This window comes from Leopardus geoffroyi, chromosome C3 (genome assembly GCF_018350155.1).
Source record: "Leopardus geoffroyi isolate Oge1 chromosome C3, O.geoffroyi_Oge1_pat1.0, whole genome shotgun sequence".
Classification (NCBI taxonomy): domain Eukaryota; kingdom Metazoa; phylum Chordata; class Mammalia; order Carnivora; family Felidae; genus Leopardus; species Leopardus geoffroyi.
Genome location: NC_059338.1, coordinates 120,501,730 through 120,755,603, shown reverse-complemented (window position 1 = coordinate 120,755,603; position 253,874 = coordinate 120,501,730). Strand labels below are relative to the sequence as shown.

The 253,874-nt window shown below is 38.4% G+C and overlaps 5 protein-coding genes, 2 long non-coding RNA genes and 1 pseudogene across 14 annotated transcripts; 6 read left to right on the top strand and 2 right to left on the bottom strand.

The window, feature by feature from the left end:
• Positions 1-18,754: 18,754 nt before the first annotated feature.
• Positions 18,755-65,990, top strand: LRRCC1 (leucine rich repeat and coiled-coil centrosomal protein 1). Of its 6 annotated transcripts, none has more exons than XM_045454682.1 (19): positions 18,756-18,931; positions 21,275-21,480; positions 21,781-21,846; positions 26,253-26,420; positions 29,010-29,185; positions 29,283-29,489; positions 43,492-43,685; positions 43,958-44,105; positions 45,390-45,538; positions 49,469-49,673; positions 50,523-50,662; positions 52,285-52,486; positions 52,884-53,069; positions 53,816-53,990; positions 54,870-55,033; positions 58,448-58,656; positions 58,750-58,887; positions 62,600-62,735; positions 65,293-65,990. In XM_045454682.1, the coding sequence occupies exons 1-19, from the start codon at positions 18,843-18,845 to the stop codon at positions 65,413-65,415; spliced, it is 3,081 nt and encodes a 1,026-aa protein (XP_045310638.1). In that variant the 5' UTR covers positions 18,756-18,842; the 3' UTR covers positions 65,416-65,990. The 6 variants fall into 6 exon arrangements, 5 of the variants coding, with proteins under 5 accessions (XP_045310638.1, XP_045310639.1, XP_045310640.1 ...); XM_045454686.1 differs by having other exon boundaries at positions 18,877-18,988; XM_045454683.1 differs by lacking the exon at positions 29,283-29,489 and having other exon boundaries at positions 18,757-18,931.
• A 4,942-nt stretch (positions 65,991-70,932) lies between these two features.
• On the top strand, positions 70,933-71,043 carry LOC123587101 (annotated as a pseudogene).
• A 7,738-nt stretch (positions 71,044-78,781) lies between these two features.
• Positions 78,782-107,150, top strand: E2F5 (E2F transcription factor 5). Of its 2 annotated transcripts, none has more exons than XM_045454676.1 (8): positions 78,782-79,216; positions 97,410-97,519; positions 98,669-98,830; positions 100,087-100,130; positions 101,369-101,433; positions 101,995-102,262; positions 105,070-105,114; positions 106,351-107,150. In XM_045454676.1, the coding sequence occupies exons 1-8, from the start codon at positions 78,983-78,985 to the stop codon at positions 106,458-106,460; spliced, it is 1,038 nt and encodes a 345-aa protein (XP_045310632.1). In that variant the 5' UTR covers positions 78,782-78,982; the 3' UTR covers positions 106,461-107,150. The 2 variants fall into 2 exon arrangements, with proteins under 2 accessions (XP_045310632.1, XP_045310631.1); XM_045454675.1 differs by having other exon boundaries at positions 105,067-105,114.
• On the top strand, positions 83,296-84,043 carry LOC123585941. Its single transcript, XR_006706500.1, has 2 exons — positions 83,296-83,326; positions 83,633-84,043. It is a non-coding gene; the product is annotated as an uncharacterized LOC123585941 (long non-coding RNA).
• RBIS (ribosomal biogenesis factor) lies at positions 107,135-113,317 on the bottom strand. The gene is made up of 4 exons (XM_045454681.1): positions 113,185-113,317; positions 110,956-111,072; positions 107,554-107,670; positions 107,135-107,263 (listed from the first exon to the last, which is right to left on the bottom strand). The coding sequence occupies exons 1-4, from the start codon at positions 113,293-113,295 to the stop codon at positions 107,192-107,194; spliced, it is 417 nt and encodes a 138-aa protein (XP_045310637.1). The 5' UTR covers positions 113,296-113,317; the 3' UTR covers positions 107,135-107,191.
• A 195-nt stretch (positions 113,318-113,512) lies between these two features.
• CA13 (carbonic anhydrase 13) lies at positions 113,513-163,131 on the top strand. Of its 2 annotated transcripts, none has more exons than XM_045454680.1 (7): positions 113,513-113,607; positions 132,677-132,874; positions 141,257-141,375; positions 148,264-148,359; positions 149,911-149,973; positions 150,471-150,626; positions 160,922-163,131. In XM_045454680.1, the coding sequence occupies exons 1-7, from the start codon at positions 113,604-113,606 to the stop codon at positions 161,039-161,041; spliced, it is 756 nt and encodes a 251-aa protein (XP_045310636.1). In that variant the 5' UTR covers positions 113,513-113,603; the 3' UTR covers positions 161,042-163,131. The 2 variants fall into 2 exon arrangements, with proteins under 2 accessions (XP_045310636.1, XP_045310635.1); XM_045454679.1 differs by lacking the exon at positions 113,513-113,607 and adding an exon at positions 128,159-128,368.
• Positions 163,132-163,614: 483 nt separating this feature from the next.
• LOC123585940 lies at positions 163,615-181,777 on the top strand. Its single transcript, XR_006706499.1, has 3 exons — positions 163,615-163,626; positions 167,115-167,120; positions 180,279-181,777. It is a non-coding gene; the product is annotated as an uncharacterized LOC123585940 (long non-coding RNA).
• A 32,132-nt stretch (positions 181,778-213,909) lies between these two features.
• Positions 213,910-224,144, bottom strand: CA1 (carbonic anhydrase 1). The gene is made up of 6 exons (XM_045455836.1): positions 223,925-224,144; positions 222,407-222,525; positions 219,833-219,928; positions 217,225-217,287; positions 215,715-215,870; positions 213,910-214,127 (listed from the first exon to the last, which is right to left on the bottom strand). Exons 1-6 carry the CDS (start codon positions 224,142-224,144, stop codon positions 214,011-214,013), a joined length of 771 nt encoding a protein of 256 aa, XP_045311792.1. The 3' UTR covers positions 213,910-214,010.
• Between the last annotated feature and the right edge of the window lie 29,730 nt (positions 224,145-253,874).

Below are 253,874 nucleotides of genomic sequence, written 5' to 3'. Positions count from 1 at the left end.
CAAAAGAATGTGTTTCACTTTCAAACCCTTGTGTTTACGTCTACAAAGTGTGATAGGCTAAATAATGATGCTGAAAAATATGTTCAAGTCCAGATGGTAACTACACTTATCATGGTGAGCACTGCATAATGTACAGAACTGTTGAATCACTATATTGTACACCTAAAACTAATATAATATGGTATATAGAACTACACTTCTATTAAAAAAAAATGTCTAGGTCCTAATCCTCAGAACTTCTGTATCTAACTTTATATGGAAAAAAGAGTCTTTACAGATGTGATTAAAGATCTTGAGATAAGGGACATCTAACTAGATTATCTGCATAGGCCCTAAATGCAATCACATATATCTTTCTAAAAGAGAAGTAGAGGGATAGTAGACAAGACAGAAGAGAAGGCAATGTAACCCTGGAGGTAGAGACAGGAATAATGAGGCCACAAGCCAAGGAATGACAGCAGCCACCAGACGCTAGAAGCAAGCAAACAATGGATTTTTCCCTAGAATATCTGGAGGCAGTGTGGCCCTGCCAAAACTTTGATTTCAACCCAGTGAAACTGATTTTGGCCTCTAGCCTCCAGTATTGTGAGAGAATAAACTTCCGTTGTTGTAAACCACCAGGTTTGTGGTAATTTGTTACAGCAGCTCCAGGAAACTTATATATAAGGTATTTGCCAAAAATACTCATGCAATTTCCATAATATGGAAAGGAAGGCTTTCTTCTAAACTCACATACTAAATATTTTTGCATGTGTAGTACACAGACATATGACTCCACTGAAATTGTCTACTATATAGAGAAAACTAAAAATGTAAGTTCCCAACTGAGAGAGGATATTCTTACTGCTATTCCTCCCTAAAATCATATTATCCAACCTCCAAGATAGCCGAAGTACTTCTTACCCCTTGAAATTCATGCTCTGAGGCAGTTCTCTCCCACACTGAGTCCAGGTTGCTCTTAAGCAACGAAATATGAAGGAAGCAATGGTGTGTCACCTCCAAGTCTAGGTCATAAGTGGCGTTGCTGCTGAGGCCTTCTTCTCTTGGATTGCTTGCTCTGGTCAAAACCAAAGGCCTTTGTTGGAAGAACAATCAAGTAGTCCCACAGAGAGGACACAGTGGAGAAAAACCAATTTGCCAGCATCAACATGATAGTCATTTCAGGAAGCTACCTTCAGACTGGATCCTACAACACCAGGGAAACGTTTATATGACGGTAGCCCAGCCAAGACCTGACTGCGACTTCATGAGAGACTCCAAGTCAGAACTGTCCAACCATGTTCCTATGTTTCTTCTGAATTCCTTTTATTTTTTTATTTTTTAAAAAACTTTATTGTGATAAGAACACTTAATATAAGATCTACTCCATTAACACAATTTTAAGTATTAATACTGTATAAGTATAGGCACTTTGTTGTACAATTGATCTCTAAAATGTATTCTGAAATTTTATACCCATTATTTAGCAATTTCCTGTTGCCCCCTACCCCAGCCCTTGGCAACCACAATTCTATTGTTTGCTTTCATGAGTTTGGCTATTTTAGATAACCTCATTCATATACATGGAATCATGCAGTATTGTCCTTCTGTGACTGGCTTATTTCACTTAGCATAATGTTCTCCAGGTTCATGCATATTGTTGAATATGGCAGGGTTTCCTTCTTTTTTAAAGACTCCATTTTCTGTATATATCACCTTTTTTATCCATTCATATATCAGTGGGCATTTAGGTCGCTTCCACATTTTATATAATGAACATAAGAATACTAATGTCTCTTCCAGATCCTGATTTCAATTCTTTCCAGTAAGTCTTTAATCTATTTTTGAGTTAAATTTGTATATGATGTGAGATAAGGGTCCAATTTCATTATTTTATATGTGCGTATCCATCCTTCCCACCACCATTTGTTGAAGAGACCATCCTTTCCCCAATGTGTATTCTTGGCATTGTTACCAAAGATCAGTTTACCATATATGTGTGGACTTATTTCTAGGCTCTCTATTCACTGGTCTATGTGTCTGTCTTCATATGAGTATCATACTGTTTTAATAACCATATCTTTGTGTAATAAACTTTGAAATCAGGAGTACAATGCCTCTAACTTTGATCTTTTTCAAGATTGTTTTGGCTATTCGAGGTCTTTTCTGGTTTCATATGCATTCTAGAATTGTTCTTTTTAACTCTGTAAAAAAATATTCTATGGTATTTTGATAGGGCTTGCAGTTGAATCTATTGGACAGTATGGATATTTAATAATGTTGAGTCTTCATGAGCATGAGCACGAGCATGAGATACCTCTCCATTTATTTGTTTTCTTTAATTTTTTTCATCAATGTTTTATAATTTTCAGTGTGCAAGTCCTTAATGTCTTTGGTTAAATTTATTCCTAAGTATTTTATTGTTTATGATGCTATTGAAATTGAAATTGTTTCCTAATTTCATTTGCAATTAGTTGATTATTAGTGTATAGTTGTATTCTGCAACTTTTCTAAACTCAATTATTAGTTCTAATAGTTTTGGGTAGAGCTTTTAAGATGATGTCATATGCACAGAGAAGCAATTTTACTTCTTCCGTTCCAACCTGGATGCTCTTTTTTTCCTTGGCTAACTGCTCTGGCTAGGACTTCCAGTAATATGTGAAAGAAGTGGTGAGACTGGACATCCTTGTCTTCTTCTTGATCTTAGTGGGAAAGCTTCTGGTTTTTAGTTCTTGAGTATAATGTTACCTGTGAGCTTGTCATATATAGCTTGCATGATGTTAAGGTAATCTCCTTGAGTCCTAGTTTTTATCATAATGTTGAATTTTATCAATTAGTTTGTTGTTTGTTTGTTTGCATTTGTTGAGATGATCATGCAATTTTTAGCCTTCACTCTGTTTATCTGGTGTATAGATCGCATTAATTAATTTGTGTATTGTTGTAGACTCTAAGTCTAAAGTTCTCTCTTGGCCAGCAAGAGAGCGGGATGGAGGATGAAAAGCAAGAGACAGCTAATGTCCGGGAAGAGACAAGAGCCCCAAATAAGGGTCCTTGCCCCATTTTTATTAGAATCAGAAGGCTTATGAACATGGCAATGAATGTGCACAAAGAGACAATGAATCTGTGAACATTAACTTGAGGATGTGAGGGAAAGGGGATCTTGAAGATATTTGAAGTTAGGGGTTTGGGTTAATACAAAACAAAATCTGGGCACCAGGCAGTCGGGCAGAAGGTTGTTTACAGGGCACATGAGGCACTACCTCTGTTTATCTCAGCTAGCCTAGGGGATAAGACAGATAGGGGAAATAACCTCAGGGTTAACAAGGCACCTTTTCTTTTGTTAATCATCTCCACTCTGGGCAACTTCACCCTGCAGCACAGTTCAGGGGTCTATAACCCAAATTACCTGTTTACCTAACTTGGTCCTTCTCTCCAGTGAAAGCAGCTTTCTGCTATAGTACTAAATTGGGAGGCGCCTCCACCCTGAATACCTAATCTCGCTTGCCTCATACACCTTTGTATTGGGTGCCTTTGCACCCTGCTCCCTCTCTTGGGGTCCTAATCTTGTTTACCCAAACTCATTTGTGAGCATCCTATGGCTTTGTACTTCTTCATGCCTTGTTAACCCATTGGTATAACCCCGGGGGATTCCTAAGCTTATTCCCCACAGTGTATTTTGAATCATCTCTGCATTCCAAGAATAAATCCCACTTGGTTGAAGTGGATGATCCTTTTAATGTGCTGTTGAATTCAGTTTACTAGTATTTTGCTAAGAATATTTGTATCTATGTTCATCAGGGACATTGGCCTATAGTTTCCTTTTGTTGTAGTTTCTTGTCTGGTTTTGGTATCAGGTTAATTGTCTCACAAAATGAGTCTGCAAGTGTCCCCTCTTCTTTGACTTTTTTTGAACAATTTTAGTTGGCATTAATTCTTTAAATGTTTGGTAGAATGTGTTAGTGAAGCCATCTAGTCCTGGGCGTTTCTTTGTTGGGAGGTTTTTAATTACTGATTTTCTGATTTCAGATTTTCTATTTCCTCATGATTGTATATTTCTAGGAATTTACCCATTTCTTTTAGGTTATCTAGTTTTTTTTTTTTTTGTTTTTTTTTTTTCAACGTTTATTTATTTTTGGGACAGAGAGGGACAGAGCATGAACGGGGGAGGGGCAGAGAGAGAGGGAGACACAGAATCGGAAACAGGCTCCAGGCTCTGAGCCATCAGCCCAGAGCCTGATGCGGGGCTCGAACTCACGGGCCGCGAGATCGTGACCTGGCTGAAGTCGGACGCTTAACCGACTGCGCCACCCAGGCGCCCCATAGGTTATCTAGTTTTATTGGGTATAATTGTTCATACTAGTCTCTTATGGTTCTCGGTATTTCTGTAGCATCAGTTATAGTGTCTCCTCTTTCATTTCTGATTTTATTTAAGTTTTCTCTCTTTCTTTCATAATCAAGATAAAGGGTTTTAATTTTGTTTTAAAAAACCCAGCTCCCAGTTTCATTGATTTCTTCTATTGTTTTTCTAGCTCTCTATTTCCCTCCTGGACTACAAGATTTCTGCTGAAAAATCTGCTGATAGCCTAATGGGTACTTCCTTGTGTGAAATTTTTCTCTTATTGTTTTTAAAATTATCTCTTTGTCTTTAATTTTAGACAGTTTTATTATTTGTCTTGGATAAGATCATTTTGGATTGAAATTCTGGGATACATACTACCTTTGTGAACTTGGATGTGAAATATCTCCCCAGATTTAAGAAGTTCTCAGTCATTAGTTCTTTATAGAAGCTTTATGCCCCCTTTCTCCATCTCTTGTTCTTGGATTCTAATCATTCATAGATTATTTCTCTAATGGTATCCTATAGTTCACATAGGTTTTCTTTGCTCCTTTTCAGTTTTTTTTCTCTTTGTTCTCTTCTAAGGGGATAATTTCAAAAGAACTACCTTCTCCTTCACAGACTTTTTCTTCTGATTAATCTATTATGCTGGTAATACGCTGTATTGCATTTTTCATTTTATTCATTGTATTCTTCAGCTCCAGAATTTCTGTTTGGCTGTCTTAATGATTTCTATCTATATGTTTAACCTTTCATTTTATTCATTTATTGTTTCCCTGATTTTGTTGAACTTTTTATTATAACTCATTAAGCTTCCTTAAAACTGCTATTTTGAATTCTGTATCAGGTAAATCACAGATCTCCAATCTCCGGATTACTGGAACATGATTGTATTCCCTTGGTGGAGTCATCATTCCTTCTTTTTTTATGTTCTTTGAACCTTAAATTGCTGTCTTTGCATTTAAAATAGTCACCTCTCTCAGTCTTTATTAACTAGCTTTGGGAGAGAAATACTTTGTCAGCCCTACTAGAGGTTTCAAGGTTTTCTCAGCCCTTTTCTATGGGTACACCTGCTCCACACTTACTCCCTCTCATGGCAGAATTGTTAAATTTGTATGCATTTTCTTGATCTTGAAAATCCAGGCTGTGTGCTAACAGTCTCCCCTTTGCTTTCCCAGCACAATGCTAAGTGCTCAAGCTTGTAGTTTCTCCCCGGCCCACATATTTGAGCCAGCTGTCTGCACATGCTCACTAGCTGTCTGAAAAAGTTTATTCTCTCAAGTCTCAAGAGGATGGCCAGGGAGCCAGCCAAGGAATGGGATTGGGCATAAGTGAGGTACACAAAGCACTAGGGATACTTGTTAGTGAGATGGAAGATTCCCAGTAGCTCGTGGCAGGCCTCCTGATGGAGACTGTGATGTTTTTTAGCAGGATCCACATCCCTGTGATATGTTCCATTCTGGGCTCTGGTTGTGGTTGTCCCAGCCACTTACCACTCCCCATCACCCTGCCCACCACTCAGCACCTGGATATGGCAAGAGAGAGGTGGGCCTCTTTGGCAGTATCTTGAAGCTAGACATTTACTCATACTTTCACTTTCCCCTGTGGGAGAAATCACAGGTCAAGAAGGCCTGAGCTATGGGGGAGGTACTGGGGAAGGGATGATGTGGGCAAAGTCAAGCGGTTTGCCTTACCTTCTTCAGTGTGTCCAATATTGAAATTTTTTGCTCCAGCAGTGTGCTAGAACTTCATTACTGGACTACTGGACTTTCACAAAGGTTCTGTCATCTGTGGATGATTGCAACATTGGTGTTCTTTAAGGGGAAGATGGTAGAGAAATCCTGTTCCACCATTTTCATGACAACACTCTCCTTTTGGTTAGTTACAATTCTAACATGTTGGCCACAGGTCAGAGTTTCGCTGCAGCTCCAGCTCCTCTCAGATAGCCCAGCCTTCAGTATTTCTGAGCTGCTGTATTCTCATCTAAGAGGCTCATGTTAGGATCAGGGATATAGCACTGAGACATCAGAACAAAATGTAATTCCATTCTTCTTGAATAATTAAATTCCCCCAGGACATGATAAGCATTCATCAAAAATGTTCAAATATGTTTATGATGTTGGCAAGGTCACTTTCTTTTCTATTATATGTTATAGTGAAGCCACTTTCAAAGGTTATGTAAGAAGTTACTTTTTATAAATGGTCTTGGGGCACCTGGCTGGCTCAGTTGGTTAAGCTCCAACTTCAGCTTAGGTCACAATCTCATAGTTTGTGGGTTCAAGCCCCACGTCAAGCTCTGTGCTGACAGCTCAGAGCCTGAAGCCTGCTTCAGATTCTGTGTCTCCCTCTCTCTCTGCCCCTCCCCTGCTCATGCTGTCTCTCAAAAATAAATAAATGTTAAAAAAAAAAAAAAAAAGATACTATGAATGGTCTAATTTTTTTTTTTTTTTTTTTTTTTTTTTTTTATGGGAGAGCTAAAATACCTACGGAAAATATCCCCAAATGTAGATTATTGCACTTACACTTGTGGCTAATTTACTTCACTGATTTACTTATTGGTTAACATTTCCTACTTAGAAGTCCTGACTCCAAAGGAAATCATGTCCTCAGGTATGGCTACACAGAACCAGAGGGAAGACACTGTCCCATTCTCATAAAGAAAGTAGCTCTCTAATACACAATATGTCTCTTTGCAAACCTTAAGAGAAACATGCTGCATTGGTTAATATTTGAGTTATCTATTTATTTAAAGATAAACATTTAAAAGTTCTAAGCAATCTTTAACTTTGAGTATATACTAAAGGGTAAAGTGTAATACAATAAATTAAATTGAATAGAATTGAATAAAAAATATAAATCAAGAGGAGAGTTATATAAAACATAATAACACAAACAATACTAGAAAATATTTAATTTTAAAATCTAGTGTCTCCAGGTAATTTATATACATTGTCTTTAATTGTCAAAACAACTTTCAGAAAATAGGCATTACTAACCACCATTTTTTTTCATGTTTGAGAGACCGGGTGGCGGGGGGGGGGGGCATGTGTGCATGTGTGGAGGAGGGGCAGAGAGAGAATGAGACAGAGAATCTCAAGCAGGCTCTGCACTGTCAGCAAAGAGCCTGACGTGAGGCTCAATCTCACAAACCCTGGGATCATAACCTGAGCCAAAATCAAGAGTTGGACAATTAACCAACTGAGCCACCCAGGCGCCCCACTACCCACCATTTTAAAAGTAAAGAAACAGGATCAGAGAAAGTTCAATCACTTGAATGAGCTCACAGAGGCAGTAAGTGATAAAGTTTGTATTAAAAACCAGTTTGTCTGAATCAAAACCCTACAATATTTCTACATCAAATATGTGTAAAACTAGATTTGCAGATTATCTTATTTCCAAACCAAAATACATAGCATTAGGACAATTGCTTATTCACATGGATGAAATAAAATTGGATTCCTAACTCACATCACATGCCATTAAAAAAAAAAAAAGCCAGATGCAAGGCCTAAATGTGAAAAGTATACATTTTAAATTTAGAAATACTTAAGAGAATAAGTTTAATACATTAAAATAGGGATCAGCTAATTAAACCTAAAAAAGCACAAGTCATAAAAAAGATATAGAATGTACACCTAAATTTTTAAATTTTCAAAAAAATAAGTATCATAAGCATAGTAAAAATACAAGCCACAAGGGGCGCCTGGGTGGCGCAGTCGGTTAAGCGTTCGACTTCAGCCAGGTTATGATCTCGCGGTCCGTGAGTTCGAGCCCCGCGTCAGGCTCTGGGCTGATGGCTCAGAGCCTGGAGCCTGTTTCCGATTCTGTGTCTCCCTCCCTCTCTGCCCCTCCCCCGTTCATGCTCTGTCTCTCTCTGTCCCAAAAATAAATAAACGTTGAAAAAAAAATTAAAAAAAAAAAATACAAGCCACAAGCTAGCAAATTTGTGATTAAAACCAAAAAAGATTGTGTAATGGCAGCAAAACAGAAGAGTAGTCAGCTCCAAGCTCTCATTGTCTTACAGAAATATCAAAAAAAAAAAGCTGAAACTATCAGAACCAACAAGACAGTCATATTTGTCCCCAAAGGATACAATCCTTTAGTTCATACTGCAAAAAGACCAACTGAAGGTGAAATTCTCATATGTCACCGTGGTTGGGAAATATTTATCTGCCAAATATTAACCCTTTCCTTCCACACAAACATCACCACCATCATTACTACTCTACCTCAGTAAACATCCTTCATTCATCACCACCTGACATACTATATATGCATGTGAATTTGTTTATTTATCTCTTCTGAGTAGAATACTTTGTCCTGACTAGAATATAAAAGGTCTTTATCTGTTTTGATCCTTCATATCGTAGGTGCTAGATAAATTTATTGCATTTTAGGGGGTTCCAGAGATTTTGAGGCTAATCAAGAAAAAAAGATAAGATCAGGAGGTGGTGGTAGCACACATGAGCTTTATTTAAGCAACACTTGAGCTGGTTTGCATATAGAGGAAATCACTCACAGCATGAGACTTCCCAGAGGCCATGGCAAGCCACCATCCAAAAGGGGAGGAAGACAGGAGAATCCCTGGGGAAAAGGAGACTCCCAGATGGAGGGTTTGTATATTTAGGTGTTTCACTCAGCAGCAAGTAGGCAGACTTGGAGGCAGAGAGCCCCTAAGGGCAGCAGTGGCTTGGGGTCTTTATTGCCCCGGGCTTACCTTACCTGTGGCTAACATAGGTTAAATGCAGTTTTGCAGGGTATGCAAAGTAAGCAAGCTCTAAATGGCTAATAATATGTTTATTTGGACTATGTTTAAAACAACTGGATGTGTAAAAGTTTGAAGTAATAGGTCTTAGTCTGCTCTGAAGAAGTAAACAACCTAGAGTCCAATGTACAGAGACCATCTTTGGCTTATTATATAATATGCATGAAATGAACAAAACAACAAAAACAAACAAAACACAAGTTAATTTCTCCATAGCTGATCCTGCTACAAAAGTAATGAATGAATAAATGTTTGAATTAATGAATACATGTTGGGTGGACTAATACCTATAGATTAAGTTAAATTAGAGGAAGAGTAGTTGCCTGTATACAATTAATACTAGATGGGTTTACATATATCCCCATGGACAATATAGATATACAAATTAATCCCAATAGACGTTTCACATGTATGCTGTCACTCAACAGTACATCACTGATCCTACAATATGAAATTATTATCCTCATTTATAAAATGAGGAAATGTGGATCCCAAAAAAATAACACAACTTGCTATAAACCACACCAAGAGTAAGTGACACAGTGGGATTCAAACCTTTGCCCACTTAAGTGCAAAGTTTACATTCTTTCCATTAAACTACAATTTCTTCTCTTGGTACTCATCTACAAATTATTCTTTCAGAGTTAAATAATATCAATGTTACACCCCCAGAGGAGACTTCTCTTCCCAGAACTTTTGAAACCTTCCTTTCTTAATTAGCTGTGACTAACTTGTTCACTGGCATATGTGATTTTTTAAAAAGTAGTTAACATGTGAAACACTTTAACTCTGGCCTTAAAAGAAGTCACAAAATCGCAGAACAATTCACAAGTTAATCAGTCATTTATAAACCAAATTAGATTCAATAACAAAATGCTTGTGAGGGGATGAGATGGCTAAATTAAGGAAACCTTCCAGAAACATGGAGTGAAAGTGGAAAAAAAAAAAAGGCAATCCTTGTGAAGTTTCAAAATTACTTTTCAGGATTTAAAAAATGGAAAAAGGCAAAAAATCATGCAACTCCCAAGAGCAATAGAACTTTCCCATGGAAATATTTTAATATTTAGTGCCACAACAGGGACAGGAATCCTTGGGTCTTATATCAGTGGTATTAAAATATTCTTCACTGAACTTACCTGTCTCCCTGAGTATTTGAGCTGCTTGTGCCATGGTGATTATTCTTGCCATTCTTAATCACACAGGGCTGGGGATGATCTTCCCTAAAAGCAGAGGACCAATTTATTTTTTCAAAAGATTTCTTGGAGCCTCTGTTTCTCTCCTCAGTCTTTGGATCAAACTTTTTGTTTATCTTTTAAGAATGGCTGCTCATCAAACTTATTACTTACTATCTGGTTGTATAATTCAGCTTTTTTATGCAGGATTCTAGGTGTCCATGGAGCACAGTTGGGTAGTAGAGAGGCTAGAATACTAAATGGTAGAGGCACACAACAGAGGACTGTGAAGAAAATAATTTTGTAAATTTATTTTATTGTTTACCTGTGTTAAGTAGTTTCTCATTGATGGTGACCATCAAGAACTTGAAGACATCATTATTAAAATCATTAAATCAAAATGTATAGTCATTTCAAATATAAAATCTCTTTTCACCTTCCAATTTAATATTTGAAATCATACACATTTTAGAATAATTTTGTCAAGTTCCATAAAAGATTCAGTTGGGATTTTTACTGTGATGGAATTTTAGTTGAGGTATACATGGGGAGAACTGACATCTTTATAATAATGATTATAGCTTTCTCTAAATTAAACTTTTTTGGGAAAGAGAGGAATCCTTCTATAAGCTTTAGTGTTCTCCATAAAATTTTGCACATTTCCTGTTATACTCACTCCATAACCACTTATAATTATTTTGCTATGTCAGTTTAGAAAATCCAAGAGAATATATGAAGAAAACCACGTCTGCAAAAGAAGCAGTTTATTTCTTCTTTTTAGATTCTTAAAACATATTTTTCTTTCTTACAACATTGGTTCATCTTAAAAGAGCAGGAATCCTTATCTTGCTCATCACTCTAATGAGCATACTTCCAATGTTTTATATTAATGATGATATTTGCTATAGGTGGTTGGGAGATGCCCTTTACTTAATTAAGGTATCATCATCTACTCTCAACTTGCTAAGATTTTAATTATGAGAGACTATTGAATATACCAAATGACCTTTTGCTTCTTTTAAGATGATTACATTTTCTTCTCTCATCAACTAATTTGGGGTATATTTTTCTCTTTTTCTAGCTTACTTGTTCTCTCTTTTTTTCTGTTAATCTAGATAACAGTTTATCAATTTTGTTTATCTTTTCAAAAAACCAACTCTTGGTTTTGTTGTGTTTTTTTCTATTGCTTTTCTAGTCTCTGTCTTTTTCTTCAGCAACCCGTAATTTGTTCCCTCTGGTGTCAAGAGGTACTGCTGTATCAGAGGCCAGGCCATGGAAGGATTCTCCATTGTTCTCCTTTCTTTCCTGTAAAGAAGTCTCAAGTTCTGCAACTTCTCCCTCTCTAGCAGAGCTGTACTGGGCATGCAGCAAGCCATTCTTTTCTGTTCCTTTGTTCTTAGCTGCCCTCACCAAACTACACCAGTTCCATCAGTGTTCCATGTGAGGCGACACAGAAACCAGCCCTTCAGACAGCTCCCAGAAAGGCCAGGACCTTCATCCTGAGTAGGCCAAAGGCTCTACTCTTGCCTCTGAGAGAGGCCAGGTGATCTCTTTTGGCACTGAGCTGTACTGGCTTTGGGAGGGGCTGAAGTAGATAAAGTCGAATTGTTCTTCTAAGACTTTTCAATGTGACTGTTCTTGGTTCGTACTAGTCTGAAGTATTGCAACTACTTAACTGGATTCTGGGCTCTTCCTAAAGGTATTTTGGGTATGTATCACTGTTAAATCAGTGTTTCTATGAGGAAATGAGGGCTGGAACTTCCTTTTCCACTATCTTGCTGATGTCATTCTCCTCTCTAGCTTATTGATTAAAAGTTTGTTCATTAATTTTCAGTCTTCTGTTGTGTTATTGTTATGTAATAACTCATTCAAATTTCTAGTTTTCTCCTGAAATATTTTTGGCCAAATGCCACAGATCTTGATATGGATTGCTTCAATTACACAGCTATAAACTGTGATTTACATTTATTTAGGAGTATGATTTTCAAATGTCAAGTTACATACACTTTTTTTGATGAGCATTTCTTTATTTTGTTCAAATACATTATTGTGGTCAATGAATGTAAACTGTTGGGAGGAAAAATTTTCCTCTACCCTTCAAAGATTCTTCCCATTGGTCTAAGAGTTAAATTGACATGATACAGATTAACAGAAGAAAATCAAATTTAATTTTGTATATATGGGAACCTCACAAACATGACAGGTTCAAAGACAGAAATATAAAATGAGGCTTATGTGCAATCCTGAAGCTAAGAAATGGAAGAGGGGCCTGGGGCTTCAAAGGAAAGGAGGTCAATGCACAAGGCAATAAGAAGAGGAGCAGATGTTTGGTAACTGGATGGATATTTGCCTGCCATACAGATGGGCCATTCAGATAAAATGTATCTCTGGTCATAACTCTGATTCAGGCAAAGAACCCCCGCAATTTAGATTGTTCTAGGTAGTTAAGGAAATGGCACATTTTGGGGAGACTTGTCCTAAATTCCTTCAGTCTCACCTGTAAAACTTTGAAGAAGTATCCAGAAGCCAAACTGATAGATAACTCCATAGCTCAAAGAATCAGCCTCAGTCTTGGGAATAGGTCAGTTCAGTTAAATAGTTGTGTCTCATTTCAGGAGGCAATCTTACAGATGGGCTTCCAAAGTTAGGCCTATCTTGTGCAAGCAATCAGGTAATTAACATGAAGCATCTCTATAGAATTAAAAGGAAAACAGAGGTTAATGGTTGGAGCACTTAGTGTCTGAGTGCTGCCAGTGAGATTTCTAGATGTCAGTCTTGAAGCATCTGCAGATAGAGTGATGGCAGACAGTGGCAATCTGGTAAATTTTCCTGGTTCGCAGTTTGAATGTCTCTGGTGATCTATCTTAGTGGCCCATAGAGCAACAGGCGCAAAGATCATCTAAATATGGTCAGTTGGGATGATTTCTCTGTCATCAATATCATGTCATCTAGCTTCAGTTTGCAGGACTTCAGGAAAAAGGGCAGCTTTAGTTCTCAATGATTCCAAGTCAAAAGAAGGGAGAAATTTGCAAATTTTAGTTTGGAGAATCTTAGCCAGATACTTGAGGAAACCAAAATTCAGGATACAGTCCACTTTATAAGCAAAAAATAAACTGTCAAAGACAATGGAACTAGAATCTAATATCCACAAAGGTGTGCTATTGAATTTCATTTTTCTAAAATCACCCTCATTTCCACCAAAGATAGCCAAATTAAGACAAATTAAGACTAATTTGTTTAAAAAATAAGTCTGGTTTCAAAAAAACTTGGCCTGATTGTTTGCATAAGTGTAGCAAGAATAGTGATTGACCATATAGGCTCTCTTTGTTTTAAGTTTATGTATTTATTTTGAGAGAGAAAGAGAGAGAGAGAGAAAGGGAATAAGCAGGGAAGAGGCAGAGAAAGGGGGAGAGAGAGTACCAAACAGGCTCTGCACTATCAGCATGGAGCCTGATGGGGGGCTCTATCTCACGAACAGCAAGATCATGACCTGAGTTGAATCCAAGAGTTGGACACTTAACCAACTGAGTCACAGAGGTGCCCTGGGCTCTTTAAAATCTGTTTTGCTAGAACTTTTCAGAAGGAATCTTCAGACTGAACCTTTAACAGTCTCTAAGGCAAAGAAGCTGAGCCAAACACTTGCTATCAGACTTGCCTACAATTATCTATATATGTGAGTAAATTCCTCTATTCTCAAGGATGCCAAAATATCCTGAGGTTACTGCAGCTGCAAGAAGTGACCTTCCTTTCTCACCTGGTAAGGACCCTAGAAGCAAGGTACCAGGCTGATTTTTCCAAGGGGCTTCATTGGCTCTGTAAAGTCAACTTTAGTTCCTTAAAGCTGTCCGGTCATATCTGAGTCTATGTATCTCTCTCAAAAATGACATTCTAGGCAAGTCTTGGCAATATAACCAATGTTTCCAATTATATCCTATTATAAAGAGAACACATTCTTATTCAACTTATGCAAATAACTTATATTGCCATGAAGATAAGAAAACTCACTGAGAGTGTCCAAATTCTGGAGGGATCAAGTAGGGAGAAAAAGATAAAACCTTCATGTTTGTTTACAAAAGTATGTTTTACCAAATTGCTGTAAGTCGTAGACAGCTTAAATGAAAATGTTTCCTTAAATCTGAAAAAACAAACATTAGAAAACCAGCAATGTTTCAAATAAGAAGTCATAAAAATTATAATCCTCTTCTTCAGTTCATTCAGTCCCATGTTATTAATTCTTGTTCTGCTTGAATCCAGTTTTCCCACCAGTTCTGGAAATTCTTACCCAGTTCAGTTATATGACCTTAAGTTTATCAGAAACCTATATTTGTCAAAAGTACTTTTCATGAATCTCCTTGAGGATGAAGCACTTTTGCAGGGAACCTTCTATAAAAGCATCAGAGTAAAACAATAACTGTCTGTAAATGACCAAAGACTTTTAAAAAAATGTTCATCATTAGAGAACTGATGAGAACTCGTTATAATGGACTTGACAAGGAAATGTGGTTATTTCCATGACACACAGTACTTCAATAATTAGCAGTACAAGTGATAACATTCATTATACCAGGACAAATCAAAATTTTAAGAATTTTATATACATTCTAGAACAGTTATATTAATAGTATTCACCCATATAATCTAACCTAAGAAAGTTTATCATCATTTATTTGACAGTGCTTCCCATGCAATTTAACATACAAAATAAGTCTAACTAGTTTAATATCTCTCATTAAAAGGAGAGAAAACAAATCTTTTGGGATGTTTCAGGGCCCTCTGGAATATGTCATATCTCAGTAGTAAGTTCTAAATGAAAAAGACTTCAGTTAGAACTGAACGGACATGGGATTCTCTCTCTCCCTCTTTCCTGCCCCTTTCCCACGCTCTCTCTTTCTCTCTCTTTCAAAATAAACAAACAAATTTTTTAAAAATTAAGAAAAAACGAAATTCGGATATCTAAAACGTTCAATTTTTTGAGAACTAACTCTTCAAATATTCTGGATAAATAAAATATCACACCAAAAAAATACAAATTACAAAAATATTGTATATAATGGTTGACAAAGAGAGATATACAAGCACAGCATGTGTTTGGAGGGGGTGATATATACAATTAAGTAACTGGAATTCATGAGTAATGCAATATTTTCAAGGCCAGAGGTCACAAAGGGGATGATTCTATGGGCCCACATTACTGACCTGATATTCCGTAGTGACATCCATATGTAGAAAGTCATTGTAAAATTTTAAAAGCTTTGGGTTTTTATCTTTAAGTTTACATATACTTAGTTGGTTAAAAAGCCATTGTGCATCTCATCTGAAATATTAGCATAAAAGTGCTACAATGATTCGAATAGAAAAAGACAAATACAAATTATAGCATATAACACCACTATTCCATTTTGATTCCACAGGAATGCAGTAAAACACTAAAGGCTATTCAAAAACTATTAAGATGAAGAAAAAGGAGAAAAAACCATAGTTGCCTTATACCCCACATCCAAATCAGTAAACAAAACTTAGAAAATCTAACTGACTAACATCTCCTCAGGTGTTCTCACCTCATCATTCCTTCCCTTGTCCAGGCCTTCATTTTTCTCACTCAGTTTACTGCAACAACCTCCTAATTTATATAGTCACTTCTAATCTCCCTCTAAACCGCCTCCACTCAGTCTCTAGAGATAATGTTATAAAACACAAATCTAGTCCTGTCACCCTCCTGCTTAAATACTCTGCTATCTTGTGTTCTTGCATCTCCTCCCAACCTCACTCTGACAGCTGCTGCAACCAACACGCCATCAATCCATCACTACCTTCCTTTACCAAATGCCAACTTATAAACAAACTGGTGCAGGTTCTCCAAGATCTGAGTCAAGCCTAACTTTCTATTCTCACCTCTTGCTTTGTCACTTGCACACACCTTCGTCCCACATCAGCCTTTCTAAATAAATATTCCCAGAGTAGACAGTATTCATTCTGTCTCCCTCACAATGCTACCTTGCTGCCCAGTCTGACTGCCTATCCCATCTTGATCTCACACTAATAAGACTGACTCCAAATATATTGCCCATTTTGCACCCACCCCATGAATACTTTATAGACAGCATGTAAAGCAAGTCCAAAACAAACTGAAGTGCCATTTAAAAATACAAAACTACAGACTACAGTAATTGAAAAGTGTTAATTACATACTATTTAGAATATTAATGATAGGCTCTTTGAAATTTAGAACTTAGGTCTCCTATAGAAACTTAGTTAACAAATTTTGGTTTGCACATGAAGAATTTCAAAGCAAAACTGCAGTTTCTAAGCATTTGTGCTAAACAACAACAACAACAACAACAACAACAACCAGACAAACGATAGAAGTAGTTCATCAAATTATCATTTTAAAAAGTCAATTCTTGTTTACTGAGAGAGAGCACGCACGTGCAGAAGTGCTCTAGCGGAGTGGGCCAGAGGGAGGGAGAGAGAGAGAATCTTAAGGAGTCTCCATGCCCAGGGCAGAGCAAAGGCAGGGCTCACTCTCATGACCCTAAGATCACAACCTGAACTGAAATCAAGTTGGAGGCTTAAACTGACTGAGCCACCCAGATGCCCCTAAAAAGTCAATTCTTGGGGTGCCTGGGTGGCTCAGTCAGTTAAGCGTCCGATTTCGGCTCAGGTCATGATCTCACGGTCTGTGGGTTCGAGCCCCGCGTCGGGTTCTGTGCTGACAGCTTGGAGCCTGGAGCCTGCTTCAGATTCTGTGTCTCCCTCCTTCTCTGACCCTCCCCTGTTCATGCTCTCTCTCTCTCTCTCTGTCTCAAAAATAAATAAACGTTAAAAAAAATTTATAAAAAAAAGTCAATTCTTAAGTGCTAAGATTTTTTAACTCCAGTGACCATAATCAATATATTAATTAATTAATTATAATGTCCATGATTTTGGAGGAAAGATCCAATACATACATAATTTATTTCTTTTTAAATTTTTTTTAATGCTTATTCATTTTTGAGAGACAGAGCGTGAGTGGGAGAGGGGCAGAGAGAAGGGGAGACACAGGATAGTTAGCAGGCTCCAGACTCTGAACTGTGAGCACAGAGCCCCTCCCAGGGCTCAAACCCACAACCATGACTTCCACAACTGTGAGATCATGACCTGAGCCAAAGTCCGACACTTAACCAACTGAGCCACCCAGGCACCCATAACATAGTTTGTTTCTTACATCAGTTATTTGTATTAGGTAAGACTATATAATACTCATCCCCATTGAAAATCTGTATTTTAATGGATATTCAGAGATTAGTGACTTATCAATCATCTAATCCTACATAACACATTTCCGGAATTTACTGGCTTAATACAAAACACTTTATTTAACTACCATTTCTGTTATTTTGCAATTTGGGATGGGTTCAGCTAAGCACTTCTGGGCTCATGTATGTATCTGTGTGCTGTGTGTCCTTAGCTAGAGTAACTTGTTTCTGCCCGGCACTAGAATTAAATGCATTGCCCCCCTCCAAAAAAAGGCAAAAGCAAGCCCAGAATCGAGGAACCATTAAAGAGATTCTACCTCCATTTCTGGTTGGAAAGAGCTGCAGACATATGACAAAGCACATGATTAACAGGAAATAGTGAATGGTGGCTACAAATTTTAGAACGTGATAGGTATAGCTAAACAGTAGGAGACCTATTAACATTTAAGACTGGAAATATCTTCAATGCTAGATTAGAAAGTTAGGCTTTTATTTGACTGCTAATGAGGGACCACCAAATATTTTAGTTCAAGACAGTGACAGGTTCAGAGCTGACATACCTTTTGTCTCCATTTTTATATATTCCCATGAGTTAGAGAGCAAGCCTACCAGGTGGCCTCTTCGACCTTCTGGTATTGTTTTGCTACCTGAAATGTCATTCATTTCCAGAATTCCCTTTGACCTAGTAAGACTCTGCTCAGTCATCAATAACTGTTTAGAAAACTTTCCCACTACCCACATCTCTATACATTTTGCACAAATGCTCCAGTGCTATTCCTAGCACTCACCCTGTTGCACGTTGTTTCCTCCATTGAACTGTGAATGCTTCCAGGAAAGAGAATGGGTTTCAACTTATTCCTCATGGCACAGGTAAGTGCCTGGCATATGTAAAGGCATCCCATAAATGTTTACTGACTGAATCAACAACAGTAGGTGCAATGGCCGGTGGGGGAACAACTAACTTAGTTCTGTAAAGACAAACTGCTATCAAATCGGCTTCAGAAGTCAGTCACCTAAAACGCAAAAATCATACAGAGCAGCTTCAAAGGAAAAACTCATTCTTTCCCCAACAGCTACCACGCGGAATGATGTTTCCCTTTACGGCAAGTCTCCGAGAGTTGCGCCCTAGATACCGTAAAAGGGAGGGAAGCCCTTGGGGAAGAAAATCAGGTTTCCCGCTTTGCGGCACCGTAAGGGCGGGAAAGTGCCCGGCTGTCGGTTGGAAGACGGGCGGGTAGGGGGAATCATCGCCCCGCCCTCTCGGGCTGGACTTCCGCTCACCAAGGAGGCGTGTTCCGGGCTCTCCCACCCAGCTCTGGGCGCCGGTTAAGATCAAGGTTCCCGTCGCCGGTTCCATGGAGGCGCCGGTGGAGGCGGAAGTTGAAAATGGGGACGGCGACAGCAGCTGCGGGGACTTATGCTTCATGGACAAAGGCCTGCGAAGGTAAAGGGTGCTGCTCAGCCAGAAGCAGCCTGCGCATTCCCCGGACGGCAGTTGTGGGTAGGTGGCTGCCTCGGTGCAGCGGAGGCGGCACAGCTTTACCCAGACCACACACAAATACTGTCCGGCTTTCTCCCGCCTTAGAGCTGCAGAATTGCTCTGAAGTACCTCGTCCCACGAATTGTCCTTATTCCTTTCCACTTGGACTTCTGAGCAACCTGGAAACTGCCCTACGACCTGACTCTACCAGCCTTTAACCGTCCTCCCTCCTTTACTGGTTCTCCTTGTTTTTTTAATTATTCTTTTTTTACTTGCTCTGTAATTGTTAGCATTCTCCGGTTCTGTCTTGTCTTTTCTGCTCCTCTTACTTTGACAAAAAGTGGCACCGTGGTATCTCTAGCAGCTGTGGAGCGAAGTTTTACTGCTCTTCATTAGTTTTGCCTCAATTCTCTACACCTGCATTCTAATTTCTCCTTTGCAGAACACTATGATACCTATATCCATATACTTTTTGAAAGTACTAAACATCATATTTAGCTAGTCGTTTCCCTCTTTCATGTAGCCCAAGTTTATGCATGACATACTAAGTTCTTTGTTCTGCTTTACTGACTGGTCCTTGCCTACCTTTTCGGTCTCCCCTCTTAACCATTTATTCATTTTACTCTATGATTAGCCATACTGCGCTACTGGCAGTTCCATAGTAGGCTTCTCTGTGCTTTTGCACATGCTGATCCTTTGTGGCATGCCCTGCCATATGCAGAACCTTGCTGCTGATAATTAAGCCATCTTGTTCTGGATTCGGATCTAAAATTTGCTACAAGACCCCAAGGAGATGTTTTTTAAAGGAATATTTACATTTATATTTAATAATAGCTGTTATTTACTGGATGCCATTTATGTGTACATATTATATACGTTATCACTAATCCTCACAATTATTCTGCAAGAGGGCAATTTTATAAGTGACAGGAGGCTCAGAGGATCTAAACATCTCTTCAGCTTCACGCAGCTTGTGTGTGATTGAGTTCAAACTTAAACCCTATTTCTGTCTAATTTCAGGGGCTGCTTTTTCTCCTGTACCACATTATCTGCAAAGTACTAATTTCCAAAAACTAAAATGTGTCAGAAAATAAGTGTACATCATTATGAGCATGTGTTAATAGCATTAGGCCTGGCACTAAATGATACCTCAGTAAATGACAGTAGCTAATTTTCTGCCACGAGTTATTAGGTGCTTCAGTCTGAATTCTAAGGGAGGAGCCGAATGATTTTATGGCATATTTAAAGTGTTTTTGTGTTTTAATTTTGAATTTGAAATTCTTGATGCTAATTTGGAAGCACACCAGAATCCCTTGTTTTTTATTTTACTCCCTGAGTACTAAACCTGCACTTTCACCAGTTAGGTTTCCTCTGTGGTAGCTGCTACAGAACATAGAACAGATGCCTGTAACATTGTGTGTTCCTATTCCCAACTGTTCCTCCACCCAGCATCTCTGAACTATGTGCCTCTATAAAGGCACTGTAGTTTTTATTCCTGGAACTACTATCTTCAGGAAAGGTTCTGGTAATAAATGGCAGTAATTGAGAGAATGAAGAGATGAGTTCTATTTAGAGAAGGTGCATTCCAAATTTATAGAAGGGAGGATGGACTTCACTAGAAATAGCACTAGAAATAGACTTTCACTACAGATAGCAATAACTAATGGTTTCTTTTGAAACCAACTACTTTCTGGTTAAATAGCTGTCGGAAATGATAAATAAGGCAAGATTATAAACTCCAGTGCCAGATCTGGATTTATACTGCCTCAGGTAATAACTATAGGAACTTGGACAACTTATCTAATATCTGCAAACTTCAGTATCTTTATTCAGTATCAGAATACTGAGGATATTCAGTATTCTCAGCAATACTGGTTGCTGAGAATTGTTGTGAGGGTTAAATGAAATGAAGAAACTGAGGGTTAGAGAGGTTAACTCACTTAAGTAATTTAGCAAAAGAAAATGGTAGAATGCAGATTTGAACTGGGGTATTATGATTCCAGGGCCTTTACAATTACAGCCTTCATTATATGCTGATGTGTGTAGAAGCTAGAAATGCCTAGGGTCACTTGCCTCTGTTGAATGGATTTCTTGTTTATCTCTATGGTCCAAAATACTGATTAGTGGTAAGAAGCACTGTACCTTATGAGATATTAAAATGTTACCATAAGTAGGAAGGATTTCATTATAGAATGAGTAGAGCGCATACTTATCATCTACATGGTATTTGGTTGATTTTAATTATTTGGTCATGATTTTAAAATCTGTTCCTTAATTATTTTTGATAACATATATTTTCTCTTGTAGCATATCAGAGTTATCTTTAGATTCAACCCTTCATGCCATCAATCTTCACTGCAATAACATCTCAAAAATTGAAGCCATTGATCATGTTTGGAATTTACAACACTTAGATCTGTCATCTAATCAAATAACTCAAATTGAAGGGCTAAATACACTGACAAAACTATGCACTTTAAATTTGTCCTGCAATATGATCACAAGAATAGAAGGTTTGTAAGTGATTTTCATGTGATACTTTGCATAAGAAAGATGATTTAAATGCTTTTCTTCTTCCCAAAAGAATGGAATAAAATATAAACCTTTGAAAACTGAGCCTAACTTTTACTACATAAAGAGTTTTCTTCAAGAAAAGTTATCAGTTTTTTAAGTATTTTGTAAAATGCCAATAAAACTGATTTCACTGCTATCTGACTGGATTTGCTTCAAACTGTCTGAAATAGCAATACTGTGTAGCTCTAAATAATTATTTTAATTCTATAAAGGCTTTATTTTATTTTATTTTATTTTAGGACTTGAAACACTAATTAATCTGACTAGATTGAATTTATCTTATAACCACATCAATGATCTTAGTGGTAAGTAGATAATCTTATATTTTCTATAATGCTGAATGTTTGCTACATGTGATGAATTAGGCTGAGCTCAGCATGCTGAAAACTGAATAATCCCATTTTTGACCAAAATATCATCTAGAGAGTGTACTTCAGTCATAATTCTTTTTTTTGGTGCCAAAGGTACAGCTAAAATAAAAAAATAGGAACATAAACTAGGGGGCTCGGCAACAGAAAAAAAACTTGGATGGGAAAGACTTAACTTTGGGAGAATAATAATGTTTTAATCATAAATAAGTAATATACTATCATATAAAGAAGAATAGTTATAATAGAACTTTTTACAGTGATGAAAATATTATATATCTGTGCTGTGTGGTATGACAACTAATAGCCAGATGTATCCTTTTGGAGCACTTAAAATGTGGCTAGTGCAGTGAGGAACTAAATTTGCAATTTAATTTTAATTTTAAAAAGCCATATGTGGCTAGTGCTAAGCTATTGGACCATATGGGTATACAGCATTCTAAAGGCTATTGCAAATTGAAGATCAAATAAATTTTTTTGTTTTTGACTTTTAGCATGTCTACAAAGTTAAACATTGTTACCTATTTTTAATTGAGTAAAGTGATACACTGATAAAATGAACAAAAGTTTCATGATTATTCTTAGAATTATCTGTTAGAACTGGCAGATTTCTTCTAATTATCTTCACAATTCTATCAGTATTTGAAACAGTTTTATTCATGTGTTTATTTTCCTCCCAGTACTACAAAAATACTGCCCTATGCCAGGTATTTCATATACAGAAAATTAAAGAGAACCCTACCATTAAGCTGGAATGGCAAGAATATTTTAATTTTTTAATGTTTATTTATTTTTGAAAGAGAGAGACTGAGTACCAGTGGGGGAGGGGCAGGGAGAGAGGGAGACACAAAATCCGAAGCAGGCTCCAGGCTCTGCACTGTCAGCACAGAGCCTGATACATGGCTCAAACCCACGAACTGTGTCATGACCTGACCTGAAGCTGGACGATTAACCAACTGAGCCACCCAGGTGCCTCAAGAATACTTTAATTTTTTAAAACCTTTTTTCCCTGGGCTGCCTGAATGGCTCAGTCAGTTGAACATCCCACTCTTGGTTTCGCCTCAGGTCATGATCCCAGGGTCTTGAGATAGAACCCTGGGTTGGGCATGAAGCCTACTTGAGATTCCCTCTTTCTCTCCCACTGCCCCTCTCTCCTGCTTGCTCCCTCTTTTTCTCTCTCCAAAAAAAAAATTAAAAAATAAACGTTTTTTCCCAAAGATGTGAAAATATTAGAATTGAGTATTAACCCTAGCTTTGTCACTGCTACATGCTGTTGAGCAAAGTATATTATTACTATTTGGATGCAGTTTCCTTATCTGAAGAATGTGACTCTTGGATAAGATTTGCTCGTTCATTCACTCAACAAATATTTATTGAAGATCGCTGTATCACATACTGTTTTATAGTGATGAAAAACAACAATAACAAATAGATTAGGTTCTGGTCATAGGGCTTACATTGTAGTGAGGAAGAAAAACAAAAAATATGATTATGTCAACCCCTCGAAAATAAGCAAAAGATTTGAGCAGACGCTTCCCCAAGAGGATATCCAAATGGCAAATAAGCACATGAAAAATATATGTATATATTTAGTATCCTTAGTGATTAAGAAAATGCAAATTACAATTGTAATCAGATCTACTTCATACCTGCTAGAATAGATAGTTTTAAAAACTTACAGTACAAAAGACTGGTGAGATTGTATAGCAGCTAGAACTTGCATACACTGTGGGGAGAACTGAAATGATACAACTATTTTGGAAAACAGTTTGAAGGTTTCTTATAATCTTAAACATACACTCACCATATAATCATGCAGTCCTTCTAGGTATTTACCTAAGAGAAATGAAAACATGTCTATTCAAAACCCTGTACATGAATGTTTATATGATTATATAGCTGTTTATATAATGATGTTTATATGATTCTTTATAATCTCCCCAAACTGGAAACAATCTATACGTTTACCACTTAGTAAACAATAAACAAATAATAAACAAATTGTGATTCATCCACATGATGGAATATGCTTGGGAGCAAAAAGGAATGAACTATTGATACATGCAGTCATATGGATAAATCTAAAAAGAAATAGGCTAAGTGCAGGGAGTAAGACACAGAAGGTTGCACTGTATGATTTCATTTATGTGGCATTCTGACAAAGGCAAGTTTTAGTGGCAGAAATTAGATCATTAGTTGCCAGGGGTTGAAAATGGGAACAGAGACATGTTGATTGGAGGAATGGAAATGTTCTGCATCTTATTATAGTAGTGGTTATACAACTGTATATGCTTGTTAGAATACATTGATATGTACACCTAAAAAGGGTGTGTTTTAGTGACTTCATATCAGATTGTAATAAGGAGTATGAAGAAAATATAGGGAACCATGTAAGTTCTAATGGATAATTCTTAGAATGATAATATTTTATGTGTTCAATAAATAAAGGCACTTTATATAAGAGCATGCAAAAACAGTAAGGCACCTCACCTTCAAGCCTGTCCTGATAAAAGAACAGAAAGAAGGGTAATGTGCTAGAGCATAGTAATGAGGGGTTAATGTGCTAAGAAAAGAGATGAGAAAGTAGGCAAAGGCCAGATCACAGCTTCATACTCAGGGTAAAAGTTTGCATATTATTCTAGGTGCAATAGGAAGCCATAGGAGGGCTTTAAACAAGTAAGTGATATATACGTGTTTTTAAAGGATCACTTTGGTTGCTGAGTAAGAATGAATGTTAGAAGGATAGGAGTGGAAGTCAAGTGATTGGTTAGGAGAGACTTGGACTAAGGTGGAAATAGTGTAGAGGAGCAAATGGATATATTTTGGGGGTAGAGTTCATAGGATTTGCTGATGGGTTGAGATAAGGAAATGAAGAAAAAAGGAATCAAAGGTAATTAGCTGTGAGTTTTTTCTCTAGTTACAGGCGGATGATGGTACTATGTGGGAAAGATTGGGGGAAAAACCAGAGTTGAGGGGGTGAGACGTAAGGATTCTGTCTTAAATTTGAGAACCCTATTAGATATATGTGTTTATGTATTTGTATAACGTGCAGTTTAGAGATTGGGAATCATAGCTGGAGTTGTAGATTTGGCACATCAATGGTATTTGTAACCATGAAACTGTAGGACATCCTGGATAGCATATGAATAGAGAAGGCAGACCAGGAATGAGCCTTTAAAATTGAAAAGTAAGAGGAACATAAAGTTAAAACATGAGAGGAAGAACCAGTAACGTGGAACAAGGACTTAGAAACGTCACAGGAAATTAAGAAGAAATGCTGAGTACTTACAAGAACGCATGAGAGAAAATCTGATCTTGTAGAGAGTTGTCAGAGAAGACTTTTCTGAGGACATGAGGGATGAGTTGAAGTTAGTGATGAGGACTGTGAACAAAAGAAGAGGCAACCCTGTAAGAAACAGAAGTAGAAGTTAGCCCAATAAAGATGGAGAAGAGAAGAGTATACCAGTCAGGTTGAAGAAATTGAAGGGAAAAAAAAGGTGGGTAAAGTTGAATTTATATATGGAGAGTACTAAACCAAGCAAAATTGTATATAAGACCTCAGGAGGAACAATATAGAGTACATCTCTGAATGGTCTTTCCAAAAGAAGGGAGACTAGGGCATTCATCCACTGACAGTCCCCCTTCTGTTGAGAATATCCCTGGAGGTTTTAACTCCCTTACATTTCCAGGCTGCACCTTTGCTCAAAAGCTCCATTTTGAAGGGAGCTCTGAGGCAAGAAAAGAGAAACATGAAGTGCTCCGGGGAGACATTGGCAGTGTACATGGCCGCATTCATCACAGCTGCAGCTCAAGTCCGAGGCTGGTCAGTGAGAATGGTACCAGGCAGCAGTCGCCTCTGCTGCAAACCTAGTTCCTAACATCACCATGCTCTAGGTGCACTCATGTAAGAATTAGTACCAGGGAACGAAATCAAATGGGTGCTATTTGTATTTTATGCTCAAACCAACAAAATTGAAGGATATTGCAGTGTTTGCTTATGTCTGCTAATCAAAAATATGTATTGATCGAGAGCCTTAAGTCATGCCTTTATGCTTCTCATATAAGTACGTAACATTGGCCTTGGGAGGTACGTTGTTGTGTTTGAAGAAAACCAGAGACCTCCAGGCTAGGGCCTCAAAGAGATGGTAAACCTGTGTTCCTTCAAAACAAAAATTGACTTTACGGATACCTTATTTATTAGCTGTAGCTATATGCAGAGTCTTATTAATGCTGCTCCTTTGTCTCAAAATCTAACCCATGTAAAAATTATTTTTTAATTAGTTCTTGGAAAAATGACTTTGATGGTATCAAAAAATTTGTTTTTTTTTTCCCCCGTACTCCAGGTTTGATCCCCCTTCATGGAATTAAACATAAACTCCGATATATTGACTTACATAGTAATTGTATAGATAGTATCCATCACTTACTTCAGTGTATGGTAGGATTGCACTTCTTGACTAATCTCATTTTGGAGACAAATGGAGAAGATAACCCTGTCTGTCGTGTACCAGGTATGAGCAATAAATTTAATACTTTCTGTAATAGTTAATATCCAAAGATCCTTTATTTCCAGCAACTGGTGTTGATGACCTCCTTTTATTTGTCTTAAGCTTTGCAACTTTTTATTACATGTTTGGAAAAAACCATAATCGCAAATAATTTTTAAGACAAATTGCCATTAAAAGAACACAGGATGAACAGATAAGTAATTCTATATAGACAGCTTTATGCTTGATAAGTGAATGCCTCAAAATTAAATTATGTTATATTCTTACAATATAATGCTGTGCAGGCATAAAAAAATAAAAAACAGAATCTTTAGCTACTGGTATGCACTTATCTCCAAGATATACTGTTAAGAGAAAGAAAAGCAAGCCGATTACAAAACATTGCAAATAATAGGTTGCCATTTGTATGCAAAGGGTAACGTGTGTATTTGCTGAGTATATATGTAAAATATCTAGAAGGCTACACCAAAAACTGGTAACAATGGCTAACTCCGGTATTAAGTAGCTGGAGGTCAGGAAATGCAGAAATAGTGGAAAGGGTAGCTGCAAATCAGGAAATGTTAGGAAAATTTTTTCCTGTATACTTTTTAAATTTTATCTGTGAATGTGTTAAATAATTAATAAATAAATGATTTTTGTAAGAAAGAAAGCTTAAACTGAATATGATGTATAGAAGACACTGCTGAAATGCCATTTGAGCTAATTCAGAATCCCTGAAAGCTGGCAAATACAAAGCAGACCAGACTGCAGTTTCTAGAACTCACTAATCTCAAGTTGCTTAACCAAGCAATAAGATGACAAATGTAGAATATGAATATATATTCTAAAGATCTGCTTGGGTAGAAGTTGGCTATAGAGTTGGCTCCATTCTGTTATTAATATGCAACTGTATGAAGGCTTTTCCCAGAATGGAAACCTGTTTTGATAATTTTACTTCAGACAAGAATATAATAGATTTGAGATGAACTATTTTCCTCAGGCGATATAATATAGAGTCTCCCTAACAATCAGGATAGTGAACTTCAGTTTTCTTTTCTTGGAAGAAAACCTTATTGCTAAAACAACTTTATTTTTTCTCTACTTACCCAAGTTGGATTTTTTCTTAACAGTTTGTCTTAAGAGTCTCTAGTTCCTACAGTTTGAACCTTTGTTTTTCACTTTATTTGATGAGGTATTATAACATGATTGCCATCCGCCTAGAATTGAAGGGATACTTATTACTAAAATTACTTAATCTCCCTTCAAAATTTCTAGTATTAATTTGCCAGACCTCCTTCTTTATTTTGGAGTTTTCCCAACCATTTCATTGCCCTTTGTTTAAAATTATGGTTAAGTAAAATTAAAGTGTTTCTTTTAGCCAAAACACAAATTAATGGTGATTTATCAGATTTCTCATATTTAATTATACTTAGGGAAAATAAACATATTCTTGAATAGTTGATACATTGCCTATCTTAATCTTAGTTATATGTAATTTAAGGGGGACAGTTGGGGATATTTAATTGTACTAATGCTTGAGGCTTCATTAGCAAAATTCTGGATTTCTGGTTGTTACCCACATTACCTGATTTATATTTATACTAATCATATTACAAATAAAAGACATGTTTGGCTTTCTGTTCAGAATAAACTGTTACTTGGGAATGCAAGCTGGTGCAGCCACTCTGGAAAACAGTATGGAAGTTCCTCAAAAAACTAAAAATAGAACTACCTTACGACCCAGCAGTTGCACTACTAGGCATTTATCCAAGGGATACAGGTGTGCTGTTTTGAAGGGACACATGCACCCCCATGTTTATAGCAGCACTATCAACAATAGCCAAAGTATGGAAAGAGCCCAAATGTCCACTGATGGATGAATGGATAAAGAAGATGTGGTATATATATACAATGGAGTATTACTCGGCAATCAAAAAGAATGACATCTTGCCATTTTCAACTATGTAGATGGAACTGGAGGGTATTATGCTAAGTGAAATTAGTCAGAGAAAGACAAAAATCATAGGACTTCACTCATATGAAGACTTTAAGAGACAAAACAGATGAACATAAGGGAAGGGAAACAAAAATAATATAAAAACAGGGAGGGGGACAAAGCATAAGAGACTTATAAATATGGAGAACAAACTGAGGGTTACGGGAGGGGTTGTGGGAGGGGGGATGGCTAAATGGGTAAGGGGCACTAAGGAATCTACTCCTGAAATCATTGTTGTACTATATGGTAACTAATTTGCATGTAAATTTTAAAAAATAAACAAGTTAAAAAAAAGAATAAACTGTTACTGGCATCATGCAGATATAACTTTAAAGCAATTTTATGAAAGATAAATCCAGCAGTGGTGATTTTTAACTTTCTGATCTTCACCAGGAGGATTTTGTGGGATGGGTGGTGGGTACTGTTTGTTTGTTTTGTATTTAATGATTACATACTAGAGAAGGACCAAGGAGCTTTTATTATAAGTTTATTTGTTACATTCCAGGACTAATTTTATCATTTAGATGATATATCTGGTAGCTGATAAATTTACTGTATTCTAGAAATAACTAACTTTTTAATGCCTGACTTTTCACTTTGAATATGTTGTTTCCAAGGGTACAGAGCAATTCTGCTCCAGACGTTGCCACAGCTTAGAATCCTAGATTGCAAGAACATATTTGGTGAGCCAGTAAATTTGTCAAAAATAAATTCATCACGCCTACAATGCTTAGAAGGTCTTTTGGATAACTTATTTTCTTCAGATTCTCCACTAAATATAAGTGAAGATGAGGTATGGTATTGTTGTTTTTTTTTTAATATAAAAGATAACTTCAAATTTTCACTAATAATATAAATTTAAAAGATTTTGGTTTGTTTCTGTATCATAGATAATTGATAGTATGCCAGTGGTAACACCACCCATCGATGAGATAGTTCCCTTGGATCAGTTTGCATCACCAACAGATACTGGTTTGACATCCTTTATATCTGTATGTCCATCTTCTGAGCCAGAGAAAGTTAATCATGAAAACAATTTTAATAATGACATGAAACTTCAGAAAATAGATGATCAAATTTTACAGCTTCTCAATGACGTAACTATTTTTCCTATTTTTCTAAGCAGTGTGTTTGTTGAAAAAAATAGTTAAGAATATGTAAAATAAAAATACCATACAAGCTAACCAACCAGAAACACTTTACATTTAACATATTGGTATGTATGTATTTTTTTTCCTTTGCAGAAATAGGATTTGTAATAATAGTTTTATAATAGTAGTAGTAGAAAAAGGTAACACAATTTTTTCACTCATTTACCTTTTTGTCCTTCAAATGTTTATTATGTAATTCCTTTGTTCTGCTGTACTTCATATTATTTCCACCCACCCACCTTTTATTTCAACCTTAAATAAACTCAGAACTCTTTGGACTCAATGTTTATTATCATACAGGATATGTGAATTTCTTTATTATCTATTATCTAATTGCCTCTATTATGTTCACTTGTTTAATGATCAAAAACACTTCTAGAACTTAGAGCTGAATGACAAGTTAATTTACATAGTTCCTGCTTCAATATCTGTTTACAGCAGACCCTCACCAGATTAATCTCTACTTTCCTGAGATATTCTTTTTTTACCCCTACTACTGGTACCCTGGCTTTTAGAATATTTGAACTATGTGGATGAACTACAATTCCTAGATTTATTTTTGTTCGGGTCTCCAACCCTTGCTCTAGCATTCTTGGCTATGATCTACAATAGCAGCTGTTTTCTTAAATATCACACCTCCCAGAATGCAGTAGATTATTACTTAACCCCTACCTGGATGTAAGGTAGAAATACTGTGGTACAACCCAAAGAGGCTATTAGTCAAAAGTCTGTTTGACCTGCATATTTGTAATTAAATTTTAATCAAAATTTTTTCCTCCAAGTGAGGTGGGTGTGGGGAGTAGAAAAACGCTAAAGGACTTATGGTTCAAAAGATTTTTAATAATTCTGAATTGTTATCATACTTAAAATACTAACAGTGCTTCAATAAACAAGAGATCTACCTTAGGTCAGTGAATTAATAAGGCTGTAAGGATTTTGTTTGCCAGAAATCTCTAGAGATTTCATTTGGGCCACATAGGTAGATTGTAATAGAACTGGGACAACAATGCCAGCCTATACATTCTTTGATATTGTTGATAACATGTCACTGAGCTTTCAGACGTCTCCATTTCCTCAGATTTCATCGTTCATCTTTTCTAATGGCTGACTCTTCTACCAATGTCAGAACTTAGATTTAAGTTGAGTAACTTAAATATGAAGTGAACTTTTGTGGCTTTTCTTATGCCATCCTCCTTTCATTTTCACAACAACCCAATCAAGTAGATAGGGATTAACATATCATTCTTATTTTATGGAAAAGAAACTTGGGACTTGAAGCATCCTTATTAGTAAGAGAATTGAGCTTCAGACCCAAATCTCTAATAACCAGTCTGGTATTCTCTCCACCATCATGCTTTTTACTCAGTTATGGTGACAGTTCTTCCTACCTTGTAACCAAAAATAGGACTCTAGCTAACAGGGGGAAAAAACATGACTCATTGCTCCACATATTAAAAACAAAATTAGGTAAATAACTTCTTATCTGCTAACCTACTTGGTGTGGAAGGTAAACGTAAAATTTTTATTTCAGTTGATGAATACACTCTTATTTCAAAAGTAGTAATTTATAAGTGAAGTCATTAAATTACTGAAAATGTGTTCTACTACAATGATAATTTTAACTATGGAACTTAGAATTATTATACTGATTTTGAGAGTTCTCTGTGAAGACTTTTGTCTTTTAGTTTTTCCCTATCATTTTATGATGAAATTTTCAAATTTAGAGCAAACTTGAAAGAATTTATTAGTGAATACCAGTATACCCACCAACTAGATTCCGCCACCAACATTTTACTTTACTTATTTCATCATATATCTATCCATTTATTTATTTATCAAACTGTCTTATGACATGGGGCACCTGGGTGGATCAGTCAGTTGAGCATCTGACTCTTGGTTTAAGCTCAGGTCATGATCCCAGGGGTGTGGGATCGAGCCCCATGTCGGGCTCCCTGCCAAGCATGGAGCCTGCTTAAGATTCTCTTTCCTTCTACCCCTCTCCCTTGCTTGGGTGTGTGCTCTCTCTCTCTCTCTCTCTTTCAAATAAAAAAAATTAAAATAAATTTTGAAAAAGTACCTTATGACACATTTCAAAGTAAATTACGTGTATTGGTATACTTCCCCCAAAATAACTATAGAGTTCAGTATTTTTTTTAACCATCATCTCTTTTGATGTAAAATATAGATGTGTGTTTTCCCCGAATTGACAGTATATATATATCTGTTACCCAAACTTCTAAGAAGATAAACATTACTGTGCTCAGCATTACCCCTTCTCACTGTCTTCTGATCCCCCAAGGCAATCACTTTTCTCACTTTTTCATCATAGATTATTGAATGCTTCTTCCAGAACCTAATATAAATGTAGTCATACAGTATATATACTCTTTTGTGTAAGGTCTCTTTCACTCAGCATAACTTTTTTTTTCTTAATGTTTATTTATTTTTGAGAGAGAGAGAGACTGAGACAGAGCACAAGCAGGGAAGGGGCAAAGAGAGAGGGAGACACAGAATCTGAAGCATGCTCCAGCCTCTGAGCTGTCAGAACAGAGCCCAACATGGGGCTTGAACTCAAGAATGGTGAGATCATGACCTGATCTGAAGTCGATCGTTTAACCCACTGAGCCACCCAGGCACCCCACACTCAGCATAACTTTATATGTCTTTCTATATATATATGTCTTTCTATTATTTAGATCTTTTTCATTGCTCTCAGCAGTAGTTTTAGTATACAAGTTTTGCATATCTTTTATTAAATTTATTCCTAAATGTTTTATGTTTTACAGTATCACAAATCAAACAGTTTTTGTGGTTTCAGATCCCATGATTGCTGCTTATTTGTGAAATATAATTTATATATATCTATACACACACACACATATAGCGCTTGGGTCCTGTGACCTTGCTAAATTTACTTATTAGTTCTAGTACTTGTTTTTATATTCTTGGTGATTTTCTACATAAATGATCATATGGAGACAGTTTTCTTTCTTCTCTGATCTTTAGCTGTTCCTTTTTGCTTTGTTGCAAGAGCTAGGATCTCCATTGCGATACTGATGATAAATAGTGAGAGTGGGCACTTTCGTCTTGTTTCTCATCTTAGGAGAGCCTTCAATATTTCACAATTCAGTATGATGTTAGTCTTATGTTTTTCATAGTTGCCCTTTTATCAAATTAAGGAGTTTACTTCTGTCCCAAATTTGCTGAGTTTTCTGATGTTGATATTTTTTTGTCAAATGCTTTTTCTGATCTTATGGTTTTCTTTTTTACTCACATAATAGTGTAAATTACATTGATTAATTTCCAAGTGTTAAACAAACATTGCATTTTTTAAATAAACCTCATTTAATTATGATATAGGATCCTTTTGTATATTCTTGGATTTAGTTTCTAGTCAATGTTTTATGAGGGTTTTACATATTTGCTCATGAGGAGTATTTCTTTTTACTTTAATTGTAGCATGAGGATTTGTGTCTTCTCTCTCTCTCCCTCTCTCTCTCTCTCTTATTTCATGTATTTTTTTTTCTTGGTCTTGGTCAGTTTACCAAGGGTTTTGTTTTTCTTTACAAAAATCAGTTTTGTTAGTTTTTCTTAAGTTTATTTATTTGAGTGAGAGAGAGAGAGCGAGCAGGAAAGGGGCAGAGAGAGAGAGAGACAGAGTATCCCAAGCAGGCTCAGCGCTGTCAGCCCAGAGCCCGATGCTGGGCTTGATCCTGCGAACCATGAGATCATGACCAGAGCTGAAATCAAGAGACACTCAACCAACTGAGCCACCCAGGTGCCCCAGTTTTGTTAATTTTATCTGCTTTCTGTTTTCTGTATTACTGATTCCTACATTTTTTTATTTCTTCTATTTACTTTTGAGTGTACCCTTCATTTTTCAGCTCTTTTTTTCCCTTTTTTTTTTTAACTTAAATTTTGGTTAATTAACGTAGTGCAGTATTGGTTTCAGGAATAGAATTCAGTGATTCATCACCTGCATACAACACTCAGTGCTCATCACAAGTTCCCTTATTAGTATCCATGACCCATATAGGCCCTCTCCCACCCACCTCCCTCTGTCAACCCGTAGTTCTCTGTCATTAAGACTCTCTTGTGGTTTATTTCCCTCCCTTCTCTCCCCCTTCCATATGTTCATCTGTTTTGTTTCTTAAATTCCACAAATGAGTGAGATCATATGGTATTCATCTTTTCTCTGATTGACTTATTTTGCTTAGCATAATACATTCTAACTCCAGCCACCTTGTTGCAAATGGCAAGATTTCATTCTTTTTGATGCCTGAGTAATATTGCATTGAATATATATATACCACCTCTTTATTCATCAGTCGGTAGACATTTGGGCTCTCTCCATAGTTTGGCTATTGTTGATAATGCTGCTATAAATATCCGAGTCGTGTGTGTGTGTCCTTTGGGTAAATACCTAATAGTCCCATTGCTGGATTGTAGAGTAGTTCTATTTTTAGTTTCTTGAGGAACCTTCATACTGTTCTTCAGCGTGGCCGCACTAGTTTGCATTCCCACCAACAGTATAAGAGAGCTCCCCTTTCTCTGCATCCCCCCAATACCTGATGTTTCCTTTTTTAATTTTTAATTTTTTAATTTACATACCAATTAGTATATAGTGCAACAGTGATTTCAGGAGTAGATTCCTTAATGCCCCTTACCCATTTAGCCCATCCCCCTTCCAGCAACCCTCTGTTTGTTCTCCATATTTAAGAGTCTCTTATGCTTTGTTCCCCTCCCTGTTTTTATATTATTTTTGCTTCCCTTCCCTTATGTTCATCTGTTCTGTGTCTTAAAGCCCTCATATGAGTTGTCCTATGATTTTTGTCTTTCTCTGACTAATGTCACTTAGCATAATACCCTCTAGTTGCATCCACGTAGTTGCAAATGGCAAGATGTCATTCTTTTTGATTGCCAAGTAATACTCCATTGTATATATATACCACATCTTCTTTATCCCTTCATCCATCGATGGACATTTGGGCTCTTTCCATACTTTGGTTATTGTCGATAGTGCTGCTACAAACATGGGGGTGCATGTGTCCCTTCAAAACAGCGCACCTGTATCCCTTGGATAAATGCCTAGTAGTGCAATTGCTGGGTCATAGGGTAGTTCTATTTTTAATTTTTTGAGGAACCTCTATACTGTTTTCCAGAGTGGCTGCACTGGTTTGCATTCACACCAGCAATGCAAAAGAGATCCTCTTTCTCCACATCCTCACCAACGTCTATTGTTGCCTTGAGTTGTTAACGTTAGCCATTCTGACAGGTGTGAGGTGGTATCTCACTGTGGTTTTGATTTGTATTTCCCTGATGATGAATGACGTTGAGCATCTTTTCATGTGTCTGTTAGCCACCTGGATGTCTTTGGAAAATTGTCTATTCATGTCTTCTGCCCATTTCTTACTAGGTTATTTGTTTTTGGGTGTTGCATTTGGGTGTTGTTTGTAAGTTTTTTACAGATTTTGGATACTAACCCTTTATTAGTTTTGTCTTTCACAGATACCTTCTCGCATTCTGTAGACTGCCTTTTAGTTTTGTTGATTGTTTCCTTTGCTGTGCAGAAGCTTATCTTGATTAAGTCCCAATAGTTGACATTTGCTTTCCTTTCCCTTGCCTTCGGCGATGTGTCTGCTAAGAAGTTGCCTTAGCCGAGGTCAAAGAGGTTGCTGCCTGTGTTCTCCTCTAGGATTTTAATGGTTTCCTGTCTCACATTTAGGTCTTTCATCACATTTAGGTCTTATTTATGTGTATGGTGTAAGAAAGTGGTCCATGGGCACCTGGGTGGCTCAGTTGGTTAGACGTCTGACTCTTGATTTTGGCTCAGGTTATGATCTCATGGTTTTTGAGTTCAAGCCTTGTATTGGGCTTTGCAGTGACAGTGCGGAGGCTGCTTGTGGTTCTCTGTCTGCCACTCCCCTGCTTGCTGTCTCTTCGAAAGTAAACATTAAAAAATGAAAAAAAGGAAAGTGGTCCAGTTTCATTCTTCTGCATGTAGCCATCCAGTTATCCCAACACCATTTGTTGAAGAGACTTTTTTCCATTGGATGTTCTTTCCTGCTTCGTCAAGGATGAGTTGACCATATAGTTCTGGATCTATTTCTGGGTTTTCTATTCTGTTGCATTGATCTGTGTGTCTCTTCTTGTGCCAATACCATACTGCCTTCATCACTACAGCTTTGTAATATAGCTTGAAATCTGGAATTGTGACCCCTTTAGTTTTGTTTTTCTTTTTCAGGATTGCTTTGGTTATTTGGGGTCTTTTGTGGTTCCATACAAATTTTAGATTTGTTCTAGCTCTGAAGAATGCTGGTGGTATTTTGATAGGGATTGTATTAAGTGGGTAGATTGCTTTGGGTAGTACAGATATTTTAACCATGTTTGTTCTTCCAACTCATGAGCATGGAATGCTTTTCCATTTCTTTATGTTCTCTTCTATTTCTTTCATAAGTGTTTTATAGTTTTCAGAGTGTAGATCTTTTACCTCTTTAGTTAGGCTTATTCCTAGGTATCTTCCTGTTTTTGGTGTAATTGCACATGAGATCAATTTCTTGATTTCTTTTTCTGCTGTTCGTTATTGGTATATAGAAATGCAGTAGATTTCTGCATGTTGATTTTATATCCTTTGTCTTTGCTGAATTAATGTATTAGTTCTAGCACTTTTTAGTGGGGTTTCGGGTTTTCTGCATTGAGTATTATGTCACCTTTAAATAATGGAAGTTTGACTTCTTCATTACCAGTTTGGATGTCTTTTATTTCTTTTTGTTGTCTGATTACTGAGGCTAAGACTTCCCGTACTATGTTAACTAGTAATGGTGAAAATGGACTTTTTAAAAAATTTTTATTTATTAATTTTGAGAGAGCGTGAGAGGCAAAGAGAAGGAAAGAAAGAATCCCAAGTAGGCCCCATTCTGTCAGCACACGAAGGGCTCAGTCCCACAAATCATGAGATCATGACCTGAGCTGAAATCAAGAGTTGGTCGCTTAACCAGTTGAACCAGTCACGTGCCCAAGAGTGAACATCCTTGTCTTATTCCTGATTGTATGGAGAAGGCTCTCAGTTTTTCCCCATTGAGAATGATATTAGCTGTGGGTCTTTTGTATATGGTCTTTATGATATTGAGGTATGTTCCATCTCTCCCTACTTTGTTCATGGTTTTTATTAACAATGGTGGCTGTATTTTGTCAAATACTTTTCCTGCATCTGTTGACAGAATCATATGTTCTTATCCTTTCTTTTATTAATGTGGTGTATCACATTGATTGATTTACATATGTTGAACCAGCCCCACAGCCTAGGAGTAAACCCCACTTGATCATGGTGAATAATTCTTTTAATGTACTGTTGAATTTGATTTGCTAGTATCTTGTTGAGAATTTTTGCATCCAGGCTCATCAGGGATATTGGCCTGTAGTTCTCCTTTTTCGTGGGGTCTTTGTCAGGTTTTGGAATCAAGGTAATGCTGGCTATGTAGAATGAGTTTGGAAGTTTTCCTTCTATTTCTACTTCTTGGAACAGTTTGAGAATAGGTATTAGCTCTTCTTCAAATGTCTGGTATAATATGCTGAGGAGCCATGTGGCCCAGGATTCTTGTTTGTTGGAAGATTTTTTTTTTTTAATGTTACTTATTTATTTTGAGGGAGAGAGGGAGGGAGGGAGGGAGAATAGGGGAGGGGTGGAGAGAGGGAGAGACAGAATTCCAAGCAGTCTCCACACTGTCCATGCAGAACTTGACGGGGAGGCTCAAACTCATGAACCGTGAGATCATGACATGAGCCGAAATCAAGAGTCAGATGCCCATAGGCACCCTGTTGGGAGATTTTTGATTACTGATTCAATTTCTTTGCTGGTTATGGGTCTGTTCAAATTTTCTATTTCTTCCTGTTTCTGTTTTGCAGGAAATTTTTTCCAGATTGCACAGTTTTTTGGCATATAAATTTTCATAGTATTCTCTTATAATTGTATTTCTGTGGTGTTGGTTGTGATCTCTTCCATTCATGATTTTATCTATTTGGATCCTTTCTTCTTTTTGGTAAGTCTGGCTAGGGTTTTATCAATGTCATTAATTCTTTCAAAGAACCAACTCTTAGTTTCGTTGATCTACTCTACTGTTTTTGTTGCTGTTTGTTTGTTTCTGTATCATTTATTTCTCCTCTAATCTTTATTATTTCCCTTCTGCTGGCTTTAGGCTACATTTGCTGTTCCATTTCTAGCTCCTTTAGGTTTAAGGTTAGGTTTGGGACCTTTCTTGCTTCTTGAGGTAGGCCTGATTTGCAATATAATTCCCTCTTAGGACTTCCTTTGCTGCATCCCAGAGGTTTTGGACAGTCATCTTTTTATTTTCATTTGCTTCCATGTATTTTTTTATTTCTTTAATTTTCTGGTTAACCCATTCATTCTTTAGTAGGATGTTCTTTAACATCCATGTATTTGAGGGATTTCCAAATTTTTTCTTGTGGTTGACTTCAAGTTTCATAGCATTATATTCCAGAAATATGCATGGTACGATCTTGATCTTTTTGTACTTGTTGAGGGCTGATTCGTGACCCAGTATGTGATCTATTCTGGAGAATGTTCCATGTGCACTCGAAAGGAATGTGTATTCTGTTGCTTTAGGAAGAAATGTTCTGAATATATCTGTTAAGTCCATCCTGTCCGGTGTGTCATTCAAAGCCATTGTTTTCTTGTTGATTTTCTGCCTAAGTGAACTGTTCAGTGCTGTTACGTGAGGTGTTAAAGTCCCTTACTATTATTGTATTATTATCAATGAGTTTCCTTCTGTTTGTTATTCATTGCTTTATATATTTGGGTGTTCTCAGGTTGGGGCATAAATATAGACCTCTTAATTATGATATAATGCCCTCCTTCATCTCTTTGTACAGTCTTTGTTTTAAAATCTACTTTGTCTGATATAAGTAGGGCTACTCCCACTTTCTTTTGACATTCATTAGCATGCTAGATGGTTCTCCATCCCCTCACTTTGAATCTGCAGGTGTCTTTAGGTCTAAAATGAGTCTCTTCTAGGTAGCATATAGATGGATCTTGTTTTGTTTATCCATTCTGGCACCTTTTGTCTTTTGATTGGAGCATGTAGTCCATTTACATCCAGAGTAATTATTGAAAGATAAGAATTTAGTGCTATTGTGTTACCTGTTCCTGGTGATGCTCTTTGGTCCTTTCTAATCTTCGTTGCTTTTGGTCTTTTTTTTTTCCTCAAATAATTCCCCTTAAAATTTCTTACACAGTTGATTTAGTGGTCACAAACTCCTTTAGTTCTTGTTTGTTTGGGAAACTCTCTTTGTATTTTGAATGACAGCCTTGCCAGATACAGTATTCTTGGCTGAATATTTTTCCATTCAGCACATTGAATATATCTTGCCACTCCTTTCTGACCTGCCAAGTTTCTATGGACAGTTCTGCTGCAAATCTGATCTATCTTCCCTTGTAGGTTAAGGACTTTTTTTCCCTTGCTGTTTGCAGGATTCTTTCCTTATCAGTGGATTTTGTGAATTTGACTACATGTGTTGGCAGTGCCTGGCTTTTGTTGAATTTAATGAAGGTTCTCTGTGCTTTTGGATTTTAATGTCTGTGTCCTTACCCAGATTAGGGAAGTTTTTAGCTATAATTTGCTCACGTAAACCTTCTGCCACTTTTTCTCTCTTTTCATCTTCTGGGACTCTTATGATACAAATGTTGTTATATTTTAATAAATCACTGTGTTATAAGTCTTTGTGATCCCTGACCTTTGTCTCCCTCTTTTCAACTTCATTATTTTCCATAATTTCATCTTCTATATTGCTAATTTGCTCCTCTGCCTTGTTCCATCCTTGTTTTTGTGGCCTCCATTTGGGTTTGTATCTCGGTTATAGCATTTTTAATTTTGGCCTGACAAGATTTTAGTTCTTTTATCTCTGCAGAAAGGGATTCTCTGATGTCTTCTATGCTTTTTTCAAACCCAACTAGTATCCTTATAGTTAGTTCAGACATCTTACTTATGTCTACATTGATTAAATCGCTGGCTGGCATTTCTTCCTGTTCTTTCTTTTGAGGTAAATTCCTCTGTCTTGTCATTTTAGAGGAAGAAAAACAATAATAATAATAACAGGATGAAATAAAAATTTTAAATTAAATTTCTATCAAATAAAGGAAGGTAGGCCTAAGCTTGTTTTGGTCTGATTAAGAGAAGCTTGAAGAAAAAAGAAAAGAGAAAAAAATTAAAAATTAAAAAAATAATAAATTTTGTTCATTCTGCATCCAAGAAATAAAAGAAAAAAAACAACAAAAAACAGAAGCAACAACAGCAAATGAACAATAACAAAAAAAAACCCAAACGAAGCTAGATCACGTAGAGCTGAAATTTTGCAGCAGTCTATGATCAGCCGACTGAACTCATGGAAGGCATTGGTGTTCTTCTGGGGGAGTGGCCTGTTTCTCTGATTCTCGAATGGACTTAATCCTAGTGGAGATGTGCCTGGAAGGCACAGGTAGCGGGTACTAGGTTTAACAGTTCTGTTCTCCACTTGGTGGCGCTGTTTATCTCACTGGGGTAGATACTTATTGGTGGGCTAATGGTAAAAATGGCTTCACTCTGCTCTCTAGTCTCCAGAGTGGGATGTTTGTGCCCACACAGATGGACGATCAGTTTCCCCTCCTGTGTCCTCAGCTCCCTGCCTTTCCCGTCTGTGTCCTAGCTGTCTGCCACCAGGAAGCACCTCTCCAGAGTTTTGTCTCAGGTGAGGCTCTGTTTTGGAACCCCACACTTCAGAGACCCCCACGGTTTGAAACCACAGTGATCTGAGGGAGCATCTCACCGTCCTGTGGCCAGGGCCAGCTTGTCACTGGAAATAGTCGCATCACCATGCCGTGGCAGTGGCTCAGTTTATGGTAAATCACAACACACAGCTGCCCTCAGCTGACATTTGCTGCCCTCAGCTGACATCATTATTCTTATATGGGTGAATGTGGTAGCTTGATGGCACCCACTAGGTCTTTTGCCTGGGGAGAGAGCTTATCACCTGTGCCAAATGCACTCCAAGCAGGGGAACTGCTTCTCCCCGGGGGACCCAGGGGATCCTTGGACCCTGCTGCCTGCTCCTGGTGTTCCACCCTGCTTCTTTGCCAGAGCACCAGCCAGGCTGAGCTCTGAAACTTTAGACACTGCTGTGTATAAAAACGGATAGTAGTGATACCTTCTCCTTTTTCCTTTGTCATTGCTTTTGGGGAACAGTCTTCTTGTGCAGACCCCTGTTCATGTTTTCACTCCCCCTCTAGCTGCTTTCAGAGGGAGTGTGTTCTTGCACAAACTCAATACGCTGCTCTCTCTCACCCTGTGCCTTTCTCCTCTCTGTGAAAATGGCTCCTTCCCCTCTGCTGCACCACAGCTCTTCTCTCCCTCAATTCACCTCTCTGCGCTGTACCTGCAGTGTTCTCTCCCTCAAATTGTGTAGGTTGTTCTATTAATCCTCAGATCGATTTCCTAGGTGTTCAGAATGGTTTAATGTTGATCTAGCTGTGTTCAGGGGACAAGTCCAGAGTCCTCTTATTACTCCACGGTCTTAACTCCCCATTTTTTAGATTCTTAATGTAAGTGCTTAGATTACTGATTTTACACCAGTCGTCTAGTTAAATTAATTAAACATTTAAAGCAATAAAAAATTTTAAACACTGCGTTAGCTACATTTCACAAATTTTTAGACATCTGTTTTCATCATCTAGCTGTAAGTATTTTCTAATTTCTCTTGTGATTTCTTCCTTCATCCAAGGATTATTTAGAATTGTCTTATTTAATTTTCAAATATTTGTGGTTCCTAGACATGTTTATTGCTAGTAACTTCTAATTTCCTTCCATTTTGTCAGAGAACATTCTGGATAATTTTACTCTTTAAATTTACTGAGACTTATTTTATAGCCCAGCATATGGTCTAACTTGGTGGATCTTTCTGCACTTGAACAGAATGTGTATTGTAAACTTGTTAAGTCAGGATGACTAATAGTATTTTAAAATGACTTGTATCATTACTGATTTTTGTGTCTAGTTCTATCAGTTGCTGATAGTGATTTTTTAAAAATTTATTTGTCTGGTTCTAGCCCTTGCATGCAAGGCGTTGAAATCTCCATCTAAGAGTGTAGATTGGTCTGTTTCTTACTTTAATTCTCTGAACATTTGCTTATTATATTTTGAAGCTCTGGTATTAAGCATGTACGTGTTTACAGCTGCTTTGTCTTCCTAATGAAATGTTCCTCTTTGTCTCTGGAAGTATTGTTTTCTCAAAGTCTGTTATATGTGATATTAATATAGCCATTCCAGCCTTCTTATGCTTGTAATTTATATGATAAATCTTTTTTCTCTAATCAGTTTTTAATAAGCGCCTTATTGAGTTATAAATCCCTTACTGTGCAATTCAATTGTACGCATTAGCAGTCACTACCATTTCCCTCCAGTCCTAGGCAGCCACTGGTAAATTTTATTTTTCTCTGGATTTGCCTATTTTGGAAATTTAATGTAAATAGAGTCATACAATATGTGGCCTTTTGTGACTGTTTTTTCACTTAGTATAATGTTTTCAGGTTTTACCTATTTTGTAGCATGTATCAGTACTTCGTTTTTTTTGTGTGTCAGCTAATCTGTTGAGTGAATATACCACATTTTATCCATTCTTTTTGGGTATTTTGGGTAATTTCCATTTTTTGACTATTATGAGAAATGCTGCTATGAACATTCATGAGTAAGCTTTTGCGTAGACACAGGTTTTCATCTCTTTTTGCTATGTATCTAGTAGTGAAATTGCTAGGTCACATAGTAACTATGTGTATAACCTTTGACCTCCCCAACTCTGTATATGTTCACCACAATTATATCTACCATCTGTCATCATACAATGTTACTGCAGTACCATTGACTGTATTCCCTATGCTGATTTATTCGTTCCATAACTAGAAACCTCTACCTTCCCATCTGTTTCACTCATTTCTCTCATCCCTCAGTCCCCTCCACTGTGGAAACCACCAGTTTGTTCTCTGTATTTATTTGTCACTTTATGATTTTTTTGTACGTTTGTTCGTTAGTTTCGATTTTTAGATTCCACATATGGGTGAAATCATATGGTGTTGTCTTTCTCTGACTTATTTCACTTAGCAAAATACCCTAGGTCCATCCATGTTGTCATAAATGGCAATATCTCATTCTTTTTTTATAGCCAAGTAATAGTCTGTTGTTTTTTGCTTATTTGAATATTTGAGTCCTCTCAAGTTAGGTCTCCACTGATTGCATTTTCCCTTGAGAATAGGTCATATTTTGTTGGTTTTTCCTATGGTGAATAATTTTGGATTTTATCCTGGACATTGTGAATGTTAGGTTGTGGAGACTTCAGATGCTATTATAAGCCCTCCAAAGACTGATACTTCAGATGTAGAAACATTTAACTTGCTTTCACTCGAACTATAAATTTGTCTGTCTTGGGCAGCAGTTTATTTTTTCTTATGTTTTACTGGCTTCTTGTAGTCTGTACTAGCCTGTGATTCTTTAGGCCCAAAGGTCTATGGTTTTTCTACCTGAAACTAAAGATTCCCTACATACTGCTGATTGTGTTAAGCTCTCAAGTGAAAAAAACCATAAAAATAGAAACACCCTGTTCTGGTCATTTTTTCTAAGTGTCAGCTATAGAATAAGCCAGCTTTTGTTCACTTTCCAGGGTGTCCAAATAGTTTTTGTTTATTGTTGTTTATATTTTTCCTAGAGTTTGTGATTGCTGTCCTGAGAATCAACCTTGTCGGAACTTATTTGTCCATACCAGAAGCTGAATTTCCTGTCTTTAATTCTAAACATACCTAGTTTATAAACTCTTAATCTTGTAAAAAGTCATAATGTTTTAGGAAATATCACATTTAAATCTTTTATACTGAATTGAACTTTAACAAACCTTGTTGGTTCTTTTATTCTAGACTTCCGATTCTTTAATAAGTAATGTGCCCGAGAAAGATATCAGACCAAAAAGAGATACGGATATGACTTCTGAAAGCGAATATGGAAACAGAAAAGAATGTAATAGGAGAATTCCTCAAAGATCAAAAATCCCATACTATTCCAAAACTATTCAGACTATTAAGCACCACAACAAAAACAACGCTTTTATGAGGTAATTGTTTGAGTTTTAGAAATTTGAATAAGGCGCAGAGATACAAGTTAATACTGTTGGCTTGTTCCTTTAAAGCTTAGAGCGATATTTCTTACTTTTCTAATGTCAGAGATTTGACTTTTCAGCCTTGCTGGCTCAGATTTGATCAGCACGTTTATATACATTTATACAAAAGGATCCCTTTCTCTGATAGACCGTCATTACCTAAGTTGTGTAAAGTAGAATAAATACTATACATTTCTGAATTATTACCTATGTTTTTCTCTTTGCAGTTGTAATCGTAAAATGAAACAACCTTTCTTTAAAGACTTATATGTAAGATCATCTTTAGCAAACTGTAATACATTAGAAGAATCAGAAGAACAGAAAAAGGAGCTCATTAAAGTAGACAATAGTAGCTCAGAAGACACCACTTACCGGGTATGGCATAGGAGATTAAGAAAAAATGAATGTGAATAATCTTAGTTTTAAATGTAGAATTAGTCCTAGTAAAATAATGCATGTTTTTATGAGCAAAAAATACTGCATATAATTTTATTAGGGTGATGGTTTGGGTTGTTTTTCCCTTCCCGATTTGCAGATTTTGTATAACACTATTTTTGCAAATTGTAAAGGAATGAAAATTATACATTTATCTAAGGTCAGATTTTGGTGAAATCATTTGTTATATGCTTATGGAGAAAAAAACCAGAATTTTCAAAGTCTTATTTCTTAAAACAGTGGTTCCTTTCTTTCGGGTCTCAGACCCTTTTAAATTTCTAAGGAAATTTATGGGTCTTCGCTGAGAAGTCTACTTTACACACTCAAAAAATGTGTATAATTTCAAGGTTTTCACGTACTCTGCTGAAACCCAAATTTGGATGCATAGATCCCAGATTAAGAGGGCTTTAAGGACACCCAGTAGAGTGTACAACTCTTGATCTCGGGGTTGTGAATTTGAGCCCAGCGTTGGGCAGGGAGCTTAACTTAAAAAGAAAAAAAAAGGCCTTTAGGAATTTAAATATTCTTCAGTATTTGCCTTAATCATTCTCACGTTGTTAAGAGTTTTAGTACACTTTGATTTATATTTTCCATCAATTTGCCCTTGCTTTATTTGTGAAGTGCTACTTACACTTTCAGTTGTAATGTGCATTGTTGTTCCAGTAGAATAATTGCTTTTTAACCTGTATCACACCTTTCATGCCATTGGTTTCCTCCCCCTAGTCTCAAGTATAGAGGCTTTAATGTTTGAAAGATAATAATCACTAGGACAATAATAATACCAGCTAACATTTATTGAGTGGCTGTTATGTACCAGGCACTGTTCTCCACTGTTCTGTATAGTGCTTTACTTCCATTAGTTTGTTTAATTCTTACCACAGCCCTTTAAATTAGATAACTATTGGGGCGCCTGGGTGGCTCAGTCGGTTAAGCATCCGACTTCAGCTCAGGTCACGATCTCGCGGTCCGTGAGTTCGAGCCCCGCGTCGGGCTCTGGGCTGATGGCTCAGAGCCTGGAGCCTGCTTCCAATTCTGTGTCTCCCTCTCTCTCTGCCCCTCCCCCATTCATGCTCTGTCTCTCTCTGTCTCAAAAAGAAATAAAACGTTAAAAAAATTTTTTTTTAATTAGCTAACTATTATTTCTATATTACAAATGATAAAATTGAGGCAGTGAAAGGTTAGGTAACTTTTCTAGGTTCACATAACCCTATTGTTTTCTTTCAGACACTCCTTCAACAACTAGACCAAGAGAGAGAGAAGAGGTGGAAAGCTGAACAAGCTGAAAAGAAACTTAGGAATTATATTGATGAACTGCACAAACATGCAAAGGAGAAAAAAGGTTTTCATACACTGGCTAGGCTCACCACAGATAGGTAAGGGCAAAGTCTGTAAATCTAACTTGGAAATGGAGTACCTCAGTTTACACTAGCTGTAGTAAGACCAAAAACAATGTATGTGGTTTTAGTTTGTTTTGAACTCATTTTATTTAAAGATTTAATGCCTTATAAGTTTTTTTTGTAAATGAAGGATTCAGGGTATACTTATTTGCTGTCAAGCTGCTGCCCTCAAGCTGAGAAGTGTTAGATAAATTTAAGTATTATAAGTGAAGAAGAGCAAGAGACTGGAACAGGGATTGGCAGTTTTTTCCTGTAAAGTGTTGGTTTCTGTTAAGGGTAGGGATTGGCGAACTTTCAGCTTTGGAGGTCATATTTGGTCTCTGTTGCATTTTCTCTTCTGCAGTGGGCTTTGGTACCAGATAGCCCAAGTTTCTTATTCTGGTATTTCTGTTTTTCCATCGTATCCATTTCCATTTCCCATTTTATCTGTTGTTTTTTTTTTTGTTTTGTTTTGTTTTGTTTTGTCCTGTATGTATTCTTTAATGCAGGTTTGTCTTACTCCATTCTGTAAGAATACCAGTTTTCTGAAATTACAGTAACGTCATCTTCTGTTTCCTGTAGGTAATTATTTCTAAAGTGATACTTTTCCTCAAACAGTTACAAGAGTTTTCTCCATAGTTCTTGTTGATTTATGTGTCTTATCCTTGAATGAGCACACTGTTTCTAGATTCAGTATTTGCCAACAGATAGCGTTTGGGAAGTTGTTCTTAGTTCCATTTCCTGTCTGTTTGTACAGTGGATAAATTCCCTTCTACGATCTTAATAGATTAGTTAAGTTGATGTACACAGCTCCTAGCCCAATTCCCAGGTTCTTTTAGGCGTTTAACTCAAAATGTTGTGGTACTTGTGTGTTATTTTTTATTCCCCACTGCCTACTTCTCTCATACTTAGTACCCACGCATTATAAGGAAAATTATGGTACTCATCATGTGTTCTCTGAGAACCTCTGTTATATAAGCATGATGCATTATACTATTACTATTACTGTTACTGTTACTATTACTATTACTATTACTATTACCACCACCCACCAACTTCCTGCCTTATTTGGTTTGGGACATGCTGTCTTTGATATAAGAAGATGCTGGTCAGGCAGGGGTAAAGAAACAGAATGGATAAATTAACAGTCTATGACGGCCTCAGAAAAACAGTACTCTTATTTGCATTAGGTGCATACTTAGCTAACAGAGTGCAGTGGTAGATTTACAGAGCCCCTGGGACCCTGAGTCATGGAAGAGAGGATAGGGGCGCCTGGGTGGCTCAGTCGGTTAAGCGTCCGACTTCGGCTCAGGTCGTGATCTCGCGGTCCGTGAGTTCGAGCCCCGCGTCAGGCTCTGTGCTGACAGCTCAGGGCCTGGAGCCTGTTTCAGATTCTGTGTCTCCCTCTCTCTGACCCTCCCCCATTCATGGTCTGTCTCTCTCTGTCTCAAAAATAAATAAATTAAAAAAAAAATTTTTTTTTAAAAAAAAGAGAGGATATATCCTCCGCCCCCCCCCCCCCACTTTTATGAAGTTGTAGTTTTATGAGGCAAAGCGTGAGTGTTTTAGGGGTGGTTTTTATTTTAACTTAGTTTTGTTTTTATTCTAATCAAAATTTCTTCCAGACTTTGACATTATGTTTTCTCTTGTTTTTAATTGTAGGTGTATGAATTTTTGCTTTATTCTGTATTGTAGGTATTATTTAATGGGATTTTTGAGGAAGCAGTGTCTGGGGCTGCTAGCCAGCTTCCATTTAAATTGAAAGGCTTTGGGCACACTTCATCTTTATCCTTGCCTAACTTCTCCATTGTTGTCCATGTTTTACCATGTTATATACTCGTTATTTTCTTAAAAATTCAGCTTCAATCATTTCTGATTTGCCTTTTATTTATACCTCAAATGTTCGTTTGGCATTAGATCCTCACACACTTTCATATCCCCTTAAGGGACTTGGTAGGGACTCTGCATTCCTCATCCCTAATAGAGTCTAACATCTAGGTGCCATGTTCTGAATATACATTATTTCAGAAACTCAGTCTTCTCTACTATGCTTTTAACACATAACCTATAAACTCCCAAATCTTTATATGTCATCCAGATCTCCTTGATGAACAACAGATCTGATCATCTGATTATCTACCAGAAATACCTGTGTACCTTGCTCCTAAGTGTCTTAAATCAGCATGTCCACAAGTAGACTTATCCTGCTCCCTTATTTTATATTCTCTGTTCTAATAAATGATGTCTCATCCAGTCAGCCACCAAAGCTAGCAATTTAGGAATCATTTTTTTTTTTTTTTTTTTTTTTTTTTTTGCTGCTTTCTTGTTCTCATATCCCATAACCAGTTGGTATTGGTATCTTCTTTATTCTACTTGCTAAAAAGTGTTGAACTATCTTTTCTTTATCCTGAGACTGTCACCTTAGTTTAGGCCCTTATCTCTTGCTTAGATGGTTGTTCTGATTGTACTGATCCGTAGCTGCTCTGCCTCATTCTCCAAATATGGTGGTCCACAGAATAAAGGCTAATACTCTTTCACACCAAACTGGCGTTGAGAAAGTAAACAAAGGAAGACCAGTTCGGAGACTACTCTCAAACGGAAGAGGAGACATAGTAAGGATAAGAATTGGAGAAATGACTAGTATAGCACCTGATGGATATATGTACTTTTTTCAGTTGTGGCTTGGAAATTATAGTAAATATATATAGGAGTGGCTGCCTAGCTCAGTAATTTATTCATGAGGCTGTGTCTTCGCTGTTTGTTGTCCCATTTTCTTTTTTAAAAAAATTTTTTAAGTTTATTTATTTTGAGAGAGACAGTGCAAGTGAGGGAGGAGCAGAAAGAGAGTGGAATTGGGGAGAGACAGAATTCCAAGCAGGCTCCACACTGTCAGAGCCTGATGCGGGGCTTGAACTCATGAAACCATGAGATCATGACCGGAGCCAAAACCAAGAGTCAGAGGACGCTCAGCTGACTGAGCCACCAGGCACCCATGTTGTACCATTTTCAAACACCAGACTTGTATTCTTTCATCATTTGCCTCTCTGCCTATATAATATTGGTCAAGAGATGAACATCTGACCCAAGCTGGGTAAACGAAATGCCTTAGTCCATGGCCACAGTGATTGGTGCATACAGTGGGCATATGAACCAAATTGGACTAATCAGACCTTTCCTAGAACTCTCTTCTAAGTTGAACTAGAGAAAGATAATCTTTTCTATTTGGTCCTCAGGGCTGTTAGGATGTGAGCCCATTTCCTTCTTGCCATACTTTACAAGGAAGCCTACATTAGGAAAACAGAAACCAGCCTGTAGAGAATTACAAATAGCCCTTATGGTCTTCATGTCCTTGGTTTCAGGGGCTCCTCAGAATAGTGCACCCCATTCTCTGAATGGTCATGTAGGTCAACAGATTCTCTCTTTTAACTTAGTTAAGAGTTTTCAGTTGTAATCAAACAGTTCCAACTATTACAAAGCTGGGATCAATACTTTGTCAAAGTTAACTTCCAGGTATCTATTTATATATCAATTCTCTCTTACAGCTTTGTAACTGTATCCATGTCTCTTCCCTCTCCTTGAACTCCTTGAAGGCACAGGCTGTATCTTAATCCATCTAGCTTGCTTTTAAGCCCATACCTAGCATAATGTCTGAAACAAATTAGGTGTTTAATAAAGTTTTGCTGTTGAATAGCAAAGTTCATATAAGATAAAATTTTATTAATTTGTATGGAGTGTTTTCCCTTTTGGCACAGTGTTTGTTTCAGGGATGGGAGAGAGTTGTATTATATTGTTTTTCAGCCATTTTTACCTAATGAGGATTTGAAACCTACTTCAAATTTCCTCTTTACTGTAACCTTTAATGTTTACTACAATTTTTAACCTTTTGTATGTGTAATATACTTAAAACCACATTCAATTTCGCTTTAGGTTAAAGGAAATTATATATAAAGAGAGAAATTCCAAAGCACAACTCGAAGTTATGGTTCACAAACTTCAAAATGAAGTAAAAAATCTAAGTATCGAATTAATCAAAGCAAGAGATCAACAAGAGTATCACATTCGACACTTAAGAACCCTGGAAAAAGCATTAGAAAAAATGGAGAGGCAGAAGGGGCAACAGCAAGCAGCACAGGTATTTCTCTTTAAATCTGTCAACCATGTGAATTAACACAAATTCATAGCTTTCATCTTGAAACAAGTTATATTGTTATAGAGTAAACTTCAAAGATGTTAGACTATATGCAAAAATTAATTTAAATGTAACAATTCCTGTGGAATTCTTTCTTTTTCTTTTTTTTTTTTTTTTAAAGATTTTATTTTGGGCACTTGGGTGGCTCAGTCGGTTAAGTGTCAGACTCTTGATTTCGTCTCAGGTTATGATCTCACGGTTCACGGGTACAAGCCCCCACATCTGGCTCTGTGCTGACAGTGCAGAGCCTACTAGGGATTCTCTTTCCCTCTCTCTCTCTGACCCTCCACCCCACATCACTTTCATGCTGAAAATAAAAGTAATCTCTACACCCAATGTAGGGTTTGAACTTAGCAACCCCCCGATCAAGAGTCGGATGCTCTACCAACTGAGCCAATCAGGCCCCCCACTCCCCACCATGGAGTTATTTCTGACTAGCACTTGCAAAGCAGTTTTAAGAATAGTTGGTGGAAATATTGGAGGTTATTAGGCTTATGTTCTGGGAGCCAAGTTTTAAAAGTCTCTTTGGGGATCCCGAAGATATTTCATTTTCATGCCTTTTGAGTGGAAGTTATTGAGGTCTATGATGTAACTAAACAATAGTTAATGGTAGTCCGATGCTTCTAAGATTGTACTTTTATGTGACCATGGCATCATTAATTTAATAAATTTGGAAAAAAATCACCTTAGTCACCAGGTTCTATTTAGAAGTCAGTTTTCTTTGGGGAAGTATCATTAAAATAGAAGCAGGGAGAGTATTATCTAAATACTGTAATGTATATATTTACTCAGATACGACTTATCCAAGAGATGGAGCTCAAAGCTGCTGCTGCTGATAGAGAAATAAACTTACTTAGAACTTCTCTTCATCAAGAAAAGGAACAAGTACAACAACTTCATGAAGTTCTTACATTGAAAGAACAAGAACACAGGTAAATGAAAAATACATCAGGAAAATGACTTTTAAAAATAGAGAAAGAAAGCTTCTTGGTTCCTCCCTACCTTACTTACCTAAAGCTAGACTGATTGATCAGTGCTGAAGTCTGACAGAATTAGCTCATGGAAAATAACATGTTTAGGTATGCATTAAAATCAGTCTTACAGAAAGAACTGATAGCTTAAAAACAAATAGGTGGCTTTATTGAGGTAAGAACTTATAATAATGAAGCTCATTTTGCATTTTTTCAAGCCCAACCAAAAGTCAGTCATTGTAGTAGAGAAAACTATTTTTTTTTTCATTTTTTTTTTAATGTTTGTTTATTTTTGAGAGAGAGAGACAGAGACAGAGTGTAAGCAGGGGAGGGGCGGAGAGAGAGGGAGACACAGAATCGGAAGCAGGCTCCAGGCTCCGAGCTGTCAGCAAGGAGCCCGATGCAGGGCTCGAACTCAGAGTGTGAGGTCATGACCTGAGCTGAAGTCGGACACTTAACCGACTGAGCCACCCAGGTGCCCCGAGAAAACTATTTTCATTGACCCCCAGGTAACTGCCTGTTAAATTAATCAATAGCCTTTATTCCTCTGTAGTGCAGGAGTCAACAAACTTTTTCTTTGAAGGGCCAGATAGAAAATATTTTAGGCTTTGCAGGCCATACCTAACTATATTTTTGTAGTAATAAAGTAGCCATAAGCAATATGTAAATGAATGGGCATGGCTATGTTCCAATAAAAGTTTATTTCCAAAAAAAAGAGTCTCCGGCCAGATTTGGTCCATCACTTATAGTTTGCCAGCCCTGCTCTGTGGAGTCCACAATAATTTGAACACTTGCAGCTAGTTATCTACTTACTGCCCTACCAGTTGAATTGTATATTTGCATGAGTTAATTGTGTTTGTTACCAAACCTGTTTTGTTTTTGCCCTTATGTAAATGAAATTTTTACTGTATAAATTTAAATTTTGATGCACTGGGGAAAATTGTCAACATGTGCAGGGGCAGAACGACTATAAAAGATGAAGGGGGAAATAATTGTAAAAATCTAAAATTTTGCACTTAGTTTCCTTCGCAGATATCTTTTAACATCTTGTTCTGATTTAAAGAAACCAAAACTAGAAATAATGGATTTTGTATTATGGGTTTGACTTATTCAGGAAAAATAGTGGAAAATTGTAAAGAATTAACTCATATTTAAATAAACTTGCCCTATATATCAAAAGACCAGTGAATACTTTCACACTTTCACTGATTTTTTTCTCTTAACCAACCACCAGTACCAGTCAGACTATATTAGTTGTATGTCACAGTTGTATGTCAAAGAAGATATAGTGAAGTAGAACTTGACTTCTACAAATGCACCTGAAGAATTTTAGAAATCATAAAATGATTCTGAACTATCTCAGTGAAGTTAAGATACCGCAGACCCCTTTTATCCCCATCACCACTGAATATATATAGTCTTCGTCTAACTACCATCCTCCGCCAGGTTGTTTTTGAAAGTGAGAAGCTGATTTTAAGTTAACAATAGAGAATATAGAATATTTAATAACTATTTAAACAGCCTTAAAGTTTTCCTTTCCAGATGAATAGCATCCTGCGATTTTTATTTGTATTTCATTCCAGGAAAGAACTTGAAACAAGGGAGTTTCTCAGTGATGCTGAGTTCCAAGAAGCCTTAGCTAAAGAAGTAGCTAAAGAAGAAAGAAAGCATGAACAAGATATAAAAGAGTACCAAGAAAAAATTGATACATTAAACCAACAGTATATGGATTTAGAAAATGAATTCCGTATTGCTTTAACTGTTGAAGCCAGAAGATTTAAAGATGTAAGAATTGGCATCTAGCTTTTTATTGAAAACAAAATCAGCAAGATATGGTTGGATGAGAGGACTACATTTTAGAATTCTAGCTTTATTTACATGTTGCCTCTATGATTTTAAGCAAATTACTTAAATTCTTAGAGCCTTAGTTTCTTCACAAAAATATAGCTACTCTTCAGTGCTGTTGCAAAAACTGAGTGAGATTATAAATGGTCGAGTAAAGACAGCACCGGAATAAGAATTGGGAAACCTGAATTCTCCTATTTCTATAGAGCAGGGATTGGCAAACTAAAGACCCTAGGCCTATTTTTGTAAATAAAGTTTTATTAGAACACAGCCACAGAAACAAATAGTTTCTAAATATTTGGAGAACTGCTATTTATAATGCAATTTTGAAATATAGGTTAAAGATGGTTTTGAAAATGTTGCAACTGAGTTAGCAAAGAGCAAGCATGCTCTTGTTTGGGCGCAACGAAAAGAAAATGAATCTTCCTCTTTAATTAAAGATTTGAACTGTATGGTGAAGGAGCAAAAAACAAAACTTGCAGAAGTTTCGAAATTGAAACAGGAAACAGCAGCAAATTTACAGGTAAAACATTGAAACATTTTATTTCCTCTTTAATTTTTTATATCATAGTCTCATGTACATTGTGATGATTTTAATGCTAAGTATATATATGATGCATATGAGAAAAGTAATATAACTAGGAGATTAAACAATGACTTCACAGATTGTATTGCTTACACTAAAATGGTATTTAAATAAAATAAGTGAATTTAAGAACTGTACTTAGGTAAATAGGTTCCAGTTGTCTGCGATACAGCAGAAATTGTGATGGTGATACTCAGATGGTTGAGGTTCGGGAAATGGCACACAAATTGCTGATAGTCTTGTGGTGGTGATGGTTGTCTTTAGATAGACCTAGCTATAGTAATTCTTAAATTAACCTTTTTAGTGCTGTTGTCTCAGTTTTAAACATTAGCGGTATTTTGCCCAAGAAAACTTAATTCCAGAAAGTGACCTTTAGATTATTGATATAAATGCTGGGTGAGAAATTTTGAGTATTACATGTGTAATTGCTCTTTTAAGATAACTGATATTAGAATAAAATTCAGCGTTCTTAAAGGAATAGTCCCTTAAAATTTGACTTTTTATTTTATGACGTACACTTATCTTAAAATGAAAACCTTTATAATGTAAAATTTAGGAGCATTTACTTTGTATTTGGTTAGATAACAATTTTTCTCCTAAAATGCAAAAAGTAAAAAATAGAGCACTTAAATGTAATACTGTGCTTTTTTTTTTTTTTTTTGATGTTTTTTGGGGATATACAGAATCAAATCAACACCCTTGAAATCTTGATTGAAGATGACAAGCAGAAGAGTATTCAAATAGAACTTCTCAAGCATGAAAAAGTCCAGCTCATTTCTGAGCTAGCCGCCAAGGAATCACTAATTTATGGTTTAAGGACAGAAAGAAAAGTATGGGGGCATGAGCTGGCACAACAAGGTAAAATTTTCAAAGGGAAAATAGCTCATTCTTCTAAACCAACAATTCTGGGTATTGATGAGAAAAACAAGCGCTCATTAATTCTGCCTAAGACATACCAAAAAAAGGCAACACTTTATATGGAAGGATAAGTAAGCATTTGCCAGCCAAACTGCCAAATGAAATGCCTAAGATGTGAAATAGTTTATTACACTAGTTAGGAAGTTACAGCTCTGATTTTTTTCTTAATTTTGGTTTTCTTCCCAACATAATTTGGTTACTTTTCTGATCAGGTATACATTTACAGTGCTTCAACTAACTAAGTCATTGAAATAATTCTTACACAGTGATTTTAAATTATTTGTATAGTATGCAGTATTCATGTTTTTTCCTAAAAATTTGGTAACAGTTTTGTTATACATAGAGAAATGTGAGAATAGTGTATGAATGAAAACCACTTTAGGTGTAGGTATATTTACTCTTAGTCTCCTTTCTTTTCCAATCACTAAAGCAAGAGATAGACACTGTTTTATGGCCTTCATAGATTACAAATTATGAATAGCTAGATGTTGGTCTTAGTGGAGAATTGCTCATTTGTCCATTCCATATAAGAATCTTTAATGTGATTGTTTGAATGTCCTAAGTTGATCAATTAAATATCACATGTCTGAGTTGCTTGTTTTTGATTTGTGGCTTTAGGTTTTCCAAATAGCCCCAGGTGTTTAAAGGGCCTTTTGGTTCTTTTCCCGTTTCCTTTTATATTATGCTTTATGTATTTTGGGTTTTTATTCAGTTTTTCTTTTTATTTACTTTTTATTTACATTGTTAAATTAGATATTCATAAAATACGAATCCTCCAAGATCTTTAAAAGTTTGTAACTCATGATGTTTATTTCTTAGGATCGTCTCTAGCCTTAAATCGTGGCAAATTAGAGGCTCAAAATGAAAGTTTATGTAGAGAGAATGAGTCTCTGAGAAAGGCAAATGAACGTGATAATGATGCATTAAGAATTAAGTGCAAAATCATAGAAGACCAAACTGAAACCATTGGAAAATTAAAAGTTGTAAGTTTGATACTTTATTTTGGGAAAAGAGCATGTGGCAGTTTTGTAAATCTGTGGATCAGAGTATTGAATAAATATCTGTCTCAGTGAATCCCAACTGTTGTGGAATTTGGGACATTATCAGATGTTTCCTTATGTAATCTATGCCCTTTGCCTTTTAAAATGACTGTATGGCCTTTATTAACTTTAAATTACTTTTACCTCAGAATTTTATGGGATGTTATCATGGTCCTGTGAAATAACTGAAAATAATGTCATTAAAGGGTTAGGAATCTTAAGAAAATTAATGTTTTATATGTTTAAAATATCCATTTAGAGCACTGTTTAGGATCTTCTAATATTGCTAAATTCTGAAAATTGCGACAAAACCCAACTATTCTGTATTTAAAAGTAGAAATAGTTTGTAAAACTATGCTTGTTCCCAGGGGAAACCATTTCACCTTCTTCTCCAACATGGCATATCTTAATAGAGAATACTACTAGGTTCACTTGTTTCAAAGTATGTTACATGAAAATTTTCCAGAGAAATTTTTTTGAAAGTTATCTTGAGTACTGAATCAAATTTGATCTCCAAAATTTTCTTCTAGAGATTATCTTAAAGTGTAAAACTGAGCCTGGCTGGCTCAGTGGGTTAAGTGTTCAACTCTTGATTTCAGCTCAAATCATAATCTCAGGGTTCGTGATATTGAGCCCTGCGTTGGGCTCCACACTAACAGTGAGGAGCCTGCTTGGGATTCTCTCTCTCCCTCTCCCTCTCTTTCTGCCCCTCCTCCACTCACACATGTTCTCTCTCTCTCTCTCTCTCTCTCTCTCTCAAAATAAATATTTTTTTAAAAAGTGTAAAAACTGAGAAAGGAGTATTTAAAAAACTTCTAAATGAGATTATCACCCATTAAAAGTAACAACTCATTCTTCAGAGTAGCTATAACTGCCTAAGATTTAATTTTCTTTTTCTTAGTCATTTTTAAGAAACTCCTTGAGAACTTGACTTTATCAAGTACAGAAAATAAATCTGTATCACCATGTTGCTATATCCTTAGCTAGGTTTAGGCCATGAATGCCTGAATTGTATCACTCTAAGCACTTACATTGTTGTTCACTCCATTGAAATTTGGTTTCAGTATATCCAAAATTTCAAATATATCTGTCATACATGCCAACGTGCAGTGAAAATTATTGAAATTTTTTAGCAGTAAGCCTTTTTTCTTGTTTTAAAATTCTAGCCAAACATATTTTCCTTTGAGTTAAGCTAAGTATGAAACAGAAAGACTTGTGATTTGCTTTTTAAATTTCACAAAGCAAAGCAGGGGATACTATGGGTACAAGACATTGATTTGACAAAGCTACTTCTACAGAAGACTACTGCCTTCTTGTCAGTCTCAGAGCAGGAAGGAAATGACTAGTAATGAATGATACAGTGGAGCCAAAACACTGTTGAGTTTTAGTTTTAGAGTTTTGGTTTTAAAAAAAAAGTTCAGATTTTTCAACCCATCATTCTTTTCCCATAACTTACTACATTTACTTTAGAGAACACTGCACAGCCTTACAGGTGTGAGTATTAGGGTGCTTTCCCACCAACCATGTAACAGAGAGAGATAGTTAGGCATAATTTCTTTCAGCAGTAAATTCATCTAAAACCGATAATGACCTTTATCTATTGTTAAGTTGGATGTTCATAGAATAGAAAACCTTCAGGTCTTTTAAAGTTTGTCTCTGATCGTGTTGTTTCTCAGGATTTTCTCTAGCCCAAAATCATGGGAAATTAGTGGCTCATATTGAAAGTTTATAGAGAGAACAAGTCTCTGCAAAAGGCAAATGAAGCTCATACTGATGTTTGATGTTTTGGAGTGTGATATTTTCAATTAAATGGAATCTGTAGTTAGCTTCTGACTGTGGAAATCAGAAGCAGAAGTTTTTTTAAAAATTCTGTTTCTGCCCCATATATTATTTTGGTATTTTTCAGTATATCTGGGTCATAGTACTCTCTGATGCTGCAATGTTTATCATTCTTTTTGATTAATAGGGTTAGTTCATAATAATTTTTTATAGTTTTTGTGAACTCCCATAACATGTCAAGACTGCTCACTCTTAGTGCTTCAGAGAGTCAGGGGGACAAAATAAACAATTCATGACTTTTTTGCAAATGTTGGTCAAGACTAGGAGACTACCCAACATCTTTGCTTAGATTTTTGCATATGTAACACACTGAGGAATTGAACTGCATTGTTTATAATTCTTATGAATATACACTTAAATTGGCCTTTCCCAGTATTTGTGTGTTTGCCTCCATCTTCTTCCCAAAAGGAAAAAAGGCAAGGTGGAGTGGGGCAGAGGAAAGAGGGTAAAAATAAGAACTGCCAATTTCATCTTTTCTCACTTACAGAGACTGATACCAGTAGTCGGTATGTAGCAGACTGTTCCAGACATCCAGGCATGCCCCGACAAAGCAAAGAAATAGTCATTGGAATAAATCACCTATAGGAAGCCTAATCCCTGCAGACATTTAACGCTGCCTAAGGTGGTTTTGATCTTTCATTATCCTCTGATTTGTAGTATGCACATACAGGATAAAGTCTGGCCCATGGTATAGAAGATAGCATAAAAAGTTTGGGGAGATGTAAACCCTGTTCTTATGTGACATTTTAATAGTGATAAAATCATGCTTTGTTTTGAGGTAAAGCATTTATTTGCTCATCCTGATGTAGAAAGCACTTCTGTTGAATATAGTAGAAATAGCAGTTTAATTAGTGCCACACATGTACTGTGCATATCAGTCTTTTCTGTATCTGTCATCCACCTAGAGTTTTCTTTCTCCTTCTGTCATGCAAACATTTTTTCAAATGCAAAATTACAGTAATTGAAAATTTTTATTGTGCCGCTTTTCCTTCTCCCTCTATGATTGATAATTGCTAACTGACTTACTGAAATAAAAAGTGTAAAGGGCATAAGAATTTTTATCTTCCTTTTTCTTTTTTTGTAATTTTTTAATGTTTGTTGGTTTTTGAGAGAGACAGAGCATGAATAGGGGAGGGGCAGAGAGAGAGAGAGGGAGACATAGAATCTGACTGAAGCAGGCTTCAGGCTCTGAGCTGTCAGCAGAGCCTGACGTGGGGCTTGAACCCACAAACTGTGAGATCATGATCTGAGCAGAAGTCAGACACTTAACTGACTAAGCCATCCAGGTGCCCCTAGAATTTTATCTTTCTTAATAGCACTTAACACAAAGTAGTAGTGATGTTTCTTGTTGATTGTTATTAAAAAATGTCCTGTAAATCTTTTTGAAAACACTTAGTGAATATTCAGTTTATTTTTTAATCTGTAGTTTTTAGAATCATTTTAAACCATTAAATCCAAATAGGAAATGAGACATCTGGGTTAATAAAAATAAAGTGCTGATTTTTTTGTTTCTCTAAGTGTGTACAAGAAAAAGAAGAACAAATCAAAGTATTACAAGAAAAGATCATTGAAATACAAAAATGTACCCAAGAACAACTTGATGAAAAATCTTTACAACTGGATGACGTAATTGAAAAACTGGAAAGACACAATGAAAGAAAAGAAAAACTAAAACAGCAGTTGAAAATAAAGGAATTAGAACTTGAAGAAATTAGAAAAGCTTATAGGTATTATATAGTATTTCCTATTGAGAAATAAAATGTGGCCTAATAGTTTCATATAACTAATTTTATTTTTTAAATTATTTCTTTTTGTATTAGTACACTTAATCAGAAGTGGCATGATAAAGGAGAGCTTCTAAGTCATCTGGAAATGCAAGTAAAAGAAGTAAAAGAAAAATTTGAAGATAAGGAAAAGAAACTTAAAGCGGAAAGAGACAAAAGTATTGAATTACAAAAGTAAGTCCTAAAATATGTGGGAGATCTTTCTCTTTTATTTATTTATTTATTTATTTATTTATTTATTTATTTATTTATTTATTTATTTTAATATGAAATTTACTGTCAAATTGGTTTCCATAAAACACCCAGTGCTCATTCCAACAGGTGCCTTCTTCAACTCCCATCACCCACTTTCCCCTCCCTCCCACCCCCCATCAACCCTCAGTTTATTCTCAGTTTTCAAGAGTCTCTTACGGTTTGGCTCCCTCCCTCTCTAACTTTTTTTTTCCCCCTTCCCCTCCCCCATGGTCTTCTGTTAAGTTTCTCAGGATCCACATAAGAGTGAAAACATATGGTATTTGTCTTTCCCTGTATGCCTTATTTCACTTAGCATAACACTTTCCATTTCCATCCACATTGCTACAAAAGGCCATATTTCATTCTTTCTCATTGCCAAGTAGTATTCCATTGTATATATAAACCACAACTTCTTTATCCATTCATCAATTGATGGACATTTAGGCTCTTTCCATAGTTTGGCTATTGTTGAAAGTGCTGCTATAAACATTGGGGTACAAGTGCCTCTATGCATCAGCACTCCTGGATCCCTTGGGTTAATTCCTAGCAGTGCTATTGCTGCGTCATAGGGTAGATCTATTTTTAACTGTTTGAGGAACCTTCACACTGTTTTCCAGAGCGGCTGCATCAGTTTGCATTCTCACCAACAGTGCAAGAGGGTTCCCGTTTCTCCACATCCTCTCCAGCATCTATAGTCTTCTGATTTGTTCATTTTAGCCACTCTGACTGGCGTAAGGTGATATCTCAGTGTGGTTTTGACTTGTATTTCCCTGATGATGAGGAGTGACATTGAGCATCTTTTCATGTGCCTGTTGGCCATCTGGATGTCTTCTTTAGAGAAGTGTCTATTCATGTCTTCTGCCCATTTCTTCACTGGATTATTCGTTTTTCAGGTGTGGAGTTTGGTGAGTTCTTTATAGATTTTGGATACTAGCCCTTTGTCCAATATGTCATTTGCAAATATCTTTTCCCATTCCATCGGTTGTCTTTTAGTTTTGTTGATTGTTTCCTTTGCAGTGCAGAAGCTTTTTATCTTGATGAGGTCCCAATAGTTCATTTCTGCTTTTAATTCCCTTGCCTTTGGAGATGTGTCAAGTAAGAAATTGCTGCGGCTGAGGTCAGAGAGGTTTTTTCCTGCTTTCTCCTCTAGGGTTTTGATAGTTTCCTGTCTCACATTCAGGTCCTTCATCCATTTTGAGTTTATTTTTGTGAATGGTATAAGCAAGTGATCTAGTTTCAGCCTTCTGCATGTTGCTGTCCAGTTCTCCCAGCACTATTTGTTAAAGAGACTGTCTTTTTTCCATTGGATATTCTTCCTGCTTTGTCAAAGATGAGTTGGCCATACTTTTGTGGGTCTAGTTCTGGGGTTTCTATTCTATTCCATTGGTCTATGTGTCTGTTTTTGTGCCAATACCATGCTGTCTTGATGATTACAGCTTTGCAGTAGAGGCTAAAGTCTAGGATTGTGTTGCCTCTGTGGGAGATCTTTTGATTTAAACACTGGATTGGGATGGGTGAGATGTAAAAAGCATATGTAAATGTATTTATGTGTATATATGGCTTGTATGAGTTATTTGGTACTTAGTGCCTAACACATAGTAGTAATTGTTGGGTGAATATTTTTTTTTATGACGGTGATTATTTTCAAACTGATTGAAACATCTAGTGATATTTTTGGCTCTTCTGTGTGGAGTTTAGAATGGGCAGTCCCTTAACTACCAGGGGCAGTGAACTCCTGAAGAAGCTAGAGCGGATTTCAGTAGCAGGCCTGCACAAACTGAGGATGAGAGCTAATTTGAAAGAAGGGGAAGAAAATGCATACCTGGGTGCCATCGGTGTGTAGATTTTATAAAATCCCACAGAGGAAATGAAGGCTTCACCTTGTAAACTATGTAACTGGACTTCTTAAAATAATTTATAAAGTTGGCTGCCTTGAAAAATAGGTAACACAGTTTAATGATCAGTTAAACTCTGGTCAAGATTAAAGAGTGGTATGGATAAACAGCAAAATCTCATGTAGGGGTCAGTTCCCATTCTATCAAATCTAATAGAACCTGGAATTTGATTTCTTATATTTTAACTCAGTGTAAATGGAAAAGGTTTTGACTGACAGTAGTGTCTTGTTTGTCTGCTAATGGACCCTGTTCCACTTTGCTTTCAACCAGCACTAATACAGGGACTTTGGCTTGGAACCTGTTGAAATTTTCTCTCCTGCCTGTCACAATTGGGAGTCTCTTATATCCTAAAAGAATAATCATTTCCTATAAATAGCAGTTCCTAAAGTTAATATAAATCATAAAGCCTGACAGTTTTCAAAATCTCTTATATTGCATTGTTTGTCATGTTGTTAATAGCAAAACAGTAAAGACCTGATTGTATACATTAATGCTTTTATGCATTGTAGACTAAGATTAGTATGTAAGATAGAAGATTTTTAACTTAATAGAATTTTAATAAAAATAGGTTTTATTTATATAGCTTTTTATAATACATAAATTGGGGTACCTGGCTGCCTCAGTCAGAAGAGCATGTGACTTGTGATCGTGGGGTTGTGGGTTTGAGCCCCATATTGGATATAGAGATCACTTAAATAAATAAATTTTTTAAAAAATACATAATTGGTTTTTTCTTCTATCTTATTTTGCAACCAACAATAATTCTGTGAGGTTGGCAGAACAGGTAGGACTATCCTGTTTGTATAGTTTAAAAAACTTAAAAGCAGAGTTTGTGACTTGCCCTTAAGTCATACAGCTACTAAGGGTTGCTTGCATCTGGGAACATAAGAAAGACTTGATTCACGGACCCAGTGTTCGGTCTATTACTATGGGCTACGCCAAAAGCAGAAAATATGTTCATTGTGGACTTAACTTTTTTAAATGAAATTATTCATACTTAATATAAAGGAATTGGTTTTTTTGCCTCTAAGAAACTTATAGCGCTAAAATTTTGTGAATACAGTACTGTTTCATGTGTTTATTAACACAGGGTTTTATCTGTTAAACATTAGCATAGAAAAGTCAGATCTACATGTTCATAAACCTAAACCTGCCTATAACATACACTTCTCAAATTATCACACTACAAACACATGGAGAAAAAAAATTGATAGCAATCATCTATGAATGTGCTTATATATCATACCATGAGACTCAAAATAAATGGGAACCAGAGTACTCTGACTTTTAGAGGATAAAAGGGTAACAAATTTTCATTGATGTTATCCTGCCCTGTTCTGTTACTAACAGATTCTGCTGGATGAACTACTTATGTCTTTTATTACCTAGTATACTTTCTTCTATTTAATGGAGTTATATATACTTCCATTAAAATGTGAATGTAAGATGGGGTGCCTGGGTGGCTCAGTTGGTTAAGCATCTGACTCTTGATTTCTGCTCAGGTCATGATCTCACGGTTTGTGAGATCAAGCCCCATGTCAGGCTCTGTGCTTACAGCGTGGAGCCTGCTTGGGATTCCCTCTCTCCCTCTCTCTGCCCCTCTCCCATGCACATGCGCTCTCTCTCTCTCTCTCTCTCTCTCAAGATAAACAAATAAACATTTTTTAAAAAGTGAATGTAAGAGCTGCCATCTAAGAAGAAAAGAAATCCTAATTTTTATAAACAAAGATAATATGGTTTTTGTGCTTTTTTTTAAGGGATGCAGTGGAAAAGCTTCATAGTATGGATGATGCCTTTAAAAAACAAGTTGATGCAATTGTTGAAGCTCATCAAGCTGAAATAATACAACTAGCAAGTGAAAAGCAGAAATACATTGATTCTGCAAATTTCAAGGTACTATAAATAAAATTTGCTTTGATAATCAGTATTAAATTATTATAGCTAAATAAATTATATCTTTGAGAATTATAAAGAGAAAAGGCAGTATGATTTAATGACTGAATAGATATGAAGAATGTTGCCAAAACTATTGTGCAATCAGGCCAAAATGCTAGTAATACTTAGACTAGTTGTAGAATTCTAAGGAAACCAAAATTAGAAGTTTGATTCTGATGTGCACCTGCTCCATGATCTCTGAATAAAAATTGACGTATTCCTGATCAGTCTCATATGGAAGCACCTTTGGTTACACATAGGCAGGGTAAGAATGTGAATAAGTACAATTCATCACTACCTTGGAAATAACTCCCAAGATGTGTTTTGTTAATTAGGGTTTAAGACTATCTTTGATAATCTTGAAATGATATTTAATATCATCGACAGGAATTTTAGGTGTTATTAAATCAGAAGCAACATCAGAATCACCTTATAGAGCTTGTTGGTTTTGTTTTGTTTTGTTTTTTTAATATTTATTTTGAGAGCGAGCGCACATATGCTAGTTGGGGAGGGGCAGAAAGAGGAGCCCAAGCAGGCTCCTTGCTCAGCACAGAGCCTGATGCAAGGCTTGATCTCAAGACTACGAGATCACCACTTGAGCTGATATCAAGAGTAGAATGCAGGGGCGCCTGGGTGGCTCAGTGGGTTAAGTGTCCGACTCTTGGTTTCCGCTCAGGTCATGATCTCATGGTTTGTGAGCTCGAGCCCCATGTCAAGCTCCGTGCTGACAGTGCAGAGTCTGCTTAGGATTCTCTCTCTCTTCCTCTTTATCTGCCCTTCCCCCTCTCACTTTCTCTGTCTCTCTCAAAAATAAATAAAAAAAAAAAAGGTAGAGCACTTAACTGACTGAGCCACCCAGATGCCCCTAGAGCTTTTTAATAATACATATGCATGAGCTTACCCCCCAGAGACTTTCATTTCCTAAGTCTCTTGTATTTTAGTTAGACCCAGTTATTTTAAAACTCAGCAGGTAACACCTGTTTGGTTTGATATGTCCCCTCTTTTGAGACCTACTAGATCAGTGGAACAGTTGTAAATTTCCATTTTTCCTTGATTTTGAAGTGGCAATAAGAAAGTGAGATACCTGTATGACTAGAGACTCAGAAACCAGTGACTGGGAAAGAGTTCATAAACAGAAAGAGTGACTCCATATAATTATTACAGTTGTGTGATTAGGTGACATTACCCTCCGGAGTCTATGTGCAAAGAAGGAAGCAACAAGGTCTTTGGAAATAATAAATAAGGAAGTATAACTTGTTCAAAATGTAGTTCTTTATTTTATTTCATGTCAACAGATGTTTCAGAAGTTTTCTTTAAAATCTACCAAGTTTAGGGGCGCCTGGGTGGCGCAGTCGGTTAAGCGTCCGACTTCAGCCAGGTCACGATCTCGCAGTCCGTGAGTTCGAGCCCCGCGTCAGGCTCTGGGCTGATGGCTCAGAGCCTGGAGCCTGTTTCCGATTCTGTGTCTCCCTCTCTCTCTGCCCCTCCCCCGTTCATGCTCTGTCTCTCTCTGTCCCAAAAATAAATAAACGTTGAAAAAAAAAAATTTTTTTTAAAAAAATAAAAAATAAAAAAAATAAAATCTACCAAGTTTAACAGGGGTGTATCAGGTAATACCAAATAAAACATAAGATTAGGCCCTTAGTTGGAAATAATAAGTTTGATATTGGACCTCTAGTGCCGATATGACTTAATAATATCAAAGGGATGTGTCTGTTTGAGAGTTAGAGAAATGGCACCAGAGCTTAAATGTTATAATCATGAAAACGTTGTAAATTATCACATGAATATAATTTAAATTAGGAGAAATACTAATTTTCTCAGGGAAAAAACAATTAGGAAATCTATATTAGAGATTAGGAAGAGGGAGATAAACAGAAAGGAATGGTCATATTGATAGTACTGTCAGGAATGTTGTATCATAGGAGAATTTCAAGCAGAAATTAGTAGGATCAAATACAAAGAATCCTAGGAGAATATAGGTTAGGAAGAAAAGATAAAATTATCTTTCAACAAGATGGTAATTTATAACCCACAGCAATTTTAGAAATGAGATAGACTAAATTAAAGCATTTCTTTAGGAAGGGAGGTTATTTGTTTTGAAAGTTTATAAGGAACTGATATTTTACTTGAACTCATGATTACTTATTCATACGTAGTAAAGGACAGTGGAAAGATTAAGTCAAAAGAATGGTTTCTGTCCATATACGCTACTGAGAAGCTGTATAACTTGAACAAATTTTCTAAGCTCTAAAATAGAGTTAAAATAAATGCCCATGTGCTCATCACAAGCACCCATGAGATACAGACAATATACATGTAAGTACTTTGTGTACAGTATAAACATTGATTTCCCTATTAGTATTTGAACAAGTTACATTTTACTAACCTCTTTGCTTTAAATGAATACCACAAGTTACAAAAATTGAAGAGAGTAAAGTGTTCACTTTTTGTTTCAGAATACATTTTTAAAATATATTTTCTTTAAAAAAAGTGAATTTATATGTTGATTTAGGTTCATCTAGTTGAAGAAGAAATGCGTGAACTTCTGCAAGAAACATGCAAGAACAAAAAAGCAATGGAAGAAAAAATTAAGCAACTTGCTTTTGCTCTAACTGAAATTCAGCGAGAAATGTGATGTTTCTGAGAATGAATTTAATTGAAATGGAACAGCAGACCTATTGTAAAAATGATTAAATATTGTAATAGTAGTAACTGCTACGACTTTGAAATGTCTCTTTGTACACATTTCATTCTGATTATATTTTAAAAGACTTTTGATCAAGTATTTTTTAATTGTATCTGTAGGTTTCTATAATAAATTGTTGATAATATGTGTATTAGAAAAACCTATCAACCAGATTTATGACACTTTCTTGTTTCTGTGCTATATATACATGGTTTGGCAATTACACATTTGCCTACAAATATGTAACTAGAAAGTAAGATTAGTATTTAGACTATATGAGGTAAAATATTTTCATCATTGTTGTTACATTATTGTGTTGATGAAAAACTAATATATATATTGGTCATCCTTTAGTTGATGTAGCTCCATTTTTTTCATAAGTGTAGCTGAAAAGATTTGAAGTCTGTATGATAAAGATGTGGCATTCTTAACAAAGCACAAGTAACCATCTCCACATCACTCATAATGACCCCTTTTTTAGAATGCATATGACTTTTTCATTAAAGATTATACTTAAGATTTTATGAACATTGTCTGTTCCTCAGCAGCAACACTACTGTTCCATGCTCATTTTCCCTTCTAATCACTGTATATAAAAGAATTCTTATTTTAACTTTTGTCATCTCTTATGCTCCTATGCATGCAGAAAAAGGAAAAAACCTAAATACTATTTCTAAAAGAAAGAATATTTTGAATTAACAGCCACTGAAGTAAGTTTTAAAAATTAAATGCAATCAGAAAAAAATGCAAATGCTTCTAAAAGAGAGGGCTCCATTTCATTAGAGGCAAGATTCCTACTGAAATCTGTGGGACAACATCAAGCATACAAACATGCACAATGAGGTCAGGAGGAAAAATAATGGCTGACAATTTCCTAAATTTGATGAAAAAGATTAACCTACAGATCCAAGATCTTCAGTAAAACCCAGGATAAACACAAAGAGAACCACACCTAGGAACTATAGTCAAACTCTTGGGAAATTCTTGAAAGCAGCAAGAAAATACGATTCATGTAGAGGAACGATTGACTGCTCATCAGAAGCAGTAGAGGCCAGAGGGCAGTCACACAGTTGAAATGGGAAGAAGAGGAACTGTCAATCAAAAATTTTATATCCAGCAAAACTCTCAAGATAAATGCAAAATAATGGCATTCCCAGACAATTGATAGAATTTATTGCTAGCCAACCCACCTTAAAAGAAATGTTCAAGTTCTAAAAGGCTGAAAGGAAGTGATACCAGACATTAACTTAAACCCACTGGAAGAAATGAAGACTATTGGGAACAATAAACAGGTAGGTAAGTTTCTTTTTTTTTTTTTTTTAAAGTTTATTCATTTGGAGAGAGAGAGCTAGAGAGCAAGCGGGGAGAGGGGCAGAGAGAATACCAAGCAAGCTCTGTGCTGTCAGCGCAGAGCCCAATGCAGGGCTTAAACCCAGAGCTTAAACCCATGAACTGTGAGATCATGACCTGAGCCAACGTCAAGAGTTGGACACTTAACTGACTGAACCACTCAGGCATCCCTGTGGGTAAGTTTTCATAGGACTATATAAATACATTTTTTCTTCTGTTAATTAAAAGACATTTATGGCAATAATTGTAACACTATATTGAATTTACAGCATATATATTGGGATATGTGTGACAAAAAAACACAAAGTTGGGAGGAAATATAGCCATACTCGAGTTTATTTTGTCAGATTAATCTAAAGATGACTGATAAATTAAAATGCATATTGTAATTCCTACAACAGCCATTAAGAAAACCCAAAGATTATTCCTGAAAAATCAGAGTAGGTTCCACTTCTGGAATGGCAGTGCAAGGAATTCTGTGGACCTGGTTTACAGCCACAGCTGGTGAAAAGTATTTTAAAACACCCATTTAAAGTCTGAAAATTTTCCTATGAGCATGCAGCAAATGAAACATTTCTTCAAGAAAATTTACTAAATCTCCGTAAGAACAGCAAAAGCTTACAATAGATTCCTTAAAATGCCCAGTTTTTATCAAAAAAATACATAATAAGACATACAAAGAAATAGAAAAGTGGAACTGATACACAGTATAAAGGAAAAGTAGTTGCAAGGGGACCCAGATGTTAGTCTTAAAAAAGACTTCAAAGCAACCACCATATATTCAAAGGACTAAAGGAAACCATGCTTTAAAAGTAAAGTAAGGTATGTTAACAGTGCTCACCAATAGTGGATACACAGAAATATTTTTAAATTAACGATTTTACTGTAGGGTCTCTACAGTGCATTTGAACTGGCAGAAGTATCTGTGAACTTTGAGGTTGATGGAGATTATGCAACCTGAAGAAGAGAAAAAAACCTGAGGGAAAATAAGCAGAACCTCAGAAACATGGATTGCATGAAGTGCACCAACGTACAGCGAAGTACCAAAGGAGAGGGGAGAGACATGAGTGATCTATATAAATTCTAAATAAGATATATATAAAATATAACTAACCTATATATTAGAAGAAATAATGGTTCTAAGCTTGTCAAACTTTATGACAATCAGAAATTTATACCCCCAAGAAGCTAACTTCAAGTGGGAAAAGTTGATGACAGCCACTACCCAGAGTAAAAATATTAAAATTGAAAGAAATGTGAGGAGTCCACAAATATTTTCAAATTAAACAGCAACTTCTAAATCTATGAGTCAAATAAATCACAAAGAAAAGGTGTGATAGAGAAATGGGCTCCATATTGACCCATGATCGGTGTATGTGGAGGCCAGGGCTGTGTGGGGAGGGGAGGTTTGCATAGATAAGATTCAAAGATCAGAGGTTTAAAAAATCATTTGGCTTTCTGAAGTATGGAGCCCAAGAAGGGCTGCCTATACTGTAACCTATCCCTGGATCCAAAATCTTTTTGCCCCCAGTTTTATCGAGATTAATTGACATGTAACATTCTGTAAGTTTAAGGTGTACAAAATTATGATAGCATGTATGTATATATTGTGAAATGATTACAATCAACTTAGTAACATCCATGACCAGACAGTACATTTTTTTTCTCATGATGAAAACTTTTTTTAAAGTTTTATTTATAACTAATCTCTACACCCAATGTGGGGCTTGAACTCACAACCCCAATGTCAAGTCACATGCTCCTTCAACTGAGCCAGCTAGGCACCCTCTGGTGATGAGAACTTTTATGATACACTCTGAGCAACTTTCAAATACATAATATAGAACTGTTAACTATAATCATGTACACTACATCCCCAGAATTTATATATATTACAACTGGAAACTTATACCTTTTGACCACCTTAATCCAATTCCCCCACCCTGGGTCCAAAATCTTGATTTGAAAGTACCTCAACTTAAACTCACTAGTCTAGCTTATTTTAGCACATATAACACACCAAATTCCTAAAGTAAAGATATGCTGTCTTCAATACTCCTGAGCTCCTACAAAGTTAAGATGTTAGGTATAGAGGTTCCAGTTTATTATTCTGAAGGGTAATTGGAAAAGATATTCTACCTGCTCTCATCCTTTGGAATTCCAAAATGCTCACCCACATGGCCAGAGTGTTTAGGGGAATAGCAATTTATCTCCTCTATTTTATTAGAAAATAAGCAGTTGCTACCCTTCTTCGTTAAACCCTACTAATATTTAAAGATCATGAATGTAGTGGATGATGCAGTAATGTCCTTAGGTTGATCTCATCATTGCAAGTTCCAGTAAGTAAATCTGCAACAATAGATGAACCCACATTTTATGGAGTAGGAGAATAACACTGCCAAAGTTGTGACTACTCATTGGGAAGATTGTCATCAAGAAGACTTGATATCCTGGGGCGCCTGGGTGGCGCAGTCGGTTAAGCGTCCGACTTCAGCCAGGTCACGATCTCCCGGTCCGGGAGTTCGAGCCCCGCGTCAGGCTCTGGGCTGATGGCTCAGAGCCTGGAGCCTGTTTCCGATTCTGTGTCTCCCTCTCTCTCTGCCCCTCCCCCATTCATGCTCTGTCTCTCTCTGTCCCAAAAATAAATAAACGTTGAAGAAGACTTGATATCCCATCTGATTTGTGATTTATGGGCTAGCAATACCACTACTAATGGTGGTCCCTAATAATCTTGTCTATTTCTTTACTTCCTTTGGAGATATGAGATTGCTGCTCATGCCTAATTTAAGGCTTAAATCACAATGATCCAGGGAGACACAAGTTGCTGAACATGTTAGTATAATTGACTTATTTATAGATTAAGTGGATGGATGTGTGACCACCATTTTTGTCCAAGTGCCTGTTCGAGAATATATAACTTAGTTCTTTCAGAGTGCCTGGAGTCTAACTGTATTCTTTCCATATGGTTCTGTCATACTGGTGTTTCCAACATTTATTACCACATCCTGTGGTGTAAATCACAGTGTGATCTAACTGCTTCTCATCGGAAGTTCCTAGAGCCCCTTGTCCAATCTCTCACCCCATTGTCACTCCCTGAAAGAGGTGTTGAGTCAGGCACACAGCCACCTACAATCAAAACAATAGCAAGCATGCTTTCTTTGGTTTGATATACCTACTGAGAATGAATTTGGGGAGGATCATCCATGGGGTCTTCTCTGAGACTCATCAAATCAGAATGTTCTTTTCCGAACATTCTTTTCCAAGAGGCTACTGTGCAATTTTCCAGCATAACTCCTACCAGGCTTTGGAAAGGCTAGAAGTAGTTACATCTGTTAGTTAATTGTTAATTATAACATCTGTAATTACACTAAATTTTGTGTTATCTTCCTCCAAGAAGTGTACAAATTGCAGTCTTCTCATACAACAATCTAATTAAGCAGTACTTTATAAATGAAGTTGGATATTTTTTATTCCATAAAAGTCTTGGAATATACTTTCATTCAATCCTAAAGAGATGGTTGTTTTTACAACCTTGAAAATTTAAAGCCTAAATATCATAAGAATCTTCGAAATCTTTCCAGGATTTTATTATTGTAGGGCAATATTGCCCATAGTAGATAATTATTTAACACTTCATGGGTGTAAGAATCCTCCTGTGCCCCAACCCACCTTGCCATAGGCTGCCCTTGTAGCTGCCACAGCTCTGAATGGATTACTTTATTTTTGTTAGCCAGTTTTTCACTTTCATCTCCATACTGCGGTACTTGTTGGTAATGTAACTGTCTCACTTTTAGATTCTGTTTTCTTAGTATATGGATCATGGCAGGACACTGAGGATCTGTCTGTGCCACTTCTTCCCATTATTTTTAAATCTTTGAGGTGCAGAGGCTTCCTGATTGGCAGATATTTTCTTCTGAACAGTAGTGTAAACAACATTGGTGTCCACTTTTACAGTCCTGGGATGCCCTTTCTGCTCCCAGTGTTTACAATGCTGACATGCATCACCTACTATTTTGTAAATACTATTGAGCTTATGAAATCTTGCTCTGTGTTCTTGCTCTGTTTACTAATATAACCCACATAAATATTCTGAACTTTTAGAGCAAATTCTCTTTGATGCACAACTGGCTGAAGACTAGAAGGATACCCAGGGTGCAACGGCTGCAAATAGTAACCTCTTTGGTAGTGTATGCAGCCTGTTGATTGTATGGGACCTTGGAGACAGGCCTTTCCAGTGGACATTGATGTCTGACTTCATGCTATCTAGGCTCCAGACAGGTATGCGGGATATTTTGGAAAGCTCTAGGGCGGTGGCCAGGGTCCACATCGACCAAGTCGTCATGTCCATCCATACTAACCTGCAGAACAAGGCACATGTGACTGAGACCCTATGCAAGGCCAACTTCAAGTTCCCTAGCCACCAGAAGATCCACATTTCTAAGGAGTGAAGCTTTATTAAGTTTAATGTGGAAGAATTTGAAGGTATGGTGCTGAAAAGTGGCTCATCCCAGATGGGTGGGGGTCAAATACATCCCTAATCGTGGCCCCTTGGGACAAGTGTTGGATGCTGCACTCATGAGAACTCAGCAGTGCCCCCTCCTTATTCATGTCCACCAATAAATTCTACTTCCTGTCAAAAAGAAAAAGAAAAAAAGACTAGAAGAGCAAAATGGTTTTCTTCCTGTCAACTAAAAGATAAATGTTTACTGGGGTGCCTGGTTGGTTCAGTTGGTTGGGCGGCTGACTTCAGCTCAGGTCATGATCTCGCAGTCTGTAGGTTTGAGCCCTGCATCAGGCTCTGTGCTGGCAGCTCAGAGCCTGGAGCCTGCTTCCAATTCTGTGTCTCCCTCTCTCTCTACCCTCCCCTGCTCTCTCTCTCTCTCTCTCTCTCTCTCTCTCTCTCAGATAATAAACGTTAAAGAATTTTTTTAAAAAAGATAAATGTTTACCAAACTATAAGTGATTATGGTCATTAAATAAACTGATACACTTAAAAACCGGTATCACATAAGTTTTATCATCATGATTTTCATCACATTTTCACACCACACAAATTATTAGTTTCTTGTTAGTTTTTTGTTTACTTTTAAAACTAACTTACTTTTAAAAATTACATCCCTTGGGGCGCCTGGGTGGCGCAGTCGGTTGAGCGTCCGACTTCAGCCAGGTCACGATCTCGCGGTCCGTGAGTTCGAGCCCCGCGTCAGGCTCTGGGCTGATGGCTCAGAGCCTGGAGCCTGTTTCCGATTTTGTGTCTCCCTCTCTCTCTGCCCCTCCCCTGTTCATGCTCTGTCTCTCTCTGTCCCAAAAAAAATAAAAAAACGTTGAAAAAAAAATTTTAAAAATTACATCCCTTTATTAGCCACAATTTAAATAACATAAGTCACTAGTTTGATGTTCTGGTTATGTTTATTTAAAATTTTTCCTAATCCGTATTAGTCATGCAAGTATTATAATGAAAAAGTTCTTGACCGTGTATCAGCTACAATCATTCTGTGTGATACCAGTAGTATGTGCACCACACGTTGAAAAAGACAGATAAGTTATTGGATGGTCCACTGACTGATGAAAGATTCCCAAAAGTATTATTTTGACTTTTCCATTTCTTTCCATTTTACAAAGCATTTTTTTCTCAGAGATTCTAAAAGAACATATTATTTGATTTGGTAGTGTTCATGGCTAACATGACTTAGCTGGAAAATATTTGCTGAGGAGTCTGAATTTCATTTTTGCTGAATAAATTATTTTTGTTAAAAATGGCATACATATAATTATGTGTGTATTTTTATAAATAAAACAGTTTGCAGTAGACGAAGATAGTATGCTGCATATTTTAAGGTTAGATAATTTTTGGGTACCTCTTGTCATATTGAAGGATTTGCTTATTTGTTTGTTTATTTAGAGTACTTTTATTTTTCATTCTAGGGAATAGGTGTCCTGGCATTGCACAAGGAGTTGAATGATGTGGGGATCATTAGTGGTGAGAAATTATCTTTCGACAGCAACACTTTTGACTTGGAAAAGTCCCTCTTGGTGATAAATCCAAAAATTTTCAACACTCTTTTGACATGAGGTTTTAGTTGCCGAAGGGTCTGTATCTGAGGGTAAGATGTATAAGTTTTTGTCTTAATTGGGGCAACGTATTATAATCAAGAAGCCTTTATGTGATGGCTCGTTATTTGGACAAGCTGTCTTCTTAAACTTTGGTAGTTTAGTGATAAGCAATTTTATCTTACTAAAACTTCAAAGAAATGGTATTATCAACCATGTTTCCAAGGAAGAGGGTTGCTAAGCAACTTGATTTTTCAGGAAGGTATAAATGACATTCAGTTTCAGTAAATGTTTGACCCTATTTGCCTTCCCTTTTTATCTACAAGAGCAGTTAGAGGACTGTTAATGTATAATAGAAGTTTGCAGTGTATACTAGTTGAATTATACTTTGTTGTAACAAACTTGGATCTCTTATTCTTATATTTGAACATGTATGGTTGAAATTCAGACCCCACATATCAGATCATAAGCATTAACTTTTTTAGAATTCTTTATTTTTAAATTTTTTTTTCTTAAAAAATTTTTTTAATGTTTATTTTTGAGAGAGAGTGAGAGACAGACAGAGTGTGAGCAGGGGAGGGGGAGAGAGAGAGGGAGACACAGAATCTGAAGCAGGCTCCAGGCTCTGAGCAGCCAGCATAGAGCTCACGTGGGGCTCAAACCCACAGACTGATCTGAGCTGAAGTCGACGCTTAACCACCTGAACCACCCAGGCACCCTGAGAATTAGAATTCTTAATACCACTCTTCAAGGAGCTTTGGAGGCAATTCTTTTTGTTTCTTTTAATGTCATCCCATATTTTTGATACATGTGCTCTTTCTGTAAACTGCCTTGATAGGGCAGTATGGTAGAATACAAGTCACCATATAAAATTTAAATTCTCTCAAATCTGTGTGAATTCTATTTCTATATATGTTTAAATGTACTTGGCATTTCTTGTTTCTACTTATAGGGCACAAGCTTGTGAAGACAAGGTCTTTACATTACTTATCCTATTTTGTAACACGCAGGTTTTAGATGGATAAAGAATATGTTTATCATAATGAAGGGATTAATAATCCTTGAAACATATTTTTTAACTAAGTTTGTTGTTTTTTGGTAGTATTGTTTTGTTTGTTTATTTTACCTAGAAAATACAGAAGATAGATGTTTGTGTGTTGCAAAGTTTGGAAAGGAAAAATAAGCCAAATTTTATTCTTACTAACTCAGAACAGATTAAGTAAGGGAGAAATAAAGCTGATGAAGGCAGCCTTTCAATGGAAGTTTGTTACTTTCCAGGAGACCTGAGAGTTGGAAGTTATAACCAATCATGACCACTAAATAGGCTCATGCATTTAAAAATCAGTATGCCATCACCAGTGACCAGAATAAAATTTGGTTGAGGGATGGGACTCCTGGTCTTGAGGTTATGTGTTTGACCCCACACTGGGTGCAGAGATTACTTAAAAATAAAAAATCTTTGGGGCGCCGGGATGGCTCAGTCAGTTAAGCCTCTGACTTGGACTCAGGTCATAATCTCATAGTTAGTGAGTTCGAGCCCCATGTTGGGCTCTGTGCTGACAGCTCAGAGCCTGGAGCCTGCTTTGGATTCTGTGTCCCCGTCTTTCTCTGCCTTTTCCCATCTCGTGTTCTGTCTCTCTCTCAATAATAAATAAACATTAAATTAAAAAAAAAATTTTTTTAATAAAAAAAATCTTTAAAAAATTTAAAACTTGGTTTGATTTTCTTAAATATTTAACTACCATATTATGACACATTTCTGCACATTTGGGGTTTTTTTTCTCCTTTTTTTTTTTTTTAAAGATTTTATTTTTTAGGTAATCTCTATACCCGACAGGGGGCTCAAACTCATAACCCTGAGATCAAGAGTTGTATGTTCTATCGACTGAGCCAACCAGGCACCCCTCTTAATGATTATTTGTATTTTGATTTTTTAACTTCATGTTTCTTAAAGTTTCATTAGCAGAAATTTCAAGAAAATAAGACTTTTGTATTATCAGCCTTTGATTTTTAGCTGTTTTTAGGGAAAAGGATAATTTCATTATTTTTTATGGTGTTATTCATTTTTTCACAAAGTGTATTTCACCAGGTGTGTGAGAATTACCTGAAACCAAAACCTGCAGATCTCCAAGTCAAATCTCATATCAATACTGATTTCATCTCTGAGGTTTGGATCCAACAGTCTGCATTTTTAACAAATACCATAGATGATTTTTCTCAGTAAAGTTTGGGAACAAGTGGTATAAGTGAATTTTACCTTCTCTAACAGACATAACATTTTGAAGACTAATTGAAATGGCTAATTTGTGAATATTTTCTAGTTGAACCCCAGCTAATTTAAACATAGGAAAAATTTACTGTGAAAAATACAAAAGCACTGCAAAATAAATTTCAAGTTGTTGCAGGATTTTTTTTTTTTCACCTCAATACCCGGGGTTCGTTGTCTCTCCTCTTTGAAGAATGAAGAGGTGGACACAAAATAAGCAACAGGCAAAAGTTTATTAGAGTATAAGATCAGAAAGTAAGAGTAGTAGGAAGTCTCTTTTTACAGAGAGGGGACATTCAAAGTGAATGACCAAAGACTACAGGCAAGGGTCCTTGTTTTATAAGGTTCTGGTCAACCTCCTTCCCTTCCCACTTGTTCCTTCTCAGGTTCCTTCTCCCTTATTGGCTGGACAATTCTAGGTGCTGGGTTGTCCATTACTGATTGACTTGTTTTCATTCTATGAGGGGTGGTCTATGGCCATATCATTCCTTGTGGGTCATATGTTTCATGGTCTACTACTTATTTTCAGTTAGGTCTTTTGTCAAATTCCTGAGGGAAGCCTGAAGGGGAGTAAGTGTGGTCTGTTACTTTCTTAAGAGGAACCTTAAGCGTGAGGGGGTTTGCTGTGGTCTGACACTCCCAGCATTGTTCCAAAATATGTGTTTTTCCCCACCCAGGGACCTCAGGTCCTAATTATTTCCCTCTCTGCCTGTTTTATCCTATTTTTTCCTATCATAAAGTGACTTATTAGCATCATTAACAGTATAATAATTGCTTTTTAAAAAACCTTTAAAAACTGAAATAAAAAACACACAATTTTCAAAATTACCAAAATAGCTTTTATGAAGCGATACTCCATGCTATGGAATGAATTGTGTCTTCCCCAAATTCATATGTTAAAGCCTGAATCCCCAGTATGATGGTATTTGAGGAAGGAGACTTTGGAAGGTATTAGGTTTAGATGAGGTCATGATAGTAGGGCCCTCAGGATGGAATTAGGGTTCTTGTAAGAGACATTAGAGATCTTTCTAGCTCTTTCTGTCTCTGCCTTGTGAGGACATGGAGAGAAAGTCTGTAAGCCAGTAAGAGAGCTCTCACTAGAACCTGACCATGTTGTCACCTTGATCTTGAACTTCCCAGGCTTCAGAACTGTGAGAATTACTACACTATTTTTGTTATGGCACCCTTAGCTGCCTAAAGCACAACATAAATGTAAGGGATTTTTTTTTATTACAATAATTTTGTTTTTTATCAATTCCCATCCCAGCATCTATGGCAGAATGTTCCCTCTTCAAATTAAAAGTAAAACCTTCTTAATAAGCACTATAGTGTTTAATTCTATTAATAAAATCAATTTGCAAAATTTGATTTTGCTAATGCCAAATCCACAGGAAAAGCTGTTTTCAGATAAATTGTTCAACTTTTTTTAGTTGCAGTTTTCATGTTTTACTTCAGATTTTTAATTTCACATTTTGCTTATAGATTTCTTGGATTTTTGGCTTAAAATGAAGACTATCTGGTTATTAATAAAGCTCTGTACCTATGGGGGTGCCTGGGTGGCTCAGTCGGTTAAGCGTCAGACTTCAGCTCAGGTCATGATCTTGCAGTCTGTGAGTTTGAGCCCCGAGTTGGGCCCTGTGCTGACAGCTCAGAGCCTGGAGTCTGCTTCTGCTTCTGTCTCCCTCTCTCTCTGCCCCTCCCCCGCTCATGCTCTGTCTCTCTCACTCTCAAAAATGAATAAATGTTAAAAAAAAGAAAGCTCTGTACCTATGAAAAGGAAACAAATTTTTTATTATAAATGGTCTGTATAGTTTTACTTGTTAATGTTGCTGTCTGAATATTTCACTTCATTTTAGTGAGCCGCTTTTGCTAGCTTATTGTTATCTTAAATTAAGTAAAATCTTGCATGAAGCTTTCTTAATTATTGTCATATAGAATTTCCATTCACCTAGTATATATTGAGCATTTATTCCAAGTGTGAAAAAAAGACTCATTTAAAATTTAGACCCGATTCTCAAAAATGTGTAATCGCGGGGCGTCTGGGTGGCTTGGTCGGTTAAGCGTCTGACTTCGGCTCAGGTCATGATCTCACAGTCCGTGAGTTCGAGCCCCGCGTGGGGCTCGATCTCACAGTCCAGTGAGTTCGAGCCCCGCGTGGGGCTCTGTGCTGACAGCTCAGAGCCTGGAGCCTGTTTCAGATTCTGTGTCTCCCTCTCTCTCTGCCCCTCCCCCGTTCATGCTCTGTCTCTCTCTGTCTCAAAAATAAATAAACGTTAAAAAAAAAATAAATAAAAAAAATGTGTAATCGAATGACAAAGATTTTTTTTTTTTTTTTACTCAGAACTGTGTGCCATCTCATTTACCATAAATGGTTTGGGCTATCACCGTAGCACACAAACTTATGAGCGCCAAGTAGTCTAAGTAACACAGTATATGATTCTGATAAGGCATTAAGAACACTTCTAAATGCAGGAGATCTGGGGTCTAGTTGTGAGTCTGGCAATTCACTGCCTCCCTGACTACACTTCAGTTTCTCTGTTTACAAAGTTGATTGCTGATTGTGGGACCCAAGGAATTTAACAAAAATCCCCTACCCCTGGACAAGCAGAGCAAGACTAACTCCATTTTGTGCTACACCCACCATCTCATGTATAACCCCCATATGACCTACTTATTGCTTAAGACACTCCCCCACCCTAGTCAAGCTGCTGAGCACACCCTTACTGGAAACTGGCTCATATAGGAAGGCAGAACCCCTAACCGCCAAAGAATGTGAACCCCACCTTTTGCCCGCCAAACTTGCGCGCCAATTCTGACCAGAGTGATAGGCTAGTTCAAATGGTTACTATAGGGTAAGTTGTAATTCAATTGGCCACCTGCATGTGGACTGACATGACTATGCAACTTTCTGTGTGTGTTACAATCTCATTGGCCACTGGCCCCTATAAAACTGCTACACCTCTTAACCTAGGGGTCCAAGTCCCTGCTCCGCTGTGTCGGGTATACTTGGGCCCAAGCTCGAGCTTGCAAATAAACCCTGGTGCGTTTGCATGGGTATTGGCACCTTGGTCCTCTGTTGGATTCGAAATTGGGGGTATTACACTGATGAGGACAAAACCCTAACTCCAGGATTTTGCTTTTCCTGCGTTACAAATCTAAAAGGACAATATATTGAATAAAACCCAGCACTTGGTCCGAGTCACTGAAATGTTTGCAAAGGACTTTAAAGCTCGGCAAGAGCGCTCAGCAGATAATACCCAAAGACCATAAGGGACCCGAAGCTGATCTCCCGTGGCTCTACAAATGGAGAAACCAACCACCTTCACAGCTCAGAAGCTAATGGCCACTGGGCATAGTGATTTTCTGCCGCAGAGAAGTCCTTGCTTTCTCCCGAGGAGGCTGCGGGAAGTCGTCCTTCCTCGAGGCAGCTCACCAACCGTAGGGAAGCGAGTGTGAAACACAGTAGCGACGCTCCCCCTCCTCCCGGCGCGCTCCTCCTTCCCACAGAAAAATGCGTTTCCAGGCAACCGCGGGCCGCGACGTCACTTCCTGCCATTTAAACTCGGGTCCCCACCCCTCGCTGCCCCTTCTCTGCGCTTCCACTCCCCCTCCCCTCGGTCGTGGGCTCCATTCACGCTTCCAGGGGCTTGGGGAGGGGGCGGAGGCCCGGCGCGCCAGCCGCCCCGAGTCCGGTGGGCGCCGCGCGCGCACCTGTTGTTTGCAGGCGCCCGCGCCCCTCCGCCCTGCTCTCGGCCGGCGGCGGCTGGAGCGGCCGCTGCACAGCGGGCCCGGCAGGTGGCCGCGGGCGGGGACGGACGAGCGGCCGCACCGCCGCGGCGTGGGGACGCGATGGCGGCGGCGGAGCCTGCGAGCTCGGGCCAGCAGGCGCCGCAGGGGCAGGGCCAGGGCCAGCGGCCGCAGCCACAGCCTTCCCAGGCGCAGCCTCCGCAGCAGCCGCCACCGCCGCAGCTCGGGGGCGGCGGGGGCGGCAGCAGCAGGCACGAGAAGAGCCTGGGGCTGCTCACCACCAAGTTCGTGTCGCTGCTGCAGGAGGCCAAGGACGGCGTCCTGGATCTCAAAGCGGTGAGCGCGGGAGGCGGGGATGGGGGCGGACTAAGCTGCCCGCGGCCCCCGGAGAAGCCCACCCCCTTGAAGCGCGGGGTCGGGCGGCGCGGTGTGGGCGCGCCCCGCGGGGACCGGGCGACCCCCCCCAGAGCCAGGGCCATGTGGCCGGTGCCCAGGCCCACGACTCCAGGATGGGGGAGGGACGAGGGACCGGGTGGCCCTGACCGGCCACACGACCAATGGGGCCCGGCGCAGCGCCGGGCTCTCGACAAAGAGCCCAGTACCTGGAGCGCGCCCTCGTGGCTTCTGCTGGCGCAGGAACCCGAGGGCGCCCGAGTGTCCTAGCTGCTCCGCGTCCACCTGTGGCAGAGGCGCAGGGGGGACCCTGGCACTCTGCCTGGAGACACCTGGGGATTGATTTTGCTGTTGGGAATTGATGGTTTTCATAGGCTATTCTACTTGAGACGGTGTTCCCGTTGTTCAAAACAAAACAACCCGATTTTGCGGATGAAAGAAAAAAAAAAAAGAACTTTCCACACTCATTCCGCGTTGAAATAATAATAGTAATAAAGAAAAAAACCCTCTTCCTTGTACACTTCTTTTCATCATCCTGATTGGGGGGGGGTATTTGATTTTAACTTAATTTGATATATGGTACAGATTTCTAAAAGTGAGATATGCCATCACACAAAAAGGGGATGTTTATAGCTTTCCCTCAAAGAGGGGGAAGCGCTCAGTAAGCTCTCCTGTTTCTTGAGAATGTGTGCTTCCGTCGTGGACTACAGTTCACATTTTTCAAACAACAACATGCATCGAAAGCTGTTGGGTTAAACAAAATGACTTAACCGTTCCAAGCAGGATTTGGAAGGATTCCACAACGCTGAGGAGCAGGAGACTGTGATTACTTGAATTAAAATTCAACCAGTGCCCCAAGTTTAAGAACCAAAGCTTTGAAAACAAATTACTAATGAGTCGTTAATCACTGCAGACATCTCCTAGCCATGTCCCCGATATCTGAAATCTGATTTTACACTGATGATTGGTCCCAACAGCCAGAGGAGTGCAGGAGGGACCACCTCACCTGGCTTGAAAGAGTGACAGACCATCAAGGCTGTGCCTAGAGCAAGAGAAGGGGCATCTGAGAGCATTTTATACTACTTCCTGAAGATAGAGAGGAAGGAAGACTCAAGGGCCTTCCTGACTGTAGCCCAGAGGGTGCTGTTTTGTCTGAGAATGCCCATTTCTTTCCCTGAGCACAGTAGGTGTTCCTTAAGTGATCGTGGAATTGAATTATTCGGATTCCAATGAGGCCTGGTAGGTGCGTTTTGCATTTGGGGAAGTAGTTTCTACTATCTTCTTTTTTGAAGTGTTATTGCTGGAATTTCCACCCAACTCTGGAAATTCCTTGTTTTTTCTACAGCCTCTTCTCCCTTGCTTCCTCCCTGAAAGTACTTTATGGCATATATAGTATTTAGATTGTCAAGAACTAAAATGGATTTGGTTTAAAGGATTTCAAAGGAAGCCATGAGGTCATCAGAGTGCCAGACGTGCTACAAAACACAGCTTGTAAACTATCGTTCAAAATCTAGACATTCAGTTGTATCCTGAATTTACTGTGTAAATGGACTGTGCTTTCAGTAGAGGGAATCAGGGAACTTTGGGGTTTTCCAGATACAGCTGCACTCTGAGGGTTTAACTTTGAGGACTTTCTTTCTTTCTTTCATTCCTTCTTTCTTTCTTTTTATTTTATTTTTTTTTAACATTTATTATTGAGAGACAGAGAGACACAGAGCGTGAGCAGGGGAGGGGCAGAAAGAGGGGGAGACACAGAATCTGAGTTAGGCTTCAGGCTCTGAGCTGTCACCACAGAGCCCCACACGGGGCTCGACACGGGGCTCGACACGGGGCTCGACACGGGGCTCGACACGGGGCTCGACATGGGGCTTGAACTCACAGACTGCAAGATCATGACCTGAGCCGAACGAAGTCAGTCGCTCAACCAACTTAGCCACCTAGGCGCCCCAAACTGAGGGCTTCTTTCTCAAATCACCTGGCGAAATGATGGAACTTTGCATTTCTTGCTTTTAAATTCTTAAGACTTCCTCCTGTTTCATCTATGGCCATTGCATTGTTCTCCAGAAGTTACAGGAACAGTGAGTAGAGAGTGGAGTTTAACAGTTCATAACAACGTTGTTTCATTCATCCTGGAACTTTCCTTAAAAGTTTCAAAAGTTTTTGCAGTTAGTTTTGTCTCTTTATATCAGTGATTTCTTTTTTTTTTTTTTTTTTTTTTACTCCTCAGGTACACTTTGAGTATCATTCTTTTTCACATATACATGAAAAATATACATACTTCATTTATTTACGTATATTTTTTTCAATTATTTTCATATATGTGTAAAATCTTACTCATGTAAAAATCTTGCAGTGAAATCTTTCCAGTGATGCTTCTTACTGTGAATCATGACATACATTATTGAAAAATAACATAATGCTCCATCTTGGTGATGCATTTCTTCTTCATAACATAACTAATTGAGAACGTAGACCAATAAAGCAAATAAATTCTAATAAAGCTGTTCAAGTATAATTTAACAATTAGAAGGGATTAGAAACACCTCGAAAGTGTTTTGAGAAACTTAATCGTATCTCCTTCCCACACCACATAGTCTCGTTTATAAAAGTGGGTACAATAGTCACATCTCTTTATTCCAGTGAGGTGACACATTACCTCATGCTCCTCAAGCTTTATCTGGTTTGCCAGCTTATGCTGTTAATAGCTACCATTTATTGAGAGTTTGTTCCAGGCTTTTTACAGATCTTAACTAATTTTTATCATCTTAACAACTTGGAAACTTGAGCCTAACTAACGCCCCCATTTCACAGGTGAGAAAACTGACATGTTAAGTAGCTTGCCCAATATGAAGCAGAAAGTGACAGAGCTAAGATTTGAACGTAGACCATTTTTCTTACTATGCTATAATTCCTTTTAGTATTCCTTAAAACAAAACAAAAAACTTCTCGTTTAAGTTTTTCATCTGTGTAAGAACATGGAATGTTTCTTGTAACGAAACATGAGTTTTTGCATGATTATTTTTATCCCTCTACCCATGACAGAAGAGAGAGGTATTGAGCTATCACTTGAAAAATGAGGGTATTGATGGTAAATTCCACGTTATTTTACAAATTAAACTAGGGTTCTACTTTTCCAGAAGTAAGAATTTAATTTTTGTTTTTTTCAACGTTTATTCATTTTTGGGACAGAGAGAGACAGAGCATGAACGGGGGAGGGGCAGAGAGAAAGGGAGACACAGAATCGGAAACAGGCTCCAGGCTCTGAGCCATCAGCCCAGAGCCTGACGCGGGGCTCGAACTCACGGACCGCGAGATCGTGACCTGGCTGAAGTCGGACGCCTAACCGACTGCGCCACCCAGGCGCCCCCAGAAGTAAGAATTTAAAGAACTGTTAAGATAGTCAGAACTGTCTATCTATTGTTTTGGAAACTCCTGTTAAATATAATTTCTAACTGAGTTTCTTTACTTGCCATTTTGGTACCGTCTTGAACTTTTTAAAGCATGATTAAGATGGCTTATCTCATATAATTATGTTACAAATTGACTGCATGGTACCTAGGTTAAAATGATAAAGTATTTATGATGTTTCTTATCTCACAGGTCCCTGACTCATACCCATTTATGATTAGCTAATTAATATATGCCCTGGATGAAATAAATAATTTAACGTAACATCTTACTTTGTGGCATAAAGCAAAGGTTTGGTGTCACAGAATAAAGACAGAATTAGCCTGGGGAAAGATATATTAGTAGTACAGCCAGAACATTTTTAAGGCATGCTTAAAAATTCTCAGGACAGGTTCACTTCTAAGTGTATAGCCCAAAGATTTGGAAAGCAGATCTTAAACAGATACTTCTGTACCCCGTGTTCATAGCAGCATTATTCATAAGAGCCGAAAGATAGAAGCAGTGCAAATGTCTATCGACAGATGAATAAACAAACAAAATGTGATATGTACACACAATGGAAGATTATTCAGCCTTCAAAAGGAAGGAAATTCCCAAACATGCTACAACATAGATGAACCTTGAAGACATGCCAGTTACAAAAAGGTAAATACTGTGTAATTCCTCTTATATGAAGTAACTAGAGTGGTCAAGTTCTTAGAGACCGAAAATAAAAGATTGCCAGGAGCTAGGAGGAAGGGGAGAGAGGGAAGTTTCATGGGTCAACACATTATGGGTTGAACTGTGTTCTCAAAATCCATATGGTGAAGCCCTAATTCTCGTACCTCAGAATGTGACTGTATTTGGAGATAGGGCCTTTAAAGAGATGATGAAGTTAAAATGAAGTCATTGGGATGGGGACTAATCCGATCAGAATGGTGTTCTTAGAAGAAAGGAAATTTGGACACACAGATGCCAGGATGCATGTCCACAGAGGGAAGCCTGTGAGAGGACACGATGAGAGGGTGACCATCTGCCAAGAAGAGGGGCTTCATGAGAAACCAAACTTGCCAACAGCTTGATCCTGCGCTTCTAGCCTCCAAAAGTGTCAGAAAATAAATTTCTGTTGTTTAAGCCACCCGGTCTGCAGTCCTTTGTTACGGCAGCCCCAGCAAACTAATGCTATGGATTTGGAGTTTGTCGGATGAGAAGAGTAGTGGGGTCTGGTTGCACATCAGTGTGAATATACTTAAAACTACTGAACTGCACACTTAAAAATGGCTAAGGTGATAAATTTTATACCACGTGTATTTTACCAGAATTAAAAAAACATATAAAACAACAGCGATACTACGACATCCCTACTAGAATGGCAAAATAACACAAAACACTGAATACCGGTGTGAATGTGGGACAACAGGAACTCTCATTACTGGTGGGAATGTAAATGGTACAGACCCCTTGGAAGACCATTTGGCAGTTTTTAGGAAGCTGAACATAATCTTTCCATGCGATTCAGTAATCACACTACTTGGCATTTACCCAAATGAGTTGGAAATGTGGGTCTGCCTGCATATGGGTGTAGATACCAGGTTTCTTTATAATTGCCCAAACTTGGAAGTAACCAAGATATCCTTTGGTAGGTGAATGGATAAATAAACTGACATGTTCCGACAAAGAAATACTATTCAGTGTTTTTTTTTGTTTGTTTTGTTTTTTTAAAAAAAGCTATCAAGCCATGAAAAGACATGGGAGAACTTTAAATGTATATTACTTAGTGAGAGAAGCTGATATGAAAAGGCCACATACTATAAAATTCCAACTTTATAGCTTTCTGGAAAAGGCAAAACTATGGAGACAGGGAGAGATCAGTAGTTGCTGGCAGTTCTCGAGAGGGCAGAGCACAAGAGAATGTTTGGGGCAATGAAACTACTGTGTATGACACCGTAATGGTGGATATATGTCATTACATATTTGTTAAAACCCACAGAACGTATAACACCAAGAATGAACCCTAATGTAAACTCTGGACTTTGAGTGATATGACATGTCAATGTAGACTCATCATTTTATTTTTTAATTTTTTCAACGTTTATTCATTTTTGAGAGACAGAGGCAGAGCATGAACAGGGGATGAGCAGAGAGAGAGGGAGACACAGAATCTGAAGCAGGTTCCAGGCTCCCAGCTGTCCGCACAGAGCCCGACTTGGGGCTCAAACCTACAAACCTGAAGATCATGATCTGAGCCGAAGTCGGACGCTTAACCGACTGAGCCACCCAGGTGCCCCTAGATTCATCAATTTTAACAAATGTCTCTGGTGAGAGATAATGATAGTGGGGGAGGCTATGCCTGTGTGGTGGCAGGGGTCTATGGGGAACTCTGCTTTCTGCTGAGTTTTGCTGAGAGCCTAAATCTCCTCTAAAAAATAAAATTCTTAAAAATGCACATAAAAAGGTGATCTGGATACTTCTATTCCAGTGACTGCTTATTCAACATCAACCCAGTATCAATATCAATCCTCATAACAAAAGTGTAAAGGAGATCTATCTCCATTTTGCTGATAGGAAAGTGAGGTGTGATGAGGTTAAGTGGCAATCGATACCCATAGTGTCTAAAGCCCCACGTTGGATGGAGAGCTTACTTTTTAAAAAGAAGAAGAAAGAAAAGGAAAAGAAAGAAGAAAAGTTTTGGAGTGCCTGGCTGGCTCAGGCAGTGGTGCATGCAACTCTTGATCTCGGTCGGGGTCATGAGTTCTAGCCCCACATTGGGCACAGAACTTTCTTAAAAAAAAAAGTATCCACAGCATTGACGTATAAATGCCAGAATTGACACCCTGAACCACCGCGGTAAGCAAAACATGTACCCACCTCCAAAGTTTTGGTGTCATTTCAAAAACAACTTCATTCAGTACAAAAAAGAAGAAGAAGAAAAAAGAAAAAGAAGTCAGCCATCTCGCTTTTCCATCTCTGGACAGGATAAATAGGCTTGTATCCAAGACAGTAGTTCTGAGTTCTCGGTCCCAGCAGTGTGTCCTTGGGCAAGCCTCATAAGCTGTATATCTTACTGAAATAGAATGTACAAACTGCATATAGTTGCCCCAAGGAGGAGGAAGTGATGTAGCCACCATAACTAGAGGCAGTGTCTTGTGTGAAAAGTACCAGGCAAGTTTTATTTTTGCACTAAGCTAACAGCCCCTCCCCCCCTTTGAAGAAAGGTGGGGGCCTGAAAGGGATTGTGTAGATGGAATAGCAAATGTATCAGACTCCCCTGGATCTTATTAAAAATACAGATTCTAATGTTGGACCTGAGAGATCGGGTTATGTAGGGCTAGAGAAGGGGCCTAAGAATTTGCATTTTAAAGATACTCCATGGGATTCTGATTCCTGCTGGCATTTGAGAGCCATGGAATGAATGCTGCTGCCTCTCCTTTTCCCATCCTATTCACAAATCAGAAATAACTTCTAGTGTTAGGAGCTAAGATTGGTGAGTTCTGCATTTGGGAAAATGTGAGAAGTTGGGGATCGAAAAGGTCCCCCTTTCATATGCTCTGATATAGTTACTGCTCATATCTTTGAATTGCAACATATTAGAGCTCTTAAATCTTACACTGCTAATTAAAGGGCCTAATTTCAAGTGGAAATTAAACAGTTTTGAGAATTATTCTATAATAGAATAAAGGAAAATCCACTTTTACAGTACAATTCTCGACTTTTAGGAAGAAGAGAATCCCAAGATTTTGAAAGTTTGCATTTAATGTTGAAAAAGAGCAAAATCAGCACAACTTTGGCCGAATCTCCATTACATGTGTTCCGGGGGACTAAGCAACAAATGCAGTGATGCTCAAAAGGGTGAAAGGGCCTCAGTGAGTGGGGAAGGGTTCTCTCCTGGAGTGAAGAGCTTGTAGAATCAGGAACATACACATTTGGGGAGCATTCTTAACAAGGGTAGGAAGGAGTTTCCAGTTGACAGCCGCTGTTAACTGAGATTATATTAGCAGTGTCCTGGTGTGGTAGTTAGGCTTTCACTGATTTTATACCTCATTGTCTTTCTATATGTTATTAAAAGTTTAAAAGGTAACTGTTAACTGACCAGAAACACACTTTGAACTGCTGGCACACTTTAAGGGGGGAAAATAACACAGAAAGCTTAACAAATCCATGAAAAGGTAACACCATGAAAGCATAATACACAAAATACATCAAATGAGTAATAACCTGTTTCTATAGTACATGTGAATGTATGCAATTCCTTTTTCTTTTTAATAGAGTTGTGTAGATGAAAAAGAATTCAGACAATTCTGGTGTTGACAAGTAACTTGCCAACAAAGGACTCAAAAAGTTGAAGGCAGACCGGCAAGAAAGAGAAATTAGGGGTGAAAGTAGTAACTTTCAGATGAAGTCTACCTTAATATCAAGAGTACTAGGGGAGCCTGGGTGGCTCAGTCGGTTAAGTGTCCGACTTCGGCTCGGGTCATGATCTCACGGTCTGTGAGTTTGGGCCCTGCGTCAGGCCCTGTGCTGACAGCTCAGAGCCTGGAGCCTGTTTCAGATTCTGTGTCTCCCTCTCTCTCTGCCCCTCCCCTGTTCATGCTCTGTCTCTCTCTGTCTCAAAAATAAATAAATGTTAAAAAAAAAAACTTAAAAAAAAAAGAGTACTAAATGGCATAAACCATTAGGAATCCTAGAAAAGAAGGAGTCAATAGGATCCAAATGGGGTGAATGTTTTGAGTAGGTAAATACATTTTTTATATCTATTTTTACTCTTCAGAAGCTTTTTTTCATACTTCACTGTGCTTGACTATCTTCCCAAGTGTTAAAGTTAGTTCACAGGTAGGGGTGTTTTATTATGATATACCTTTCCAAGAACAAAGTTTCCTTATTACTTTAAGGGAGAAATTGGATCAATAATAGTGATAATAGCTAATACAACTGTAATGCCTACCATGTACCAGGCACTCTTCTAAGTGTTTCAGATATGCTCATTTAATCCTTACAATAGTAACATCTTAGGGACGCCTGGGTGGCTCATTTGGTGAAGTGTCCAGCTTCTGCTGAGGTCATGATCTCACGGTTCAGGAGTTTGAGTCCCATGTCAGGCTCTGTCCTGACAGCTCAGAGCCTGGAGCCTGCTTCAGATTCTTCTGTGTCTCCCTCTCTCTCTGCCCCTCCCCCACTTGCCCTCTGTCTCTTTCTCAAAAATAAATAAGAAACAAAAAATTCATACAGGCCAGGAAATTGAGGCACAGAGAGGCTAAGTAACTTGCCCAGGGTCATAAAGTTAAAGCTGGGCCTGGGGGTGCCTGGGTGGCTCAAGTTGGTTGAGTGTGTGACACTTGACTTTGGCTCAGGTTGTGATTCCCCAGGGTCGGGGGATTGAGCCCCATGTCAGGCTCCGTGCTGAGCATGGAGCTTGTTTAAGATATTCTCTCTCTCTCTCTCTTTCTCTCTCTCTCTCTCTCTCTCTCTCTCTCTCTCTCCCTCCCCCTCCCTCCCTCCCTCTCTCCCTCATCTCTCTCTTCCCCCTGAACCCTCCTCCCCCACTGGTGCCCTTTCTCTAAAAAAGAAATAAAGTCGGGCCAATCTCCGAGCATATTCCCTCACTTCTGTGCCTTACGTCAGCAGGAAGATATAAAATGTGCAGAGGCAAATCCAAATGGTAGAAGAGCAAATGCACACTTGATTTTGTTCTTGTTCTAAAAAGTTAATACTTATGAGAAAAGAATTTCCAAAGCAGTTGAAGACTTAGACGAGATCTAGAGTTTCCAATTTATAGATGTCAGAATTTCATCAGGCTTTTCCTACTTAAATACTTTATCAAATACCTTCTTTTCTTCTTTTGAGTAATCTTTGGTGACTTGAGTAAAACAATAAAACTGAAGTTCCTTATTATTATTTTAAACATTTATTTATTTTGGGAGGGAGAGAGAGAGAGAGAGAGCAAGCAGGGGAGGAGCAGAGAGAGGGAGAGAGAATCTCAAGCAGGCTCTGCAGCTGTCAGCTCAGAGACTGATGTGGATTCGAACTCATGAACCATGAGATCATGACCTGAGCTAAAACCAGAAGTCAGACACTGAGCCACCCAGGCACCCCTGAAGTTCCTTTTTAAAAGTGTATGCAGAATTTATTCAAAGGTTCAAGCTTCCAGTTATAAAATAAATAAGACATGGGAATACAAAGTATAAAATAGGGGATATAGTCACTAATATGTAACAACTTTGTATGGTGACAGGTGGTAGCTGGGTTTGTCATGGTGATCAGAATGAATATAAATGTTGAGTCACTGAGTTGTACACTTGAAACTAATAAATTATTGTATGTCAACTATACTGCAATAAAAACAAATACAAGGGGCGCCTGGGTAGCTCAGTCAGTTAAGTGTCTGACTTCGGCTCAAGTCATGATCTCATGTTTTGTGAGTTTGAGTCCCGCATCGGGCTCTGTGCTGATAGCTCAGAGCCTGGAGCCCGCTTCAGATTCTGTGTCTCCCCCTCTCTCTCTGTCCCCACCCCCCCCACTCATATTCTGTCTCTGTCTCCCAAAAACTGAGTAAACATTAAAAAAAAAAAAAATATATATATATATATATATATATATATAAATAAAAATTAGAAAAAATTTAAAGCTCAAGCAATTGCACTACTAGGTATTTATCCAAAGGATAAAAAAAAAAAATGCTGATTCAAAGGGGCACATGCACCCCAGTGTTTATAGCAGCGCTATGAACAATAGCCAAATTATGGAGACAGCCCAAATGTCCATCGACTGACAAATGGATAAAGAAGATGTGGTGTGTGTGTGTGTGTGTGTGTGTGTGTGTGTGTGTGTGTGTGGAGAGAGAGAGAAAGAGAGAGAAAGAAATACTACTCGGCAATCAAAAAGAATAAAATCTTGAATTTGCAACAACATGGATGGAACTAGAGTATATTATGCCAGGCAAATTAAGTCAGTCAGAGAAAGATAAATATATGATTTCACTCATGTGAAATTTAAGAAACAAAACATGAACACAGTGCAAGGAAAGGAAAAATAAGATAAAAACAGAGGGAGGCAAACCATATGAGACTGTTAAATACAGAGAACAAACTGAGGATTGCTGTAGAGATGTTGGGTGGGGGGATGGGCTAAATGGGTGATGGGGAATTCCCCTACAAGGGGAGGGCCCTTGTGATGAGCACTGGGTGTTATATATAACTGATGAATCACTAAATTCTACTCCTGAAACCATTATAACACTATATGTTAATTAACTTGGATTTAAATAAAGTTAGACACGATACTGGTATATGTATCAATATCATATTTATGGATGACAGTTTGAGGTAGTTGAAAGGACTGGAGATTTTTTAGGAGAAATTCCTTTGGGGCAGGATACTGAGTGGGAATTAAAATACTATGTGCTTAGTGCTGCTTCTTGAGGGAGGCTTTTGTATCCTTAAAGTAAGTTCTTTATTTTTGGTATTTCATTTCCTTATTGATTTAACATCCATCCCCCCCAGATCCATTGTACACAATGGCAGCCTCTTCCAGGAACTCTTCTTCTTGCCTCCACCTTAAGTAAGCTCTCTTTTATTCAGCCCCTTGTAACACTTTATCTCTACTGTATGGGGCTGTTCAATTTTTAGACCTCATTCTCTAGCACAAGGTGTTACCCACAGCCTTAGATACCTACACAGTTCTTGTGTTACAAGTACCAGTGGCACTTTGCTTATTCAGTGCAATTTTTACAGCTTGGGAATTTTGATGGCACACCGCACTTATTTAAAATCTTGAAATTATAGAGCCCATTTGAAAAATTCTGCCACAAACTTATTTCATGAATATGTAATTAATGCCAAATTCCATTTGGTTATCCATTAGCTTTCTGAATCTGTATCCTATCAAATGGGGAAAATGGTAACTACTTTGCAAAATGGTGTGAGCCTTAAATTAGGTAACATCTTCAGAAGATCCTCTTACACAGTTATCCCATTACTGGCTTATCAATGGTCTTTTTTTTTTTTTTTTTTTCAACGTTTATTTATTTTTGGGACAGAGAGAGACAGAGCATGAACGGGGGAGGGGCAGAGAGAGAGGGAAACACAGAATCGGAAACAGGCTCCAGGCTCTGAGCCATCAGCCCAGAGCCTGACGCGGGGCTTGAACTCACGGACCGCGAGATCGTGACCTGGCTGAAGTCGGACGCTTAACCGACTGCGCCACCCAGGCGCCCCTCAATGGTCTTAACTGTGGGTCGAAATCAAACATTCTACATGTTAATTACCTTTGGCAGTATATGAAATTAGCTAATAATTTCATATGCCACACCTTATAGGATACACCAACAGAAAATCCATGTGGCACAGTTGAAAGGCAGTTCACTCAGTTTTTAAAATTTCTTAAAAATATTTTATGGGCACTCTGGGTGGTGCATCACTTGAGTTCTTTTCACCTCATTGTCGGCATCCCATCATCTGTATGTGTCTGTGCATGTGCATTTATATGCGCAATTCGTTATCGAATTGGTTTTATATAGTATTTCCATAGCACCTTCTTTTTTTTTTTTTTAATTTTTTTTTTTTTTCAACGTTTATTTATTTTTGGGACAGAGAGAGACAGAGCATGAACAGGGGAGGGGCAGAGAGAGAGGGAGACACAGAATCGGAAACAGGCTCCAGGCTCTGAGCCATCAGCCCAGAGCCCGACGCGGGGCTCGAACTCACGGACCGCGAGATCGTGACCTGGCTGAAGTCGGACGCTTAACCGACTGCGCCACCCAGGCGCCCCTTCCATAGCACCTTCTTTACTTTTGGATTCTGGCCCAATTTCCTGTAGTGTTAGTTTCTGAAGCACAGTAGCTAAAACACTGAGTACACATGTATTGACGGTTATGGGCCGGGAAGAGAGTCAAGTACCTGCTTTGCAGATGGAGAACCTGAAAGACAGGATGTTTCCCATAGTTATTGTTTTTATGTTAGTGCTTTTGAATGCAACATCATGCTCCATCAGGAGAACATTCTTGAACAAATGAGCTGCAACTAATCTTAACTCAAATAAACCTACCACATAATCTCTCCCTCCCAGAGTTAACACAGGGTCTTAGTGGACTCATTTGTTAAAGTGAAGGGGTGGGGCCAGGAAATTCTTTAAGCCCTTTTTAGCACTTATATGCAATCTCAGCTGTCCTGATTTAGCTTGCCCACCTCTTAATGGTATCACAAGCTTTAATTTTTTTCCATGTATAGATACCACACTGTTTACAACTGGTGACATATTTTTAAATTTCTTTTTAAACATTTATTTATTTTTGAGAGAGAGACAGACAGACAGACAGAATGAATGAATGGGGGAGGGGCAGAGAGATGGGGAGACCCAGAATCTAAAGCAGGCTCCAGCTTCAGAGTTGTCAGCACAGAGCCGGACGTGGGACTCAAACCCACGAACTGTGAGATCATGACCTCAGCTAAAGTCGTATGCTTAATCAACTGAGCCACCCAGGTGCCCCAGTGGTGACATTTTTAGAAAAGGATTTAGTATTTGAAAAAAATTTTTTTTTCAACGTTTATTTATTTTTGGGACAGAGAGAGACAGAGCATGAACGGGGGAGGGGCAGAGAGAGAGGGAGACACAGAATCGGAAACAGGCTCCAGGCTCTGAGCCATCAGCCGAGAGCCCGACGCGGGGCTCGAACTCACGGACCGTGAGATCGTGACCTGGCTGAAGTCGGACGCTCAACCGACTGCGCCACCCAGGCGCCCCGAAAAGGATTTAGTATTTGGAGGGGAGATGTATTTCTTTCAGAGGATTATGTTTATTTTTCCCTCAACTTGAGTTGGTTTGGTACAAAGAGATGCTTCCTTTATGTTTTATAGGTCAGATCTATAATAGCAAATGTAACCTTCTTAAGTACATTTGATGCATGCACATGTGCATTTCTTCAATAGCTAATTGGCAACATGGGATGAGGATGTACTCTTATTGCACGTGGGTCTCACTTTAAATTCACCACCACTAACTTCAAAAGTAGTGATGGGGTCCAGCATTCCTTTTACACTACTTACTCTCTTACTCTCCTAGATGAATATTTTACACTTTCTCCTTTTTTCTAAACCATTAAATGCCCCCTCCTCCCTCTCTCCCCCACCCCCCTCCCTCCACTAGCCTCCACTTAGGAGAAAATAGAAAGCAACCAGGAGGAAATGTCTAGTCTCTCTTCCTATCTTGTCTATTATCGTACTTACATCTGTGCTGGTCACTCGGCTGGACTTCAATTATTAATATGCCTCATTATTATCTAAGGCTATTCCTCAGCCTGTCTGATTCACATTCCCCTGTGCTTACCGACAGCTGTCCCTTCTCTCCTGCATGGTTAATTATCCCTCTTCCTCCATTACTGGGCAGTTCTTATCAGCACAACTCACATGTTGAATTAGCTCCCATCTTTAAAAGAAAAGAGAAAGGAAGGGGAAAAACTTCCTGGCCGGACCCCACAACTCCCTGCTGCTATTGCCCCATTCTTCTATTCTGTTCCTCTTTGCAGCAGAACTCTTCAAAAGAGTTGTCCACTCTAGCTTTCTTTCCACTCTGGTGGAATTTCTCCGTTAAGGCTTTGACTCCATTACTCTGCCAAGACAGCTCTGACCAAGGTCACCAGTGACCTTGCCAAAGTCAAATCCATGATCAGGTCTCATGCTCATCTGACTCACCCTGACAGCAGTACTTGACATGGTCACTCTTACTTATACTCTTCCCTTGGCCTCCAAGACCCCACTCTTCCTACTTCTCTGTCTTCAGTGGCAAGTTGCTCCTCCCTTCCCAGATCTTAAACACTGGAGTGTGCTGGGCTAAGCCTTTACACGTCTTCCCTTTCTGTGCTTACCTGCTAGGTGAATCCAGTGGGTTCCATCCCTGTGACCTAAAATGTCTATTTACTGATGACTACTGAATTTGTATCTCTAGCTTGAACTTGTCCTACCCCACACTCTCGTGTCCAGTGGTCTTCCGAACTACTCCCCTTGGAGGGCAAATTGTTCAAAGCCAAGTTCCTGAGCCAAAGGAAGAAACCAATAGGTTTCCTCAAACCTATTCTTCTGCAGTCTTCCTCATGGCCAGTTGCTCATGTCATAAACTGTGGAGTTACCCTTAACTCTGCTCTCAGATCTACTACCTGCTATATCTTCAAAATATATTCTGAATCTCAGCATTTCTCGCAACGCCCACAGCTGCCTCCATCCAAGCAGCTAACCATCTCTTGAGTGGATTATTGCCATTGCCTTCTCGCTGGCCTCTTTTTTCCTACCCAGAACAGCCAGAATGAACCTGTTCTATGCTAAAGCATAGCACCAAATCACCATGTGCTCAGAGCCTTCCAGTAGCTTTCCATTTCACTGGGAGTAAGAGCTGAAGTCTTTACAATGGTCTGCAAGACCCCAGTGATCTGGCCCCTTGGCATATGGTGTTACTGTCTTTATCTCTCTAACTTCCCTTCCCACCCTCCCTCCCATCTTCTCTCCCTCCTTTCCTTTTTCCCCTTTTCTCTCACTCTTCTCCCTCTCACTCACTGTTCTGGCCATACTGACTTCCTGTCTTTCCTTGAAGGAAGTAAGCATATTCCCACTTCAGAGCCTTTCTTTGTCCTTGCTGCTTCTTGTCAGATGTTCTCAGCAGTCACTTTCTCCATTCAATTCAAATGCTTCCTTATTCAGGGAGCTTTAAAATTCTGTTAAATATAGTCCCTACATGCATTCCTCCTAACATAATTATTTGTTTATTATTACCTTCTTTCCCTTCTTTGAAGGTAGGGACTTTGTTCTGTTACTACTCTATCCGTGAGACACAGAACCAGCTTGGCACGTCACAGGTGCTAAACGAATGAAGGAGGTGGTTGTGATTCATTTTATGATTCCATTAAGTATGATGTCTTGAATTACTTCATAAAACTATAAGAATTCATACAATTTTTCAAAATACTACATACAACGTGATAGGTCAAGATACACAAAAACTCTAAATCTCCTCCATGATCCCCTGCTTCAATCTGTATCTGATGATGAGGCTATTACTTACCAGCATTGAAGTATTAATTATACAGCAGACATTGTGCTTAGATTATCTAGTTGAGTCTCTACAATTCAGGTATGTTATTACTCCATTTTACAAAAAGGGAAATGAGGCTTAATGAGTTTGAGACCAGCTGAAGATGGGAAGTGCCAGCACTGGGATTGGATCTCTGTGTGCCTAACTCCAGAACCTAACATCCAAAGAAGATGGGGCTGCTAAATAAAAGCCTCCAGGCGATCCCTTTTTTTATGTTTATTTTTGAGAGACAGAGAGAGACAGAGCATAAGGGGGCGGGGGGGAGGAGCAGAGAGAGAAGGAGACACAGAATCCAAAGCAGGCTCCAGGCTCTGAGCTGTCAGCGCAGAGCCGGATGTGGGGCTTGAACCCACCAACCGCGAGATCATGACCTGAGCCGAAGTCAGATGCTTAATCAACTGAGCCACCCAGGCACCCCAGGAGATCCTTTTTAAGACATATGTTCTGTATATGCTGGTCCTTTATGTGTTTATATACTTAAATAGAAAAGTATTTAAGAAATAATGTTTGGTTTTGGAAATTAAAGGACTAAAATTTGTAATTGTTAAACCATAATAAATTATAAACTAGATAGATTATAAGCTTTATTCTTTGTTTAAAAAAAATGTTTATTTATTTATTTTTGGTGGGGAGGGAGAGAGAGAGAGACAGAGAGAGAGAATCCCGACATGGGACTCAATCCCACAACTGTGAGATCATCACCTGAACTGAGATCAAGAGTCTGATGCTTAACCGACTGAGCCACCCAGACACCCTGATAGATTATCAACTTTAAAAAGTCTTGAGCTGAAAGTGAGCATTGATGGCTCTCTGCCTGATGACTGTGATTGCTCTTGCAATCTAATTTATACAAACGTGTCCTAATACCCTAACCAGTGAGCTATTGCTATGGTTGTGAAGGCTTTTGTGTGTGAGTACATAGATACGGGTAGAGCTGGCTTGGACTGCTCTGGGTTACTTCTTAAGAGGGCCTCTTCAGAGGGAAGTGAGATGAATTCTCAACTTTAGATTTTTATAGTTAACTTTGCAGGGGATTATTGCTCTTTAGAAAAACAGCTTCGAACTCAAGAAACTTTATGAAGGGGAGGAAACTGCTAAGCTAAGTGCAAGGAAAGAGGAAGTCAACAAAACCATGCCTAGTCCTTTTAATTTTCTGGTTCTCTAGAAGAGATGGAACCAAACTAGTCAGAGTTGGGAACTCAGAGCTTCAGTTTCTGGTTCTTCATTCTCTCTGTCATATCCTACTTACTCTCCTGGCCCATTGACTGAGGCATGGATCCCCTTCCTGAAGATCTGAATAATTGCACAGTGGTAACTTGGTATTTTGGTAGCACAAGAAATGGATTGGTAGAATTGACATTAAATGCCTGTGAAGTTGGTCACACTTGCTCCCTGTAGAAAGTAAGTCCAGATTGCAAAAATACGCTTTCCTGGATTGTGTGTGTGTGTGTGTGTGTAGAGCTATGTTTTTAAAGAATTAAGAAAGTAATAATGCTTTGGGAGAGCTGGCAAACAATGTGAAGCTAAAATCTGTTCATTAATTTGGATGACGTGCTGAATATTGTCAGTAAGGACATGAATGTGTTTTTTCATTATTACCATGACTCTTACAGTGTGACTCCACATTCAAGATAGGCTATTGTCTAACTCACCCTGAAAAAGAGCTGTAGGATAACCTCTTTTTTTTTTTTTTTTTTTAATTTTTAACACTTATTTATTTTTGAGACAGAGAGAGAGAGCATGAACAGGGGAGGGTCAGAGAAAGAGGGAGACACAGAATCTGAAACAGGCTCCAGGCTCTGAGCTGTCAGCACAGAGCCCGACGCAGGGCTTGAACTCACGGACTGCAAGATCATGACCTGAGCCGAAGTCAGACGCTTAACCGACTGAGCCACCCAGGCGCCCCAGGATAACCTCTTTTTTAAGATTGTGTCAGTTCCATTGGGGAACAAAGCTCATACATGTGAGTGGGAACCAATCAGAGAAACAGTACAACATTCCTGCATTTATTGATGTCATGGTGGCATGAAATATTTTTGTTGACCTTACTTTTGTTTAGTCAGACTACCAGGTTTTTGGATAATATTTGCTGGTACCACAACTTAGTGCTATGAATTTTGATTTCTTGTTGATTTTATGCTTTGTTTTGGGATGGTATGATTCACTCCTCCATTTTCATGGTGAGTTTAAAAAATGCAGATAGCGTATTTCAAGGTACTGAAGTGTGTGTATAATTTAGAACTCCCCAAATATCTTAATTACTAACGAGCTGCTGAGATATAATTTTTCAAAGTTTCAAAAAACAATAAAGGCTGTTTTTAGGTGACTGTATATGAACAGATAAAATAGGAAGTGATGTGGGTAGATAATCAGGAGCTCCTTCTCAGGATTAGTCCATAAGGTGACATGAAGTATTCTCACTGTGTTCTTTTATTTTTGTGGGCTTTGTGTCATGACCCTTTATATATTTTTTTCCCATTCTAACATCTGCTGGCTTTTAAATGGAATAATTTCTTTGGTATTTGCAATGTTTGAGAGATACTTTGAACATACTGGTTAAATTTGGCATTGGGTTCTCATGCTGTGAACTTCATAATCAACCTTTTTTTAATTTTAAAATAGGAATTGCCCTTTATTTCATTGTTCTTTGTCTCCCCCCTCCCCTTTTTAAAAACAGGCTGCAGATACTTTGGCTGTGAGGCAAAAAAGAAGAATTTATGATATCACCAATGTCTTAGAGGGAATTGACCTGATTGAAAAAAAGTCAAAAAATAGTATACAATGGAAGTAAGTTACAAACCAATACCCTACTCTAAAACCTTTATTTTTCTTCCTGATGCTGTATAAAATCTGACCTTTATACTGTCTGGCTCTCCCTCTCATTTGGCCTGGTATTGTCAACAGGCCCCTCATCTTTCCCTGGACACTGCTCTGGGCCTCAGTATGTGACTCCTATGTTGGGATATTCCCTTACTGTCTCCACTGTCTGATTTACACACTGAAAATTCAAATCTTATTTTCTCCCTCAAGGTACTCATTTGGCACACACTGCATACTGCTTTGTATTATTGATCCCTTTCTGCGTGAGCATTTAGCTTCCCAACTAATATAAACTCCTTAAGAATAGGAACTATGTCCTATATATAGGCATATGACCTTGTGTATAGTGGTTGATTGAAGTGCATGTTGTCATTCATTAACTGTTGTATGGTTGTATGTTTGAATGTGAAAAATACTTTCTGTCCTGCAAATTCGTCCTCTTTGGCCCTGGTTTTTTCTTTTGTTTTGTTCTGTTTTAAAGCCAGAGTCTCACCAAAATATTAAAAGGTTGTAATTTACCAGCATCTCAGTCTATATCATGCGACTTCCAGGTGTAACTATGTAGCTTTGACATCCTTTTCTTTCTTTCTTTTTTTAAGTTTATTTATTTTGAGACAGAGAGAGAGACAAATGGGGGAGGGACAGAGACAGAGAATCTCAAGCAGGCTCTGCGCTGCAAGCACAGAGCCCAATACGGGACTCGAACCCATGAGCCATGAGATCACGACCTGAGCCGAACTCAGACGCTCAGCTGACTAAGCCACCTACATGCCTCAGCTTTGACATCCTTTTGGTGCCAGTCACTAGCCTGTCCTTTTAGATGAAAACACCATTAGAACATAGAACTTTTTTTGACTTTATAAAAGTTTTTATTTTCTGTATGGCAAAAACACTGAGAATTTTTGTGATTTGATTGTTCTTGCCAATAAATTTTCTAGCCAAATATGTTCAGAGGTACGATGTTTAAATTTTCTAAGGATTTTAATGCTTGAGTTTTAGAAGAGTGTAAAGATTTTTGTCTTGAATAAATTACTAGTTCAGTTCTATTACTATAAAAATTAAGTGATGTTAACCTGGGTCTGATACTGGAGATACTGATTCTCATACGTTTTTAAGAGGTGTAGGTGCTGGCTGTAATACTAAAGAAGTCATAGATAGATTAAGATATCTTAAAGCTGAAATTGAAGATCTAGAACTGAAGGAAAGAGAACTTGATCAGCAGAAGTTGTGGCTACAGCAAAGCATCAAAAATGTGATGGACGACTCGATTAACAATAGATATCCTTTTAAATAAGTTACACATGTAGCTGTAGTATATGTATGTATATAATGCATTCTTCCAGTCTGAAGATCAGTTACTTTATTCTAATGTTTCACAAAGTTTTCTAAGTGGATAAAGTATTTTAATTTTATAATATTCTAATAATTTATACTAATATTTGAAACGTTTTTACCTCTTAAAATTACAAAGTACATCTATTAACATTATTCCTTTGTTGCATTGAGGAAAAAAGTCATTACTTTAAATCTACCATTAATAGGATGCAACATGCTAGCTAAAGTGTGCTTAGGGGGTCTCTGAATATTAGAAGGAATTGTTAAATGCACAGGTATATTTAAATAATTGTGCTCAGTGTTCTGAAGTGGTAAAAATTCAGTTGCCTCTCAAGTTTTGAAAAATTAATTTTGCCTTGAAAATAAAATATCATGGGCTGGCAATCAATCCAGGATACTTTTTTGCCTAATATTAACGGAAAGATACAACCTACTTGAGGTTGGGGACCAAGGCTCATGTATCCATCATATTAAGTTGTGGGAAAAAATTAGTGATGTACTTCATGTGTTTCCTAAAAATCACTGTTCTCTTAGATACACATGATACTCTTGGTTTGTAAACTTACCTAGATACTTATGGAATCTCTTAATTGCATTTATCTTCTACTACCTCTCATGAATTTTTGACTACTGTATCCAATTTCTTATGTTTTGTAATTTGTTGAATAAGTCCATGATCTCATTTGTTATTTCTTTTCTATGGACCAAAGCTCCTTAACAATTTGATAAATGGGGTTTTCAGGCTGTACCTTGTGGAGCCCCAAAACACAAAAACCATTGAACTAGCTGATCATAGACTTTGCTGCACTGCTTTCCAAGATTCTGGCCATTCCCAGACCCCTAAACCATGACCAGGAAAATTCTCAATGTGGAGGCATGTATGGTTGCTCTCCACTCCTGCTGACCGCATCCTTTTCCCCATCGCTCCTTCCCCGCCCCGGAAGCCCTGTCTCCATGAGGAATATGGAGGACTCAAATGTCACAAAAATCAAAAGTGGCTTCTTAGAGCAAAGGATGGGTACCCCTCTTATGGACCTTTATCTTTGCCTTTTCAGACTAAAGACGTCTTTATCTGACCATGTGTGGCAACACCTTCATGCACTTGGTCATTTTGTTTATTTTGGCCTGCAGATTTATTATCTTAATTTAAATGGCAAGACTTTGGTATTCATGTTGTTCCTTAACTCTTATGGCAGTACATTTTCCTATGTAACTCATGAAGACATCTGTAATTGCTTTAATGGTAAGTACTATTAGTTTGTCCTAACATTCTTCCTCTGGTCAACCTATTTAGCGGAGAGTGAGTCAAAATTCCCCCACACACTCACCCTAAGTCATTAGTTTCAGGAACTGTGGACGTTCTGTGTTACTCTACAGTGCTCTGTAGTGATAGGCTGCCTTTGTTTCCGTTCTCATGACAGTAACTGCTTTGCACAGTTTTCACTTCATTGCCTGCATTGGTGGGTGTAAACTGTGTGTGGGAGGGGCAGCTAAATCAGAGGGAGATTAAACAGTTTCAAAGTCACAGAATTGTAGGGTCAGTGATTAAATTTGATCAAATATATTTCTCACTGGCACTGTTTAGAAACCATGTGCAGTGTGCTGGTCACAAATGAACTCAAAGAAAGCGTGAGGGCAGAGTTAGGTTAATCCATTTTATAACCAGGACAGTTACTCCTAACCCTGTTCCATCCCATCCCCTGCCTCCATGTTTTCCCCTTGACAGGACAATACAGTGTATTAATAACATTGGTGTGTGTGTGGGGGGGGGGGGGGGGGGAGGCTGTACCCCATAATTATAATACAAGTAAAATGAAATTTTGTATACATATTTATATTAGTCATGTATGGCCTGTTAAACAGTCATGCATATTATGCACATAAAAAAAAATCTGCCAAGCACCTTGCCAAGTGAAATCTGACTTTCCAAGGCTATGTTGACAATATGTGTGGCCTTATTGCTTTACTCTGCCACCATATATCCTGAGCTTTCTAAGAAAGTTTGAGAAAGTATTTTTAATTTTCAGCTCAACAGTCTGCTATAGAATTTAGCTTTAAAATTAAGTTCACTTAAGCTGAAGATTTCACACTATCATACCTAATTTCTAGTATCCCCAGTCACTTAAGTAATTTAAAAATCTCAAGTAAACAGTGTGGAGGCTAACAGTTGCAGGAATTTCAGACTTTATGCAAGACTGAATGAAAGCAAAATTAACTTGATCCGAATTTGTTCATGAGAATAGAACTAACGATGAGTATTTACCCTCTTCTCAGATCTATCGCATATATTACCTCATCTAATCCTCAAAAGAAATCTATGCAGTAAGGTTTATTCCCCCCATTTTACAGAATTAGGAACCAAAGCCCAAGGTTACCCAGCCTGGGATTCAAACCCAAGCATTCTGATTCCAGAGCTCACACTCTTGCCACTGTATTCCAAGATCAATAGTATTTTCTAAACTTAGAAATTTTTTTCATCAGGTGATACACTTTTGGCCATTCAAGCACCTTCTGGTACACAGCTGGAGGTACCTATTCCAGAAATGGTATGCAGGGTAACTTTTCTTAATGTGGATCTGCTGTCTTAAGAAGGACAAATGTATTATCTTTAGCTGAACAAGAGCTAATTGTGTGTAAACACTTTCAAATACTGCTTTTAAGTTTTCTATCTGAAAGTATTTATATATGAGTTTGTCTTTAGTACTTTAGTAAAATTATAGAAGTGACTGAATAAATCATTTAACATTTTGAGTATAAAAGTTTTTTTATGTGATTTTTTGAGCTAGAAAATATTAAGGAATGAGTAATGATATAATCAATAATCTTTTAAAAAGTCAGTTAAAATGACTATATCTATAACTGATACAGCAATCCTAGCTGAGGAAAAAGTTCAACTTAAATATCCACCATACCAGATTGCTTGAAATTGGGTCTTTTTCAAAACATTCTCTAGTTGAGTCAGACATTTATTGACTCTATTCTATGTATAATTCTATGTTATATATACAATTAGTCCTTTATAGCTTTGCTTATCTTAATTTTTGGTGTTCCAAAGTAGTTAGAAATGTTAATATTTATTCATTTGTTTATACCCAATAATCTTAAAGGGTCAGAATGGACAAAAGAAATACCAGATCAATCTAAAGAGTCATTCAGGACCTATCCACGTGCTGCTTATAAATAAAGAATCCAATTCATCTAAGCCTGTGGTTTTTCCTGTTCCCCCACCTGATGACCTCACACAACCCTCCTCTCAGCCCTCCACTCCAGTGACTCCACAGAAATCCAACATAGCAACTCAGAATCTGCCTGAGCAACATGTCTCTGAAAGAAGCCAAAATCTTCAACAGACTCCAGCCACAGACTTGTCATCAGGTGAGTCTAGAGCCTTTGTTTTAAAAAGTAGAGAAGGAAAAATATGAATAACATATTAAGTAAGTTGGAGAGCTTTTCTGAATTCGTCAGCTATGGTCATTCTATTACCAAACACAGGAGGAAAAATGGTAAGCTTAAGAAGTATATAGTGTCTCCTACACAGGACACACTGGGATAGGTATTATGAGGAAAATTTAAACAGATCCTGCTTTAATTCTGTTACTACAGATTTATTTTTTAGGTGATACACACACACAATCTGATTGTATATTCAGCGTATATAATTGGATACAGTATAATGTGGCTAAGACCGTGTAGCATTATGAATATTGTGAGCAAGGAAAAGATAGTTAATGGACCTACGTATGCAGTTTTCCTTAGAATTCCATGTTCGGAATTGATAGAAATTTGTTCATTCCCCCCTCCCCCCCCCCATTAATATTTGCATGTCAACTTTTTTTTTTTAATGTTTATTTTTGAGAGAGAGAGATACAGTGTGAGCAGGGGAGGGGCCAAGAGAGAGGGAGACACAGAATCTGAAGCAGGCTCCAGGCTCTGAGCTGTCAGCACAGGGCCAGACATGGGGCTCGAACTCACGAGTGGTTAGATCATGACCTTCTGAAGTCAGAAGTTCAACCGACTGAGCCATCCAGGCGCCCCACATATCAACTTTTTTATCAGACGTTTACTTTGTAAACCTTAGTCACTCATCTCTTAGTCACTCTAGGATGAATTATTGAAATGTGTTCCAATTACCTTTAAGAAAAATCAAACTACTGTAGAATATAGTGACATTTGCCTCTTCATATTCCTTGTTATACTTTTTATTTGGAAAGTTTAGTTTTATAGCTGATAAATGGTCTCAACTCCAAGTTAGGAAATCTTGCCTTCCTAACTTGTTTAATCTGAAATGAAAATAGCTAAATCTCCAAAAACTGGGCATTAGGAGTACCGTCCACATCTAAATTTGATTCCAAATAAAGGGCCCATGGCAGATATTCTCTCAATATCTGAAAGAGTTGCTGAATGAATTAAGTCATGCCAGTCTAGATGTAATATTGCAGATCATTAAAAGCTACATTGTACACAATCCAATTTGTTTATTTTTACCTTTGGGATGTGTCTCATTAGAACGTGGCATGAGTCTTACTACTGTGGGAATTCACAATACTTAAGAGTGAGGCTATAAAGATCTAACTGGACACAGTATTTTTCCTCCTTTCCTTCCTCTAGAAGTATTTCTATACTTAAGATATAGAATGGGGCGTGCACAACAAAGTGTACTCCTTAAAAAGTTTATGATCTAATTATAATTAATGGGGGCAAATCTAAAGACAGACAAGCTCTCTGTGGTTTAATTTAGACACCATTAGTAAGTCAGCTTCCACAAAGCATTAAAAAATTTTTTTCAGCAGTTTCTGTATATAGTTTTGTATTTGGAAATAGTAGAGAAAGTAATTTGGGGTCAGATTTTAGAGAGGACCTTGAATATCAGACTGAGTTGGAACTTTAGCCAATAAGCCAAAGATTTGTGAGCAGGGAAGTAGCAACTTAGAAACTGCACACTGGTGAGTACAGGAGTAACAAGAAGATGCTTTTGGCCTGGGAAACAGAAGAGATTAGAGGCAATGGAGAATGAATATACGGTGTCTGCAGTTATGTAACTATAAAAGAACATTACGGCTAAGATGGGTGATAACAATGGGATTGGAAAGAGAAAGAAGAGATTTGAGAAGTATTGTTTAGGTAAAATAAGTAACTTTGATGTGTGAGATCTGGAGATAAATTAGAGGAATGGAAAGTAATGTTGAAGTTTTGAGATTGGGTAACTGGGAGAATTACAGTACTACTGACTTTGTAAAACCAAGGAGTCAGTTTTGGGAGAATGATGAGGAGTCTTTTGATCTACATCTTAAGTTTAGAAGTTAAAAGTGATGCCAAGCACAGAGTAGGTGCTCATGAAAATGGTATCTTTCTGTAAAGTTCTATATTTTAATAAAAGCTGCTAGTGTTTAACTTTTTAAACACTACTGTTTAAATATATGCTGTTTTTAAATAACTGCTTTTTTTTTTTTTTAATTTTTTTTTTTCAACGTTTATTTATTTTTGGGACAGAGAGAGACAGAGCATGAACGGGGGAGGGGCAGAGAGAGAGGGAGACACAGAATCGGAAACAGGCTCCAGGCTCTGAGCCATCAGCCCAGAGCCCGACGCGGGGCTCGAACTCACGGACCGCGAGATCGTGACCTGGCTGAAGTCGGACGCTTAACCGACTGCGCCACCCAGGCGCCCCATAACTGCCCTTTTTTTGATGTTTATTTTTGAGAGAGAGAGAGAGAGAGAGAGAGAGAGAAAGAAAGAGAGAAGGGCAGAGAGAGACACACACAGAATCTGAAGCAGGTTCTAGGATCTGAGCTGTCAGCACATATGGGGCTTGAACTCATTCATGAACCACAAGATCATGACCTGAGCTGAAGTTGGATGCTTGACTGACTGAGCCACCCAGGAGCCCCAAAACTGCCTTTTAAAAAATTTTGAGAGAGAGAGAAAATGTGCATATGTGCATGCATGTGAGTGGGGGAGGTGCAGAGAGGGAGAGACTCCCAAGCAGGCTCTGTGCTGTCAGCGCAGAGCCCAATGTGAGATTCGATCCCATGAATAGTGAGATCGTGACCTGAGCCAAAATCAAGAGTTGGATACTTAACTGACTGAGCCACCCAAGCTTCCTAAAGTAACTGCCTTTTACTGTCAAAATATATAAATAGAACTGTAACAAAACTTTGTTATCATATTTCTGTTTCCAGCAGGATCTATTAGCGGAGATATCATTGATGAGTTAATGTCTTCTGATGGTAAGTAGTTTAAAATTTTACTACTTAAATATCAATAATGCTTCTCTAGAGTTTATAAGTGGCAAAAGATTGAAAAGAAATGCAGAATGTGTATTTTTAACTGCTTAACATCCTATGATGATTCATGAAAAATCTCCCACTCTAAAGTAAATAATAGGCATCCTTCAATTTTTATTTTACTGCATTTCAAGAAAAGAAAAAGACCAATAAGGGGATACTTATCACTTTCACTGAATAAATTTCTAAACTGTTAGCCCACTAGTCTTTTTCGTCTGAAGAATTTGGCCAAGAAAAGTAAAATAATATATAGGTAATCTCAAATCCCAGTTTTGTAAATATCCCCACAAAGGCCAATGTCAAGCTACCAGTGTGAACTATTACTAACATTAGCCATGTCATCATCTAATCTGAAATAATCCTTAAAAATCAATTGCTACAAAATGTTATAATTACTTTAATAACTCTCTTGGCTTTCACCTTCCTGTAAATTCTTGGATTCAGTCCTGTTTCCTAACAAATATAGCCGAACCTAGGAAACTGCAACTGTTAAATTAGCAAATGGTACAATAACCACTTAGAGAATAAACTTCTGTAGAAACAAAACATCAGCGTATTTATGAAGTCTAGTTCCTATTTCTCTTTTCAAAGTAGGAGCTTATTTAGCAGAGATCAGAGGAAATACTTTGACACTGTTTTTGAATCATACATTTTAGTGTGACAAGTTCAACCAACAAAAATTTTAACCTCAGGGCGCCTGGGTGGCTCAGTCAGTTGAGCTTTCGACTTTGGCTCAGTTCATGATCTCACAGTTCGTGAGTTCAAGTCCTGCGCCCGGCTCTGTGCTGACAGCTGAGAGCCTGGAGCCTGCTTCAGAGTCTGAGTTTCCCTCTCTCTGCCCTTCCCCCGCTCATGCTCTGTCTCTCTCTGTCCCTCAAAAATGAATAAATGTTAAAATGAATTTTTTTTTAAATACAAAAAATTTTTAACCTCTATTTCTTAAACTATACCTATGCATACCAATGCATAAATTATCTTTAAATGAGAATCTTTCAAAATATACACTAAACACGTCATTAATTTGATTACAACTTTTTCTATTATTTCCTAAAAATTCTTATATAACATTAAGAAACATAGTTTCTTTAGATATTTAGATAGATGTATGAGAGTATTCTGTTAAACATCATTAACTGTATATAAAAACCATGTTTAACACTGAATTTGTTTTACTTGCAGTGTTTCCTCTTTTACGGCTTTCTCCTACCCCGGCAGATGACTACAACTTTAATTTAGATGATAATGAAGGAGTTTGTGATCTGTTTGATGTCCAGATACTAAATTATTAGATTCCATGGAAACTTGGGACTGTTATCTACCTCTAACTGTAACATTTTAGACTTCTTAATAACCTAAGTATTTAAAATAATGAATGTAACACCTTTTTAGTTCACTGATTCTGAAGTGTTCTCTAATAATTTCTTTTTTACTTCACAAAACTTCAACCATAAAAACAAAGGGCTCTTTTCAACCATAAAAACAAAGGTTTTTTTTCCAGGGGAAAAAGTGATTTAATACCCACAAATCCCCTCCCTTCTCCCTTAAGTGATTACATTCTGGGATTTCACCTTTTCTTCCAATTCTGAATCCTTCTGTTTTTTTCCCTCTTATGAGAGGAAATTTAAAGTAGACTAAGGTCATCAAAAACAAACAAAGTTGGCCAGCGGCTCATCCCTTGTCTTATATTTTTTTACTGCCACGAAACTGTCCATATTTCTGTGTGTCCTCCAATCCAAAAACACATTCACTGCCACTTATAAAGTGAAGGATGTAAACTAGGATATGTTAACTGTTTCAGTGAACAGATTTTGTGAAGTGCCTTCTGTTTTAGCACTTTAAGTTTATCACATTTTGTTGACTTCTGACATTCCACTTTCCTAGATTATAGGAAAGATCTGTTTATGTAGTTTGTTTTTAAAATGTGCCAATGCTTGTACATTAACAAGATTTTTAAAAATAAAACTGTATAAAACATTTAATTTATTGGTCTTCTTGGGGTATTTGATGTATCACCAGTGTATTACAATTGAGCCATCAATCTTGTCGCTTCATCAACATTAACTGATTCGTTGTCATGACACTGCTGAGGAATCTGAAGGGAGAAAAATATTGTATTTAAAAATGTAGGTAACAACAGACAACAAAAATGACTTGTATATATTACCTAATTTAATATCTTCTAGTCATACCTTTGGAAACAGAACAGTAAATTCTCATATTCGGACTCAATGTTTTAGAGTCTGAATGACTCAATATGCTATATATACTACAGAGCCAAGGATAGTAGAGAGCCAAATACTAAAAATTATATTCAAATCACAGGCTTTAAAAAGTTAGAGTTTAGCTTATTAGCCGTAACAAAAGGAAATGATTCACACTCACCAGCTGTTTCTGCAGAGGTTCAAGGGAAAGTCCTTTGGAGAAATGTGCAAGTTCCTTTTGTATATCTACAAAAGCTTTATTCACTCTGTTAACTTTTTCATCATTCACAATGTTTATCTTTTAAAAAAGAAAAAAAGGTTATTAATCTACAATCTTGTAACCATAAATAATAAAATATATCCAACTTTAATTTAATCTTGTTAAACCTAAAAATGTAAAAATTCATCAACCCTACCCACTTGTGGGGATAATTTACACAAAAATTCTTATGGTCTTATTGGGAAGTTTTAGACAAAAGGTTCTGTGTTTTTAAAAATAAGAATTATGTGGACATACATCATATTTAGACATGGTATAGGCACATTAAATACATGACCACAATCCTAGGCTACAGTCATCTCTCATTGTAAAACGAGGAACCTGGATCAAATGCTTTACTCTTTTTTTTTTTGATTATTTTTTTTTTAAAGTAAGCTCCATGCCTGGTGTGGGGCTTAAACTCACGACCCTGACGGCCAGAGTCCCATGCCTTACTGGTTGAGCCAACCAGGTGCTCCACTTTAGACTCCTTCTAACAGTCCATCTCAGAATCCTTCCTTGACCTTCTTGCCTTAACAGAAGTCCCTTCCAGTCTCCTGAGGACAATTTCCCTTACAACCCTTCTCTCTTTAAATCTTGTTTTTCACTGCTGCTCTGAAACCATTTCTCCTTAAAAACTCTGCCCCTAATGCATCAGAATATTCTAATACCTCTTTCCTCATTACTGTCACCTGCCAACACATTTACTTGCTCCCTCACGAAAGATCTCAAAACTCAGCTCACTGACCTCTCTCATGCCTGGTGAGGGGCTTCAACAAAAACCTAACCCTCTAGTTTCTTAGTCTGTTCAGGTCCTCAACTCCCAGATTCTTTCCTACTACCTACCTCAGCCATCCACTTCCATGGATTACCTTTGGCTGCAACTTGTAACACCTCCTGTTCTTCAAGTTCACTTGGCTTATTAACATTTCTTCAATCTTCCTGAAATCTCCCACCAATTTCACTATTTTTCACTTTCCGTATCATCACTTTTTCCTTTAGCCAGCCCAGGTTCCGTGACCATTATTTAATCAATCACTCCTTTACTCTCTTAACTTTCCTTCTCTTCCTTAATCAAACCTGCTTGACAAACTAGTTAAACTCAACTGACAGCTTTTTCTGAGCCTAAAACTGAATCTGCAGAAAATCTAACTGGCTGGCTTCACTTTAAATTCATGATCACAAACTTCAACTTACCATGTATATAGTGCCTGGCAATCTTAAGACCTCCACTTAGTAAATTAGGCCACTTTTCTGAGAAAACTATCTGATACCTTCCCCAACCAGGCGGCCTACCCAGATTTCCCTCCCTTATATATCTTTCATTAGCATACATAAAGCGGCTAGCACTTCTATGCAAACAATATGATCTCCTGTCAGTCAAATACACCAAGTTTTTCCCCAGCATGGGGCCTTCGCATTTGTTATTCTCTCTGCCCAAAGTGTGCTGCTCCCAACACTTTCCAGAGCTTTATATTACTATGATAAGGAAAAGATAGGGTTCAGTAGGCAGAAAGGTAAAGATTAGGACCTGAGGTCCCTGGTAGGGAAAAACACTTATTTTGGAACAATGTTGGGAGTGTCTGACCCCAGCAAACCCTTCAGGCATAAGGTTCCTCTTAAAGTAACAGGCCCCACCTACTCCCCTTCAGGCTTCCTTCAGGAATTTGACAAGAGACCTAAGTATGACCATAGGCCACCCCCTGGTACAATGGAAATGAGCCAATCAGGAATGGACAATCCAGCACCAAGAGCTGCAAGCCAGTAAGGGTATAAAACCTGGGAAGGAACAAGGGGGAAGGGCTGGGGGGGGGGGTGACAAGAACCTTAGGTAACAAGGACCCTTGCCTACAGTCCTTAGGCATTCACTTTGAATGCCCCCTCTCTGTAAAGACAGCTTTCCTACTTACTACTCTTACACTCCAAGCTTATACTCTAATAATAAACCTTTGCCTGCTGCTCATTTTTTACGTACACCTCTTCATTCTTTGAAGAGGTGAGACGACGAACCCAGGGTCCTGAGGTAAAAAATCCTGCGGCATTACTTGCTCCCCCATCTGGATCTTGGCTTGAATGTCAACTTTTTTTTTTTTTAATATATTTTTTTCAACGTTTATTTATTTTTGGGACAGAGAGAGACAGAGCATGAACGGGGGAGGGGCAGAGAGAGAGGGAGACACAGAATCGGAAACAGGCTCCAGGCTCTGAGCCGTCAGCCCAGAGCCCGACGCGGGGCTCGAACTCACGGACCGCGAGATCGTGACCTGGCTGAAGTCGGACGCTTAACCGACTGCGCCACCCAGGCGCCCCTTGAATGTCAACTTTGAAAGCAATCCTGTGTAAAACTGTCACTCCCTACCCCATCATATCACCTAGCTTTATTTCCTTTATAGCATTTACTAAGTAAGGCATAAAAATGCTCCATCAAAATGCTTAACTTAGCTAGTTCATGAAAACTGAAAGATAAAATGTTATGTATCTTTGACTATTTTGCCAATGACAAAGTCCTGGAGACCTGACTCCACCTACTACTTAAACTTGAAAACATTTTCTTGAAGAATTTCCTGAAAGAATCTACTTAATCTTGAAGAAATTTCCCATTTCCCAAATATTTTGAGGAAAAAAACACAAAAAACAAAAACAATAAACTCCTTTCTTTCCCAATTTTGCACTTTAAGAAAGCATCTTATCTTCATTTTATAGGTTTTTGTTTGAGTTCTAGATATCAGGGAGATAAGAATTACTGAGAAGAAAAAGAATGGGTGCCAATCAGCATTTCATGTCTCGATTCTGTCAAGAGGTTCTTGAATATATTTGGGGTCAAAGATAAGAACTGTTTCCCACACCATGGTTTTGGATAATTTCTATGCTCTGATAAAGCTGTTAAAACTGTTCTTTGGAGCCTCATGCATTTGCAGTTAAAGTGCTTTTTTCTTGGGGTGCCTCTGTTGGTTGAGTGTCTGACTCTTGATTTTACCTCAGGTCATGATCCCAGGGCTGTGGGATCGAGCCCTGTGTCGGACGCTGAGCTGAGTGTGCAGCCTGCTTAGGGTTCTCTCTCTCTCCCTCTGGCCCTCTTCCCCCACTCACGTGTTTTCTCTGTCTTTAAAAAGAAAAAAAAAAAGTGCTTTTTTCTTTTCATACATATACATCAAGAAAGGGGGGGGTAATTTTTCATTTAAAAAAAATAAATGTTTAAAATTATCTTGCCTTTGTGAGGAAGGCTAAGAACCTGTTCTAAATAATAGCTTTCAGTTTTTCAGTGGCTTTACAACTATGCTTGGCTTGCAAACAATACTGTCAGAGTACTTAAATAATACTCACCTTCTTAAGATTAGTGGTAACCGGTTTTGCTTTGTTTTTAGTCTTAAAGTTTTTTTGGCTGGCTATATGAAATACATTTCTGGACCTCTGTCCTCTTAGTTTGCTCTTGGCCATTGTCTAGGGAAAAAAGAAACAGAACTCAATGAAGCTCAATATAAGTTTTTAAAATAAAGGTACCAATTTAGTGTAAGAAATTCCATCTTACTCTGGATTTTTTAAAGTTGCTGCATGTATTAAATTATTTCAATGTCTTTCATCACTACTAAGTTTTCTGCTGTTTAATGCAGAGTATGTGCCTAATTCTTTTCTGTATCTCCAATACTTGGCCCATAGGAAGTACCATGTTAATTTCTGCAGGTTGAATTCATTAATACTATCAACACAATTGCTTTCTTAGCTCTCTGCAGCATATGACGTTAACCACCACCATCCATCCTTCTGTTGGTTTATATACTACTATACCACTCTGGTTCCTATCATACTTTAGGATGGACTCCTCTCCCCTTCTTCCTTTTTCATTCCTTTTTACTTGCCTTTCTCTCCTATGTACACTTCTTCAAAATCAGTCCTTAATTCTGCACTTCCTACCTTACTTTCACAACTTCCATATCGCCTCTATGTGAATGGCTCTTGTTGTCAATTTTACATATTTTCTTTGCTCTATAGTTAAACATGCACGTAGCCTGTAAATTTTACCTTAGAAATGTCTTTCAAATCTGCTTTAACAATGCATATGAGGAAAATTTTAAAAATATTAATAGTTAAGATTTATTGAGGTTTTAAAATGTGTGTAAGCACTATGTGAACATTTTATTGCTTTAGCCAATTTACTCTGCACAACACTGTGGGAGGTACTATTATCCCCATTTTATAGATAAAACTGATGCAAAAAGGCTAATTTGCCCAATGTCACACTGTTAGTAATCATGAAATGTCAGGATTCGAAGCCAGGAAGATTAGATCCAGAGCTAACATCATGTGATTTGGTCTCTCATATACAAATAAAGCCAATACAGAAACATAGTATAGTACTGCCTAGTTCAGGACTGTATTACCAGCACGGTCCCTAGGTCCATTTGGTTGGACCACAGATTGGCAAACTATACCAATGGATCAAATCAGATCAGGCACCTGTCTCTGTAAGTAAAGTTTTAGTAGAACACAGCTATGTCAGCCTGATCATGTATTGTCTGTGGCTACCTTCCTGCTACAACAATAGTCCACAAAGCCTAAAGTATTTATTATCTGGCCTTTTGCAGAAAGAGTGCCAACCCCTGGCTTAAGCCATCTGCATTCAAGTCTATGCATAGTGCTGTGCGATGAACCTCTCCAATATTAAAAGTTTCCAGTGACTTTTCCCATGCCTTAGGGACAGTGAGCTTTGTCCTGGTATATTGCCAGAACCCCAAATCTAGCATAAATATGTCAAACACATCTCCTGCTACCTCTCTATACATACCCATCCTAGTCTACAAATTGCTGTTTGAAAACACTTTGCACATCTTTCTTTCCTTTCCTCAACTTTTATCTCTGGACTTAAATTTATATTCTCCTTCAATGTCTAGCCTCAGTAAACTACTTAGGGACAGCAATGCTTTTAAACACCAACGGTACTCTTCCTACTTATAAAAAAAAGCCAGACATGAACACAATAGGAAATTCATGATTACTAAAAAGGAAGTAGAAAATACACATCATATCCCCCCAATTAAATAATCTAAAATCCTTCTTCCAATAGTAACCAAAAATCCAATCACTCATCTAGAATTTATTTATAACGTACTATGTGCCAGCTGTGGTATAAAAGTGACAATACAAAAACATGTATGTGATACAAACACGGACACATGATATGTGTCGCTACATGAAGCATACAAATGGACACAAGAGGGAGAGGTCTACTAGAGTCGTGGACTTGAGAAAGGTTCGTGGAGAAGGGAATACCGTGGTGGCTGAGGCAATACTGAAATTTTGTTGACAACAACGTGAAAATTGTTGTTGACAAGAGACAACGAAAAACTGGTACCCAGACAAGGGCTTAAGGCCCAAAGGCACCTTGGTTTCAGGCCTCGGCCAGCAGGCACGCCGCTGCCCAGTAGGATTGCCCTGAGGCCGAGCGCGATGGAACCCAGCCGCCGGGCCTCAGCTGTACAAGACCCACCGGCCCTGTCCCAACCCCCTGAAACTTCATGACAGTTTGCCAGAAAATTTATCAACATCTTACCATACCTTCGATAACCTCGTGCAGCACGTCAAACTCCAAGCGACGCCATCTGCACGCACACGATCCAGGAAGTTCCGGGGAGAAAGGAGCCAGTCAAAATTCCTCCCACAGGCCATAGTTCCGCCCACCGAGCGGAGTCCCACCCACAGAGCACGGCCTGACACAGACGAAGCCCCGCCTACCAAACGTAGTTCCGCTCAGGAGCGGGTTCCCACCCTCGTAACGTAGTCCCGCCCATAGAGCCTGCTCAAATGCTGAGCTCCTTCCAAACTTAGCGAAGCCCCGCCCACAGGGAGAAGTTCCACCCACCATGGGAAATCCCGCCCCTAGAGCATCCCTTACTTTAGGCAGCATTGTGGATTCGTACTCTGCTCCGGCAAACTGAAAGCGTTGGAGACGCAGCCAAGCAGGACTTCCAGGGCTGATGGGTATGTGCACAGAAAGCACTGAGGGCGTTTCTGGGGTTCCGAGACTTAAAGACACTCACCAAGGGGTCGGCCCTCAGCCGCAGACTCCTGACTGTCTCTGCCCAAGCTCCCAGGAGGTGGCGCTGCGCACCTCTGGGTGGCGTCCGGGGCTTGGCCGGAGGTGTAAAGAACCTTGTTGGCTGGACAGATGGGGGCTGTAACCTCGAAAGGGGACGCTTGGAATGAGCGAGGAGATGGAATGCTTTTCTCGTGTAGTTTCCTTGCTCCAAAAAGAGAATTTCTAACAGCACAGCCGAGGTACAAGAAAATATAAAAAGAAAATAATTATCAGGGAACTTAGAAAAACTTAGAAGAAACATTTTTTGCCTTCTGGTTGTGAGTTCGTGTGTATTTCTCAATTAAGACATTTTGGGTTGAGTTTTCTAGAAAACTGATTCAATTCTACTAAGAGGAACTCCTCATTAAGTTTTCACATGTTTATTTTGATGAGTTCATAGGAAAATCCAGATTTTAAACGCATGTAGAAGTACTAACATTCATATATCAATTTATTTCAAGAGTTTAGCCTACACTAAGTATCAAAATAAAGCCAAAATTCCACTCTCCTTTTGCACGGAAGATACTAGCTACCGAGGTTCATATTTTAAGCTGTTGCAAAACTTTAAGCATTCGCAAAACTAGTACTGAACAAAACCAAACTAGGATCTCTGTGGGTTGGCTCTGGGTCAAATTTTCCGCCCAAACAGCCACTTGCTTGCTTATAGGAAGATGAGCCGCTTATACAATAAATTGTGTTATTATGTTAATATTCATCACAAAAAACTAGGGGATATATTAAGGAAAGAAATAATTACCTGTCAGTGTGTTTATTCAAATATTGTATTCTAAGAGTGACTTTTCAAAAAGAATTTTAACGTTTATTTCTTGAGAGAGAGACAGAGCGTAAGCAGGGAAGGGGCAGAGAGTGAGGGAGACAGAGAATCTGAAGCAGGCTCCAGGATCTGAGCTGTCAGCACAGAGCCTGACATGGGGCTCAAACTGATGATCAGGACCTGAGCCAAGGTGGGTCGCTTAACCGACCAAGCCGCTCAGGTGCCCCTAAGAGTGACTTTTAAAAAACAACTTAAAATGCTGGTATAAAATACCAGTAATGTGCGGGGGCAAAACCAAAATTACAGAAAATCATCAGAATCTTTTACAAGGCCTGAGTTATCCACAAGTACTGAAGCAACTAAGGCAGGTTTAATTATGGTTACTTGAATGTGAAGTTACTGATGTATATGAGGAAGACAAATAGATGTAATAGAATGACATAGTGTTTATGAAAACTTATGGGACTGGCTCTTTTATTTGAAATGGTGAGATAAAGATACATCCAGCAAAGAAATAGCATGGTTATACAGGCAAAAGCAGAAGCATTGTATGAGGTGTGAGTGAGAAGTCATGGATTTCTGTTTTACCTTTCTCACCAACCAATAGTGTGATTATGAACAAGTTACTTCATTTCTCTGTGCTTCCCTTTCCCATGTGTAGATGGACATTCATAGAGTATGCCCACTTCAGAGAATGTCCATTCTGTTCAGCATCCTTTCTGAGGAACCATTCTTCTCCCATTAAGTGGTCCTGGTTGAGCTGATAATTATAGTCCTCCTTGAAAGATTTTCCAACTAGAGCTGGTGAGGAATGCTGTTTCCTGCATTTAGTGTCTTTGTATTGGGATGATGTGAAATTAGGGCTGCTATTAGCCATCTCCTCCAGCAACTTGCAGGAGGCCTGTCTGCAGTGGGAGGGAATGAGGGCAAATTACAAAATAGAATAGATCTGACTGAACAATAGAACACAGGACCCTGATGATGTCATTTGAATCTTTGGATTCAGCCATAGATGCAAGAAAGATCTATCCCTAGACTTCTCAGTTACCTAAGCAAAAACATTGTGGTTTTTTTGGCTTCAGTGGTCTGGGGTTATTATTTTTTTTTTAAATTGCACCTAAAAGAGTCTTTATTCCTGTCCAACCTACTTCACAAGACTATTGTGCAGAGTTAATAAAATACAAAGCAGGAAAGCATAAGATATTAGGACAAAAGAAAGGATCATGCTAATTTTCTAAAAGCTATTTACCTATGAACCAAATGAATCATATATAAAGAAAAAAATAACTTCAAGTTTTCTGATCTTTAAAAATACATGCAAATATCATTTCACATTTTTCCGACAACCTTAAAAATAAAATCATAAGTAGAAAAAACATTTTTCGGAAACACTAGTTTTCCTGTTGAAACTTAGCAATGCAGAGTTCTGTATACAGATCTGGTCCTCAAAGAACTGTCTTAAAAGTAATTCAACAAGTAAACAGGGATAGTTAGGGGGAATAAGAAAATGAGAGCACACACAGATAATTACAAACCATTCATAACAAATCTCATAGCCCTTTACTGGAACAAAGCCAGTCTTGTATAAATGATACGCTATGATAAACTTGTTTTATCGGTTCAACTTTATTCTCCCCAGTGCTCAGTTTCATTTGATCACAATAGTTTGAACACCTAGGCTCTGTGGGAGCTCAGAGAAGTACATGATCATTGCTTTCTCTTAAAGGGAGCACAGTCACCTGGGAGAGACAGATGTGTGTACATGGAGTAATCATTGAAGACAGAAAGTGGTAAGGACTGTGATAAATGCAAAATGATAAATACAAAAATGCGTTATTTAAGGAAGAAAATAATTTTGCACTCTGGAGACATTCATGTTAAAGTTCTCATCTGACTGTCTTAAAGCAGAAATCAAACTACAGTTCAAAGGCCAGATCTAGCCCACTGCTTATTTTTGTACAACCCATGAGCTAAGAAAGGTTTTACATTTTAAAATGGGAGGAAAAATCAAAATAAGGACAATTTATTGAGACACACAAACATTCTATTAATATTTCAGTGTCTGTAAGTATAATTTGATGGAACACAGCTACACTTATTTGTTTACATATTATATATGACTGTTTTCACACTACAACAGCAGAATTGAGTAGTTGTGACAGAGATTCCGTAGTCTGCAAAGCCTAAAATATTTGCTATCTGGCCCTTTACCAATTTTAAAACTTTTAAAAACTTGAGCAACCCATCTTAGAGGATGAGCAGCACGGTGGTGTAACTGGTTGTACTAGTATTAGTATTTTATACTCAAAGCAATACAAGTCTTAGAAGAATGAAGGTCACTATTCCTCCCAGCATTCTTGGGTAGCTAGATCTTTTACATCCTGAGTCTGAGTTTCTTTGTCTCTAATGGTTATCGATGGTTTTCATGTGTCTGGGCTGAAAATTGAAGTTTCCAGATATTTTCCAGACATCCCCACCTGGATCTTCCTTAGGGAATGGAAAAGGGAAATGGCTTAATCTTAGGAGAGAAGATGAGCTTCTGGAAATTGAAGAAATGTTCAGGGGAGAGACTGGTTAACAGTTTTCTGTAAGTGCCTGAGACTTTTGTCCCTCTGGCACATGGCTTGAGGAGAAGTAGCATAAGATCTCTCTACTAACAAGGGTTACAGAAAGGATGGAGCTTTCTGTCTGCAAAGGAAATCTAGGCATTGATATTGACAATTGTAGCAGCCACTGTGATGGACTGAAGACCAAAAAAGTTTCCGTTTTCTGGATTTGGGATAAGCCATTCACTTCCCATGTACTTGAGACTGAGATGAAATTTTTATACCTAGCCCATGTACTCTTCAAGGGCTCGTCTATTACTCAGGTACCTTTGCATCCCCATGTAGGACTCTCTATTTCCAGTTCATAGGAGATGTGGCATAAACATTTGCTAAATGAAATAAAAATCCCTGAATTATAAACAGGTGAGCAAGGTATTGTAGCCAATATACTAAAAATGACTTTAAAGCTCTACCATCTTTACTATGACAGAAAAATACCTAGAGGAACACTTCTTTTTATCTTCGTGTAGCACTATTCCTTGGAAATGATAGGTGCTCAATAAATATGTTTTTAATTTAATTAAACAGATTTTTATCCAGAGTTATCTCCTAGCCAAGTACCTAGAAATCCTGAAATCCAGTCACAAAGGAATGCTTGTATATGAAATATTTGAAGGTTAATGGTCAGGGGTGCCTGGGTAGCTCAGTCAGTTAAGGACTCTTGCTTTTAGCTCAGCTCATAATCTCACCATTGTGAGATAAAGTCCTATCAGGCTCCATGCTGGCAGCACAGAGCCTGCTTGGGATTCTCTGTCTTTCTGTCTCCCTCTGCCCCTCCCCTGCTCACACGTGCAAATGCACATGCCTGCTCTCTCTCTCTCTCTCAAAACAAAAATTAAAATTAAAATTGAAAAAGAATGGTCAAATACATAGCACAAAGGCAATAAAAATATTCAAAGGGTACATGAAGTCCTTTCACATTTGTTTTTCAGCTGACATTGTTATGTTCAGAGTCTGCACAGACTAAAGTCAACAGTTTTTGACTCTCATCTTTGTGTTGTTTTATAGCAACCCTGTTGTGCTGAAATCTTACTAAGAATTCCCCGGGCATCTATATTTTAATAAAACCAAAAAATGCTGAGGACTAAAAGTTCTCACAAACATTTGGCTCCTTAAAGACTTTTGTTTTTCTTTTGGATTAGAAAAGTCATGAAGAGTCAATGTAGAAATGGAAAATTCAGAAAAGTATAAAGAAGAAAACAAATAACCAGCAATTATTACATTCTGATTTTCCTCTCCATCTACTTTCTCTCATTTGGATTATTGTAATAGCTTCCTATCTGGTTTCCCTGCTTTAATCTCTATGCAAGCCCAGCGGCCAGAGGAATCCTGCTAAAATGTTAATCAGTTCATGTCATTCCTCAGCTCAAAATCCCCAATGTTCCCTACATGATTCAGAATAAAAGCCAAGTTCTTTAAAAGCCTGTGAAGCCATGTGTGACCCCCCCCCCCCCCCACTTTGCTCCCACTGCTTTCTTACTGTTCTATAATCCTGGCCAGGTGTGTTCCACCTTCTCAACCCTTCTGCCCCTAAATATCTGCAAGGCTCCTCTCTCATGTCTTTCAGATCTTCTCTCAGATGTCTTCTTTTCAGTGAGGGCTTCCATGACTGTAAAGTTCCAAGTCCTCCTACATCCCTTCTCTGCTATCCCATTATTGTCACATAGCCTACCATATATTTATTCATTTTGTTTTTTATCTCTCTGCCTGCTAGAATGTAAGCTCCATAAAGGCAGAGCATTCGGGGCACCTGGGTGGCTCAGTCGGTTAAGTGTCCGACTTCTGCTCAGGTCATGATCTTACAGTTCGTGGGTTTGAGCCCCGCATCAGGCTCTGTGCTGACAGCTCAGAGCCTAGAGCCTGCTTCGGATTCTGTGTCTCCCTCTTTCTCTCTGTCCCTCCCCCGCTCACATTCTGGCTCTCTCTCTCGAAAATAAACATTAAAAATTAAAAAAAAAAAAAAAAGGCAGATCTTTCCATCTGGTTTTGTTTGCTACTATATTAGCTTCCTAATGTGTAACAAATCACCCCAAAATTTAGTCACTCGCGACAGTAACCCTCATTTATTGTTTCATAATTTTAGTGGGTATGGAATTCGGGAGGGGTTCTGCTTGACAATTCTGGCTCAGGGTCTTTGCTGAGGGTTCACTTAGATGTTTGCTGGGACTGTAGTCATCTGAAGGCTTGACTGGGGCTGAGGGATCTACTTTCAAAGCAACTCACTCATGCAGCTGCAGGTTGGTGCTGGCTAGTGCCAGGATGCTTGAAATCATCTCCAGGAGGACCTCTCCACAGGACTGTTTGATATTCTCATGATGTGGAAGCTGGCTACCTCCAGACTAAGTGATCCCAGAGAGCAAGGGAGAAACTACAATCTCTTTTACGACCTCGACTCAGAAATCACACCCTGCCACTTCCATTCTATTTTATTAATTACGTATGCCCATCCTATTCAGTAAGGAAAGAGACTACACAAAGAATTAAATCCCAGGAGGTGAGGATCATTGAAGATTATCTTGGAGGCCGACTAGTACAGCTGCTATATCCCCTGTGCCTAAAACTGCCTAGCATCTAAAGGTAATCTGATAAATATTTGGAACAATGAATAAGTTCCACCACTCAGATTTTCAAAAATATATTTCTTTGCAGCTTTTTTTAGAGCAATTATGCTATGTTATTTATTAAAAATTGGAGTTTCAGGATAAAAATTTATAACCTATAGATACAAACATCTACTTATTAATAAGTATATTGAAAATATATTTATATCTTTCTAAAATTACATCTTTTTGATCTATAATAAATTATTTCAACTCTCTTCTTAACATTGACATTTCTGTTGTTTCTGGATTTTTTTCTAATATAAATACATTGTGATGAACATCTTTGTACATAAATCTTTGAGAAGATCTAATATTTTAGGGAGCATAGTTTAAGAATAAGATCTCAGGTTATGAACACTTAAAGTACTTGATTTAAATTACCAATTGTTTTCAGAAAGACCGTATATTTTACAATTCTACCAACGGTGTGTGAACGTGCCCAGTTCACCATGTCCTTATTGATATGGAGTCTTCATACTTTTTAAGAAGCTGAGATTTTGATTAGGAAGACATAGCATGAAGACCTTTTAACAATTTCTCATCTTTTGAATTTTGTTTCATGTCTATAGCTTAGTTTTCTTTTTTTCTTTTGTCATATTAACTGGTTGTTTAGGAGTTAAAATAGACAAAATTTAGAGGTAAAGGGAGAAAGAGAAAAGCAGGAATCGGTATGAGTATTAAATGTTTTTAAATGTTTATTTTTCAGGGAGACAGAGTGCAAGCAGGGGAGGGACAGAGAGAGAGGGAGACACAGGACCTGAAGCAGGCTCCAGGCTCTGAGCTGTCAGTACAAAGCCCGACGCAGGACTTGAAGTCGCAAACTGTGAGATCATGACCTGAACCAAAGTCAGATACTTTACCCACTGAGCCACCCAGGTGCCCCTGATTATTAAATTTATGCCTTGTGCAATTGGGTGGATCGTGGTGCTATTTAATAAGATAGAGAAAACTGTGGGAGGGAAACTGGGACAGGGAGGAAATAAATAATTCCATTTCAGACACCTTAAGTTGCAGCACTTGGATGCAGTTCAGTGGATCTAGAGCTATCCTGCCCAATATAGTAGCCACTCACCACATGTGGCTATCAATCACTTGCATGCACTAGCCTGAACTGAGATATTCTGTAATAGTAAACTATGCATCAGACTTAAAGATCTAGTAAGACTAAAAAAAAAAAAAAAAGTAAAAGGTGTAATTGTGTCAGTTAAGATTCATTCAAGAGACAGAAATCATATAATATTTTGAATAGTAAAAGTTGACGTAAAGAATTGTTAACTATAACAAGGAATAAGACGTGAGAGAACTGTAAAGAATATCCTTAGGCTAATGGAGAGTCTCTGAGGAAGGACGAACTTGGAAGTTGGCCTCCTCTCCAAGACTGGGATTCAGATCACTGGAGAAGGTGTAACTGCAGCCCATTGGATGGCAGAGAAGTTCATGGGGCGGCCCAGGCCAGAGCTGGCCCATAGTTGGCAGGCAAGCAGGAAACACCCCTCTGGGGTACAGTGAGCTAAATCTGGCATGCAGGTGTGCAAAGGGACTCAGAGCATTGGGAACCACCTCTCCAGCAGGGTGGTACACAAGCTAGAGGGCAGTGTCTGTTTCAGAAGCACCATGGGAAACACCATCCATGCTGCAGGCTGCCTGGGGCCGGTGGGCAGGTGTGGAGAGGGCATGGAGGCATCTACTTGCCAGAAGAGGAGCATGAGAGCTGGGGTGTTTGGCGTTTACTTCGGAAGTTACGATGAGACGGTTACTGGGTTCAGGCTGGGGCTATGAACTTGCTGAGGGACTGCACACTCTTGGTGTGAGGCTGGGCCAGAGCAGCCCTGCATGTCCATCCACACACGTCTCTGCCAGGAGCCCAGCAGGAGCAAGAAGAAAACAAAAATGCAGCACACCAGAACCAGGAAACTGGTCCCTGTCCTGAAATGTCCCTCTACTGAAAACAGGTTGGCATTGTACTTGCTGCAAAGAAGAAATTCTTAAAGCTTCATTATCACAGAACAGATAATGTATGGTGAACTCAGAACTGAGGAAGAATGCATTGATCACTGGCACACTCATTAATATTTTTTATATTGATTCATGTTAAAACAGGAATATCTTGGATATATGGGGTTAAATAAGATCTATCATTAAAACAAATTTTCACTTTTTTAAAACTTATTTTTAATGTAACTAGTTGAAAATTGAAAGTCAAAAATATGGATAACATATGTGACTCACACTATGTTTCTCTTGGATAGTGCTGGAATATATTTCTAAACTAGGTAGATTATGTCCATAGACGTTGGTGGAAATTCCTAAGAGAAGAGTGTAGAGAGAGAAGAGATCCCGGTAGAAAGTCCCAAACCCTTAAAATTTAAAGGTTGGTGTGATGGTTAATGTTATGTCCCAACTTGACTGGGTCACAGGATGCTCAGATATTTGGTCAGCCATTATCTTGGGTGTTTCTGTGAGGGTGTTTGTCAAATGAAATTAGCATTTAAACCAGTAGACTGAGTAAAGCAGGGTGCTCTCCCTAATGTGGATGGGTCTTATTCAATCAGTTGAAGATCTGAATAGAATAAAAAGGCTGACCCTCTCCTGAGTAAAGCAGAATTCCTCCTGCCTGACTGCTTTTGAACTTGTACATCGGTTTTTTCCTGCCTTCAGACTTGAACTGAAACATTGGCTCTTCCAAGATCTCGAGCCTGCCAGTCTTCAGCCTGGCATTAGACCATTGACCTTCTCATTTCCAGCTTGCCAACTAATCCTGTGAATCTCAGGACTTGTCAGTTTCCATAACTGTGTGAGCCAATTCCTTATACTAAATCTCTTATTTTTTATTTTTCCCCACCCCTAAATCTCTTCTTAAACACACACACACACTCACACACACTCAAACACACACACACACACACGCACATGCACATACACACGCACACACACACACACACAGAGTGTGGTTCTTTCTCTCTGGAGAAACCTTACTAATACAGTTGGGTATAGAAGAACCCAAGGAGCAGCAGACAGGATGATGGGCAGCAAATGGGAGCAGAATGTATGTTCAGGGGGGGGATTTTTCCCTCTAAAAAGAGGAAATTCTAGAACATATTGGTATGCTGATGGCAATGATCAACAGGAAGTGGGATTGGTAACTTGTGTTATAAAGGATATAATGGTATGTGTTTGGTGGGAGTAAGAAGTTTTGCTAGGTAGTGCTGGTGCATCAAATCTTTGGTGGTAAAATGGTGGTGTCCAGGCAGGGAAGTTCTTGGAGCGGGGGTCTATCAAGCCTTTCTTGATGGTGAGATGGGATTTGGGTACTGCTATTGAGAGAACAGACTGCCCTTTCCTAGAGGACAGAAGAAGGTAGATTAACATTATAAGTACTGATGACAGAATGCCTGTTAACACCCCTAATTTTCTCTGTTGTTATATTTCAAAGAGTTGACAGCAGTAGAGTAAAATTGACTTATTTCCAAATCAGCTTATTCCAAGCTAATAACAGTTAATTAAATTCTTCGATAGTTGAGTTATTTTGCCCTGAATTATCTAGGCTTTTCAACACTGATCTGACGTCTATACAACTTTATTTCCTTTTAAATAATCTCTGCTTTTCTCTTTCATGCTTTATCTACTTTTATAATATGTTATAAAATAGGGTGTGATAAATTTCTGTCAGAAGACTGCATGAGATTAAACAAAAGAACAAAAATGTAGAAGGTAGGGTTTGGGCAATGGAGGTTCTTGTCTGACAACACAGGACAAAATGTTTGGCTCCAGTTTCTGAAAGTTATTATCTGAAAAGAGACTTGAGAGGTGATACATTAAAGCTGTCTTTCCAATTCTGGTCTGAGAATTCCCATCTTGGCATGAAACCTAAGTCATTTGGGCAAGTCCTGAAGCCCCTTTGGGAGATTGCATTATGCAATCCTAACCTTAGGATAACTTTAGGAATGGAAACTAAAGAAATCGAAACCCCCATATATCAGCTCCATAAAACCTACACGCTCCACAAGATATCAAATGATAAGACAGTCCTGTGGTTAATAAATCCCAGCTGTGCAAATCACAGGGCTTGAATGAAGGAAATGGTCACAGACTGGGGAGCACCTTGGACTTGGGACTCTGCAGACTGGGGCTATGTCCCTAACTATGTGGCCTGCCTCTCTAGGTAACTGAGGAACCTTGCTCATCTCAGTTTACTACTCAGTAAAAATCAGATGACAATGGCCACTTGGGTTCACATTCAGAGTTTCTTAAAAAGAATCCCTGAAAAAAAAATGCATCTCAAAGAGAGTCCATATATATGTCCTAATAGAATAAGATTGATTCATGCTTTGATAGTTTCTGAATATGTTACCATCCTTAATTAAATATTTTTATGGCTAGAGTTCTAACTTACAAGTGCTGCTCATAACATACAGTGTCTGATTCACTGAAGAGGAGAGCTGACTTAACCATGCTTTGTGGCAAAGGAAGCTTGAACTGGATCTAATTGTATCGAGAGTGAAGTAGAGCTGATGCACATATGTCCGGTCAGGATTCCTGGGTTCTCTGGTCAGTGTTAATCTTCCTCTACTTGTTTACACTTGATGGTATTGAACCTGGAGACAGGGGCTCTTTGTTAAGGAGAAAACCCACACCTAGCTATAAAGGTTATTTAGCAAACTAATGGCTCATTGATTTGAGAAAGCAGGTTTTTGTTGCCCTAGATGATTTTGGAAAAATTAAAAACCTACAAAAAGTTGTGAGAGTAGTAACATGAGCACCCAAATATCCTTTAGCTAGAGTCTCCAGTTATTGACTGAGACATCTGAGAGTCAGTTGCAAACATAAAGGACTTCAGCCCTATTGCTTTGGCATTTATCTCCTAAAGTATGGCCAGTACCGTCACCACACCTATACAAATGAACATCAGTTCAATAGTATCACCTATATGCTGTCCATGTTTACATTTCATTGTCCCCAAGGCATGTACTGCACCTTTTTTTCCAACCTAGGATCTAATTGAGGGTCACACATTATGTTTGGCTGTAACATATATTTTTGTTTCTTAATTCCAGGCTGTGGGAATATCCTATTCCCCAGGAACCTTTCACCTGGAAGTTTTAACACCCATTATTGATCCTTGCCTGAACCAAATATTACATTGGCCTTGCAAAAGTTATTGCTTTATAATTCTATCACTTTATCTGTATTTAGTGGCTTGCATTCTCTCATAAAGGAACATTTTTTCTCTTTTTCTTTCAGTATCACTATGGACTCATGGATATTTTGTGGAGTGGAAGTTATAATCTATTACTATCGTTATTCTTTTTGATGGCCAAATTGTCCCCAATTTGGCAGCAGGACCTCTTACATGCTACCTCCTGTTTCTGTCTCTCTCTCTCTCTCTCTCGTGTGTGTGTGTGTGTGTGTGTGTGTGTGTGTATTTTACATGAGTCCATTAGTATTTTGTGGGTTTATTTTGCCTATTTTTTAAAAAAAGACTATTTATTAGAGTAATTTTGGGTTCACAACAAAATTGACAGGAATGTATAGAGAGTTCCCATATACCCTCTACCCCCTGCTCCAACATGGAGGCTAACCTCCTCCATTATCAACTTGTTCTTCCAGAGTCTTTTTTTCATTACAAATGATGAACATACATTGATACATCCTACTCACCCAAAGTTCATAGTTCATCTTAGGGTTCACTGTTGGTGTTTTATAGTCAATAGGTTTGGACAAATGTATAATGACATGTATTCATCATTGTAATATCATACAGAGTATTTTATTGCTCTAAAAATCCTCTGTGTTCTGCCTATTCAGCACCTGCCTCCCCTCACCCTTCTTGGCAAGCACTGATCTTTGTACTCTCTCTATGGTTTTGCCATTTTCAGTATGTCCTACAGTTGGGATCATACAGTATGTGGTCTTTTCAAATTGGCTTCTTTCACTTACCAATATGGCATTTAAGTTTCCTTCATGTTTTTTCATGGCTTGATAGCTTATTTCCTATTAGTACTAAATAATATTCAGTTGTCTGGAAGTACCATTCACTTACTGAAGGACATCTTGGTTGCTTTCAAGTTCTGGCCACTATGAATAAAGCTGCTATAAGCGTCCATATGCAGATTTTTATGTGGACGTAAGTTTTCAACTCATTAGCATAAATACTGAGTAGCATGATAGCTGGATCATATGGTAAGAGTGTGTTTAGTTCTGTAAGAAACCGCCAACTGTTTTCTAAAGCGGCAGTACCTTTTTTGCATTCCCATTATGAATGAATGAGAGTTCCTGTTGCTCCACAGCCAACATTTGGTGTTGCCGGTGTTCTGGATTTTTGCTATTCTAGTAGGTGTGTAATAGTATCTCATTTTGTTTTCATTTGCATTTTCCTGGTGACATATGATGTGGAATGTCTTTCACGTGCTTGTTTGCAATCTGTATATCTTCTTTGGGAAGATATCTGTTAAGGTCTTTGGGCCATTTTTTAATCAGGTTGTTTTCTTTTTTTTTTTTTTTTTTTAAATTTTTTTTTCAATGTTTATTTATTTTTGGGACAGAGAGAGACAGAGCATGAATGGGGGAGGGGCAGAGAGAGAGGGAGACACAAAATCGGAAACAGGCTCCAGGCTCTGAGCCATCAGCCCAGAGCCCGACGTGGGGCTCGAACTCCTGGACCGCGAGATCGTGACCTGGCTGAAGTCGGACGCTTAACCGACTGCGCCACCCAGGCGCCCCAATCAGGTTGTTTTCTTATTGTTGAGTTTTAAGAATTTTTTGTATATTTTGGATAACAGTACTTTATTACATATTTGTATATAAATATATACATATATCTATTTTGTGTTCTGTAGTGAAAGTGAACATAAATAAAACTTTTATTATTGTAAGTTTGGCCACGGGGTGCCTGTGTGGCTCAGTCGTTAAGTGTCCGACTTAGGCTCAGATCACATCTCGTGTCCATGGGTTCAAGCCCCGCGTCAGGCTCTGTGCTGACTGCTCAGAGCCTGGAGCCTGCTTCAGATTCTGTGTCTCCCTCTCTTTCTGCCCCTCCCCTGCTTTGTGCTCTGTCTCTCAAAAATAAATAAATGTTAAAAAATAAAATAAAAAGTTTGACTACTACTATGCTGGCATAAATGAACCCAACTGTACCAGAGAATATGGAAGAGAAAACTTGGGCTTTCCCTTAGATGTAAGAGGAGCATAAAATTTATTGTACTTAGGCAGTATAAAAACTTTTTTTCTGTTGCATTCTAACCTCATTAAGAATTACAGAAGCAGAAGGAGGTGCAGGCTGCACTATGAAGTATTTAGGTCAGGTCTAAAGAATAGTTCAAATTGATCCCTATTTAGTGGTCCCTAAACAATACAGTGGTTACCAAAAGAGGTACCTCCTGGGACTTTCAATTACCACATTAGGCAGCTGCTGTGTGGATTGCAAGAGAAAGTGAAAGATGATAGTTAAACAGCCATCCTTACATCTTTTATGGAAGGTTCATGACCATTAAGAAACTATTTGCATTGGCTTGACCATAAATAACACTGCACAGTTCAATTTGAAATGTCAAATTGACCCAATTCAAACCCTTCTGCAGCCGGAACAGTACTTATAATCCTGGCAGGTCACAGAGTTCTCTTTATTTTTCACTCTGAGCCCAGAACACCTACTACTCCAGGACAGAAATTCAAGGCTCTGCAGACAGTTCAGCTTTCAGTCATAGGGCAGCAAGCCTACTGTGCATCCATACCAACGATGGAATGAACACCTTCCTGTCTCTGCTGGGACAAAAGGGCAGCATTATTTCAGGACCAAGAATCAATATTAGATTGGTTCCTTAATTCCTCCAGCCACAGTGAGCAGAGGTGAGAGTCAGGAAGGAGATGGGATGAATGGGCTGGTGCAACCAGGCTGGGTAAGGGAGGGGTCAAGGGTCCTTTTTTAGTAAGAACTCTAGGCCCCTTTTGGCTGTGTGACCTGGGAGGGCTACTCAGCTTGTCTTAAGACTCTAGGGCAATTATAGGATCTAGTGGCAAAATGTGGGTAAAAGTCTTAGTTCAGACACTGGCCCATGGTAAGCCTTTAGTAAATAGCAGCTAAATTATTTTTGTAGCTATTACCATTGTCACTGTTATTTTGTACTTTAATACCACCACCACCAACGACTTGACTTCATGTCTCCACCAGCAGCCCTTCCCAGCCCGGCAGCTTCAGGCCCAGGTGACTCATTTATTCCCAGGATAGACCTCCAAGCAATACTTTCGGGGGTGACTACTTCTCAGGAGGCAGAAAATCTCCTCTGGAAACTCTTCTCTCGTTCTTCCCTCTTTCCTCCCTTCCTCCCCGCCTCTCTATCAAACCCACTCTCCTTTTCTGGAGTTCAAGCTGTTAGTGCAAGGGACCCTCTCCCCAGGACCTAGCTCAGCTCCGCCGCCCGAGGTCGCCCTGACGTGTGCGGGCGCCTTCCCGCACGCCACTGCCCCCTGGCGGACGAAGCCGAGAGCGACCTGGCCCCGGGGTTGTAGCTCACCCCTGCTGCCAGGCAGCGCGGGGCGGACCCCGTCCAGGCTGGCCGCCGCCTTTGCCAACTCGCGCGCCCGCCCGGCTCCGTCCCTCCTCTCGCTGTCCTGCCACATCTTCCTCTGCCTCCCACTCGAGGGACCATGTCGCGGCTCAGCTGGGGATACGGCGAACACAACGGTGAGCGAGGGAGGGCTTTGCTCCAGGGGGCGGCCGTGGGGGACAGACCACACACTGCTGATCTCGCACTTGCGAGAGACTTTTTGGTTCCTCTTTAAATTGAGCAGCTTTCCCCTGAGCCGAATGCAGGAAGTAAAGAGAGGGCTCAGTCTTGTGAAGACAGGAAAAGCGTCTTTTGGAGGGTGTTGGTAGTGAGGGTGAGAGTTGGTGTGTGTTAGCCCTGTGAAGATTCCCCCAGACCACGAAATCTTCGTATATGTCCATTCACTTTCACTCGAAAAGCCGAGGACTTTCCCTAGTAATAACTACTTATCAGTTAAAGGCACGGAGATTAGAAGTCTGATGACATACTTTAATGAATCGAGGGCAAGTTCGCTATCAGTTTTTTTAGTTCATTATTCGCAGGAAACAAATCATGGAAAACATTTGAAGCTATACTTAAGAAATTTTAATAATTGAATCACAGTCCTGAAGATTGAAGTTGCCTTCTTGGCAAATGAAATACTGCAAATATCTTAATAGCTGTTACTATAAAATATTGCCATGGTAATTTGCAGTTGGTTGACTGGTACTGTTAGCTTTAAGAGGTCTCAGGTTCTTTCTAAAAAAATAAAGTTATGCTTTGGGTCACTTCACTCTTTCTCCCTCTCCCACAATCATCCTTGCATAGATAGAGGATTAGCAAAGGATTATTCAAATTTTAACATGTTGGCAAAAATGGATTTATTGATGGGAGCAGCAGTAATAATATGTATACTTGTCTTCTTCTATATACTAAATCACCAAAATAACCATTATTTGAAATAACTGCACAGTGAACCAAGAAGCCTTACAGTGAATCAGTGTCAAAATTAGATCTGTGAATAATAATAATAATAATAATAATAATACTTTCCTTGGATTAATGTGCATATTATTGAATAGTACCATATAGTCAAATTTTAGAGAAAGTTTACTTTCACAAAGAAACTTTCACAAAGAAAGCTTTTCAGCTTCATTTCTAATTGCAGCCTTCTTGAGGTTATGATTAACTTGCCAGTTTAAAATGGCAGCAGGTGAAATTTAGAACTTTAATAATAAAACGTATAATTTAGGTGAATTTCTTTTTGACTGAGACTGTAATTATAATCTCACACTTTGCTAATTTCTAATTTATATTTGGGAAAAAAACCCACAAAAAATTTCTTTTAATTTCCCTCTGTGCTGGAATAATTTTAATTTTTGTCATTTCATAGTTACTGGGTGTCAACCGTGCCCTCACAATAGTTAGGAAGAAGGGTCTTTTCAATCAATGAGTACTGATTACTCTTTAATACATTTATTTGTTAGAAAATGTTGGCCCCAGTGAAACTCATCTTCAGAAATGTAAAAAATCTATCTTTGAAAAGCCATTACTAAGGAGTGATTTTGTATTTCTGCTAAGAATTGTAGGGCCATTTCCTGGTTTTTGATGCAATAGCTTTCTGAGGACTATGCCTGTAAGTAAATCAACTGTGGCAAAATGCTACTGGAGATGTGTTGTATCCTGACCGGGCAAGTTTAGTTGCTTGTTTTCTGTTTAGGCTGGCAAAAGCAGTGAATGAGCAGATAAAAGGAAATTTAAACAAGGTGTAGTAGCAACAATAAAATGGAACACCAAGAGTTGAGCCATTGGAAGGGGGTACCACCTTCACCAAATACTTAAAAGTTCTTCCACTAACCTGTGGTAGTTTTATTGGTTTAGTTTAGGGAATGTAGCAGTTACTGAAAACTGCATATCTGTAGATATTTAAAAGTTCTTCAGTCAATGGAAGAATCACCAAAGAACTGTGTTTAAATGGGTTTAAAGTTGAATGTTTTGGAAACATTCATTAAAAAGGAGCTTGTTTAAAAGGCAGGAAAATGAACCGACTATAGCGGTTAATAAATAATATTGAGTAATTTATGCAAAACGTTATTATTATTATTTTTAAAATCTTTATTTATTTTTGAGAGAGAGAAGAGAGAGACAGAGCGTGAGTGGAGGAGGAACAGAGAGAGGGAGACACAGAATCCGAAGCAGTCTTCAGGCCCTGAGCTGTCAGCACAGAGCCTGATGCAGGGCTCGAACTCACAAACGGTGAGATCATGACCTGGTGCTGAAGTCAGACCCTTAACCAACTGAGCCACCCAGGCACCCCAAAGCGTTATTATTTTTGTTTTATTTTGGTTTGCCTCTGCTTTTCAAAATTATTCTTGTTATAAAGGACTGGAAATAGGAGAGTAAAGGAATTAGGAGGAGACGGAAACTCTTTCCTAGTTGGAAAAAAGTCAACAACAACATTTCATGATACATGCATTACATATTTGAAATCTAACTCTGGTTAGGTTGACTCATACTTGGTGGCAGTGAAATAGAAAACTTTTTTTCACTTAAAGAAAGGACTAGATTGTACACAGAAAGAGTACTAGAAAGGTAAATGAGAGTACTCAATAAACCAGGAAATGTAATGCCTTCTCTGTAATAAGTAGGCAAAGACTTTTGATGTTCAAGTTGTTTTGAAGTCCAAAATGTCAGATTCCCTAGAGAAGAACTTTTAAGTTATGTGAATGGTTGTATATTCATGCTTTGAGTTTTTGTAACTGATACATATGTGAAGGAAAGAGCTTAAGCTTTCTCCTTTGCAAAATTTAAGAGTAATAAGGAGCGTTAGATTTAGAGATTGAAGCTGTTGATAATTGCGATGTGTTTGTATTTCTTGAAGTTTCATTCTAAATCTTTAAAAATATTTGTTGTAACAAATGTTTAATTGTCATGCTGTCTCAGTAACATTTGTTTAAATGTTTATTTATTTATTTTGAGAGAGTGAGAGCGTGCATGCAAGGGGTGGGCCACAGAGAGAGAGACAGAGAGAGAATCCCAAGCAGACTCCACCTTGTCAGAGCATGAAGCTCCATCTCACAAACTGTGAGATCATGGCCCGAGCAGAAATCGAGAGTTGGATGCTCAACCAGTTGAGCCACCCAGGCACCCCCAGGCTGTGTCATTTTAATAAGTACTTGAATATTAGAGAAATCAATTTAGTGAAGTAGGGAAAAGCTTAGTCAGTAGCCCTGTGCTCTGCTGACTTGGTGGTAACTGTATAAATTGCAGGCATAGTAGATAATAAGAACCTCTAACCTGTAAAGTGACTACGCACACCTGTAAATGACTTAGAGATTTACCTGAAGCTGCAGTCTTGCTGTTGATTTGGGGAGGCAGAACTTGAATCAAGTCTCCCAGAGAAATGAACAGTCTAGACAAGGGAATTGCCTGCTTATTGGTTCATATCAGTTTACCAAACGTGTGTCTGACTTGGGGACTTGTTGCAATTTTGACTTTTTTGAATAGAGGATCAGGATGACCATTTTCCCTTGTGTTGGAATTCAAATATAACATTGGCAAAATAACCACAGAAAGAACTTCAGAAATGTTCAAAGAAAGAAAGAAATTGTTACCTGACTCCGCTGAAGATAATCAACAATATTACATTTCCTGACATGGTGCCGCCATTTTATTTGGATTATACTATGTGAAAAATTTACGTATTTCCTTAGTATGCCTGTTGGACATTGGAGGTAGCTGAGTTGAGGCCTGGGTGACACCTGAAGATACCAGTGAGTGATAGAAGAAAGAAGTAGGGATAGCATTTTTTTTTTAAGTTTATTTATTTATTTTCAGAGAGCAGGGGAGGGGCAGAGAGAGAGACAGAGAGAGAGAGAATCCCAAGCAGGCTTCACACTGCCAACATGGAGCCCGATGCAGGGCTCGAACCTATGAACCATGGAATCATGACCTGAGCTAAAATCAAGAGTCAGATGCTTAATCAACTGAGCCACCCAGGCACCTCAGGGATCGCATTTTTAAGAACTGCACCCTTTTTTCGCTACACAGCTTTCTCAGTTTCATTCGTTCTTTCGTCTTAAGAACTTGGAGACCTCTGGAGCTACCACAGATCTTTCTTGGAGCTGAGACTAAATCTCACTGTTTTCAATGATCAATTATCCTATTGTTTTTAGTTTGGTGGAAAGGCACCTTTGGAAAGTACTTTTTAACCCTTAAACGGTTTTTGTTGCAAGGGTTAGTTTAATGCTGCAAATGAGTTAAGCAAACCAGGAGGCTTAAAAGCACCCAGCCTTGTAAAAAAAAAAAAAAAAAAAAAAATTAGATACAAAGGTCGTGAGGATGAAGATCTTATTTTATTAATCCTTTTTATTCCTTCAGCTCAAGCATAGTGCATTGTACTCAACAAATGTTTGGGGAATGAAGTAACTTACTTAATCCTTTTCTTTTGGTCCTATATATTTAAGGTCCTATTCATTGGAATAAATTTTTCCCGATTGCTGATGGGGATCAGCAATCTCCAATTGAGATTAAAACCAAAGAAGTGAAATATGACTCTTCCCTGCGACCTCTGAGTATCAAGTATGATGCAAACTCAGCCAAAATCATCAGTAATAGTGGCCATTCCTTCAGCGTTGACTTCGATGACACAGAAGACAAATCAGGTTGGTTCTTTTTTTTTTTTTGGTTGGGGGTGTGTGTGAGGTGATTGCACTGTGATTTCTTATCTTTCATATTTAAAATACCTATGTATTGTGTGTTCCTTATTAATACTTTGCTAGAACTTGTAATAAAAGTTTTGACTGTTTCATGGGATAATGTCTTTCACGCTGTAAATAAGTCATGGACCAACCAAATAAAACTTTAGTTTATGTGTTAATTTGATAACCAAATGAAGTAGAAAAAGAGAATTTCCTTAAAATGGACATTGAATCCTTCTTCAAGCATATCAACTGCTCAAAGAATGGATGATATCCAATTTAAAGTTAAGATGAGAGAGAAGATTAGAGAGAATTGAATTTTGGAATAATTCTTAAGGCTTCTGACAAATTATTTTCATTTTTAGTCTAATATTAGGATGATGTTGTATTTGCTCTGTTAATAAAAATATAGTTAAATTATAATTTTTTTTTTACATTTATTTATTTTTGAGAGACAGAGAGAGACAGCATGAGCAGGGGAGGGGCAGGGAGGGAGGGAGACACAGAATCAGAAGCAGGCTCCAGGCTCCGAGCTGTCATCATACAGCCCGATGTAGGGCTCTAACCCACAACCCGTGAGATCATGACCTGAGCCGAAGGCAGACACCCAACCGACTGAGCCACCCAGGCGCCCCAAAAATATAGTTAAATTATGTAAATCCTAAATTGGAAAAAGTTTTTCACTTATTCATTAATCTCAGAATAGGTTCGTAATAATATCCTGTATTTATGTGATACTATATTGTTAGCAAAAATTACAAGCTCATAAAATTTCTTTCTCATATTTGTCAAATTCATAAAAGATACATTTTCATCAGAGCACTGTAAAAAATATACAGAAAAGGATTAACATGCTATTTTTAACTTTCATGGGAAGGACCTCACTTTAAAAAAAAAAATTATTTATTTTGAGAGAGAAAGAAAGAGAGAGAGTGGGGGAGGGGAGAGAGAGGGAGAGAGAATCCCATACAGGCTCCACACTGTTAGTGCAGAGTTCTAACAGTGTGCTCAAACGTGGGCTCAAACCCACGAACTATGAGATCATGACTGAGCTGAAATCAAGAGTTGGGCGCTTAACCGACTGAGCCACCCAGGAGCCCCCAGACCTCATTTTTTATATACTATATTCAATTGTCTTTCCTTTAAGCCCTCAGTTTAATGCTTCTGTATTAATAGATATGGTTGATGCAATGGGTACATTATAAATAGTCCATGGCTTCTGAGTATAAAGGCTTTACACCCATAATTGTAGTTTGATACTGTTTATGTCTTAAACATAAAAATTTGAGGCTAACCACTCCTGCTGTTACAATAAGAAATGATTAAATTTACATCACCTAAAACTTTAAGTTTTTAATTTATAAATAAATGTAGGCAGCCTTAGTCATAGAAAATTCCTACTCTAATTTGCTTGATGATGATCTAGGTTTCCTTTCTCTCCCTCTCCCTTTTTTCTCCCTCTTCCTTCTGTCTTCCTCTCTCTGCCTCTTTCTCTCTTCCTCTCGTTTTCCTTCTACTTTGAGTTAATCTGGGGGAATCAGCTTATGTTTCCAGATTTGACACTTTGTCTGTGATTGGTAGTGTGTGCCTTCTCCCATATGTGAAGGTCTAGTTCCTATCTAGATCACAGTGAAATTACCAGAGTTAATTGGAAATGTCTGTAAAGTACTTTGTACCCCTCTGAGACAGAAACTACATAAATATGGGTCATGATTCTCATTCTTTTTTCTCAAGATAAATAAAAAGAGAATGTTTTGTGGTGATTCTGGGTATTTAATCAGTTAAAAAGTAGAAACCACTATAGTTAAATTGTTGTTGATTTTTCTTTTTCTTTGGTAAACTATAAGAAACACAAACTTTCTATAGCAAACCACTTTAATTTGAATAAAACAGTTTCTGTTTTGTAAAGAAGCCATTCTTGACCAAAATTAACTCTGAATCCCACCAGTAAGAGGGCAGAGGCACCTGGGTGCCTCTGTTGGTTAAGCCTCTGACTCTTTTTTTTAAAAAAATTTTTTTTTCAACGTTTATTTATTTTTTTGGGACAGAGAGAGACAGAGCATGAACGGGGGAGGGGCAGAGAGAGAGGGAGACACAGAATCGGAAACAGGCTCCAGGCCATCAGCCCAGAGCCTGACACGGGGCTCGAACTCACGGACCGCGAGATCGTGACCTGGCTGAAGTCGGACGCTTAACCGACTTCGCCACCCAGGCGCCCCATAAGCCTCTGACTCTTGATTTCAGCTCAGGTCATGATCTCACAGTTCATGGGTTTGAGCCCTGCGTACAGCCCAGCACTGACAGTGTGGAGCTTGCTTAGGATTCTCTCTCTCCCTCTCTCTCTGCCCTCCCCTGTTCAAAATAAATAAATGAACTTAAAAAAAAAAAAAAAAAAAAAAGGAGAGAGAGAAACCACAGGCATGAAACTGTCCTCACGGTCCTTGTAGGACTTCTTTGGCTGGGCAGCTGCATTCCCCATGGTTAACGTCTGGCGAGCCACCCTTTAGAATTTAATAGTCCTTTAAAGAGGGGGTAGGAAGTGATGATATTTTGGGGGAAGAATTCCTCCTGGTCATAGCAGAGGGTAAATAGTAATCTGGTAAAGAAAGACAAGGGCATTCTCACCCTAGCTACTGGTCTTGTACTCAGACAGGATCTCACCTCTCTGGGAATCTCACCTGACTGGCCCCACAACTCCTCCTGTAACATCCCCACTTGTCCCATCCAGAGCTCCCCACACTGCATTGTAACTGCTAGCTGGTTCTCTTCCCATTCAGCTGAACCCTCCCTGTGGGCAACAGCTCTGTCTGACTCCTGTGTCTAGCATAGTGCCTTGCACACAGTAGGTACTCAATAAATGTGTGTTTAAGTTAAAAACATTTTTTTGGTGTGATGTTTCTTGGAGGATAGAAAATTGATATGGCGGAGTGCGTAGGTGGCCCCGTAGGTAAGTGAAATCAAGAGATTCAGCTCAGGTCATGATCTCACAGTCCTGGTATTGAACCTTGCGTCAGGCTCCGCACTGAACGTGGAGCCTGCTTGAGATTCTCTCTCTCTGCCCCTCCCCAGTGCTTGTACTCTCTCAATAAAAAATAAATAAATAAAATAAAATAAAATAAAAAAGAAAATTGATACAGCATTATGGTATAGCACTCATTAGCCTATGTAAAGTCCCAGTAAAATTACAAACTGCCAGAAATTAATTAATATTTACCATTTGACACCTAAGTAGTTTAAATTATAATTATTTTTAAGTTTATTTATTTATTTTGAGAGAGACAGAGACAGCGCGAGTCAAAGAGGGACAGAGAGAGAGGGAGACAGAGAGAGAATCCCAAGCAGGCACCACGCTGCTGGCACAGAGCCTGATGCGGGGCTCAAACCCACAAAACCGTGAGATCATGACCTGAACCAAAACCAAAAGCCTGACCCTTAACCAACTGAGCCACCCCGGTGCCCCTGACATCTAACTAGTTTAAACATTAGTGGATTATTCATTGCTTGAATGTTTAATTATTATTATTATTATTAAAGTTTTTTTATTTTTGAGAGAGAGAGACAGACAGACAGAACGTGAGCAGGAGAGGGGCAGAGAGAGAGGGAAACACAGAATCTGAAGCAGATTCCAGCCTCCAAGCTGTTAGCTCAGATCCTGACCAGGCTCGAACTCATGAACCGTGAGATCATGACCTGAGCTGAAGTCAGAGACTTAACTGACTGAGCCATGCCATTCAGGCGCCCCTGAATGTTTAATCATTAAAGGCTGTTGTAGTGATTGTTACATGTTAATAAATGAAAATTCTTGGAATATAGTAAGTACTTAATAACTATTAATAACAAACTGATAATAATAAGACATAGTAAACAACAGGCCTGTATCCTTTCCATGTATAAGATATGTTGTGCTGAAATCTTTTAAAGATGTCAAAAGGAAGGAAGCTAGTTTCTTACTGAAAAAGGCCTTGTAGGAAAACCAGTGACATGATGGACTCAATGCTTATTCTTTAATTTTCACCTCTAGAAATTGTCAATTTCTTGTTACGCTCTAGTTATTTAGTTCTAGTTATCTGGTTCTAGGTAACTGCCTGAAATCAACCAAATTCACAAGATCTGAAATTATACATTAGAAAAGAGAAAAAACATAAAAAGATATGGGAGAAGGATGCCTTAGTTGTGTGATTCCTCCAAGAACCAAGATCTCCAGGAAACTGAATTGGTAATTTGTGACAATGTATACATTACAAAACTATCATAATGACGTTTCCTTCATTAGGCCTAAGTCCCTTGAGGATAAGGATGACCTTACTCATCATCCCATACTTAGTATTGAACATAGTTGCTAGCCCAGAGCAAGGTATTCAGAATTGTTGAATGAATAAGCAGAGAGTAACCTGGTGTGCATATGCTCAGAGCAAAAGAGGCCAGACTTAACGAAGACTTTCCTGGCTCCATAAAGAATTCAGGCCCCACTGACTGGAAGCATTTATGGCTTTGGTCTCTCTCTCTTTCTCTCACAGTATAATCCTGGCAGATTTGTGCCCTTTGGTTCCTCTTTTCCTAGGGTCCAAGCAAAATACATGTGCTATTCATTTAGCTTTGCTTCAGAGAACTGTTTACCACACAGTGATTAGTCTATGACTTTCATTAGATTCATAAGAACATGTTCTCTAGTGGTTCCCAGGTCACTTACTCAGTAGCCATCTTATAAACTGAAGTTTACAGAGACGTGCTTCTACAGGTGAGGTCTCTTGTTTTATGTTTTTAATATTTATTGGTGCAGACACTGTCTTAAGCACTAGAGATACAAGAGAACAAGACAGATTCTGCCTTAGAAGAGTTTGTATCCTGGTGGGATAGACAGTAAATGCATGCATAGACAAGTGTGTTAATTTTTAAATTATTTTCTTTCTGATTTTGTTGCAAGCCTTGGTTACCATTTAAGGCCATTGGCTACAGTGTGGTTTCAGAAAAGAAGCAGTTACCAACAATTTAAAAAAGTCAAACTCAATGGAGTAACATATACATTCTAGTTTCACAACATTGTTGGTCTTTGCAGCATATAACAAATGACAAGGATTCTTTTATTAAGATAATAAAAAGTTCCCAAGTTTTAATGGCACTTAACTCTGATTGCTTACTCTCTGTGGACCTCTTATATGAGTGTTTTATTTGGAATATATTTTTAAAAAATTATGAATGAAAGGATAAGTGGACTATATATGTATACCAAGTATGATTTGGGAGAGACAATTACTGTTTTCGGATATAAGATGGAGACAATAATATTTAGTTACTCATCTGGATTACAGAGGAAGGTGAATGATTTGATGCTTGAAAACACTAACTCATTCCCCCTAAAAATAATTTTTGTTGCCATTGTTCGTTTTATACTATAGTTATGTTATTTTATTATAGAGTATCTCAAAGTCAGTGATAAATTAACCTTGATATTTTGACTTACTTTTCCCCATCCTGTGGGAAGCTTTCTTCAGAAGAGCTCTGTTCTAAGAGAATGTTTTCTTCACATGTAGACAGTTGCTGATCATGGTCCCAGTTTGGATATTTTATTTTATTTTATTTTTAACATTTATTCATTATTTATTGAGAGATAGAGGGAGAGAGAGAATCCCAAGCAGGCTCCATGCTGTCAGCTCAGAGTTGGACATGGAGCTCAAACTCATGAACCATGAGATCATGACCTGAGCCGAAATTAAGAGTTGAACACGTAACCAACTGAGCCACCCAGGAGCCCCCAGTTTGGATATTTTAATTGAAACACTCATGTGTGGAGTCCAAATATGTAGCGTGTAAGGCAATCTTTGTTGCTTAACCAGCAGAGCTATGCTAATCTGGCTTTAAACCCTGGATTCTGAGCAGGCTTTCCAGAGATCAGCCATTATTCTTGGATGTTTCCCTAACAATGTGTGTTTTTTGGTATCATTTTCTTTCTCCTGAGCCAGTTTATTTGCATCTTCTCCCAAAGTTAATTCCACATTGATTACTCAAGCTCTGTAATCTGCCTTTTATCTGTGAAGGAATGACTTTATGTTTCAGCTCAGGTTTTATGCTACTGCTGCAAGAAAAGAAAGGACAATTGAATTGTTGATTTCTTTTCATTTGGAATGCCACTGTATCCATGCTGTATGGAGTCACTTAGGGAAATTTGCCTTTTAAATTATCTGTGCATGATCTTTGAAAATGTTTGTTTAAAGACAAATCAAATGTTTTATTCATTCATTCATCGAATATTTATCGTACATCTCCTCTGTGATAGGTTCCATGCTAGATGATGGGTACAGCAGTGATCCAGTTGGACAGAGCCTCTGCCCTCATGAACACTGTCCAGTGGGAGACTCAAAACCCTAACATTACTCTGCTTATAACGGTGTAACAGAAGAGCAAGCCTTAGAGTCTGATGTAAATGGTTCTCCTCTTTAACTTTTCAGAGGATTTTGGAAATAGCCATCTTTGGTTATTTAAAAAAAAAAAATCTGGATCCAAATAAATCTAAGGGAAGTTCCTACCATTCAATCTTCCAAAAAAAAAAAAAAAAAAAAAACCTACAAAATGAATTGCATATGCTCAATTTTTTCCCTTGGTAATTTTGATAAATTGTATAAGTCAAAAAGCATCCAGTCCTACCTCCTAATTAAAAATAGACAGACAGATGGACAGATGAACACAAGTATGCATGAGAAAGCTAAAGCCCACAGAGACTTAAGTGAATCTTGAAAGATCACATAATTCAGTTGCTGAGCTGGGACCATTCCCAGGTTTGCTGATTCTAACCACGGTAACTCTTAATCATTGATGTTCAACTTCACTGAGTCAAATTGAGTAAGGAAGAAATGAGTTCAATTGTACTGGTTAATAGAGGCAGCCATCTGGATCATTTTTCTCCCACAAAAGAGCTCAAAGAGGCGTGTGCCTTAGGCATCCTTACTGCATGTGATACCTCTTAACATCTTTTGCTTCTTTTTTTTTTTTTTAATTTTTTAACGTTTATTCATTTTTGAGAGACAGAGAGCAAGCAGGGGTGGGGCAGAGAGAGAGGGAGACACAGGATCTGAAGCAGGCTCCAGGCTCTGACCTGTCAGCACAGAGCCCAATGCAGGGCTTGAACTCACAGAATATGAGATTAGACCTGAGCCAAAGTCAGATACTCAACCAAATGAGCCATCCAGGCGCCCCTTGCTTCTTTTTTAAGTAGACTCCATGCCCAATGTGGAACTTAAACTCATGACCCTGAGATCAAGAGTCACATGCTCTGTTGACTGAGCCAGCCAGGAACCCCATTAACATCTTTTGATTCATATATAAGATGGATCATTCCTGACAAATTTTGAGATTTCTCTCCCTCTCTTTATCTCTATCTGTCTACCTATCTGAAATCTCTGAAGAGGAAGGTCATTTAAATCAAACTGTTATTAAGACTGAACCTCATAATCTAACACTTAATTCTACTGGATGTTGGTGGGAGATTAGTAATGTGTATGGTATATTCAATATCCAATGCTGTCTTATCCCCCCATAAACATGCCCAATAAAGATTAATTAGGAGGAGACAGGTTAGAGCTATGTTTTATATTAAGAAGATTTTCTGTATACTTAAGATATGATTCTGTTGTCAGAAAAGAGTTAATTTTGCACTGTATTCCAGGTTTCCCTGGGAAGATAGAATTTAAGTACAGAAAATATGCTTACTTGGCCAGTTTTTGTAGTAATCCTAACACAATAAAATAGTAATAATAGCTAACATGTCCAGCATGCTCACTGTGTGCCAGGCAGTGTTAAGTCCTTTGTATTCAACTTTTCTTCTAGTTTCAAAACAGCATTAGGAGGAGGGAGCATTACTCTCTTGAGGTTACAGACATGAAAGCTGGTGCTTTGAAATTAGAGTTCATGCAAGATCACCAGTAAGAGCATGAGCCCAGGTCTTCTCAGTGCAGGACACTATTCTTTAATCATAATGCTGGACTGCTCTACCAAGTTCAAGGTGGCCCTTTTTACATAATCACATCCTTATTCAGAGAGGCTGACATTCTCCAATAAACAGACCAATTCCTTACCTTTAAGAACTCCTAATTTCTTCTACTTTCCAACCACTGTCTGCTGTGATTTCCCAGATATTCCATAAAATCTGTTTTGTAGACTCTCCAACCTTTTAAAATGTTTGTACGCACTCCTCATATACCTAAAGGTTGTGTTCCTGTCCACAAACTGAATGACACATTTGTAAACACTTCCTTGGAGGACCTGCGTGTGTTCAGGGAGATGATGTGGGTTGTAGCAGCATGTGTAAAGATTGTTTTCTTGCTCACAATTGAAAATGCATCGCCATTTTAGTTCTGCGTGGGGGTCCTCTCACTGGAAACTACAGGCTGCGGCAGTTTCACCTGCATTGGGGGTCTGCTGATGATCACGGTTCTGAACACGTGGTGGATGGAGTGAGATACGCTGCAGAGGTAAGTCAACAGACATAGATTCATGATTCAGTGTTTTCCTAGGTGATGGGATTTAAGGAACGCAGAGGACAACTCTCTTGACTCCAAATTGATCCTGAGTCAGTTAGGTTTCTCGGTGTCTGAAATTGCTTTATTCAATCAACATGAGAGTTTATCAATATGAGAGCGATCAGTGTGGCTCTTCTGAGTCTTATACCAACTCTGAGAGCTTAGGGTTATTGTGCTCATTCTAGAAATGAGTAAACTGCAGATTTGGAGAGATTAAGTAACTTATCCAATTAGGGGGTGGGTAAGATGGGTTTAAATTCAAGTTTGTCTGATACCAAATTACAAATCTTTCTATACTATCTATTGTGCTTCCTGAAAGTCCACTGAGAAGGCAGAGAAAGAGACATTTGATTTGGGCCCAACTGTGTATGTATTTGGTCCAGAAAGAGATACATACTAATATCATATTTTGTAGAGGTGATAGTGAATGGTGGAGTTTCTTGTAGGGAAGAAAAAACAAAGACACAAATTCTCCTAAACTCTACATTACCTTTATAATTACAGGTATAGAATGGAATCTGTTAATTATTAAGGTCATTGGTAAAGCACAACACAATAAAGCATTCATTGACTCTTTAAAAAAATTTTTAATGTTTATTCACTTTTTGAGAGACAGAGACAGAGCGTGAGTGGGGGACAGGCAGAAAGAGAGGGAGACACAGAATCTGAAGCAGGCTCCAGGCTCTGAGCTGTTAGCACAGAGCCTGACGCGGGGCTCGAACTCAGGAACCACGAGATCATGACCTGAGCTGAAGTTGGCCACTTAACTGACTGAGCTGCCCAGGCATCCATCATTGATTTTTTTTTAAATTGGGAAGTCACTTCTTTATAATTATATTTGTTAATAACACTCTACTTTTTCTAATCCTCTGTTCAATGACAAAGCATAATATACTTCAAGTTTTCATACTGTTAAATATTGCTAACACCCAACTTTTTCATGAGGTGAAAGTGAATTATTGTATGACTCAACCAAAGCTGTTTATGTGAAAATAATTTGGCTTGTGAGCCATCTAGGTGAGACAGAGCAGTGTTACCAGGCCAGTAAAGTTCTTCATTTTCTCATGGTTACTGAGCTGTGGAGTATGGATACTACTTTATAATTCTGCTGTTCAGAGAAATCCAACCAACAGAACTTTTTTCCAGTTTTACTCTTCCATTCACAGGTACATCTATTCTTTGAGTCTATCAACCAAAGTGTCCACTTTGTCAACTTAAAACACTTTTGTCTGAGGCTAAGTGCTTAAGGTGTGGGACCTGCTCTGTTTTCAGGATGGGGAAATAAAATGTATATCCAAAGTGTTCCATACCAGTGGAGAAAAGAAGCCAAGAATGTAGGAAGTGGGACTTCTGAATCTGTGTGGTGCCTCAGTTTATATCATCTGCTGAACAGTTTTCGTGTTGCTTTCTCACATTTTGTGTTCTAAATTTAACACATTGTTCTAAATCTTAAAGGCTTTGTGGCAATTGAGCTGGCCTTGGGTTACTGCTTTGTAACATTCCTAAACAACTAAGAAAAATTAGTCACATTGCTTTATGGTTTTACTTTCTAGTTTCATAAACTTGAATGCGTACTCTCAGAGAGATCTTATCTGAGCTAGCAAGTTGTTTCTTGAAAAGGGCACCCATATCCTGAAATTTTCCAGAAGCTCAGAGTCCTGACTTGGAGAGCAAGAAACATCTTTGTAGACTTTCCTTCTTGAAGGAGATAAAGCTTTGACTGGAATTTCATATATTCTTTAATATATGTTTAAGACTATTTCTTATTTTGTTCATTTGTTCATGAATTCATTCACTCTTTAAGAATTCATTGTGACCCTACTATGTCCCCCATGTTTGCCTAGCTGACTTGTGCTCATCCTGAATGGAATGCTGGAAGGAAGTAGGGATAGAACAGGGAACACTTCCCTGCAAAGAGCCCTTCAGCCCCAACCAAAGGATGAGTAGCAATGAGCCGGGCAAAGGAGAGAGACAGCAGTGGTCCTGCATGGGATCATGTATGAGGACTTGGGGTGGGAAGTGCATCCCACATTTGAAGAACAAAGTGGCTAGTTGGATTGGTGCATGAACAGGGAGGAGAGCTGCCCCAGGTAGGGTTGGAAGGGCTGGAGGGCCTGCACTTAGTAAGGTAAGTCATGGTAAAGATTGTGAACTTCATTCTCTGTGCAGTGGGAAGCCACTGACTAGCTTTGAACTGGAAAGTGATCATATTTGCATTTAAAAAACATTCTAGGTACCATTTGAAAATAAATTGGGTTGAAGCAGGGATGGATAAGAGGAGTCAGTGAGAAGATTTTTTGGGGGAGTTCCAGGTAAATCGATGATAGTATAGTTAACTGGAGTGCTGGCTAGAAGTATAGACTGGAAGTATCCCCCTTCAGTGGGATTTGTTGATTAATTTGGTTTGAAGGGGAGAGGAGGAGGGGGTCATGTTTTCTGGTTTGAGACAGGAATGCTGATGGAGAATGAGGAAGTCTGGGTCAGACCTCAGAGTTGGGGGGATGTTAGAGATAGATGGTAAACATTAATAAATGGTACGTGATAAGTTCTTTGATAGGAACATACCATGGGAGCTGGTAGTGTTACTGAATAGTTAGGAAACGTTTCTTTGTGATTTATGTGAATTGAAACTGAATGTCTAAGAGTCACTATGAGAAAATCTAAAGAGCTTCTCAGCAAGTGGGCACAGCAAAGACAGATGACCCCAGGCAGGAGTAAGGTTGGCATGTTTAAGAAGCAAAAGCCTTTGGCTTCTGGGATTGGAATTAACGAGGGAGAAGTTATAGGCCATGTCCTGGAGAGGCAGGCAAGGACCATGCCTTGTCAGGCTTTGTGGGGCATGGTAAGAAATTTGGGATTTATCCTTAATGTATCGAGACAAAGATGATGGAAGGTCTTGAGCAGGGGAATGTCATGTTCTACTTTATATTTTATAAAATAGAACCAGCTGCTATGTGGAGAAGAGGTTGGGCTAAGGTTGAAACAGGGAGACAAATTTGAAGCTTATGGATGTAGTGCAAATGAGCAATGATGGTTTGGGGTATGGGTGTGGTGGAGATGAAGAGAGCTAGATGAGTCCATGATGTGTTTGCGAAGTGAAGTCAGTGGGACTTGGCAATGAAAAGGATGACAAGATGGAAGGGAGAAAAAAAGAGGGGTCTAGAAACACTCCTAAGATTTTGGCTTGAACAAACAGGATGGTTCTGCCATTTACTAAGATGGGCAAGTCCAGAGAGAAGCAGATTGCAGAGAGAAGTTAACTTTCTGTTTTGCACATGTTAAGTTTGAGGTGTCTGTTAGATAGATATCCTTGGCTCACATTCAAGAGGGCTGTTGGGTGCAAGTGTGGACTTTAGGGAAGAGGTCCAGGCTGGCGCTGAAGGCATTTGGGAGTCACTTACTTTTAGTTTCAGGTTCAAAAGAGTCCCTTTGTGCTGAGCTGTAGATAGGAGTCTAAAGTGTTAATTAGTTTTTCCAGCTACATTTGTACCTAATTTCGTGACTGTCATTGAGTTGTACCCTCTTACAAAATAAAAAGAAGAAAAGAAAGGAAAGGAAAACCATTTAAAATGTACCATATAAAAACTTAACTTGAGGTCTACTCTGATGATTTGTAACTGTTATAGAGAGATTAAAGTGATCTAAATCATGAAAAACCATATCCCAAGGGTTAGGCATCTATACAAAGTAGACTAATAATCCACTCCATATTTAAAATTTTTTAAATGTTTATTTATTTTTGATACACAAAGAGAGAGACAGAGCATGAGTGGGGGGATGGGCAGAGAGAGAGGGAGACACAGAATCTGAAGCAGGCTCTGGACTCTGAGCTGTCAACACAGAGCCTGATGCGGGGCTCGAACCCACGAACTGTGAGATCATGACCTGAGCCGAAGTCGGACGCTCAACCGACTGAGCCACCCAAGCACCCCTAATCCACTCCATATTTAGAACTTCATCTGATTCCAGTTTGTGCAGATTATATAGTAAGCATATTAAATATGTAGTTGATAGTAAAACTATGATTTTAACATTAATGGCAATCTTGGGCATGCTAAGCGTAATTGACATATCAGTAGTATGCAGTTAAAAATGCTAAAGTTGAATAATACTATTATTTAGGAATTATTTTCCAACAGGGAAGAATCTTCTCATTTCCATTTTTGTCATGGCTGTGACTTCAATCACGGTGGCTGTTGTTGTTAGTCAGGAAATGTGAGTTTGCTATTTGTTTGAGTTTTAATTCAAATACAAATGCTAATACAAGTGATAACAGTTTCTCTGAAGGTATTGCTGCCAGTTAGGCAAGGTGTGTGGGAGAAAGACTTGTTTAAAAAGAGTTTTGTTGCTCTAGTTTCCCAGAATATTCTAAACATTTGCTGTTTTTTAACCAGCAGCAGGATATATAGATTCATTTCTCTTTAGTTAACATGTTCATTTTCTAGTCAATTGTGGTTGTGAACCTAAAGAAGTCATTTCACATCTTTCTATCTTTTTGGTGTCATCTCTTACTAAGTGAGCTGATGGATTGGCACAGAACCATTTTAAACAACCTTAATGTTCTTTTCAGCCCCTCCCTTCCAGTGGAATGTCATCTATCTCATGTGAGCCAAATGAATTTTGTTTCATCATTTAGTGTTTTCAGGTTTTGTTCCTCCTCCAGCTATCTCACACCAACTTGGAACATGGCACCACCGGAATCCACTTTTTTTTTTTTTTAATGTTTATTTATTTTGAGAGAGAGAGAGAGAGAGAGAGAGCAAGGGCGGGGCAGACAGAGGATTCAAAGCGGGCTCTGCGCTGACAGCAGGGAGCCCAATGTGGGGCTCAAACTCATGAACCGTGAGATCATGACCTGAGCTGAAGTCGGATGCTTAACTGACTGAGCCACCCAGGTGCCCCTCCACTTTTTTTTTTCATTTAAATTTTATTTAGTTAACATACAGTGCAATACCGGTTTCAGGAGTAATATTCAGTGATTCATCACTTACATACAACACCCAGTGCTCATCACAAGTGTCCTCCTTAATGCCCATCACCCATCTAGCCCACCGCCCACCCACCTCCCTCTATGAACCCTCAGTTTCTTCTGTCTTTAAGAGTCTCTTGTGGTTTGTTTCTCTCTCTTCTATTCCCTGACCCCCACCTTTCCATATGTTCATCTGTTTTGTATCTTAGACTCCACATATGAGTGAAATCATATGGTGTTTGTCTTTTTCTGTTTGACTTATCCTGTTTAGTGTAATACATTTTGGCTCCATTCGTGTCCTTGCAAATGGCAAGATCTCATTCTTTTTTGATGGCTGAGTAGTATTCCATTGTATATGTGTACCACATCTTCTTTATCTATTCATCAGTCGATGGACATTTGGGGTCTCTCCATAGTTTGGCTATTGTTGATAATGCTGCTTTAAACATTGGAGTGCACGTACCCCCTTTGAATCTATATATTTTTTTATCCTTTGTGCAATTGCTGGGTCACAGGGTGGGACCCACTTTTGTATTTTCTATATGGATATCCCACAATCGTCCTTGATTATTTGTGGATGGTGTACTATTTTATAGTTTTGTGGCTCACTATTTATGATAACTCTTATTTATTCAGAAATCCCCCATATTAGTTGCCTATAAGATGTGAAGTTATAGTTAAAGCATGGGATTAAAAACATGTCTTTGAACATACTAAATCCTCTCTGTAAGAGTTAGCTAGAAAAGTTATTTGTGCATGAAACCCTTTATATGTGTTTCCTTCCTGAGTTGCCAAAAGGATTTATTTAAAGGAGATTTTATCTGAAGTCAGTCCCTCATATAGGGGTTCTTGGACCACATGGTCTACTCGTGATCTTGGCTGAATCATGTGAGTGTGGCACGTTGCCCTTTAGCATCTATCTTAGTTTAGATTGTTCTTCCCCTTAATCAGGAATGAAGATCTTCCCAGAGTGGTTTTCTGCCGTATTGTTATTCTACAGTCTTCCACAGTTGTTTGTGTGATAGGAATACTGCACTGTTTACAATGGCAGAACATTTAGAACACCTTTGGATTTTGCATGAGGTCCGAGTTGTGAAGTAGGTGTAACCTATTTCCTAGAGTTCCAAGTCTTCCAACTCCTTCCTTCTCCCCTTCTTTCCTTTCCCTCACCTCAGTAGCACCACCTGCCTCTCATTCTCATCCTCAGACACCTCTGGTTCCTAGTTCCTGTTCCTAGACAAAGCCTCTTTGTCCCCATTAAAAGTTGCTGTCAGCAAAGGATCTGAACATATTTATAGATGGTAATAAATGTGTGAATATTGCTTAAACTAGTTGTGTTAAGGAGAGTTTGCACTTTCAAGCCATAAAAAGTCTTAGAGTACAGTGATGAACAGCTGACTGGGCAGTTTCAGGGACAATTGGCACTGTCTTTAGCAGCAGGACTCAGTCACTGCAGACCTCAGTGGACTTCTCTGCCATCCTGTGAGCCTAAGCTCGTTTAGTGGACTCTGCCACCAGCTGGGACCTGACCTAAGGCGGCTCTGTTGCAATCCCACCCTTGGAAGGCTGTGGGGGAGCCTTAAGTCACTCAGGAGCAATGGCTGGAAATTGTTCCTTGGCAGGATAGTCCAGAGCATTCAAATAATGATGTAGAACTTCTGATAGTGCACCACAGACTAAGTGGCCATGGTTTTTGTCTCTGGTTTTTGGATGAAAACAAATAAGATTCTGTCCAAGATTCTTGTGAAGAATTCGTTATATACATGAGTGCACAGCACCAGAACATCTATATAAATATTCTATTTTCATTTATGTTTTTAAGGATGTTTTACAATAAAACATTTGAATTATGTTGCATACCTCCCTTTCAGCTCCATGTTGTTCATTGGAATTCAGACAAATATCCCAGCTTTGTTGAGGCAGCTCATGAGCCAGATGGACTAGCTGTTTTGGGAGTATTTTTACAGGTGAGAATACACTGATTTCATTTTAAATAATTAATCAGTCATGTTGGATAAAGAATTTCAGTCATGGAGAAGATAGTCTACCACTTTTAATAGTAAACTCATTCTAACTTTAATGTTTTCCTTTTGAAATTAATATTAAAAATTTATGTATTAATTTATGATTCATCTAATAGCCCACAACTACCTTAGGAGATTTGTCTTCTGTTTCCTCTTATTGTCCATTGATCATTTTTATGTGGGTAGAAACAGCAGCAGCAGCAACAACAATAATAGTAGCAGGAGTAACACTAACATTCTGAGAAGAAGATCTTTATTGTAGGCTCTTATTGTAGGCTTTATTGTAGGCTCTTCCTGATTGCACAGTCTTTAGAGATAACAGACAGTCAAGTTCAAGTTCCTGATTCTTGAAGCACTAGTTTTACCACAATGGTTTGTTGTCTCAAACACACTGACCAATTTTTTAAAAATTTTGTTGTAGTTTCCTTTGTCCAATATTCACATGGGATTAGGCAAGTATCATTGTTATAATACCCGTGGGTGGGTTGGGCTCCCACTGCACCGCATTCTTGCAGGGCATGCACTTCTGCTTTGCCACCGACTCTGTGTGTGATGTAACTCGTTGGGGCTGGGACTGGGGGAAGCCCAGGGCAGAAGGGAGGGAGGCATGAATGGCAGCGGCTCCCTCCCTTTGGCTACCAAGTCTGCTGGTGGCAGTGGAGTCCAAGTGAAGCAAGAGATTATACTTTCATCCTGAAGGACTTAAAACCTTCAGGTCGATTCAGGACATCCCTAACAATGAAAAGAGTTACATCTATTTTTCTGATGATTTCTACTCATGACAATGTATCGATTTGGTTCAGGACCTCAAATCATTTTTTTTTTTTTTTTTTTAAATTTTTTTTTTTCAACGTTTATTTATTTTTGGGACAGAGAGAGACAGAGCATGAACAGGGGAGGGGCAGAGAGAGAGGGAGACACAGAATCGGAAACAGGCTCCAGGCTCCGAGCCATCAGCCCAGAGCCCGACGCGGGGCTCGAACTCACGGACCGCGAGATCGTGACCTGGCTGAAGTCGGACGCTTAACCGACTGCGCCACCCAGGCGCCCCGCTCAAATCATTTTAGGTTGAGAATGGGAGATGTTTTCTTTTAATACTTTGATGTCACAAGAGTCTGTTTAGATGTAGGGTCTGAAGGTCACATCTGGTTGAATTGTGCAAGTATTATGTTAGAGTTTCCTAAGCAAGTTTTCTCTTAAGTTAACCTGTACATTAAACCTTCATAAAGCTAAAGAATATGTAGCTGTTACTACTGATTTTAGAATCAAACTTGTAATTCAGCCAAGGAGCCCTGTAACATTATCTTGTTATTCACATTCTCTGGCATGCTAAAGCCAGCAGGTAAAAGACAGATTCATTATAGAACAATTACTGTTTGTTCTGGGTTGGCAAAGGTTTTTCAAAAAAAGGGTTAAAAAAAAGTGACTGGCATGGAGTGAATCAGACCTGTTCTGTTAACAGTAACCATTTCTTTTGAAATTTCATGCTTTCAGATTGGTGAACACAATTCTCAACTGCAAAAGATTACTGACATTTTGGATTCCATTAAAGAAAAGGTACAATAAAATACTATGTGCTAATGACTTGTTCTCTCCTGAATTCTCTTATCTTCTTTTAATAACTTAGACTTTGGACATTGGATATGTTATCTGCTTTGAAGCAGGTTTGGAACACACTTGACCAATAGAGCAGAATTAACCTATTGCCAAGTGTGTTTTGAAAATTATGAAGGGGTCTTAAATTATCTAAAACCATTACTAATAAATCTATGCATACTTAGTTTCTCATATTGGAGTTTTGCACAATAAGCATTTAGTTGCAGCACATTTTAAACAAATCTTGTGCTTCTTAAATAAATTTAGGTAATGTGCTGCTTCATGTACAATTTTTAGATTAAGGCAGATACTTCTTTTAAAGATACAAAGGCAGATACTAAATAATTCCATGAGTTAAAGAATTCCAGTAAAATCGTATTTCATGGGATGTGTGTTTTTTTGAGGTCTGTGTAAAGCTATCCCATTGTAATTTGTAGGAATTCTTTTTTCTCCACTAGGGTAAACAAACTCGATTCACGAATTTTGACCCATTATCTCTGCTTCCTCCATCCTGGGACTACTGGACATACCCTGGTTCCCTTACGGTCCCACCTCTTCTTGAGAGTGTCACATGGATCGTTTTAAAACAACCTATAAATATCAGCTCTCAACAGGTATGTCACTGCTTCAAGGTTGATTCTGATTTACTAGAGGAAACGGGACTGAAACTTTTTAAAAAAATAAAAACCCTGCCCTTAATTTCTGCTGCATTATGAAGCCTGTGTTTTCCCTTCATTAATCAGATAGGTAGTTGGACCAGGTAAAACTTGTGTCCCTTTCTTATTTGACCTTCTATGATTAGATGATTTCTCTCCCAGTTGTTAGAAATGCCATGTGCATACAGACACTGAGGAAAGTGAAGTGGCTTTAAAGGCTATAATTGTTTTCTTTTTTGGTCTGAGATATAAACAGGCTGGGATATAAATGAGCAAATCAGGAGAGAGGCTACTCTTTTTTTTTTTTAATATGAAACTTATTGTCAAATTGGTTTCCATACAACACCCAGTGCTCATCAAGAGGACTTTCTCCTTTTTGACCTCAGTCCCTAGACCTGCTCCTCCTACAAATTTGACATTCAGAAAGTAAGCAGTGAGAACAACAATGGATCTTTAGGCTTTTGTTGACAGAACTTTTGTGGGGCTGCTTGAGGGACTTTGAGCATTTGCTAAGGCACTATTTGAGCATTTGCACCCGTGCTGTTTTAGTGAAGACATTTCCTCACTTGTTTTTCTGAAAAACATATTGAGCCCCCACAATAAGCCAAGCAGTCTGCAGGCTCAAGATGTCTTTGGGCCTAGAAACTCTGCTCAGATCTACAATCTGTGTGACTAACCAATCTGACAGGTGGGTGCTATATCTTCTGGGATGCTGTGCTTAGTGGGTTTTATTTTCTTTTTGTTTTCCTACTTGAATTACTTGCTGCAAAATCTGAATAAGAACATAGTCTAATAATTTTTGCAGCTGATAAAGCACTTCTATTTTGGGCTAGCCCACCTTCCTAGCTGTTTATTTTTTTCCCCCAATCAAAGACTAGAGCTGGTTCACCTTTTCCAAGGTCATGTCAGATAACATTTCTCCTTGGCATGTTGAACAGATCCAACTTCTGTTGGCCTTGTCTTTAGGATTAAAGCCAAATAATACTCTGGAACATACTAATTAAAACGTTTTGTAAAAGTTGGGATTGAAGTCCAGAGTTTGACTGACATGGAAATTCCTGCGACTTTTTCCAATCATGAATAAGGTGCATTGTGTCATAAGAAAAAAGACCTGTCACTGATTCAGTGGCCTTAGTAATGGAGTACATTTTTCTTTCCTTCATGTGTTAAACTGTTTACTTTTACATTCCTCTGTTAAATTTGAACAAGTTAACAGTAGGAATTGATAAATTATAATAGAAAGGTAGTAATAATAGGAGCTCATGTTCTTCCTCATGTTTTAAGGATATTTTTATTTCTTAAAGCCACTTGGAAAATAACTTTTTAAAATCCACCTGCCATTTGGAAGAGAATATGTTAAAATATATAATTTAGTTCCTTAAAATGCATAAGACTAGCCTAAACAAAATGACTCGCTGTAGGGGCACTTGGGTGCCTCAGTTGGTTGAGTGTCTGACTCTTGATTTCTGCTCAGGTCATGATCTCACATGAGATCGAGTCCTGCCCTGGGTTCCACACTGAATGTGGAGCCTTGTTGAGATTCTCTCTCTGTCTGTTCCTCCCCTGCTCTCGTGCTTGTGCTGTCTCTCTCTCAAAATAAATAAATAAACATTAAAAAAAAATGACTCACTGTAAAGTTAGGAATTGTGACTAGCCGTGGATACACTGCTGTGTCTTATTTAGGTCTCAATTAATTAATATTAAGTATTAATGGGGTATTTATATGGTAGAGTATATAAAATAAGAGCTATATTTTAGAGCTTTAGTATGAATGATAATTCACTGTGATCTACTTACATTCACTTAAATCTATAGTAGGAGTACTTTCAGACATTTTCTAACCAGATGGACATGATTATCTGGGTAATAATCTAAATTTTTATAATATGACATTATGGTGATTTTAAGAGTTAAAGAATGAAGCAAAAGATATTTTAAAAGTGCAATCCCAGTCTAACCATGAGAAAAACATCAGACAAAGCCCAAATGAGGGACATTTTACAAAACAGCAAGTCAGTGCTCCTCAGAACTGTCAAGGTTATAAAAAGCAAGGTAAATCTGAGAAATTGTCATCAAGAATGCTGAAGGAAATATGACTACCAAGTGTAATGCTGTTTCCTGGTGAGATCCTGGAACATAAAAAGGTATTAGGTAAAAACAAAGGAAATCTTAATAAAGGATGGACCGCAGTTAATGGTAACATATTAATATCGGTTCACCAATTGTAAAAAATGTACCATGTAATGTAAAATATTAATAATGGGGGAAATTGAGTATGAGGTATATGAGAACTACTCGTACAACCTTTTTAATAATTCTGTAAATTCAGAACTGTTCTAAAATAAAAAGGTTATTTCAAAAAAATCCAAAGCCTGAGAGAGTCGAGATGATTATTCAGTTATCTGTTTCCTATAAAGTAAAATGAATATGTCTTTTGTGTATACCACTTGAGAGTTACTTTCCAAACGATAATTTTTAATCTCAACTTCGGCAGCTGTTTATTTTTGAAGTCCGTGAGGCACATTGTTTTATTTATTTTTCATTTCTACCATATAATGTCACTAGCCATGAAGATTAAATTCTTTTTTTAGTGAGTTAGTGCCAAATTTTTTTTCTAGGTCTTTCTACTGCTGTTTCTTGCCAAGTCACTGTTTGACCAAAAAGGCAAATCAGACAGTTTTCATTTTCTTTTATTTGATTCAAGCCCATTTTTGTCCCCAGAGTCACTTATTGAAATGCTTGATTTAACTGCCAGGCCAGTAAACAGATATGCTGTTTTCAGATAGTTTTGATAACAGATCCATCATTCTCTTTGTAAGGCTAAGCTAACTTTTCTGCCAAGTTTCTTAAGGTTATCCTAAATTATCTACATTGGCTTACTCATCTGCTGAATTCAGTGTGCAGAATACTTGGTTTTAATTCTTTGCTCTATTTTTTAAAAAAAAATCTCTTATTTGTTATGATCTTTGCATACAATAAAATTCATGAATTTTAGTGTGCAGTTGATTTTGTTATTGTATATTACTGTGCAGCAACCACTAGATCAAGATATGAAACAGATCACTTGGCCCGAAAATTCTCTTGCGCTCTACCTCCTTCCTCAACCATGGCTCTGGGCAGTCTTTGAGATGCTGTTCCTAGGATTCTGCCTTTTCTAGAATTTTATTTAAATGGAATCAGACAGTACATAGATTTTTGCATTTCTACTTAGCATAATGTTTTTAAGATTCACTGACTCTTACTAATATTCTATGATATGGATATACCACATTATTTTATTTTATTTTTTTATCAGTTTATTTTTTTATTATATGATATTTATCGTCAAATTAGTTTCCATACAACACCCAGTGCTCATCCCAAAAGATGCCCTCTTCAATGCCCATCACCTCCCCTCCCCTCCCTCCCACCCCCCATCAACCCTCAGTTTGTTCTCAGTTTTTAAGAGTCTCTTATGCTTTGGCTCTCTCCCACTCTAACCTCTTTTTTTTCTTTTTTTTTTTTTTTTCCTTCCCCTCCCCCATGGGTTTCTGTTAAGTTTTTCAGGATCCACATAAGAGTATGCCACATTATTTTAAATCTGTTTACCAATTGATGGACATTTGGGTTGCTTCCAGTTTGGGGCTATTATGAATAATAGCTATCCATATTTGGGTGTTAGGAATAATTGTCATATATTTTTTTGTGGACACATGTTTTCATGTTTTGTGGCAGTACCTAACTCTAGATTTACTAGATCATGTGGTAAATTCATGTTTAATTCTCTAAGGTACTGCCATATTGTTTTAAAAAAATTTTTTTATGTTTTTATTTTACTTTTGAGAGAGAGAGAGAGAGAGAGAGAGAGAGAGAGACAGAATTTGAAGCAGGCTCCAGGCTCTAAGCTGTCAGCACAGAGCCCTATGTGGGGCTTGAACTCACAGACTGTTAGATCATGACCTGAGCCGAATCAGACACCTAACTAGCTGAGCCACCCAGGCACCTGCCATCTTGTTTTTTAATGTGGCTGTTCCATCTTCCATTCTCACCAGCAATATATGAGATTTCTAGCTCTTCCACATCCTTGTCAGCAGTTAGTGTTGTCAGTCTTTTTAACTTTAGCCATTCTAGAGGTCATATGTGATTTCTAATTTGCATTCATCTGATGACTAGTAATGTTGAGCATTTTTCATATGTTTATTGACTACGTATATCTTTTTTTGGTGAAATACCTGTTCAAATCATCTTTTCCTTTTTGAATTGGGTTTTGTCTTTTCATTATTGAATTGCAAAAGTTCTTTTGCAGGATAAAGCCCTTTTTAAAATACATGTTCTGCAGAGTTTTCTCCCAGTTTGTTGCTTGCCCCCCCCCATTTTTAAAACTATGTCTTTTGAAGAGCAAAAGTTCTTAATCTTGATGTAATTCATTTTTATCAACTTATTCCTTATAATTTGTGCTTTTGATGACCTGTGTAAGATTTCTTAAATCTAACTATATGCCTCCAAATATTTTTTTCATACTTTAATAGTTGTAGCTCTTACGTTTAAGTTTTTGATGACTTATGAGTTGAACTTTTATGTATCCTGCACCCCATTTTCTCATTCCTTTCCTTCTGATATTTCAATTATGCATACTTTAACCTTTTAATATCATCTAACACATCCCCAAGGTTCTATTTTTTGAAAATAATTTTTTAATCTCTGTTCTTCACCAGGGATAATTTCTACTTATCTATATTCAAGTTCATTTGCTCTTTCCTCTGTCATGTCAATTTGACTATTAAGTCTATCTAGTTAATTTTTTTTTTGTTTTAGCAATTCTATATTTTAGTTCTAAAAGTTTATTTGGTTCTCTTTTATTTTATCTATTTTTCTTCTGAGAGTTACCACTACTCTGCTAAGATTTCTCAAGCATTAAAATGATGCTTTGTTTAACATATGACCCTCAGGTAGTTAAAATACTCATTTAAAAATCCTTGTAAATTCAGGGGCCCCTGGGTGGCTCAAGTTGGTTAAGCATCCAACTTTAGCTCAACTCATGATCTCGTGGTTTGTGAGTTCGATCCCCACATTGGGCTCTGTGCTGACTGCTCAAAGCCTGCTTCAGATTCTGTGTCTCCCTCTCTCTCTGCCCCTCGCCTGCTCACACTCTCACTCTCTCTCTCTCTCTCTCTCTCTCTCTCTCAAAAATAAATAAACATTAACAAAAAACTTAAAAGTTAAAAAAAATCCTTGTAAATTCCTAATTTGGTTCATCTTGGGTGTGACTCTGTTGATGTTGTAAATAACTTTGCTTATGTCACTCCATAAGCAATGGAGTTGCTTTTTTGGAGAAGGTGTTCCATTTTCTTGCCTCTTAGCATGTTAAGTAATTTTTTATTGTATTCTAGATGTGACAAACATTAAGTTGTGGACATTCTGGATTCGGTTATTTTTCTCTGATGAGCACTTTTTCCTCTGTGCTAGCAGGTAGTTTTTTTGGTAGGGCTTGAACTTCAGGTTTTCGTTCTCACACAGCAGCTCTGGTCTCAGTACAGCCATGTGTGGTTCTTGGGTGTAGAGTTGATGACCCTCTCTGCCTCTATCCTTGTAACACCAGTGTGCTCCATTGCACTGTGTGCACCTTGCAGACTCTTCTCAGCTCCAGGTGAAAAACTGGAAATTGGAACTCACTGATAGAGCTCCCATCTCTCCTTCAAGTGAGCATAAACTCCCCACCTGAGTCCCTCTGCTTCTGTTCACTCTCCAGTACCTGTGACTAGTTGCTTTTTGTATTACATCTGGGTTTTAGCGTTGTTTTCCACAGGGAGGTTGTCTGCAGTCCAGCATATCTGGAAGCAAAGTTCTAACAGCCTTTTTAAATAGTAAAATGTTATATTTTGTAATTAATGATAATGATCTAGGAATAGTTTTCTTAGCTTCTGCATCTTTAGGCTAAATGTGAAATGGGGAAAGAATCCATTCGCTTGAACATTGATTTTGACTTGATATAAAACTGTGTATAGTTAGCTTTGAAATTAAAGTTCTAAATTATAGGAGACAGTACAAGTCAATTCTAGAATCGTTTAATAATTGCTAATTCTTGTAGGGCATAATACACAAAATTACAAAGAAGTGTTAAAAATGTCCCTTATCCTCAAGTAGTTTGTAATCTGATAGACAAGATAAAATAAATGCATAAGAAAGGATATCACAATGGCTGTGCTTGGTACGTAAGAGATATAAAGTGTAGGGATGTTTAAAAAAGGAGAGACTATTTTATTGGAAAAATCAGGAAAAGACTTCACGAAAGAGCTGACATCTGGTCTAGGGAAAATGTGGTGGCTGGTTCGAAGTAGTAAAGGAAAGGGAGCAATTTCAAGATGGAACACCATAAATAAGGCAAGTAAAGGAAGTACAGAAGATATGTGGGCAAGTTTGTACCTGAAGTTCTCAAGCTTTAGAGTATACAACAGTTACCTGGGGAAGCTTACCAAAATGTTGACCCTTGGACCTTATCAGAATTTCTGATTCAGAAGGTCTAGGGTAGAGTTCAGCAACTTGAAGTTTTACGAATCACCCCAAAGTCTTTTCATTCAGATGCTCTGGAGCCACCCTTCATAAAACTGGCTTAGAGCAGAACCTGTGTGTGGTCATAATCGGAGATAATCTAGTTAGTTAGAACCCGGTGATTCAGAAGCCAGGCTAATAAGTTTGTTTTGGGGGTCTTATTAGAGGTAGAAATATTACATATTTTAGAATTATATTTTGAAATATTTACACCTGAAACGATATGATGTTCAGAATCTGCTTCAATCTTATCCAGTTTGGGCAGGATGGGAGGTGGAAAGAGAATGAATGAGAATATGGGTGAAATGAAATTGGCTGTGTTAATGGTTGTTGAAGCTGGGTGATGGGTTTGTGGTGGTTTATTATGCTGCCCTTTCTACTTTTGTGTATGTCGGAAAGTTTCCATAATAAAAACTTAATGAAAAGACATTAGGGGAAAATAGGGGGGAAAAGAGATGCAGTAGTGGTTAGTTAGTATATGACTTATCTGCCAGATGGCTTATTTATTGAAACTTCCTAGCTGTCCCTCAAGTTCCTCATCTTTAAAGTGGGGATAATAGTATATCATTGATTAAATGAGATATGTATGTAAAGCACTTAGCACATTACCTGGCCTACCATGTTCTGTAAGAGATTTTATTTTCATTATTATCCAGCTTTGGCAGGCAGTGGAGTGCCATTAGACATTTGAGCACTGGAGTGACATAAGCAAAGTTATTTACAAAACATTAGAAGAGAGTATTTCTGCTTGCTGGGCTTGCTATATAAGGAAATTAAAATTTGAGTATTAGAGCCAAGAAAAATAGCAAAACAGGTCATACCCACCTCAGACATCAGGCTGATCTGTGGAGACTGCTGCCAGGACCCCCGCAGATACTATGAGCCTAAGTGACAGAGTGGCCGATTCTCTGTCTGCAAGAAGCCTGGGGTCCGGAAAGCAAGGAGACTGGTAGGGGCCAGCCAAGGATGTGCATTTTGAAGCCATTGCACTTGTGGACACCAGAGCCAAGAAAAGCAAATCTGAGCAGACACTGGCAGATGTAGGTCTACCTAGCTGGGCAAAGCGATTGGGAGGGAGATGCAGAGCCAAAAAGGTCAGGGGTTTGGTGAGACATCAGGATAGGTTCAGAGAAAGATCTAGAGTAAATTCCAGTTTTACACCATGAGGTCAAGGTGTTGCAGAGGTAGGGAGCCATGATCAACTTGCAGAAGAGTTATAAGGAGGATGGGCGAGATAAATAAAGCCCAGGTTTTCAGAGGAATCAGCAGTTTCACTGGGAGGCGAGTCATGTTGGCCAAGGCCAGCAAGTGGGTGCCCTGATTCCAGATTCTGGATTCCTGCACAGCCACCTGGAGAGGTCACTCCAGACAAACCTGATCCGCATGGTCTGGGGAAAAACCTGGGTGTCTTCCCTATGGCTCTAGAGTTTAGATTTTATTTTCCCTGCTGCTTGACTTCACCAGACAATTATTCGAGTCTCATCTGGCTTTAGCTATAATTTGGTCTAATGAAATATGAGTAATAGTTAAGTTGTAAATATTTGTCTTGCCCATATCTATACCTCTTAAAATACACCTCGGGGCGCCTGGCTGGCTTGGTCAGTGGAGCATGTGACTCGTGATCTCAGGGTGGTGGGTTTGAGCCCCACGTTGGTTGTAGAGATTACTTAAAAAATAAAATCTTAAAAAAAATAAATAATAAAAGACACCTCAAAGTATCATTTGTGGAGACACCTGGCTGCTTGTATATGATGCATGAACTTATCTCCGTGGACTGTGGTTACAAACTGTTGCCTGCTTATTGTGGAGCACCTCTGTCACCTCTGCCTTCCATCCCGGCCAGGACTGTGCAAGAAATATTTTAGGCTTCAGTTAGAGATGCGGGAAGTACGGATCCCACTACTTCTCTGCCATGTAGGCCCACATCCTTTTACGCTTCAGTTAAACGATGATGACAGAAACTTAATAGATGTATCCTAGTCTGAATCTACTTGACTCTGCGATTAGGTGACTAACTAGGCTTAGACAATGGAGGCTTTCATTCTCAATAATGTAATAATTAGTCTTTGCTGAAGTAGAGCAGCAAAACAAACACCCAAAACTTACTTGTGTTAATTGACAATGTATTTTAGATGAACATTTTTGTGACAGTAGAATTATTCAGTTAGCAGTCTTCATTTTACTACTGTAGACCAGTGCTAAATCTTGATAAAAAATATTAAATCACCAAGGAATTGGTGAATAATTTATAAATCCTGCTTATAATAGAAAACTTTTCAGCAATTAAAAGTAGTGACATAGGGGTGCCTGGGTGGCTCAGTTGGTTAAGTGTCTGACTCTTGGTTTCTGCTCAGGTCATGATCTCATTGTCTCATGAGTTCAAGCCCCACATCAGGCTCTGTGCTGACAGTGCAGAGCCTGCGTGGGATATTCTCTCTCTCCCTCTCTCTCTGCCCCACCCCTACTCACACTGTCTCTGTGTCCCTCAAAATAATTAAATAAACTTAAAAAAATAGTGACATAGATTTATGTTTATTGACAGGCAAGATATCTAAGATATATATTAATTAAAAAAATAAAGTTTCAAAAGAGCATGGTAGTCTATTTTTGTAATAAAACACGTTGTGTGTATGTGCATGTGTGCTCATGTGTTTATATAAAGAAAAACATCTGGAAGGATATACTCCATAATGTTAACTGTGATTATGTCTTGTGATTACTAGTAACTTCTGTCTTCCTCTTGATGCTTGTATATTGTATGAAGTTTGTAAGATAAGTAAACATTTTTTGTAATAAGAAAAATTAAGCTCTTTTGATGAGAAATATGCCTATCCCAGTTAAATTGTATTTAAACATTATCAGAGGTTGAAGGGTACTAGATGTTTACCATGGTTATTGTTTCCAAGGCTCAAGTATGGTGAGGGCAAAATAATTGTTTCAGGAAAACAGTACTTAAAAGATCAAAATTCCATAGGATGAGGACCACAAGGTTCCTGTGCGAATTGAGGCCATGTTGTGCCGGAATACTGATAAGCGTCCATTGTAATTCCAAGAGTTGGAAGACAGCTATTGAAGGAATATAATCCAATGCATTACTTTATAGATGAAGTAACTGAAGGCTAGAGCTCAAGGTCACACAACTGGTCTGTACCAGGCCCAGAACTGGGACCTAGCCTTGAAAGCCAGTGCAGTGACCTTTCCACTGTCCTCCTCTGACTTGGTAGGTGACATTCTCTGATTCCTAGATATGGACTCTTTGAACCACATTCTAGATGTTGTTTCCTCATATTACTTTCATCTCCAGATAAAGAATGCTTATGTACTTAAGTTTTTGAACCCATAGGTATTTGTATAGTGGTGAGGACTTAGTAGAAGTATTGTTTTATTATATATATGACTCATAATTTAGAACACTTTTACTGCAGTATTTTAGTTCCTGGTAAGGGAAAGGTTATATATGACTTTTTTTTTTAATGTTTATTTATTATTAATTTTGAGAGAGAGAGAGAGAGAGAGAGAGAAAGAGAGAGAACACCAGCAGACGGGAGGCAGAGAGAGGGGAGAGAGAATTCCAAGCTGGCCTGACATGGGGCTCTATCTTACAACTGTGAGATCATGACCTGAGCCGAAATCCAGAGTCAGACACTTAACTGACCAAGCCACCTAGGTGTCCCCGCAGGTGTGGCTTTCTATGCTGAAACGAACTCTTCTCTTGTTTTCAACAGCTGGCCACATTCCGCACTCTCCTCTGTACCGCGGAGGGCGAAGCAGCAGCTTTTCTGTTGAGCAATCACCGTCCGCCACAGCCTCTGAAGGGCCGAAAAGTGAGAGCCTCTTTCCATTAAAAGTTGTCACCAGTCGACCACCCCAAACCAGTCGGTGGAGAAAAAAACAAAACACAAAAATCCCTAGTAACAGTTCTTTCCCAGGATTCTGGTTTACAGGTACCATATGGCTGCTGTCAGTTTCAGTACCACAAAGATCAGATCTCTTTAATCAAACTAATAACTCATCTGTCTCAGATTTTCCCTCATGGGTGTCCAAACAGGAAACATTGTTTGATGTGTGTTAAAGCCCATGAAGTGCATCTACTTCAACCTGTGTGAAAACATGGCAGGCATCACAAATCTCAGAATGTATTAAGATTTTCCCCTTGCCCTAGAGATTGAATCAGTCATCTCTCTCAGTGATGTTTGGTGAAAAATTTAAATTCTTTTCCAGAATGATAAGATTGTGATATCTTTTTCTACACAAATGAGTCAGCTTGCTGTCTTGTTATCATTCCAATTCATAAAAAGTCGATAATACTTCCTTTTAAAGTGAATTTTTGTTTTGATTATGTTGTCGATTCTCATCGCATGGTACCTTTAATAGAATGAACAATATGAGTACTCGGGGGGTGGGGGTGGGGGTGGGGATATAACTCCTTACTCTGTCTATTTCACAGCTCAAAATGAACCGATACCATTTTGGCAAGGAATTCCTCTGGATATAAATGACTGTTTACACTTTAATGAGTTTTGCCCTATATCACAGTCATGCAGTAATGTTAATGATAAACTGGTTAATAATTGATCAGATACAGTGCTTGCCCAATGTATAGACATGGTTTGAGACTAACAGATCGCAGGGTACCACCCAGGTGGAGCTCCCCAAGGGTATGATGGATGGGTCGCCTGCTTTCCTCCTATGTTTTGGCAACAGAGCAGCAAACAGTCCCGTGAAGGTTAGTGTTGTGTCAACTGGTGAAAAACATTTACCCGGGCCTCGTGTGAATGTACAATGAGTCTACAAACCCTGCAACCCATTTCCTTGGCAAAGCCCGTCTCCCCTTTGATACATGTCCCTCAATCTCGTAAGTAATTTTTTAAATTGGCTTCTGATATTCATTTTAATCTATCGTCTCTCATATATTTTTGTTTGTTTTTGGTGAAGGAGGATGGTGGAAGTCCTTTTACTCTCTTTGGTACAAATGGAGCGACACTAAGCATTAATCACATTAAGACTTGAACACACGGTACGCTTCTGTCCTCGAGAGAAGTTTAGCTGAGTTTCCTTGATTTTATTAATTTGTGTCACACACCGCTTCTCCTCCAGATGTAGATTTTAATAATTCAAATTATTCTGCAGTAGTCTTCTTGATAGGATCACTGAGAATCAGTAAGTTGTGTAATAATGCTGTACTTGGTTGCAGAAGATAATCTCCTGAAGACTAATGTGGATATTGGTCATTTTTGTTTTCCCCCATCTAGCTTACGCTTCACAGGAGCTTGCCATCTAGTAAATATTTAACGAATTAAATGTTTTAAAACGTTTTATTTGATATCTTTGGTAATTATCTTGCCGCTTGGGATTAAATACATTATAAGTTAATGTAACAAGTATAATGTAAGTTATCGCTTAAAAATGGTTTCCTTTTAAAGGCATGATTATTAAATCTACCTGTGTCACCAGATGTTTTAATGGCTTTAAAAATACCAGTATTGAATGGTAAAGTGTTTCTTTAGTTTGGAAGGACACGTTGTAAAGTATCCTAGTCAGAGAAAGAAGTCTGCTTCCTCAGAAAAAGTAATGTTCTGTTTGAAGGGGTATATCATGGGGAGTGTAACTACTTTGCATGAGAGTTATTACTTTGTAATTTATGGTTTCTGCTACAGTATTGCATCGGTTCTATGTTACAAATTGGACTTTAGTAGACTAAAAAAGTCTACACAGCACTGATTATCTTGAAGATTGGGAATTTATTTCTCTCTTAGGGGGAAAAGGTCTAAGTGTGTGTTGAAGTTGTTGATCTCTTAACAAGATTAAAGAGTTGTAAATACTAATATAGATTTCTTTTGTTTCCCATACGTGTATTGGATTTATGTTTATTAAGCACTTTGCATTTTAATTTAAGTTGAATCCAACCACAATAAAGAAAATGAGACAAACTTTATACTGTATTAGGGACTTGTATATGCATGACACAGAATGAGATTCGATTTTTACATTTCTTATTTAGAAGATAATCTCAAACTCACAGAAAAAATGCAAACACAGTACATTTGTTTTCTGAATTATTTGAGAGTAAGCTGCCAACCTGCTTCTCCATCTTGCTACAGATTTTAATTTATATTTTCTACAAGTGAGGATATTGTCCTACATGGTTGCAACATGGCTAAAACAACCATGAAATTAATATTGCTTTATTATTACCCCCTAATCTATTTGAGAAAAATTGTTCATTTAGCTGTGCAGTTTCCTTCAGTTGGAAACGATCCTCCAGTCTTTTCTTGGTTTTATGACCTTGACACTTTTGACGATTATAAGCCAGTTATTTTATAGAATGTCCCCCAATTTGGGTTTGTTCAAGGTTTCCTACGATTAGATACAGGTTATGCATCGTTGGCAGGAATATCAGAAAAGCAGTGTTGCATGCTGTGCTCTTCTCGTTTCATCCTATCAGGCAACCAATTGTGATTTTTTTTTCTCTTGCGGAGAATATTCACTTTCATCACTTAAGACAGTGTCTGCTAGGTTTCTCCACTGCAAAGTTGTTTACCCTTTGTAATTAACATATTTGTGTGAGGATGTGTTTTGAGACCACATAAATATTAATTAATTTACTTTATTAAGGACTTAGCAATTCCTAATTTATTCAGTTACTTATTATCATTATTACTATTATATTATCACTAATACCTTATCTATTTATTCTCATTCACAAATTTTTCTTTTTAAAAAATTTTTTAATGTGTATTTATTTATTTATTTTTATTAACTTGTTTTATTTTTTATTTTTTTAAATTTACATCCAAATTAGTTAGCATATAGTGCAACAATGATTTTAGGAGTAGATTCCTTAGTGCCCCTTACCCATTTAGCCCATCCCCCCCTCCCACAACCCCTCCAGTAACCCTCAGTTTGTTTTCCATATTTATGAGTCTCTTCTCTTTTGTCCCCCTCCCTGTTTTTATATTATTTTTCTTTCCCTTCCCTTATGTGCATCTGTTTTGTCTCTTAAAGTCCTCATATGAGTGAAGTCATAGGATTTTTGTCTTTCTCTGACTAATTTCACTTAGCATAATACCCTCCAGTTCCATCCATGTAGTTGTTAATGGCAAGATTTCATTCTTTTTGATTGCCGAGTAATACTCCATTGTATGTGTGTACCTCATTTTCTTCATCCATTCATCCATCGATGGACATTTGGGCTCTCTCCATACTTTGGCTATTGTTGAAAGTGCTGCTATAAACACAGGGGTGCATGTGTCCCTTTGAAACAGCACACCTGTATCCCGCGGACAAGTGCCTAGTAGTGCAACTGCTGGGTCATAGGGTAGTTCTATTTTTAGTTTTTTGAGGAGCTTCCATACTGTTTTCCAGAGTGGCTGCACCAGCTTGCATTCCCAATTTCATATTTATTTTTGAGAGAGAGAGGGAGACAGAACATGAGCAGGGGAGGGGCAGAGAGAGAGGGAGACACAGAATCTGAAGCAGGCTCCAGGCTCTGAGCTGTCAGCACAGAGCCTGACGTGGGGCTCCAATTCACAGACTGTGAGATCGTGACCTGAGCCGAAGTCAGATGCCCGACTGACTGAGCCACCCAGGTGCCCCCAAATTTTTCTTGATTTGCCCAGTGGGAGCACCTTCAAGATGACTTCTGTGTCCTTTTGACATGTCCCTGTTTGCTTACTTTCTGACAGCAGTTTGACATGCCTGGCTCATCTCATTCTTTCCCTTTCCTAGTCCTAGGATCTACCATTTCTCCAAAGGGACCCTGCTAGTATTGAGAAAACCAGTCTGGGTACTAGATGATCTCACTGCTATTGGAATGTCACTACTTCTAGGTCCTCTCCAGGGACAGAAGTTGGGAATGTGTACACACACATGTTCATACATGCACACATACATCATGTGCATATACAGCTTCAACACTGGTATTTCTATATTTATCTGTGTTAGGAAACATGATTTCACACTCATATGTCCAATTTCTGTCCAACTGCAAGTTTCATTCTAGTTCTCCATTTCTGTATTTGTAATTCTCATTTCCAAAAGTAAGAAACCAGGCTTCCATTATCCTCAACACATGTATTTATTTGACCAATTCTTCTGTATGTAACCGTATTCCATCACCACCTGCAGCCTCTCACCCCCACATTGCATGGATGCCCTTCTCACTCAGCTTGGGCTGTGATGTCCTGTGCTGGGCTGCCTGGACCCCGAAAGGGAAGGGAAAGGAAGGGAAGGGAGAAGAGCAAGACCACATTTTGAAATACTCACTATGGGTATTTCATAATACTCCATGGGTATTTCAAATGGGCTGTTCATAGGGAAGTCCTTTATTTCTAACACAAGGTTATTGAAAATGTAGCTTTACCTATACACATTTCATCATAAGTGACAACGGAGTAGAATATTTTGTAAAAGCCTTTTAATACCTTTGGAGTGGGACTGCAGAAAATGTAGGCCAAGGAATAGTGGTCTCATTACGGAGGGTGGGAAGCCACCCCGGCCCATGAATAACTACCCCAACTTGCTCCTGTTTCAAATTCTGAAGAAGATTAATTTTTTTATATTAAGATTTCAATACCCATTGAAATGCAAACTCGTCTCAGTGGATAATTGTTTAAGTTGCCACCAGTCATTTCTACTTCAAGGTATCTGATCTTTGCATGGTGGGTTTTGGTGGGAATAATGTCTTTGATGGAAGGAATGTGGACATGGTACCAGAGAGCCAATGATCTGAGTGTTCACATAATTGAGGTGAATTTGAACCACGTCACAATGTTGCCTACATGTCTCATTCTTACCTGTACCCTGACACCTCACACCAAGGACTGATGTATAGCAATGAACAGAATGCATTAGTTCGTGCTTTATTGCATTAGTTCACGTAGATGGGCATATCTACGAAATAGATGAACAGAAACAATTTCCAATTAACTGTGGAGGAACTAGTGATGAGGCTTTGTTAGAGGATACCTCAGAAGTTTACAAGAAGTTTATGCACCGTGACCCTGTTGAATTAAGATTCGATGTCTTTGCTCTTTTTGCAGCATAGCTTAATAGTGGAAACATCAAATGTTGAATTTTTGTAACAAAAATTAAATTTATGCTGCCATACACTAACTCAGAAATTTGGGTGTTTTATTAACTCGACTGAGTAAATTTTATGTGAGTTAAACTTTGACTTAAAAAAGTTTATCGAATTGAATTACTTGCAGATTTTTCTGTTGTGGCTCAAACTCACCTGTACCTTCCTAAAGAGGAATTAATAACGAGCAGAGATCCCCTACCTCCTGTTATGGGCTAAGGAAAGTCTTCTTGCCTGAAGGTCTTCAACATTCCTACCAGTGTAAATCATCTGGTGAAAGAAAGTGGGTACTTTCACTTCCTTAATTAGGGGTGCCTTGGAGACTCAGTAGGTTGAGCGTCTGACCCTTGATTTTGGCTCAGGTCAATGATCTCAGGGTTCATAGGATAAAGCCCCATGTCGGGCTCTGTGCTGGGTGTGGAGCCTTCTTGGGATTCTCTCCCTCTCTCTCTGCCTCTTCCCTGCTCATGCTCTCTCTCTTTCTCTCTCTCTCTCTCTCTCTCTCTCTCTCTCTCTCAAAATAAATAAGTAAACATTAAAAAATTTTAAACTTTCCTAATGAATCTGTTTTCAATACAAGCTCCTCTAAGTGGAGGGACTGGTCAGTTGATTTTAGCTATGCTCAATTTAGAGTTGCAAAAACTCTGGGTTTGTGTCTCAATGAGATCATAGGAACCAATGCTTGGATTTGATTATACAAGTGAGAAAAGATGTTGAAAAACTAAAGAGAACAGTGAGGCAACCTAGAGATCACCTTCCTTAAAGGAGGCAATATTCCTGGAGCCCAGGCACCATGGCCACCCAGATGAAGTTGAAACTGGAGTAGACTTGATGAGCAGGATCTGGTTAGTTTTTGGAGTCAGCCACTATGTGAAACCTGGTTTGAGATAGAGAGAGGGGGAGACATACTCTGGGTTCTCCTTTTATTCTGTCCTAACCTAGTCAGATGCCAGATAATGTGGAAATATGAGAAATCATCCTTTCTGTCATACAGAGCAGATCAGTGGAAAGATCCAGGAATGGATCCGAGGAGAAACGGACTTAAAACCAGCCAGGGACCGAGGACTGGGATCTCTATTAAGCTCATCAAATGACTGTGATATTGGGCTGGAAGTCTCCAAAGATGGAAGAACTTTGCTGAACACTCCCATTCTGGAAATTTAATTTGAGCACAGTTTGTCAGACATCTGATATGTGCTAAATGTTATGTTAGGTACTAGAGATATAAAGATGATTAAAATATGGTTGCTTTTCTTAGCTCAAAATCTAAGACAAGTATAAAAATAAATTGCAACATATGAAATGTTATTAAGTAGTTTAATTTCAGCTATCTATAGAGTGCTAAGGAAACATGAAAAAGGTGCAGAAATTAATTCCAGATAAATTAATAGAGGCACAAAAGTTTGCAAGTGTGATATTTTGAAAATTGGATTTTCTGGTTCTCTAATGTAGATTTGTGTTTGGTGCTAGGGGGTAAGGAAATGGATCAGTGAGGACTCTTTTGCTTGAGAACAATAGGAACTCCAACACAACTCGGATAAAGCAATAATGTGAAGCCACAGGCTACAATCAGTCCTCAATGTTCCTACTTCTTGGCTGTCTCCACCTCTGTGGGTTTTGTTATCAGTCAGACTCTCCCTTCATATGGAAGGGTAGAAGCCTGCACCTCTATACCTAAACCACCTCCTTAAGCCACACCAATGGTAAAGGAGAGCTTCTTTCTTCAAAAACTTCAAAAAATGTCTGTCTTTCACTCATTTGCCTCAGTTGAGTCACATGTCCATCCTTATCATCATGGCCAGCAGGTGGAACATCCGTTTGGAGAAGCAGGTGGAACCAGCCTTCCCAAGCTTCACAGACTAAGAACAGAGGAGGGCTGGCTACCGCAAAAGGAAACTGGGGGCTAGTACCTGAGGAAGGGAGAAAGGTTCCTGGGTGACAAAAGCAATAAATGTCTACTCTGTAACTGAAAGAGTGGCTGAAGAGTGGTCTGAAGAGAATAAAACTCATGAGCTAATTGATACCTTCCAGAACTCACCATCAGCCACCTAAAAGAGAATGAAGTTTCTCAAGCCAAAGGCAAGGTCGGCATTTCAGTAAGGGCACAAGATTTTTTTTTTTTTTAATGTTTATTTTTTTGAGATAGAGAACAGCATGGGCAGAGGAGGGACAGAGAGAGAGGGAGACACAGAATCTGAATCAGGTTCCAGGCTCTGAACTGTCAGCACAGAGCCAGATGTGGAGCTCAAACCCACAAACCATGAGATAATGACCCGAGACAAAGTTGGATGTTCAACCGACTGAACCACCCAGGAGCCCCTGGGGCACAAGATTTTTAAAAGGTGTTTTTTTCTTTTTTCTGCCAGTGCTTTGATACAATGTTAAGTCAATACTTTTTCACAGGGATGAGGAAGGATGGGTACCTAAACTGGAATCGGCAAACCTGGTAATGTCAGCAGAAAAGCGCTATTTGTTGATGCAATTCAGTTGGTGTTCCATGCAGGACTCCTATGTTGATGTCGGTTTCTGATCACTGTGGTCTGTCTCTCTCTGGCTTCTCTCTTGTTCCAAGGAGGCAGAGAGGTCTCTGTTAGCTTTCATCCGCATCTCTCTTAGTCTTCTATGGATTGGTCTAGTGATTGATCATACCTACTATTCTCAGTGCCTTTGTCTTTACAGGTGGCTTTAGGAAGTATTTTTGGAAAGCATTAACAAATGAACACATGAATGAGTAATAAATGCTCTGATGACGTGTAAAATTAGCACGTTTTGAAATCCACTCTTCTTCAATGAAGTAACAAGTGTCCACAGTTTACTGACCTAAAATCTCAAGCAATTTCTTCCCTTAGGGAAATGTTAATCAATTGTGAAATTAATTCAAGATAAATGAGGGTGGAGGTTTAGATTGTAGTTGTTTCTTTGTGATTAAATGCACACACCCTTTCCCTAGGATGGTCTCCAACCACCGGAAGCCCTTCCTTGTTAGGGCCAAGGTCCTCCTAAAACCTCTGACTAAAACGTTCTGCTGCCATCATCTGGACGACTATGAAATTTTCTTCCACAACCTATGCCATGGACCAGCTTTGCTCAAAGTGGTTTGCAGATATCTGGGGCCCCAGAGATACTTGTAGGGGGTCAGTGAAGTCAAAGGTATTATTTGCCTTTTTCAACTGCTTTGGTATTTGCACTGATGGTGTAAAGTGATGATGGATAAAATTGCTGATTTCTTAGCATAAATCAAGGCTGTGGCAATAAATGGTGTTAATAGTCATTTTTTTCTTGCATGCATCGTTTTAAAATGCCATTTTCTCTTAAGAAAGTCCTTGTTGTTAAGGTTAATTGGATTCATATTATTGAAAATTAGTTTGAGCTTAACTATTAATCTCAAGTCCCAAGTACACATTCGTTTAACTTGGTGTGACATAATGGGAAATTTGCCAGAACTTCACCTGCATATAGAAGTATGGTAGTTTTCTTTAGGGAAAGCATTTTGCAATGATTTGAGTTGCAAACTGAACTAGACACTTTTTCTTTCTTTTTTTTTTTTTTTTTAAGTAAACCCTACACTCCATGTGGGGCTTGAACTCACAACCCTGAGATCAAGAATCACACACGCTACCAACCGAGCCAGCCAAGTGTCCTGCACTCTTTTCATTGAGCATCATTTTTACATAAAAGAGCAACTGACAAACTGGATAGTCAGACTTGGATAATCGGCAAATATTTTCCTGGAAATGAGCAAAGTGAGCTTTTCATTTCAAGAAAAACAACTAAAAGCGTTTGTTGGCAAAGATAAAATTAGAACTCTAAAGAGAAAATTAGGATTTTGGAAAACTTACATCTGCCCAGGCGAGCATGCCAGCTTCTCAATGCTTAAAGACATTTTTGATGAGACCAGTGGTAATTTTTTTAAATGTGATTTTTGTGATATCATCTAATGAATTGTGCCAACATTTTGAAGATACGCATAACTCAGTGAAGCAATACTTTCTAAACAAAAGGTGCGTGATGTTACAAATGCATGCACAGATAAAATATCTATTCACAATGCAAGATAGACCAATAAATTTTAGTGCAAAAAGTATGAAAAGTTTATTCATAGAGTTGATTTATATGTAACTTTTAAGAAAACGCCAATTGTTAAGTTTTGGTGTATTACTAACGAAGAATATCCACAATTATCCAAAAAGGCTACTAATGTACTCCTCTATTTTCTAGCTATGTGTCTGTGTGAAGCTGGATTTCCTACAAGCAGTTCAAACAAAAGAGCCTAACATGACAGATTAAATGTAGAAACAGACATAAGAATCAACTTGTCTTCTAGTTAGCCAGATATTAGAGATTTACAAAAATGTAAGTGCCACTTACTACATTTTTTGTTTTATAAAATATTATTTTCATAAAATTTGTCATGTTCACTTATTTACTATATAAGTCCATTATCTTTAGATGAACTGATACATAAATACTTAATATTTTCTCAGTTGTAATTTCTAGTATAGTGAATAACAGATATAACCCACATTAACAAAAGCTCTTTGGGGTCTTCAGTAACTTTTCTTGTTTGTTTCTATTTTTTTTTTTTAATTTACATCCAAATTAGCATATAGTGCAACAATGATTTCAGGAATAGATTCCTTAGTGCCCCTTACCCATTTAGCCCATCCCCCCTCCCACAACCCCTCCTGTAACCCTCAGTTTGTTCTCCATATTTATGAGTCTCTTCTGTTTTGTCCCCCTCCCTGTTTTTATATTATTTTTCTTTCCCTTCCCTTATGTGCATCTGTTTTGTCTCTTAAAGTCCTCATATGAGTGAAGTCATAGGATTTTTGTCTTTCTCTGACTAATTTCACTTAGCTTAATACCCTCCAGTTCCATCCACGTCGCAAATGGCAAGATTTCATTCTTTTTGATTGCCAAGTAATACTCCATTGTTTACGTGTACCTCATTTTCTTTATCCATTCATCCATCGATGGACATTTGGGCTCTTTCCATACTTTGGCTATTGTTGAAAGTGCTGCTATAAACATGGGGGTGCATGTGTCCCTTCGAAACAGCACACCTGTATCTCATGGATAAATGCCTAGTAGTGCAACTGCTGGGTCATAGGGTAGTTCTATTTTTAGTTTTTTGAGGAACCTCCGTACTGTTTTCCAGAGTGGCTGCACCAGCTTGCATTGCCACCAACAACACAAAGAGATCCTCTTTCTCTGCATCCTCACCAACATCTGTTGTTGCCTGAGTTGTTTATGTTAGCCATTCTGACAGGTGTAAGGTGGTATCTCATTGTGGTTTTGATTTGTATTTTCCTGATGATGAGTGATGTTGAGCATTTTTTCACGTGTTGGTTGGCCATCTGGATGTCTTCTTTAGAGAAGTGTCTATTCATGTCTTTTGCCCATTTCTTCACTGGATTATTCATTTTTTGGGTGTTGAGTTTGATAAATTCTTTATAGATTTTGGATACTAACCCTTTATCTCATATGTCATTTGCAAATATCTTCTCCCATTCGGTCGGTTGCCTTTTAGTTTTGCTGATTGTTTCCTTCACTGTGCAGAAGCTTTTTATTTTGATGAGGTCCCAGTAGTTCATTCTTGCTTTTGTTTCCCTTGCCTCCAGAGATGTGTTGAGTAAGAAGTTGCTGTGGCCAAGATCAAAGAGGTTTTTGCCTGCTTTCTCCTCGAGGAATTTTATGGCTTCCTGTCTTATATTGAGGTCTTTCATCCATTTTGAGTTTATTTTTGTGTATGGTGTAAGAAAGTGGTCCAGGTTCATTCTTCTGCATGTCACTGTCCATTTCCCAGCACCACTTGCTGAAGAGACTGTCTTTATTCCATTGGATATTCTTTTCTGCTTTGTCAAAGATTAGTTGGCTGTATGTTTGTGGGTCCATTTCTGGGTTCTCTACTCTGTTCCATTGATCTGAGTGTCTGTTCTTGTGCCAGTACCATACTGTCTTGATGATTACAGCTTTGTAGTATAGCTTGAAGTCTGGGATTGTGATGCCTTCTGCTTTGGTTTTTTTTTTTCAAGATTGCTTTGGCTATTTGGAGTCTTTTCTGGTTCCATACAAATTTTAGGATTATTTGTTCTAGCTCTGTGAAGAATGATGGTGTTACTTTGATAGGGATTGCATTGAATATGTAGATTGCTTTGGGTAGTATTGACATTTTAACAGTATTTCTTCTTCCTATCCAGGAGCATGGAATCTTTTTCCATTTATTTGTGTCTTCTTCAATTTCTTTCATAAGCTTTCTATAGTTTTCAGCGTATAGAATTTTCACCTCTTTGGTTAGATTTATTCCTAGGTATTTTACGGTTTTTGGTGCAACTGTAACTGGGATCAATTCCTTGATCTCTCTTTCTGTTGCTTCATTGTTGGTGTATAGGAATGCAACCAATTTCTGTGCATTGATTTTATATCCTGCAACTTTGCTGAATTCATGAATCAACTCTAGTAGTGTTTTGGTGGAATCTTTTGGGTTTTCCACATAGAGTGTCATGTCATCTCCGAAGAGTGAAAGTTTGACCTCCTCCTGGCCAATTTGGATGCCTTTTATTTCTTTGTGTTGTCTGATTGTAGGGGCTAAGACTTCCAATACTATGTTGAATAACAGTGGTGAGAGTAGACATCCCTGTCTTGTTCCTGACCTTAAGGGGAAAGCTCTCAGTGTTTCCCCATTGAGGATGATATTAGCATTGGGTCATTCATATATGACTTTTATGATCTTGAGGTATGCTCCTTCTATCCCTACTTTCTTGAGGGTTTTTATCAAGAAAGGATGCTGTATTTTGTCAAATGCTTTCTCTGCATCTATTGAGAGGATCATATGGTTCTTGTCCTTTCTTTTATTGATGTGATGAATCACGTTAATTGTTTTGCGGATATTGAACCAGCCCTTCATCCCAGGTATAAATCCCACTTGGTTGTGGTGAATAATTTTTTTAATGTATTGTTGGATCTGGTTGGCTAATATCTTGTTAAGGATTTTTGCATCCATGTTCATCAGGGAAATTGGTCTATAATTCTTTTTAGTGGGGTCTCTGTCTGCTTTTGGAATCAAGGTAATGCTGGCTTCATAGAAAGAATTTGGAAGTTTTCCTTCCATTTCTGTTTTTTGGAACAGAGAATAGTGTTTCAAGAGAAACAAGAGAATAGGTTTCAAGAGAATAGGTGTTAACTCTTCCTTAAATGTTTGGTAGAATTCCCCTGGAAAGCCATCTGGCTCTGGACTCTTGTTTTTTTGGCAGATTTTTGATTACTAATTCGATTTCCTTACTGGTTATGGGTCTGTTCAAATTTTCTATTTCTTCCTGTTTCAGTTTTGGTAGTGTATATGTTTCTAGGAATATGTACATTTCTTCCAGAGTACCCATTTTATTGGCATATAATTGCTCATAATATTCTCTTATTATTGTTTTTATTTCTGTTGTGTTGGTTGTGATCTCTCCTCTTTCATTCTTGATTTTATTTATTTGGGTCCTTTCCTTTTTCTTTTTGATCAAACTGGCTAGTGGTTTATAAATTTAGTTAATTCTTTCAAAGAACCAGCTTCTGGTTTCATCGATCTGTTCTACTGGTTTTTTTTTTTTTTTTTTTTTTTTTTTTTTTTTTTTTTTTTTGGTTTTGATAGCATTGATTTCTGCTCTAATCCTTATTATTTACTGTCTTCTAGGTTTTGGGTTTTATTTGCTGTTCTTTTTCCAGCTCCTTGAGGCATAAGGTTAGGCTGTGTATCTGAGATCTTTCTTCCTTCTGTAGGAAGGCCTGGATTGTTATATCCTTTCCTCTTATGACCACCTTTTCTGCATCCCAGAGGTTTTGGGTTGTGGTGTTATCATTTTCATTGACTTCCATATACTTTTTAATTTCCTCTTTAACTGCTTGGTTGGCCCATTCATTCTTTAGTAGGATGTTCTTCAGTCTCCAAGTATTTGTTTCCTTTCCAAATTTTTTCTTGTGGTTGATTTCGAGTTTCATAGAATTGTGGTCTGAAAATATGCACAGTATGATCTCGATCTTTTTGTACTTACTTAGGGCTGATTTGTGTCCCAGTATACGGTCTATTCTGGAGAACGTTCCATGTGCACTGGAGAAGAATGTATATTGTGCTGCTTTAGGATGAAATGTTCTGAATGTATCTGTTAAGTCCATCTGGTCCAGTGTGTCATTCAAAGCCATTGTTTCCTTGATGATTTTTTGATTAGATGATCTGTCCATTGCTGTGAGTGTGGTGTTGAAGTCTTCTACTATTATGGTATTACTACTGATGAGTTTCTTTATGTTTGTGATTAATTGATGTATATATTTGGGTGCTCTCACGTTTGGTGCATAAATGTTTATAATTGTTAGGTCTTCTTGGTGGATAGACCCCTTGATTATGATATAATGCCCTTCTGCATCTCTTGACACAGTCTTTATTTTAAAGTGTAGATTGTCTGATATAAGTATGGCTTCTCCGCTTTCTTTTGTTGACCATTAGCATGATAGATGGTTCTCCATCCCCTTATTTTCAATCTGAAGGTGTCTTTAGGTCTAAAGTGGGTCTCTTGTAAACAGCATATAGATGGATCTTGTTTTTTTATCCATTCCATTACCCTATGTCTTTTGATTGGAGCATTGAGTCCACTGACATTTAGAGTGAGTACTGAAAGATATGAATTTATTGCCATTATGATGCTTGTAGAGTTGGAGTTTCTGGTGGTGTTCTCTGGTCCTTTCTAATCTTTGTTGCTTTTGATATATATATATATATATATATATATATATATATATATTTATATTTATATTAAATATATATATATATATATATATATTATTTTTTTTTCATCTTTTCTCCCCTCAGAGAGTCCCCCTTAAAATTTCTTGCAGGGCTGGTTTAGTGGTCACAAACTCCTTTAATTTTAGTTTGGGAAACTTTTTATCTCTCCTTCTATTTTGAATGACAGCCTTGCTGGACAAATAATTCTTGGCTGCATATTTTTCTGATTCAGCACACTGAATATATCCTGCCACTCCCTTCTGGCCTGCCAAGTTTCTGTGGATAGGTCTGTTGCAAACCTGATCTGTCTTCCCTTGTATGTTAGGGACTTTTTTTCCCTTGCTGCTTTCATGATTGTCTCCTTGCCTGAGTATTTTGTGAATTTGACTATGAAATGCCTTGTTGATGGTCGGTTTTTGTTGAATTTAATGGGGGTCCTCTGTGCTTCCTGGATTTTGATGTCTGTGTCTTTCCCCAGGTTAAGAAAGTTTTCCACTATGATTTGCTCACATAACCCTTCTACCTCTATTTCTCTCTTTTCCTCTTTTGGGACCCCTATGATTCTGATGTTGTTCCTTTTTAATGAGTCACTGATTTCTCTAATTCTTAAATTGTGCTCTTTTGCCTTAATCTCCCTCTTTTTTTCTGCTTCATTATTCTCTATAAGTTTGTCCTCTATATTGCTGATTCTCTGTTCTGCCTCGTCCATCCTTGCCGCTGCTCCATCCATCCATGATTGTAGCTCAATTATAGCATTTTTAATTTCATTCTGGCTATTTTTTACTTCTTTTATCTCTGCATAAAGGGATTCTAATCTATTTTTGACTCCAGCTAGTATTCTTATTATCGTGATTCTAAATTCTGGTTCAGACATCTTGCTTGTATCTGTGTTGGTTAAATCCCTGGCTGTCGTTTCTTCATGCTCCTTCTTTTGGGGCGAATTCCTTCATTTTGTCATTTTGAAGGGAGAACAGGAATTAATGTGGTAGAAAAATTGAAATTAAAAAAATTTCAATTAAAAAAATATTAAAATTAAAAGTTAAACACACACACACACGTAAACACAAATCGAATAGATGATGCTAGATCCTAGGTGTGTTTTGGTCTGGGTGTTGAAAGTGGTTTGACAGATTAGAGAAAAAAAAAAGGGGGGGGGAGGAAAAAAAAAAGGAAATCGCTTGAGAATTTGAAAAAATGAATACACTGAAGTAGACTAAAATGAGATGATGGAGGTAAAATAGAATTTGAAAAAATATTCACAGAAGTAAAGAATATAGTAGAAAAAATTAAAGAAAAATATTTTTATTAAAAATTAAAAATAAAAATGAATTTTTTCTTTTTCTGTGTTCAAGAAAAAGAAAAGAAATGAAAAAGAGAAAAAAGAGAAAAAAGAAAAAAGGAATAAAGGAAATCGTTTGAAAATTTGAAAAAGTGAACACACTGTAGTAGACTAAAATAAAATGATGGAAGTAAAATAGAATTTGAAAAAATTTACATAAAAGCAAAACATATAGTGAAACAATTAAATAAAAATATTTTTAAGGGAAATTGAAGGTAAAAATGAAGTTTTTCTCTTTCTGCATTCAAGAAAAAGAAAAGAAATGAAAAAGAAAAACAGGCGATTGTTTGAAAATTTGAAAAGGTGAATACACTTACATAGACTAAAATAAAATGATGGAAGTAAAACAGAATTCGAAAAAATTTACACAAATTAAAAAATATATTAATAAAAATTAAATAAAAATATTTCTAATAAAATGGAAAATAAAAATGAATTTTTTCTCTTTCTGTATTCAAGAAAAAGAAAAGAATTATAAAAAAGAAAAAAGAACAAAAAAGAAAGAAATTGAATTAATGAACCTGCTAACAGATTGAAGTAGGACTGAAATTGCTTCGTTTTTCCCTAGAAGTCAGTCTATGTAGCTCTTTATAGTCCATAAATTAAGCTGGCGGTGAGCCTTGTGTTCTTGAAGAGCGAAGTTGGCCCAGTTAGGCGGGGCTCAGTGTAACAGCTCCACTCTCCACTAGATGGCGCTGCTAGCCTATTGGGGCGGATTGTTGCGGGGCTCGTAGGTGCGTGTTTGCATGTGCGGGATTGGTGTGAATGGCGTCAGCCAGCTACCCAGTCTGTTCTCCCACATCAGCAATTGCGCACCTGTCCACCTTCAGCTTTTGTCCACTCCCTGCTTTTTCATCTCCGTGACCAGGCCCCAGGCAGTAGCCCTCTCCCGAGTTTTGTCTGAGATGTGGCTGTTTTCCCTGGCCCCTTACTTCTGAAGGACTGCGGCTTTGACCGGTTCCTCGCCTCTGTGAGTGGGTGTCACAGAGCAATGGCCGAATGAGCAATGGCTGAATGTCGGCTGCACCCAGGAACGCTTGCTGGACCCCACTGCTGCCGGTGCCCCAAGACTGCGGCCAGGTGCTAGCCCGCCCCAGAGACAGTGTTGTAGCAGCGTTTCAGGGATTATTGAAGTCACAACACACATCTGGCACCAGGCTTCACCCTTAAGGACCTTGTTCCAGCACCAGCGAATGTGGCCGCCTTTTGGGCTGGGACCAGGTGGCTTCAACAGTCTCTACCAAACGTCCTTCCAGCAGTGGAACCGCTTTTCCCCATGTGGCCCAAGAACCTCCCGGACCCCACTCTGCTCCTGGGGATTCGCCCTTCCCACCAGAGCACCACCAGGTATCGAGCTGTGGAGTTGCAGCCTTTGTGCTCCCCTTGTTTAGTCTTAATGGAATTTAAACCCTTTCCTTTCTCCTTTCTCCCTTTTTAGTTTAGTCCCTGCGGCTGTTTCCAATTTTTCACTTTCTCTCCAGCTGCTTTTGGGGAGGGGTGCTTTTCCCGTATTCTCCCCCCCTCTGCAGTCTCCATCCTCTCTCCACCCGCAAAAGTGTTTCCCTACCTTTTGCGGCTTCTGGCTGCCCAAATTCACCTCTCCGCGCCGCATACCTGCTGAATTCTGTGGTTCAGGTTGTGCAGATTGTTGCGTTAATCCTCCAATCAGTTTTCTAGGTGTGTAGGATGGTTTAGTGTTGGTCTGGCTGTATTTCATGGACGCGAGACACAGAAAACTTCCATGCTGTTCCGCCATCTTGGCTCCTCCCTCCTTGAAATAATCATTTCTTTCCTCTGTTTCCCCTTTCTCTGCCTGCTTCCCCAGGGCAGCTCACTGGCTCTACGCTGCCCCATATCAGCAGAGGTCTGTGACTCGGAAGGAGACCAGGTGCTGCCTGTGACGCTTCCCTTCCTAGCTTTGTTTCCAAATCCTTCAGTAACTTTCAAGAGTAAAGGGTCCTGAGACCAAAAGGACTAAGTGTTTCCCGCGGACCCTGTCATGATTCAGTGTCCCACCCTTCATTCTTCTCAGCAGAGATCTGCTATCAAAGAGTTGTGATAGAAAAAACATTTTTTTTAAATAAATAAAGAAATAAGTAAATAAGTTGTGATCAGGTCTAGTGAACAGTAATTAAGTTCTATTAATACTGTAATAGAACTAGATACGGACATGCATCCATATTACCCAGATGTAAGAAGGTAAATTCTGGTCACATAGTCTCACATTATTTGCATAGGATTAACCACTCCAGTTCAGGTCCTTCTAGATTTACTATTCACTTTGCAACATCAAATCTAAGGTCAAGCAATTTGCACTAATTCCTATTTAGGTGCCGAAGGAACAATATAATTTCCTCTAAGTTTGGGGTAACTCCTTGAATTCAAGTCCAAACTACTTGTAGATGCTCTGAAGTCCTGGCCTGTAGTTCCCTGGTTTGTGCCAACAGAAATTTCTCACCCCCTTTTGCTCTTAGCAGATTGCCACTTCTCCTGCTCTAAGCACTCAGTTTTAAAAAATTTCCTCCCAGTCTTTTGTCTTCTTATTGTGTATTACAGAATGGTTCTGACCATGAACTCCAGGTTTCTTTGCCATATCCTTTCCCAGTCTCATCTTTTACTTTTATCGACCTTCCCTTTCCCTTGATCCCTCCTCTCCTACCTTAGAGAGTTACTGGCCTTCCAGTTCTTACTTCTTCTCTGGGAAAAAGAGCAATAATCTATCTTGGCAGATTAGTTACAATTCGGCTTTCTTGCTAGGTCAGTGCAGAAGGGTGTGGCCAGATGGTTCCTTCCTAAGGAGTGTCCTAAGTTGATATACCTTAATAAGTTCTCCAGGTATAGAGCCAAGCCCATATCTCTGCAAGGTTAGAAGCTTACTTTGTCACTGCAATGAATTCCTTTTTTAAATGCAGACTCATAAGTGAGGCCACAAGTTTGATACAGAAAACACAAAAGTCAAGTTATTAATTTATAAACAGTAGCATGCATCTGATATCATCTGGAATGCTCAGATCAGCATGACCATGCATTCAAAGAATATTTACTGAGTTCCACTAGGAAGGTAACCGTGCATAGGAAACCAAATCAGAAGTTTTCTCAGTGAGTATGGAATTCAGGACAAAGAAGACAAATAGAAGAAGTAAATGTTTTACATCAGTAGACCTGGAATAATTTAAAATATCCAGCTCACTAGAAGGGGTGATTTTCAAAGTGAGACCATAATAATAGAATTTTGTTGGCTGTATCTCCCAGCTTTATTTCCAAAATATGGATAATTTTGCCAGAAGAACTAAAATACTTGATCTGTTGGTTAATGTTTTCTCAACATTGGATCATATTTGGATAAACTCTATTATTATGTACCTCTATGGTTTTCATTTTCTATTGTTTTGTGACAAATCAACCTCTTCCCTAGTTAGCACATCCTTTCTTTTAACATGTCAACATTCACTAAGTAAGAGTTTCAGATCTGAGGGCCATTTACCGTTTAAGGATAGTCCTTAAATGTCTGTTCTTATCCAATAATGTACAGATTGTAAAGCCCAATTCTTAGAGCTATTTAGCTGCTGTATAGAATTTTAAACTTACTTTTCTTATTCTCAAGTTTTTATTGGGAAAGTCTCTAAATCTCCCCAAGGACTGAAAATGGAATTATTTAAATTACTTGCAGAATGGATAAAAAAGAATACAAAGAAAATGAGACAGCATACCTAAAATAATGCCTTTTCTGCTGAGTGTGTAAACTCTTCACACCAGTTGGCTTGGAGATCCCACCTTTGTAGAGGAAACCTTGAAGAGGAAAGGAAGGATGGGTACAGTCAACAGTGTTGACTTCACTTCCAGCCAAATGCCGGTGCAGAGGTGAATGGCTCAGCCAGCTTTATGTTACACGACCTAGAGGGAGGCCACAGGCTCATGGAAAATGGGATGCTGTGGATTCATGAGATACTGTAAAGAGTAAATAATGTGTGCACACTGAAGGCAGTAGGTACAATGTATGCGTACGAGGAGAGGGGAATACAGAAGGATGTCAGTAATACATGTGATGTTTGCTGTGTTCCTTTTACCCGTAGAGTTGTTAAAGGATAGAGTTAAAAATAAAAAAGGGTCACCTTGCGTAATCTTAAAAAATAATAATAGCATAGTCTGTTTCTTTGTTTCATCTTGTTTATTTTCATGGGAATTTTCTTTTAGGGAAACTTATCTTTTGATAAAGGAGATACAGTGTTTTTTCAGCCAGCTGGGATGAAAAGCAAAAGAATAAAGTCAGGGATACAGATGGCAGGCATTGGCTGTGATAAATATGAGTCAGACTGATCACAAATCCATGACCAAGTAGAGGTCTTGCAGTTATAAAAACTTTTGAAGACAATTTTCAGGGTTATTATATAATGAAAATCTTGGAGACCCATGAAACTCCTGGAGCCCTGATCCCAAGGGGTCTCTCGAATATCATTAACCTAACAGTGTCCTTTTCTCTGGGCATAGGGACTATTCTGTGTTGGGTTTCTTCACGTGTCACTCAGACATCCTGAGATCAAGTAATGAAACAACAATTCCTAAACCCACATCTGTTTGCTCCTATTATTTGCTGTGTAGTTGATATACTTTCTGTGTTTTTCCCTTTAGAAATCGGAGCCTAGACAAACACAAGCTTGAAGTGCTCCTTCCTTGAACAATGGAAGGTACTGTTGTGCTTTGCAGCTACACAGAGGCATACTTGAAGCTGAGTTTGCTCACTCATCACAGGAGTTTGAAATCTGAGCACCAATGATTCCTTTACTTAAAGGAGTCTATTAAGAAAACACAAAGCCAGATCTGGCTTTCTAACCAATATTAAGGAAGAAAGGAAACAGAGAGCTCTATTTTTTTCTTTATTATGAGGATACACTTCATTCCTATCCAAGCAAAAACTCCTTGTCATATATAATGAAAATGCATCTTTGTTAAAAAGCAGTAAGATTGAGAATGTTATGAGGGCATATTCCATTCAAATATTTTTAATAAAGGAACTATCTCAAATACATCTATTAATGGTGGATGTTCAACAACAGATTGATTCTCTAATTAGTCTCTATAATTGATTAATGTTTATTGTAAATGTGTCAACTTATAACTAGGTCAGATACTGTCTTTTAAATGGCTTGGCAAAATTTAATCACATGCTATTGCTCTGTAATAACTTCATTTAGGTTAGCTTACATGTGAATATTCAACTAAGTCATAAGTTCTTCTCTGTCACCTTCCTTTACTCTTCTTTAATCTTGGCATGGAATCAGAGAGAAATACTAAGTACTCAATTATGAGTTTAGTTATTTGCTAGACATAAATACACTGGATACACCCACCTACACATAGGTACATACACATATAGATATATACACACACTCACACCTATAATACACACCCACAACTATACATACATGTATGTGTATGTACATTTCTATCTCTTCACTTTTCTTTTTTTCTTTTCTTTCTTTTTTTTTAACTCTTCACTTTTTTTTTTTTAGCCTTTTTATTCATTTTTTGAGAGACAGAGAGAAACAGATCGTGAGCAGGGGAGGGACACAGAGAGAGGGAAACAGAATCCGAAGCCGGCTGTAGGTTCTGAGCTGTCAGCATAGGGTCTCACGCGGGACTTGAACCCACGAACCGTGAGATCACGACATGAGCTCGAGTTGGCCACTTAACCGACTGAGCCACCCAGGTGCCCCCTCTTCACTTTTCTTCTGAGACAAATCTCCTGGTTTCTTTTGTCCTCTCCAGGTGTTTGTTTGTTTGTTTTTTCTAGTTTGTTCTCTCTTTATTTCACTCTTTTCTGGGTGATTTTTTTTTCTAGTTCCATGATTTTAACCAACATTTAGGTATACTGATGATAACTGTGTTTGCATCTCCAGCCACAACCTTCCCCCTGAAATTCTAACTCATATATCCAACTGCCTAGAAGACAGCTCCATGGGGTTCCTGATAGACCTCTCACAACTAACATGTCCAAACAGGTCCCTTGATTCCACTCACCATCCCAGTTTCTTCCCTGTGACACCTCCTCCTCCCAGTTCTCTCATCTCAGTAAATGGCACCACCAGCTACTTAAAACACATTCATCTCTCACCCCTCTCTTTATCTTAAACCACGTGAATCTGTCAGCAAGTCCTATGGACTCTGTGCTTAAACTATGGCTCCCAACTGGTCTCCTGGCTCCAGTCTTGCTTCCTACAGTCGTCACACAGCAGCCAGAGTGCATCTTTGAAAAAGTAGGTCAAAGTGCTTCATTCGCTTGAGCTCCATGCTTCAGGAACTTCCTCTCACTCAGGATAAAAGCCACGTGGCTTACAGGACTTTGTGTAATCTGTGCTGGCTGCCTTTGTCCCATTCTCTCCTACTATCCCACCCACTGCCCTCTGGTGCAGACACACTCACTTTTCCAACAGGCCTTTTCAAGCCTTTACATCTGACCTTCTCTTCACCTGGAATGCCCTTCCCTGGATCTTCCCACAGACCCTCCCTCATTCATTCAAATGTCACCTCCTGAAAGAGACTTTCCCTGACCACACTCTCTTTCTCCTTACTTTGCTTGACTGTTTTTTTTTTCGTAGCACTTAACCTAACATAATATTATTTATTTCTAATGTTATCTGTCTGTCTTTCCTCCTAGAATGTAATTTTCCTAAGAGCAGGGTTTTTATTTTGTTAGCTAGTGTTTCTGGCATCCAAATAGTGATTGGCACATGCTAGACATCAATAAATATTTATTCAGTGAACAAATGAATATATTTTCATGCAGATTTAAAATAACAGAGCTGATACAAACTTGCAACTAGAAGATGAATAAATTCTGGAAATCTAATACAGTTTAGTGATTATAGTCAACAATACTGTATTATATACCTCAAAGTTGCTAAAAAAATTAGACCTTAACTGTTCTTACCACAGTTAAAAGGAATGATAATTATGTAATGTGAGGAAGGTGCTAGCAAACCTGAGGTGGGAATCATATTGCAATATATAAATGTATCAAATCAACGCTTGCACACCTTAAACTTACACAATGTTATGTCAATTATACCTCACTAAGAAAAAGAAATAAGATAACATAAAGATTCACACTATAATCTTTAATTTTCTGGATTAGTTTTGTGCTTCCATAGAAGATTGGGTCTAGAATTCTATGTCAGCTTTGGTGCTAGATACAGTGTGCACTGTTTCTTAAGAAAACTTCTTTCGATAGTGTTTTAGTACTTTGAAAGTCTTCTAAAAGTTTTCATGCAGTGTTCGAAGGTTTAGATTTACTGTCTAGGGGCGCCTGGGTGGCTCAGTCAGTTGGGCATCCGACTTCGGCTCAAGTCATGATCTCACTGTCCGTGGGTTCGAGCCCCGCGTCGGGCTCTGTGCTGACAGCTCGGAGCCTGGAGCCTGCTTCAGATTCTGTGTCTCCCTCTCTCTGACCCTCCCCCATTCATGCTCTGTCTCTCTCTCTCTCAAAAATAAATAAACATTAAAAAAAAATTTTAATTTACTGCCTAGTAGTTGATTGACTCAAAGACCCGTACTCACAATTTAATAGATGCCATATTTCCCAACTCAGGCGTCACTTTGCCCTGGACACTGTTATCATCCAAAACACTGCTGAGTGAGACACACACTAAGAGAAAAGCAGCACAGGAGAGGATGATGAAGAGAACGATGTTCTCATAGTGAACGGTGTTTGAAAGGGAGAAAATGCAGAGGAAGAAAGAGTATTTTAATAGGCATTAAAGAAACTTTAGGAAGAAAAATTTATGTGAGCATAATCTCCCTAAAGGGCGAAAAAGGAAGGGGTTAAAAAGCAGAGGGTTATTCCTTCTGTTAACCACCAGGTGGTGTTGTTGGAAAAGAAAAGCTGATTTGCCTTCCGGGGAGTGGACTGGCCAGTGCCAGACCAGACACCATCGGCCTCTAGCACGTTATCATTCTTTACTTCCTCTGCTGGTGCCAGATTCCAGTCCCTTCCAAAGGCTCCCACTTATCCTTTACTTCTAAGTTCTTCCAGGGAGTGTCTCATTGGTGTTCATGGATAAGTCAGGTTAGCTTATAGTGTCCTTTCTTCTATTGTGTTCTGTCCTCTCTTTTCTCTCCTCCCCCCAGGTGCATCTCCTAGCCACCATGCCCTCTGGGAGCATCTCTGACACCTGCTCAGGGTATTGCTTAATCCTCTGGGCACCATACAGATTCCACTGGGCTCTGTTTGTGCCCCTGCCAGGGGAGAGAAGGCTCAGGAAGTATTCATTAATAGTAAACATTTTTGTCCCTACTCTGTGTTTCCTACCTCTTTTTTTTTGAAGTTTATTTATTTTTCAGAAAGAGACAGAGACAGTGAGCAGGGGAGGTACAGAGAGAGAGGAAGAGAGAGAGAATGTCAAGCAGGCTCTGCACTGTCAGCACGGAGCCGATGTGGGGCTTGAACTCACAAACCATGAGATCGTGACCTCAGCCAAAACCAAGAGTTGGACTCTTAACTAAGTCTCCCAGGCACCCCGTCTACCTCTATTAAGCACAAAATCAGTGGAAGTGGCCCAAGGTGGAAGCAAGTTTGCATGTAAATTTCCTGAAGTCAAGGCTGCTTTGATACTGGGTTGCTCTTCACTTCTATAAATATGTCATCCTTTCCTATGTTTTCAAATGCCATTGAGTCTCATCTGTGACTGTTACCTTTCTTTGCAAAAGGGATGAACTTGATTGAGGTCTTCAAGCAATGCTTAAGATCTATCAGTAGATATCGAGGACTTATTTATTAAAAGCTTTGTTATCAGAGACTTACTTACAAACATCTCTGTGTCATTTTTACCATCCTGTCCTCTTCAGCATGCCTCATTCTTGTTGAGACTCGTGGTGGGGTTAGGAGACCCACTGGTATTCTTTCTTCAATCTTCATTTTCTGTTGGGTGAAGACTGCGCTTCTGGCTTCAGGCAATCTACTGACTTGCTCAGTCTGGCTTTCTTCCCTTAGATCCCCTATACAACCATCCGCCACCCCCACACCTCCCCTCCTCAGAGGCCATCCCTACAATGAGGGGAATTCAAAAACATATTTTATTCAAAAAGAAGTTATGAGAGCATGAATGGGATTTTTCTAGCTTTAGGATTCTAGAGAAATCAGGTTACTGCTTTCTCATAGAAGAAAAAAGTAATTTTTTTCTTTATCTTTTCTCAAAGGTATATCTTTCTCTTTTTGAGAAGCCTTTGGGATTTCTGGTCCTACCCTCTCACAACTGAATCATCAAGGCCAAATCTGAGCCCTCTTTTCTGGCATATTTTTAGAGGTTAAGGGCAGTGTCCCTGAAGGAAGTACTGATTCTGTTTTTTTTTTTTTAAATGCTTTTAACATTTATTTATTTTTGAGAGAAAGGGAGAGACAGAATGTGAGTGGAAGAGGGGCAGAGAGAGAGAACTCCAGAGGACTCCAGTCCAGAGAGAGGACTCTGAAGCAGACTCCAGGCTCTGAGCTGTCAGCACAGAGTCTGACGCTGGGTTTGAACCCACAAACTGTGAGATCATGACCTGAGCCGAAGTCGGATGCTTAACCAACTGAGCCACCCAGGCACCTCCGGAAGTCCTGATTCTGATCAGGAAAAAGGAGGATGAAGTGCAATGGCTTGTGAGTAAGGGGAAGTGTCTTCACTTCTCCATGTCTTACTTTTCTAATTCACACACACACACACACACACACACACACACACACACACAGAGATTAGTATCGACATAAAATGTTTTGTGCATCTTAGGTGAGATGAGGCACTTGAAGGAATTACAACAGGTCTTGGCATACTCAATAAATTTATTATTTGAATGAACACGGTCTGTCAATAAAGGAGATACAAGTAAGAACAATCTAGTAGTTCCAAATTCCTTTTAGACTCCAGACAGTAGATGTCACTGACGAATGGTACTTTCCAAATGGAAATTTTAAAAAGTTCTAAAGGAAAAAAAAAAAAGCTTGGGGGATTGGGAGATTGCTTCTTGAAAACATCAGCCTGAAAGCATTTCTTTAAATATCGTGTTAAAAGTGAGTCAGCTTTAGAAAAATTGTAAAGCTTTAATCAACGTGTTTAGATAGCAAGGAACCCAGTAGGGTTTGCTGATTAACCGATTGAAGTTAATACAAAACTAAATGCTATTTCTGTATTTAAGAAGTTGCTACTTTGATGGAAGTCTGAAACACCTCCCTCGGAAATGGGAGGCTTGGTTGAGGAGGTGGGGAGGGGATGTTAGCAAACAGCTTCCTATGGGCCCTGTATTTAGATGACAGGTAACATCCGGGCAGATATGGATCTTTCCTTCCCATTCAAGATTTGGTCAATGAACTTAAATTTTGGGGCCTTTTTATTTATTTATTTATTTTTAATTTTTTTTTCAATGTTTATTTATTTTTGGGACAGAGAGAGACAGAGCATGAACGGGGGAGGGGCAGAGAGAGAGGGAGACACAGAATCGGAAACAGGCTCCAGGCTCTGAGCCATCAGCCCAGCGCCCGACACGGGGCTCGAACTCCCGGACCGCGAGATCGTGACCTGGCTGAAGTCGGACGCTTAACCGACTGCGCCACCCAGGCGCCCCTGGGGCATTTTTAAAAGTACCTTCTCGGGGCGCCTGGGTGGCGCAGTCGGTTGGGCGTCCAACTTCAGCCAGGTCACGATCTCGCGGTCCGTGAGTTCGAGCCCCGCGTCGGGCTCTGGGCTGATGGCTCAGAGCCTGGAGCCTGTTTCCGATTCTGTGTCTCCCTCTCTCTCTGCCCCTCCCCCGTTCATGCTCTGTCTCTCTCTGTCCCAAAAATAAATAAACCTTGAAAAAAAAAAAAAAAAAAAAAAAAAAAAGTACCTTCTCTGATTTGTGCATGTATAGAACATCAGATTAAATGAAAATATACAGCCTAAAGTAAAAATTGCTGAATTCCGTATGTATGTGAGAAGAATGGCACTTCTGGTGTGATGATTTTGTTAATCACATTACAGGTTTGAAAAGCAAAGTGCTGTTTTTATCAAGTATTTAGGAAGTAGGAAGTAGGGGTATGCACTCCTAGCCACTGTTTTCTAGGATTTTTCTACAGCTGCAGAGAGTCTTAGCTCAGGACAGCCTCTATAGCCAGTGTAGTGGGTGTTTACTGGACTGAGAAAAAGATCAAGGAGATGGGCAGGTGGCTAAATCTGAAATTTTCTCTCTTTACGTCAAAAACTTTTACAACTGGGTGTGTGGAATGATAATATTCCTAATGACAGCTAAAATTTGTTAAGGCGCTGTTCTGAGCCCTGTACACAACTCATCTGAGGCTCACAGTAACCCCACAGCACAAATACTGTAATTATTCCCATTTTACAGATGGGAATGCTAAGAAAGGCCAGGTTAATTGCCTAAAGCATTAGTGCTAATCATGACTTTGATAAAACACGTTTCCACTAAGTAGAGATGTAAGTTTCTAAAACAGCCTGGAGAGATAAGGCCAGTTATGTTCATGTCTCCACCACCTTTCCAATCTTCTTAATTACACACTGATACAGTTGTGTGCATGTATGTGTGTGTGATATGCCTGTGTTCCACTCTTCCCATTTAACCTCACCTTACACACACTGTCTCATTTTGTTTGTACGGCTGCACTCTTACTTTTAGTGACAACAGAAATGATGCCACAGTAGCTTTCACATTGTCTCACGGTGCCCTGTGAATTTCTCAGAGGTGGTTTGGGGCCACTTTGCAGCGTATAGGGGGTCAGGGCACAAACGAGCAGGACTCAGTCCTACCCCTTTTTCCCGCCTCACCTAAAGTGGTTGCTCTTGAAAATATTTTAAATCCACTGACACATTTATAGCTTATGAGTAATGTTTCAACGATGCCAGGGTCTCACTGTCTTGTCTAAACAAAGTTTAAATATCATAAACTACATCAGAGTTTTTAATTCCTCTACTGTTGAACACTTAGGTTAGCTCCATGACTTGTTATTGTCCTATTGATACGAACGTCTTTGTAGTTTCCCCTCTTTTGTTTTCTTGTATTTCCTGGAGTTGGTGTAGGCTCAAAGCACATGGACGTTTATAAGCATTTTACGCAGCATTGCCAAGATGCCCTGTGGAAGGCACTTTGCGGTGCCAAGGGTGCGTGAGCACCCTTGCCCTTTGCCCACAAACCGAAAGTAACAGCTTTGGAAAAACAAAACAACAGCAACAAAAACCAAACCCGAAACAAACTGCAGGTTAAATATGGCCGAGCTGTATTGGCAGCACCGAAGTCAGCTCCCTGAGGAAACTGTGTTTCTCTGAGTTCCTTTCTACTGAAGTAGAAGAATGTGCCATTTACAAAGGGTTATGTAGGGACCGCAGGAAGGGTGGGAGATCTTGGTTCTCCTGGAATCTTGAGGGACCCTGACTCGGCGAAGTGACTTCCCCGGAAGAAGTCTTACCTCTGAAAGTCAGATAGGGCAGAATGTAATTGGTGCTGCTCATTCACAAGGCTCTCTTGGGAAAATGTAATGTGTTTAACACATGCAAAGAGTAGCTTTGAAATACCATTTATTAAAGACAAGGAAAATAAAGAAAAGAAATCACTCATGTTCTCATTTCCACACCAATAACAACTGTTGACTATTTTGCCTTTTAGGGATTAAAAAAAAGAAATCTTTAGTGCATCTGGGTCTTATAAAGTTTTGATAATTTGCTTTACCTTAAAAAAAATTTTTTAATGCTTATTTATTTTTGAGAGAGAGAGAAAGGGAGGGGCAGAGAGTGGGAGACACAGAATCCGAAGCAGGCTCAAGGCTCTGAGCTGTCCACGCAGAGCCGGACGCGGGGCTCGAACTCATGAACCACGAGATCATGACCCGAGCCAAAGTCAGGCGCTTAGCCAACTGAGCCACCCAGGAGCCCCTAATCTGTTTTACTTTTTATAAATTGAATAATGTGGCAGAAAATTGAAGGAATCAGATAAACTGGGTGGAATTCCATGCTTGTAAATCACAGATTTGCAGTAATTTACAATGTATTTTGTAATATGAAGGGTAAAGTTTGCTTTCCATCCTAAGCACGCATTTATTTTCCTGGGTCAAATACATAAACACTCCAAGTGGCATTTCTGCTCCAAGCTCAGCAGAGATGACTAGGAGCAAGGGTGCCATGTTCTCACCTCCACATGACATTACTCATTTCAGAGTGGTGGCAAATGGTTGAAGAATGTCACACTCTGCCCTATGATGCTAATCTCTCTTCTCATAAAGCAGAGAGATTCAGTTTACGGTGTCACGCAGATGCCAACATTAAGGTTGGAGCAAACAAGGACGAAAACTTTCTTTATTAAGTATGTGTCCAAAGAGATGCCAGGACTTTAACTATTAAAAGTCATGTGTTTGCTTTTTTGCAACTTTTAGAAAAGTTCATTTTAAGTTTGACAGGAGAGATTGGATTAATGAGGCCACAGACTACCGGACCTCACACATTCACACTCAAATCCATGAACCTAGAAATTGTGTGTGCAGTATGACGGTGTTTGGAAGCTGGAGCACTTCCTCATACCCACTGTCCTAGTTCAGGCCATACCCCCCAGCTTTCCTGCCTTCAGTCCAACTGTCTTACCACTGTACAAATCATCTCTCCAAGATAGAGCTGGTGATGTTCTTTTCTGGCCATATACCTTGATGGGGTTTACACTGCCGACAGAGTAGACCCCAGGCAATCAAGAGTTCCTGGATTCAAGAACTTGTGCTCTTGGCCTCCACCCCCTTTCCGGCCCCACTTCTTGCCATTTACTGGCTGGCCCCACTGTGTTCTCGTCTCTCCAGACATCCTTGCCATCCTCTAAGCAAGCTCTGTTCTTGTTCACCCTTTCTTCTTTCCCATTAAATTCCTTGCTCTATTTCTTTGTCCTTTAATAGCCAGCACAAATGTAGCCTACTCTCTGAATCCTTCTTTGACCATCTCTCTTTGCTGGGTTCCGATGTAGAGCTCTGCTCTGATGTACTTTGTTCATAGTACTGTTCACCTTATAATACAGTTCTTTGTATTTGTCTCTTTCACAACTAGCAGACTGCAGCTGTATTTCATGGTTTTTTTTAAAAATTTTAAAGTAATTTTATTAAAATATATTTGATATACAACATTGTGTAAATTTAGGATGTAAAACATGTTAGTTTGATACCTTTAAATATTGTGATATGATTGCCAGTGTAGTGATAATTTACACATCTATCATTTTACATAATTGTCATTTCTTTTTTATGGTGGGGGTAATTAAGATCTACTCTCTTTGTAAGTTTTAGAATTATGAAGCAATATTGTTTGTTATATTCACTATACTGTGCATTGGATCTCTAGGACTTACTTTTTTAAATGTATCTATTTCATGTTTTTTTTAAAGTTTATTTTATCTATTTGAGAGAGAGAGAGAGCACATGAGCTGGGGAGGGGCAGAGAGAGAGGGAGAGAGAGAGAATCCCAAGCAGGCTCTGCATTGCCAGTGCAGAGCCTGATGTGGGGCTCAAACTCACAGACTGTGAGATCATGACCTGAGCTGAAGTCAAGAGCTGGATGCTTAACCAACTGAGTCACCCAGACATCCCTCTGTTTCATGTTTTTATCCCCAGAACTAACAGAGTATCAGAAACATAATAGATGCTTTTTTAATATTTCTGAACAAAGCCATCTATTTATAGATAGGTTATAGTCACTGGTAAATCAATAAAAAAGTAAGTAATGATTGTTTACCAATATATATTATTTGTTTATTCAACCATCTTTTACTGAGTCCCTACTATGTGCCGGCCATTGTGGTATGCAATGGTACCCACTGAAGAAGACCTTGTTTCTGATCTGAAGGGGCCCACAGTCTTCTAAGGGAGATAGGCAAATAAGCAAGAATTATATTCATTTATTTATTTTGTAAAATAAAAAACATTCTTAATATGGATGTGTTTTCCTCTATGATATTACAGTGGATAGTGGCATTTTAAGAGTATGAGTAGCAAAACTATATAATTATATCTAATTTCTGGTCTGTACTATTCAGAAAAGATATATTTAAGAGTAATTCTGATCTTTGCCAGCAAAGGTGCAATCCTGGGTGTTTCTGCTGGCTGTACCGGGAGTTTAGATTCTCCCTTTTCTGCCACAGGCAGCTTCCCTTCCCCCTCCACGGTGGACCATACTTCTGGGGAGACGAGCTGTGGCATTAGAAATACAGAGAGAGAGGCTACTTCCTTCACCACCAGAACCCTGCTGGGACTCTGCCCTTCCCGGAATCCATAGCACTAGCAGCAGAGCAATGGTGTCTCCACAAATACCCTCAGCCTTCTAGAAAGTGAGAAGATAAAGAGTTTAACAACATAACCAGAAGAGAGTCTGGCATCAATCTTTAATTTCAGTGTAAGCCTGTGACACAAACTTGGAGTGAGGATTTGCTATGTAGTCTTCCTCTTGTCTGGCCAAGTGAGACAAGGAGTCCCAGTTATTAATGAACCATGACATATAAAGGGGACAACCTGAGATAGTGAACTGGCATTTTGTAAAGGTCAGGGGTTACTATAAAAGGACTTGTGCAGAGACAACGATTGTTCTTCCACTAGACAAGGAGGAAAATCCAGACGCGTAGGATCACAGGACTGACAGGGACACCAAGAGGTAAAGTCGTTCAGCCCTTGCCTCCAAACAGGAGGACATCTAATCATTCAAAAAACCAAACGAAAATAGGGGCTCCTGGGTGGCTTGATCAGTTAGGCGTCTGGCTCTTGATTTCAGCTCAGGTCGTGATCTCATGGATCATGGGATAGAGCTCTGGGTGGGGCTCCGCACTGACAGTGGGAGGCTGCTTGGGATTCTCTCTCCCTCTCTCCCTGCCTCTCCCCTGTTCACACTCTCTCTCACTCTTTTTCAAAATAAATAAATAAACTTTTTTAAAAAGTGAAACTAGAATGGGCCCTATCAACCAGATCCTATTTTGGAAGCCTATCTTTCCAGCAAATGGCTCAGTTAATACCTGCATGGCATCGAGCTGATGTTCTAGAATAGTAAGGGATCCTAAAGACATTTTATAATTTTCTTACCTGTTTTATTAGTTTTATTTACTTATCTCTTAGAAATGAGTCTTTTTTAAGATTATGGAAGATAATACAGTAGTGGATTTATCATATCATGATATAGCCTGTAAGGTGTGTGCTCCTGAAGTTACCATGGAAATTAGTGTCAGTTTTACTGGAGGAGGAGGTGTGCTTCCTATGGGGCATGGGAGTGAGTATGAGCACCAGTTGTGGAAATGTACAACTTCTAGATATAGGATGTTTATTAAGAAGAGTTTGTTGGGGCACCTGGGTGGCTCAGTCGGTTGAGCGTCTGACTTCGGCTCAGGTCATGATCTCACAGTTCGTGAGTTCGAGCCCCGCATCGGGCTCTGCGCTGACAGCTCAGAGCCTGGAGCCTGCTTCAGATTCTGTGTCTCCCTCTCTCTCTGCCCCTCCCCTGCTCATGCTCTGTCTGTCTCTGTCTCAAAAATAAATAAACATTAAAAAAAATTAAAAAAAAAAAGAGAAGAGTTTGTTAAGATTTTTAGCAAAGCAATGACAGAATTTATTAAGATGATTTTATTGGGGCACCTGGGTGGCTCAGTCAGTTGAGTGTCTGACTCTTAATTTTGGCTCAGGTCATGATCTCACGGTTCTGAGTTGGAGCCCCATGTCAGGATCTGCACTGAGCATAGAGCCTGCTTAAGATTCTCAGTCCCTCTGCTCCTCTCCCTTGCTTGTGCTCTCTCTCCCTATCTCTGAAAAAATAATTCTAAAAAAGAAGATTTTATTTGGCAAAGCAATGATAAGCTCTTTGCAGTGTAATAATATTTATCAATTAACAATCCTTCTATGGCATTATTTTCAACTATTTTAATGCATTGTCTTTTTTTTCTCTCCCTTACCAGCTTTCCCAAAGTTTAACACAACTTCTTAAAAAATATGATGTTTGAGACACTGATTTAATTTCCTTTGGATATATATATACCTAGGAGTGGGATTGCTGAATCATATGGTAGTTCTATTTTTAATTTTTGGGAGGAAAGTCCTATTAGCTGCACCAATATACATTCCCATCAACAGTGCATGAAAATGCCCTTTTCTCTGTACCCTCATCAACAGTTGCTTACTTCTTGTCTTTTTTATAATAGTCATCCTAACACATGCGAGGTGTTATCTCATTGCAGTTTTGACTTGCGTTGCCCTAAATATTAACACCTTTTCCTATATCTGTTGGCCACTTTTATGTCTGTGAGCTGTAAAGATGGAGAAAAGGGGCCACGAGCCAAGGAATGCAGGTGGCCTCTGGAAGCTGGAAAAGTTAAAGAAACAGATTCACTCCTCGAACTGCCACAAAAGGAACTCACCCTGCGGCTAATTTGATTTTAGCTCATGAGAGCCATGTGGAGTTTCTGACCTGGAGAGCTGTAAGACAATACATTTGAGTTGTGTTAAGCCACTAAGCGTGTGGTAGTTTGTTACGGAAGCAATAGGAAACTAATATGGGGATGCATCGTGACAATAATTATGAATGTCTGACAAGAAGAGTCGAGTCTGACTCATAGAAGGATGCAGTGAACAGCTCATTGCAGCTCTCTATGGCAGCCACCTTCTGGCACGTAGTTCCCATTCAGTGGGGTGGCTCAGTTGGAGGGAATTAATGGTTTTGTTGGAATAAAGAGAAAATAAAATCTTAAGCTCCTGCCTAGGAAATCTGGAAAAGATCATACAAATTCTCATGAGCTGAATCTCACGTGATGTTCCTAGTTCATTGCTGAGAACTAAGGTTTATGGAACACTTTAGAAAACATTTCATTTGATCTTCACAACTATCCTGGTTTCTTTATTCCTATTTTACCTAAGAAAAACCGTGGGTAGGAAGTTAAGAGAAACTAGAAGTCAGACGTTAAATGATCCATCCAATAGATGAAGGAAGAAGGACCTCCTTGTAGCTTGTAGCTTCTCACTCATCCTCAAAACAGAGGTTTTGTACTGTAAGACGGAGTCATGCTCTTTCCTGGTCTTATGCCATATCCTTGAGTATTGAAACACAATAAAGATTTCCTCCAAAAGTTGGGTTTTGTTTTCTGCTAATAGAGCAACACTGGATATATATTATTTTCCCCAAACTGTTTCTGAATATATTTTAAAAAGGAAACATCCGCTGTTATCTTGGCTGCTACATAGCTGATTTCCACTTGGCTTCATTGATAGTGGCTTTTACCCTTTTCACAGCAGAAAGCCCAGCTCTGACGGAGACCATTGGAATCAGCTATTGTTTTATTCAAATCACGTAAGTTTAGCAGCTACATACAGGAATGTGTACTCTTGTAAATAAATATAGTCAACATATATATAGCACAGTGCAGGTAAGGCATTTTTCTATACTACCAGGAACTGCACCTCTGACAGTGGAAAAGAAACCCCTGAAACCTAATTCCAAAAAATATCTAATATGTTTCAAGTTTACTTGTGACTTCTTCTTCAAAGGATTTTTTTTTAATTTTTTTAAATGTTAATTTATTTCTGAGAGAGAAACAGAGCATGAGTGGGGGAGGGGCAGAGAGAGAGGGAGACACAGAATCTGAAGCAGGCTCCAGGCTCAGCACAGAGCCTGACGCAGGGCTTGAACTCACAAACCTTGAGATCATGACCTGAGCTGAAGTCTGTCACTCAACCAACTGAGCCACCCAGGCGCCTACTTGTGGCTTCTTAAACTAAGGTAATTCAGATGCAGAGAGGGAGAATTTTTATAAAAGTTAAAAGAACAGTTTTATTGAGACATAATTCACATACCATACAATTCACCCATTTAAAGTGTACAATGCAATGGCTTTGGGCATATTACATTATTGCTTTTTAAAAAATTGTGATAAAATGCATATACAAAAATTGTGGTAAAATTTCGAACCATCTTTAAATGTACGATTCAGTGGCATTAATTACATTTACAATGTTATGCAACCATCACCACTATTTCCAAAACATTTTCATCACCCCAAATAGAAACTCTGCAACCATTAAGCAATAACTCCCCATTCCTCCCTCCTCTCAGTGGCTGGTAACCTCTAATCTACTTTCTGTTTTTAAGAATTTGTCTACTTTAGATATTTCCTATAGTGAAGTCATACAATATGTTTCCTTTTGTGTCTGATTTGTATACTTGGCATAATGTTCTCAAGGTTTATCCGCCTTGCAGCCTGCATCAGAACTTCATTCCCTGGTATGGCTGAACAGTATTTCACTACATGTATATACCACATTTTGCTAACCTACCTATTTGTTGATGGATACTTGGGTTATCCCCACCTTTTGGTTGTTGTGACTAATGTTGCAATAAACATTGGCATGCAGTTATCTGCTGAGTCTCTTCTTTCAGTTTTCTGGGTATATTACCTAGTGGTGGAGTTGTTGGAATCTATGGTAGTTTTAGGTTTAACTTTTTGAGGGATGACAAACTGGTTTCTATAGTGGCTGCAGCATTTTACATTCCCACTGGCAACGTTCAGTAGTTCCAATTTCTCCATTCCTCACCAATATCATCCTGGAAGGTGTGATGTGTAATCTCTTTGTGGTTTCTATAAATAAACTTTTAGACTTGGGGCACCTGAGTAGCTTGGTCGGTTGAGTGCCTGACTCTTGATCTCAGCTTGGGTCTTGATCTCAGGGTCCTGAGTGTGGAGCCTACTTAAAAAAACAACAGCAACAAAAACACAAAACAAACAAAAAGATAAATAAACTTAAAAGGATTAAAAGTTGAATCCTTTCTAGCCCTTAGTTTTAATTTCCCTCCGTTTTGTGTGTATTAAATCATTTTTAGGTGTTTACTACCGCTCTTCAAGTTACTCCAAGCTAGAACACGAGTGTTCTAGCTCTTGCCCTTTCTTAGAAAGAACCAGGTCAAGGGTGCCTGGGTGGCTTAGTCGGTTAAGTGACCGGCTCTTGACTTCAGCACAGGTCATGATCTCACAGTTTGTGAGTTCGAGCCCCGTTTTGGGCTTGGTGTTGACAGTGCAAAGCCTGCTTGAGATTCTCTCTCCCTCACTCTCTCTCTGCCCCTCCCCTGCTTATGCTCTCTCTCTCTCTGTCAATTAAATAAATAAAAATGAACATAAAGAAACAAGAAAAGAAAGAAAGAAGGAGCCAGGTCATCTCAGAGGAGGCTTGGACAGAGAATAAACAATAGATGGAGGAATTTAGTGCAATAGGGAAATAAGTGTGGAATGTAAAAGAGCTCAAGAAAGGAGTACACAGAGGAAACATAGAGTTCATAAAGGATTATAAAAATTACGCGGGAGAGAGATAACAAGGGTGAATTCAGGGAAACGTGCTAAAGGAAATGGCAAGCAAACTAGGTACACTCTGTGAATAGAAGCCATAACTGGAAGGTCCAGGTTTCAAAGTTGTCATGTCTGTGGACTTGATGCTTCACTGTAGAAAGAGAGAGGATGGACTGGGTTCCTTACATCCCACTTGAGGAAGGATGATCACGCTACCCCGGTTCCCCCTAGGACAGGGCGGTAGCTCCTGAAACCTGTTAAAGACAGGGAACCCATTTCCTCAAGCCTCCTTCAACTGCCAAAAGGTGATCAGACACAAGTACACTGTACATTGGCCCAGTGGCTGCTGTGTTTGGTAGGGTTAGTCTGTGGGATTTGGGAAAGCTAAAATTTCCCTCAAAAGAAAGCAAAAGCCTTGTGTTATTTTTTTCTAAGGAGACTCTTTTTTTTAAAAAAAAATTTTAATGTTTATTTATGAGAGAGAGAGAGAAAGAGAGAGAGAGTGCATGAATGGGGGAGGGCAGAGAGAGAGAGAGAGGGAGACACAGAATCCTAAGCAGGCTCCAGGCTCTGAGCTGTCAGCACAGAGCGTGATGCAGGGCTTAAATCCACGAACTGTGAGATCATGACCTGAGCTGAAGTCAGACATTTAACTGACTAAGCCATCCAGGTGCCCCTGGAAACTCTCTTTATTAAACTATTAGGTCCCATATTCATCAAAATATTAGACCTGCCATTTGGTTGATTATCCCCAAACAATGGTAAAGGTGATCCCATACGGATGAGCAAGGGCACTCTTCATCGTGCCTGTGACACCAGGTCTGCCTTTAGAGGAAGTTCTATACCAGAAGCTTGAAGATATGCATACCCTTCCATAATCTGTAAATTTATACCAAGAAAAAAAATCAAAGCAGTGTACAAATACCCATTGTACATTTTGTGTCAAATGATCACCACAAGTTTTGCCTGTCAAAAATGTATTGACAACAATCAAATATTTAAGTGTAAGGGCTTTATTAAATAAATTTGGCTCACACACTTACTATTTTGCTCTTAAATATTGTAGAAATGTATTAACTGACATGAAAGAATGTTCATAAATTATTGACAGTCAAAACAAGCAAATCACAAAAGAATAAAGTCTCAATTTGTAGTATCATCTATCGATCCCCCCCCCCCCCCAGGTTTATCTATCTGGAAGATTCATGCCACAATAGTGGTCTTTGGGTAGTAAGATTACAGATAAGTTTTGTTTATTCATTAGGATTGTTTGTATTTTACAGGTTTTATTCAATAAACCTGTGTTACAACCCCACACCCCCCACCCACACATTCTGGAAAATGCCAGAGGGTGGCAAATTGACAATTCTGTTCACGAAGGGGCATGATTCTCCTGCACCATCCACAGCATCATACCTCCCCATCTGCACATATTCAGAAGAGTAGGATGGCATTCTGGGTCTCCTTAAAAAAAAAAAAAAAAAAAAAAAGAGTTCTAAATTCTTAGAGAAGACCAGCAAGATGCGATTCTACAAGGCAGCAAATGCTGATGGGGAGAGTAAAAGTGGAGATGGTTCAGCAATGACGAATCTTCCTGGTTTGGTCACAGAAAAGGAGAGCGTTGCCAGTTCCCGCTGTCGGGATGCCTTTTGTGTTCTGCATCTTTTTTTTAGCTCAGGGATTATCAGGGCAGGGTTTCCACGCCAGAGCATTCAATAAGGCTTGCCCACCCAAATTCAGAGCTCAGTGTGATTACTATCAGCTTTTAAAAACTTTGCTAGATAAGAATTTAGCTCTTGCCGACAAAATCTTTTCATATGGATGGCTTATTTGTTCAGGAAGTGAGCAAACAATGCTGTGGTGACATTAATGCACCACAAAGGCATTCACTCAGAGTTAATTTCAGCAGAGTATAATCTTTCAGTTGCTTTGTTCATAAAATGTCCAAATCGCCTCTTTCCACACTGACACTTCACATACTTGGCTTGCAGAGTCTATAGGCGTCACGGAGACTGGCAGGACCAGATGATCTAATTATACCATTTATGCTGTCAATAATGAAGAGCCGTAAGGCCTGAGCTCAATATCTCTTAGTTCATCTATATGTTCATTTTTAAGATCTAAATAAAATGTTAAAACTGAATTTTCAAAATGTTACACCATAGAGTGAAATGTAAGTTTTTGAAATTGATTTTTGAAGTTACTTCTGAAGTGTCTCTTGAAAAATATTGGGTTGAGCAGGTGTTTGGTCTCTAAGTCTGTTTTTCCAGAGGCTTCCACTAACAAGGTCCTGAAGGGAATTATAACAGATCTAAAAACATCAGGTCACAGATTAGGAAAGGTGTTTAAAAATTGAAACTACGGGGGCACCTGGATGGCTCAGTCAGTGAAGCATCTGATGTCAGCTCAGGTCATGATCTGGCGGTCTGTGAGTTCCAGCCCCGCGTCAGGCTCTGTGCTGACAGCTCAGAGCCTGCAGCCTGCTTCAGATTCTGTGTCTCCCTTGCTCTCTGCCCCTCCCCCACCCAAGCTCTGTCTCTCTCTGTCTCTTAAAAATAAATAAGCATTAGAAAAAATTGAAACTACACACAGACAGAAGTTAGGTTCTTTACTCAAGTTGAAAGTGTGCAAGGAAAGAAGAATATCTTCATCCCACTAAACTGGAAAATGATTGAAGAGCTTTTTTCAGGTAAAGTGCCTTGGGGACTGCTTTTAAATGGGCCCTTTATGTTTTTTCTGCTCTTGTTTATTATCTAAACTGGAGGCAACTTTTTTTTTCCTATAAATCTCACAATATTTGTCACTGCTGAACCATCTCCACTTCTACTCTCCCCATCAGCATTTGCACCTTGTAGAATCATATCTTGCTGGTCTTCTCTAAGAAGAATTTAGAACTCTCTTTTTTCTTTTTAAGGAGACCCAGAATGCCATGCTACTCTTCTGAATGTGTGGAGATGGGGAAGTACGATGCTGAGAATATTCAGGAGAATCATGCCCCTTTGTGAACAGAATTGTGAAGTTGTTATTGAATATGGACTCTGCACCTCATTCTGTTCTTCTCTTCTCTTCTCTTCTCTTCTCTTCTCTCCTCTTGTTGTAAGAAATATTTATTTATTTTGAGACAGGGGGAGAGGGAAAGAGAGAGAGGGAGAGAGAGAAACCCAAGGAGGCTCCACACTGTTGGCACAGAGCACCACACTGGGCTCGAACCCATGAACTGACAGGTCATGACCTCAGCTGAAATCAAGAGTCAGAAGCTTAACCAACTGAGCCACCTATGTGCCCCTCTGCCATCTGGTCCTTTACTATCTGATGCCTTAGAAAATTCTTTTATATCACTGTTGTCTCAGATTAGTCTCAAAAAAATAATTACCAATTAGCACATGAGAAAATGAGGTCAGGAGGCTGCTTTAACCTGTCAGCTAGCTGGTTTTTCCTCTTCCACATATTGTCTAACTCCAATCCATCTTCTTCTTCTTCTTTTTAAGTTTATTTATTGAGAGAGAGAGAGAGAAAGAGAGAGAGAGAAAGTGGGGGAGGGCAGAGAAGGAGGAAGAGAGAGAATCCCAAGCAGGCTTCACACCGGCAGGGCAGAACCTGAGTTCAAAAACCTTGAACTCATGAACTGTGAGATAATGACCTGAGCCTAAACCAAGAGTCAGCCACTTAACCGAATGAGCCACCCAGGTGCCCCAATCCATCCTCTTCTTGCTGGTCATGTTACTTTAAGTGGACTTGTTCCATATATAAAGTTTGAGAATATGAAAAATTTGGAAGTTAATAAAGAAAACCAGTGTACGATCCATGTAAGCCTTGCTACCATGATATTAGAATTTTGGCAGACATTTTCTGTATGTTTCCATAAATCTGCTTTTTTTCTTCCCTCAAGAACAACAAAATTTCACTCAGAATAGAAACAATAAGGCACTCTTGCCATATTGACAAATGAGTTGTCTGTTATCAATGAACAAATATTCATCAAGTACCTACTACATGTCAAGCCGTTGGAATACAGCAGTGAAATGATAAACAAGGTCCTTGACCTCATGGGAATCAAACATTAATCAGTAGTTATAAGTGTGATGAGTGCTAGGAAGAAGGGCAATATGGGAACTCTATTGCTTTCTCTCTTTCTGTTCTTTTAATAACTCCCCTTAGAAATTCGTGTTGTCACTTGTGCCTCTGTGGTCTAGGACCTACACTGAATATATGCAGCAAATGCATTCTTAAAGTGTATAACAGTGAGTATATGAACAGCACAAAGTGTGCTCAGAGAATATAAAAGCAACCGCCCGAGGCAGGAAGAATACATTACATTTCAGAACTGTGATCTCAGGGCCTCTCTGACCCTTTTATCTATCCTTCTTTCAATTCTAGCATACCTCCTCAATTGTTCTGTTGGTAAATTAACACTGTATGGATTTTAGGGCAAATCAATGGCATTTCTTCTATGATATCACCATCTTGACCAAATCTACTTATGTGCAGTGTTCTTGTTTCAATATGACAAGTGGCTCGTCATCTTTGACATATGATTCCTCCACTGCCATTTTTCTGTTTCTTAGTATGTTTTTCTGACTGTACTATCTAGTTCAACCTGCAAGGGTGAAAACAGCATTGTGCAAAATCCCCAGGTTAATAAACTTAAATCTCTTCCATTTCTGGCCGTGTTAGCAGGTACATTTTATAAAACCAGTGCCTGTCTATTTTTTTTTCCTATGAGATATATAATCCTTGAGGAGAGACATGTCTCATGAAAAGTTTATAAACTCAATAGTATAAAACACAGTGGTAGCCCCTCCAATCCAATGAAGTCACTTACTAATACATGTCTATGGTGCTACAATAATTCTAATTTTGTTCTTGGAAGGAGCATTAAAGCCATTATTTCAGCTCCACAAACAACCTGACGGAAGTAATTTCTTTTTTCACCAGGAAAGACTCTCATGTACATCCTGTACCATAGAATAAATACCAGAGTGGTCATAAAATACTTCAATATCTGAGGTCATTTAGGAACATGTTGTATTTTTAAGGGCTAGTGACTTATGTTTGAGCTCATTGTTTTTATTTATATTTAACAATGAAATATTTTACCCTTTTTGATTTATTGTCTGCTAAACATCTGCTGTTTTTTGTTGAGATTCATAACACTTTTTCCTTTGAAATCTTTTCAGAACAGTATGACAATTTAAGAAAAATAACGCTGAATAAAATTAATAAAAATAAAGTTAATAAAATAAATAAAATAAATAAAAATTAATTTAAAAATTATTAAAAGCTAAATAAAATAGAGCATTAAGAAATAATTCTGTAATTATATACACACACTTTTTTCTTCACACACATATTTTTAAAAAATGTTTTTTAATTTTTATTTACTTTTGAGAGAGAGAGAGAGAGAGAAAGAGAGAGAGGGGGGGAGAGATACAGAGCATAAGCTGGGGAGGAGCAGAGAGAGAGGGAGACAGAATCCGAAACAGGCTCCAGGTGTCAGCACAGTCTGGTATGGGGCTTGAACTCAGGAACTGTGAGATCATGACCTGAGCCTCAGTTGCAAGCTCACCCGACTGAGCCACCCAGGCGCCCATTCACATACATATTTTTATAAAATGATTGTATCTGAAAAGAAAGTTCAGGGTTCAGGCTTTGCCTCCAAACTTTAGAATTCTAATCCTGACTTTGCTAGTCTCCATCTGTGTGGTTTTGGACAAGCTTCTAAAGTCCTGGAAACCTCAACATTCTCATATGTAAAATGAGGATAACTGCACGTAACTCACAGGGCTGTTGTGATGAAAGATAAAGGTGTCTAGTGAAACCTAAAGAAATCTAATCTGATTTCATTGAGGGATTTATTTAGTAAATACTACTTAATATGCAGCCACAGTTCTAAGACTTTGCAAATATGACCTCATTTATTTTCTCATTTAATACTTCTAATAGCAACTGAATGAGGTGGGCACTCTTTTTTTTTTTTTTTTTTCTTAGTGTTTATTTACTTTGAGACAGAGCATGCCAGAGCAGGGGATGGGCAGAAAAAGGGAGAGAATCCCAAGCAGGCTCGACATCGTCAGCACAGAGTTCAACATGGGGCTCTATCTCAAGAACTGTGAGATCATGACCTGAGCCAAAATCAAGAGTAGGACCCTCAACTGACTGAGCCACCCAGGTACCCCAAGGTGGGCACTCTTTTTGCTTCTATTTTGTAGATGAGGAAACCAAGGGGCTGAAAGGTTAAGGTAACTATTCCAGGTAAAGAGAGTATCAGAGCCAGGATAGCAACCTGGGTGGTTAGGCTAAAAACTTAATGCTCTTAAATAATGTAGCCCTATTTTATTTATGTACGAATGTAACCAATTTGCTTAACTCCTACTACATATGTTAGGAATTGTCCTAGGCACATGAGTTACAAAGATGAAGAAATCTGTGCCCTTGAGAAGATCATAGTTTAGTGGTAAAAAAAAAAAAAATTGGAAACAGATAATTATGATACAATGCTGTACATCCATAGAAGACATAAGCTCTGTGGCTGTGGGAGTCACTGGCCTATTATTAACATTTGAAGGGCTTAGGAAGAGGCATAAATGAAAACCCGCATTCCATATGTTCAAATATTTAAACACTATAGACTAAATTTCACAAAGCTGTTTTTTATGACAAAATTGAAAGTCTGAGTAAGTCTGGGAATTTTTTATTACTAAAAGTTACCATAGCACAAGAGCAAAGACAACTGAATTTAAATATTAGTGGGCATGTCTGTGTATTCTGTTGAAGGGCTGGCAATGTTTGGGTGAGTGATTAAATAGCAATAAACATAATTCATAAATAAAATTCATTTACCCACAAATATATTTTTCTGAACTTACTCTTACCAAAATAACTAATGATGATTTTATAATCAAGATTTTCACATAATTTGTATACTATTAATAGTAATAACCTAAGTGTCTAAATATATACCTATTCAAAGTGTATAAAATTTTAACATATTTTCATCAACTCATTAATTAAATTTACCAAAGTTAAATTATTTTCATATTTTTTCAAAAAATTCTCTTTATATATGAGGTGCCTGGGTGGCTCAGTAGGTGAAGCATCTGACTTTGGCTCAGGTCATACTCTCACGGTTCATGAGTTCAAGCCCCACGTCAGGCTCTGTGCTGATGGTTTGGAGCCTGGAGCCTGCTTCAGATTCTGTGTCTTGCTCTCTCTGTGCCCCTCCCTCCCTCATGCTCTCTCTATCTCTCAAAAAATAAATAAATGTTAACATTTTTTTAATTCTCTTTATATAAAATACCCAGTTATCTCTTAAAATAAAATGTAAAATAAAACATTAACAATTTTATTTATTTAATTAATTTATTTTTTTAAGTAGGCTCCTCACTCAGTGTGAAGCCCCACACAGGCCCCAAACTCATGACCCTGAGATCAAGACCTGAGCTGAGATCAAGAGTCTGACACTTAACTGGGGCGCCTGGGTGGCTCAGTTGGTTGAGGGTCCAACTTTGGCACAGGTCATGATCTCACAGTTTGTGAGTTCCAGCCCCACACTGGGCTCTGTGTTGACAGCTCGGAGCCTGGAGCCTGCTTGGATTCTGTTTCCCTCGCTCTCTGCCCCTCCCCCACTCATGTTCAGCTCTCTCTTGCAAAAATAAGTAAACACTAAAAAAATAAAATAAAATAAAAAAGAGTCTGATGCTTAACCAACTGAGCCACCCAGGTGCCCCAAAACACTAAAATTTAAAAAAAATTAACTGAAACTGAATTAATAATTCAATTTTTTGAATATTTAATTAAACCGTATCAAATATATTTATGTATTTGAGTATACCCGACACACAATGTTACATTATACTTGACACACAATGTTACATTAGTTTCAGGTGTACAATATAGTGATTCCACAACTTTGTATGTTTTGCTATGCTCACGGGCAGTGTAGCTACCATCTATAATTGCTATTATAATGCAATTGACTATATTCCCTGTGCTGTACTTTTTATTTCCATGACTTACTCATTCTGCTACTAGAAGCCTGTATTTCCCACTGTACTTCATCCATTTTGCCCATCCCCCCATCTCCCTTTCCTCTAGCAACCATCAGTTTGTTCTCTGTATTTATAGGTCTGATTGAGCTTTTTGTTCATTTATTCATTTGTTCCGTTTTTTTAGATTCCACCTATAAGTGAAATCATATGGTACTTTCCTGTCTCTGTCTGACTTATTTCACTTAGCATAATACCCTTTCGGTCCATCCTAAAGTGTATTAAATATTTTTATACAAACAAATGGATTCTAATGTCCATGTAGTTGCTATTTGGATCGATGAGTCACACGTTACATCTATTTATATACAAATTTAAGAGTAATGTGAATTGTTAAAGGTTGCAAAATGTTCCTCAGTTGCTATGTGCAACTGTTGTGAGTCCTTGCTAATTTGTGAGTAGCTCTGGAACCGTAAATCTGAGCACATAGATAAACAAGAAAATGGGTACTTGGCTCGACTGGGAATAGCATTTTGTTTTGCAAGGATCTATTGCACATACGCTATTGGAAAGCTTGATTATTATGGCCCTTCTCTTGCCTAAATGCTATTTCTGCTCAAATTCCCCCCACACTCTGCAGCAGTGTCTGTCTCCAACATCAGCACGGGCATGACCCCACAAACCTTTATGTCGTCTAGCTCCAGTTGCCCTTTGTTTCAAGGACGCAGCTAGAGATACGGAGATGTATTTCTTTGGAGCCTGAATCATGTCAGTGGAGGAATTGATGATTAGGGTTATGGGTCTTGCTGTGCCAGTGCGGAATACCAGATCTTGAGAGAGAGAGAGGTGTTCATATGTTCCTTCATAAATTTATTTTTGTTTGTTTATAATGTATGAGGCCCTCAGAAGTGCAGGGTCCTTCTTGCTTGGGTCTTAGGGTGGTACTGTGTAACTAGTAGCTACAGGACCAAGGAATTTTTTATATGAAGCAGATATTTGGTTGAATCTTGGAGACAGAGCACTACTATGGGGCATGTTGCTGAGAGCATATGCAAAGGCACTGAGTTACTTAGTAGTGTAGCCTGCTCAGTGAACTGCAGACATGTCTGCATGGCTAGAGCACAGGAAGCTTGAGGGGAGAGGTGGAGGGTGAAGCAGGAGAGATAAGTAGGGACACATCACACAGGTCTTAAGAGCCATTTGATGTTTATCCTGAAACAAGGAGGAACATTAAAGGATTTTTTACAAGGGAGGAATTTGTTTAGAATGGGCTTTGATGTGGATCATACTTGGAGAAGGGCAAGCACTCAGCAATTAGGGTAGAAATTATTCCAGGGAGAAACAATGCTGACGCTAACAAAGTTGGGGTAGTGGAAATGCAAATGATGAGAGAAGTTGAGAGGAATTGAGAATATGACAAGAGACTGGAGATACAGGAGGGCCTAGAACATTTTAGTGGTTTTATAAATGTTTGTTTGAAGTGAATTGTGCTCCTGTTGCCAGTGCCTCTGGCATTTCAACTACATTATCACACATGCCTTTGTTTAACTGTGAATTAATCTGAATATAGTGTTCTAATCCTTTGAATTGTAAAGTGGGTACATTCTTACAAAAGGAAGATTGATACCAAAGGGAGACATACCAAGAAGTTCTCAGTGAAGTTGGTCTGATACTGTTACACAACTGTGTTCATTTCCAATAGGAACATCTCCTTGAGTCAAAGAAGTTCATCTCACAGGTCCATCAGGTCATACATGGGTGGGTTATAATGTATACTGCTCATTCACAAGTTTTCTGTACATAACCACACTGCCCTTCAGTTACCTTTGCTAAGATTCTGAGTCTACTTTGCCCAGCGGGAAACATTTGGAATCCTTGAGTTTTCTGCACGGACTGTAACTTCACAGAATGTTCCCTTTGTTCTTTAAAGTGGTGACTCATTTATTTCTAAATCAAATTTAACCTAAAATGACTTTTTTGTTGTTATTTTGTTGTGCTTTATTTGACTTCATGTAACCTTTCAAAACTGATTGGGGACAGATTTGTAACAAATGCAGCTTGAAAATTTGGAAATGTGACAGTCGCAGACAATGGGGATCATGCTGTTTTTATATCTGTCTTTAAAAGTCCCTTTTTGTTCATGCTTCTTCTATCTGCCTTTCCATCAATAGTTGGGTCGACCGGCCTATCTGATGCAAATTCAATCCTGCTTGTCTCTGAAATTTATCCTGACCTTAAATAGAGGGATATGAGAAGTCCAGTCCTGACCTGGGACTCCACACCAGTCAATGCTGCTACTGCTCCTGACTGTGTGCTTCAGTTCCAGTAACTGCTGCTTCTGCCTACACTCTGTGTCTAAGTCTAGGCATCGTTAACCCGAGTTTCCTAAGACATAGACAGCAAGTTGCATTTAGCCATTTTTTTATTTTATTTTACCCAGGAAGTGAAGTCTGGCTCCTTGACTTCACCTTTGACTCTGTGACCACCTTCTGGATTTTCTAACTGGTCCTGGATTTCTTTACGACACAACATTATCTTGTGTCTGATTGCTCAGTACAGGTCTACTACTTTCTGTAGTGGTACAGAACCTTGCCTCTTATGCATTGCCTCTTATGCATTTTACTTCACAGGCCAAGATGGCCTTTCCCTGAGTTAGGTCTATTCTCCTAGCATGTGCTTCATACCAGGAGACAAGGCTGATAGTAGATTTCAAACTCTTCGATTGTGTTCCAACTTGTTGAAGCAGGTTGGTTGTGTCCTGAAAGATGGGTAAATTTGTAGCTCATATACAGGTAGAAAAACCTTGCTGATAAATAGCAAGAGGAAGTTAAGGTTAAATCATTCTTCCTCTGCCTTCCTATAGCGTTTGACTGTGTGAATATCAGTATATATTTAATTCTGTAATGATTTGCAGTTATTAACACGGATGTCTCCCCCAGTAGATTGTAAGCTCCTCTGTGATTTGGTCTATTTTTATCTATTTTTGTATTCCTGACAGCATTAGCATAGTGTTCTAGAAATAAAGAAATATAAAATCAGAGTTCATAAGATGCTTATTAATAGGATCAAGTGTCTTATTTTCTTTATTTTTATTACATTAGTGTAATGCTATCCTCATGGTAAAATGCTTAGTAGATGTTTGAAATAATAAGTAAGAAAAGAATTAGAGTTTCATTTTTCAAATTTCTAGGTTAATAATTTATTGTTTGTGATTTTTTTTCCTGCATAGAACTCAGAAACTGCTATTAGACTGGTTGTGCCTAATTTTCATAGACAATGTATTATTATTTATTTATTTTAAATTTTTATTTAATTTTTTTATTTAAAAATTTTTAAAGTTTCTTTACTTTGAGAAAGAGAGAGAGAGAAAGAGATAGAGCTTGTGCGGGTGAGAGCAGGGAAGGGGCAGAGAGAGAGGAGAGAGAGAATTGTAAAAAGGCTCCTCACTGTTAGCGCAGAGCCGGAGGTGGGGCTCAAACTCATGAGCTGTGAGATCATGGCCTGAACTGAAACCAAGATGGACGCTTAGCTGAAGCCACGCAGGTGCCCCATTATTCTTTTTTATAGCCAGAATAATTACATCGGTGTTAGAGTCAAATACATTAAACACTCATCATATGTTCTATCTTTTTGAGTTTTTCAAGAGATACAAAGATGAGTGATGAGATGAATCACAGTCTTTCTGCTTCTTTTCTCTCACCTGTTCTTTTTGCAATGTTTATAGTCTAAAGGAAGAGATCATTGAAGTGTACAAGAATTATGAAATAAGACAGAAAAGAAGACCCAGGGGAGATGCTCCCATAATGTTCTGTGGGAGAACTCTTTGCTAGGCAAGGCTTGTAACTAGCTGTGGGAATTCTACCATTTAACTCTCCTTTCCTACATCGAACCTAGCATTTCATTACATGATTTCTGATAAGAAGATTTGTTCTGGAGCACAATTTTTGCATTACTCATGAACAGACTATACTACTTTATGTTCTTCCCAGCAATGTATGACAGTTCTTATTTCCTTGCATCAGTAGATGCTGTCAACAATAGCTGAATCATGGAAGGAGTCCAAATGTCCATTGACTGATGAATGGATAAAGAAGATGTGGTATATACATACAATGGAATATTACTTGGCAATCAAAAAGAATGAAATGTTGCCATTTGCAACAACATGGATGGAACTGGAGTGTATTATGCTAAGTGAAATTAGTCAGAGAAAGACAAATATATGACTTCACTCATATGTGGAATCTAAGAAACAGAACAGATGAACATAGGGGAAGGGAAAGAAAAATAAGGTAAAACTGAGAGGGAGGCAAACCATAAATGTTGGTTCTCTTAACTACAGAGCACAAACTGAGGGTCGCTGGAGGGGAGGTGGGTCAGGGGATGGGCTAAATGAGTGTTGGGCATTAAGAAGGGCACTTGTTGGGATGAGCATTGGGTGTTATAGGTAACTAATGAATCACTGGGTTCTACTTCTGAAACCAATACTACACTGTATGTTAATTAACTTGAATTTAAATAAATAAATTTTAAAAAATTTACTAATTTGGGGTGCCTGGGTGGCTCAACCAGGTAAGTGTCCATCTCTTGATTTCATCTCAGGTTATGATCTCATGGTCCCTGAGTTGAGACCCATGTCAGGCTCTGTGCTGACAGCATGGGGACTGCTTGGGATTCTCTCCCTTTCTCTCTCTGCCCTCCCCACCTCTCAAAATAAATAAATAATCTTAAAAAAGATTAAGATTGAGCAGTTTTCATATATTTACTTCTTTACTGATTGCTTATTTGTATCTTCTTACTATTTTCTCTTGGGAAGTCAATTTTTATTTTAATAACTTATGAAAGCTTTCTCTATAGCAAGGCCATTGTTCCTGTTGATGTCATTTACATAAAAAAAAATGTCTCCAGTTGCAATTTTTTATTTTCATTAAGTTTTTTTTTATTATTGTTGATTGACCTAGATATTTAAGTTTTTCCTAGCTCAGTCACTTATTCTGTTATTTCCTGGTTTGTACCTTTGGTGTTTTGAAAGTTCTTCAACCAGATATTTAAATATTTACCTATTTTTCTTGTATATTGATTTCCTTGAAAAATTTACCACCTTGGATTTATTTTGGTGTATGGATGAGAGAGGGTCTTTTTTTTTTTTTTCCTAAGTAGCTAAACATTATTTCTGCATGGTGTGGTTCTGTTGTGCGTGTTTGTGTTTGCAGACAATTGAGTCATCAGTTAACGTGATGGAAAATAACATATCCAAATAGCTTAACATGTGTCTGCCTCTAAAGGGTATTAAAATATTTATTGATTATTTGGGAAAAGTATATTCTCTAGTCTTTGAGGGGAAAAAATAAGGCCACTTAAACACTATGCCTCTCTGACATAATTGCTATTTCTACCTTCTCATAGCAAAGGGATTAGCATCCCAGATGCCATTGTGAGAAACCTCTAGTAAGTGCACTTATGCTCTGAGCATTCTAACACCTTCAAACATGACCTCTTTGTCCACCAGGGCACTTTTCGTATAAAGATACTAAAGATACTTGTAAAGATACAAGATGAGAGTATGCACGTATCTTTTTTTTTTTCTTATTTTAGGGCTTTATTCTTTTTTGTGCTTTGCTTTACTTTTTAATTGAATTATAGTTGATATACAATGTTGTATCAGTTTCAGGTGTACAATGTAGTGATTTGATATGTTTGTACATTACAAAATAATCACCTTGATAGGTCTAGTTATTATCTGTCATAGACAACATTATTACAGTATTATTGACGGTGGTCTCTATGCTGTACATTACATCCTCGTGACTTATTTATTTTATAACTGGAAGTTTTTACCTCTTAATCCCCTTCATCTATTTTGCCCATCCCCCCATCCCTCTCCTTGCTGGCAACCACCAGTTTCATCTGGTGGGCTGAGAGTATACACATATCTTAAGACTCAAAGTTACTCCCATGAGCTACTTCTCTATTGAAATCTAGATTTGTAAGCCAGAATGCCTAAGGCCTTTTCTCCTAACTTGTTTTAAGCATGTTATGTTTCTTTTAAAATCTTTCTTATTTTACATATTTTCCCCTTAGCTTTATAAATGTGTCCATATCATTCTAGGAACATATAATAAACTGTGTTCTTATAATAGGTTAAATATTCATATCTATGTTTCTAATTTGTCAAAGTAGACCAGTCCTGCAATAAATACAATCATTTATTCATTTATATCTATGTCTGTCTGTCTGTCTGTCTCTGTTTCCTTGATGAGATTGAAAATAGCCAAATCTGGTGAGAGTAATAAGGAAATCCTAGAACAGTGTCTCACAGAGAACAGTGAGTAATTAAGCATTTGCTATTTATGGATAATCGTCAAGATTATGCTCAAAAAATAAGTATTTCCCTATGCGTTCGTGGTCTTAGATACAAAGTATGTTGATGACTTTCAGAGTGATTTTGAGTTATTATTGATCTAATGAGATCCTCCTCAATTGAATTTTTCTATGCTCTTTTCACTCTCATTTGCAACTTTTTTTTTTTTAGTTTACCCGCTAATCAATGAAACAATTCCCTAAAGTTTGAATTCTCTTTCTTTTTTATCGTTTTATATCTCTTCTGCAATGGAGCCCTATACCAACTCAAAATAATATTTGTAAAGGAGAAAACAACAAGAAGATAATTTATGAACTATATGAGAAATATACATGATTCCATCTAGAAACCTGCTCTAAAGAAAGATGTAGAAAAGCAAAAATAAATGTTAAATTAGGAAGCAAGATCGAGAAACCTGGAGTCAGTCCCATTGTAGTTCAACTTTTTTTGTAGTTTAGAGCCAGAATCCTATTGGCAGTCCAGGATTGACTTTGTGATGGGGAAGGGAACAAAGGGTTGAGTTTCTAAGTACTCTAAATTTCCATGCAAAATTTTGATTATATCTATTTACATTTTCAGGGGAAGTAGAAAGAAGTTTCATTGCCTAACTTACATACTCACAGGAATCCACGCAGAACCACTGATAGTAACCAGAGTTATAAGAAATAGAAATGTCCTCTTTTGAGTCATGTAAAAAATAAATGTAAAGAAGATTTTTATCTCCCTTTCTTTTCTTTTCCCTAATTCTGTCTTTGATGAATTTAACGTTCTTTGAGTTATCTAAAACTTACAAAAATGAACACTTTAGAAAATATCTTGGACTCACAAATTAGCAAAGGACACCGTAAATATTCAGCATGGTGTTTCTGAAAGCAAGGGTGGGACTGTGGGGCTGGACAAGACAGGAAACAGTAGGGTATAGAAGCACCTTTCTACTCTTGAGCTGGGCCCATCAGGTGGCACTGTCATTCTGGATTGCTGGAGGAAGGTCAGCTGCCAAACCTCATGGAAAAATCAGAAAATACTTGCAGGATGTTCAAATCATTTACCTACATTGGCAAGGGAAGAGGGCACACAGTGGGAGGGCGAGTCAAAGAAACATATGAGTTGCCTTCTTAGATCATCCAATGCCTTGTCCACATATCTTCTCTCAACAGCTGCTTTTATCGGCTACTTCAGAGAAATGTGGAAAGCCCCCATAATGCACCTCGTGAGTTCTGCCAAATAAGTGAAATTCTGGCAGAAGCAGTAAGGGGAAACATGCTCCCCAGTTGGCATTCAGCTTAGGGATGAAGTTTGATGACCATCATATATCTTGTGTCATCTCTTTGCCCTCTTCATAACAAGACTTACAGATTTATATTTAAATTCAAGAATACATTTTAACCTTCTTAAAAAATATATGGGTCATCAAGTTAAATATTTTTCAGATCCTTTTTGTGAAATTTGTTTTTTTTTTAAATTGCTCAATTTCTCTTTGGGAAATATTTTCAAACACTGTGGGTACTGAGTAGATATATTTTGCAGATATCTTTCTGCAAAAATTTTTATGCCTTTTATACCTCATGCAAATATATTTCTCAAGTTAAACTCATACCCCTCTTTCTTTGGCTTTCATGATGACCTTTGATAACTTTCGAATTGAAATCCTATCAATGTGACTCATGTAAAAGAAGAGGATCATAGGACAAGTGTAACTGCTTCAGGCTTTCTCGGTATCTGGCAAATATACAGTAATATACACACATTACTTTTGCAAAGAAAGTATTTCTGTTTATATAATGCTTATGTGAGCAGAGCTAAAGTATTATTTGAACCTATTACATTTTAATAAGAAGGATTCTTTAAATTCTGGGCCCCAGATCAAAAATTTCAAAAGAAGTCTCTTAGTGCAGTTTTTAGGTACAAAGTAAACACAATCTTTATACAAAGACTCTCTCAGAGCAATGAAGAATCTGCTTGATCTGTCTTTTTAAACTATGTTTATATTTATTTAGAAGTTTTTACTGATTCTGTAACATTTGACAGCTCTAGGACATTGGAATGGGTATGGGCTTTGGTATCTAATACAGTTCCTTGTATTAAATCACAGAGAAGGAAACGAAAGCCAATTACAAGACTATACACTAGACACAAGATTTGAATTCTGGATGTAGATATGGCTTCAGAAAGAACTGGCTTTAGTTTAGGGACATATCTGACTTAAAAATTATGTGATGTTTTTATATGATTTTAGGTCCAAATGACTCCATCATTTTTATAAACCATTCACTGGTGAATTTTCTTCAAATTTTGAATTATAGATTCTCTATTCAAGCTAATCAGTTATAATAATGGGGGGAAGGGGAGAAACCACTGGCTTTACTAATGGGAGGAGCAAAAGTGGAAGCAATATCCAGAAGCAACATCTTCCTGTATAAAAGACACCATTTTAATCACAGAGAACACAAATGTTGGGCTGGTATAACGATATTAAGTACAGTTGTCATCTTAGCTATATATTTAAGAGTAAGAAAATACATTTCTCAATATTTCATCTCAAGCTGCTCTTAGGTTATTACATTTGAGGTAAAATAATATTGCAAATAAGGCACTTAAGATTTTTGGATGTAAATGAGGTAGAAAATTAATATTAAAAAAATAGAGTACATAACAGATAAGAGAGGGATAAAATTATTTTATTGGTTCAACTAAACTGAATAAAGTGGAAAGAGATACAAGTCACTAAGAAATTATCCAATATACCTTAATTGTAATTATAAATAATTCCACAAAATAAACTTGAATTAACACACAAGTTTAACAAGCTTATAGATGATTATTTGAGTTAAGCATGAAGAACAAAAATTAAAACTTTTCAGTTCTACAGATTAAATTTGCAGGTACGCTGTCTTGCTAGTATTGAAATAATTTTATTTCTTCAAAATTTGTTTTACCGGTTTGTGTCAGAAGCAGGGCAGTGTTTCTGGAAGGAGGATAAGTTCCTTCCTGGTCCCGTCAGAATGAAGCTTTCACTATTCTGCCCTTCAGAGGCTGAGGTGGTCGGTTGTTGTGCTGAATGGGGACAGCTTTGTCACCTTCAACATTTGATAGAAGACTTCGGAACTGTGCCAGCTGGGAGGAAGAATAAAATATTTAAGGAATCAAAGGCTATTAAAGTTACACAAAGCACTTTATTTCCAGTATAATCAATGCACTGATATATAAAAAACTAAGTTATTGATTGCAATGACTTCACCAATTGGAAGGGTGGAAGTGAAAGATTCCTTCACATTTCTTTGAACTAGGTATTTGGTTTAAATGATCAAGGATTGACTGGATTAGAACGCCAACTTTCTCAGAGTGTCAACTAGGCTAATTGGGTCAGTGACTTTCTGCTTTTGGCCTCAGTTTCTGTATAGTAAAATTACAATCACATTGACTATATTCACTGTGCTGTGCCTTTTACCCCTGTGACTTATTCACTCCAAATCTGTACCTTCCCCTCCCCTTCACCTGCTATGCCCATCTCCCACCCTTTCCCCTCTGACAGCCATCAGTTTGTTTTCAGCTTGTGTGTCCGATTCTGCTAAAAATCTAGCCTATTTAGAGTAAGTGACTTCAGCTATGGCTAAGGCTTCTTTGTTAAGGCACAATGTGTGATAATTTATGAGTTCTCAGAATAATCACTTTCCCACCCCAAAATATATTCTTACCTTTTTCTTAAAAGATCACCTTACAAAAACAAAACAAACAACAACAACAACAACAACAACAAAAACCCACAAAAAACCCTGTCATTTAATGTAGACAGACTTTTAAGAGTTCACAAAAACATCAACTGGCCTATAAAACTATTGAGGCATGAAAAAAAAGTCACTGACTTCACAATTAAAAGAAAACTGCAAAAAAGGAAATAATGATTGCAACTGAAAAATAAATTGGTGTGTCCTCAACATTTTATCGCTCCAGATTTAATAGAGGCAAAACTTTATACAGATAATGTAGTATGGAGCAGGCCCCTTAAATAGCTGATAGGAAAAATATTGAACACTATCAGCTATTTCCAATGGGTTTTTGTGAAGATTAAATGGGTTAATACACATAAAGTTCTTAGAATGTTGCTTGGCATGTAGCATATGTTATCAGTAGGCTACATACGTTGCCTGTCCTATAGGTTTGTTCTGAGAATTGGCTGACAAAACATGTATAAGGCACCTAATGAAAGTACTTGCTCAATCAGTGGTAGTTATTATTATCATAATTATAAACAATAATTAAAGAGATTTTTTTTGGATAGTTAATAATTAAAACCTTCAAAAAAGAACAAAAAACCTTTGTCAACTCTCAAGGTATGTCTATTGTGAGCCATACTTCCTCAAAGTCTTGGTAGAATTTCCAGTGACAATCTTTTCTTTGTTTCTCAAACTCTTAGGAAGACACTTGTCAAGGTTGGATTTTTTTTTAATAAGGTCAAAAAGATAGTAGGAGTTCAGAATCTCATGTTTTTTTTTTCTGTATAAAGTAGAAAACAGTATTATAACACACATTTCTGTTTAATTATTCAATAGATCTAAGTCAGAAATGAATCTTTTTCACTGGGAGTGGAAAACAAACTCCTCAAAAATCTATTTGAAATCATAATGTCCACCTTACTATGAATTGAAGTGATATTCCTGCTTTGCACTCCTAAGTCCCACTCTTTCACCTTTTATACTCTACCTGTTCTGGGCTGATACCAATGCTCTCCTTACAGATGATCCAGATTACACTCTCATAAAGAGGAGGATGAGTCAGAGAGCCAAAGTAGGTCCAGTAATCCAGGGATGAAGGAAGGAGAGTAGAGGGGTCAAAATTTGTGAATGGGGCTCGTTTGCCCTGGAAGGAAAAGAAATGTATCATTATACCATGACTTAAAATACTTACAGCATATACATATATGGTATCTATGTTATATAATTTTGGTATATATATATTGTCTTGATATTTTAGCTGAAAATTTAATTTTCCTACTATATAGTATACACTGGTGTGTTTGTAGATATAAACAATAAAAGTAATAGAAGACTGAAAAATTGCTACACTGGCATTTTGGCCAAGCAATCTTCTTTCCTCATTTGGCTGAACATAAACAAATGTTAAGAAGTTTTAAAATAATCTATATTCTCTAGAAGATATTTCACTTCCAGAATAAAACACTTATTGTTTCTTTAAAAAAATTTGTTTTGTTTATTTATTTTTGAGAGAGAGGTAGAGAGAGAGAGAGAGAGAGGGAGACAGAGTGTGAGCAGGGGCCGGGGAGGGGCCAGAAGCAGGCTCTAGGCTCTGAGCTGTCAGCACAGAGCCTGACATGGGGCTCGAACCCACAAACTGTGAGATCATGACCTGAGCCAAGGTCAGATGCTTAACTGACTGAGCCACCCAGGTGCCCCAAACATTTACTGTTTCTTTAGGAATGATGCCAGAAACTGTTCCAGTGACAAAACTATTTATTGATGTGCAAACTAGTTATGTTTTAGCCTTATTCTATTTATTCCTATTTCTGTTTCGGTTGTTTATTAATGGCTTGTTAATGGTATCTCAAAAAAAAATACCCCTAACTCCTGCATTTTTGTACTGCTAAAGAAATAGAGACATTTTTCTTCATGAAATGGGAAAAAAAAATCACATTTTAGTTGGATATAGTTTTTAAAGAAAATTTGAATGGCTATGAAACTTCTTCTTCTATAGGCTTCATCCTGCTGAAATAGATAATAATTGTGAAAAAGAAAAAAACAAAACAAATACCTGAGTCAGAGACCTCAGAAGCAAGCAATATCCAAGTAGTACCTTGATTTTCAGAGTGGTAACTTTTGCTTTAGGCTTCCTATTCCCCACTTCAAATATGTAAATGATTTCAGTAGTTCTGTGGATTCTTGTTCTCAGATTTAAATTGTTTTCATTTATTTATTTATCTTTTAAAGTTTTTTTTTTTTTTTTTTTTTTTTTTTTTTGAGAGAGAGAGAAAGAGAAAGTGTGTACATGAGCCGGTGTGCTTAAGCAGGGGAAGAGCAGAGAGAGAATCCCACGGAGGCTCTGCGCTCTCAGCATGGAGCCCGATGCGGGGCTTGATCCCCCAGGAATTGTGAGATCATAACCTGAGCTGAAATGAAGAGTCAGTCGCTTAACTGACTGAGGCATCCAGGGGCCCCTCTTGTTCTCTGATTTAAACTAACGTGTTTAGTCTATTTACCTTGGTTTTAACTGCGTTTAGGGCATCAAGTACTTTCTGCAGTCGTGGGTTGGCCTTATCAACCTGGAGATTTAAAAAAAAAAATGTGTGTTAGAAATTATTATTAAGTGAACCTATGTTTGGCTATTTTTTTTTTTCAATTGGAAACCGTAACTGAAGAAAGGTAAGATATTTTCTCTCTGCTTTAGGAGAGGGAATTTTGTTGGTTGTATGTCCTTGCGGGCCCTTGTGCACTGTAAGTTGTTCATAATGTGTAACCACCATCAACCTAAAAACAAGAAACCAGCTCAAGAGGTACAGTGTTTACTTGAGATCAAAGAATTACAATTCAGGGCACACAGATTAAGGTAGAAACCCAAATAGCGTTCTAATTACAGGACATAGACTCATTTATGGAAGAGAAGGATGATCATGTCAGTAGTTTGTTTGTTTTTTGTTTTTTTTACATTTTTTTATTTTTTTATTTTGAGAGAGAGAGAGAGAGAGAGAGAGAGAGAGGAAGGGGCAGAGAGAGAGAGTCCATGCTGTCAGCACAGAGCCCGGCTGAGGGTTCAAACTCACAAACTTTGAGATCATGACCTGAGCCAAAACCAAGAGTCAGACGCTTAACCAACTGAGCCACCCAGGCGCCTCCATATAAGCAGTTTTTGAGAAGAGTTCATTGGTGCTGACAAGCAGGGTGAGATTTGTACATCACAGATTTGTCAGGTGAAGTGGTCACTACGTAAAAGTTCACTTTTGTTAGTTCTCTCAAATAGGATATTCTTGCTCTTGTTGATTTCTTGGAATATTGGTGGTTTGGCCCAGTTCTAAGGTTCAAAAAGCAGGATGTGCAAGGCAGCTCTGAAATGGCCACTATATCTCCATTGTAAATGGCTCTGTGTATGTCATTTTTTCACACCACAGATGAAGTGGAAAACAAAACCTTGGTTTTAATTTAATATGGACAAGATGTTCAGGGATATACAAGACAAAATCCAGGAATTTAGCAAAACTGTGATACAAAACACAACCTCTTACTTTTGGCTTGTTTTATTAGTTATAATGAGTACAATTGTGGCATGTTGTAAGTGCTCAAGAAAGGTTAACTAGAATTGCTATGATCCCAAAAGTTAGCTACCTGTGATGTTTATAATAAGACATATGTTTACGACACAGAGCTCCTAAAATCCTTGGAATCTGCTAAGTGATGACAGTGATAAAGGTGTCTTTTGTTATGTTAATTAGGGGACGTCTAGACTGAATCTGAAGGTGAGGGCTGGTTGCCAGGAGAAACAAACAGGGGATTAGAGGGTTGGACCTTTCAATTCTACCCTCAGACCTCTAGGGACAGGAGAGGGGACAGGGCTAGAGCTTGAATCAATTGCCAATGGCCGATGATTTAATTAATTGTGCCTAAATAATGAAGCTCTTATAAAAACCCAAAAAGACTGGGTTCAGAGAGTTTCCAGATTGGTGAATTAAAGGAGATACAGGTAAATCAGTGTGCCTGGGCAGTGCACGGAAGCTCTTTGCCTTTCCCCATACCTAGCCCTATGCATCTTTTCTATCTGGCTAGTCCTGGGTTATACCCTTGTATAATTAACCAGTAATCTACTAAGTAAAATATTGCTCTGAGTTCTGTGAGCTGTGCTAGCAAATTAAGCAAGCCTCTTTGAACCCAAGGAAGAGGTCATGGGAATCTCTGATTTATAACCAGTCAGAAGCACAGGTAACAACCATCTGGACTTGAGGACTGACATTTGAAGTGGGGCAGGGGGACTTGTAATCTTGCAAGTCTGAACCCTTAACCTGTGGAACCTGATGCTATCTCTGGGTAGATAGTGTTAGAATTGAATTCCTGGACACCCTGCTGGTGCCCAAGAATTGCTTGTTAGAGGTGTGGGGGGAACCTGTCACATTGGAATTTGATGAGCAGAACCCAAAAGATCCTAGTATATCCAATTTAATAATAACTTCCCTATAGGACTTTTCAGGGACTCTCCTATAGAGGGTTTCAGCAACATATGCCATTTTATTTTATTTTATTAACTTTATTTATTTTGAGAGAGAGTGAGCAAGTGGAGGAGGGGCAGGGGGGAGAGAGAATCCCAAGCAGGCTCTGTGCTGTTAGAGCAGAGCCCAATGGGGGCGGGGGGGGGGGTGCTGATCTCACAAACTCTGAGATCATGACCTGAGCTGAAATCAATAGTCAGATGCTTAACTGAGCCACCCAGGTGTCCCAACATCTGACATTTTAAATATTAACTGAAGTTTCTTTATGGGACAATAATCCTCTTAGTATTTTTTTTCTGATGATACATTAAATTGATAAATTCCTGAACCTATGAAGTAGAAGTTTAGAGGAAAAGAAATTTAGAAAAGCTGGAAAATAGAAATTCCACCTTCCTCCAATATCTTCCCATGTTAGCCCTACCTGAAACTTAATTCTCTCAAAAAAGGGAAAAAACCAAGAGAAAACAAAGCAACAAAGTATTCGAGAACTGTTTGCTCACCTGTAGCCATTAGTAGAATGGAAAATTTTAAAAAGAAAGACTCATATATCCTTTTGCCTTATTTTATACTTTTTTGATGTAAGAAATTGTGTTAACCGAGCTCTGTAACTCACCTTCATCAAAACACCAATAATTGCCAAACCATCAGCCTGTGAGGCAGCTTCAGCAAAGCTGGAGTATTTTGCAGAATTCCAGTGAACTATGTGAAGCTAAAAATGATAATGTGGTCAATTAGTTATTTATACTTCTGTGAAGACAAAAAGTTATAAATTAACTTGTTAATATATGAAGATGTACTGTTGGCTTAAATAACATTTATGTGAACCTTTATCCAGTGGATAAAAGGGCTATATTCTCACTCTTAAGAAGGGTTATGTACATTGAATAGAGTGGGCAATTTGCAACTTCCAGGGAAATAGTGAGTAAAATTTCTTTTCCCCTAGTATTATAATTATTCAATATTATTTCTTTTAAAAAATTGCTTTGGTATAAAAAGATCAGGAATTTGAACTAGTTTTAAACACAGTTGAAATAATTTCTGTCATGTGAGATACTTTTTAGTAACTTTATGGGTAGGGGTTCCTGGACAATCTAGGAGTCTTGGCCAAGAACACATTCTCTTGAGCATATGTAGGGTCCTCTCAAATCATTTTCTCTAGCCTAACCTCTCTGTGGAACTCTAGATCTGAATATCCAATATGTATGTATGTCACCTTGATATCTTCTTGATATTTCCACATTGATGTCTAATAATATCTCAAACTTAACATGGCCAGAGTATAACTCTTGATTTTTTCCTTGCCAAAACTGTTTCATTTTCCCAGCTTTGGAAAAGGTACCATCATCTACCTAATTGCTCAATCAAAAAGTACCACAGTTATCATTAATTTCTTGCTCCCCGCCCCCATCAATAGCCCTCTTTCAGCAAGCACATCTCACAGATAATACCTCTTCACTTGGTTCACAGCTTTGCATTAGCTGCTGATTTTGTCTGGAATGTCCTTCCCCCTAATCTGTCAATGGCAGCCTTTTGTCTTGAATTAGGGCTGAACACAAATGCCACTACTGAAAGAATTCTTTTATGACCTCCTAACATAAAGTGATCATCTGGTCAATCATCACTTTCAATTAACTAGTTCTCTCCATACCACCTATTTAATTTCTGTCTCTTTCTCTTGCTCTCTGGTTCTTGCTTCTCTCTCCCCTCCTCCTCTCTGCCCTCCTCCTCTCTCCCCTCCAACTCCTGCTCTCCCTCCCTTCCTCCCTCCTTTCCTCAATCACATGTGGAACTTTGTGGCTAAGTGCCTCTCATCTCTAGCCTGGATTATTTTTATTTTTCTTAAATTAGATGAGAGAATCACTGATTTCGATTTCTTAGATACAGCCAGATACCCATCTAAAAAGATAGTATTAATTTAGGCTCCGAGTCCATTTAATTTTAGTCTACTTTTTTTTGAGGGAGAAATGGGAAGAAACATTTAATAGGTTTCCATAGTATTAAAAGTTGTTAGCCAAGCTTTACAATGTAATGTAAAGCCAGTTATATGTGTATATAAATCCCAAAACTTCTATCAAAATAATAAAAGCACATACCCTGTAACCTAGTAATCTCTCCTATAAAAAAAAATCTGCCCCACTGATGTGTTTTCACTGGGGTATAAGGTATATGTATTTGTTGCAGCATATTTTGGTAAAAGTCAAAAACCAATGGAACAAAAAGCAAACGGCATTGCAATTGTCCATCGGGGCGGGGGGGGGGCAGTTACATAAATTCTGATATATTTATACAATGAAATACTATACAAACATTAAAAGAATGAGGTAGAATTAACTCTACTGACTTGGAAAAAAATGATTATGATAAATTGGTAAGTAGAAAAAATTGCAAAACTATTTATATTACAAATTCATTTTGTAAAAGTAAAATAAAAAGTCAACCTGTATATATGGGAGTATATATATACATATATATATGTATATATATATATTTATATATATATATAATATTTATGTATTATATTAATACATATAAAGAACACAAGTTCTTCTTTTTCAATCTCCCAGATGCTCTGTTGACAGTTTGATGCAAATATTCTTGATTTTTCTATGTATATACAGACAAAGAGTCTTGAAATGGACCACAGACTTCTGTGTGAGGGCAAGTCAAGAGGGTGGAGGGTGGTGGCCTACAGCAGGAGCCCTCAGGCCCTCACTTAGGCGTATGTTATTCTTTGTATACATTCCTTTGGTTAAACTTGCACTCTTAGTAGAGTCTTATTGAAGTGTTCCAGCATGGCTACACCTATGCCACTGGTGTGTCCAAACTTGAACATTTGAATTAGAAGCAAATGGTGTGGTCAGCTTAGAGTCAGAGCTTTAAAGGAGAGCAGTGTCTCCTCTTGATGCTGTTGTCAAGGTAACAGTTTTTAAGGCATTCTGAAGAGAAAGATGCTTCTTGGGCTCAGGAGCTCAACTCCAAGTTCAGCTACCTTTTTCACATGCAAAATTTCCTTCTATTGCCAAACTCAGTAGTGCCTGTTTGATTTTAAAGGGGCTTGGGAGTTCTCCTATAGAGACCAGAATGCTCATTCCTTTGGAGCTATTATAATGGTGTCTTATATAGTAAAGCAGCTGCTTCTGAGAGTAATTCTCAGTGTAATTATGTCTCAGTTACTAAGTTACATTACCTCTCCAGAATATTTGACTCCATCCACTGTGTGTTCAGAACCATAGTCATTTGTGCGGCCCCAGTGAAAATGGAACTGACTGAGCCTATAGCTTTCAGAAAGAGGACCACCTCTCAGCACTAGAAGAAAAAGGGAACTACTATTAGTTTTATGATCATAAGCTCCTGCTTATCTTTGCATTTAATATAAACCAACACGAAAATGGATTGAGTAGAACTAAAAACAAACGCTGGTGCCAAAGGCTTTTTCTTGTTGGATTTTTTCCCACATCCACGATGATGGCATTCATATGTATGGTGCATCCCTGACCATTGCATTGAGTTATATACAGTTCTCAGCCCATGAGCTGTAATTTTATCTTTTTCTGCTGCCAAGAAAGTATATTGGAAGGTGGGTGAATTGTAAGGATTTCCTCGAATCTGCTTTAATTTGCAAGTTTATTCATTCATTCTTTCAACAAAGACTAAATAGGAAGTATGCATTAAGATCTTTAGTAATTTATTTTGAGTAACAAATTACTCATCACATACTTTTTACTAGTCAAAACACAACAGTGTATCTTGACAGCTTTGTTTGAGAATGCCTGTCCAGGGACCGAAAGAAAGTGCTAGGGGGTCAGTGAGGTCACTTTAAAAATTTTAACATTGAATGACTATGTCGTTTTTAGAGAGTCTACACAATCGTATGACTAATTAAACACACATAACACCAGATCTCATATAATCTAACAATGGACATAGCCCCAAGGTGCTTAAAATTTAGGGTCAGAACCTTGCAGGAAAGTGCTAAAACAAGTCTGGCTTTTTGTCAGTAGAGTTGTCTTATGAAATTGCCATTCGATAGTTATTCAAGAAACATTTATGAGAATCTTACCATGTAGCAGGAAATGTGCCAGATTCTGGGATATGAAGATAATTCAGTGACTACAGTATAACAGTGGAGGGCGGGGGGGCACGGAGGGGGGAGATAGACCAGTGCATTTAAGCACAGAATAAATCTTGCAAGATTTATGTAAGACTTACATTCTTACTGGTACCCGAGAACTTCACAACAACAGAACTATTTTTCTGGTGGTAAAAAATAAATACATTCTTCACTCTGTTTCTCTTTCCTACTGTGCTCCTCCGTCCTCATTCCAATTAGAGAATATTTGCCTTTTCAGTTTCATGTTCTATATTCTATATTCATTATGATGGTTCATTAAACCTTCTTGGGAAAAAATACTGTTTATTTAGAGAGTGTGAAGTGAGTGCAAAGATTCTAGAGACCAGAAGAGATGGGCTGGTGTCATGGAAGAGAAGGGCTGAAAGAAGACAGAGCTGGGGGTTCCAACATTCACCTTTACCACTTGGGAGTTTTCCAGAAGTCCAAGATGCTTCACCAGATCGCAGCCAAGTTATGTGTACTACACACATGCACAAAAGGCCGAGGATGGTGTTTGTGTTTCTTAAAGTCCTATTGTTTAATTTGTCCCAGAAGAGTTAAAGAAAACATAACCAGAAGGATCTTTTGGCTCACCTGATCGGTTATCATTGTCCTCAAAGCTTACGTGGAAAGAATGTCCCACGTTGATAATTTCTTTGGCCGTGGCTGGATTGTAGGAGACACTGATAGGTTTAAGAGAGGTGTCACGTTTGGTTTCACTGGTTTTAATGTCAATGGGAGATTGGTTATTTCCGTTTGCAATGGGGTACAGCTTGCCCCATTGTTCAGGACCTAGCAAGGTAAACACATGCATACAATCATCACATGTCTGATTCCAAGTTTTAGGAGGATAACTAGTTCTCTGCTTATTAGACTAGGATTAATTCTGATATCTTAAATGATATTATGTCTAACTTAATGAAAATTCAACATTTAAGAATGCTCCTTTTCTATACTATCCTATGAAATAGTATATTTGTCAACACCACAATAAATATTTTATAATTAGCACTAGATTTCTAAAATACAGATGAGAGAGAGAGAGATTGAGAAAGAGGAAGAGACAGAGAACACATTTTGTAGACAACCATGTCCCAAAGGACAACTGTTAAGGGTACATACAAAGTTATAATTATTCAAGTCAGGCAATTCAAACTGTTAACTTAGGACTGTACAGCTATTTTATTTATATTTATATTTATTTACTTTTTAAAAAAATGCACAATATCTCTTTTACTGGAAAAGGCAATGAGCTAGTATTTTGTTTTACATGAACAGACGAACTCTTACCATTGTGGTCATCATATCCCCAGTCAGAACTCGCCATGATCTTCTACTTGGTTTTCTTTTCTGCAAACAAAGGTAATTCCTGGAATAACTGACTGCAAGTAAGCATGCAGGAAACAATGGAAACCACCTCGTGTGGGTTTTTATAGAAACTTCTCTGCCCTTAATAGGCCACTATGTCATCATCTCTGCCTATCAGGAAATATAGATAAGTAAAAAATAAAAATAAAAAAAGATATTATAAAAAAAAGCCCACAAAGGTCAGATCAGTTTCAACTGTTTTATTATATTGTAAGAGCAAAATATCTAAGTCATAGGTTTTATAAAACCAGCCCCATTTCTCTCATGTTAGTAGAGATACAGCTAAATATTTTCATATATGAGTTGTTGGGTTTCCTAAATTAAAAATGGATTTGTGCACTTGATATTTCCAATTATACCCTTGCTGGATACTTAAGTAATACTACAAATGGTAAGGAGAATAATTCACATGTTTATAGGATGGTTGCAACTAGTATCATGATGTTAATTTAAAATCAGATAACAAAATTACTGATCATTTATAATATATGCTGTCTATGAAATACATTTCACAGACACACAGGATTAGAAAAAAGTCCTTTGTTTTAAAGCAATATTGTAATTCATAAGTGGAGATAATTTTATTGATATTGAAATTCCATACAGCTCGTATTTATTTTACACATCAAATTCAGTTCTACTGGAATAGAAACTATTCTTTTATATGCTTTTATACAATTTATAAAGCAGTTGCACCACTACCATATGCACAAAAATCCTACCGAGTAAGAGTTATCATTTTGTAGCTGAGAGATATTGAGACTTCACCAAAACTAGCAAGAAGTCAAGAAGCCAGGCTTCAGCCACAAGTCCAGTTGCTTTTTTCACTATACCCTATGTGAAACCTATGCGACCTATGAGGTGGGTGATCCCTTAATTCTCCTCTTACATCTACAGTTCTCTTACACCCAATTTAAGCCTGAACCAAGATAAGAATTGCCACCTGTTGAGTGACAAGAAGATATATGGAAGCTTTCAAGCAGGCAAAGAAAACCAATTAGGAGGTATCAGACTCTGGCTGGGTCCATGTAACCAAGGCTCTGAACACACTCAAAGGAAATACAACCAGAAAAATGAGCTTTCACAGTAATGCTTTTTCATGTCATGGTAGTTATTATCTCCTTTCACACTCTCGAATTGTCTGAGGTACCTGGGTTCCTTGAAGGGAGAGGAGGGTCAGGCACAATTCTTAGCTAGTTTGACTAGAGAGACATATTGTTTGTTTCTTTTTGACTAATAATGGCCAACTGCCTCAGATACAGTGGGCACTATGGCTCATGAACAGAGTAGGGAGAGGTCCAAGCTCCCATTCTATGCTCTGGTGGGCAGAAGGAACTATTATGTAAAGGGAACATTTTTTTTTAAGGTACCATTTATTGAGGGCCCAGTATGTCTCAACTGCTGTGTTGGAAACCTTATGTGCGTTAATTCATTTAAACCTCACAGCAACCAAATTAGGCATTAAAATCTGTATTCTGCATAAGAAGAAGGCTTCACAGAGGTGAAGATACCTCCTATGGTTACAGAAGCTTTTAAGTGGCTACTTACATCCTGTAAGTCTAGAGTTTAAATCCAGATCTAACTCCACAGCTTATACTCCTTCTTAACCTTCTGTTGTCAATAAATGCCCACAGACTTCCACTTTATTCTGTTTTCTGGAGGATTGGATTAGTTGATCTGTTCTGGTCTGGCTCAAGATGACCAATAGTCAGACTTGATTGTTGCACTTACTTCATTCCAGACTTGGTGTCTCAGGTTGGCCAGAAGTTCATGCAGTGATAGAAGGTACTCTTTGCCTTGTACTTGCTTCCCAATATTTGCTATTTTGCTAAAAATAAGTAAACACAGAACTATTTTAATTAACATATTTGAAAAACATATTTGAAGAAGACGACCTCTTTTCATCATATGGTTATGTGATGGTTCATCACATGAGTATTTTAACATTCAATATGGGATGGTAATTCATTTAAAGTTTTTGGCACACAATTACTTCAAGCCCTAACTATTATGACCTTTTATTCCATTACATACCTGGGTGTGTTTGTGTACTCCCACAAGCAGAAAACTATATAGAGAAAGGATGTAAAATTTAATGAGTACTATGGTTTGAGTCCCAACACCCCACCTATTTACTTTTATTCTCTTTTTTCTGCTTACAAACTTTGCCTCTTTCAGCTTAATATCTCTACTCAGTCCAAGATGTCTCATTTTGCACACTTCACTTTCACCTATAGCCTCCCCACCACCACCCCCTTTCCTGTTCCAGGGCTGTGATCTTTGGACTGCTTTTGCATACCCAGGAGCTCAATCTACACAGCTCTGCTCTTCTAAAATAACACTTTATTTCCTAAGGGCATCAAATATTGAAAAGGACTATTTTTCCTGATAAAATATTCCAAATAAGTCTAAATGTACTTGAAAATGAATCAGGAGCAATGAGGCTGATGGAAAAAATTTTTTTTTAATGTTTATTTATTTTTGAGACAGAGACAGAGAGACAGAGTGAGAGCGGGGGAGGGGCAGAGAGCAAGGGAGACACAGAATCCAAAGCAGGCTCCAGGCTCTGAGCTGTCAGCCCACCATGGGGCTCAAACTCACAAACCGTGAGATCATGACCTGAGCTGAAGTCAGATGCTTAACCGACTGAGCCACCCAGGTGCTCTGAAAAATCTATTTTTTTTAAAGTAATGCAAAAATATGTAAGTAATTCTGGGAGAGAATTGCTTAACTCATAACATTAGGAAGTGCCAAGTTATGTCTCAATTATATCTCAATAAATTACTGGGAAAACCAAAAATAAAAAAGATTTTAGCTCTTTGGAGATTTTTAAATGTTGAAAGCATGATGAGCAGAAGGTTTAACTTTAATAATTACATTGGTTCAATCGGCAAATTTTATGAAAACGTACTCATGGGCTGAGGGGAAGAAAAGAAAGGTTTCCTTCATTACCTTATGAAATGGAATTTCAGAGGCTGAATATTACAGAAAAAAATTTAAAGATGAAATGTCGATTATCCCAAGGGGAAGCCCGTTATCCTAAGGTGGCCCACCCTTAAACTATATACCGCAATTTTATCTCTTGACCTTCATAATAAGTAAATTCTTGCCACAAACATACAGAAATAGCGAGAGTGCTAGCAGATTGAGTGCTATTGGGAGAAATGCTTCCCGGGGCCCTCGTGCCAGGGGGCGGTGGGCTGGTTAGAAGACTATTCAAGGAGAGGCACCAGGATTGGAGTCCCTTTCTGGTTACCTCAAAAGCCCGTGTGTGCTTCCTCTTCTCTATACTACCAAGTTTTTAACAGGCTGTCTATAAAACATTTGCTTTAAAGTTAGTTAATATTTATTGAGTAACATCAGTTAACTTTGCTGAAGATTTTTCAGTGTCCTGAAATGTTTTTCAAAAAAGCAGCAACTTCTCCTCAGTGTTTTACAAAATTTGGAAACCATAATTAGCTGAGTTTATATTATATTTAAAAGTCTTAGAATTTCTATTTGAGCTTTTATCTTCTGGTTTCCTAAAGGGACATTTTCCTCTGGTTGCTCCTTTAACATTTTAAAATTAAAAACATGAACTCTTCTGTAGGTGAAGAATGACGGTGAGTCTCAAATTTAAGTCTGTAATTAAAAAATAATTCTCTGGTCCAGAAGGAAGGGAAAATGGGAGGGAGGGCTGTGCCTAGTTATGGTAGAGATCTGCTAAATGCCACTGGAAAGAAATTCCAAAAGGAAATAGCTGTTCTACAATGTTTAGAGCTCCATAAGGATAAGTGGCTTTCCTGGGACTCCTACTTTCCCCCAAATAAGGAAACACAATTAAAATTTTTTAACATAGTTAAAATCAAGTGTCATTTTTAACCATTATATCTGGCATGACTTGGGGGCACCTGGATGGTTCAGTCAGTTAAAAGTTAAGCCTCTGACTCTTGATTTCAGTTCAGGTCATGATCTCAGGGTTGTGAGACTGAGCCCCCTGTCAGGCTCTGTGCTGTCAGCATGGATTCTCTCTTCCTCTCTCTCTGCTCCTTCTTCATGAATCTTCTCTCTCCCTCAATAAATGAATTAACTAAAAAACAACTTGCATGACTCTCACATTGCTCCCTAACTTCCCTGCCCTGCCAGAAGTGGTACTGTACAGGGTGGCAAAATAAGCCTTCAATCTAGTGGAGAAGAGGGTCATGGAAAATGGGGATATTAGCTCAGACATTTCTGCAGTAAGACAACCAGAAATTCTGATACATTGATTTATTTTTTTTTAAATGTTTATTTATTTTTGAGAGAGAGAGAGGGAGACACAGAAACCGAAGCACAGTCTCCATCAGCACAGAGACCAACGCAAGACTCGAACCCACGAACCATGAGATATGACCTGAGCTGAAGTCACTTAACAGACTGAGCCACCTAGGTGCCCCAATCTTTCTCTTCTCTTGAACGAGATATCTTACCACCTTTATTCTTCCCAGTGGATGTCTTTATCTTCATCCATACTAAGTTTGTTCCTACTTAAAAGCCATTGCACTTGCTGTCCCCTCTGTCTGGATTGCTCTGTATCTAGACTTTTGCACAATATCCCCTCCTCAGACACAATTTTCCTGACCTCCAAATCCAATATATCTCCCCTCTTCCCAGTCTGTTGCATCATTCTGTCTTATTTCTTTCAGAGCATATTTGTTGCAGCCTGACACTCATTGTTTGCATTCTGAAGTTAATTTTATTAATAAATAAATAAGTTTATTTATTTACTTGCTTAATGTCTATAACCATCTCTATAATGACATAGGACTTTATTTTTTTCTTTTTCTTTTTTTTTTTTAAACTCACTGAGTTCACTTACAATGTGCCTGGAAAACAGTGGTACTCAATAATATTTCACTGAAGTGAAAAGAGAATGATTAAATGGTCATTTTAACTTCAATGATTGTATTTTTATAAAGACTTAGAAGGGCAGAATGCTTAGCAGGGACTGTGCCTACCGAAATGCACAGATATGAACTAGGGGTATGTGCCACTCCACTCATGTTCATATCTGGAACTAAGGAAAAAGAGCCTTTCCCCTTTCATTTCTGTTAATGGGAGGAATTAAGTGCCCCGTCTGTGTCTGTCAGTCATTGCCAGGAGAGTGATAATGTTGGTCTTTATAAGTGTCAAATTTTTTGACGCTATAAGTGTCAAAACTTAACTCTTCAAATGCGGTTTGAATTTTTGACACATAAATTTCAAAGATCCATACTCTCTTGGTTTTTATTACTGTAACTAAAGAAAAAAAACTTTCAACCTCATATTTCCTGTCTTAGAACATATTTTTGAATGCAATTTTTTAATGCACTAATGAATATCTTTTATTAACAACTAAGTCAACTCTCTCAATAGGTAACTATTTTAATTCACAGCACAGAGGCGTTTATAATTTCCTACAATTTCATGTTTTTAAAAATTTTTGTGGGGGGGCGCCTGGGTGGCTCAGTTGGTTAAGTGTCCGACTTTGGCTCAGGTCATGACCTCGCAGTTCCTGGGTTCAAGCCCTGCATCAGGCTCTGTGCTGACAGCTTGGAGCCTGGAGCCTGCTTCGGATTCTGTGTTTCCCTCTCTCTCTGCCTCTCCCCCACCCATGCTCTGTCTACCCTGTCTCTCAAAAATAAATAAACATCAAAAAAAATTTTTTTAATAAAAAAATTAAAAAAACTTTTTTTAATGTTTATTTTTGAGAGAGAGACAGAGACAGAGCACAAGCTGGGGAGGGCCTGAGAGAGAGGGAGACACAGAATCTGAAGCAGGCTGCGTGACTTGAACTCACAAGCCATGAGATCATGAGCCGAAGTTGGATGCTTAACTGACTGAGCCACCCAGGCGTCTCTACAATTTCATGTTTTTAAAACCATTAAATTTTAAATACATCTAGTTGACTCTCATGCTTATTGGAATTACTGGTTGGAAAGATATACTGTATACGCTAAGAACATAGGCTTGTGCACTTTTAAGCTAATGGTTAAGAAGCTCTTTTATTGCATGAATGGTAACCTGAGAAGGTTAATGGTACCATCCTTATATTTATTTTTGTAACCAATAAAATACTATTTGTATCTTATCTCTTATAACTATTTGGGGGAATTGATGAGCCCTTCTACAACAGATGACATATTAAGCAATATTTTTCACCTAAAAATAAAATAACATGAATGATGCTTTGTAAACCATACAATATCATACAAATATAAATGATGAACTTCAGCCTCAAAAAGAAAGTTTGATTTTAACTCTCAGGTCAATACATGATTAACTAAAATAAAGTAGTACAAGTGACTGCATGTGGCCTGAAATTCAAACAATTGCATAACAGAAATCTGTTTGTCACAGATTAAAGTAAATGCTACAGGTAAAAGAAGATAAGTTCTCAAAAGTAAATATTAAAGGAAGTGAAGGTCAGTCTTATCAGTCAGCTTGTTAAAATATCTTTCATGCAACCTTTTTTGGCTTTTAGGTCCATCTACCTAAAATTTACCCTAAGATTAAAAAAAGTTTCTGCCGACTCCCTTAACAGTTTTGTTGCCTCTCAAACTCTTTTATCAAAGATAAGGTTTTTAAAATACATTTGCAGTTGAACATTCAATTTAATACATGCCTTTTTAAATGCAGTGTTTCTTAACGGACAGTCTGCAGGTCACTTGCCTCAGATTCATATGTGCGTGAATTAAAATGCACATGTGTTTGTGTCTCAACCAATCCCTTACTTTTGTGAAATGATCTAAGCTGATGTGGATGACTAACGAGTATCAAGCTCTCTTGGGAAGTATTGGTAGGCTTTTTAGATGTATCAGGGGCCTATGTGAATCTAGCCCAGCAACCTAATTACCAAAGATATATTTCAACGAGAACAAGTCTCTGACCAAACTTTCCAACTGTACATTCATTATTAGCAGACAGGCACAAAATAGTCACATGACTTGTCTGTAGTTTCAGGAAGGCCAGCTATAAAGGAGGTTCAGCCGCCAGCACTTGGTATGAAAGACTCACTCTAAACAGGCTTCAATAACATCAGGACTGGTGTACTTTGTTTTTGGGACAGGCAGCTGGGGCTGAGTGGGGACTTAACTTACAAAGTACATCAATGGTATTCAAGGACTGGACTTGTCCACTCATATCTCTTGTTCATGTAAGAGTTATGGGTCTAGTAAAATTTCCTTAGTCAGTTCCTAATCTTGATACCACTAATCTCATGAGTACAAAATTATTTCTAACATACTATATAGTAAATAATAAGCCTTTCAGTGTTGGTTCAGTTGCAAATATGCTAAGTAGTCACCTCTGAAGATGCTAGATCCTAATTAGAATGCTGTCAAGCATTCCTATTAAGCATTAGATTATATGAACAAACACATTATTTATATGGAAAGAATATATAAATATAACACCGAATGAATAAAAATATCTGCATATGAGACTTGGAATCTGTATTTTTAAAAATTTTTTTTAATGTTTATTTATTTTTGAGATAGAGAGACAGAGAGACAGAGAGCCAGTGGGGGAAGGGCAGAGATACATGGAGACAGAATCTGAAGCAAGCTCCAGGCTCTGAGCTATCAGCACAGAGCCTGACGCGGGGCTCAAACTCATGAACCATGAGATCATGACCTGAGCTGAAATCAGACATTTAACCACCTGAGCATCCAGGCACCCCACTGGAATCTGTATTTTTAACAAAAATTCCCAGGTGGTATTTTTAAACATACTCGGATAGTTTTACAAACACTTTTTAAGACCCTGAATGCCATTTGCCTGACATGCCTTCTCCTTTAGGAAAAATACTGAATAGTAGTAGTTACTTTATGAATTCGTCTTTTCTTCCCCCATAAGAATTCTTCAATCCTTTAATGCTTTTGTTAGTACCTAACTGCAGGAAAGGAATTCTTTTTTGAATTTTTTTTTGTGATGCCCCTTTATCTGTTGGGTCAACATGCTACATACAGAGTGATGACCTGTTATACAAGGGTTTTTGAATTAAACACTCAGATCAGATCCATGATTAAGCAGAGACAGGTACAATAACAAAACGCCTTTTAGTAGTGGAAATACTCATTGCTGCAGGCAGCGGTTTGTCATGTTAATTCACTCTTAACTGGTCCCTGTCCTCGTAAGTCTATCAAAGAAAAGTGGCAAGAACACTGATTGAACCAGTGGTTTGCAGAATGACTCATTCAAAGGCAGAGCGCATGGAAGTACATTACAGACCCTCTTTATTGATCTAAACAGAGTGAACAAAGACACCTTATGGGGTGAAGCAATATTTACAATGCTCCTTCAGTCTCTAAAGACTTTGTTTTGTTTCATAGCTATTTTCAGGTGTTAGCATTATCTATAAAATCCTTTATCCAGGTACCTCAATTTATTTGAGTCATGCTATTTCTTTGTTGTAAACTGGGTTAATGATACTCAACTGGAAGGTTGTTTTTTTTTTTTTTTAATATAATGAGGATTAGAGATAAAGCCACACAGCAGATGCACAGTAGCAGAGACAGTATTTTTTTTTTTTTTTTAACTGAGTGTACTACTAATAATGGAAAACTGCATGGGCTGTGGTTAAATAGGATGGGATAGTTAGATGCTGCACAGTTGAGGACACAGGGCTGTGTCAGAGATCCTAAGACTTTGATTGATGAAGTATACTGGCTAATCAGGCTTGAAACCATGAGGCATAATCCTCCCTAGGGCATTATCTAAGAAATTAGTAAGGAATAAAAGGAATGATTATGGGTGCTTTTCAAGGAAGAAATTCCTTTAGAATTGCTCCCTAGAATGGGGGGTTTTACTCATATGATCTTATTTATAACGTTTAAGAAGTCTGTAAGCTCGGTAGAGAACACATTTAAGTATCCTCACTTTGAAATGAAGAAAGAGGTTCTCATGGGCGAGGAAATGAAACCATGTATCCAAACTCAGATATAAGTGTTAGAACTAGAATGTCAAGTCTTCAAACTCTGTCAAGTGTTCATCCCACAATGACAAATTATAAAATCAAATGAACAGTAGCTTTCCTTCTATCACTTTTTACTTCATTATTACAGCGTTCACTGATATGGTGAGTTCCCAACCCAAAACAGTCAGTGTAGTTTCCCTAAAATAGATGCCATAATGTTGTCATAGATAGGGTTTGGTTTTGTCTACAGGGGTCCAGAGTGTGATATGGGCCATCATCTCTCCTAAAAAAATGGATGCTGTGGTTTTTTGCATCTCCACAGCCAGCCTCCTTAGGCCTGTAGAACTTTCCCATACACCACCCCTCAGGCTCTTTCAATGCCCACCTTCTCTACATTTCTGTGGAGAAACCATGATTTGAATTCCCTGGTTTTCAGTATAACTGATGAATGCATATTGCCACATTTTCACAAAAATCTGCTTTATTTCTTCTAGTCCTAGGGGTGAAGAATCAGAGCACAGGGCAGAACATAATAAATCCTCCTCTCTTCTATTTCTAGAGCTGGAAGAAGAAAAAAGTAAATATATATTAAGTTCCCAACAACAAGATTTCAGAAAAGATTCCTGTCCTTTTAGCTAAAGATTAAATAGCAAGATTTTAATTAAAGTCCTTCCTGGTCCTGTCTACCTTTATACAAAAAATTACTTGGACAGTTAATTTACTTGGTAGAGGTCTTGTGTCTTATTCTGGGTTTCCTCTGTTTTTCAGGTTGCTTCAGGTAAGTGAAAGCTACCTAAATATACAACTTACACTAAGCTAATATCTAAAATGGGTTTGATTATAAGTAAGTGAAGACTTTTAAGGACTATTAAAGTCTAGCTCTTCCTTCAGCAATGACCCTCACAGGGTCTTCTCCTATGCTGAGGGCTCCTTTAGCTTCTGGACTCAGAAGAGTTTGGAGAGGCTGCGTGAACTGTGGCATGAAAGGCCTTGGGTCTCAAAACATCAGGGTTAAGAGTGAAAAGCTGTTGAATGAAAGCCTTCTGATTGCATTCCCTTATGCCTAGTTTATGTGGTGCTCTGCTGCAATTCCTTAATATGCGATACTTGGACATTGCAGTAATAGTCCTAAATCTTTTAAGACTGCCCCGGACTCTGCCTTTCACTAGTTGGTAGAGTTCCACTTAACCTTTGTGCAAGTGCCCAAGGATTACAAACTGAGAGGATGACACGTTGGCAAGTGCCTTACTTTTCCATCATCACCCAGGAGGCAGCCGGAACCAGTCTGGTGAGAAAGAACTCCAGGAAAAACACCGCCCCAGGTTCATGTCAATAATGCTTTTAAAAATGGAGACCCACGGAATCTAGCGGGTCCTTAAGAGCCCTAGTGGCTAGGAACCAAGCTCCAGTTAGAATGAAGCTTATGAATTTATTTTATTTTATTTAAAAAAAATTTTTTTTTCAACGTTTATTTATTTTTGGGACACAGAGAGACAGAGCATGAACGGGGGAGGGGCAGAGAGAGAGGGAGACACAGAATCGGAAACAGGCTCCAGGCTCTGAGCCATCAGCCCAGAGCCTGACGCGGGGCTCGAACTCACGGATCGCGAGATCCTGACCTGGCTGAAGTCGGACGCTTAACGGACTGCGCCACCCAGGCGCCCCTGAAGCTTATGAATTTAGACTTCCTAGAACAAATAGGGCTGATCGTATGCAGTGATTTGATCTGGAGAAGATGAATTCCTGGCAATGTTATCAATTCCTCCTGTTGCTAATTCCTGGGGGCGCTAGCTAGCCAGGTTTACATTCAGTGTTCTTACAATGTGGTCTTTTGTTGCTCCTGTCCAGGCTCCGAGAGTTCTCATGGCTCGGCTTGTCCCCCTGCAGAGTTGGACAAGATTCTACTGTGTGGTTGCTCACAGCTGGCACCAGCTGTTGCTACACTTTTCCAACCTAACGTTGCTTCTTGGTTAAGATCTTGTCTCTAGTCCTCCCCAACTTTTGATACTACATATATAAGGCCAGACTGTTGGCTGGTAAACCTGATATTGTTAGTAAAGCCTAGTGGCTCCCTCCAAAGGAGTAGTGACTGTAACATAAAGTCACTTCTGGATAGGAAGCTGACTGCCATTTATTTTGGTTACTATAATGGTTTCAAAGGAATCATTTTAACTTTAAAATAAAAGGTGACAGATGAAAGTTTACTTAAGGTTTCCAGTTCTTAAAACATAAACTTGGAGTGGTAAGGAAGAAAGGAGTCATCTTTTAGCAGCTGCTAGACATAATAAAATTTGAAGACAAGAAAGATAGGGTATCTTTTATTAGATCAGATATTAGCAGCCATGTTCTGGCATGATGAACATACCTTCTGTATGAGACGAGTATGACATACACTCAAAAAACAGCCCAGAGAGGAGAGAAATGCCAACGATAATAGATGTGACCTTTCAGTGCCTTGGCCACTGGCATTGCGCGAAGGTAATCCTAGATCCCCCATTTTTCCATTTGGATGTAGCTGAGACTGACAGGGCAGGTGTCCTGCCTAAGGCAACTGATGTATGATTTGCTTTCAGTCTTCTTCCTATTTGCCTCTTCCAAAGCGAGCTTGAAAATCCTGCCCTTTTGCTAGCTCTGCAGAGAACCCAGAGGTGAGGACCTGATATATTATTTGTTACTTGTAAGGCTGCTATTGTACCAGTGTGAAGATGGATGACAAATGGATGCACCTTAGAGGTTTTTATACTGCTATGCAGTGCAGGAGGATTGAAACGCAGCTATGACGAATGACTTGAACTGCAGTGTCTAGATGAAACTAAATTGAGCACTACTTAATCCCTTCATCATAATATGAACAAGGAACAAAACAAATGGTACTATGGCAGTCAGGTGTTGCCTCAGGCACCACAATTCTGGTTGTTGAAATTAGCTGTGAGTTCATTTGGTAACTCAGTTATTCACCTGCTGCCACTGATGTCACCAACCTGTCTTATTAAACATCAGGGCTGCCCCTCAGATCATTCAACCCAACTCCATGGACAGATGGAGAAAGTTTGCTGGGAACTCAGTGACCATGGCTTCTTAGGGGATAAAACCGGGATAAATGTGGGAGAGAAGAAAACCACATTCTGCCCCAATCCATGTTACCAAGCAGCACTTGTAGAATCCTCCCTCTCTCTTTTATTTGTCCCCAGCAGGAAAAATGTTTAAAAACAGTCTAGGAGGAATGTCATCATTCTAGTCTGCAGGGGTCATGTGTGAACCTATCTTTTCTGGAAACTGAACTCTGTTTCTGGTGTCCAGCTTGAGTCAGACCTACACCTGTATGCTTGGTTTCAGTTCTGTCTGGTGCCATCCAGCGTAGCTTAGCTCCCTGGACCTCAGCCCCAGTCCTCCCACCTGGACTCTGAGCTTTCCTTTGACTTGAGTGTTGGTGTTCCAAGCACTGCTGCCTTGGGACTCCTGCTCCTGCTCTGCACATCCCTGCCTGCCATCTCAGTCCCCCTTCTAGCCCAGGATCCTCTTATCTTACCCAGATCAACCATTAGTTGGGTTCAAGTTCAGGTGACCAGAGGCTGTCTGGAGACCCAAGCAACAGGAGAAAACACAAGTTGGCATGAGCCAGAAAAAAAAGCCAGTGTGAACTCCCCAGTAATCAAAAGTGTGAGGAAAAATGTCTTGCCTAGATGAGAAAAAAGTGTAGGTAAGAAGAACATGAGCCATTAATTATGTGCCACACTAATGACTAACACGAGGCTATGCCCTTATAACTCTGCTGATCAGGGATCATTTGCATTTTGACTTTCTCCACATCGTGAAAGTTATTTATGAATATTTTTTATTTATAACTTTAATTTTTGAGGGTAATATGTTCATGTGGTTCTAAATTCAAAGATATAAAAGAGTACAACAAAAAAAAATCCTCTTCCCATTCTCTATCCCAGAGAGAACCAAAATTATCAATTTCTTTCACACTCTTCTAGAGATATTCGATGCAGATATGGGGAAATAATTGCGTATATTTTCTATTTTTTTTAAGAATACAAATAATGGGGGTGCCTGGGTGGCTCAGTTGGTTAGCGTCCAACTTTGGCTCAGGTTATGATCTTGCGGTCCATGAATTCGAGCCCTGCATCAGGCTCTGTGCTGACAGCTCAGAGCCTGGAGCCTGCTTCGGATTCTGTTGTCTCCCTCTCTCTCTGCCCTTCCCCACCTTGTGCTCTGTCTATCTGTCTCTCTCTCAAAAATAAGTAAACATTTAAAAATTAAAAAAAAAAAGGAACGGATAGTGTTATACTATATGTATATTTTTGGCTCCTTTTCCTCTGAATGTGTTGGGATTTGGCCATATCACTATATTAAGAATGTTTTCTTTGGGCTTTACAATATTCTGTTGCATGGATTGCCATTGTTTATTTACCCATTCACCAACTGATAGACATTTAGATTACTTCTAGTCATTGTAAACTGGTAATATAAATACCTAATAAGTGTGTAAAGTCATTCACCAATATAACTCATTACAAATTCCCAGTTGCTCATCTGAAACCCGTGGGGCCACATGTGCTTCAGAATTCAGAATTTCTCAGATCTTAGCAATACCATTCAGATATTATATAAGTAAAGTCTTTTGTGGGGCCTGGAGAAGCACCCTGTAATTTAACGTATTACAAGTTTTGTAGCAAAATGTATGAATAGTCATAATAAGTGGAATAAATAAGGGCTATAAATACCTTCACATCAGTTCAGGTCAATTAAAAAATTTTTTGAAATATTTATTTATTTTTGAGAGAGAGAGAGAGAGAGAGCATGAGCAGGGGAGGGGAAGAGAGAGAGAGGGAGGCACAGAATCCAAAGCAGGCTGCAGGCTCTTAGCTGTTGGCACAGAGCCCAATGCAGCGCTGAAACTCACAAACCATGAGATCATGACCTGAGCCAAAGTCAGGCGCTTAACTGACTGAGCCACCCAGGTGCCCCCAGGTCAATTTCTCTTAATGTTTATTTATTTTTGAGAGAGAGAGAGAGAGAGAGAGAGAGAGAGAGAGAGAGCCTGAGTGGGAGAGGGGCAGAGAGAACAGGAGACACAGGATCCAAAGCAGTCTGCAGGCTCTGAGCTGTCAGCATAGAGCCCAACGTGGAGCTTGAACTCATGAGCCATGAGATCATGACCTGAGCCAAAGTTGGATGCTTAACCGACTGAGCCACCCAGGTGAGCCACCCAGGTGCCCCAGTTCAGGTAAAATTTTGTTCACAAATGAGTTCAGGTCAAATCAGGTCAGGTTTTTTGCAGAAAAAATTTTTGGTTTTTGGTAAGTTGTAGATTTCCTAAAATGAAGCAAGGCATAGTGGACCTGTATTTCCCTCCCCTATGTTGAGTGGGTCAACACAATGGCAATATGATTTAAACTTAGGGAGCCTGAACACCTGCTCTACCATTTACTCCTTGTGTGACACTGTGGAATTGCTATATGTCTATAAGCTTCTGTTTCTTCATCTGAAAAATGGGGACAAGAATTCCTACCCAGCAGGGTTGTAGTGAGAGTTCACATGTCTAGCAGCTAGGATGCACACTACGATTGGCAGCTGCTATCATTGTTCATGGGAGGTGGTGTCTAATACAATACAACTAAGTCATTCTTATTCCATGAAAATTTGAAGGTAACAGGAGAGAGAGACAGGAATTTTGTGTAAGAATCTTAGGAGAGTTCTTTAAGGAAAAAGGACTAATACCCAAAGCTTTCTCTCTGGGGTTTACACTTATTAAAAACTGTTGGTCTGGACAGGGCAGTGCTGACCTAAGCTCAGAGTCAAGGAAGTTCCAAAGACCCTTTGAAAATGAAACCCGCAGAAAGAACCTGCACAATGGACTGGTCCCAAACCCAACCTGGAGACAGAAGGGCAACAGTAGTCTGGGTCCACCAAGAACTGGACATAGGAACCTATGTGGCTCCAGGCATCTTGTGATCACCCTTCTGGCCTGTGGGACTAACTATCTTAATTAATTAGTTAATTAATTAATTGACTTAATTATCTTTGGATGTTGAATGATCATAGTTCTACAGGAATATTCAAGAAATTTACACACATGGCCGTATCTTTGTGGGTATTATGGTTTATTGGGGACTTGTGATAAATAAGTAAACAACAAGCAGATCACTAAACTCTAAAGGAGTAAACTAGGTGGGAAGTGGTGGGACAGGAATGGGTGACTTTACGTCAGGCAGACAGAGAAAGCCCATGGAAAGAAGTACTCTGCGAGCTGAGATGAGAAGGCAGCAGCTGTGCATAGAGGAAACCAGGAGGAGGAGGCAGTGAGGGCAGCGGTGGAGGTGCGTGAGCCATTTCTTCTGTCTGGAACACTCTTTGCCTATAAAGTCACATGGCTGGCACTTCTCGTCATTCAGCTTTCAGATCCAGTGCCATCCCCTCAGAAGGTCTTCCTGACCTTGCTAAACTTAACTGTTCCACTTTTGCTAGTCACTTGCTACCCACTATCCTGATGTATTTCCTCAGAGCTCTAATCGCCACAGAAATTTTGTTTATTTTTGCACTAGGTTATTGCATACTTTCTCCCTTTAGAATGAAAGCTTCAAAAGCCCTGAACATTTTGTCCAGTATCTGTGGGTGTCTAGATATTTGTTGAATAATAAAGGAAGAAACTATGCAAACTAACATAGAAAAAAATCTCAGTGCATTCTAAGAAATGAAATTAGGCCTTTGGGTCTTGTGACATGAATGGCCCCCGATGAATGCTGCTTCCTGGTATCCATGCCCTAGTGTATCCCCTCCCATTATTGACTTTGGGCTTAGCCTCGTGACTTTTTTGGCCAATGGTACATCAGCAAACAACACAGATAAGCCATGAGACAATGCCCTGCCTGGTCTTGCCTCTTTCAAATGGAAATACCACTTGGAGAGCAAAGCCAGGTCATGCCAGGGTCCCAACTGAACTTAGCTCTAATTAAATACAGCTGCATGATTGAGTCCAGGCAAAACCAGTAGAACCAACCCTCCTGTTCTCCTCACCCATCACTCCCACTCCATAGAATTGTGAGATGTCAAAAATAGTTGTTTTAATTCACAGAGTTTTTCTGATAGTCTGTTACATGCAAAAGAGCTGAAGCAGAGCTGAGACATAGTAAGCAGAGGAAAAGTGGTATGAGATGAGATGAGAAGAGTAGACAGGGAAACAATCACTCAGGGTCTTATGTGTATAAAGTTAATTTATATTGAAGGCAAAGGGCAATTGTTAACAGTTTGAAGGAAGAAATTATTTCCAAAAAGAAGAGTTAGAAGGCTACTCCAGTTTGTATTGCTACTTCCACAACAAACGGAAAAGGCTCTGTACCAATTTCTAGCCTCAGGACTTGAAACTGACAACTTCTATTTCCTTTTTCTCAAAACACTGGGAGGCCTACGCTTGCATTTAAAAAGCTGATTGCCTTGCTGGACAAATCATGTGGAGAGGACCTAAGTCACAGAGGCCCACCCAGATCCAATAGGAGGTGACCCGGTGCATTTCTCTATGAGAAGGGTCCAATCTGCCACGAGGGACCCCTATTATCTCTTACTTCTCACAATAACACCATAAATATCAGCATTCTAAGCCTGATAAATGATAAAAATGAAGTTTAGATGGATTATGTGTCATTGTACAAGCTTTCACAAAGGTGGAGGCAATGTTTTAACTCAGGTCTGCTTAATTCTAAAATCAGAATATTTTCACTGTAAGAGATTGGATGGGCTCTAGCTTGACCATATCCGAGTGTTTTGGTGGCGGAAAGAGAGGAAACAAAAAGTTGTCAGAGTTAAAGAGAAGGTAGGAAGAAAGCAAGGGATACTCCAGGAAAGCAACTCTTCCTTCTTACCACCCTTCTCCCAAACTGTACCCAAGTATTGTGACCTTGAGTGATAACTATAACTATGATCTCAAAAGAATAATTGCTCCTCATTCTAAATTTCTCACACTCACAATTGCTTCAAATCGCTTTACAAGGAAAAAAAAAGATTGAAGCATTGTTTGTAATATTAATACCCTGAAAGTTTTCTGCAAAGAACTTAAATATCAACCAACAGGAGAAAAGACAAACATATTGTGACACTGTCATATGGCTGAGTATAGACAGGACTATTTGTAGCAACACATAAATCTCAAAAACACAAGCAAAAAAAGTTGCATTAGAGAAAAATGCACATAGTATAATACCAATTATATAAACTTTAAAGTATGCATAACAATGCAACACGTAATTTATGAATCTGCACTGTGTAGTAATCACAAAGAATATACTTGAGGAAAATATACACCAATTTCAGGTTATTATGGTCACCTTTAGGAAGGAAAACAGAAAAGGAATGGGAGGTATAGATTAAAGGCTTTAGCTGTATCAAACAGTTCTTATTTTCTTTAACAACAACAACAACAACAACAACAAACACAAATAAAGCAAATATGGTAGGTAAAATCAAGGGACCTGTCTTCAAGACAGATGCTGTGAGATCATAAGCCAAAGCAAAGTTGCTTAAGTGCCCAAGTGACAAATTGCAACAATTTGGGGGGACATTGAGTCCATCAGGTCACAAAACACCACACAGTAACTTGAACACAGGGAGAACTGAAAGAAGTGAAGTGTCACTTGATACCTTGAAGTTGTGCCAAGAACCCTCAATTGGACCAAGGCAGGGCAGTAGCATTCCCATAAAGGTGGCCAGCAGCTAAGGTATGGAGTGGTACCTCTTCCAAATTGCTTTGAGGTAAGTAAGGCTTCGGAACATATGAAACATCTTAGGGTACTCCAAGAGTGAACCAGGGTGAGGTTTCGATTGGGGCGGAAGTGTGGAGAATCTATTCCAGCAGGTCAGATCAAGGCATCAGTGACTTAATTTGCCCTTATAGGTTGGTGGGTGAGGCCTGGGGAAATTCAAGTTACACTTAAAAATATAAACACCTGGAATAGCTAACACATAAATAAAAATGAGGGGGCACCAGGGTGGGTCAGTCAATTAAGCATCCAACTCTTGATTTTGGCTCAGGTTTAATCTTACAGTTCGTGGGATTAAGCCCCTAGTAGGGCTCTGCACTGATGGCGTGGAGTCTGCTAGGGATTCTCTCTCTCCCTCTCTCTTGCCTCTGCTCCACTTGAGTGTGTGCACCTGCTCTTTCTCTCTCAAAATAAGTAAACATTTATAAATTAATTAATTAATTAATAAAAGAAGTTCAACCAAATAAATGCAAATAATGACATCAGGACCTTTCTTATTTTAATTGGTGGAGAGGGTTTGAAATGAGAAAGATACTTCATAAGGCAGAAAGGAAAGCTGGAGAAACAGAAGACCAATTTTCTAATGGGTTATTTTCTGTTTCTCTTCATCTGTGCAAGAATCCGGTGGAAACTGCTTGCCATGCTGCTTCACGTTTTGTTGACAACTTAGTGGGAGTTATAACCAAGCTCACTCCACCAAGGGCCATGATAATGTGGACACATATAATATCTCTGAGCATGGACCTCTTGTAGATACCCTGGAACATCCAGATTCTCAGAAAAATGAGATGCTAGATAAACATAACTAGCTCAAAACCCATTACTGGCATTATACGTGATACATCAATGAGGAGACCAAATTCCTTGGGGGAACATAGGGAGCATGTGCTGATGCTCCATACAGATTATGTTTCCTGGGTGTAGCATTTAGTTAAAAAAAAGAAACTAAAAAACAAAACAAGAGATAAAGGCACAGAAAGAACAGTTTAAGTCCCATTAAATCTTTGTCAGTTAGTCTCTGGGGACAAATTACATAGCCTTTCTTTCATAAATCCTTCCAGAAAGATGAAAAAAAAAATGGGATTTTGCAGTCTTTTACCTTCCTTAACCCTACTTGCTTGAAATGCGCACTAACTCTTCATCTCTTACACAGAAAATCAAGCCACCCAGATTTTATTTGTAAGATGAACTACCAGTGCTCCCTGAAAATAGGCATATGTTTGTTCTAAAGACACTACTGTCTTTTCCTTGCCGATCTATGAGGTGAAAACTAAATATCAGAATTGGCTTGTGCACCCAACACTAAAACTTTCTAAAGAATACAATGGAAGCTAGTGAAGTTAATACATCTAAGACGTCAATTTTGTCTCCCATCCCCACAGTCTTTCTTCCGGTGTCCTCTTTATAAGTGGCTCTATACCTTCCCTATTTCATGAGGAAGTCTGAGAGTCTCATGATTCTTCCTTTCATAAAATCTGATTATCCAATCATTAGGAAGTTTAATAGTTACTTCCCCCTAAATATATTTTAAATCCATCTACCTTGCCCTAGCTTCATAGCACCACCTTCTTTCCTGCCATTTCTCCTTTGTAGAGCCACCAGGTCCTGCAAAGTTCACACTTTTAGAGAAAATGTTGGCCATACAAGAGGTAATTGATCCCTCCTGGAAATGCACTCTATCCCTCCTAAACTCAACCAAACCCCCAAACCTGAGAGCTGGGTCTTCGGGGCAGGTGTGGCGTTATCCTGAGAGTGGGGATATCCTGTAACAATTCTGAGGCTTGAGCCACTGGAATATGAATCCGTGACTCTCCTGCTGAGCCAAGACTCTCAAGGGAACTGAACTGTTTGGTGATGGCCCCAGGCTACTGACCTCTCTGAAGGAAAGACTGCACAATTTAGAATTTAGGACTTCCACAAATAAAGATCAAATAATGAACTTACAATTAAAGACCACGAACACTCACGAAGACAAGCATTGTATACCTCAAAGATATTTAAAAAGATAATAAAGAGAAAAAGTCAAAGAGATAATATATGTAAAGCATTTAGCATGATACCTGAAATACAGTGGGAGCTCACTACTAGAAGCTGCATTTGGATTCCACTTCAGCCTTTCTTCTCTGAACCAGTGCACTTAGCACACGTGCTCCAGCTACTGTCACCCTGAGGCATGCATTGATCATGCAAGTTACCTGTCTGAGCAGGTAGTCCACTGCCAGGGTTTATGGCAAATGATGCATAGACATGATACAGAAGTTTCCTGTTGCTGTGGCAACACATTATTACAAACTTAGTGGCTTAAATTAAAGCAATGTTTATTCTCTTAACACCTCTGATGGTCAGAAATCTGAAATGAGTGTTGGAGCTAAAATCGAGATATTGGCAGGGCTACACTCTTTCTGGAGGCTCTGTTGGACATCCAATTCCTTGCCTTGTCTAGCTTCTAGAACTGCTTGCATTTCTTGCCTTGTGGCCCTTTATCCATCTTTAAAGCCGGCAGCTTAGCATTGTCTCTCTCTCTGCTCTTCCCTTTTCTATGGACTCTTGTGATTACATCAGGCCCACCTGGATATCCAAAATAAGTGATTAATTTAATCACTTCTGCGACGTCTCTTTGCCCTGTAAGAGTACAGATTCATAGGTCCCGAGAATTAGAACATAGGCATCTTTGGGAGCCATTATTCAGCCCACCATAGGCAGGAAGCAGAGACCATTTTTCAAGGATTCATTAAGTAGTGGTGGAGATTGGTGGAGGTGGTAGATGGAGTATTGAAGAGGAAGCTGGCAAAATGGAGAAAAGAGATAAATTTCAGCCCTTGGCATAATTGGATTGGCATATTTAGGAAAAGAGATTCAGGAAAATTAGCTTCATCTTGAGCTGAAAATGATCTAGGGATTTTGTTTTTTTTAAATGCAGGTACGTGTGTGTGTGTGTGTGTGTGTGTGAGAGAGAGAGAGAGAGAGAGAGAGAGAGAGAAAGAGAGACAGAGAAAGAGAGAGAGTGGGATAGGGGCAGCAAGGGAAGTAAAGGTGGTTGAAAAAAATATGATGAACTAATAGTTTTATTACTACTGAAAAGAATGTTGTTCTTTGAATATTTTTAAACTGAGTATGGCTGATACAGCAGAAAGGAGTGGATTTTTCTACATTGTTATTTTTATCTGGTGATCTAACTGAATTTTCTAAGTTCTGATTGGCCATCCACTGAGTCTATTGGATTTTCTAGGCAGACAACATGTTATATATTATTTTGAAGAAAATATCACTACTGATGTCAGTAATAGACACACTAGACAAAGTGGTAAAAAGAACTAAGAATGTGTGGTTTGGCAAAATGATTATCAATGAAATAATTCATGTGCACTGTTCACCTTTAATTCCCTTGCGACACAATAGCATGAAGGTGAGTCAGACTGATTTTGATGTGGATTTATTTTATGAGAGCTATGAAATCTATATAGATTTGCTAAGTCATAATGATTGGTATTTTGTAGCATGCCTATTCATTCACAATGAGGAAAAAAGTAAAGGGAACACTTTTCTTTCTCAACACTTTTTGCTTCAAATAGTCCCTTGTTGCATTTACTACTAATGAGAAAAACTCCAGTTTCTGGAGTTTTATTTTAAGTTTTACTTTATTTTGGGAGAGAGAGAAAGATGGAGAGAAAGACAGAGAGAGACAGAGAGAGGGAGAATGAATATGTACATGTGAGCTGAGGAAGGGCAGAGAGAGGAAGAGAGAGAATCCCAAGCAGGCTCCATGCCATCAGCACAGGTATCAATGCAGGGCTCAATCCCAAGACTGGGAGATCATGACCTGAGCAGAAATCAAGAGTCAGGTGCTCAACTGACTGAACCACTTAGGTGCCTTGAAAAACTCCAGTTTCTTCATTTAAAAACTAAACTTTGCCCATATTTTTCCAGCCTCTGCTAGAGTGCTATGTACAGAAGCACAGAACAATAACTATTTGTGTTCATGCAGATAATAAATTCTGTAAAGTGTTGCATCAGCTAGTCATTTAAGAAACAGAGATTTACTGGAGGTATCACAATTCTGGATTTCAAGCCATATTATAAAGCTGTAATCATCAAGACAATATGGTATTGGCACAAAAACAGACACATAGATCAATGGAACAGAATAGAGAACCCAGAAATGGATCCACAAATGTGTGGCCAGCTAATCTTTGACAAAGCAGGAAAGTATCCAATGGGAAATAAAGACAGTCTCTTCAGCAAATGGTGTTGGGAAAACTGAACAGTGACATGCAAAAAAATGAAACTGGACCACTTTCTTATGCCATACACAAAAATAAATTCAAAATGGATGAAAGACCTAAAAAGTGAAACAGGAAACCATCAAAATCCTACAGAAGGAAATAGGCAGCAAACTCTATGACCTCAGCCACAGCAGCTTCTTACTAGAGAGGGCAAAGGAAGGAGGTAAAATGTTTCTGGAGGCAAGGAAATAAAAGCAAAAATGAACTACTGGGACTTCATCAAGATAAAAAACTTCTGAACAGCAAAGGAAACAATCAACAAAACTAAAAGGCAACTGACAGAATAGGAGAAAATATTTGCAAATGACATATTGGATAAAGGGTTAGTAACCAAAATCTATAAAGAATTTATCAAACTCAACACCCCCCCCCAAAAAAAAAACCCAAATAATCCAGTGAAGAAATGGGCAGAAGACATGAATAGACACTTTTCCAAAGAAGACATCCAGATGGCCAACAGACACATGGAAAGATGTTCAACATGACTCATCATCAGGGAAATACAAATCAAAGCCACTATGAGACACCACCTCACACCTGTCAGAATGGCTAACATTAACAACTCCGGAAACCATGGATGTTGGTGAGAATGCAGAGAAAGGGGAATCTTTTTGCACTCTTGGTAGGAATGCAAACTGGTGCAGCCACTCTGGAAAACAGTATGGAGGTTCCTCAAGAAATTAAAAATTTAACTACCCTACAACCCAGCAATTGCACTATTAGGTATTTATCTAAAGGATACAAAAATGCAGATTTGAAGGGGCACATGCACCTCAGTGTTCATAGCAGCACCATTGACATTAACTAAATTATGAAAAGAGACCAATTGCCCATCAATTGATGAATGGATAAAGAAGATGTGATATATATATATACAATGGAATGTTACTCAGTGATCAAAAAGAATGAAATCTCTCCATTTGTAACAACGTGGATGGAACTAGAGTGTATTACACTAAGGGAAATTAGAGAAAGATGAATATCATGTGATTTCACTCATAGGTGGAATCTAAGAAACAAAACAGATGTACATAGCGGAAGGGAAGGAAAAATAAAATAAGATAAAAACAGAGAGGGAGGCAAACCATAAAAGAAACTTCTAAATACAGAGAACAAACTGAGGGCTGCTGGAGGGGAGGTGGGTGGGGGGATGGGCTGGATGGATGATGGGCATTAAGGAGGTTGCTTGTTGGGATGAGCACTGGGTGTTATATGTAAGTGATGAATCACTCAATTCTACTCCTGAAACAAATACTACGCTGTATGTTAACTAGTTTGAATTTGATTAAAAAATAAATAAAAAAAGAAATGCAGATTTACATACTTTCAAGTCATATCTGTGAAAATGTTACTCTTTTAACTAAAAACTCATTTATTCAGTGTTTCTGCTAAGGCATCAGAACTGAGTGACTTGCCTGTATTATGAGCTCTTTCTGCTTTTAATTGAGCTCATGATTGTTCTCCTCTTGCCTCCAATATGTCTGTTAATATTGCCACCATCATCAAGGAGGCAGAGTCTAAGCCCACTGGTGTCTGTCCACTAAATGACAAGATTCTAGGGATCTTCCACTATCTTTAGTGGATACTTGGTAAATATTTGTTAAGTGTTGGGATGGATAAATAATTGAGTTGAGTTTATTAATTTATTTCCATGGGACAGTTGTAACACTGTGAACAAGAAATTTGAGCCCACCAGAATAAGCCCCGCCTGGAACTGGCATAACAGGATTTTCAATCAAGTAGGACCACTATAATACACACTAAACTATGAAACATCTCATTTCTGGAAAATGTGCCAGAATCTTAGCACACCATTTTCGGGAAAGAGATATCATCTCTACCTAAGACTTGGTCTAATCTTAGTACCAGAAACTCGAAACCTTCTAACTGGAGAATAAATAAGTTTCAATTTTTAATAGATCATAAACTGTGACAGACATGAGAGTATCGAATTAGCCCAAGTATTAGCCACCCTGCAGTGCCAGCCGAGGGGCTGGTGGACAGAGAGCTACTAGAGAAGGCTGGAACGGAGTGGGTGCTTAGTTTCTTCTCACGGTACTGGCAGCAACAGCTGCTGCTGGGCTTTGAAGGCAGCCCTCTGCCCTCTCTCTATGGCCAAGAGATGGATGAGAAGAGCTCCAACAGCTAAGAGATCCAAGATGAGATGGTGGGGGGGCATGTGGGAGGGCAGATGGGGCAGGAGCTTAGGAAGAAAACTGGTCTTGGAGATGCATCTGAGCTGTGTGAAGCAGGATGATTAGTCATCATCATTCTATAAAATGGTGGGGATCTCTGAACTGAGTTATCATATCTGCTTGAGAGGCTAAATGACAACAGTTATGAGAAAAAATAACTTCTCTTATCTGGGGAGTGCATTTACTGGTGCCTCACTTCAGAGCAACATGAAAACATCACAGGCACATAAATCTAGAATCAGATACCTTCAGCTCTACCATAATGGACGATGAAAGGCGAGATTAAGTGATTCTGAAACTTTGCCTGACCTGATAAACTTCTGTGACTTAAGAAAGTGAACCCTGCTTGGCTAGACACAGCAGCCCTAATATTATTATGGTAAAAGGAATTTCGCACATTGCAGGCTGGGGAAGCCAAATATGGTCTTCATGCTGCAGCGTTCTGCACCCATCTGCACACAGAACTTTTCCTTCAAGAATCGCACTTGGAAGAATTGGCACATCACTTAATAGATTTTGCTAGTGTTTTATTCTAAATAAATTTGTAAAGGGTTGATCCACTTTTAATGTTTAAAATTTTTTCTCCCTTTTATCTTTAATATAGCCTAGACTTGTTAATTTAGTTTTGAGTTCATGGAGAACAACTGTGGCCATAATCTCTGAACACACAGATGAAGAAAACACAGATACTGGGGAAAGATGACAACCTGATTGCATATGCATGGCCCCTCTCCAGTTAAACCCAGGTGATCTCCCTTGGTCTTTGGAGAAAATTTGCCTCTGCCAGCTTCCAGCATGCAGCCTGTCAATTCCAGCAGGCCTAGGGAAGAACTGCAACTCTGAGAGGCACGTGTTAACCCACCCGGCCGAGGAGGCAAGAAGCCCACCACGGCTTTCTTCACTGGAACATACAGAGGTCACCTTTTCCCCTTTGCCTCCAAAAGGAGACTTTTTTCAATTCTTTGCTCACCAAGGGCCACTAGTATGTGAAAAGACATCCTATGTGATCATTGTGTAAGAAAATGAAAATCAAAACAATGGTAGATCACTGTGATAGGGAGCAAAATTCAAAACATTGATAGTATTCCTGGAACACTAAACATAAAGTGCTATGCTCATTAGTTTATAGTATGCATTTAAATTACAAGTGGGCATAGAATTGAGTCCCAAATCTCATCTTTAGAACTCCATGCTACTGAAAAAATTAACAGGAGTAATTTGAAATATATGTATAAGGATGCTAATTGAATCAGGGTTTGTGAAGGCAGGCATTTCAGGCAGATGGATGAAATAATGACTCCAGGCAATTTTATGCCTGTGTTATTTTAAGTGTTAAAAAGTGAATGGTAGGGGTGTCTGGGTGGCTCAGTTGGATAAGTGTCTGACTTATGCTCAGGTTGTGATCTCCTGGTTCGTGGGCTCGAGCCCTGCATCTGGCTCTGTGCTGACCTCTCAGAGCCTGGATCCTGATTGAGATTCTGTGTCTCCCTCTCTCTGCCTCTCTCCTGCTCGCACTCTGTCTCTCTCTCTCTCAAAAATAAATAAACATTAAAAAAATTTTTTTTAAGGTGAATGGTAGAGCACCAGCATAATATGATTTTCATTTTGCATAGGTATACGTATTTTTTTTTTTGCATAGACACATGCACTCAGTGAAGAGTGAGTGGAAGGAAAAACCCCAATCTCATATCGTCTGCTGCCTCGAAGGGAATATGATTGAAAGGATGAGAGATAAGAGGGACAATGAACTTTTACTTGATTTACATGTGTATTGTGTATATGAACACATATTATTTTTGTAGTAAAATCATTTAAGAATTTTTACATTAAAAATCTCATATTTAAAAATTCACAAAAGGAACACAAACCATTTCTGCAGTTTCAGTGAGTCCACAGACATCATGGGAGTTCAGCTGATGTGCTTCCTCTTGAATACTATTTTATCACTTTAAAAAATGGGAAATCTGCTCACCAGAAGAACACATGGAAAAGTTATTTTATTTCGTGTGATCTACATGACAATTATATTCTTACATGGGAAAAAAATGTCTTTGAAAAAAACCGAAACGGAAAATTCCCACTCAACTCCATTAGCCTAAGAAGAGAAAACATTTATTGGATTGGAAAAAGGGAAAAAAAAAAAGGGGTCATAGTTTTGAAGCACATAAAATCTTTATTCCATGGTTCTTTTAAGCCACTGGCCCTCAAAGGTTGGCTTGGATCAGAATCACCCGGAGAGTTTATTAGAACACAGACTGTCTGGCCTCACCTTCAGAGTTTTTGATACAATAGGTGTGGGGTGGAAGCTGAGAATTTACATTTCTATCAAGTCCCCAAGTGATGTGATTGCTGTTCTGAGAATTACACTTAGAAAACTACTGTTTTAAGAATATTCTGACCCTTGGTCAGAAATGGCTGAGATTTCCAGAAGCAAGAACAGAAACAAAGGTAAGAGGTAAACAAGTGCTATCTGATACTGGAGTGGAAAATGTGTATTACCTACAGTTTAAGAAAAAGCAAGACTACCGTTGAGCTCTCTGTTACACGGCATGCGCTGTGAGCCTATCTTGTATGTTATATAGAACAAATGCACTGAACAAATCCAAAGGTTGTAAGCATAATAGACAATTGCTTACATGTCATCAAGTTCCATTTATTTTCTCTTCATTGCTTATAAGAGAATATTAACTGTAGAGTTTAGAGCTAGTCAGTCACATTAGAAAATAAATAAACAGAGAGTATTGGAAGAAAAGGCAGAATATTTGTGAATTGTATTTGTAATAAAAAAAATCCTGTCTTTCATTGTGGTGCTTAATTGCCTTAAGCATATGGAAGTACATTTTCCCATTTTCTTTGTACAAAACAAACACAAATTTTTTTTGATGATTGTGTTTCACTGTGACTGAGACAGTAGACATACACAGTGTGCTCTTTTGGGTTTCCCTACAATTTTTTCAAGACTGACCCTTTGTCTTTCTTAAAATTAAATTGTTTTGGAAAAAACATTTTAAAAAAGTAACTACAGAGAAATACAATTTTATAGTATTTTGGGGAGCAGCACCCCATTCCTAAGGTGGTCCAAGAGCTATGCATCCAAGCCAAGAGGTTCCAGACTTGTCACCATCGTGTCAATCTTACAACTTTCCCAGCAAGGCCCTGCCTCCCAGAAACTAAATCAGACTTTCTCCTTGGACTAATACCAAGCCTCTGGACAGAGCTTCAACAGGAGGATTTTGGGGTCATGGGTTTTCTCCAAGGAGGCTCAGAAAATGCTTCCCTTGCAGTTGGAGTTTGAAGGCTGCAGCTCAGTGGCAGACCAGGACACCTAGGAACATTTTCAAGCAAGTAGCCACTTCCCTGCACTTCTGCTGGTCTTGTACTCTGATCTCTGGACTCTTCCCCCTGAATTTCTCCCCTGCTCCAATTAAGTTGTACATAATAAATGCATGGTCATCTTAGATATTACAATAAACTAAGTTATTTACTTTGTGAAAGCTCTTACTCCCTTTAGGGAAACCAGAGGTCTAGATTGAGTTTGTTGACAGATCTGTGAAATATCCATTTTATCTTTCATGGTATTCTCCCAAGTTTGCAGTTTTCTTTTAAAAAAATTTTTTTAACATTTATTCATTTTTGAGAGACAAAGAGAGACAGAGAGTTAGTGGAGGAGGGGCAGAGGGAGACATAGAATCTGAAGCAGGCTCCAGGCTTCCAGCTGTCAGCACAGAGCCTGATGTGGGGTTCGAACTCACAAACCATGAGATCATGACCTGAGCTGAAGTCAGACGCCCAACTGAACCATTCACACGCCCCTAAGTTTGCAGTTTCCTAATGCAACCACTTGGCTACCCTACTTTGGAGATCACCCCAGATTGCCTGTAATGCATCTCTTCCAATGCCAACTCATGTTCAAATTTTTCTAACCTTGGCTAGTTAGCCATCTTGAAACAAATTCACATCAGTGTGTTAATGGCATAAAGTGGCTTAATAACCATAATTCATTTCTTCCAGTCACATCTGTGTTTTACATGGTGATTTTAAATTCAAGGAGCCTTAAGTGAAGAAATAAATTCAAACAATGGAATGTCATGAAATAGTACAGGACAGCAGAAGAGAGATTTTTGGCCAGGGCACCTTCCCAGGGTCCCTCACTCCAACTTGACATGCTGTAAGAGTTGTACTTAATAGGAAATAAATGAAAAATATGCTTTTTAAAAAGTATGCTCTGGGGGCGCCTGGGTGGCTCAGTCGGTTGAGTGTCCAACTTCGGCTCAGGTCATGATCTCACGGTCCGTGAGTTCGAGCCCTGCGTCTGTCTCTGTGCTGACAGCTCAGAGCCTGGAGCCTGCTTCAGATTCTGTCTCCCTCTCTCTCTGACCCTCCCCCGTTCATGCTCTGTCTCTCTCTGTCTCAAAAATAAATAAACATTTAAAAAAAAAAGTATGCTCTTAATGTCTACCCAAAGGGGAAATGAATGGCCACTTGCACTGTGATGGATTGATCTTGATGTCCTCCATCCATCCCCAACTTCTGTAGCTCGTGTTAGTATATTCCTTACTGATTGGAAGTTATGCTTGCTTACGCTTAAGAAACAGTTATAGTCTTAGACCTGTATGTAGAGGTCAGGATTACAGTTCTATAAGTAGCCAACTTTATATGACCAACTAAATTAAGATCTGTGGGCTTTGGCTGCATAGTGGTCAAGGTATCCATTTCCTGTGTAGTAAGAAATCACATGCACTGACCCTTTTGGAATTAGGCTGGGAACTGAAAGGGAATGGAGTTGAACCAAGTGCTTGTGCAGCTGTACCTTCCTTAAGGCGAGGGTATGTAGACAGGGTTAAGACTATTCTACAGAATGAGGGATGCTTGTATGTAAAATATATCACTTATAAACCCATTGTATTTCATGTTTATTTATATTGCTTTCCCTTCTCTCTGAAACTCTCTGCCTGTCTCAATTCTGCAAGAGAATAAATTGGAAGTAAACTTTGTTCAGACTTCATTTAGATTTCTGGGGAAAAG

What these genes read in the sequence shown, in the direction of transcription:
- CA13 (XM_045454679.1), top strand. Translation starts at nt 128,332, where the DNA reads ATGTCGCGGCTCAGCTGGGGATACGGCGAACACAACG. An exon ending in GAGTGAGATACGCTGCAGAG is followed by an intron (nt 141,376 to 148,263) that starts GTAAGTCAACAG and finishes CCTCCCTTTCAG; the next exon opens with CTCCATGTTGTTCATTGGAA. An exon ending in TGGATTCCATTAAAGAAAAG is followed by an intron (nt 149,974 to 150,470) that starts GTACAATAAAAT and finishes TTTCTCCACTAG; the next exon opens with GGTAAACAAACTCGATTCAC.
- CA1 (XM_045455836.1), bottom strand. Translation starts at nt 224,144, where the DNA reads ATGCATGTGTTTACCTTGCTAGGTCCTGAACAATGGGGCAAGCTGTAC. An exon ending in GGACAATGATAACCGATCAG is followed by an intron (nt 222,526 to 223,924) that starts GTGAGCCAAAAG and finishes TTTTTCTTCTAG; the next exon opens with TGCTGAGAGGTGGTCCTCTT. An exon ending in GAGTCAAATATTCTGGAGAG is followed by an intron (nt 219,929 to 222,406) that starts GTAATGTAACTT and finishes TATCATTTTTAG; the next exon opens with CTTCACATAGTTCACTGGAA.
- RBIS (XM_045454681.1), bottom strand. Translation starts at nt 113,295, where the DNA reads ATGGCCTGTGGGAGGAATTTTGACTGGCTCCTTTCTCCCCGGAACTTC. An exon ending in GCTGCACGAGGTTATCGAAG is followed by an intron (nt 111,073 to 113,184) that starts GTATGGTAAGAT and finishes TTTTTTCCCTAG; the next exon opens with ACAATGGCCAAGAGCAAACT. An exon ending in TTACCACTAATCTTAAGAAG is followed by an intron (nt 107,671 to 110,955) that starts GTGAGTATTATT and finishes CTTTTTTAAAAG; the next exon opens with ATAAACATTGTGAATGATGA.
- LRRCC1 (XM_045454682.1), top strand. Translation starts at nt 18,843, where the DNA reads ATGGAGGCGCCGGTGGAGGCGGAAGTTGAAAATGGGGACGGCGACAGC. An exon ending in CAGAAGACACCACTTACCGG is followed by an intron (nt 44,106 to 45,389) that starts GTATGGCATAGG and finishes GTTTTCTTTCAG; the next exon opens with ACACTCCTTCAACAACTAGA. An exon ending in GGCAACAGCAAGCAGCACAG is followed by an intron (nt 49,674 to 50,522) that starts GTATTTCTCTTT and finishes ATATTTACTCAG; the next exon opens with ATACGACTTATCCAAGAGAT.
- E2F5 (XM_045454675.1), top strand. Translation starts at nt 78,983, where the DNA reads ATGGCGGCGGCGGAGCCTGCGAGCTCGGGCCAGCAGGCGCCGCAGGGG. An exon ending in GCGTCCTGGATCTCAAAGCG is followed by an intron (nt 79,217 to 97,409) that starts GTGAGCGCGGGA and finishes TTTTAAAAACAG; the next exon opens with GCTGCAGATACTTTGGCTGT. An exon ending in TGAGTTAATGTCTTCTGATG is followed by an intron (nt 105,115 to 106,350) that starts GTAAGTAGTTTA and finishes TTTTACTTGCAG; the next exon opens with TGTTTCCTCTTTTACGGCTT.